This window comes from Trachemys scripta, chromosome 3, assembly GCF_013100865.1.
Source record: "Trachemys scripta elegans isolate TJP31775 chromosome 3, CAS_Tse_1.0, whole genome shotgun sequence".
NCBI classification, from domain to species: domain Eukaryota; kingdom Metazoa; phylum Chordata; order Testudines; family Emydidae; genus Trachemys; species Trachemys scripta.
In genome coordinates, this window is record NC_048300.1 from 14814998 (window position 1) to 15064708 (window position 249711).

At 40.6% G+C, this 249711-nt stretch overlaps 1 protein-coding gene and 1 long non-coding RNA gene across 7 annotated transcripts; one reads left to right on the forward strand and one right to left on the reverse strand.

Moving 5' to 3' along the window:
• Positions 1-15538: 15538 nt before the first annotated feature.
• On the reverse strand, positions 15539-235014 carry KIF16B (kinesin family member 16B). Of its 6 annotated transcripts, XM_034764166.1 has the most exons (27): positions 234744-235014; positions 203312-203381; positions 200920-201033; positions 195919-196035; positions 192348-192445; positions 191180-191289; positions 190417-190559; positions 188301-188469; positions 188000-188131; positions 183534-183709; positions 180420-180485; positions 176870-176929; positions 135003-135122; positions 134419-134470; positions 132537-132674; positions 124785-124867; positions 124498-124586; positions 104614-104646; positions 104200-104253; positions 101655-103013; positions 91141-91299; positions 90217-90322; positions 89203-89253; positions 69581-69703; positions 59439-59528; positions 35660-35743; positions 15539-16839 (listed from the first exon to the last, which is right to left on the reverse strand). In XM_034764166.1, exons 1-27 carry the CDS (start codon positions 234788-234790, stop codon positions 16681-16683), a joined length of 4002 nt encoding a protein of 1333 aa, XP_034620057.1. In that variant the 5' UTR covers positions 234791-235014; the 3' UTR covers positions 15539-16680. The 6 variants fall into 6 exon arrangements, with proteins under 6 accessions (XP_034620057.1, XP_034620058.1, XP_034620059.1 ...); XM_034764167.1 differs by lacking the exon at positions 104614-104646; XM_034764168.1 differs by lacking the exon at positions 89203-89253.
• Positions 129286-148555, forward strand: LOC117874247. Its single transcript, XR_004644927.1, has 3 exons — positions 129286-129455; positions 138513-138517; positions 148546-148555. It is a non-coding gene; the product is annotated as an uncharacterized LOC117874247 (long non-coding RNA).
• Positions 235015-249711: the final 14697 nt, after the last annotated feature.

Below are 249711 nucleotides of genomic sequence, written 5' to 3' on the forward strand. Positions count from 1 at the left end.
ACTTGCTGAAGCAAAGCCACAGGGGTCTCTGAGGTTTCCCTGGCCCTGCGCCCCTATCCTGCCTGGCTGATGTCAGCATCTCTCTGTGAGGTCACCACCTCCCCACCACCTTTGACCAATAGGCTGAGGTCCTGCAAAAGGGCTTTGTGATGTCACTGCCACACACACTCCTCCCCTGAAGTGCGAATGTCCTGCTGCTGGCCAGACACTTTGAAGGTTTGAGCTACTCTCTGTGGATCACCCCACTCACTGCGTGTTCATTCTAGGAAGCAAGCCGGCTAGACAGGAAAACATCAGAGGCTGCTCCCAATGCTACACTCAGTGCTTCCAAAACTAGTAGACTTGATGGCCAGAAGAGGTACTGCACCCCCCCCACTTCGCAGTCAGACGTGACTCTCAGCCAGCCAATAAAACAGACATTTATTAGATGACAGGAACACAGTCTAAAACAGAGCTTGTAGGTACAGCGGCGAACGGGACCCCTCGACCGGGTCCATTATGGGGTTCAGAGAGCCAGACACCCACCCCAGCCCTGGCGCAGGCAGTCTTCAGTGGCAATTCAGCGGCAGGTACGTCGAAGGCACGGGACCGTCAGATCGCCCGCAGAAACGCCGCCGAATCCACGTGACCAGGTCTGAGTGGGGTATAATGAGTTCTATACATGTACTGGAAATACGCCCCCTGAAATCTGTTGAGGGGTCAGACTTGATAAACCAGTTTGGCTTAGAGATAGAGAAGAAGTTTCTGTTTGTTTCATGTTCATAGAGTCATAGCCTAATAGCCAAGGCAGGAGGGGAGAAGAAAGTGTACCAGGGCAAGTGCAGGGGTAGGATCTGGTCAAGTGCCCAGCTCTCTCTCAGGTTTGTGGGTGAGAGCTAGGACAGGTCTCTGTTGGATAAAGGACAATGCCCTGCTCCTTACAATCCTCTGTGTCCATGGGAGAGAAGGGATGAATCCCTCCTTGAGAATCTCAGCAGCTTCCTAGGAAGGAGCCAGTGCTCTTCTCGGAGGGCCTTCTCCTGGACCTCACAGGGGTCTGATGCTCTCACTCCACAAGCCTGCCTGGGGCCTTGGAGTTAGTGCTCAACAGAACCAGGAAGAGCCCTGTTGTCGAGCACCAGCGCCTTCCCTCTATCCCTGAAGGTGGAAGGGCCCCAACGCTGCCCTGCACTCACTGCTCTGACCACGGATGGCTCTCAGGTAGCAGGACACAATGTAAACGTGGATCATCCAGTCTCTCATTTCCAGGCCTCTCCAGGGCTAAGGTAAAATTCCCCCTCCCCCTGACCATTATGCTCACCTCCAAGATATGCTGGTGATTGTCTGTGCTGGGGGTTGCTGTCAGCAAGCTCTTCAGCATGGCATCCATGTCTCTGGGCAGGCCTTCTTCAGAGCCTGCCAGCGGAGGGAGACCATGGGTCAGGGTTATGGAACTTGGGGCTACATCTGCCAGGCTGACAGCTGGCTCTGCAGTCCTTGCCCAGAGCAGCTCTCTGCAGAGGGCCTGGTGCACAGCAGGTAGGGAACAGCCAAGCTGCTAGGGATGGGAGCTGGGCTTCCTGGCAGAGTCCAGCATCTGCAAGGAAGGGATTCCTCACAGAGGGGCAACAATCTCCCGCAGAGGGGGAGTCTCCCCCTGACACTTGATTAAATCCTATGGCCTGTTCCCACCTCTGCCCACCCCACCCCCAAATCAGAGCAGCTCCAGCTACCAAAGAGAGCAAAAACCAGAGGCCTTCCTGGCCCTTGGGACAGAGGAGTAGGTTGATGATCTACCTGGAGGTGAATTTTGGTCATCCCCATGCCTATGCTCTATACTCCCTTCAGGACAGTGCACAGGAACCCACCATGGACTGCTCCACCCTTGTGTTTGTCCCTACTTCAGTCTGCTTCATCTCTGTGCCAACCGTTTCCTCCTTCACCTCCCTGCAGCTCCCGACAGGGTGTGTGTGTGGAGGGTCAGCATGGTCCCCTTAAAAGCTCAGTCACCACTTAACCAGGAGAAGAAGAACTTGACTCCAGCCAAGCTCATTCTCTGCTCTGCCTCTGCCTCCCCAAGAGGAACACTCCTAACCCACAGCCCCTGCAGCAGCAGATCCTACAGCCAGTGGGAGCCAGCCCGCCTCACCCCTCCTGGTGGTGGGAGGGGAACAGGAGAAAGGACAAAAGAAGGAAGAGATGAAGAGAAAGGAAGGAGGGATGGAGGAAAAAGTAAAACGAAAAGGAGAAACCCTAATGTCCCCAGTGATTGTATGGAACAAAATCCCTGGCGGGGAATAAAATTCTGCCACCTTCAACTAGTGCTTTCCATGCCTAGAATTCGGCTGGCACCAGATGGATCAGACTGAACAGGTTCCAAACCTCTCGGAGGCTCTTACCTTGTAAACAGGGACGTCTGTTTTCTAGTAAAATCAGTAAAAGGAAAGGAGAAAACTCGAAAGAGGCGTGCTGCTTTGGGAAGACTGGTTGCTCTAGAGTTTTGGTGCCCGACCTCAACTTCATGCACAGGGCTGCCATACTCTAGCCTGGCTATTTTGTTGCCACGAAGCTAGAAAAAATAATGCATGTTGGACTCCCTGGCTTTGCAGGCTGAACCCTTTTTGTGCCTGTTCCCCCTCAGGCAGAAAAGAAAAAGAAAAGAAAAGAAAAGCAATGTAGTTATTTCCCTGCTCCAGGGCTGGCTCTATAGGCAGGGAGCTAACCAATGAACTACAGCTCCCAGGGGCCCCTGTTGGGTCTCAGCTGCCATGCTGGATCCCTGCTGCCCCTGCAAATGGGCTGCCCCAAGCACGTGCTTCCTTTGCTGGTGCCTAGAGCCGCCCCTGGAACTGGGCACAGTATTCCAGCAGTAGTCACACCAGTGCCAAATACAGAGGTACTAATCCCTAGTCCTACTCGATATTCCCCATTTACACATCCAAGGATCGCATTAGCCCTTTTGGCCACAGCACCTCACTGGGAGCTTATGTTTATCTGATTATCCACAATGACCTCCAAGTCCTTTTCAAAGTTACTGCTTCACAGGCTAGAGTCCCCGGCCCTGTAAATATGGCCTGCTTTCTTTGTTCCAAGCTGTATGACTTTACATTTGGCCCATTTAAAAATGCATATTGTTTGCTTGTGCCCAGTTTAGCAAGTGAGCCAGATCACTCAATGACCTGTCCTCGTCATTATTTACCACTTCCCCACTCTTTGCAGTTATATTTGGACACTTATCATTTAGTCAGTTTTTAATCCATTTAATGTTTGGCATGTTGTTTTTGTATCATTTTAGTTGCGGTACCAAGTCAAATGCCTTACATTCTCCAAACTGGTTATCTCATTTTTAAAAAAATATCAGGTTAATTTGATAAGATCTATTCTCCATCACCCCATGTTGAGTGGCATTAATTATATTTTTAATCAAGTCCAGTATCAGTTCTATTAATTTGCCTGGGATCAGTGTCAGGCTGACTCTCTTATAATTACCCTTTGAGTGTCATCTCATTTACCCTTTTCAAATATTGGCATAACATTGGCTCTCTTCCAGTCCTCTGAAACTTCCCCAGTGTTCCAAGACTTATTGAAAATCAACCTTAGTGGTCCTCAGACAGCTCTTTTAAAACTGTTGGATGCAAGTAATCCGGAACTGCTCAATTAAAAATGTCTAAATTTAGTAGCTGCTGTGACTGCTGAACACGTAGGCAGAATAGGCGTGTCTATGCAATGACAGGTCTGCTCCTGAAGTCTTTTCCCTGAGTTCAGCACTAGGTGTCAGGGGAGCGCTCATTCAGACTGTGCTTACATTACATCTTTTCTAAAGTGTGGTGCTCAGAATTGGACACAGTACTCCAGTTGAGGGCTCACAGTGCTGAGTAGAGTGGGACAATTTCCTCCCATGTCTTACATACAACACTCCTGTTAATACACCCCAGAACGATACTAGCCTTTTCCAAAGCTGCATCAGATTGTCAACTCGTGCTCAATTTGTGATCCACTCTAACCCCCAGATCCTTTTCAGCAGTACTATTTTCTAGCCAGTTATTCCCCATTTTGTAGTTATGCATTTGATTTCTCCTTCCTAAATGAACTACTTTGCACTTCATAGAATCATAGAATATCAGGGTTGGAAGGGACCTCAGGAGGTCATCTAGTCCAACCCCCTGCTCAAAGCAGGACCAATTCCCAACTAAATCATCCCAGCCAGGGCTTTGTCAAGCCTGACCTTAAAAACCTCTAAGGAAGGAGATTCCACCTCCCTAGGTAACCCATTCCCGTGCTTCACCACCTTCCTAGGGAAAAAGTTTTTCCTAATATCCAACCTAAACCTCTCCCACTGCAACTTGAGACCATTACTCCTTGTTCTGTCATCTGCCACCACTGAGAACAGCCGAGCTCCATCCTCTTTGGAGCCCCCTTTCAGTTAGCTGAAAGCAGCTATCAAATCCCCCCTCGTTCTTCTCTTCTGCAGACTAAACAATCCCAGTTCCCTCAGCCTCTCCTCATAAGTCATGTGCTCCAGACCCCTAATCCTTTTTGTTGCCCTCCGCTGGACTCTTTCCTATTTTTCCACATCCTTCTTGTAGTGTGGGGCCCAAAACTGGACACAGTACTCCAGATGAGGCCTCACCAATGTCGAATAGAGAGGAATAATCATGTCCGTCGATCTGCTGGCAATGCCCCCACTTATACAGCCCAAAATGCCGTTAGCCTTCTTGGCAACAAGGGCACACTGTTGACTCATATCCAGTTTCTCGTCCACTGTAACCCCTAGGTCCTTTTCTGCAGAACTGCTTCCTAGCCATTCAGTCCCTAGTCTGTAACAGTGCATGGGATTCTTCCGTCCTAAGTGCAGGACTCTGCACTTGTCCTTATTGAACCTCATCAGGTTTCTTTTGGCCCAATCCTCTAATTTGTCTAGGTCCCTCTGTATCCTATCCCTACCCTCCAGTGTATGTACCACTCCTCCCAGTTCAGTGTCATCTGCAAACTTGCTGAGAGTGCAGTCCATGCCATCCTCCAGATCATTAATGAAGATACTGAACAAAACCGGCCCCAGGACCGACCCTTGGGGCACTCCACTTGAAACTGGCTGCCAACTAGACAAGGAGCTGTTGATCACTACCCATTGAGCCCGACGATCTAGCCAGCTTTCTATCCACCTTATAGTCCATTCATCAAGCCCATACTTCTTTAACTTGGTGGCAAGAATACTGTGGGAGATGGTATCAAAAGCTTTGCTAAAGTCAAGGAATAACACATCCACTGCTTTCCCCTCATCCACAGAGTCAGTTATCTCCTCATAGAAGGCAATTAGGTTAGTCAGGCATGACTTGCCCTTGGTGAATCCATGCTGACTGTTCCTGATCACTTTCCTCTCCTCTAAGTGCTTCAGAATTGATTCCTTGAGGACCTGCTCCATGATTTTTGTCTTTATTGAATTTCATCTTGGTCAATTCTGACCAATTCTCCAATTTGTCAAGGTCATTTTGAATTCTAATCCCGTCCTCCAAAGTGCTAGCAACCCCTCCAGCTTGGTGTCATCTGCAAATGTTATAAGCATACTCTCTTCTTCATCATCCAAGTCATTAATGAAAATATCAAATAGTACTAGACCCAGGACTTACCCTTGCGGGAGCCCACTAGATACACCTTCCCAGTTGGACAATGAACCATTGTTCCAAGAATAGTTAGCACTCTTTCAGTACAGTCTTTCAACCAGTTGTGTACCTGCCTTATAGTAATTCCCTCGCAACCACATATCCCTAGTTTGCTTATGAGACTATCATGTGAGACTGTCAAAAAGCCTTACTAATATCAAGATGTAACATGTCTACAGCTTCCCCCCATCCACTGGATTTATAATCTACACATCTCTGCCTTATTTTTCCAGCATAAAATCTGTTTAAAATCTTTAACAGATATGATAATTTTGTGATTTTTCTGACATACTTTAACTCCTCAATTTTTCTTATATTTGTAAAGATTCTTCCTAGACCAAAATGCCTGTTTATAAACTGGCTCTTTCTGCTTACTGTCCCAGGTCCTGTTTTGCGAATCTTCATTCTGCTTTGGTTTTCTTTCCCCAGCAACGTGAGTTAAGGTCCCCCAAAGTCACCACTTAGGGGAGGAGCTAGGAAGAAATAGTATTTTATTTGAGGCAGCAGCCTCGTCTCAGGAATTCCCAAATTCAACCCAAAATTATTTACTTTGTGAAAGCAAAAATAGAGCTATTCCCACATTCTATAACTGCATTACATTTTAAAAAACTGTTGAAAAACATTAACAGTTGCAAAGTGAAGTATTAAAAAGTTGGAAAAAGAATCAAGGTTGAATCGCTACCCAGTCAGAGAGCACCATCCATCCCATGTGGGGGGTCCTGTGGAGGAACTAGAATGTGATTACATAATTAAAGACAATCATATTGTATGTGCAGAAGAAGGCTGAGTTAAATTGCACAGGCAGTGTTGCCAACTCTCATGAATTTTTGCAAGGCAAGCGATTTTCCCCGGCTGCAGGGCTCTTGCAATGACATGAAGAACTCATGCACTCATGTGACTTGGAAGCAGTCACCTGCACTCACCTCCCTCCCACATGCAGCAGCTCCCATTCCCCTCTGCAACAAGTACCTGCTTCCTGGACCCCTTCCCCTCTTCCTCATCCTTTCCAGACCATCCTACTTCTCCATTCCTCTGCCTCAGCCCTCACTGTTCCCCTGCCGCAGCAGTTACCTGCCATCCACCTCTCTGGCTCACTTGCACTTCCCCAAGTCATTCCCCTTGTTTCCAGATCCCTAGAGATCCTGCTTCCTTAAGATCCCTTCCCTGAGCTCTCAACAGTGTCATCTCTAGCCGCTCCCTCCCAACTCTGGGACACGGCTAGCAATTGCTCCCCCGACTCCCCAGAAGTTTTGTCCCCCTCAATCACACCTATTCCCCACTGCCCCATCCTCTCAACTGCTCCTACCCCACTCCCCAATTACCCTGAGAGTTTTCTTGGGGCATGCCTGGTCATAATCCCTCCTTCCCCTGCAGGCTTCTAGGAGTGACCAGCTGGTTTGAGGAGGTGGCTAAGTAGAATCAATATCCCTCCCAATCCAACAGATGTCACTGTCATCAAGGGAAGCGCCCCACCCCTCCTGCTGGGCTGGACAGTTAGCTCCCACCCTTAGCCAGCTAAGCACCAGAAAGTCCCATCCCCAGAGGGCTGGGATTGGCTCTGGGGAGAGCCTACATCTGGTCTCAGGAGTCCCAGTCAGAGGGGCCAGCAGTCAGCCTCTCTCCTTCCTACGCATAGGAGTCAATAGGGCAGTATATCCCTTCCTCCTTGGGAGGTAAAGAGAGGTCAGTCCTCTTCCACCTCTCCCCTTTCTCATGTGTGTGGGTTAGCACATGTGTTAAGGCTGAGCCCGCCTACTTTCTTCCCCTCCCTCCACATCCCTGGGAGGGTACATCTGACCCCTCCACTACCCCATAGCCTTGGAGGACTGGGTATTGTTACAAGGAACATTTCAATATGACCCTCTTCAATGGCTCTATACTGTCTCCCTGTTTGGAACAGTGCTGCCTTTATTCCAGCCTCACCTCCATCTGCCCTTCACCACATGGGCAAAAGAATGTCCTTCCCCTAAACTAATTCATACATACATAGAATAATCAACCAGAGGAAGATGGAGCATGGCAAACATCAGCCTGAACAGTTACAATTTGGTAAAGTTACGTGAAACTGATTAGAGAGAGTAATAATGGCAACATAAATTGCCAAGCATTGAGCAACGTAAATTGTAGGCATTGCAAGTGTTGTTAAGTTAAAAAACAAAATAAAAAACATGGCATGAAATCCTGGCCTCTAACTTCAATAGCCAGGATTTCACCCAAGTGCTCTCATGTTTGAAAGCACTAAAAGATTCTTGGATAAATGTATTCATAACTACCCAGGTAAAAACATCACATTTGTCATGAGAGGTTCACACTGCCAAAGAACAACTGGAAAGTTCTACAGGACAATCTTTGATTGTTTCCTTCGTTGAAGTGGGAAATGTATCCAAAAAATGGCCATGGCATGTATCAGACAAACAAATCAAAATAAATGCAATCACCTTCCTTGGTTTGATTCACATACAATTAATTGCAACAGAGCCAGGGTCCCCCAGAACTTCACAACTGTCACACAATGTCAGTGTCACATGCACTAATGTGTCAGACTGTGCACTATCACTGCCACAGAAAGGAAAAGCTGAGGTCCATTATCTTCTAAAACACGGGCCCCTACAACTTGAGCTAAATGAGACGCCCTTTTGGCTGTAGCAGCATTTTGGGTTTATGTCACATTTGAGCACTTCTAATTCTATCCAATAGAGAAGGCAGTACTAGGACACACGACAGCCAGTCCATTGTAACATTACAACCATAGCATGTAAAATTTTAGATATATACTGCATCTAGTAATGAGACCAGCACCAGTAAGTGTAGACAAATTTCAAATCTTCACCACACTTATTAACTAAAATATTGACTATTAGTCATGTGAGCATCATGTATTGACTGGAGGTCAATTTTGAAGAAGGTGCTAACTGGACCTTCTGGACATAGAATGGGGCACAAATAGAGAAGAAAGGAGCTTTGTTAAATGGAATGGTACAATTAAGGACAATAAAAAGACCTTAACATAAAGAGAACTTTCCTCCATATTCTTACAGAGTGTATATCGCATACCTACAAAATTCAATGTATTCTCCTAACATGTCCTTATAAGTAGTTGCATAATAGATAGAAATTCAAAGTCTAGAATGTAATTAAGACATATGGATGAGGATACATGTCATCAAAAAAACATGCCCTCCTATACAGATTTAGTTGCCAGAACCAATCCACTTCAACAGATTGAGAGCCTATATTAGGGCTTGATTTTACAAGTTGCCAAGCAACTCCTGGGAGGAGCTGCCCAGTGAACTCCCACTCACTTCAAAGCGAGTAGAGTGAGCATAGTAACTTCACGGAGACACTTATTACCTCTCGGCATCAGACCTCTACTTGTGTACGCATTTTCTCATCTCCCTGATGATATGCTCCCAAGACATAGGTGAATGGATATTTTGGGGAGACCTATTTCCAAGGTATTTATTAGAGATGTGGAAATTTGGTTTTCAATTAGTCATCCACAGTTTGTTAATTAATGCTACCTAAATGAGAAATGGAAATAATCAGTATCAACAGATTCAGATACAGGATCACTTGATGTCTGCCACTTTTTAGAGTGCTTGGATGGGGAACCTTCCTTTTTATCCTTATGGAAGTGCTTATATCTCCCTTACCCTTGCTTGCTCTGTTCTCTAGCGTCTCTCAGAGCTGGAGGGAGGCAGAGTTCTTAGAGCCACTCAAGACCGAAGAAGGGTCACTTCTACCTTCCTTGGGCTGATGTACATGTCCATGGTCTGAGAGGCCCCTTTATTCCATTGGTGCAGATGATAAGAGCAGGGTGCATGCATAGAGCACATGGACACTACAAAAGAAAATGCTTCAGTCCTGGGCACATGCACAACCCTGAAGTGCACTACATATGGGGACAATCACTAGAAGGATACACATTATACAGTATCTTTCATGTTCAGAGTGCTTTACAAACAATACTTACTTCGTCCAGTGCTCTAACCAGGTTTCTCAGACATTACAGTGATGAGGGACGGAGATGGATATAGATAGAGAAGTGTCATGGCTTGATTTCCAGAGGCGATGAGGAACCCAGTCTTCCATCAGACTCGATGTGAAGAGAAGCTGCTTTGAAAATCAGGCAGTTTGATTTTCACCGAGCAGTTTTTAAAGCCCTCATTATTACTATGTTCAACTAGACGGAGAAAAAAAATCATGCTTCTGACCATACACCTCAGCCTCTAACAGGCCAGATGTAGTCTGAAAGAGAAATAATGATGCAGAAGGCTTAAAAAGATTAGTGGGATTAATTTATTTACAACATAATCTACATTTTATGTCCTCATTTTTGAGATTCAGCTTTTCTGATGTAAATAATTTGCAATACTGAAAAATGAGAACGCTGGTTTGTGCAGAAAGCAGTTAAATGTGGGTCTAAACCAAGGCTAATCAATAGGTGGCCATATCCAGACACTTTTTAACGGACTGCAAAATCTTTTTGTTTACTTATCATCATCATTGTCAATTTTTATTATTTTCTCTGGAGTCTGGACCTTGACTATACTTTGACCAAGAAATCTGGAGTTTGACAAAAAAATAATTGACTACCCCTGGTCTAAACTATGAGACATAATTAGGTCGGAAGTATGGGACTGACATAGTGTTTGAGGAATGGTTCTTGTCAGATGTTAAATATAGTGGACAACTATATAGTTATGCCCCCAAAAGCTGTAGCATAGGAGACCTTTGGAGACTCAGAGGTTCAAACTCTGAAAAAGAGCAATGAAATTGGGTTCCATTTCTCTAGATCAGAAGATCTTATTATAACCACTTTTTTTGAAATGATGTATTTTTAAAAAGCATGTTCCAAATTCTTCAAAATAGTACAAAACAAGAAAACAAATGGTAATTATCTAAAATTTAGGAAGCATGAGAATGATCTATTCAGGCTAGATTGTGTTGTGTAAAGATGGAAGGAGCTATCAAAGGGACCTGCGCAAAGCACTTTGGAAAAAGTCTGTAGTCCTATAGTAACTCCATAAGCTCCTTGCAATTTTATTTTTAAAGAAAGATTGCTGAATCTGTGCATGAACACACAAGCTACGCTGCAGGGAGTTGTCACTTTTTTGCTGTCAACACAGCATTTGAGAAAAATAGAGGTGTTTATGAAGAGAACAAATTTATGAGGAAGATAATGGGAAAAAAAATAGGGACTAGTACAGATGCTGTAGTATTTCTGTTGCTAAGATGTTTTATGCACTACAGATGAAATACCACACATGCTATTCCAACATCTTTCTTCTCTTTTATTAGATGTTAATGAGAACCCTTTACACATTTTATCAAATATTTTTAAACTCAATCTGTAAAAGACAAAAGAATATTGTTTAAAAGTTACTATATGCAATCTAGTATTTTGCCATATTGGAACAAGTTTATCTGTTGACGTAAACACACTGTACACATGAATTTCATGGAACTTGAACCACTTCACCCCTAGAAGCATATATCCAGGTTTCAGCTCATCATCCCTACATGGTTTTTTATGTTTATTTTTGAAAAGATAGAATATCTAAAAATACTTTTACACAATATGATTAATTATAACAAATCCTCTATTTTAAAAATATAGAGAAAAATATAGTCAGTAGTAACTGGCCTATCAAAAACTATGCTGCTAATAAAACATTATGAACCTGATTTTGCGATTGGTTTTATATGGGCAGACTCTTATATCAGTGCTTATTGGAGCCCCACTGATTTTAACGGGGCTCCACTGGACTTCAACAGAGGACAAGTTTTTACTCTCGTGGATCTGACTGGAGGAATGGGACCTATGATCACTTCATATCACATCAAAAGAAAATTTTATACAATCCAGTAAAATTGCAAACCAAAGGTTGGCTTAATTCAAACATCAGGAAGATAAGAAACTTGGCAAGTTAAAATAATTCATTTCTTCAAAGTTTTGGTCTTCAATTAAAGATGAAGAAAGTTGTCAGCAAAAAAATTGCAGGCCCTATCATAATCTAAGACAACATATTTCTTATTTGCATATATAATACAAATTTTAGATAACAGAAAATGGCAAATTCTACATCAGCATTGCTGAAGTCTCAATGATTAAGTGGAAAACTATGGGGTTGAATCACCTGACCAACTTTGGGAAAGATGAACTGTCAATGTCTTCATACATAAAACTTTCCTCTTTTTTAATTTCAAAATTGTAATCACCATTTCCAAGAGAGTTAGTAACCAGCAAAGTGCTACAAATTTCTCTCCTCTCTATGCCTTGTCTCAAAATGGCAAGAGACGGAGACAATAGAAACCTTCTTAGAGATAATGTTGGGGCAAATTTTTCTCCCAATAATTCTGGCAAAGAAATGAAGAGTTGTTTTGTCTGTACCCACCTTAAAACCTGTCTCACATAGGCTGGAGCCTCTGGCTTTTTTTTAAATTTTGAGCCTCAAACTAGCGGTACAATATAACACTGTCTTGTTGCTAATGGGCAGAATCTCTTTTATACCCTTCCTAACAGGCTGTGTCATCATTGGTTGTGTGGCCATGTGTGAAGGTGACTCAGGAGCAACAGCTGCTGACACAAGCAGAATTCATTCATGCCCCCTGTGGCAGGTGATGTGATCGGGGTAAATTGAGCCTGGGGGAGGTTCAGCAGCAGCCATTCAACAGGCAGAATGGCTCTCAGGGGGCGGGTCAGCCCAATGCGGAGGCTGCTCTTTGGCTTTGACTAGTGCTTCTCAATTCTTGACTGAGCAGTTCACATAGAACAATGCTCAGGTGCAAATTTAAAGCAACTCTGTAGCCCTTTGTGCAGCCCTGCTGGTGCAAAGTGTCCATGGTGTTGGCCAGGATTTGATTCCTTGTAGCACAATGCACTGAATGGAGGCACACAACTTCAATTAACAAGTGTAAAAAATAGGGCCCCGATTCAGAAAAGCACTTAAACACACTTTGCTTAAAGCGTGTACGTAGAGCCACTGAAGTCAATATGATTACTCATGTGATCAAAGTTAAACGTGTGCTTAAGTGGTTGCTGAATCTGGACTTGAATGCTTACTTGTCCAGGGAGTGTGAAAACTACCTGGATAAGTGCCATTCCTTTTCTTTAATAAGGACCTTAGCTTCCCTCCGCCCCTCCTCCCAGTGGTTTTGAAATGTACATCACTATCCAGAGAGAACAGATTCATGGATTATAGGGCCAAAGGGACCACTATGATCAGACCACTAGTCTGACCTCCTGCATAACACGGACCATAGAAACTGCGGATTCTGTAATAACTTGTGTGAGCTATAGCCTCTCTTTTGGAAAGATGCCCAGTCTGGATTTAAAAACTTTACGTGATGGAGAATCCACCAAATCCCTAGGTAAGTTATTCTAATGGTTAATTATCCTGACTGTTAAAAATCTGTGCCTTATTTCTAGTTTGGATTTGTTTTGCTTCAGTTTCCAATCATTGAGCTCATTATGGCTTTTAACAACACCACATTTACTCATATAGCTCCCAAACTGATGACATATTTTGAAATTAAAAACAAGTATGTGGTTAGTTTTTATTCTGTTATGTTTGTTACGCTATGGACCAGATCCCCAGCTGGTGTAACTCAGCACAGCTCTGCTGACACAGCTTTAGATCAGCTGAGAGTCTGGCTCTATATGCATGAACTTGGGTCTGTATCAGAATATTGTTAAGTTTTTTAATTCAATATTTTGGTACTACAGTTAATCCTACATCCATGCCACTCTTCCATAAATGATTTTTGTTTGTACATAGTTTTCAAAATCTAAAATGATGTGAAACATGTGACTTACCTATGGGACTCTCTCCAACTCTTGCAATAGGCATATATTTTGTGCGTAGCCCATCACAATTGCACCCAAGAAGGCCTGACAAGTACGTCTTTATTGCTTTTTTATGGGAAAGCACTCTGATGCATCTAACCAGCACTGCAGGTAGTCTGTGCAGTAAGTTTGCAGAAGCAAGTAAAAAGGATTGTTGGTACATCAGCTTCTTTCATATAAATGACATGCAGTAAAGTATGTCTATTTTAAAACCTCCTTGTTTAAATTCTTTTACAGTAACTGCCTATAAAAATATTTTATTGCAAAGAAGAAAAAAATGTCTTCCTTTTGCAACGAGCGTTAGGGTAAAATTTTCAAAAACAGCTAAATGATTTAGAGACCTAAGTCCCGTTTTCAAACTGACAGGCTCCTAAATCCTCTTGACTTTCAGTAAGATTTAGGGTATATCTATACTCTACAAAGAAAACAAACCACCACCTGTAGCAGTGGCTATCAAAGCCCCGGTCAACTGACTAGGGTGTGGGGCTTGCACTACATGGCTAAAGATAGCACTGTAGACATTCCCACTTGGGCTGGAGTCTGGGCTCTTAGCAGGTGTCAGAGTCCAGGTTCCAGCCCAAGAGGGAACATCTACACAGCTATTTTTAGCTCAGTAGTGCAAGACCGAGTCAGTTGACCTGGGCTCAAGCTCACTTCCACTTTTCTATTTGCAGTGTACACACACCTTTAGGCTCCTAAGTCACTTTTAAAAATGGGACCTAAGTCTCTCAATCACTTAGGTGCTTTTAAAAATTTTACCCTAATGCTAATATTTACTAATTGGAATATGCACTAATAGATGTGCAACTTCTTAGAACAATTCTATTTATTCACATCATCTTTGAAGTTTGAAAGGTTTCTAAAAGAGGAACTGTCACAATGACTGAATACAAATGTGTAGTCTTCACTTTTTCTCCTTGTGTTTATAATGTTAATGTTGCCACAATTTAGACTGCCAAATACACATTGTCAGCTTTGTCAGGGCAGGTTTAATTGTATGAAAATTTCACACAATATAAAGTAGCATTGCTAATTTGACCTAATATATGGAAACTCATATTGTAGTTCTGATTAACCAGGTGGCACTTTTTATACTCAGGAAAAAAAGCATGAAAACCTATTTTATGAAACATTTTAATATCTGAAAGTTGTTTGAGTCTGCCTTTTACTAGGGCTCTCGATTAAGTGCAGTTAACTCACGTGATTAACTCAAAAAATTAATCACGATTAATCGCACTGTTAAACTATAGAATACCAATTGAAATTTATTACATATTTTTGGATGTTTTTCTACATTTACAAATATATTGTATTTCTATTACAACACAGAATACAAAGTGTACAGTGCTCACTTTATGTCATTTTTTATTACAAATATTTGCACTACAAACATGATAAACAAAAGAAACAGTATTTTTCAATTCACCCCATACAAGTAGTGTAGTTTAATCTGTATCATGAAAGTGTAACTTAAAATGTAGATTTATTTTGTTACATAACTGCACTCAAAACCAAAACAATGTAAAACTTTAGAGCCTACAAGTCCACTCAGTCCTACTTCTTTTTCAGTCAATCACTTAGACAAACAAGTTTGTTTACATTTACGGGAGTGGTGGTTGAAGCATGAAGGGACATATGAATCTTTAGCGTATCTGGCACGTAAATATCTTGCGACGCCAGCTATAACAGTGCCATGCGAACACCTGTTCTCACTTCCAGGTGACATTGTGAACAAGAAGCAGGTAGCATTACCTCCTGCAAATTGTAACCAAACTTGTTTGTCTGAGTGATGGGCTGAAGTAGGATTGAGAGGACTTGTAGGCTCTAAAGTTTTACATTGTTTTATTTTTGAATGCAGTTATTTTTTGTACATAATTCTACATTTGTAAGTTCAACTTTCATGATGAAGATATTGCACTACAGTACTTGTATGAGGTGAATTGAAAAATACGATTTCTTTTGTTTTTTACAGTGCAAATATTTGTAATAAAAAATAAAATGAACACAGTGCACTTTGTATTCTGTGTTGTAACTGAAATCAATATATTTGAAAATGTTGAAAACATGCAAAAATATTTCAATAAATGGTATTCTATTATTGTTTAACAGTGCGATTAATCGTGATACATTTTTTAATCACTTGACAGCTCTACTTTTTACACAATCTATTATATATAACCTGTACATGTCCTCATTCCAGTTAATATTGTTTTTTTGTTCTATTATAATACAAAATGGATACTATACTGTATATACACGTGCAATTCTAAACAAGTCCTGAGTAATTTTAAAGTATTAGTAAAACCTCGTAAATTCTAATTTGTGCAACTAAAATTCAGATAAGTGTTACTCTATTGTGAAGAAACCATCTATTCCAAAATATATAGCTTTTTACCTTAGTTTTATGCATTGCTGAGACCTCATAAAGTGCACAGTATACAGTTACATTCCAGGTCATTAGAAAATGAGAAAAGATGCTGACCTCATTCTTGAATAACTATTGTTTCCTTTCTTTTAATTAATGGCAAGTGATTCATTCTGCATCTGTATAATCAAGCATGGAAGACTTTTACAGAGTTTGAATTAAAATCCTCTGCAGTACATATTTTGTAAATGTTCAAGTCACAGGTCTTTGATTCTTATAAGGAAAACTGTACAATCAAATAGTTAAACCGTGCTTCTTGGGATAAATAAATACCAATGGAGCGTGAGTATCATCTCAAATGCCACAATATGTTAAGGGGAAATGAAAAACAGGAAATAATCTTAAGAAACAGCTTGGTGGAAACTGAACATTAGAAAAACTCCCCTTATGACTACATAACCACAGTAAACAGGAGATAATCTTGCAGTACTATAATGAATTGTCTGAGCAAACGTAAAGGAAGCACTTTCACTAATGAGTGGATCCCAACACAGCATGAGAATTAGAATTTTTGTACATCATTACCAGAGCAACGAGCGCTAACAAATGTTTGTATATTCCATGCCAAGAAAACGCAGGCACTAAATACGACAACCGCTAAAGGATGAAGGTCGGCATTGTTGCATATCTGTTTTTAACTGGCAAAATTTCTGATGGAAATTTTCAGGCCTGAAGATTGATTCTTTATTTGCATTTTTCTGACACTACAGAATGGAAGGCACAGCTTTGGATTCTGCTCCACTGGCAAAGAGTCCCGGGCACAACAGTTAGCTGGTCCCGTGGCTGCTGTAGTCAAACACTCCTTTCTTGAAGAATGGTGAGAACTCACAGATGGTGTGTTTTGACAGGGTTGGTCCAACTTTATCGATGTGTAACGGAGATGATGGAGACTTGAGCATCATGCAGAAAAAGTTCCTGAGGTATTTCTGAGAAAAGAAATCCACTATGTCACAGTGTTTTCATGATCACTTTGGTTACAGTCATTTTGAAGAATTAAATACAAGACAAAATAAAAATAGTTAAACGAATCTCTGTGAACTTGGAAAAGTTCATTTTAATAATTAACCATATTTAAATACCATCCTATAAAACGTGTCTCTGAAATGTTTATGTTGTTGTCAGGTAATACAAAGAAATGTTTACTATATTCTTCTCCTCCCAGGATTGTTACTATTTTGTTCTACCTCCAGAGTCTCTGCTAATTATGGCTTACCAACATGCCTGGAAAAGAACACCCAAAGCTAGCAAATATTGCAGCAGGTCTGTAGGAATTTCCAACTCTGTAGGAATTTCACTAAATATGGATGCAAAAGAACTTAAGAAATCTTTTCAGCACCTCAGTACCACAATCATTAAATTGAAAAGGAATTGTTTTGATCAAGGTCATCTGTATAAATTATACGTGTTCCTTATTGTCCGGCTATACCGAAAAGGACAGGAGACACTTGATATGGTTTTAATAAGGCCGCAACTCTATTATTAAATGTCTGGGACTAACTGGCAGATAAAAGTGTACAGTGCATGTTCATTCAATAACTATCCCGGGGGCTTCTGCCACCCCACCCTCCTTTTCCATCCAGGTCTCCCAGCCAACCCATTGCTGGGACCTTATCCACCCCTCCTTGTAGGAGGGTTAAGGTGGGCTATAAGAAAGGGCAGTTGGCTCCCTACCAGACCATTCATAGGAGCCCCTGACTCTCCCCACCTGTAAAGCACCGTTCCCCCTTCCTCAGCCAACCAGACAATAGCCTCCCCCACGTAAAGGTGTGGTGCAGTAATGATCTCTGAACTGAGTCCTTTTAGTGAAATCCACCCTAAAACTGTCTAAAATAAATACAAAATGCAAGAAGTGTTCCGGTTCCAAACAGTAATATTTACCAACCGTTCCACGAATTGTATCCATTTATATCTTGTGAAATTGTGACAGAAACAACATAAAGATCACTTTTGCAAAACCAATGGGGTTTTCTTTAAGTAAGGTTTTGGGGGGGAACATGAACCTTTAGTGTGATTTAACAAACAGCGCTTGAAATGTTCAAATGAAATGTGGTAGATAAAACATATGCTGAGGCAGACACACAGACCTGTACGAAAGAGTAACCAAAAATATCACCTCCCTGATTCCATGCAAATAGCTGCAAGGGAAATCTGATCTAAAGTAAAAGGATAAAGTCTTTTGCTCTGCTACAGACTGGATTAAAAAGATAACTGACTTGTCATATCTTTAGATATTACACACTAATCATGTATTCGGGGGAAGAAATCTATTTAGTACAATATCCTATGATTAATGTGATGTTCAGTTACCTGAATGCAGCATACAGCCCTAATCAATCCATTCTGGGAAGCAATCACCCTAATTAAAGCCCACATTGCCTGCTCTCTTTTCAAGAAGAACTTCTCCATAATAAAACAAGCTATTTATCCATTTGCTGTTAAGAGTCTTGGAAACAAACTATATTAATATCACGGGATGCAGGATAACAAAAAAGCAGCTGGCACATAAGCTATTCTCTTGGCAGGACTGGTCGATTTTCTTTTTTATTCAGATCTCCCACAGGTTGTATTAATGTTCACAAAAAAAAAAAAATTCATTACGAAAATGCCTTCAAGATGAATTCCAACAGACTAGGAGATAATTTAAAGCAGGCAACAGATGTTGTGTCAACATTTGTCATAATTAGTTCACGAAGTAGGGTCCCTTAAAAAAAAATCCCAACCCGATAAAGCCTGAAGGATGAATAGGGAAGTAAATCAAATGTAAAAATATAACACTCTGCTCGAGTTTTAGTAGTGGAAAGTTACTGCAGTATTTCCAGTCTACTGGATCTGAAGGTTCACAGAGGGTACCAATTTTTTAGTCACAGTCATCAGAAAGGAAATCGTATTCACCTTGGTCTGCGTGGCCAGGTGATTTACTGCCATGCCTTTCCTGTAAAGCCACTATTCTTGCTGTAGGCTGGGCAATTCTAATGGTAGTACAAAGAAGGCCTGTGCTAGGCGAGTATATGTATGTGAAATGAAAATGGTAACAGCAGCAACTACTGTTTCACATGATTTTTCCAGATCTGCACAGAAATCATCATTGGAACACTACAGCTAGCTGGAAAGTGGAAAACAAATTGTGAAAATGTTACTCCCCCCACCCCCCATATTTTTTTGCTGAAATTTCATTTTGAAGTAAGATTTCAACGCCATATATTGCACTCTAGTAACACCATATACTGTATGTCAGTATGTGCTACCTTGTTTAATAGCCTCTGGATCCGGGCTCGTATGCAGCACTGATGTTGCAGTGCAGTCTGGGGCTGTTGAGCCCTTCACACAGGGCCGGCTCCCGGGTTTTTGTTGCCCCAAGCAGCAAAAAGAAAAAAAAGCAAAAAAAAAAAGCCGCGATCGCGATCTGCTCTACTGCCGCTGCTTCAGTCTTCGGCGGCAGGTCCTTCGCTCCAAGAGGGAGCGAGGGACTCACTGCCGAATTGCCGCCAAAGACCCGGACGTGCCGCCCCTCTCCCTTGGCTGCCCCAAGCACCTGCTTGCTGGGTTGGTGCCTGGAGCCAGCCCTGTCTTCACCCCATACTGGCTGGTCCAGATGTGCTGGTTGGAAGTTAAAGATTCCATAGTACAGTGAAACGTGTCCTAGACCACATGTGAAACTAAGGTTATGCACATTGTTGTCATGACTTCCTATCCAGTCACTACACTAACAATGCCTAACTCAATGCCTTGCTATCCCCCAAATGTGGAATGTACTACAGTATATCAACATCTATTTCTAGTCTTGCAGTGTTAACTTCGAAAGTTAACTATCGAACTCACTATTACGAATATTCCAAGAGACATGTTCTTATGACTTATTTTATTTTTCATTCTGGTAAATGCTTTCAGAATAGCAAAAATTACAATATTCACTTGTTCTGGATTATTTAGTCTAGCAATCAGTGTTCAAAATGTATGTCTGAGTTCATGCTGCTACTAGTGTTTACACTGTTAAATTGTTGGCTTACAAGACACCCACTGTAATTGTAAATATCTATGTGTTTTCCAATGATGGCAATGGAATCTTGGCATTAGATGGACAGCCCTTATACTTAAACACTTTAACATATATATCTACATATATTATCAGTCATTTGGTCCAAGAATACACTAAGAAATATGGAAGATGACTTTGTAAAGGAATTTTATTACCACTATGTTAGGAAATGTTTAAAGCAGGAATCCATTCAGTTTTATTCTTAGGTTCAAAGCATGTGTCCCCAAGATTTGAAAGGTGATGGTTCTGCCCTTTTGGTTTGTCCTACATTTTCACGTCCTTTAGACTGACGAACTTCAGATCTATATTATGTGAACTACACAAACTTAAACCTCAAAGCTTTAACCTTGCATGACCAGTATCCCTGCAGGAGAAAAACTTACAGAAAGCTTTGTAAGCCTCACGGTTACTTCTTTTGTTGAATGGGCCAAGCTACTTTCCCTCCATTTTCATTTGGTGAATGGTGAAATTATAACCATTTCAAGTCTTAAAAAACTATTATTTGAATAGGGTTCATTCTATAACTGTAGGCCAGTGTTCATCTGATGTGCAATGTCACTCTAATGATTTTTGCACTACCTCACTACGTGGGGACCTCATAATTTTACATATTTTAACATGAATCCATAACTTAATTTAAAAGTATTAAAACTGAAACGTTTTCTGGAATGTAAAAGGATTCTTATCTTCCGTTCGGTTGTGACATATTAACAGGGAACACAACTCAATTACATTGTTCTCATATGTTAAAAAGAGTGACAGCTTCTGAGACCAATAGCAGAGTTAGTAAGAATTAGATTTATTTTTATTGTATTAATCTTCGCATTGTTTTAAAACTCATCAGCTACAGTACTTATAGAAAGCGAAAGAAACTTCCAGCATCAGGGGTTTGGACTCTAGGGTCCTTCCCAAACTTACTAACTATTTTTTATAGCAGGTTTCTTGTCATACTGGGCTTCACAACCCCCAAATTAATGAAATATTTTGCACTTGTATTTAAAGGAGCTCACAGTTTTACAAACCTTAATGAGTTAAGCCTTACAGAGCTGGGTGAGGTAAGGAATAATCCTCACTTTATAGTTGAAGAAATTGAGGTACAGATGTTAATACATTTGCCCGTGGTCTCACAAAGAATCAGTGGCAGACTCAGGAAAAGTAATGCCTGTCTTGTTCACCCAACTCCTATCACTGAACCATCCTTCCCTTTATTAAAATGCTAGTCTTGCTTAGCCCCAGTCATATAACTACTATATAATCTGTTAACAAGAGGAGAATGTTACAAGTTTTAAGCCAAATCTTGGTTTAAACTATTCATAGAAGAAAACCAGATGGCTATTTTCTATAGAAAAGATGGAAATATTATAAAAAGGGGCAGATTTCAAGCTCACTCACTCTGAATAACACATTACTCTGCAATCAGTACATGTGATTTCAATGGGAGTACCTCAGCCTTTGATACTCCTAAGCAAGGGTATTAGAATCTAGTGCAAAATGAGCAGGTAAACTGGAGTCTGGTTAGCTATGAGGGCTTCCAAGCAGTGACAAAAAGAAAGAAAGATCTGCTTAAATGGCAGAGACTCTAAAAGACTCTGATTGTTCAGGCATCCAGTGTCACTGCACAAGTCAGAATGTTAGCCAGCTTGATCTTCCTCAAATCATTAGATCCATCTAATGGGGGAAAAGGGGAAACACCTTCAGGTGTTTTCTCTACCATTTAATTTTAAAAAGGTTAAACGTATTAGTTCTTCTCGCTCCCTCCCAGAGGTGTCATGAGGAGTAACTGATGTTTTTCTGCAGTGGTTTTCAGATGTGAAGCACTATATAAAATGTCAAGTATTATTACAAACTATAGGAATCTGTTAAGAAGCAGCCTTCTGGAGATGGCATGCTGACACACACAGACGGGAGGCTGTGTCTCATGGAGAGACAGGATTTGCAAAGCGCACGATCTGAGGTGATCCTACAAAAGGAATGGTGAGGTCTAAGGGTTTCATGTCTTCTCTCTAGAACTGTGCTTTGCAACATTTAGTCATTTCTGATTGCTCCCTTGGCTTCTCTTCCTTGCAAACGGGCAAGAGTCACAGGGAAGAATGGAGCTGCGGGGTTGCAAACTGAACTAATTCTGAACCACTGGGACATTATCTAGTTCTTAGGTAGATAATAAATTGGAACTGGCTATTTGGAAACCGGTAGAAGGTGGGAATGGGAGGGCATTGAGGGTTAGTAGCAGCTGGAACTAAGAATGGGTTAGAACTATTGTCTCACATTGCCGTATTTTCTGGCTGCATACAAGACTGCTTTGACATAGGACTCCTTCCCACTGTGGCTCCCTGATATCACCCTAACAACTGTTTCTTAATCCAGCCCTTAGGCTAGTGAACAGCATGGGACAAGCATGTCTATTATGCATGTCAGTCTAGGGATCAGAGTAAGAACTGGCACACAGCCTAGAGCAGGGGTCACAAACTCAAATGATCACGAGGGCCACATGAGGACTAGTGCATTGGCCCGAGGGCTGCTTCACTGACAACCCCCCCTCGCTGCCTCTGGCCCCGCCCCCACTCCACCCCTTCCATGAGGCCCCACCTCTTCTCCACCTCCTCCTCCAAGCGGTTTTAATAATATATATACACTCAGTAAAGCCCCCCTCACTGCACTGGGCTGCATTCACCACTCCACCCCTACTCTGCCTCTTCCAGGGGTGGCAGGTTTGTAGAAATTTTGGTGGTGCCCAAAACCTGCCACCCAAACTCCGCCCCCACCTGCCTAAGGCTCTGGGAGGGAGTTTGGATGGGGGAGGGGGCCAGGGGCACAGACTCTGGGATGGAGTTTGGGTGCTGGGTGCAGGCTCCGGGCTGGGGCAGGGAGTGGGGGTGCAGGCTCTGGGATGGAGTTTGGGTGCTGGGTGCAGGCTCCGGGCTGGGGCAGAGGGTGGGGGTGCAGGCTCTGGGATGGAGTTTTGGGATAGGAGGGGGTGCAGGGGTGAGGGCTGTGGGGTTGGGGATGAGGGGTTTGGGGCATTGGAGAGGCTCAGGACTAGGGCAGGGGAAGGGCAGCCTGCCCTGACCTTAGTGGAAGGGGCACTAGGACCCTGCGGCAGCAAGTGATGCGGGAAGCCGGCAGAGCAGACCATGAGCTGCAGGCTCTGGGGCAGTGAAGGGGCAGCAAGTGAGGCTGGGGGACACTCGGTGGAGGTGCGTGGGGGCGGCAGGCGGGGCCGAGGGAGAGACCCAGCCCCAGACATTGGGGAGCAACGCACGGGGAGCTTAGCTGCCACATAAAATAACTTGGGGCGGGGGTTTGGCGGCGACAGGAAGTAACTGGGGGGGGGGCAGCGCAGGGAGCTTGGAGGGCCGCAGGGAAGACTCCGCGGGCTGCATGTGGCCCACGGGCCGCGTGTTTGAGACCCCTGGCCTAGAGGCAGCAGGAAGGTGTCAGAGCTCAAGAGGGCAGGGAGTGGAGTAGGATAGGGCCATGTGCTGTCTACAAATAGCATTCTTATCCCCAACTGCCTCAGCATTAAACCCACAAATGCACCATAGGGATGTTCTCCATGCTTTCCAAGATACACAAACAAGGGAACCCAGGCAGACCCATCATATCTGGCCATGATACTTTTACTGACGGAATATCGGGACTCTCAGAAACAATCCTCAAACCACTCACCACACAAAGGACCAGCTTCCTCCAGGACACAGCTGACTTCCTCCACAAACTCCACAACATTAACAACTCCTCTCAGAACACCATCCTTGCCACCAAGCACGTCACCTCCGTATACACTGTCATCCCTCACAATCATGCCATAGCTGCCTCCCTCAAATATTTACCTGACAATAGACAACCCTCAGATAGTCACCCCAAAACACATCTCCAAACTCATCCATTTCATCCTCACTCATAATAATTTTACATTCAACAACAAACACTTAGTCCAAGCTATGGGAACAGGTATGCGGATGGCTCCCCAATATGTCAACCTTTTCATGAGCAACCTTGAAGAAGAATTTATGGACAAATGCATGATAAAATCAGTGATCTATTTCATCCTCTGGACAGATGACAAACTCCCTCATAGATATTTACCACAACTTCAACCACACCACCTATTCATTAAACTCTCTCTGGAATACCTCCCACAACAGCATCAACTTTCTGGACACCACAATCAGCTTCAATAATGGAACCTTACACACAACTATATACAAGAAACCCACAAGAAACCTTCATAGATCCAGTAACCACCCCAAACACACCAAAAAATCTGTTATCTACAGTCAGGCACTCAGATACCAAAAAATATGCTCTGAGGATAAAAGTCTGGGATATACACTTTAATATGCTCAACACCATCTTCACCTTACAAGGATGCTCCACTAAAGAAGTAGAACAGGCCACCCAAATATCCCAAGGGAGCCTACTTTAATACAGAAATAAAACCCCCTCTGACCACACACCCCTAGTTGCCACTTATCACCGACACTGGGATCCATACTCAAAGGGCAAAGAAAGAAAGAAAGAAAGAAAGAAAACATCGTTCCTGAATCCCCTCTTCTGACCTTCAAACAATCCCTCAACCTCTCTAAACGCATAATCAGAAACCAACTCCCCACAGACCAAGACACACCAACTCATAGCGGTACCAGACCCTGCCTGAACAACAGATGCAAAACCCGCAGACATATCTCCAGTGCTACAATGATCAACGGCCCTGATAATACACCTTTCAAGATCCATGCCTATCACAACATGCGGTATACCTCATCCAATGCACTGACTGCCTCGATAGCAACTATGTGGGTGAAACCAGACAATCACTACGCTCTCAGATGAACTCACACAGGAAAATGTTAGAAGACAAAAACACCACATCACTTGTGGGTGAACACTTAAAACGATCACTCTATATCTGTCCTATCAGTCCTCATCATCACATAAAACCTGCACAACACTTTCAAAAGACAAGCCTGGGAGCTTACATTCATAACTTTGCTGGACACTAAAAATCATGGACTGAACAGACACACTGTATTTATTATTAAATAAACTGCTTATAAAAACAGCCTATAACCCACTAACAACTCTCCCAGATGCTTCCTCCCCCACTCTCTTTCCTTCCTATGACTGGAGAGGTGTTAACGGCCCACTTTACATTGCATGGCTCCTTGAAATATGCGTTAACTGCTTATGCTAAACAATCTGTTCCACTTTGTATTTAGCTTTGACACTCTGGGGCGTGGTCTACACTACAAACATACCTCTGTATAAACACATCCCTTGGGGTGTGAAAAATCCCCACCCCTGAGCGATGCAGTTATACTGACTTTAACCCCATGTAGACAGTGCTACGTCCGCAGGAGAGCTTCTCTCACCAACATAGCTACCACCTCGAACACAGGTGGAGTTTTTAAACCAACGGGGGAGAGCTCTCGCCCATCTGCTGAGTCTTGACTAGACGCGCTACAGAGGCACAGCTGCATCTCTGCAGCTGCGCAGACTGAAATTTGTAGTGCAGACCTGGCTTGGGTATGCTTCCCAGACCTAAAGAAGAGCTCTGTGTAAGCTTGAAAGCTTCTCTCTCACCAACAGAGGCTGGTTCAATACAATATTGTATCTCACTCACCCTGTCTCTAAGAGTTAAACAGTCAGACTTGCATTCAAGGTTCTTCTTACAAGAATGCTTCACCCACCCTTGCTAAAAATACATTGGCATCAGTTCTTTTCCAAGTTATCTTGGAACATATTGCAAGATATCCTAAAATCAACTCTAGAGTAAAATATATGAGCATACTAGCTTGTGTTATTCAATATCTTGAGTTACATTTAATGCACTTTATATAGTGATTAGTCCCCTCTAGATCCCCACACTACTGTAAATACACTGAGGTCACTGTGGGCAGTTTCAATTTTATATGAAGGGGAAAAAATCTTAGTGCCTGAGAAAATATTTAGTGTTTAAAAGCTGTTATTTCTTTGAAAATCTAAGCACAAATGATACCTTTCTAGAAATGTTACAGTATCATCTGGTCCTGTATCTTTTGTACGGAAAGAATCAAGTTCTGGACTTTGCTTATAACAAAACAGCACTGTCATTAGTGGACAAAGTTATGGAAATCTCATTTTAATAAAAGAAACTGTAAATACCTCTGTATCTATTATAATTCTACACACATCCATCAATATTAAACCAGAGCCCTTCCCCTGCAATTAGATAATTTCTGTAAGCACAAAGATAAGAGGTTGATGAGGACATACAGGAGAAAGAAGAATGACACATAAATGGATTTAAAGCAGCACACCACAACTTCATTAATTACAATATTAAAGGGAGGGTGACCTGCCCCAAAGTTCCAGGCATTCACTGCGTCCGGTGCTTAGTGAAATGGCCTCACGCTACACAACCAAAAAATATGAAATGGATTCCTTTAGCCAAACCCTTGCTACTCAATTCATGATTCAGCCTAATGCTGAATTGTATCACCTGCCCCTCCCACCCAAGCAATACTGTTTCCTGGTAGTGGTGTTTTCAATCTTTTGAAGGTTAACAGAGTTAAGGCTGCTTACACATATTTCCTACCAATGCAATTGTAAAAAATCAATCAAGACAATCACCATTTAATATCCAGATCAACCTCAATTTGCATGCTTTACCACCCACAGATTACAATTCCTAACACCCACTCAGACGTCTCACCTCCACAACAAACTATCTTTCAGTTCCACCAGACAGCCATGCATAATGCACATAACCAATTCTTCAGAATCTCACACATGCAATCTTAACTCTGGCCTCACCAAAATTAAGTTCTCTTGCTGACAGACAGGTTTTGGATGTCTACAATGTGTGAATGAAGAAAATCCAAGGTTGCAGTTACAGGGACTCCCCAGGGAGGAGGAACCAGAGAGAGAAACTTGCTGGGGAGGGAGGGAGGGAGGGAGAGTGTGTGTGTGTGTGTTGCAGAACGGACATCAGAGCAGTGTGTGTGTGTGTGTGTGTGTGTGTGTGTGTGTGTGTGTGTGTGTGTGTGTGTGTGTGNTGTGTGTGTGTGTGTGTGTGTGTGTGTGTGTGTGTGTGTGTGTGTGTTTTGCAGAACGGACATCAGAGCATCACTGCTTCTCCTGTAAGCTGGTTGTGTTTGCTAGGAAACCATGAATACAACAGTTATGATGAATAATGCTAATAACTTTTTTTAAACTAGTCTATGTCTGAGTTGTGTGCAGGTACATATAGACCTGAACTTCAACACATTAGAAGTAACCCGTTTGTTAGTGGGACCTGAAGGAAATATTAGACTGCAAGTCTAAATTTAAAAAAATGAATAACGGAACTCATGTTACTGAAAATATTTGTTATTCTCCAAAAAATTAACTCTGCCCAAGAGCAAGTGTTGTGACTCTGGTGCACGTCCACAACTTTCTGCTTAAGTAACAAAAAGGATTTAACTCCCATTAGAACTACGAATCTGAGCACAACCTGAATTATGGAGGACGCCATTCTCAGCAGATGTAAGTCAGTGCAGTGTCAGTGAAGTTATGAAAATGTATACTAATGAAGGATCTGGCCCAGAGTTGCTACAGATGTCTTCATAATATACACACAGCACAAAGATCTGGGATAACATATTCAAAAGTGCCTACGTGACTTAGGAACTTAAGTCTGATTTTCAGAATTGACCTAGGCACTCAGGAGACTAAGTCCAAACAAAACTCAATTTTAGTCAGTGATAACAAACAACTTGAATTCGATACATTAATATTAAATTTTTCTTAACATAAAAAGCATTCTGTCAGAGGCTGGTTAAAATTCAAGGTGAAACTGCTATTTTATCTTTGCAAAACCAAACTTTTCATTATAGTTATTTAGATAATTTTTCTGTTCAAGTCTAACAGCATGAGCACATTATGTTGAATTATTATTATCCAGCATCAGTTGAATTAACTTCTAAAGTCAGTCTAGTTCATGAACTGCAATAATATTCTGCTTGATATTACATTTAACAAATGAAATTCATTTACAATCTATGGGACTTAATATATTTTACAATGTCTGCATGTTAAGAGGTTACATTCATTAGCTTTACGTAGTTCCAATAAAAACCATACCCATAGCCTGTCACAGAACAACTGTGATTTAGAGTTGCGATATCTGTGTGAATCTGCTTTTGGAAGTAAAAGGCCATATTAAAAAGATCAAAACAGACCGAGCTAGTGAAGGAAATCAATCTTTTCTCTAGAGCACAAGTCAAAACAAATCCTGTCAAAACCTTTTCACAGACTGCAACAAAGGAATTCAATTTACTACACATCCCTTGGCCAGCAGTGACAGCATGTCATCTGCTGGAGTGGCCTTGGCAAATAGCTACCAAAGTACTTGACATGCATCACCTTCAGCTTCCTCTGGTGAAATCAAAAACTGGAGGATGACTGATAAACTTGCCTCATAAAAAGGACAGCACTGAGTTGCACCTTGTGTCCTTGATCAAGAGCTCACTTTATTGATACACTCAGCTCCAGACTGTGGCGGGTCGTTATTGGGAAGCTATACAGGTATGGCAACTATTCAACTTGCTTTGCAAGAGGATATTGAGGAATATGTCTTGAACTGACAGCAAAACAAAATATAACTATTACAAGCACTAATGTGAAATTAAACTAAGTCTGAAATGGGTTAACTCATAAATTTTGTAATCAACATTAATGGTGCCCTCCTTTTTACGATACTTTAAGAAAATTTGTGAAAAGGCTGAAAATTCTGAATGATTGAGCCTATGTTTTCCTTTGAAAAGACAATATATTGCCCAAGAAAGTTTATATTTTTATCGCAAAAAATCCAGTGCACCTTGGTCCCACCTATTTTTTTCTGCCTGTGGCACACAACATTTCACTCTCCTGAATGTTGTAATTCTTTGGTCTAATTCTGATTGTTGGGTGTAGTGCGAAGATGGCTGGATGGTGTTTAACGGCAGTGATATACTGGAGGTCAGACTAGGAGATCTGGTGGTCCTTTCTGGCCTTAAATCTATGACTCGAGAGGGTGCCTGAAGTTAAACAAGTGAAGTCATATTTAGGAACCTAAAAGCTGTTTGAGGGGTATTTATAACAGTCAAAAGTAACGTTAGACATCCAGGTTTGCAAATCAGGTTTGAAAACCCAATTCTGCAAGTGCCCGACAGTAAATTACTTTTGGTCACTGGATTGAAGTGAATCAATCCAATAGGTTATTTCCAGTTACCAATCCATTCAAGTCTAGTAGACCACTTTTTAGGCTAACTTGGAGGTTTGAACTGAACTCTTCTAGAAAATAATCCCAGGTTTCCATTCATGAACTGATCAACTCTTCCCCCACCAATATAATTAGAATACAATATTTTGTACATGCTCTGTTCTGTTTGAATCTCAATGGAGTTTATTCACACTATATTTCGTAACCTGCATGTAGATTAAGGTAGAGTATGCAAGTGTTTGGTGCATGTAAAAATCTTAGTTTCTTCTTATTTGTATCTATTAAATGTAATTATTAGGAAAAATCATTCACTTTTTGAAGATGGTGTCCGATACAAGATGACAGTGCCACCCAAAAATATTGGAATGTTTAATCTCTTCACTGCTGACAGCTGCTAAAACACTAAAGACTGCCACTTCAAAGGGGATGTACCAGGTGCTTCTGGGCAACCCTGGTGGTGCACCGCGAGTCATGAACCTGGTGTGTCATACAGCATCAAAGTGGCTAACTAAATAGGTTTTATTTCCTGCACGCAAGCCACTGCTTCATTTATTATTTTTGTTTTTAAAAATATTTTCTTAATGCAAATATAGCTTATAAGAGGCCAAATCTAGCTACACCTCTACCTCAACATAACGTTGTCCTCGGGAGCCAAAAAATCTTACCACATTATAGGTGAAACTGTGTTATACTGAACTTGCTTAGATCCACCCGAGTGTGCAGCCCCGCTCCCCCGGAGCGCTGCTTTACCGCGTTATATCCGAATTCGTGTTATATCGGGTCGCATTCTATTGAGGAAGCGGTGTATCTATAGCTAAAACTATCATCCTAGAAATGCGTTAACATATTTGATATTCACAAAATCAACCTACTATGCTCTCCTTTCTGGGCTAGTGTTGGTTTCTTTCCTATCGGAGCCTCTGTTATAGTACCGCTCTTATTCTGGGGAATTAAAAAAAAATGCTTCTCCAAAACAAGCGACATTTCAAAGTTCAGACGGACTCTGAGACCATGCAACTGGCACCTTCTCCAGTACAATCAAGTGCTGCAAATCTCCAATATTGTTTGCTTTTTCAATAGCAAAATGAGCAGGTACATAGGCACATGTATAATGAAAAGAAAAGTTTCAATCTTTCTTTGAATGGTTTCTAAATTTATTCTCAACACTTTAAAAACTACCTGGGAGAGCTGCTTCTAAGGGCAGTAGTTACTTTCATACTATCATAGGCCTACAATCAAATTGGAAGAACCACGCTAATGAGAAGCTGGCTTTAAAGCTCTTCCTAAAGCTCTGATATTAAGGAAGCTGTTGCAAGCTCATCACTAGAATCTAACAATTGTCTTTTAATAATCACTTTGAACTGACATCTAATCAGTAGCTTTGACAGCTCTTTGTACTTGGGTTCACTGGCATGAAAGTCAACCAGAAAAAGGCAACTTTTATTTACCACACTTGACTTTGATTACCACTTTTTTTTTTTTTTATACAGTACTCATCTTCTCAATTTGCCTGTAAATAATGTGAACTAGGTTATCTCAGGTAACAAACAGATTGGAGTTGGGGTGTTAAACACCTGGCCCATTTAATGCACTTGTATAGCCGGCATTGTATATTCAAATATACAGAAAGTGCAGAATAATGGTGTTAATCTGTCTTTGTAAAGTGCTTTGAGATCTACGGACCTAAATCTTGCATTTCTATAAACTGGAGTGTAGGTCTTTGTGTTTAGGAGAAGAAAAACAGTGGATGTTGCAAATGGGATATATTGGGGAAATGGGTGGGGGCAAGTAATGCTTGGCGCGTAGTGACATTTCCTTAGCCAATCCCTCCTAAGGGGAATACATCTAGCTAACCAACTAAAGCAACTACATTCTACTGAAAACACATTTTGCAACCAAAATGGAAACAGACAAATGTATTGAAACATCTTTTCCATTTTGGTTTATTTACCAGTTTAAAACCCAAAACTGTCTACATTCCTTGTAGTTTTAGCAACAAAAATAGGATAGTACAGTCTATTCTTATTTACAGAAGTCTAATTGCATGAAAGGGAAAATACACACTAACTTTTATTAACAAAATTAATCAACAAAATTTTTGGCTGTTTCAGTTAAGGCAGATTTAATCAAGCAAAGTTGGCTCTAAAGTGAAGTTACAGTCGTTAAGCAACTGAACAATTAATTTAGAGTTTTACCCTAAACAGGTCTCTGATGAAACAATTAATGGACTGCAAATAGACCATTTATTATTGCTAAAGCTCAGAATTTAGATTTACCATAGGTAATTTTGAATAAACAATTAGTCTCTCTCAGTTCTCTAGAAGAAAAGAGATTTCTCTGTGCAAACTTACCAGCAGTAATTCAAAATACACACAAGAGACGTGGATGTCCTGTGTTATATTAAAAAATTCAATGCCAAAAGCCTCTGAATTATAAATATGTAGACTGGTCAAAGGTTACAAAGACTACTCTTTGGATAATTTAAGTCACATTTTCCTATCAATGAATTTACTGAAAAAGTTTTGAACTTCTGAGGACCAGAACACATTAAGATACATATAAACTTCAAGTAATTTTTATGGTGATTCTGTTTTGTAGTTAACAACCATGACTTTAATTTGAGGCTGTCTGAACCCTTTTCATCCAAACGGCCCCAACATGTGACGAGGACCCATGCAGACCACAACCTTCTGCGTCTCCTTCTCTCAAAACACAGGTTCTCTCTCAAATGCCACCCACTCACCCAAGCCAAAAGAGAAGTCTCGCATGAAGTTTCCAAAGATATTCTGGCCCTGTTTGGGTTGAAAAATGCCATAAAAATCCTCATACTACTTCAGTATTTTACTTCCTGTTTTGGCTGGAACCAGAAACAACAGAAGTATATGAAAATTACATTAAACTGATACTTAACTACCAGTGATTCCTGAAAAAGAATGCATTTGCCAAATGTTGCTATCATTGCGGAAAGCTTCCTTGCGGAAAACTTCCTTGACCAAAGCCAGTCAAGGGAAGCCAATTAAAATACGTGTGTTAAATCATCAAATAGTTTATGCTACTGCATAGTTCAGGTTAAATGTTTAATTCATTTTGAAGTTGAACAGTGGAAAATCATCCGGTAAGATAAGTTCCACTCAGAGAGTCTTCAATGTTTCAGAACACAGAGCTGTGACCAAATATTGCAACCAGTTACAAACTGGTTCTGATGCAAAGTGAGGAAGCCACAAGGATATCTCAGCTGCTGATGATTCAAGGAATAATTCTTGTAGACAAACTGTTGAATTTAGCCTGACATGGGAGTTTGCTTAAGGTACAGGATGCCTTAATCCGTAAATGGATACTGGATAGATACTGAACTAAACATTTTTAATTTGATGCAGTCTGGTTAATTCCAAAAAGTAAGAAAAACCTAAATTTTGCCTTGGCTCGAAAGAAGCAGTTGCTGCTCACCAGAGATGAGCTACTAATTGAATCTGTCAAGTATCAGAGGGGTAGCCGTGTTAGTCTGAATCTGTCAGCTTTCGCGGGTAAGAACGTGGATAAGAACCTCACTTCTTCAGATGCAAGTCTTGCATCTGAAGAAGTGAGGTTCTTACCACGAAAGCTTATGCTCCCAATACTTCTGTTAGTCTTAAAGGTGCCACAGGACCCTCTGTTGCTTTTTAATTGAATCTGATTAGTCATCAAAGTCTGTCTGGTCCTTGATAGGAGATGTTCAGGAAATAGTGACAGAAGTCAGAGTCTGTTCAAGATTACAAACACTACTGGAATGTAAACAACTGAATATCATTTATGAAGAGTGACCAGATTTTGTCATCCACCAGAGAAAAACACCTACTTCTGACCTTGACAAATCCAAGTTCAGTATTCATGCAGAACATTGTGATGGTGTAACACACAGTTGTGGCTGCATCCAATAAACTCAGTATAGAGACTCTGAAAAGAACATAACATTTTTGTTTTGCAGGGAGACAATTCAATCTCTCTTCTAAAAATCTTGTATTAACTCTACATTAGTCATATCAAATGACAAAATAAGATCATATAAATGTTTTGATGCGTATCATCTCCCAAGACTCAAGGGGAGATGGTGACGTATTATGAGATGCAATGTCATCAATATGTTGAAGACTACCAACTCTAGGATTCTTCTTCATTGGATTCAGGCATTTCTGTTTCTTTGCTCTCCCTGGCTGCAGCAGACGTGGGGATGTGGATGAAAGCTAGGTGTCAGAGTGAATATGGATAAGGAGAAGCTCATGATTGATGGCACGAGGAACTGGAGGCATATGTCTATTGATCATCAAGGTACTGTAGTCAGTCTTCAGTTTCGATGTATTTCCTTGCCAGAAATGCCTAGTTTTATATTCAGCTGGCCAAGGCATTGCATCACTTGCCACGGCCATCCATTCATTATTCACCTTCAGTTGAGGCTACTGAAATGTACTCTATCTTGAAGACCACATGAAAGTTTCAACTAGTGCAAAGTATAGCAACCAACGCTTTTAGAAAATCAGTAGTTTATAGTACATTACACCAACATGTTCTGCACTGCCAGTTTGCTTCCAGGTCTAATTCAAGGTGCTGTGATTATTAAAAAAGCCTTACTGATCTTGGAGCCAGTGACAGCCTCTGTCACTCTGTTCTACCAAGCTAGCTGCCGTACTTCAGGTGTCAGTTCACAGCACAGAAGTCATAGAAGCCACCAGCAAAGCACTGTCAGTAGCAGGGGCAAAGCTTCAGAATACACTGTCATTGGTAATCCAAAATATTGCACTTTTACAGTGTGTTACCACAAATCTTTGATCAGGCTTTTCCTGACAGTGGGTGTTAGTATCCAGTTAGACACTGGTCTCTTTAGTATTTCTTGTTAGGGATTACCGAATAATGTGGGAATATGTACAGTATGTATGGGGAAACAGTGTATTTATGTAAATAGTGTCCAGATCTTATGATAGCTGAACTATATATAGCTAATAAACAAGGTTTAAATGGTTTAATTTAATTAAGGTGGGTATAATACATTAAATATTAGAGACTATTTGTATGAGTATATCTAAAATTATAAATACTATATAACCAAGACCAAACCCCATCATTTTACAAAGCAGTTAGAATATTTAGATATACATGTATAAACATTGCAATAAAATCAATTAATAAAATCAACAAAGACAAGGGATTAAGTTACTGTGTGGGACACAAAATACAGAAGCTAATTCCAGCAATGAGAATGGAATATAACCATAGATTTAATAATATGAAAAGCATTTAAAATTACTGTAGAAGAATCTGAAGCAGGAAACAGATTATATTTTGAAATTGCACTGTTGGGAAAGCCCTTCAAAAGTCAGTGGGAAGAGAGGTTTGTGTTTCACAAAATGCTGTGGTTTGTAGAAAAAGATTAACTAAAAAGAAGAATCAGAAGGTTCAAGTAGGATACAATTTTCTTAGTTTTTGGAGATATCCTATCTCCTAGAACTGGAAGGGACCCCGAAAGGTCATTGAGTCCAGCCCCCTGCCTTCACTAGCAGGACCAAGTACTGATTTTGCCCCAGATCCCTAAGTGGCCCCCTCAAGGATTGAACTCACAACCCTGGGTTTAGCAGGCCAATGCTCAAACCACTGAGCTATCCCTCCCCCTCTTTTCTCTTTGTTCTGTTTAAACAGCACTTGTTATTTTAACTTAATGCAATGGCTCCAACTCTATATGGTCTTGCATCCCTGTGCAACCCCATTAGCTATAACAGGGTTGCAGAGTGGTGTACATTACTACAAAATCTGGTATCTCTCTCCCTCCCCCCCCAAATACCCTATATTAGAATGATGAATGAGCTATTGATGAAATACAGAATCCCCACAGGTGCCTGGTAGAATAGCTAGAAGGATTTGGAAGTTGGATCTGTGTACTGTATGCACACCCCAGCAACAGGATTTGAAAATTATCAGAAACATTGTTATGCTACAATCAAAGTTAATTCTAATACTAGCTCAGAGAGCAAAGTAAATTCAAAAGAAGTTAGATTACAAATAAAGCTCAATGAAGCCTAAAGAGTGCCTGCGTCTTCATCACCAGATATTCTGATATAGTAATTAAGATAAAATATTGCAAATCTTCAGTTAATAAATTGAGTTTATAGTAGGCAATCTTCTTTAAAATCTTACGCTGTGTAGAGACCATCTGTCTACACTGAACGCTTACTTCACCTCATCTACCACCTTTTCCTCCTTAAATAAATAAACCTCCTATGAACAAAACTAAAGATGCCTTTTTTTTTTTTTTAAAGACCAGAAGGATTTTTTTTATAAGCATGTTTCATTACTTTGCAATCTACTGCTGCCATCTCCTGTGGTAAATGAAGCAGCAAGTAACTTCACACTTACAAATAGACTATTTAACTTCTGCCATATGGGAATGGCTCGTATAGAGTTCTGTCTGCCTGACCTGTCTAAATACACTCTCAAAAGTTTGTTAAAAAATTACCATTACCTCTAAGTGACTCCGCCGTTCCGCGATCACTCTTTCATCCTTATTTCCAAATAGCTTCTTTGGAGGGAATTCTAAAACAGCAAGCTGTAATGTAAGAGAATTAATTGGTACTGTAAATGATAAAACACAAAGTGATCAGAGAGAGGAAAATGACAAATATTCACATGTTACAGTGTATGCCATTAGGTCCAACCCCATTATGCCGTTCTACTAATGTTAATATAATCCAATCAGTACTATAACAATAGGGTTGTACTGTCACAAGTGAATAATGGCAAAGCAAATATAGGAATTCGAATGTCTCCGTCTACCAACATAAAAATCAAAAGTTTGTAAACTGAACCTGCATATTACGCTGGCTGGAAAGAAGAGAATATGAACTGCTCAGGAATTCTATATATTTTAAAGATCAGAATCGTCTGTTAAAATCATTGTAAGCTTATCTCCGATTGTGTTACCATGTATTTCATTTGATTTTGTCTAGTATAGCTATATAGTTTCCATCATTAAATCTGAGAGCTTTTACTGAAATCATGCTTTGCGATAGTTTCGGTGGGCTTCAGGTGACCCTAGGTTAGTGGCAGTGTGTTATTAAAAGTCACCGCGGGTGAGCACAAAGACATGTTAACCTATAATCAGGATATTTTACTGAATAATCGGCCTAACTTTAGAGTGTCCAAACAGAATCCACGTGAATACGGTAAAAGCTTATGTATCACGCTGAAAATGAAAACTACCAACAGCACAGTTTTATTCTGAAAAATGACTATCTAAAGATGTCTCTTACCTATGCAATAGATGCACGCCATGTAGATATTCAGAATTATATCTGTTTATGTCACTACTTTTTAATCCTGTTAGGAACTACAGAAGCCAACTCACTAAGAGAGAGTGAATAGGATTCTATACCCTTCTTGTGCATGAAATGCAATTGTTAATTTCCAGTCAATCAGCTATATCTGTTCAAACTTTTAGAAGGCAATAGGTTTAAACAAGTGTCACAGAAAGTGTAATTTGGCCCATAAAGTCTTATTTCTGGTAATGATGCAAAGGAGGAAAGAAACCACCATTACTCTTAAAGCTGAAGTTTGGTCTGCGGGGATGGCAGTGAAAAATATCTTCACTTTATCACTGACCGTGTCAAATGAGGAAATCATTGAGACACAAACATGCAACCACACAATTTCATTGTTAGAGTCACTGTTCAGAGTGGGGCACTTCCAAAAACAATTGCCTCTTTCCACACAAATTCAAACTGGCTGCCTGAGGATGTCAAGAGAGAACAAAATAAAAGAACTATCGCCTAGTATATAAGTATATTTTAGGGCTGTACGGAGTTTATGCTTGTGTACAATATGCAGAAGCATAGTATATTAAATTACAAGCTTTATTTTTGCCTTTGAACATAAACACTCAATGTAGAGGAGTTCTTCAGCAATCTCCAGTTTTTCAGCAATAATTCTTCAACCCTATTCTCTTGTTAAACCCTGATGTGGATAATTTAGAGTGTTACATTTAGTTCCTGTCTAGACATCTTCAAGTGAGTAATCTGAAGTGGTGCACCAGGGGGCAGTGGTGGAGAGGCTCTTTACTACATCAACCTCTTTTTCCTCAAAATTATATTCCTCGAGTTTCCCCCACCATTTTCTTTTCATCTACTTGCTTCCACAAGCTTAGAGAATTAGCAGCATGTTGCCTAATATTATAGTATAAAAGCAATTATGTCCTTGGTAACAATTCTCATTGCATTAATCACATTTTTTTTTAGTTAATCTATACAACGATATTGATGGATGGCAAAAATCTCACCCCTGAAGAAGTTATGCTATATTAGGAATCACTGCATTATGTGACCACTAGGTATAATGGTCAGACAAATAAAAAGATATGTTTTATATTTTAAAAACATATTTCGCTGTATGTTTGGGGACTGTTTCTTTCTAAATAAAATGAGTTACCCAAATATAAAGGTTAGGGTTGCCACTTTCAAGATTTGTCCTGTAGAGTCAAAACATATTGTATTGGCTAAATGCAGGTGGGGTTTCCCTACCTAAATTCAATTTGAGATTTAGTAATCTTGCTGGATATGGGACTGACTCAGGAAAAGCAGGATCATTCCACCAAAGTGCGGGATGCACAGCAATCCTAAAAATAGTTTTGTAATGCATAAGCTTTCTGAAGCCATTTTAGGAGAAAAATCTCTGTTGACTTCTCTGGAGCCATTAGGTTCTCTAAGATCATCTTGATCAGGGCTAAGGTAGACAAGGGTACCTTAGGCTACTCACACAGTTTAACCCTTGCATAGCTCTGGAATCACTATGCCATACAAATCTTTGCAACCAGGAAAGCAAGAGTTCATTATATTGGAGATGAATTCAATATATTGGAGATGGGCCTCAGCCAAACAAACCCACTCTGAAATTTGTGGAGGTTCACAATATGAAACATGACTCAGATCAGAATTTCATGGCTGTCCAAAAGCTAGGCTCTGAACACCTGAAACTTGGGGAAAAGGGTATAGGTCAGAATCTGGATCCAGATCAGAACATTGAAGCTCAGGCCTATCTTTAGTATACAAATTACATACTGTGAGGATCTTGCCTCCTAAAAAGCACACTAGAGCTAAATTATGCAGCATTGACCATCACACCCCAGTCACCATCCCTCTAATCCACGTCATTCAGTACAACATTGTTTTATGAATTAATTTTGATATTAAACTCAGTTGATTTTATTTTACATTGACCCAGATTTTAAATGTGTTGCACATACTTGTCATATCTGTGTCAGTATACTGACAACCAGTAACATCACCTTATGAGCTATCTGGAGGCTTTGGCATCCAGGTAAGTGACAGCTGGAGGTTTGGGCATTTGGGTAGGGAACAGCTGGTGCTTTTTTCTCCCCAAGAAGATGTGGGAGATGGTTTTGGTTTGTGGTTTCCAAGTGGCAAGCTTCTGGTACTTGGGAGCACATACAACATTGCCTCTCTCCCACTTTTGGGAAAAGGGTTAAATTTGGAAGGGATGTGTGTGAATTTTTTCTTCCCCACTACAGCAATTCTTGAAAGCCATTAATTATCCCACTCCGCCTCAATATCTGTCAAAACAGCCAACAATGACACACAAAAGCATGCATATTAACTTGATGTTCCTGCTAAAATGATAGGCAGTGAACGTTAATATTGATTACCTTTCAACAGTGACTTCCAATGCTTTTCATTGTAGAAGTTACTGTTGAAATGTAATCAATATTGACATTTACTTCTTATAAGTTTAGCAGAAACAGTGTCAGTCTTCATTACTAATAGCCCATGAAACAAAAGGGAGACATTCAAACCACTAGAACTCATGTTTCAGACTGGCTGCAGACTCAGGCAGATATCAAGTCATCAGTTAATAGCCAATTGACATTCTGAAGGTCATCTTTGCAATCAAGAGGGCTAGAAACCCTTTTTTTTAATATTACATAAGTGGAAACAAATTTGTTAACAATTATGAAGAAATGTAAATATTCTTTGTAATTATGTGGTAGAGTATATAATGTTTATGTGTCACTGGCAGTGGTCTCCTTACAGCTGCCATGATTTGTACAACGGATTAGGTTAAAAAGAGGAGGCTCTTTTGCATTTTTGTGGGGGAAAATCATTAATTTTAAGAGGTTCTACTAAATATGTGATGTATAAACATGACAGCGATTCTTATATCAGAACTGTGACTGTTATAACAAAAAAGAAAAAAGAAAAAGTCCAGTAATATGAACATACTAAGCCATGAGACTTTTTGCCATAATTTTGTACAAGCAGCTTCTGTTCTGATGTGTAGTTTAACATGAGGTTTGGAATCAATTAAAAGAAAACTTCACTCAGTTCAGCAACCTGACAGTTCAAAAGTTAAAAAGCATTTGTCTCTACAGGCATAAACTAGGAAATGTATCTGAAACTAGGACGTTTTTAAAATATTACTGGTATTTGAGCTACTAATGGTAGCAACATTTTAATGCATACAGTGAAATTGTCACTGGCAATGTGGGAAGCCTTTAAGAAACTGTCAAGCAGCTGCAAATTGTATTACATTTGCCAGAGATTATCACACTCCTGATATTTATACATCACTGAAATTCACTTGCATACGCTTGTTCATGGACTCAAATGCACAGGATGTCTGAGGGGGGTAGATTATGTATATGGGTCTGTGTCTCAGCTAAAACAAGTGTAAAAAAAAGTATATAGTATCCAGAGCTGAAGACTGTCAGGGATATAAAATCATTCCTTTGAAAAATCAATTGACCTTTCATTTACCCTGTCATCCAGCTGAACTCCCAGGCAGCCACACCTTAGCTATTAGGACTAACTTTTCTCATTAATGTAATTTAAAACCATGCCACACATTAAGACAGCAGCACAAGCGTTCTCATTTCCTACGGGTCTAGGTTTCTTCTAACATGACTTTTTCCCTCCCTTGCTGCAGTGGTGTTGAAAATGTTTGCCAACAGTTCCACAGTTTGGATGTTTTGTCATTTTCTTGGGCTGCTGAGGCGGTGATGTGTTTTCTGTAGGGCAAATTAACAAACCCATTCCCTGCTTGACAGGAATAGTGAGTTCAGGGCCGTTCCTAGCCACTTTGGTGCCCTATGCCATCCCCAGCCCACTCCACTCTGCTCCCCTGGCTCCCAGCCTTGGGGGGTGCAGGGGAACTCTCCCCCAGAACTCAGAGGCGGCATGGCTGGGAGCCAGTGGAACGGAGCAGACTCGGCCCAGGTCGCTCCACTTACCACACGGGGCAAGGGCAGGAAGAGGCGGAGCAGAGCAGGGGCGAGGGCTTTGGGGAAGGGGTGGAGTGGGGCAGGGCTGGGGCGGAGAAGGGGCAGGGGCTTTGGGGAAGGGGTGGAGTGGGGGCGGGACTGGGACGGAGGCCATGGGGAAGAGGCGGAGCAGGGGTTGGAGCAGCATGCAGCTGCTCAGGGCACCAGGAAACGTGGTGTCCCAAATTTCCTGGTGCCCTACACAGCTGCGTACTTTGTGTATGGGTTGGGACAGCCCTGAGTGAGTTAGAGTGATTTCCTGAGGGGAAGCGTCTACATGTGGTGTGCAAGAGTTCTTATTTTTTTATTTTGACTGCAGAGGCATTTCTCTACCATACTTAATTAGATTAGCCTCCGGATACAAATTTTGTTACACACACATGCACACGCAAAGAGCTAAAATGCTCAGAGCTCTTCTGGCTGAACTTCAAAGAAAATGGTGAATTAAATAATCCCAGGAAACGTCAGACTCCTTGTTGTTTTTGTCAGACAGGAGATTGTAGATCAGTGCTCTTTTAATGTGTGTTAGCGTATGTGATGGGGCCTCTGCCCCATGCTGGGTTGGGAGGGGTTAAGGTGGCCCGGCAGGCCAATTAAAACCCCCAAGTAGACCTAGAGGAGGAGCCAGGAAGCAGGCCACTAATTAGGAGTAAGATCAGCTGAGCAGGAGCAGGCGGGGCCAGTATATAGCCAGGTTGTTGACGATTGCAAGGGCAGGGAAAGGCTGCAAGGAAGTAGGCTACAGTCACTCCCGAGTGGAAGGCGTTGGAGGATGGCAAACCCAGAGAGGGGCGAATCCAGTAAGGTAGGAAGAAGCCCAGGTAAACTGCAGCCAGGACTAAGAGATCTAGACCTTGGCTTCATGTTATAGATTACCTGGGCTGAAACCCAGTGTAAAGGACGGATCTGGGTTCCCTACCAGCCACTTGGTAGTGTAGTGGGAAGCGAGAGCCTGAAGCATGGCCTGCGCACTGAACCAAAGTCAGCCAAAGTTATGCTCTGAACAAAAGTCAGGCCCTGTCAGAAAGCAGGTGCTTGCCGATACACGGACTTGGCACAAGTACCAGCAGCATTGCTAAAACACACTGAATATGTAAACGTGTTCTAGCCGATCAGCATGAGGACACCCCAAGCCAGCACAAGATGATTTGACAGAAGTGATAAATGTGGATGCTTTGTCTGAAACGCAGGAGAAAGGTACAAGGGGAAGTAACAAACATGTCACGAGACATGGAAGGTGGTACCTAAGTTGTTGATCCCATATTGTTTGTCTCAATCTATAAATGTTGAGATACCTCGCCCTAACCATCATCCGGCCTAGAGGAGAGCGGAAAGTCCCGCCGCTCACTGAATTGGTCCATTGTAACAGGCATACATGTGCTAGTGTAATTGCAGACATTGATCCAGGGAACTAGGACTGCTTCGTTGACAATAAATCTGGCCCAGCGCCTCCGCTGAATGGAGTCTATGGTCTCTTTGGGCAGTTCAGTCGAGGTCTGCTGGGCTGGCTGGCTGCACAGAGACAGCACAGCACACACACGCCGCCAACAACTAGCACTGGTGACCCGACCGCTCATCTGGTAAGTAGGCGAGCGGTCCTCTGTAGGAATCGCGATCTAACACGGCAGAAAACTCCAAGCTAGGGACCCCCCTTATCCCCTCCCTTCAAATCCCCACAGAGTCCGATGAGGTATAGATACACTGGGTAGCCCTCAAAGGAAGTCCTTATGAGTTAAAAAAAAAAAAAGATAGTGGGAAATCATGGACTGGAACATGTAAAGTGATGGCAGAAACTGAGCTTTAAAAATAACAATTAGAATAAAAAAGGTAGAATATTGGCAACTATAGCCCTGACTGTTAAATGATTAAGACAACACGCCACAGAATTGGCAGGGCAAATAACAGAAAGAAAAAGAAAAAAAAAGAGTTAAAAGAAGCAAGAGCGCCCTGGAAAGCTCTCTTTTAGCAGGATGGCACGCAGTCCAGAGACATTATATGGTACAGCAAGTACAGGAACAAAATAGGAAATTGGAAACAGCTGTAGAGAATCTGCAAAAAAGAAAAATGCCGTCCCCCATTATAAATCTCTTTGGGCTACAACAGACTTCGGGTATTTATACAGTGCCTGAAGAATGGGGACAGAAATGGAAAAAGGTGGCCCTAGCAAAATTAAAAGATGAAACAGGGGATGATTGGAACGGGTGTTGCAACAGGCACATGTGGAATGACCCAGACCAACCACCTAACAACTCATGGACACAGGCCACTGCATTGCAGCCACCACTGTACAATAAGAGCCAGGTTCCAGTAACACTTAAACCACTTGGCTATGGTCACTGTCGGAAGACCGGATACTGAGCTAGATGGACTATTGGTCTGACCCAGTATGGCCATTCTTATGAGACCAAAACTAGTGCCTGTCAGAACTGGAAAAGTAAGTGCACAGGAGGGGGAAGTATCAGAGGGGTAGCCGTGTTAGTCTGAATCTGTAAAAAGCAACAGAGGGTCCTGTGGCACCTTTGAGACTAACAGAAGTACTGGGAGCATAAGCTTTCGTGGGTAAGAACCTCACTTCTTCAGATGCAAGGAGGGGGAAGTAGACTCTGGACTGGTAAATCTGATAAAAGGAGAAAATGGAACAGTTCACGGAGAACATTAAGAGATAGGAGCTGCGACTTAATCGCGGAGGAGTGGATAAAAAAGAATTTCAAGGTGAAAAACCTAGAGTGAGCGAGTTAACACCTAAAAGTGATGCATTCATGTATGGATTTGCCCACAAACAGTTAAAAGCAGTTTCTTAATGTATGCGCAACATGCCTCAGGTGGCACATGACCAGGATTCATCACTGAATTTGGTCCGCTGGTTGGATCATTAGCTTCCCCGGCTCGGGCCAGGTACTGATAGGGAGTGTAACGTGAACGCTGATCCATGCCCCAAAAGCAAAGAAAGGCAATCCTGCAATCCATTTGGCATGCAGACAAAAGCAACAGACACAGAGAACAAATTCAGGTTTTGAAAGAGCAGAAAACAACCCTCACTCGCCTCTCAAAACCAGGATTAGAACCCAGGGATACGGGTTCCCAACTGCTTTAACCCATCGAGCCCCATTTCTCGCTCAGAGTAATAATAGAACCTTCTTTCTCAAATATTTTTACATACTATTTAATTTTTTTATATATCCTCTGTTTGTTAAATATGCTGCTGCCACCTGTACTTTAAGATAACTTGATAAAGTTAATTAATCTCCCTCAGCTCAGGTCTCCCTCCCTTCCTAGGTTGCTCTCCCATCCTCCCCCTCCTCTCCACTCTCTCTGTTTTAAAAGTTCTAGTTATTACAGAAACCTCCATCGCTGAAAGAGAGGAAGCAACTGAAAACACTCCTAACTTTCTTGAAGATGTAGTTGCCAAGCAACTGAAATGCATACTCTGCTTCCAATCCTAACCACTGACCAATATTTAAAACATGGGTTTTCCCTAATTCCATATAGCAGAGTTTTTAAAATAAAGTTATATAAAGTAATGGACAATGTCTTAAGTTACTGACTTAATACAACAAGTGGGCAAATAACAGTATGAATTTTTATCAATTCTTATTAAAAGTTTTAAATAAAAAGGTAATAACTTGCTTATTTAATTACTTCCCCCCGCCCCTGACTTTCCTCCGTGCTCCCCAGAGGCCATGCCCCACTGTTTGGGGACCACTGCTCTAGTGGAAGCCTTGGGGAAATTCTTGCCCTCTGAATATTTTTCCTAGTATGGTAATTATTTTGGCTTAAATTCATAATGTTCCCATTCCAAATACACTACCACAACCTGATCAGTCTGTTAGTTGTGTATTCACAGTTCCCATTGACTTCACTGAAAATGATAGGATAATGAGGCCCCCGGAGCGCTACACTTACACAACAGTATTGCCATTTGACTAATGTGCCTGACTTAAGTTCCGAGATAAGAACTCTCTGTAGCAGTTTTAACAGTTCATGCAGAAATGATGTGTCTGTTGCATACAAACTCATCTAAGCGACATCTGGCTGCATTTATGAAACTTCCTTCTCTTGTGTGACTGACTAATGCTGTAAATTTCAGCCACCCTTGCCTTTGAGAAATGCTAATAATGAAAACTCAAAGGACAGGAATAACTCTTTCTGCTGAACAGACTTGCATTTCTTACTACTCAATATTAATGGCAGATCTCAGGTTCTTAAAAAACAGCTGTCGCAGAGAAATATACCTGCAAACAAATAAGCAGGACTTCTCTAAGTTTGATTTGTTGTAGGCATAAAGCAGCAAATCTTCAGGATAAACTAGGCTTATTATTGAGAGAAATAAAATAGCTTTCTACATTGCTTAGAATGGTAAAAATGGAAACATTCAAAATAAAGAAGCTATAAGCTAAAAACCTTATTTTTAAATGGTGCTTTAAATTTAGATAGCCTACATATATTTAAATTTATGTTTAATCTTTAAACAGATTATAAAGCTGGCTGCTTAAACACAAGTTTAAATACACACCATAAACCCTCATACAACTAATTTCCACAAACCATCAGCTCTCATCTGTCTATGCAAAAGTGAAACTCGAAAGACAGTAAGATCTCCTAGCTGGACAGCTTTATTATGAAAAGATGGACTCACAGGAAAACACTTGGGGCAAAAGGAGTTTGGAGCCGAAGGGGAACAAGCAACTGTGGGGAACAGAGGGAATCCGTGTTGGTGACTCTCTGCTTTATTGTGAGTCTTGCAATATTTTTCTTAGGCCTGGTCCCCACTAACCCCCCACTTCGGACTAAGGTACGCAAATTCAGCTACGTTAATAACGTAGCTGAATTCGAAGTACCTTAGTCCGAACTTACCGCGGGTCCAGACGCGGCAGGGAGGCTCCCCCGTCGATGCCGCGTACTCCTCTCGCTGAGCTGGAGTACCGGCGTCGACAGCGAGCACTTCCGGGATCGATCCCAGAAGATCGATCGCTTACATCCAGACCAGGAAGTAAGTATAGACGTACCCTTAAGGCCTTAGATCCTAGAGTCAAATGAACATATATGAGAATCTCCACCTGTGACACATGGCCAGAAAGGGTGAAGCATCCTGCAGGATAAATGACCCAAATTCAACCTTTAAAGACATATTGGTAGATAATGTTTGTGTTTTTGTGTGTTTACATATATATGGTTAGAGGCTGACAACGTAATCAAACAGTTGCTGTCTATGCTGCATTCTGTTAATTCAGAGATCAAAAGGACATCTTAATATTTAAATGAATTGTAAATATAGAGATATCACTGTATTGATTTCTCTTTGAAGTATATAGCAGATCACCTGCAAATGGTGGAAAACAGCTGGAGATCTTACTATCTTTTGAGTTTTACCTTTGCACAGACAGATGAGAGTTGATGGTTTGTGGAAATTAGTTGTATGAGGTCTTATGGTGTGTATTTAATCTTGTGTTTAAGCAGCCAGCTTTATAACCTGTTTGAAGATTAAACATAAATTTAACTATCTGTGTAGCTATCTACATTTAAAAATAAGGTTTTTAGCTTATAGCTTGATGCTTAGGAAATAGGTCCACTTCAAAGTCTGGATGATTGCCCATTGTTCACCTAAGGACTCCCAACTGTATAAAAACCCTTGGGTCCTGATCCTTTTTATCTCAGATCTGCTTGATGCTTTATGCAGGGGAAGCTTGAGTCATAAGATTGAGATCTCCAGTCCCATCTGGATCACCCTGAATATGAACATTGGACTATAAACTATGGACTAATTCTGAAAGAACTCTTTGCAACTACAAAGCTCAACATCTCTACTATAAAACTGATCTCAGAATGGTACTCATGTCTGTACATATACTGATCTTTTAACCAATACTCTCTCTCTTCTTTTTTAATAAATTTTCGTTTAGTTAATAAGAATTCGCTGTAAGCGTGCATTTGGGTAAGATCTGAAATATTCATTAACTTGGGAGGTAATGTGTCTGAAGCTTTGGAATTGGTAGAACTTTCTTATATGATGGATAAGATTTTCAGGAATCCTCATCATATTTGACTTGGGAGTCTGAGTGGAAGCCCAAGGCTGGGTTGCTATAAGGGAACTGTGTTTTGGCTTCTGTGCAACCAGTAAGGTATTGTAGAAGCTGTTTTGTGCTCGCTTGGTAAATCTAAGCATTAGAATATCCACCAGCTTTGGGGATTGTCTGCTCCATTCTTTGCAGTTTGCCCTAACTGAGTAACCTCAGTGCGGCCTCCCAGGACCCCAGTCACACCACCTCATTCATTTTATTTTATTTTACTTTTATATCTATATCTATATAAAGATTCTAGACCTTGTGGTTTCAGAGACAACTTTGGAAGTGTGACCCAAATGTGCCCTACAAGCAAAGAAAAAGACCCCAAGATTTCTTATTTAAAATCTTCTGATTTTTAAAGCAATCTCATAATTTTGGGGGGGCCTGACTCATGATATTTGAACATTTGGGGTTGGCAATATTGGGACATAAGTCCATTTCACAAGCTTCATGACTATGGAGTCATTGCTAGAGCAATATATTACAATAGTTCTAGAGTAACAAGTATTACACAACCAATTTAACATAATGGTGTCAGCCCATTTGTAAAGGATTTGCTAATCCAGTCAGGTAAGGAGGCGACACAAAGCTATAATCGCTTGAAGACATCCTTGCCAAGCTACTTCATCCTCAGCACACACAAAGCCCATCTCACGACACATTATTGTTGAGAAATCTTTGAGTTCAGTTAGACAACACAACTGGAAGAGAGACTATACACACTTAAATATGCAAATAAAAACCCCTACAATATTAAATCATTAATAAAAAAATGTTGTGTTGGTTAATAGTTTGCCTGACTTTAGTGTTACTGATTATTTATTCCCAAATAAATGTACATTATAACTGGAGTTAAAGTTGAGTACATATCAGACCCCTCTGCTTAAAAACATTTCTCTCCAACACAAGCATAACAAACCTAGGAAATCCAGTATTATGTTTAAACATAAAAGAAATCCAAACAGTCTGAAAATACACAACGGAGGCACCCAAACTACCTTAACTCCACCCAAGTAGCACATAACGTCTACAGTTCCAGATTAGAAGAAGCTGACTTTTAAAGACACAGATTGATTCTTTCGTTGCTCATGGTCTCATGTCCATTTTACAGATTGAAACCGACATTCAGAGAGGATCTGCTCTAATGCCCACTGAAGTCAATAGGAGTCTTTCTGTTCACTTTAGTGGGTGCTAAATCACTCAGATTCTAAGTGATGTGCCCAAGGGCACACAGCAAGTCTGTGGCAGAGTCAAGAAAAGCACCAGAATCTGACTCCTAGTACTCTGCTTTAACCACAGAGCCATTTTCCCCACCTCTCTATTAATTTGTTTTAACACTACCTTCAAAAGTACTTCACCCATTGGGATGTGAGGGGCACTTTTTATATAAACGATACTCCCATCCATCTTCTCCCTGGGGTTTCCAGTTACCTGTCCATTGCAGCATACTTTTTGGCTATAATTTTGATATAGTCCTTAGTGCAAATTGGATGGCTTTGCTCACTTTTTAGTTTTCACCTCTGCTTTGTCCATGAAATTGTCAATTCCCCAAAGCAGTTCAATATTTTTCATTCGAGCCACTGTTTCTCTGTTTATTTTTATATTAAACCCTGAAAGATTGTAGTCTATTGATTTTGTCATGCAGGGGTTTTAATAACTTTTACTGTAATCTCTTGCTTTGGGCTTTGTAGAGGGGTAGACATTCTTGGAAGGCAAAACTGCCTTCTGTATGCTGCAGAGACAGGTGATGAAGAATTCACTTGATTGATTTTGTATTTACTTTACAGCAATCTAGACCTCGTTCTCAGAACAGCGCAAGTGAGTCTCACTGCTAATACAAAACTAAATATTCTCCAATTTACAAATAATAAACAATGTTCTCAGCTCCAGAGCGCCTAAGAAATTAGTCTTCTTCCGTAGCTACCCGTATTTATTTAAAGAAGGAAATGCTATGCTGGTTACCCATGGCCCAAAACTGAAAGTTCAGGACAGAAAAGTTTCTCTCACCATAGATGAACTAACATTCACAAGAAAATAATTTAACCTGAATGGAATAATGGACATGTGAGTTTTGATCAAAAGGGAAGTTTTTATTCTAATACACACAGGAAGACACATTCAAAACCCATGACCGTACAAATCCAGCTAGGATACATTTATTCAAGCCTATGGGCTAATCTAATAAAAGATAGTCACAGCCACCATTTCTAAGAATCTGGTGGTGGTAGATCCCGGGCTGACATAGGCTGTTTAACCGCTTTGTTTAAGGCACCTCGCAAGACATTCTGCATTAAGGGTGACGTCACATCATGGTCAGAAGACAAAGTGGAGCACCTGAGACATCCCCATTTTGCCTTCATGTCCTGCTTCATTTCTCTGGACTGGATTTCTAACAAAGAAACTTCGAACAAAGACTGATCACTGATAATTTCCAGAAAAGCTTTTGCAAGCTTGCAGTTTATTCCATCCCTGTTATGATCTTCATCTATGAACTCTGAAAAATCATCTGTATGTATATGATCTATTAACTTTTCATCTTCTTTTCTTTTATTATTAACTTTAGTTACTAAAGGATCAGTGTGATTATTGGGTAAGATCTGAGTTATATATTGACCTGGCTAAGTGATCTCTTGTGATTGGAAGGGCCCTATATCTGCTGAAATTGGTTTTCAATAACCACTCATCATAAAGTCCAGTGTCTGGCTGGTGAGTCAAGGGCTGGAATGCCTAAGGAGACTGTGTGTTTGACTTCTTGTTAAGCAGTGTGGTGACACAGAAGTTCACTTTTATTACTGACTTGGTATAGTCTAATGATAGAATAAGCATAAGCACCAGTCTTATTTCTCAAGTCTGTAATGAATTTAGTATCCTTAGTTGTGACCTACTGAGGCTCGGTGACACCATCATGAATCTTGCATTGAACAGTATGAAGCAACAAAACCAAACATGAACAGGATTTTACAGTTTATTCATGGTGAGCGATGCTCCTGTTCGTATACATTTTCAGACTGAGGGGCTCAACAAAATGGTATCAATTTCTTTCAAGTAATCTATAGCAGAACATGCCCCTTAGCAAAAAAAAAAAAAAAAAAAAAAAAAAAAAAAAGCCAATACAGTGTGGAGCCATTACAGGCTTATTTATTTAGCTGCTTTGGTAACTCATAGCAAACTAAAAGATGACGTGGGAGGAGCACCTAAACTAGAGCTGCGTACATTTTTTTCATCAAATAGCATTTTTGCCAAAAATGCATTTTGGAGGGCTCCAAAATAATTTGTGAATTCAAGTCAAATTCAATTAATTGCTTTGGTTGAAAAAAATAAAAAGTAAAAATGTTTAGTTTAATCTTTTGTTCCAAAACAGCGCTGTGTTTTGAAATCTGCCTAATTTAAAAAACAAAACAAAAACACAAAACCAGGGCAAAAAAGCCACTCAAAAATGCCTGATTCAAAATGAAAAAATTAAAAAAAAAAAAAGCCTCTGAAAAAACCAGTAATTTGCTCAGTTCTAATACACACTATTCTATGAGTACAAGACAGAAAGGACAGTTACTTCCCTGTAGAATTCTCATAATTAAGGTGTTTGGGTTGGAAAATCGTATGTGATGATTTTTTTTTTTGTTACAAAAGCATTCCCCACTAATACTTGAGTGAGATACGAATATAAATGGAAAAATGGAAAATTATATATACTGCAATTATTGTAATTTGTGCTGAACAAAAGAGATGACTAATATTCTTTTATAAAGGTTTCAGAGTAGCAGCCGTGTTAGTCTGTATCCTCAAAAAGAACAGGAGTACTTGTGGCACCTTAGAGACTAACAAATTTATTTGAGCATAATATTTTATAAAAGTATTGTAATGTTTATAGACAGATATGCCTTTTTATATTACTGTTTTATTAGTTTGCTTTCAATATTTATGGAAAGTGGCATCACTAAGACTAGCAAAGGGCTCAACAGGAAAATTAAAATTAAGTAATTCATTCTTTTATGAACTATATTTCATATACCATCTTCTTAATGCTTTTCTTTGTTTGACATAATTACACTGCCAAAGGGCATCTTTATATGTATTATAATGCTTACTGGTCACAAGCATTATAGTTAATGCTGCAAACAGCTTGCATTCTAACCTTGTGTTCTCACACTAAATTTTCTGCAACATTCACCTTTTGGACTGCAATTTTCCATTCTCTGCCATTCCATTCTCTGTCTTTAGGTGAATATAATTCCCCTGTATATATAATTTGGGAAACTGAACAAAATCCTTTCATTTCTCTGAGTCACAGGGCAATGACATAAAAACACACATTTTCAATCGCTAAAAAAAAAAAATCTAAGTACACTGTTCATATTAGGGAGCATTCTTTAAGTATCAATTAAAATCAATGTTAGAGTTTATTTTGATTGTCACTGGGTAAAATTTTCAAAACTAGCAATGGGATTAGGATCTTTAATCACTTAGGTGTTTTTGAAAATGTTATCCAAACATTGATAATTGCCAGGCGGTTAGTTACCTTTAAAATGATCTATAGTAAGAATCCATATGAGGACAAAAACTTGTCTTCACAAAATAGTAGTATAAAGTTATGTACTATACTGGTTTAATTGAGAAACTGTATTAACTAATTTAATTCTTGTTAATATCTCTTGAATTTACTTTTTATAACTTTCTTTAGTTCACCGCTGAATTTTGGTTTGGTTAATAAAACTTATAAAACCTGAGTATGTCTCAAATTTATTGGATAAGGCCCAATCCGACCCTGAGCTCATTTCAGGATCAGGGCTTTCACTTTAGTAACACATTTCAAACAAAATCATTAGAAATTTTTAATATTTAATTTAAGCATCATGTTTTACACCTCTTTTATACAATACAGTAAAATAATCCAAAATCCACATTAGTGCACATAAAACGCACATGCTGCATATGCCTGCACAGTAAGTATGCATTTACTGATGCCAATAATTTACACCCTACAACGGCAAAACCGGCAGAGCTTCAGTCTCAATAGCTCTGAAGCAAGGAGGTTTCAAGTTCTGCTGGCACAGCAGTTTATAAAATCCAGAAGCTCAATAACTGCATGGCAATGGGCTTAAAAGCTCTGCAAGCTAAGTAGCACAAGGTTATTTCTCTCCTCACCCTTTTGCTGCTAAAATAATCCCAGGAGATTAAATACAAAAAGCTATGTTAATGAAACTACAGCTGCACAGTTAAAAATTGGAAAGTCAGGAAATGGAATATTTAAGGTTCCAAAAGAAACAGGGGCAAAAGGATTTTGAAGAACCCAGAAGAGTTTAAATTGGTGTTTAATTTTTTCCCCCATACAAAAGCTAAATTGATCGGCCTAGTCCCCCCAGCCCCAAACAATGGGAAAGTAAAGGGCCTGGAGAGGGATGGGGCCAGCCTCCAACTTGTTGAGCATGTGCTCACATTCCCCCCACTACCAACGCGTGTGTACCCCCCCACCCCCACCACAGTGTCACATCCCTTGCCATTTGGTCAAGATCACTGTGATGGGGTGTTCCCTCCAGACAGGGCCTGGAAGAGTTAAGATGGCTAACTGGGCCAACTAACTGCCCAGGCTGCACCCGGAGAAGGAGACAGGAAGCAGGGGATTAAGTAGAACAGGTTCAACTGAGCAGGAATGCAGGGCCTATATAAACCAGAAAGCTGGCAACAGAAGGGGCTGGAGGGAAGGAGTCTTCAGCCGCTCTCTGGAAGAAGGGAGGGGTATCTGGGGCTACAGGCAGGTAGTCTACAGTTACTTCCTGGGAGGAGGGAGTGTGGCTTGGCAAGCCTAGAGAAGGGGGAGAGCCAGAGAGGAAGGCAAGGTTCACAGGAAAGAGCAGAGAGGTATGGAGTAGGTCAAACATTGGCTGTCAATGAGAGAGCCCCTGGGACCTAGAGAAGAGGTCTTCCTACCAGAGATCTTCCTACCAGCCGCTGACAAACTGGCACTGGCAAGTAAGTGAGCAGGAAGACTTCCTGAGCCCATTTACCAAGAAGGACTATGATACCCTGGAAGGGGGTAACATATATGGTGACCTGGCTGGAGGGTCGAGTCATGAAGAGGAGGCTGCGGTGGAGTGAGAGGGATCCACAGGGCAAGGGGACGATGGGAGAGATGCAGGGGGAGGGCATAACACCTGACTGGAGCTAATCCCCAGGATGACCAGCAGGAAATGCCACCAGCAGTGAATGAACCCTGTGACAATCACCATAAGTGTACACGGCACTTTATAACACAAGAGAATCCCCGCCCTGGTGAACTAACAATGTCAGTTAACAAAAGGAGAGGACACATAATGAGAGCTCAGGAAGACTAAGATGAAAACAATATGATCATATTGTTGCTTGAGTGAGTAGTTGATGCATCTTCAGGCTTATTTATTATATTTTAATATTATCATTAATATGATAATTTATATACCTCCCTGAAGAAGTTTTGAGAAGGGCCTTACAATCCACTTCAAGGATACTTAGGAAAAAAAACAGTATTTTTATAAGTTAATATCAAAGGCTTAAATAAAGCTAGGTGTTTATGTATAATGTGTGGTTCAAAAAAAAAAGGGGGGGGGGAGAGGGGCTTCACAGTACACAAAATGTTTTAGGTGAACAATTTATGGGAATAATAATTTTGCAGTGTGTAGATTCTCAATTTAATATGAATAAAATCATTTGGCAGTTTATATCCCGGCACGCCAAGAAAAAAAAAGTTCTCCATCTGTGCATCAGTACCTCCGAGCTCTTTCAGAAACAGTTTCTGCTCCGAGTCAGAAATAATTCGTATAATCATAGCAAACAAGTAGAGAAAGCTTTGCCTATTAACAACCACAGTTGGCAATAACCTTAGGTCCTGTCAAACAATAACACCATAATCTGTCAGACAAAGGCTTCTGATAAGTGGAGGTCACTGACCTCAGAAATGAAGAGGTGGCATCCCAGGAACATACAACTATTATTTACACTACCAAAAGCATCTTTCCTCTAGAAGGCTAGATTGATAAAACATTGACAATACCATTATTGCAGAAACACTTTCCTGGAGGTTATAAAATGCAACCTTTATTGTTTGAGACATAATGCAATTTGAAATTCCATAGCCTCTATAGAGTACCACTGCAAGAATGGTGCCCAGTTCCAATTACCCAGGGTTCAGTAGACTTATTCATGGAATGTTCTCTGACTGTGTAGTACATCCCAGCCAATTCATGTGCCTGGATAGAATAAAGGGGTCACATGCTACTCAGGCCTCTTCTGAAGGCACAAGTTTACGCTATGCACTCTGCTCCTTCAACCTAGATATTCTATAGCCAATCAGTTATGCAAAAGTATAAAGACAGGCTGGGTGGGGAGGAAGGTGCGGAGGGGAAGGGTTAGCTTAATCACTGCACAAAATGCTTTGAAAATAAATTTAAGAAACAGTCATGTTAGTGCATACACATGCTCAGCACTGCACATTTAGAAGATGAAACTATAAAAATATTGTAGGGAATGGACAGTTCCCAACTTCCAAGTGAAGAAACAACATGGGAACCATATAAATATAAAATTGATTTGTCTTTTATAATTTTATTTTTTTACATGCACCAAGGTAAAAGTGAGTAGCTTCAGTAGTGGAGTGCTGCTGCCTGCATGCCTCATGTCCTTATATTTTAATTAGAAAGGTATTTAATATTTTTAGTGGATCCTGCATATTTTTAAAGATGCACACTAGCAAGAATACAAAATCTTTCAATTCAACCATCTAGTGCTTCCCTGAATAATGTTTAGAGGAACAGTGAACAAAAAAGTCCCAGAGGAAGATTGAGAGTGGGCCGGTCTTCACTTCAGGAAGCTCAACGCTGCTGCAATCGATGTAGCAGGGGTCGATTTAGTGGGTCTAGTGAAGACCCTCTAAATCGACTGCAGAGCGCACTCAGTTCAACCCCGGTACTCCAGCTCCCCGAGAAGATTACGGCAAGTCAACCAGAGAGTGTTTCCCATCGATGCAGCGCAGTGAAGACACCGGGGTAAGCCGACCTAAGCTACATCAACTCCAGCTTCGTAATGCACATAGCTGAAGTAGCGTAACTTAGGTTGACTAACCCTGGTAGTGAAAATAAGCCCAGTGTCCCTCCTTGAGCGAAGCCTACATTGATAACCATAGGCCAGATCATGCCAGTACATAGGGACATAAGAGGGAGAAAAGACCCCCACCTGGATGCTGATGAATGGACACCCAGACCTTGGATTCAGGCATGAGAGAGAAATAGGGACTTACTACTTGTCCCTCTGTGCTCACATCCCACCCACCTGTTTTTTGGGCACCAGACAGGGAGTAATCCCAATGAGACCGTCAGTTTCGCCATAAAAGAGTGATTACTACACCAGTAATCTGCCTATCTGAAGCAAGCTGGGGAACAGTGAATGAATCTTTTCCTGCACTACCCATTACTTGGGGAAAATTGTAAAACCATGACATAGCACTACATAAAAAGGGCTGCTTAAAAAAAAAAGAAAAAGAATTCAGCTCTAAAAGTTCTTGCTTCTCAACTAAGATACCTGCTTGTCAGGCTTCTTCACAGAAAGACAAACAACAAAAACACTTTAATTACAAGTGCTGCTATATCTGAAAGGCAAGTATTGTCTGGATTAAAATTAATTAAAGAATCAATGCAAGAAAAAATCCTGAATCTGTCTACGACTATTGCGCACACTTAATACAATACACTCGGTTAACACCAAAGTACAGTATTGCCCGTAGCACTTAAAAATCTCACATTGGTGCATGCCACTTTGGTCTTAAAATTTCCTTGCAACACATTTCAATTAGATAAATTCAATTAGTTATCAAAATCTATTTATTAATCTAATTTTAAATGTGCTGCTAAGTAAAATAATTTACTGCATATTTGAGACTGTCGGACATTAAGCAGTTCATCTTTCTGAAATGTTAGACATTCTACCTTTCCAATAAATCAGTTTTTCAATACGTTCCTTTTGGGAATGCACTGGCAGTAAAACAAACTGCAAGATCGGCAAATTATTAAAATACTGATGTAGTAATTCAAGTGCAGCAACTAATGAGTTGTAAAGTTCACTTCCAAAAGCAGGGCACTGTATACATTAAACATGTATACAATATTTTCTGTTTATAATAAATAATTTAGAGTTGGAAGGTGAATTACATTAAATAATTCAACTCAAATAGATTTTTATGCAGCTGCTTTTCGGAACTGAATTTATTTGGAATAATTCATGGATGCAACTTTTCCAAATTTTATATTTATGCACTTGTTTAATAATTCAGTGACAACTTATGTCAGGGAGGGATCAGTAGAAATGTCTGGGTGATTTTCAATGAGTTAAACAGAGATAGCTCCTTTTACATGTTGCAAATTACATTTAAAAATAGTACAGTTCAAAAGATATTTTAAATAAAGGTAAAATATTGGAGGTCCTACAGAACTCGCCTATTTAATGTAAGCATTGCTATTCCTGAAAAAAACGAAACAAAACAAAAACCAAAAAAAAAACCCCACACTCCATCCTGGTTGCCTCATGTTCATTATGATTTGGCAAACAGATTTCTTTTCTTTGCTTCCCCTCCCCCCACTTCCCTAAATAAGCATGTTTCACAAAAGAGACACGTGGACATGTTGATAACTAGAAATCAAGTGTAGATGTTAACACCTCTTTTGCCCACAAATTGGTCACTTATTATTTGTAGTGCTGAAAGTTGCAAGATAGAATTGGGTCCCCACTGTGTCAGGTGCCGTAAAAAACCAAACCAAACCAAACCAAACACACACACACACACAAGACTACATGGTTGCTGCCCCAAGGTATGTTAACATCTAGAAATGGCTATATGCAAATGGAAACAACCTGTCACCTTGGTAACTAAATAAGTACTAAAAAGTTCATAGTGATAAAAGTTATAGTGTCATTGTTTAGAAATAAATGTGATTATACATTCTCTCTCAAATAGAATATATTTTAAACCAAAAATTATTACTATGCTGTTTTAAGAAAGTATCTCATATATTAAGAAAATATCATGTACCATGAGATATGGCAATGATTAATATACTATGGCTGATAGTGAAAATAGTTAAGAAGGGAACAAGTAAAACATGTATATCAGTTTCTATTATCCACATGGTTAAACAAGTATTTCGTTAATAAAAAGACCTTAGACCAGCCCCAAAAATTTTACTAGCCGTGTGTATCAAAATGGATATTCTCCAGAGGAGAAGCGATAATTATTTATATGTAATTATTGTTCTTTTAAGATATATAGATGTACTACAGCTCAATACTAGTAGGAAACTAGCTCAGTGCTGGTAGGAAACTCACAAAGCTTAAAGTTCTAAGCAGCAAGCTCCAGCGAGGGCATCACTTGCCAACCCTGTAGTGGGGTTGCAATGATACCTAGAGCTTCCAATTATCACTGCATTTGAAGCAAAAAGTGGAAATTTGTGAAATTTGGAAAAACAATAAAGGATTATAGAACGTTCCACTTTGAGGGCAGGTAAGTAGTGGTCAGTCTGGTTCTCTCTCATCAGATAACATTAACTACAGTATCTCTTATCCAAAGAGACGTTATAATAGATTGCTAGTCTAAGTGTCATCTTTCAACAATATGTAAGTACGCCACCCAGAGATATGGCAACAGACAGTACAAGACACACTGCAAGGAAAAACATATGTTACATTCAATTTAAAATATAGGGGAGAGAGGGAGCTAAGATATCTTAAAAATATGTACAGCAAAATTAGGAGGTGGCAAGAGAAATAAGTTCTGTAACACCAGCAAGCCCGACTTGATTTTTGCTTAGGCAGTGATCAATCAATAATGCTTCATGAGATGTGCAACAAATGCCATATTGCTGCCCTGCAAATCTTCTAGAATGCGGCTCAAAAAGGAGGTCTTATCTCATTCAAAAAGGTCACAATAACACTCCATGTCACAAGGGGCTTTTTAACAGGTGTTTTCAGAGCAACAGGCTCTTCCTGAATCTGATCATTATACATTGCAGAGAAGGTAGTCTCCCTTCAACAGCTATGGAATGGAATGTCAGGGAAGATGTCTGTAACCCAGACTTAGATGATAACTATTCAAGAATGGGGTTTGTTTTTGGAGGAAGGCGGGAGGTGCATGTAGATGGCTCTGCATAGATAGATCTTTTGAGCAGCTAAGAGGACTTAAAACACCAAACCTTGCACCTCCACTCTTTCATGAGCTATGCTGGGACAATGGGATTTAGATGGGGGATCTGGTTTGGTGAGGTGAGATACGACAAGGCTCAGTCTAATGGAACCCGACACTGCTATCAATAACAGGGTTGACAACTGCATTTGTATCAGGCAACAGGATGTCATTAGATTGTCCAAACAGCTTCCTCACCTGAATTTGTTCAGAACCTTTGCTACTAGAAATACCAAAGAAAGTCATATGTGAACTTTCATAATCTATTTTTAATAAGCATCCATCTTTAATCAAGTCTTTATATAGTGATTTGCACTGAGACATTCACAGGAATGGTAAATATCTCATCTACTATCCCCCTGATCAAAAGATTAACAGTTGTGTCTCTCAGAAGAGCTTATCTATGATAGTGTTGTGTTTTCCTGACAGGTAAAAGGCAGCCAGAAATAACTTTGATGCAGACTGTAACACTAATATTCTATGAAGTTGGATTCTGTATAAACTCTGGGAACTATCACATCAAACCTACACTCACACTGACATGACTGACATTGGAGTCCATGCATAAAATCAGGTATATGACTTGAGAGTAGAGCAGTTTGGAAAATTTTGGATGGAACTTTTTTCTGTTAGAAAATTCTGATTTGTCAAAAGTGATATTTCTGCTAAACTTTTCAAGCTCAAGAAAATTTCATTTAGAAGTTGAAAAATAGCATTTTGATGAGGTTAAACGGGAACATTTTGACTTTTTGTTTTGAAATGAATTTTCATTTCAATTATTTTAATTCTATATTATACAGTGTAGTATAAAATAAGTCAAAATTAGAAACAGTGTTGGTTTTTAGAAATTACATTTTTGGGAAATTTCAAATGGGTGGGGGAGGAACAATTTTTTTTTTTTATTATGGAAAATCCTGCAAAATGGAAAATTTGTGTTTTTATCCAGGTCTATTTTAGACTTTCAGCCTCAGAGCTTTCCAAATTGCTTAGAATTTCTATTTATAGGAAACGCCAGGGGAGGGAAGGAGAACATCTCGGGGCCTGGCAAGCCCACAGTAATTTCTATTGCATGGTCCACTCTGAAATAAACCAGGCATGTTTGCCTGTGATGTGCCTCACACAAGGATACTTCTTGATGCTGCTGGGATGCTTTTTCTATGACACCCAAGAAAGAGAGGGTAAGGGGGGTGGGGGGGGGAATTCAAAAATCAAATGTTAAGAGTGAAGACTAGAATGTTATTAATGCACACTATGGTGAACTAAGGCACGGTGAGACATTACTCCTCAACAAAGGCTCAGTACTCAAAACCTCTGAGGTGTCCAGAAGGAACAATCTTATATTTTATAGCAACCTGCAAGGAACTATTATAAAAGGATAACTAAGGAACATAAGAAGTTGTCAAGATGACTCAATGAGACAACAGGTATGTTGGAGTGAACTGCAGAGTAGAGCACAGCAACTGCAGGGACCAACTCCAGTCAGCCCTAAGAAAGGAATTAATGGTTAGAGTCAACATGGTTTGTTGACAATGCAATGATTATCTTGCTGGACCCAGTGACTTTGGAACTTCAAACTACTACAGGGGCTTGCGAGTCTTATGCAAGGAGCACAGATCTGAGAATAAGGATCTTAGACAGCATGTATCTTTTGAAAGCATCTTTCTTTTCAAGCCTCACTCCCACTCTATCCCTCAAAAGAAGTTTCCCAGTGACTTACCTCTGGGTATTTTAACTTTAAAGTTTTATGCATTTCTCGAAAACGACTATACCGCCTGAATACTGTCCAGGTCTCATCCAGGACTGTTATCTATTCACCAGAAAACAAACAAAAAACAGTTTGTCATTAAAAAGAATGCAGCAAACAAAGTTGCTATATAAAGCAGGCAACATTAGTTCCCATATGTAACACTACATAGTTTGATAAGTTTACTTAATTTTTCAGTTGTAACGGTGGTAGAATGTATTGGGAGGGGAGCACAACTGGCTTTTGACAAAATTAGTTGCTTGATTTCACAGACAAGAAATCTTTAGCCATTTTTATTCAGTAACAGAGACTGAACACTTTTATTGCATATTCCAGAGTGGCTTCACAAATCTGTATGCATGTGAAAATACCCCCTCAAAACCTTTCAACTGTGTAGTTATGGTGACTTTAGATACCAAAATTATTATTTAAAATAATGAATGGTATAATCTATTGCACTATAGTACACAGCACTGGTTTTGTGTCGCTATACATATATATATTACGCACATTCATACTGTAAATTATTGCATGAGAGTATTTAACATTTGTAAGCTACATTGTAACAGTCATGTAATTTTCGAGGTTTCAATTGAATATATTTCTTCAAAATGGAATGGGTTCTATAGCATCCTTACTCACATGGGTGTGCACCTTACTCATAAGAGTAGTTTCACTGAAGCCAACAGGATTATTCCTTGAGTAGGTACTTATCAATGTCACTAAGGGGGGCACAACCTATCCTAAGCAATTGGGAATACCTGAACTCCTTGTTTCAACTGAGAAATTCTTTGACATAAAGTAAGTTTTTCAGTCTCTGAAATTAGTAGAAATTATCGCAATTCCAAAGTCTTAACATATATACATACCTGGTATTAAATTAAATCTATTAACCTGGCTAATAAGAGTTATAGCCCTTGAACTTCTTATGTTATGCATGGAGGGCAAAGATAAACATGTCAACAAAATTTAATTCCAGAAAGAACTTGGTTTGGCTTTTAACACCAAAGTAAATCTAAAATAACTATTGGTCACTATTGATCATATAGTGTAGTTACAGCACTGGAGAAAAGCAGACAAGATGGAATAATAGGGGAGGGGGGAAAGAACTTGGAACAGCAAAACCAGAAGGAGCTTGTGTATGAGTTCCTTATTTGGTCACAGCTAACTCATTAATACCATATAAACTATGACCTTTTCATTCCCTCTTGATGTGCATACAACAGTGGAATTACATAGTGATAACATTTTGCAAAAGGAAAAATAAATGTGCATTGTGTAACGTAGCAACTAGAAAAAATAAGGGCATGTAACAAATTGATCTCAAGATATTCAGTTCTCTTTTTAACGTAGTTAAGAATATGAGTTTTCTACTGCTTCAAGTCTTTAATAAGCAAATTCATTACCTTTCCCTTCTTTGAATTTTTTTTATAAAATCCATCTTTCATGTCACAAATATGATCAAACGCTACTTAAACATAATCAACATTTCTGCATGACACATTGCATTTCCTTATAAACAATTCATACCCAATTGCATCCACAATATTTTTTAATAAATGTCTCAAGGATTTAAGAATCACCTGAATGCACTTACAGTATATATTTATTTCAAACTGTTAACAGTGAATGAAGATTCAACAAACAGTTTGATATACTGAAGAATGTTAACCTTTTAGACAAAATGGTTTTTAATTTACCTAGATGATAACATCACTCTAAGAATCTAAGCAAATGTTAGACTATAATAGGATGTCATTCACAATGCAAAAATGATACATGGGGTAGTAATTAACTAATGTTTGAGCAACTATAATGTTCAGGTCATTTAATTGTTTGTTTTAATTATGTATTTCAGGGATTATAAATAAGCGGTAAAATTTAACTCTGGGCTGACACTCTTAAGCTTACAAGATCTCAGTCCAGAAATGACTGTTGCCCTTTTTCTAAGTTTCAGGGGGAAGGAGGGGGAGTCTTAGCGGGCTCAAAACATTAATGGCCCTCTGGACCACACACCTGTGGAAGAGCACTGATGTTAATGTGCCAAAAATGCCTGTCAACATATCTTGCTCTGGCATCTAAGAACTGCATAAATTCTAGGGAAGCAAAGAATTACTCAAATCAAACTGCCTCGAGATGACTTCAAATCCCAATTATTATTTCGCACCTCCATCCTGTGAAACTTTACCAAAGCTCAATGACTCTATTATCTACCTTGCTTGATGCTAGACTGGGTTGAGGTAAGTAGAAGGCAGTATTGAGAAGCTATGTTCCAAGGTTGTTTTAAAAATGAAGGCATTACCTCCAACAGTCCTTTGGTGGGTAGGGGCGGGGGGTTGCTCTAAATCATATGGCCCCTTTCTCTAGTGTCAATCCAGCAGCCAGAGAAAGTAAAAAACTTCAAACCATTGCTATTTTAAAATCCTTCCTTGGTTAGTTGGTGTTCTGCTGCCCAGGCAATGATACTTTCTTCACACCCTCAATGCTGAGATTTCAAGTGGCTCAATTTCAATGTTTGGCAAGATCCTAATATTCCCAAAAGCTCCATAATCCTCCTGGATGTTAGGACAGGGCAGACTCAGACTACACGCATGAAGAGAGGGTGGTTGTGCAAAACCTAATGTAACTTTCTATAGCCACTACAGAGGGCCTGTTCCAACCAATGTAGTCAAAAGAGTCTCTAGTGTGAGCATAGCTTCTGTGGCTACCCAGCCAAGAAAATCTGCAGAACTTCCCTAGAGCAGTAGCATATAAAGTTAATTTGGGCTGGACTGGGCAGGTCATTTTTGTGCTGCTGCAGTTCAAAATATCAAATTTTATATCTAAAACATAGGGACTGTTAGTCCATATACAGAAGATATGGGTAAAACTTTCAAAAGGCTGACCTGCAGAATGGGATTTAGTTTCTTTTAAATTTTATGGTATGTTCTGCCACAGTTTATTTTAAAACAATTTTATATTATCAGTGTTAGCATCTATATATAGAGGATAGCACATAATGTATTTTTTCCATAACATTTTAAACTCATTTTTAACATTGTGACAGTGCAATACTAAATATGGATTTATGTGGAAAACAACAGCTATTTTTGGAACCCTTGTAGTCGATCAAGTTAAATATATTTTTGACTTTATTGCAAACACTAATAAATTAATATTTAATTGAGTAGTCTAAAACTGCAGTTTTATTTCTGCTCTAGATTAAACAGGGTTATTTCCTACCTGGAAATTAGGTTTATGGAAAGAGAATATGACAATGCGGACTGCTGAACTTTTCTTCTGCTTGGTGACAAAGGGTAAACAGTTTAATCAATATTTTATGCTGATTTCCTACAGAGGCACTCATAAGAAAACTGTAGTCATTGTCTTTTTTTTTTTTTTTTTTAATACACAAAAACAACAGTGAAAAAAGTAATTAAAAATGTGCCCTATCCTGAAGCCAACAGAAAGGGAGATAAAAAGATAGGAAAAAGCGTAGCCTATTTAATTATTTTTGTGAAATAATAGTGCAGTTATTGTCACTGTGAAAATTAACAGTTCCTCAATGCACCAGATGTGCGCCTTGCAAATAACTTCTGCAAGCTCTATTTACAAAATTAAGTTATATTAATTTTACTTCTGTTCGCATAGCAGAACCAGATACAGCACTGCAGAACCAGATCAGTTATAGGTGAATGAGCTGAATTCTTCTCGGGCTCATTTATCATCTGCAGGATTAAGTTTGAAGCTATTTTACAGTACTTTTTCCAGAGTATAATCACCCGTTAGGACTTTACATCTACACGCAGTATCAGCCAAGAGGTCCAAATGGTACAGTAAGTAAAGGAGTATGAGGAAGTTCCAAATGGTTACGCTGCAGATCTTTTCCTTAGAGAAAGATTCCATCTCCACCAATGACATTAACTATGGCACTCGTCAAATGGGACTTTAACGTTGTGGGACAGGTGACTCGTTTGGCTTTCAAGTCAGTATGGTTTTGATCCAGTGATGGGGAAAGCTGAAAACCTTGTTTACATTTTTGTTTCTGCCACAATCTATGAACTCAGCATCTGAAGATCTAAAATTCAATGGTCCTAAATTATAACTAGATTTACACAGATCTCTTTCTTGGAAGACATTTTTGACTAAAATATCGAGCAAAGAATTTAAAGGAGAACTGAGGATTTTTAAAAAAAAAAATGTATTTATATTTATTGTATTTAGGAGGCTGTGAGCGAGTGAGAGATATTTTCTCTAAAAACAGAGGTTAATTATCTCTCTTCTGCCTCATACTAATCTTTAGAGTTGTCTTTTGGAGTCAGTGAAATCCATGCCTGGAGGAGTCAAAATTTTGAGGGAATCCAGTACAATCTGATTGAGTCTGTGGATGAATGGTGACTTCAGTGGCATTATATCCACCACAAGCTTCCTCCTGGATGCTGGCCAATTGCCTGCCTCTAGAGTGGGCTTCCCTGCTGAACATCCATTGTGGCTTCTGGCCACAACTATGGGCAGTACAACAACATGAGAGTAAGCCTGGATTGAGAGCAAGTGACTCTTGCATTCCAATCCCAGTCCCAATATAAACATACTCTGAGGCTTTGGTCAAGTCATTTAAATAATCAAGTACCTTCACTTATGTTAACATGACCGGCTATTTTGGATTCTCTACGGAATGCATACAAAACTGCCTGGCAGATGGGAGTTTATATGGAAAACTATCCATTGGCACTGTGTAGGAAGGATATTAATATTAGCAACTACCACTAGAAACCAGCATAAGTGGCTGGACTTCACCTCTCCTGCTGCAGAAGAGGCTGGTGCTGACCTAAGGAGTCTCTTTTATAGAAAATGAATCAATTCAATGTGGGGTCTCAAGTCTAGGGTCTCCTGAAAATAATAAAGGTAGGATCTTGTGCGCAATGGTTTCACCGTGATGGACTAGAGTTAGCTAACTATGAGGGTGGAGGGACCATTTAAAAGACCTACTCCAAAAAGCTAAAGCTCACCTATGGATGGACACAGTGCTAAGCCAGCCTGCACTAGAAAATAATGTTTTGTCTTGACGATATACTAGTATAGCTAGAAGTGAACTTATTTAAGGACTGCCTACTAGATTGAAGGACTTGCGAATATTTAGACTAAGGTGCTGCCAAGATCCCCTGAATTGCTCGCTCTTCTTTGTGATACCAGGGAAAAAATGTATCCATTTTTTGCCAGCAGAAGACATTTTTTCACCCTCATTTCTTGATTTTGTTTCTTCAAATTATGGCAATATCTAGGGTGTTGGCCACATACTAATTTAAGCATCTGCTGATAAAAATGTATGTTTCCAAAGATTCACAGATGTGGCTTGCTTATCTTTAGATGTTCTCTGATAGTTCAACATGTATCTGAGTCAGAGTTTGAGGGCTGTAGGGTGCAGGAAAGTCATAGTTTTGTGGTAGGAAAAGAGCAATAAAAGTTTGAGCAGTTTGTTGGGAGACCAACAGCAGGAGTAAGACTAGGGAAAAAATCTCACTCTGATAAAAGAGAAACTTAGATCTAAATTTGGGAGAAAGGAAAGACTCTCGGGTAATGAGTTATTTCAGCAGCTGGTAATCTTCCCTGACCATGAGGGACATCCATGAAATAAACAGGGTAGAACCTTCCTTTCCTTAATAGATTCATAGATTTTAAGACTAAAGGGAAGCATAACATCATCTAGGTATGTGCAAAAGACTATCTAGAAGAGGTTGAGAGAAAATTACTTCTCCCAAATCCTATCCTATAGTAATCCTAAACTATTAATAACCTTGGGACTTTACAGAACATTTTCATTCTATTAAGAAAGTAACTAAGCATCAACCTAACTTCACCTGGTGGAGAATAGGCTTTGAGGGACACCTCTTGAGAGGTAGTCAATCTGGATTAAAAAAAGCTATATCTGCCTAAAGAAAACAATTTTGGTGAAGAGGCCTCATTCTCAATCTAGCAAACAGAGTTATCAGTAGGCTCAGGAACCCATAATCTAGTTTTTGAGGTTAAGACCATATTGACAAGATAATTAAGTATTTCTTGAAACCTTCCACAAGGCAGGTATCAGTAAACTCTTTCCACTTTTGAATCTATAGTCGAGTCAAATGCAGTGTGTTTTGAGGAGTGAAAGTGAATCACCTTGGCTTATCTTTTGGTCTCAGAAACGAAACCGGGAGCCAGGCATCTGGAATGCAGGTTGTCTCATCATTTATTAGTCAACTATCAAGGTAGAGGAAGATGTGAATTTCTTTCTTTCCCAAGTGAGCTTCTGCCACGGCTAAGGCTTACTTAATACCCTGGCCAAAATGGTAGAGCTTTGCACTGCTAACGAACCCCTCCAAAGAAGATACAAAGGTAGTTCCTGAGAGATGACCTGGCAGATACGTGTAAGTAAGTGACTGAAGTAGAGCACCAAGTCAATCCTGTGAATTTAAAATGCTACAATTGAGACTAAGGTCACCATTCTGAACTTGCAGATAGAGATGCTGAGTAGTCATAAGACCAGAATGGAATACAGAAGCATAGGAATTGACATAATGAATCATATCAGTGCTCCATCTCATCTAATAGGCTATCTCTAGCAATGATCAGCATTAGATGCTTTAAAGGAAGACGCAAAAACCTGTGTAGTGGACATATCTGCAGTAACCATTTCACTGAGGAAATTTCTTCCTAACCCCTATCCCTTAATGGTTGGCTTATTCCCTAAAGCATGAGGTATCTTGCTTGTAATTTCTCCCCCATTCATCTGAATTAGGTTTGGATGGTCTCATTATACCCTCAAGCATTTCGGTCTTCAAGAGTAGAAATCATTCAGTCAATATGGTATCTTTATGGAAGACAGTCTTGTAATTATGGTTCCATGAATCACAGAATCATAGAACTAGAAGGGACCTTGAGAGGTCATCTAGTCCAGTCCCCTGCTCTCGTGGCAGGACTAATTATCTAGACAATTCCTGACAGGTGTTTGTCTAACCTGCTCTTAAAAATCTCTGATGGTGCAGATTCCACAATCTCTCTAGGCAATTTATTCCAGTGCTTAAACACTCTGACAGTTAGGAAGTTTTTCCTAATGTCCAACCTAAACTGCCCTTGCTGCAATTTAAGCCCATTGCTTCTTGTCCTATCCTCAGAGGTTAAGAAAAACAATTTTTCTTTCTCCTCCTTATAACAACCTTTTACATACTTGAAAACTATTATCATGTCCCTTCTCAGTCTTCTTTTCCAGACTAAACAACCCCAATTTTTTCAAACTTCCCTCATAGGTCATGTTTTCTAGACCTGTAATCATTTTTGTTGTTCTTCTCTGGACTCTCTCCAATTTGTCCACATCTTTCCTGAAATGTGGTGCCCAGAACTGGACACAATACTCCAGTTGAGGCCAAATCAGAGGGAAGTGGAGTCGGGGGCCCTGCAACCAGACTGCTGAATAGAGAGAGGGAACCCAGGAGCAGAGAAGTAGCAGTGTTCTAAGCCCCTGGTGGAGTGGCAGTTGTAGGCTTATAAAACAAGGGCTGTGGGGTGGGGCTTGGAGCCTAATAGTCACCATATGGAAAGCAGCTTGGGCAACAGCATGGCGTGGCCTCCAAGGAGAGAATATACTATAAAAGAGAAACATGAGTTGTGAGGACAGCAGAGAGAGTCAACTGCCTTGAATAAAGAAAGGATTATGGATTATAAGGGATATCCCAGGTACTAACCTCTGAAGAGCCCTAACCAATTTCAGAGTTGCCACCTACAGGCTATTAGGTATTATGTTTATTACTGTAACTAAGCTGATAACAAAGGCATACGAGTGTAACAATAGTAGACTCCCATTCCCTGACACTGCTATGTCACCCTCTTCTATTGTTCTGACCTGTGGAAAGGCTGCAACTTGTTCCTTAGTAGTTACTTGCAAGAGGGATTCTTGAAAAGTTAGGGGGAGAGGGATGATTTGGTATCATGAAGTCAAAAAGTTCCCCGAAGCCAATGGCTTATTGAGCTGACGTGGTTAAGGAACTTCAGTTTCATAGCCAATGGTACACAAGGAAGTGATGTGGCCAGCTGCAGGTCTGACCACCTTTGACCTAACCTGATGGATCAGGTACCAATTTTGCAGCTGGCAGAATGTGAGCACAGCTCAGAAATGATCTGCATGTTGTAGTGAAAGCCCTTTAACCTGCAGTAGCTAATGAAAAACTAGGTCAGCAAGTTTGACACACAGCAGCTAAAGGCTGTCAATCCTCTTATCTCTGACCCCAGCCAAATTGATGTCTTCAGTCTGCAGAGATGTGTCAATCATACAGGCTTGTGCATGCTCTACCTTCACCAAGCATGTTTCCATTCAGCTTTTCATGTTTTGCTTTGAAGCGAGACGGTCTCGATTCCTGGGTTAGGAAGGAAAGGCAGTGTACCTGTACTTACCCAGCAAGGTTGAACATGAAAAAATCTCAAGGAGAAACTATGCTGGAAGAGATAACATTGAGGAGGAAGGAGATAGGAATTGGAGAAACTAACAGAGTTTGGACATGGAGAAAATGAATGGAGGGTGGAAGGAGAGGAGTAACATGGGGAGACCAGGGAGCAGATGGAACCTCAGAAAATGTCTATAGCTTAATGCTGTGTTTGTTATTAGAGGAAAACATGACAAGTTTAATAACGTCATATATCTAATCATTTTATATCAAACTGTACCGTGATTTTTGTGATAAAACCTGTATTATTTGTAAAACTTAGCTTGTGTTAGGATTCTAATCTCAGCTACTCTACTGTAACTTCAATGTAGTTACCCCAAATTTAAACTGGAGTAGTGAGATCAATAGTCTGACCACTGAAGTTTTGTAGTTGTGCATATGATCCATTAGATCAGGGGTGGGAAAACGTTTTAATCCGGCCCTCGAGCTCCTGCTGGGGAGCAAGATCTGGGGCTTGTCCCGCTCCAGTGCTCTAGCCAGGGAGCAAGGTTGGAGGCTTGCCCCGCTCCACGCGTCTCCTGGAAGCAGCAACATGTCTTCCCTCTGGCTTCTACGTGTAGGGGCAGCCAAGGGGCTCCACACACTGCCCGGCCCCAAGCGCCGCCCCCGCAGCTCCCACTGGCCGGGAACCACGGACAATGGGAGCTACAGGAGTGGCGCCTGTCCGCGCCTCTGCATGTAATCCGGAGGAAGGATATGCCGCTACTTCTGGGAGCTGCTTTATGTAAGCGCCGCCTAGAGCCTGCACCCGACTGCTTCCCACGCCCCAACCCTGATCCTCCTCCCGCCCTCCAAACCCCTCGGTCCCAGCCCAGAGCACCCTCCTGCACCCCCAATCCCTGACCCCAGCCCCACCCCAGAGCCCTCACCCCCTCCCACATCCCAACCCCGAATTTCCTGAGTATTCTTGGCCCACCATACCATTTCCATGCCCAGATGTGGCCCTCGGGCCAAAAAGTTTACCCACCCCTGCGTTAGATGCTGTATGCAGACATCCCCACAGTATCCAGTAAAGTGTGCTGTTGAGTAAGAAAGTTTGTGACAATGGGGATTTTTAATAGAAAAAACACAGAAGTGACAACCTTCAAAAAGAATATTTACAATGCTCCCTTTTTCTTTACCAATGAGATATCAGTGATAGTTAAGATTACATATATGAGTCTCTTACCAAGGATGACATCTTGCCCAAGTCAAGACACTGTCCCACACAGCTCATCTTGTTTTGCACATTTTGAGTAGAGTTATCATTTCTATCCTGCTAATAGTCATCTCTGAAATCCAGAATGTTTTCTGTTGGAAAGCCCTTTGGCAGCCAACACAATACATTTCCTGGGAATAATCATGCAGATTTCTAAAGTTTAACATTTTTTAACCTGGGAGTTTTCTTTCAGGTTGTCGTCTACTTCTCTTGGCTGCTATACTGCTTGTGACATCATTGTGAGCAGCAGTCAACTTAGTTATATCTCCACACTTTATTACCAACTGCATTTCACAATGCAAGAATGTTTTCCACCTTTTGAACTCGGATGGCTAGGTAGAGCAATCTCATAACCACTTGCTAGTGAACTGTGGGCATTTTTCTGTCACTCCGTAATGGTATAACAAAACAGCATGCGTGCAAGAAACCCAAACATTAAAGAAAGATAATTGAAAAACACTTACCTTTATCTCAAACTCATAGTGCTCATCTTTTCCCTGCCCACAAAGGACATAGCGCGGAATGCTAATTTTAATTGGGTCCTTTAGGTCATCTGGATTTGCTCCCAGAGAGCGACAGATCATCCGCTATCAAGTAGATATCAAATAAGAAGAACAAAGGAAGACCAGAATCACTACATGGAATATACTTTAGTTGGCTAGAAATAAGAAAATGCTCTTGGACAGAGAAGTAGAGAAAAGAGCATAAAGGAGGTAAAGGTTACTTAGAAACATGAAGGATTCTTTGAAAGAAAAATGGTAATCATCTTATTAATGAATCCTCACATTTCCTTTAGATATACATGAAAAAAACGGTGATAAAGCCATTTCAATTGTTGTTTAATATTTGAAGGCATTTGCAGCTTAGAAGTAAAAAGCTAAAAAGGAAGCATTAAACTTTATGTTTTGATCTTGAAAAAATAAAAATATGAATTAGGACTTTACAACCGGAAATTAACCTTGCTTTTTGTTTGTTTTAAATAGCAGACCTATTTGCAGACAACATGCAAAGCTTGAGAGAATCTGGGCAGTCCTAAAAATATTTTAACTCCTAAAGCATTTTATAATTCAATAAGGTACAGATAACACTTTAATCCATTGTCAAAACAGTTTCCTAGCATATCCTTTAAGCCGCATCTGATTAACAGAAACGTCAAATATGACAAATGTTCATGGTCTGGATAGCAAGGTGCTGGAGATTACAGACATCTTTACAGATAAGTCTACAATGAAAGCGCATTCCTTTGACTAAGAGCTAAGAAGATCTGCAATTTAGCAATCTTGTATTTTCCAAACTTGTGTGAAAAATTAAAATATTTTTGCAACTCAAGATATTAATGTTTTGCAATGCTTGTGTCCAAAAGTGGCATAAGCATTTGTAATGAATAAAGATATTAATTATGTGATTTCTGGTACCATTAAGTTCTCCATCTTTTTAGTGGAAAGAGTTTAGTCTGAAAAGCTTCGTAATTTCACTTTTATTTTAAAAAGCAATAGCACTGAGACAAATACAAGTTTATAATATAGATTTAAAAAACAGCTTTAATTTTGCTGTCATATTCCATTTTTATACATAATGATGTTACCCAAGGACACCTATATAATCTAGACCGTGGCCCATCTCCAATGCTTTACTGATGACCACCTGAGACTCTGTGTTCTTTGCTCTGGAGCAAGCCGACAGGCTATTTAGAGGTCTTATTTCTATGAAAAAATATTAAAACCCCAGTTGAAAGTGTTATTTACAATTTATTAATATCTGACTTTTTATTGTATTGTAAATTGATCTCCAAAACCAAAATATCCTGTTTAATTTTTTTATATTTCTATACCACATATAAATCTTTTAAAGCAAAAAAGACCAGGTAATCTTCTGTTATTTTAGTAAGTGAAATCCATATTTATCACGTGTTGGATTGACAATCCTAGACAGCTTAGTAGAGGCACCACATTGCATGAACTCTTATGCTTAAATGCCCCAATTCTGACCAGCACGGACTATATCTAGGGGAGAGTGAGAGAAAATGTAGTTCAGTCTTCAGCTCACTGATCCTTGGTCTCTCCGCAACTGCCCACAGAGTGCTTGTTGGTTTCAGCTGTGATGGTGGTTTTTGCGCTGTGTACTTATAGCTAACAGGAACTGAACCAAGACTACCAACCCTTTCACATAGGCCTCTTTCTGTGGTATCTGTCCATAGATAACTTTTGGTTACTTACAGATTTACCTGGCTTGAACTGGCCAGCCAGAGCAAAAATCTCTCTCACACATTACTAATCCCAAACTCAATTTTTTAAAATATTATTAGGGCTGGTCAAGAACTTTTTGCCAACATCTTTTTCTAATAGAAAATTAGGCTTTCAAAAATGAAATTTTTCACAGAAAGCATCTGCTTTCTTGAAAATTTTCATTGTTTCCATTTGAAAACTAAACTTGAAAAACAGAAGTTATTGGTCAAAAGCTGAACATCTCAGTGGTTTTTGATTTCTAAAAGGAGGGAAAAAGGGTCTGATTTTTTTTGTTTAACGCTAGTTAATATCTACCTTGAAAGGAGGAACAGTTCATTCCCCTGAAACTGACATTTTAGTTTAATCTGGCTATAAAATAATACCACAAAAGTTACTCTCAGTAAGTTAAAATAGTGACAGAGGGTGTTTATCACTTATTCATCTTTGTGGAAAATATATGGTTTCTACTGAGAATTTACATACAAATAATAGTTTAGAAAAAGAAAGAATATAGTACCAAACAAAATACAATACAGTATTTGGCAAAGAATGTCCTAACAAATTAACAAAGCTTTGACAACCATCAATGTTTATCAAATAACATTTAAATTACAGTGGAATAAAAGGAGTTTCAGTGCAAGACTGTTCCGTGAAAAGTGTAGAATTTACATTGCCTTAGATTTGAAGACAAATAAGAGTAGAGTACAGAAATTCTGTGGTGTATCTAACCAAATGCAGCCATGTAATAGAATTTTTCTATATAATCCAAAAAGTGTTGCATACAGTATGTATAGTCACATACCAACCTTGATAACAGTAGCTCTCAAAATTATTTACTTTTTAAGTTCCAATGAGACTCACTTGGAATGTCTTCTCAGAATCAGTCAGGCCTTGCCTACATTACACTACAATGCTATTTTTGGTGGCAAAACTCTCCTGTTTTGGCGACAAAATAAAACTACCTCAACAAGAGGCATAAAGCTTTTTGCGGCAAAGTTAAACTGACAAAGCATCAGTGTAGATTGGGGTGGGCAAACTTTTTGGCCCGAGGGCCACATCTGGGTATGGAAATTGCATAGCGGGCCATGAATGCTGTCAAAATTGGAGGTTAGGATGCAGGAGGGGGCTGGGGGCTCTGGGGTGGGGATGGGGTTGGGGGTGCAGAAGGTTGCTTCGGGCTCAAGCAGCTCCCAGAACCAGCAGCATGTTCCCCCTCCGGCTTCTAGGCCGAGGCGCGGCCAGGCAGCTCTGCACGCTGCCCCATCCGCAGGTGCCGTCCCAGCAGCTCCCACTGGCTGCGGTTCCCGGGCAATAGGAGCTGCAGAGGAAGCGTGCGGCGCCCGCTGGATGCCCCTACATGTAGAAGCCGGAAGGGGGACATGCTGCTGCTTCCAGGAGCTGCATGTTCGGGGCAAGCCCCGGAACCTGCCCCCCAGCAGGAGCTCGAGGGCCAGATTAAAAAGTCTGGAGGGCCGGATGAGGCCCCCAGGTCATAGCATGCCCACCCCGGTGTAGATGCTGCTGTTTGTTATGTCACCATTACAGGTTCCCCCAGTATCCCACATTGCTTGCTGTGACCGCTCTGCTCACTGTTTTGAACTCGGCTGCCTTGCATCTAACTACGCAGTCAAGCGCCCCTCCCCTTTCTAAGCTCCGGGAAGCTTTGGCATTCCTCATCACAGAGAGCTCACAGACCTGCTAAGGATGCTGCTCCTGCTAGCTGAGGAGGCTGTGGGAGAACTCAGAGGGAATCTCAGAACCATAGGCAGGCAGGCAGAGAGGGCTGATGCTGTGGTGAGGGGGAGGGGAGAGACTCCTGTGCAGAGCTGGGGGCTGATGTGGGGGGGGTGTCCCCCGTGGGGGGGGTGTCCCCCTCCCACTACTTCAGGATTGGTTGCTCAGGCTGCTGTCTGAACTTAAAGAGACAGCATGCTGATGCACTCTCCCCCAACAGACACACTGTTTCTGTCTCTCCCTCTCCCCCCCCATGCACACACTCCCTGTCACACACACCTCTCCCCCTCCCCCACACACTTCAGTTGAAAAGTGGCTGGCAACTGTTCCTATGGAACGATGGGACTGAGAAACCTGCAACATGTGATGCTGTACCTGCGCCATAAGGCATTGCAAACCCTTCCCAAAGCATCCTGTGGGCAGTTGCACAGTGGGATAGCTGCTCTCTGTGTCAATGCAAGAGCTGTTACTGTGGATGTGCTCTGCCGACACAAGGATGGATCATGTGGACATGCAACAGCGCTTTAATTAAAGCGGCATAATTTTTGTTGACAAAACTTTGTAGTGTAGACAAGGCCTTAGGCCTAAATGGGTTATAATGATTATGTATGTCCAACTGAAACATCATTGTGTTGTACTGTGTGAGCCCATAATACTCCTGGGGGAATTATGCACCACTGCACAATGCAGAATTAAGCAGAAATTGATGTTGGGCATGCAGAATTTCCTTCCCCCACCCCAATAAATGGGCTGCACAGCTGCTGGCCGCCATTAGGGACCGCTGGACCCAGCGGAAGACAAGGCCGGGGGGAGGGAGAGGGAACTGGAGAGTTCCCAGCAGCTGCAGTTCCCAGCACACCCTGAAGGAAGGAGGCGGCATCGCACAGGAAACTCTGTGCAAGCTGGGGACCCAGAATCAGGCTCTTTCTACCTCTGGATCCCTGGGCTCTAGGAGGGTAGGGTCTGTGAGTGTCTGGGCTGGTGGGGGTCAGGGTAGGTGGTATGAATGTCTGGGCTGGGGGGTGTGTGTCTGGGCTGCGGAGAGGCTGCAGCTAGGCTCGGGGTGGGGGCAAACTGGGTTGTCGTAGGGGTTTCTTTAACTCTCTACTCCCGGGGCAATTTTTTGTTGTGTCTGTATTGTTTCAGACATACTTGACAAATATTTTGAAATAAACTACCAAAATATTGAAACTGGTGTGATTATATAGTGTTATTTTGACAAATAAAATCTGTAGAATTTTTTGGTGCAGAATTCCCCCATAAGGACAAAAAACTGTCCATCTATTCAAAACCTTCTGTATTGTCTTTTTTCCCCTATGTATTTGTTTAAACAAAAATCAACATATTTCAATGTATTTAAGTCAACAGGTTTGTAGGTTTTTGTTTGGGGGAATGAGAATTGGGGGCTTTGTTACTATAAATAATCATAACACCCTCTCTCCATCTAAACCACCCCAGATCCTTCCAGCGCCGATCTCCCAACCAAAATTGTTTTTAAACCTTTAAGAATTACATTATTGTTGTTATGGCTTAACATATAGTAGGAACTAATGCGTAATGTGCTTATATTAATGAAGAAACTGCACCTCAACTGGAGAGAGGTCTTTACAATTCAGAATTTCAGATTAGACCCCATCAGTCTTTCTGCCAAGGGCCATTTCCCTCAGATGGTCCAGAGAGCACATTCAACCAATGAATTAGTGTCCATGTACCAGAAAATATTATAAAACACACAAACATTTACTCCTCCTAAAGAGAAACAAGGGAAAGTAGAGAGACAACAGTTGATTTTTTATCGGTAAGAGAGGTAAGGGATAGATTTTATTATGTTACAGTCATGCCTATGGGTTACTGGAGCTCTCGTGCCACTTTGAAATAGTTCAGATAATTCCTGGAGTGGGATCTTAAAAGAGAGAGAGATAAGAATTCATTCAGAGCCACACATCATCATACAATGGGTCAGGAAGCAAAGAGACAAGAGATAACAAGACTCTCAGAGGGGTTTCAGGATCGGCATTTGGTGCATCTTATGGAGAGACATCAAGGGCCAAATGTTTCTATTCTTAATTGTTGGGAAGCATTAGCGTAGTAGCCCCAATTCCCTGGATTGCCAGCTGACCATGTTAAAAGTGTGAGACTTGTTATGAAACTTTTGGCAATTCTAGGTGCAACTACTCTTACTGTAGCACAGGGGTCGGCAGCCTTTCAGAAATGGTGTGCCGAGTCTTCATTTATTCACTCTAATTTAAGGTTTCGCGTGCCGGTAATACCTTCTAAAAACGTTAAAATGTCTCTTTCTACAAGTCTAGAATATATAGCTAAACTATTGTTGTATGTAAAGTAAATAAGGTTTTAAAAATGCTTAAGAAGCTTCATTTAAAATTAAATTAAAATGCAGAGCCCCCGGGACCGGTGGCCAGGACCTGGGCAGTGTGAGTGTCACTGAAAATCAGCTCATGTGCCGCCTTTGGCACACGTGCCATAGGTTGCCTACCCCTGCTGTAGCATGACCATTGCTCAAAATGCAAACCAAAGCATAGCCCATATCTGTAACTAAATCTCTGATATATTTGCATTCACCTAATTTCCTCTGTTTTCAAATCACAGTGTCAAAGTACCTACACTAAGAATATATTAAGACTTAATCTCTTTGCAATTTAGTCAAAAAAGATACATGCATATTTTTCTCTTCTAAGAATAGGGAGAATGACAAGTTGTGAAATATTTGTCAACAAACTGGGTTTTCAACTAAAGGATCTGCTTCTCGGGTCTGAGCTGTCTGCTTTGCATTGCTTCAGGGATACACAGCAGCTAAAAAGTCTGCTTAACCACCTCACTCAAGGTGTAGAGATAGAAACCGCACTGGGATGCATACAGCAACATTTCTCCTGGCATTAAGTATAGGAGATTGGCAGAATGACTCAGACCCAGCAAACCCAGGTTGCCAGAACAGTTGGGTCAGTGGACAGTCAGGGATAACAGTGCAATCCTGAGACTACTCTAAATTATATCAGAAACCATATCAGCCCCCAGAATCAAAGGAACAGAACAAATAGCTTACAGCTATCTTATCCCCCACCCACCCCAAGAATATGTTGGCCACAGCTGAGGATCTAGCACTTAAGCTCTTCTTAAAGCATCAGAAGTAAGGAAAATAGATAAAATACTACATTCAAAGGACTCAGCCAAACCAATAAAAAATGTAGGCTACTGATCATATCCTGATTATGGAACAATTTGTTTTAAAATAGTAAAGTAGATTCAGTTTCAAAGAGAGTCACTATGTCCTTTACCTATGATTTATTCCTAATCATAACTAGCTTTTCACCCCATTCCCAAAAATAATTTTTCAAAAATATTTTATTAAAAACTCCGTGTTTATATTGTTTGACCTTCTACTTATTAAAAAAAATATCACATACTAATTATCTTAGGGCTTGATCCTTCTTTATGATAGGCAGATATACCATCATTAGATATTATGAAAATGGCTGTACTACTAAAGGAATGTGTATGATTAGATATCTGTCAGTGCATATCTGCATACTGGAAAGAAGTATCAAGTTCTCATCTTAAGGAAGCCATAAACTATGGTTTGGCAATTAGAAATATAAGAATTACAAAACACCCATAAAGTTCACTTTTTGTGACTTGCTTTTAAAACTATAAATCACCCAAATACAACCACATGACATACTTTGTTAAAAGGAACTAAATAAATCCTGATGGATATGTTATAGGGTTTTGACATGTCCAACTTCTCCCACCCCAAACTATTATTAAAGATTACAATATATAATGTACTATTAAAGAGTTATAGGCTATACCTGTAAGTTTTCTGTAAGTTTGCTTTAAGGATGTACAACACTTGTGAAATGTAAGTGCCTATGATGAATCATGTTTAAGTAACAACTGGCTCACTAAAGGATCATGTAGATTCCTTTGTTTACTTTATAAGATTATAATTTATTCTTTTCCTATAGAAAAAACAGCATATGGACAGACAGTAGAATGAGTAAATGAATGTAGTTCCTGATAGTGGAACTGTGGTTCTGCGAGATGTGATGCAGACAGGTATTCCAAGTAAGTGTGTGCATGCCGGGTGCGCTGGAGCCAGAGACTTGCCTAGCAGTACCTGTGGGGCAGTGCTCACGCTTCATGCCTGTTGCCCCTCCCCAAGCTATATAAGGCAGCGCTGCCCCAACTCCCCTCAGTTCCTTTGCACTAAAAGTCCAGGGAAAGTCTCTGATGCAGAGGGGATGGCGGGTGGGTCATGGAATACACATCTGCAGCACATCTCGAAGTTACAGTAAGTAAGCATTTCTTCTTCTTTGAGTAGATGCAGACGTATTCCAAGTAGATGACTAGTGAGCAGTAACCCCATCCGGAGGCAGAGCTCAGAGAGTCTACCTGAGTAAGGATTGCAGGACTGCTCTTCCAACATTAGCATCTGCTGTGGAAGAAGCAGTGATCGCATAAGGTTCCCTAAATGCATGAATGGACGACCCCGAGGAAGAGTCATGGGAGGCTGAATTGACAGAGCGAGGAGGTCCAACAACAAGCACTGCTTTGGCCATTCTGGGGCAATCTGGATGAGCCTGGCTTGATCTGCCTTGAGCTTGGTGATGACCTGAGGAATGATCAGGATAGGAAGGAATGTGTACAAAAGAGTTGACTGCCAGCTGCAATGGAAAGTGTCAGAGGGAGCCCAGGCTGAGCTCCTCCCAAGAGCAGAATAGGTGACACTTCCTGTTTTCCCTCATTGTGATAAGATAGATCATAGGGATGCCCCATGTTGTGAAAACTATCTGAAGGACCCACCTTCAGAGACCATTGGTGGGTCAGGGAGAAAAACCTGTTGAGATGATCTGCAAGGTGGTTCTAGATTCCCGGTAAGTGGACAGCTATTGGGATGACGTCGTCATCAATGCTGAACTGCCACAGGTTTATCGCCTCAAGACAAAGTGATCTGGAGTGGGCTCCTCTTCATCTGTTCACATAGTACATTGGAGTGGCATTGTTGGTGAGTATGTGAACCACTGAATGCCTGATGCAGTCCCAGAAGGCATGATATGCCTTGTGGATGGCCCAAAACTACAGCACACTGATGTGGAGCAATGTTTTCTGTTCCGACCAGAGGCTCTGCACCCTCAACCGGTCCAGATGTGACCCTCAACCCAGAAGGGATGTCTTGATAACCACTGACTTGGCTGGAGAGGGCCAAACAAAGGGGACCCCATGGCACACATTGAGTGGGGACTCTTACCAGCACAGGGGTTGCAGGGCTAATGGAGAAAGGTGACTCAACCTGTCCAGAGAATGCAGGGCAGGGCAGGGCAGTAAACCATCCTGAGCCACATCTAAAGAGGGCAAAGATACAACCTGGAAAGCTGGACCACCTGGGTGCAAGCAGATATGTGGCCCAACAGGCTGTTATGGAGGCCTGTGATTGCAGACTGAACACAGCTGTCGAATCGCCTGGAAGCAGTCGGTCAGAAGGAACACTCTCGACCTCATGGAATCTAACAGGGCCCCAAGAAACTCTATTTGCTGAGTGGGAACCAAAGTCCACTTCATGGTGTTTAGAATGAGTCCCAAATGGTCGAGTAAATGTAGCATGGTGTCGATGTGGGCAAGAACCTCCTCTCTGAAGCTCCGTTCAGCAACCAATCATCGAACTAGGGGAAGATATGGCTTCCCTTCCCTCTTGCGGTACGCAACAACCACTGCCATGCATTCGGTGAAGACTCGGGCAGGCAGAAGAGAAGCCAAATAAGAGAATGACATAGTTAAAGTGGTCTCTTACCATGAAGCAAAGAAACTCTTACCATGAAGCAAAGAAACTTCCTGTGACTTGGTAGGATGGCCATATGAAAGTAAGAGTCTTGAAGGTCCAGAGGGGTGAATCAGCCATTCTGAGACAAAGCAGGGAGAACAGCTGATAGAGTGACCATGAGCAACCTCACATATTTGATTAATTTGTTGAGTCCACAGAGGTCGAGGATGGACTACATCCTGCCCTTGGATTTTGGTATCGGTAAACACCAGGAGTAGAACCCAGGACCCCATTGTTCTTGTGGAACCTCCTCCACTGCTTCCAACATTAGCAGAGAGCTGATCTGCTCAAAGAGCAATGTCTCATGAGAGGGGTCCCTGAAGAGGAACAGGGAAGGGGGAGGGGCATGGAAAGGAATCTGATTTGACAGGGTCTAGGGACCCAAAGGTCTGAGGTTATTGAGACCCAGGCATTGTAAAAGTGGGCCAGTCTGTCCCAAAAGGAACAGGGGGACAACAAGGGAGGAAGAACAACTGGAACAGTGCTCTGAACCAACAAGTCAAAATGGGCACTTAGCAGGCACCAAGGGAGGTGGCGCAGACCATCTAGGCCTTGTCCGAACACAAGGTTCAGCCATTGAAAGGCAGGTCATCAATCATTTGCTGGATATCCAGCATGATCCCAGAGTTCTAGAGCCAGGAAGCCCTCCTCATAGTAATCACTGAGACCATCACCTGGCCAAAGTGTCTGCCACATCAAGGGCAGATTGCAGAGACATTTTAGCCACGAAGCAGCGCACAGTGACAAATGCCTGAAATTCATCATGGTGCTGAGCTGGGGGCCTCCATCCCAGCCTCAGGGCACATGCCAACCCTGGCAGCCGTACTGATCTACTGGTAACCTTCAGACCTCCTCCGCTGAAGTGGGAGCAGGAGGACAAAAGATCCCGACTCTGAAACAGAGGAGTCTGGGGGCCTCGGAGACATGGGGGGAGCGACTCCAGATGGAGCCAATAGGTGATCCGACTCATCCAGGATCCAGAAAGAGGTTGGAATCATCGCTCCTGATCACAGTTGACACCACTGGAAAAATTTTGGTGTCACAGGCGTGGTTGGTCCCGGTGCAAACACTGGTACCAAAGTGCCTCGATGTTGGGGGCAACAACAACCTCCATGGAACCATCTGCAGCGTCAATTGCATCAGTGCTAAGGAAGGGCCTGGTATTGAAGAACCTTGTACTGTCTCCAGTACCATGTCCCTACCAACCCCGGGGAGGGGTGCTTTTTTGGTGTGGTGCCGAAGGGCCCAAGAGTTCAGTGGCATGCTCCAATTGGGATGCCATTGAGGGTGCCAGCTGCGTAGACAGGATCGAAAGGCAGAGTAGGTCCACTGTAGCCAGGTATGACGACAGCACAGACACTGTCGATGCCGGCATCATTCCCATTGGTATCGGATTCCACGGATGCCAGGAGACCAGAACTGAAGTCAATGGTAAGGGATGTTCACCCTCCCTACCCTGTACCAAGGGAGGGTGAGAGGCTCTCACACCATCCCATGTGTCGGAGCCGGTCCCATGACAGTACGCACTATTCTTAGGGGAGGCAGAAGAGTCACCCTGGGACCTGGAACGCTCATGATTGGTCTTATGAGCCCTCTTTTTTGACATCAACGATGGAGAATGACTCCTGCACCTCTCTGGAGTGGCCCCTGCCCCAGAACGGGAGGCAGAAGCACTTTCTGAGCTGAAGGGTGATCTGCGGCCTGAGGAGGCCTCAGTACCAGGCCAGGCCTCATGGTCTTTTTAAGCAGGTGCTGCTTGAGGCAAAGTTCCCGTGCCATCTGAATCCTCTTTTTGAACGATCTACAGATCAAACAGCGCTCTTTAAGGTGGGCTTCGCCTAAGGCAGACCAAGCACCTTGTGTGGGCGTCACTGTTGGAAATCGCCACTCCACACAAAGGGCACTGCTTGAACTCCAACGAGGGCATCACTGGGGAGCACTACCTCTACCACTATTATATAGTCTATAACTTTTACTCTAACACTTAACTAAACTAATAAACTATGTACACTAAAACTAGGCTATGAGGATGAATTACAAGGTGGTGAAACCACCACCACATAGAGCTCTGACTCAAGCTGACAGGTGGTCAGAAGGAACTGAGGGGGGTCAGGGTGGTGCTGCCTCATGTAGCCAAGGGACGGGCTACAGGCATGACTCTCCGTACCCTCCCACCCCCCGGTACTGCTAAGAAAAAGTGTCTGGCTCCAGCAGATGTGGTGCGCACATACTTACTTGAATACATGTCTGCATCTATTCAAAGAAGAATTTATGGAGCTTCTGCACCTTAAAAGGAGAAAACATTAGAAGAGGCCTTGCAATATTTTAAGATAGGGTTTTATGAAGTAAAAACCAAGTGTTATTAAAATTAATGAGCCGAATGTTAGCATCCAATGATTTTGACATTTAAATAGTCTCCCTTTAAGAAACGAGCCAAAGATGAAAGCCTTAGAGGGTCAGCAGGCAATCTCCAGCCTGCCAACGCAATGATTTTTAGAAACTGTGTATACATGCACACACACCATCCATAGGGTTACGAGGAGATAATAAACATCCTATGGGGTTAAATACACTCTAACCCACGTACAATAATAGAGTAAAGCTAATGGATACGACAAACATGAATCCTGAGATTCAACCAATCACCACTACCAAGTGGATGAATCAGGAGGCAAGAGATACTCATTTAAGTAGTTAAGCGTCCTCTGAAGGAGGGTGCCATTCAAGTGGCAAGAGTGAGGACACTAACTGGAGACACTAACTGGAGCTTTCTGGTGAAGCTAAGTTAAGAGATGGCAGGGGTAAAAATCAGCAGCACAGAAAAGAAGGATGAATATAGTACTAGTAAGAGCAGAGAGTGGTTGCTTGTGTATAGATTCTGAACCATTCACCATATCAAACATGTACATTTTAAATTTATTTGCCTTTTCATGAAGCTGTGTGCTCAATATACTACACAGACCCATAAAAAGCAAAAAAGAAACTAATATGGGATGAAGAGAAGATGGGTACATACTAGGGCTGTCGATTAATTGGAGCTAACTCACGCAATTATCTCAAAAAAATTAATCATGATTAATCACACAGTTAAACAGTAGAATACACATTGAAATTTATTAAATATTTTGAATGTTTTGAAAATGTAGAAAACATTGATTTCTATTACAACATAGAACACAGTGTACAGTGCTCACTTTATATTATTTTTTATTACAAATATTTGCACTGTAAAAATGATAAAAGAAATAGTATTTTTCAATTTACCTCATACAAGTACCGTAGTGCAATCTTTTTATCGTGAAAGTGTAACTTACAAATGTAGATTTTTTTTGTGATAACTGCACTCAAAAACAAAACAATGTAAAACTTTAGAGCCTACAAGTCCACTCAGTCCTACTTCTTGTTCAGCCAATCGCTAAGACAAACAAATTTGTTTACATTTACGGGAGATCTGCTGCCTTATAAGAACATAAGAATGGCCGTACTGGATCAGACCAAAGGTCCATCTGGCCCAGTATCCTGTCTACCGACAGTGGCCAATGCCAGGTGCCCCAGAGGGAGTGAACCTAGCAGGTAATGATCAAGTGATCTCTCTCCTGCCATTCATCTCCATCCTCTGACAAATAGAGTTTAGGGACACCATTCCTTACCCATCCTGGCTAATAGCCATTAATGGACTTAACCTCCATGAATTTATCCAGTTCTCTTTTAAACGCTGTGATAGTCCTAGCCTTCACAACCTCCTCAGGTAAGGAGTTCCACAAGTTGACTGCGCGCTGTGTGAAGAAGAACTTCCTTTTATTTGTTTTAAACCTGCTGCCTATTAATTTCATTTGGTGACCCCTAGTTCTTCTATTATGGGAATAAGTAAATAACTTTTCCTTATCTACTTTCTCCACATCACTCATAATTTTATATACATCTATCATATCCCCGCTAGGCTCCTCTTTTCCAAGCTGAAAAGTCCTAGCCTCTTTAATCTCTCCTCATATGGGACCCTCTCCAAACCCCTAATCATTTTAGTTGCCCTTCTCTGAACCTTTTCTAGTGCCATTATATCTTTTTTGAGATGAGGAGACCACATCTGTATGTAGTATTCAAGATGTGGGTGTACCATCGATTTATATAAGGGCAATAATATATTCTCCATCTTATTCTCTATCCCCTTTTTAATGATTCCTAACATCCTGTTTGCTTTTTTGACCACCTCTGCACACTGCGTGGATATCTTCAGAGAACTATCCACGATGACTCCAAAATCTTTTTTCTGATTTGTTGTAGCTAAATTAGCCCCCATCATATTGTATGTATAGTTGGGGTTATTTTTTCCAATGTGCATTACTTTACATTTATCCACATTAAATTTCATTTGCCATTTTGTTGCCCAATCACTGAGTTTTGTAAGATCTTTTTGAAGTTCTTCACAGTCTGCTTTGGTCTTAACTATCTTGAGGCGTTTAGTATCATCTGCAAACTTTGCCACCTTACTTTTTACCCCTTTCTCCAGATCATTTATGAATAAGTTGAATAGGATTGGTCCTAGGACTGACCCTTGGGGAACACCACTAGTTACCCCTCTCCATTCTGAGAATTTACCATTAATTCCATCCCTTTGTTCCCTGTCTTTTAACCAGTTCTCAATCCATGAAAGGACCTTCCCTTTTATCCCATGACAACTTAATTTATGTAAGAGCCTTTGGTGAGGGACCTTGTCAAAGGCTTTCTGGAAATCTAAGTACACTATGTTCACTGGATCCCCCTTGTCCACATGTTTGTTGACCCCTTCAAAGAACTGTAATAGATTAGTAAGACATGATTTCCCTTTACAGAAACCATGTTGACCTTTGCCCAACAATTAATGTTCTTCTATGTGTCTGGCAATTTTATTCTTTATTATTGTTTCGACTAATTTGCCCAGTACCGACATTAGACTTACCGGTCTGTAATAGCTGGGATCACCTCTAGAGCACTCTTTAAATATTGGAGTTACATTAACTTCCAGCCCATTTAAAGGACAGGTTACAAACCCTAGTTAATAGTTCCGCAATTTCACATTTGAGTTCTTTTAGAACTCTTGGGTGAATGCCATCTGGTCCCAGTGACTTGTTACTGTTAAGTTTATCAATTAATTCCAAAACCTCCTCTCGTGACACTTCAATCTGTGACAGTTCCTCAGATATGTCACCTACAAAAGCTGGCTCAGGTTTGGGAATCTCCCTAACATCTTCAGCCGTGAAGACTGAAGCAAAGAATTCGTTTAGTTTCTCCGCAATGACTTTATCATCTTTAAGCGCTCCTTTTCTATCTCTATCATCGAAGGGCGCCACTGGTTGTTTAGCAGGCTTCCTGCTTCTGATGTACTTAAAAAACATTTTGTTATTACCTTTCGAGTTTTTGGCTAGCCGTTCTTCAAACTCCTTTTTGGTTTTTCTTATTACATTTTTACACTTAATTTGGCAGTGTTTATGCTTCTTTCTATTTACCTCTCTAGGATTTGACTTCCACTTTTTAAAGGAAGTATTTTTATCTCTTACTGCTTCTTTTACATGGTTGTTAAGCCACGGTGGCTCTTTTTTAGCTTTTTTACCGTGTTTCTTAATTTGGGGTATACATTGAAGTTGGGCCTCTATTATGGTGTCTTTAAAAAGCACCCATGCAGCTTGCAGGGATTTTACTTTAGTCACTGTACCTTTTAATTTCTGTTTAACCCCCTCATTTTTGCATAGTTCCCCTTTTTGAAATTAAATGTCACAGAGTTGGGCTGTTGAGATGTTCTTCCCACCACAGGGATGTTAAATGTTATTATAGTATGGTCACTATTTCCAAGCGGTCCTGTTATTATTACCTCTTGGACCAGCTCCTGCGCTCCACTCAGGACTAAATCTAGAGTTGCCTCTCCCCTTGTGGGTTCCCGTACCAGCTGCTCCAAGAAGCAGTCATTTAAAGTATTGAGAAATTTTGTCTCTGCATTTCGTCCGGAGGTGACATGTTCCCAGTCAATATGGGGATAATTGAAATCCCCCACTATTACTGAGTTCTTAATTTTGATAACCTCTCTAATTTCCCTTAGCGTTTCATCATCATCACCACTGTCCTGGTCAGGTGGTCGATAATAGATCCCTAATGTTATATTCTTATTAGAGCATGAAATTACTATCCATAGAGATTCTACGGAACATGTGGATTCACTTAAGATTTTTACTTCATTTGATTCTACATTTTCTTTCACATATAGTGCCAACCCCCCCGCCCCGCCCAGCACGACCTGTTCTGTCCTTCCGATATATTTTGTACCCAGGAATGATTGTGTCCCATTGATTGTCCTCAGTCCACCAGGTTTCTGTGATGCCTATTATATCAATATCCTCCTTTATCACAAGGCACTCTAGTTCACCCATCTTATTATTTAGACTTCTAGCATTTGTGTATAAGCACTTTAAAAACTTGTCACTGTTTATCTGTCTGCCCTTTTCTGATGTGTCAGATTCTTTATGTGAATGTTTCCCGTCTGATCTGGCCCTTACATTATCCTCTTCCATCATCTGTTCCTGACAATAACCTAGAGAATCTCTATCAATAGACTCTCCTCTAAGAGAAGTCTCTGTCCGAGCCACATGCTCCTCTGCAGCAGTCGGCTTTCCCCCCCATCTCCTAGTTTAAAAACTGCTCTACAATCTTTTTAATGTTTAGTGCCAGCAGTCTGGTTCCACTTTGGTTTAGGTGGAGCCCATCTCTCCTGTATAGGCTCCCCTCATCCCAAAAGTTTCCTCAGTTCCTAATGAATCTAAACCCCTTCTCTCTACACCATTGTCTCATCCACGCATTGAGACTCTGAAGCTCTGCCTGCCTACCTGGCCCTGCGCATGGAACTGGGAGCATTTCTGAGAATGCCTCCTTTTTATTAACAATGTCACCTGAAAGTGAGAACAGGCATTCGCATGGCACTTTTGTAGCTGGCATTGCAAGGTATTTATGTGCCAGATATAGAAAACATTCGTATGCCCCTTCATGCTTCAGCGATTTTTTTAATCGTGCGATTAATCGTGATTCTTTTTCTTATCGCAATTAAAAAAATTAATCACTTGACAGCCCTAGTATGTACCCTGTGGTATTCTCTACAATACTTAAAGAAAGGTCCTAAATTTACTCTTTTGCTTACTGTCTAACAGCAGTGATAAAAAAGTGTATCAATATCCATTAGCCTGTCTACTTTTGTTGGATCTAAAATGCATCTGGATTTCTATGCCTAGACAAATACATAATTAGCCAAATGGCTTCTTCATTTGAACTGAACGTTATTTTCCAGATTTCCAATGGAACATTTAAACTGTCTTGAAAAACTGATGGGATAAGTGTCAGCTGAGTATTTGTTTCTTTTGTATGGGGTTTAGGAAAACCAATCCCTGAATCAGATCCAACCTTGCTCATTTTAGAAAAAACAAGCTGAATTCTTGTTAAATTCTCTTTGTCTGGGACCACCACACATCGGAGTTCATTCAAACAGTATAACTGAATTTTGTCAAACTGGGACCGCTGAGGTAAAGTGTACAAAAAACTAGGCACAGGGTAGAAAACCCTATCTTCCTTCATGAGTCCTATATGAGTAGTTGTAAGAACCAGTGATCTGTAGGTCATTTGTTTAAAATGGTCTTCTATCTTCACTGTGGTATAGAGCAATACATGAACATCTCCTAAAGGGGGTTTATTAGTTTCCATGTTTTCATGAACTAAGTACACCAAGTCAGCTAAGGCATTCTGGAATTTGCAGGACAACCGTACTCCACTTGCAAAAACTAAGTCAGTGACTTCTGATGTCCAGTGAAGTGACAGCTGCAACAAATCACCTTTCAGAAGCTGGTGATTTAAACAAGCATCATCATCTGATGTGGTAATCAAAATACTCAGTATATCATGGCATATTCTCTGCGTGAAGTCTTTGTTATAGGTAAATATTGTGAGTAAACTATCTTCAGTACAGCATACAAGTCTAACACTCTGTCCAGCAAAACCAACTTCAATTTCTTTTATCATGGTGATTGGAAGAACATGAAAAATTGCCAAGGAATCCTGACAGTTGTCTTCTTGGTTGACTGATAAAACAACAGCATACAAAACGGAGCTGAACAAAAGCAAACAAGCTGGTTCTGGATCAGGTGTCTTGCAATTGCCAACAGCAAGCCAATATACACCTTTTAATTGATCCATACCGGCACAAACTTGTGGTAAGGCACAGATCACATACTCCAATAGTCTTTCAAGAGAACAGACTTGAAGTTTCAGTAACTCATCTGGAAAATGCACAAGCTTTTGCCTTAACACTAAACTCGTTTTCATTTCTTCATTTCCATACCAGTACATAGATCCTTCAGAAGAATCTCGTGCATGCATGCTTGAGATTTTTGAGGATACACACGTAACCTCCTGCCAACAGAGAATATTGTGTTCTGACTGAACACTGCTATCAATATGCACGTTGTCCTCATTAATGGAGTGAGGCGTGGCCTTCTTCATATCCGATTTGAAAGGCACATTTACCTGTAATATTTTTACAAATGGCAATTTTTTCAGCAACGATGCCACTTGTGCACATCTCTCACTTCTATCACACAGATTGCCCAGCTCCTTTATTTGTTTAATAATTTGAGCACTATTGAGCAAACTACTACTAGTGTCTTTGTAAAGACAAGAGAGCTTGCTGAAAAGATAGCCCAAGCCATAGCTCTGTTCTGTTCTCACATCTGAACATGACACTTCTGATTTTGGGGAGATGATTTTGCTAATATCCAGGTCTTCTTCAACTGGCTGCTGAGAAATATGAGATTGGTCTGGAATAGTGCAATACACTGTGTTATGTGGATTGTTCTCTTTGGGTGCTATTTCAGAAAGTATACCGGACTGAGGGAGAATTAAGCAAGATGTGCTGCTAAATCTAACCTGCTCATTCCCACAGGCTAAAGGTTCTGAGCTAGAGAGATGTTGTGAATGGGAACAATCAAATTCAGTCGTTGTGGTGTCCCCATCCTGAGAAGTAATTTTTGCATATTCAGAATTATTGAGATTCACCATTTTATATTGCGAATGCTCCACATTGCCCATATCATGATTATGTGGAGAAGTGAATGTAACATTTTTATAATGAATTTTCTCCCCATTAAAAATGTTAGTATTTTTAGGGTGATTCAGTTCACATTCAGTATCATATAGGCAATCAAAACAATGCAGTTCCGACTGGTTCTTTTCATTCTCAACTCCCTTTTGTAATGGAGAGAGGTAACAGATTTGTTCAGGAATAGAAAATAAGCTCCACATCTCTGGACATTTGGTGTGTCTTTTGAGGTCTGCTATGGTTGTATCTTCTCCAGCCAAGTTAGAGCCAATATCATCATCTTTAAAGTCATAAGGGAGGCTGTAATGTAGCTGCCAAGGTCGTCTTTTCTGTTTAAAAAGTCAAAATAGGGAAATGGAAGCACCTTCTGCTTTGAAAATGTCTTGAATTCAGGTTTAATTTTAATTAGGTTTGTGCATTCATTTACAAGTAATCAAAAACTGTGAAACCAAATCCAAGTAGACTGATTGAAGTCTGATTCAGGAACAATCTTTATGGCTTTACCCCACACCCATCATTTGTGTGTGTGTGTGTATGTACAGTATCCATTTCACTTTGTCTAGTTCTGTATTTGGTTTCCTCAAAAGAATCAGAATGTTCATAGGATAACTAATTTTCTATATGCTTTTAAAAAATGTCAAGATCTTAACCAGGATAAGAAAAATGAGGAAAGAACTAGGGGAAAAACGTGATATTGCCAAATAAAACATTATAGTCCTACAACACTTAGTGGTAAAATACTTTCAGATTGTCTAACATTAAATCTTCAGGACATGTTCACAAATATTTGCACTGTAGTACTGCTAGTATTCTGAAGGCTCTGACAGTAGTGAGACAATTGGGAATCAGACATGTTAAAGTGTACTTTGATTAGAAATAATAATTTTGTTCCTGATCATAAATTGTTTTTTCCTATAGATCTAGGAAAGGGATACTGTTCAAAATAAAGAATTATGAAAAAAATATCCATCACCACAAAAATATGCTGTTTAAATAAAGCAAGAACTGTACCCAACATGCAAGATTCCATTTATTTTTTTTCCTGAAAAATAGCTTGACTTCTCTATTAGCTATTAATCTTACTGTAAATTTGAAATTCTAATTATGCAGCTAAACATTAAGAAATTTAATTACTGAGCATGCCATAATTTAAGACAACTTTCATTCTGACGAATTATAACCTACCTCATACTTCAACTTGCGCTGAACAGTACCATTATGAAGCATTTCACTATCCTAAGAACCAAAAAGGTACATGTGATTAAAAGAAGTTTCCTTGTTATAAAAGTTGAACTATTTATAGCAATACAGACCTAAAGTAATCAACTTAACTGTCAAAAATATGCATCATCTTCTACTGGTGTTTGCTAAGATACTGCCTTACAGCTGAATTAAACTATTCCGTTTTCCAATTAGGAAAAAGGGAATTTTAACAAGAATGGCTTGTTCATTTTTAAGCATGTATTATTAAAAATATTCAGTATTCATTTTGATGGAACTTTATGTCGTCATCAACAGAAGCATAATAAAAGGCAGAGGGAGTAAAAAAACTCTTCATATTAATTTGGAAAAGTTAAAAGCTTTGGTGCCATTTAGAGAATATCTTCATTGAGCACTACATATCTGAGAAGAAACTAAGATTAAGATGCAGTTCACTGAAAATAACCGCAATGCAGGACAACATGGAAATATTGGGTGAAATCCCAGCCCCATTGAAGTCAATGGCGGAACTCCCATTGACTTCGATGGAGCTGGGATTTTACTGCTTGATTGTAATTAGTGACTGTCAGTGATTTAGCATATGGCAAGCGTGTGTGTGTGTGTGTGTGTCTGTGTGTGTGTGTGTGTGTGTGTGTAAGATTCTACGGCACATTAGCATGCTGCGCATTAAGTAGCTGTGTACACCCCGCTGCTATGTACAAGTTCCATAGTATGCTTTGACCTACTACTGTTTGAAACCAAAGTATTTCAACCTTTAGATGATTTAATGTCAGGATATAAAACTAAATTCCTCAAAAATAATTTGGAACCGTGTTTGTTCTGCTCTTCACAAATAAAATACAGCCACTGTTTTTATATTATTTGATAAACTAAAATTACATTAATCCAGAGAAAACATGAGGAATGTGGATAAAGGAATTAAACCAATGATTTTGAAGGTATCTTTAAAAGTGAGGTTTCCTAGCAGCCTCTGCTCACCTTTAGAATTTCTGTAGACTGAGACAGGCCCATACTGTTATTTTCAGATGTGTGGTGAATATTCTGAAGACGCCTTTGCACTTCTTCTTCAATTAATGCATTAATTCTTTTAAAAAATGAACAGACATACAATAAAAAATTTATTCTAAAGACAATCAATATGGGTATTTTAAAGCGTTCTTTGAATAGTTTATTCATCTTAAGCATTGTATAAATTTTAAATATAAGAACATTGTGGACAGACTTTATTGGCCCCCAAAAAGTTATTATTTTTTTCACCAGTTTTTCTTTAACTTAAAAAGGCAAAAGAATTAATAACTGACAATTAGTGGACCCTTGGTTAAGCATCTAATAAATGTCTCTCTCTATTTACATGCTGCCTTTGTATTTTACGGTTTTTTTTAACCTAACAGTTTCCTTTCATGACTTTAACAATATTTTAGCCTGCAGACACAGTGAAAGTTTCAAAAGTCTATACTAATTATTATATGCATAAGTGTAAAATGAAATGAAAGAGAAAATAATGGAATTAATTTGCTTAGTGTTTTGCTATGCTGCTTCCCTTAATATAATTTTATTTACTTTGTCACTTTTAGTATGCAAAGGTGTAAGTCATGCAGACATTTAAGCAAATCTAAACAATTACATTTAGGAACAATTTAAAATAAATATAAGCCTAAAGTTTTTTCAGGTACTATTCTAATACAGCATATATCAGAGAAGCCTACTGATCATAAAAAACACTTCAAAGTAGTAAAGGCAAAGCATGTTTCTATCTAGATTGCAATTAAAGGACCATTTTGATAATTTACTAAATAAAAACCCAATCGTGAAAACACTTATGCAGAGTTTGGAATGTTTCAGTGATACTTTAACACTATTGTTTAAAATCATATTAAGTCTGAATAAAATCAATATATGTACCTGTCATCAACCAGTGGAATAAAATGGGACTGTGACTTTGTAGGGCTGGTAGGGGAATTGGTGAGAGAAAGTCTCTCCTCTACTGTTCCATGATATCCTTTTTGTACACCATCACCTTCATATATCTTCAGCTTCAGCTGTTGAATTTCCTGGTCCAGTCTATAAGTAGATTTTAAAATATATTTCAAAAGCTATGTTGTTCAAAATAAGAAATATGTCCATCTGCAGTGTTTTAAGTTCCCTACTTACAACACACTGATTCCCAAGAATATTTGCATACAGATAAGACTGGAGATAACTAGGTGGTGGTATAATTAAATCAAGATCTTACCCCCTATGGTCTCTATGTCTGTAAGTCATAGAAATACTAATAAATGTTCTTTTATTAATGCATATTTAGATAGCGACGTATACACTTATCTGAAAACCAGACTAGAATAGAAGCATTTTAGCTCAATAAATCAACATCTGTAACTTTCAGTGCAACTAATGTCTCAGCTAGCTCATTAAAGTTAGATTGATTCATAAGACTTGGCCTATTAGAACCACTTGAAAAACCTTACCTCATTTTAGAACTCCATCAATGATTTCAATTATTCTGCTGCTAGTCTGGAAAAATTGGTTGAACTCAAAAGACAATACTAGAGTCAGAAATGAAGAAAATCTAACAACATGACACAGAGTCTATTTACAAAAACACCCTAAAAATTGCACAATAATTTATGTAAATCCCATTATTTGTTCAGGTATATTGTAATCTGAAAATGTACCTTTTTAAAACACCATACAGAGCTAGAATTTATTTTGAATGACTAATAGCTCATTTTCCCCAAACACAAGTTTCCTCACATTCTCAAATATATTTCATATGTCACAAAAGCTGATGTATGCACATAAATCGCTCACATTCTGGCTGAGTGTTTTTCTCTGAAAATACTTTAGACATCAAGTATTACAAATAAAAACACTTCCTAGCATATTTATTGTTTTTGTATAATAAATTTTAATTCAACTAAGTAATCTGCATCTTTCAGATGTATTGTAGTTTAGACTAAATTAGCTTGTATGTTCCCATGGATTGGTTGTGTAGCCTTCCCTGCTTATTGTACAACTTTTGTCTCTAAGGTAGCTTTTTTTTTTTTTTTTTTTTTTTATAAAAAACAACCTGTAATTTAAAAATAAAAAACACAAAAATGAAAAAGATCAATCACTGTGAATGAAAGGGAAATTATACAAATTCTGATCTTTGCAGATATAAATTATTTTATAGGTTCAAAGTTTTCAACATATATCCTCAAATGTACAGTACTGAGTTTGCTCTACACCAGTGGTGGGCAATCTTGGGACCACGGGCCACATGCAGCCCATGAGTGTAATCTGATTGTGGGCCACAAGACATTTTGCAGATGTTGACCGTCGACAGGGATGTGCTGGCCGCCACTTCCTGCAGCTTCCATTGACCAGGAATGGCGAACCGTGGCCACTGGGAGCTGCGGGGGGCCATACCTGAAGACGGTCAATGTCAGCAAAATGTCTCGCAGCCCGTAATCAGATTATCCTGATAGGCTGCATGCAGCCCTCAGGCTACAGGTTGCCCACCACTGCTCTATACACTCTGAGTTCAGTACAGAAAAATAAAAATGGGGAAGGAACATAGTGGATTGGGGATGTGATAAATGAAGTTCTATTTAACTTTTAAACAGAAGTATACCTCTAGCACCATGGCCAGAAGCCACCATTTCCTTTTGACCACAAGATAAACATATTCAGTGTGGGGGAAAATCTTGAGAGAAAGCTGATGGGAGACTGTGATACTCTGGCTGTATTCATCTTTCTAGATCCACTAACAAAAATAAAACAGCCATTAGGGTGATGTGTTCTTCCTACTGCATTAGGGGTAAATGACAATACTGTACCAACTGAGACACAATTTTGTATGCATTTTAACCCTAGCACAAGTTCACTTGCTGTAACCATTGTTTGGCAGTCTTTATTTTCCCGAAATATATCTTTACAAATAGGTGAGAGAATTTGGAATTACAATTAATTTAGTAATAAGGTATGAGAACTTGAGAAAAATAATGTGTATCCAACTTCAAAGGATTGACAGCTCACTGCAAAGTGATCACTTATTCCTAGATTACTTTAACTGAAAACTGGACTTAACAGTTTTGTTTAGCTAATACAGATTGGAGCCTCTCCTTTCATATCCTGATAGCCTGACGAGACACCATCACAGAGATCATATGCAGCAAGATGTCATAAAATAGACAATGCAAGACATTTTATTGCTGGTTTGGATTTAGACAGCATTTGAAGCTGCTGAAAAACAAACAAATGACAATATCTACTAAACAATAAAAAACAAAAACATTGTGTGTGGCACATGTATGTGTATAATTTATTATGCATTCCTGAATGGAGGTGTTGGACAGTACTCGGAATCCATTTTAATATGTGCTGTACTCTGAAAACCACAAACAAAGTACAATATGAGTGTCCTGAAGAATTTACAATCTTACTTAATTTAATCTTAAGGTTCTCTTGCTCCATGACGCTCAAGAGAAGTCAAAAACAGTATTTATATATCTATGCACATATATGGCTCATCACTGTACTACATGTACCCCAATCAACACAGTGGGCCTGATATTTTTATTCAGACCACTTTATACCACCACCTCTGTGTTAAATGGTCTTAGACAGGGAGGAGGAGTAAAACGACCCCTTTACATTGTCAACGTGGTTTAAAGTGGTGCAAAGTGAATCAGGACCAGTATCTTCACTGAATCATCAAAACCTTCATATTACTAAACTAATGGAGAGAGTTTCAAAAAGTACACAAGTGATTTAAGGGAATCTGTGGTCCTAAATCTCTCCTTGGTTACCCATGTGATCTTGAAACTGTTATCTTGTTTTCCTTTTTCAACCAATCCCTTTCCTATGGTTTATTTCCCTCACTTGAAAGCTCTTCAGGGCAAGAACCACATCTTTCTATTTTCTCTGCAACTCTTATTTGTAGCTAACTACAGATGTTATAGTAGTCAAGTTAACTACTTAATACATACAACTATTCTATACTATCCCCAAGGTAGGGACCAAGCTTTTCCATTTGTTCTGTAACGTGTCTTGCACACTTTTGGGAACTGTTAAAATTATTTCTTGTTGTAAAGTTACTGCTTTTAATATGCTCTGTAACTGCCAAGCAACCAGAATGACGTTACCTCTATCCCAGACAGGGTATTAGACATTAACTATAACAACCACCTCCAGTTATGATGCAAAACTGTTTACATTAATTAGCCTGTTCAGAGAATCTGAGCAATTTGGGCCTCAACTTGACATAAATAGTCTAATAAATATTCAGTACATTTGAGAATCATTTACAAAATCAGAATTCTAGGCAGAGATATAAAAGCTGTAGGCAACTATATATGCTTCATAAACCTGACCTTAGCTGGCTTCCATGTTAATCTGTATATATATATTGACACAAACTGTCAGGTTGCTTAATTGAATAATAAAACATCAGTGTTACTAAAACAAGTACAATGTAAGTAGCTACAGAATGCTCAGAAAACAACTGAATTACCCATGTACAAAAGATGGCTAGGGGAAGAGGAGAAGGACCTCAGAGTCCTGGTTGATCGCAGGATGACTATGAGTCGGCAATGTGAAGTGGCCGTGAAAAAAGCTAATGTGGTCTTGGGATGCATTAGGCGAGGTATTTCTAGTAAGGATAAGGAGGTGCTGGTTCCATTATACAAGGCACTGGTGAGACCTCACTTGGAGTACTGCGTGCAGTTCTGGTCTCCCATGTTTAAAAAGGATGAATTCAAACTGGAACGGGTACAAAGAAGGGCCACTAGGATTATCCAAGGAATGGAAAGTCTGTCGTATGAAAGGAGACTCGAGGAGCTCAGTTTGTTTACCTTAACCAAAAGAAGGCTGCGGCCCCGGGGACATGATTGCTCTCTTTAAATATATCAGAGGGATAAATACCAGGGAGGGAGAGGAATTATTTCAGCTCAGTACTAACGTGGACACGAGAACAAATGGATACAAACTCGCCGTCGGGAAGTTTAGGCTTGAAATTAGACGAAGGTTTCTAACTATCAGAGGGGTGAAGTTTTGGAACAGCCTTCCGAGGGAACCAGTGGGGGCGAAAGACCTCTCTGGCTTTAAGATTAAGCTTGATAAGTTTATGGAGGGGATGGTTTGATGGGATAAAGTGATTTTAGTCAATAGGTCAATAACGTGCCATCGCTGGTAATTAGTAACAATGGTCAATGATGGGATATTAAAAGTTACTACAGAGAACTTTTTCAAGAGGGTCTGGCTAGAGAATCTTGCCCGCATGCTCGGGGTTCAGCTGATCGCCATAGTTGGGGTCGGGAAGGACTTTTTCTCCAGGGTAGATTGGCAGAGGCCCTGGAGGTTTTTCGCCTTCCTCCGCAGCATGGGGCAGGGGTCACTTGCGGGAGGATTCTCAGCAATTTGAAGTCTTTAAATCATGATTTGGAGACTTCAACAGCTGAGTCAAGGGAGAGAATTATTCCAGGAGTGGGTGGGTCAGCTTTTGTGGCCCGCATCACGCAGGAGGTCAGACTAGATGATCATAATGGTCCCTTCTGACCTTAGAGTCTATGAGTCTATCAATATTTAGTTCTTAGAAGAAAAGCTATAAAGCAAACCTGCTAAATTACATATGCACCTATGGTAGACTTCATAAACTGATATCAAAGTAACTTCTTCCAGAGAGGAGGATGAAAAGGAACTCATTCTTTGAAATAATGATTTGAAAAAAACAATAGAGAAGAGTCAGTTTGGCTACAGGTAAATGTTCATCTGACCTATTCAGTGTGAATTATTTTCTAAGAAAGCAGCAGTATGAAGTGTGGGAGAAAGGAGGATCAGATAATTACTTTGAGTTTCAAAAAACACAAATTTTCAAGACTCTCTCAAGAAACAGCCATTTTAAAGCCAAGTTCTAAAGCTTTCCTTTTATCTCCAGACAACAATGATAATTATGTTTTTTGTTTTTTTTGTCTTTTTTTTTTTTTTAACTGCAGTAGTGCCCTTCTTCCACACAATATGGGCCTGATGCACTGACGTCAAAGGGATTTAATTCAGGCCCTAGATACTGTGAAACATTTCTCACTTTTTGAAAGGCAAAAGTTTCCTTAGCTGAATTCCTTGTGTTTGACCTCTTCCATACTTCATCTAAGTGCTGGGGTATAGTCCCAGCCAATAGATGAAGACAGCATATTAAAAAGTCTATTGATGACATCATTGGGACACTCTGTACCTCAAAGTAGCACCCTGGAACCCCCATATTCACCTCTGTGATATTATTATATGTTTTGAACAAAGTATACCTTATGAGGTATCATTTTAAAAATCCTGATCTGCTGAACATTAATATCCTTGTATCATTGTATGGGAAGTTATGAAGTATTGCTATGTGTGTTAACTGCAATATGTTGTGAGGTTGGGAACACCCACAACCAGCCTTTCAGTTACAACAAAGGAATAGCCATCAATAGCCAGACGGCATTAATGGCTCATCAACACGCAATCTACTATCCCAGAGACTTCTCGGAGAAGGCATGTACACCATTAGGGCAGACTAACCCACGTCACAGCCAAGATCTTTCCAGCAAGCTGGAAGAAAGTATACAAGAGAGACAGTGACACTTGGCCTCTCTCCCCCCATCTGACCACCTGGAAGCACGTCTGGAAGACAGAGGCTTTGAACTGGGGAAGTTTGATTTCAGACTGGAAGGCAGTCCCAGTTTACGTACTGAGGAACTATGACCTGCTTGTACCATCTGTCAGGGTGAAAAACGCTGCTTGAGTCAACTTTTGCTAAGACTAAACGTCTAGGATTTAGAGCGCATGTTTCTATTTTTATTTCTTAAGATGACTATCTCTGACCTTTATGCCTACCACTTATGATCACATAAAATCTATCCTTCTATAATTAATAAACTTTTTTAATGTTCTGTCCTTACCAGTGAGTTTGTCTAAAGTGCTTGGGAAAGTGCTGGTGCATTTCCACTTTCCTTTGATGAAGTGGTGAACTAAGTAATGAATGTACACTGGCCAGGCTTCTGACCAGTGCAACACAGTACAGTTCTGGATGCATGACTGGGGAGCTGGGAGGAAATTGGCTGGAGCCTCCCTATTGATGGTTCATGAGTGGCTGGGAGATCATTCATGTAACTCAGCTGGATGTGTCCCGGCCTGTGGATGTCTGTGTGAGTGCAGTGCCCTTCGGAGGCTTGTAGCTTGACATCAGCTTCATAGTGTGAGTGGCAGCCCAGGCTGGTGGGTTTGGATGCCTCAGTGGTCCTGTAGTCCAGATTGCTCTCCGGTGACTCTGTCACAATCATCCCTTGTACATATAAAGGATTTGTCATCACATAGTACTGAGTGAAACTTTAGTAAGTCTACGAATAACTACAAAACCAACATAAAACATTACACAGAGACATATTCCCACTCTTTCTAGGGTGGGGATGATTCTGGAATGATACAGAAGGTCTTGAAAAAAGAAAATGAACGAATAAAATTTTCCATCTCTCCTTGATGCTGCTTTACGACAAATCAGCAGTGATGTACACTGTTGCCCACTTCATAGATTTCTACTCTCTTTCTTCTCAAGAAGACCCTATTGTATCTTATTGTATGGGCTTTAGAGCTAGGAAGGAAATCTCAGTTGCATTTTTAATCATCTCCTTAATCTGTTTGGAAATTATCTATTTAGAAGCTGCCTGATTTTTCCTACGAAAGGCCCTTTCTGAATAACTAAACTCTGCTATTTGGCCAAGAATGGAGGCCTTTTCCATTCTGTTCAACCTTTTATTCTCTATGGACAAATGTTCTGATAGGCCACTTACTGGAGAAAAATAATTGTGTTCCGTGAGCTGAAGCATTATATGTGGGGTGATGTCATCAAAAGATTGTTATTCTGTCTACATCTGATGGCTGTGAAGAATTATACTGAAACATCTTGACTGGTACAGGAGATCAAGGAGAGAAAAAGAAATATAATATTGACAACATAGGTTTCTATATATTTGGGTAGAGATATTTTTATTTCCTCTTCCTCGGGAAATGGAATAAGACGACTGCCCTTTAGCTTCTCAAAGACAGACCACCAACGTATTTGTTGTCTTGAGCCAGGTGCTACAATAATTATCAGTTACATTTTCAATGTAGGTCAACATTTTCTTTTTTAGTATTCAACTTGCCCTCCCAATATCTCACTATACACCAGCATCATAGGATTCAATTTCTTTTTAAGAACACAGAGTTAAGAAATAGTCAGCATGGATTTGTCAAGAACAAATTGTGTCAAACCAACCTAATAGCTTTCTTTGACAGGATAACAAGCCTTGTGGATAGGGTGGAAGCAGTAGATATGGTATAGCTTTACTTTAGTAAGGTTTTAGACACTCTCTCGCATGACCTTCTCATGAACAAATTAGGGAAATACAACCTAGATGGAGATAGGTTGGTGGGTGCATAACTGGTTGGAAAACCATTCCCGGAGAGTAGTTATCAGTCAAGCTGGAAGGGTATATCAAGTGGATCCTGCAGAGATTAGTTCTGGGTCCAGTTCTGTTCAATATCTTCATCAATGGTTTACAGAATGGCATAGAGTGTACACTTACAAAGTTTGAGGATGATACCAAGCTGGGAAGGGTTGCAAGTGCTTTGGAGGACAGGATTAAAATTTAAAATGATCTGGACAAACTGGAGAAATGCTCTAAAGTAAATAGGATGAAATACAATAAGAACAAATGCAAAGTACTCCACTTAGGAAGGAACAATCAGTTGTACGCATACAAAATGGAAAATGACAACCTAGGAAGGAGTACTGTGGAAAGGGATCTGGGGTCACAGTGGATCACAAGATGAATATGAGAAAACAGCATAACACTGTTGCAAAAAAAGCAAATATTCTGGGATGTAATAGCAGGAGAGTTGTAAGCAAGACATGAGAAGTAATTCTTCTGCTCTACCCCGTGCTGATTAGGCCTCTACTGGAGTATTATGTCCAGTTCTGGGCTCCACATTTCAGGAAAGATGTGGACAAATTAGAGAAAGTCCAGAGAAGAGCAATAAAAATTATTAAAGGTCTAGAAAACATGACCTATGAAGGAAGGCTGAAAGAATTGGGTTTGTTTAGTCTGGAAAAGACAAGACTGAAAAGGGACATGATAACAGTTTTCAAGTGCATAAGAGGTTATTACAAAGAGGAGGGAGAAAAATTGTTCTCCTTAACCCCAGAGGTTAGGACAAGAAGCAATGGGTTTAAATTGCAGCAAGGATGGTGTGCCATGCTGTGGCTCAAAACGGTATCCTGGCACTCCCATATTCACATATGTCATATAATTAAAATATGTTTTGAACAAAGTATGCCTTGTTGAGGTATCATTTTAAAAGTCTTGACCTGTTAAGCATTAATATCCTGTTGGATTGTATGTGCTATCATTGTATGGGAAGTTATGAAGTTTTGCTATGTATGTGTTACAGAAATATGTTTTAAGGTTGGGAACACCCACAACCATCCTGGCAGGTACAACAATGGAGAAGCCAGATGCTGCTGATGGCCCATTAAAGGGAGTCCACACTCACAACAACTATCCTAGGAACTGTATACAATAGGAACTTCTCAGAGATAGCATGCGTAGACAATGGAGACTGCTTGACCCACGTCATAGCAAAGGCTCTAGAAGAAGCTATAAAAGAGGGGAAGTGACATCATCCCTTGGCTTTACTTCCCCCACAACTCCACACCTGGAAGCACATCTGGAGGACAAAGATTTAGAACGGGGAAAGTGGTCCCAGGCTGGAAAGAAGAATCCCAGCCTATGTATTAAGAAACTATACCATCTACCAGGTGAGACACTGCTTGATTCAAATCCTGTCTAAGTTATAGAACTCAGTTTGCAATTTTACTTTTATTTCATAAATAAAACTTTGATCTGTATGCTTATTATTTATAATCACTTAAAATCTATCTTTCTGTAGTTAATAAATCTGTTTTATATTTTATCTAAAAACAGTGCATTTTGGTGAAAGTGCTTGGAAAATCTGCTCAGGAACAAAAACTGGTGCATGTCCTCTCCACATTGAGGGAGGGGCAGACTGGATAATAAACTTATACTGGTCAGGCATCTGACCAGGGCAAGACGGTACAGCCCTGGGGTCCTATGCTGAAGCGCTGGGGGAATCGACTGGAGCCTCTCTATTGTTAGTTCATGAGTGAACAGAGAGAAACATTCATGTGACTCAGCTGGGTGTGTCCCTGACTGTGCATGTCTGTGTAAGAACAGTACCTGACAGAGTTTTGTGGCTTAGCAACAGCATCACAATGTGATAGGAAGCCCAGGCTGGAGGGACAGAGAGCCCAGCTATACCCCAGTTCCAGGTTGCACCCCAAGAAGACCCGTCTCAGGTGGTTTATGTTGGACATTAGGAAAATCTTCCTGTCAAGGGAGTTAAGCACTGGAATACATTGCCTAGGAAGGCTGTGGAATCTCCACCATTGGAGATTTTTAACAGCAGGTTAGACAAACACCTGTCAGGGATGGTTTAGATAATGGTTTAGTCATGCCATGAATGCAGGGGACTGGGCTAGATGACCTCTCAACATGTCCTTCCAGTCCTACAATTCTATGATTCTATGAATGTTGACTGGCTGGTGAGGGGATAAATTAGTTTTTTGTAGGACTCTTTCATTAGGGTGTTTCCAACATGAGCTTAGTCTTTGATTTTAGTCTTATAGTAAATTACCAAGTATTAAATACCATGTCTGTTTACTCCTAAGACAAAAAAGGTATGTAAGAGGATGTTAAGCCCTATCAAATAATTACTGTTTGACATTTACCATACATATCAGTTCCCAACTTTTATACCATTTTACTTTGTCATGATAACTAGGTGCTTTCTGACTATTCTCTAGTTTTCAATTACAATGACTAAGTAGCCTTTAGTCAGTGCCGCCAAAAGCTATGCTTTATCCGATCAAGATGAGGTACCAATACCATGACCACATTCCTTCATTTATATTTTATTTAACTTGATTTCTAATTATTTTTAAAGATGGAAAGCAACATCTATGCATGCACTTAAACCACTTATGAGAATTGTTTCCGTATAAATATAGAATGTGTGGTTGGCCCCTTGCTCAGCTGAGCTTTCTGGATAGGAAAAAAACATGTTCAAATAAGGAACTTAAAACTGTGATAATGGACACAAATACTCTGCTGATGAAGACGGGATAAGTAGCTGAACAGAACTTAATTGAAAAGCAAGAAATATAGGCTTTAGAATGAGTTCATAACTATGCCCTCTCACTTCTGGGGACAACCACCTTACATGCACTGTGGAACTGGAATACTAAGAAACAGAGAAGTCTCTTTTCTACAATCTAAAATATAGGCAAAACACACTTCTTTGTGTACAGAGTCTATTAAATTGACATTCCCCGTAATTCTCACCTTTCTCTATCCTGTTCCAGGGCTTTTTGTTCAGCTTCTAGACTAGCCTGCAGACCTGCCTGTTCACTGCAGCTGCTGTTCAGAATTGCAAGTTTTTGTTTTTGCTCTTCAATTTCAACGTCTATTGTGGAACTACGCTGCAGAGCAGAGTGTCTCCTTTCCAACTTAGCTACTGCTTGCTCCAGTGCCTCTCTCTGCTGTTTTTCCCTTGATTCGAGAATTTCTTTTTCTTTTTTCCGAACTTTTTCCTCCTGACGAGCTATGTTGGCTGTAAATTCAAATGTTTCTTGGAGCTGCTGCAGCTGGTTAGTGCTGACTCTATATTGCGCAAGCTGTTCTTCTTTTTCTTCCATTTCTTTCTCAACTTGATAAAGAGTATTGTCTAACCCTAGCAGGCCTCTATCAAGGACTTCAGAAGCTCTCTGTTTTTCTTCCAACAAAGCTGGCAAGTGATTATGCATTAGGTATTGAAGCTGACGCTCTTTATACTGGAGCCTGTATTCTGCTGGCTTTATCTTGTCAAATCCTTCAACCATCAGTGCAGCATCCACAACATTTTCATCGTCTTTCTTGAGGAGGTTTAACCGTTCTTTGTGTGCATATTTTAAACGTTCCAGAGTTTCATGTTCATCTGCTACTTCCTTTTCTAGATGATCCCTTTGTTGAAATAAGTCTTTCTCCAAAATAGTTAATTGTTCTAATTGATTTCTTTTAAAATCCATAAAATTATGCTGTGCTTTTTCTAATTCTTCACTGTCTTCGTCACCTTCAGATCTAGCTTCCTTGACCCTCAAGAGAGATTCTCTAATATCTTCAAGTTCTCTTTTCTCTTCTTCAACCCTTTGCACATCCCCTCTTTTGAGTAGCTGTATCATGACCTGTTTCTCTCGAAGCTGTCCTTCTAGGTGAGCCACTTGCATCACCTGCTCCCTTTCTTGTTCTTCAAGCCTCTTTTTTTCTAATTCCAGCTTGATGTACTGTTCATCTTTTTCCTTTTTAAGTTTTTCTAGTTCTCTGAAAATCTGCATTTTCTCAACTTTTTCATTATTATTAAGTTCTTGCAAGCGTTGCAGTTCTTCTTTAACTCTAGCAAAAATTTCTTCCTGTTGTTTCGTTTTCTGAAATTCTATCTCCTGATGTTCTCGTAGTCTTTCTTCTTCAAATTTCTCTTTTTCAGCCAGCAAATCTTTTAACCTGCTTTCAATGTGAACGCTTCGCCGTTTCAGGCTCTCTTCCTGTTTTCGTATTTCCAGTTGTACTATTTCTGTTTCCTTGCGCTGTGACTCCACCTCTTGCTGCATTCTTTCTAGTTCTGCCTTGTCAGATTTTTGTTTTTCTTCCATTTCTTCTATCAGTTTCCTAAAATAAAATATGTACAATATGTATATGAGATTAATACCTTCAAAACATTCCTTCCCTTTCCCTAATATGGTTAATATTTTCCTAAAAGTTAACAGGGTTTGGAAGAGGATCTAAGAACACATACCAACTTGAATTGTTTTGTTTAAAGATACAATTTTATTTCAGTATTTTTTGATTTGCCTCATGTTAGTAACATGCCTTCATAATTTAGTAGCTTATATTTAACTCAATTTCTGGAGAAAAACATAGTTATCAGATCCAAATTACTTCGAGCAAAGCTTTACCTGACAAGCAGATACACTACAGTATTGACATATACTGAACTATCATTAAATTATCTTTAAAATGTAGGTATATGAAATTACATTACAATTCATGTTAGTAGTAGAAGCACTACATGTTTAAACCACAATAACTCCATCCAATGCAATAATATTTATTAAATACACACTGCATGACTGCACTGCAGAATAAGATTCAGGCATGAACACAATGATTAGATTAAAAATTCACATCCTCCAATCTTGTTTGAGTCAATTGTTTTAATCCATCAAATTTCACTCTTTTAGGGAACTTCCTCTTGTAATTGGCACATTTGGTTGGAAGTGTGGGCATAGCTGCTGTCTCCTAGAGACAAATTGTCTTCTCTTTCTTATACAGAATATAATTCTCCTCTCACAGTCTCTTTGAGGGCAGGAGGAGAGGGGGGTCAAGATTAATTAGGAGGGAGTGTAGAAAACGCCAAGCTACACATATCTGCATAGTGCAGTGGTCTGAAGATTAGTATAATGACATTGTACAGCCAATCATTTAGCCTTGAATACATAAAATATTCAAACTCAGACAAAATAGAAGAACAAAAGAAAATATAAAGAAAACAGACAACAAAATCTGTACTCAAATAATACATATGCCTTCATATATACTCAACCACAGTGAGTATAGTGAGGAAGGATGGTACAATGGTTAGGGCTTGGACTTCAACTCCCTGGACTTCCTGTGTGACTTTGGGCAAGTCATTTTGCCTCCCTGTCTTAGTTTCCCATCTGTAAAATGGGGACAATAGTACTTACCTACTCCACAGGGATGTTCTGAGGATAAATTCATTAAAGATTGTGAGGCACACAGACACTGAGATTATGGGGGGCATAAATACCTCAGATGGGTAGTAGATAGAAGTTACCTTTTACTTTCTAATTTTTCCAGTTCCTCTCGTTGTTGTCTCTCAAATTCTAGTCTAATTTAAAAAAATGGGGAAAAGGAGTGTCATTTCTTGAAAATTACAAAACAGAAATAAAGCATGGTACATTTTACATCATGGTGTCTGTTTTAAAAGTTTACGTTAATATTGTGGCCTGGCAAGTTTTATAATAGCTTAATATGCTCTATAAGAATTGAAAACATTTCCTTAAATATGGCCACCAATTAGATTCTGTGCTGCTGGGCACTTGTATGGAAGCTGCAAAGTAAATGAATTTCTGGGAAGAAACTATTTAAATAGTAAAGTTAAACAAGACAGAAAAATGATTAGCACAGCCTCTGCAAGTTAACTATATGCAGACATGGCAATCAATATATAGAAATTGAGTTTCTCTACCTTAGACAGATTGGTCCTTTTACAGGGAATAGACTGCCACAGGAGGTAGAGAGAAACAAAGTGATCAATTAAGAAAGGAACTGATAGAAAAAAAGGCAAGAGAAAAGCAGTGAAGAATATTTTAAAGCCAACAACCTATCTACAAAATTAACTTTTTAAAAAAAGCAAACGCTCAGACCATTAGTTTTGCTTTCTGACATTTGTTAGGTTCACATTCTTCAAGCAACAGTCAATCACATTGTAACTCTAAACTAAACAGCTATTCACATAAATTAAACAGTTATTTTTCCTAAGCATGCTTTTCATATGCCAATGATTGTTATTCAACTTTCATATTCCTTTGGCTTATTAACTGGGCACAAATTTGAGAAAGCTAGAAGGTATCTGAATTTCAAAAGGACCTAAATGGAGCATGAAAGCTATTTTTTCTCCAAAAAAGCAAATAATCATTGTAATTCAGTCGTGCTAATACAGCTAACAAAAAGAACATCAGGCCGATATAAAATGAAACATGGTATAAAACCCCATTTCAGGGCATCAAAATATTTGGATTAACAGGGTTTTTGGTAACTGAGGGTGTTGTTGGTATTTTTAATACTGCTGGGAATATTATGTAACATTAGAAATGTCAGGTGCCTGAAGCTCTTTAACAGAAGTCTTTCCCCCTTTCTCCCCACCCCCACACTATTTAAATCTAAATAAAATAAAACATTGGTTAAGAGTCTCATGCCCAGGAGCATCACCTACATTTTTAGAAGAAATATTTTCATATTAAGGACTCAGTTAACAGTATTAGTATAAATACATAACACATGCTTTTATTTAATATTATTTTCTGCAAACAGTACAACTGTCCACCATAGAAAGGGAAAAAGAGGTATTGTATGGGGCAGGTGCAATTAGAAGATGGAATATACAGCAAGCATCTACTGTTTATATTTAAATAAAAAGCTAAAAAACTGGATTTCTTGTACTCTAGGCACCCCATCAATCAGTTTAAATACAGTAGAAATCAACAACAAACCGCACAATACTCCATACACATAAGTTTATGACTATGAAACAAATTATAACAAATCCCACTTTCTGTAGGTATCAACCCATAGGCTACGATTTAGTCATGGAGGTAGCAGAAGTCACGAAATCTGTGATTTCCAGAGACCTCCGTGACTTCAGCCTGAGGTGGTTGGGAGCTCCAGGGTCCCCCCTGCCTCAAGTGGGGGGGTAAGGGAGCTGCAGGGTATCCCCGGTGCCTCTGGTGGGGCCCCCAAACCCCTGGTCACTGCGGGCGGTGGGGGAACCCCAGCTGCTGGCGGGTGTACACCAGAGCCCCCAGCAGAGGACCCCCGAGCCTCTGGCCACCACAGGCAGTGGGGGAATCCCCGAATCACCAGCCACTGCAGACAGCAGGGGAATTCCCCGAGCCCCTGGTTACTGCGGACCACCCTGAAGCTCCTGGACAACATGGGAGACAGGGGCACCCCACAGCTCCTGGCCCTGACGGGCAGCGGGGGACCCCTGGAGCTGAGGGCAGCATGGGTAACTCGTAGCCCCCAGCTGCTGCAGGCAGCTCCTAGCCCCTGCGCAGCTGGCCTGCTTCAGGCAGTGCAGGGACCTGCAGATCCCTATTTTGTCATGGATATTTTTAGTAAAAGTCACAGACAGTTCACAGCTTCCATGAATTTTTCTTTTTTGCCCGTGACCTGTCCGTGACTTTTACTAAAAATATCCATGACAAAAATCTTAGCCTTACTCATCCCTCATCCTCAAAAGCTCCATTAAAGAGGATAAGCATGCCCTAATCATCACCAGGTTTGAGTTATTGTAGACCAACATGAGGAATAGAATCCTCACAAAGATTATCTCACCAATAAGCCATTTGTGTTCACCTCAAGGGGATGTCTACCTAGTGTGCCTCTGCTGATCTCAACTTCAGTAGTATGGTACAGGAACAGAAGAGGTCTCTCCAGAAGACAGACCTTAAGCTACTTAGCACTTTATAGGTCAATGCCAACACCCAGAACTCCATCCATAAACACACAAGAAGCCAGAGCAGATCACGAAACACTGGCTGTATATGGTCGTGATGGAACACTTCACTTCGGCATGTTGCCATATTCTGCTTTAGTTTTAGCTCAGAAATGTGGTTAAATATAGCACAATGCTGCAGTCTAGTGTCAGGATAATAAAAAGCATGAATTACAACAGTGTAGTCTGTAACAGAAAGAAAGGATGCAACCTCTTCAAAAAATGAAAGTGAAAAGTTGCCTTGGGTACCAATAAAAGACGACCATCCAACAAGAACCAGGAATATAACTAGACTATCGGATTGCGGACACAGGTAATACAGTCCGGAAGCGTGCCTGACAGATACTGAGAGACATAAATTTGCTATATTTCTCATTGCCTTCCTCCATTTCACCTCTGTTTTACCAGGACTGGTAAACTTCAGACAGTTAACTCCCAGTCACACTAACACCTCAACCAGACATGGGAAAGGAACTCAACCGCACTGTCGGGGTCATACTACATACAGCTAGTAAACTGCATACTAAAAACAACAACACAACCATATGCTTCCTTATTGGTGGACTCATATACATATTATTCAAAGGAGAGGACAAAAATGGACTTCAGGGAACTTCATACAAGAGCAGCCTATAGGTAGAAGAGCAGTTCCTCTTTGGACCAAGCCCACCTAAAGCAATACTATCAACTCTTATCAAGGTCAAAAGCATGTCAAAATAACTTCGTTGTCAATAGTATCAAAGACAGCTAAGAGATCTAATGCCAGCATGAATACTTGGAGCCAGGTGTAAACTGGTATACTGGTGATTTCAATGGAGCTAGGCTGATTTAAACCAGCTAAATATCTGGCATTTGATTTTCATGTATCACTAAGCATAGGTCATACCAAAGACTCTTAAATTAATCAGATTGCCAGCTTCTCTCAAAAGGAAATGTTGACAATTTCCATCAATACAAGGGTAAGCATTTCCCTACTGGCCTTCAGCAACTGGTAAAGACATGGATTCATGTTCTCCCAACACTTTCAGTACCTGAGAGTGCCACTGATTAAAACTCAAGCAGAGATGAAGTAACATTTGCCTCCTAGTGACAAAGATGCACCAAGTTTGGCCTGAATCAGAATGCAGTTTACCCATAAAACAACAATTTCCTTTCAACAGAAAGTACTCAAATCACCACTCAGGTGGACACAGCCAGGATTCACCAAGCTGTCTACAACCCAAAACAAAACTGAGAATTTTGCAAAATCCTTCCTAGAGACAAAGAACCTCTACTTGCCTTCCCACACAACTACTGCATAAGAGTTTTTAAATTCTTTATGAGTTGATCAGTTTCCCTCCGAGCCTTCCATCATCGTTCTAGCTCTCATCGTCTCCTTCCTCTTTCAGTTGTTGCAGGCCACCTGTGAACCAGACGACTCTGAAGGGAATGCCAGAGAGGGCAGTGTATATAGGCCACCTCATCAATGGTTAAGGATAAAAGAGTACTATAGAATTGCAAACCATCAACTCAGTGATCCATCAGAGGAAAAGCTTTCTCCCTCAGAGCCCTTCAAAAATGCTCTGACACTATTAATTTCCCAAGAGACACCAACGAAAAGGTCAGCTGAAGTTTATATGATTTATAGCTGTTTGTTTCCACATCCTCTATTATTTGTTGGTAGCATTTGGAGTGTGTTAGGTGAAACTAAACTACTAAAATCAGCTTCAAATGCATAGAAAGTATATTAAAAAAAAAAAAAAAAAAAGAAAAGAAAGTTCAGCACTACCATCATGTCACTGTCAATTTTACATGCATAAGCACAGTAACTTGCTTTTTTTCTTCATTTTTCTTCTTCGGTGAAAAAATCCTTATATTTCCTTAACACACATTAGTTATTAAAATCATGAGTAGTATAATCAAAATGAAGAAATTCTACATTAACTTTAAAATAAGGATTAAAAGCTGCCTTTGTTCTTTTGCACAATTCCAACACTGGAATTTAATCTGATTGGAGTTAAATGGACATCATTATCCCTGAAAAAAATAAGACTTTCAGTACATGCTGCAGAGTAAATTAAGCCAATTCTTACTAGCACAATACTCCAATAGCTTAATTTAGGCAGCACAACGTGTACTGTTATTGATGCACAACTATGTAGGCAAGACTGAGTGCTGGTAAGACTACAAAGTTTAGCACCCCAATTTATATGCTTAATTTAAAAAGCTAAATCTATGGCAAGATCAAGGTTTCCTCAGAAGTGGTTTTAAAGTTATAATAAAATGTAACTTACACAAGATTCTCAAGTGAAAGCTTCAACGTAAATCTATGAGCAAAAGCTCTCTTTTAGCCATAGCTTATTAGCCGAAGTAGTGTTGAATGACACCGGATAAGAGACGAAGGGTGAAAATAAGCAGAACAAAACATTTTGGACATTAAACCAACATTTTATTTAATGTGGTACTACATTTTACAGATCGACAACAAGAGTAAAACTAGCCCTGCCTGAAGGCATCATAACCGAATAAAAAGAATCCCTAAAAAATTCCTTAGGGAACTGCATTATTATACAAAAGGTTCTCTCTTTATGAGGCACACAAAATTCTCACTGTATGAAAACAGCAGAGAAAGACCCATTTACATAGAAAATAAGTAGAAAGTACAGCAATCTCCAGTAATCAGTCAACATTTAGCAACAGTTACCACACAGTGTATCTAGGATAATGCAATTATAGCCTGTTTTGGATGGACTAATCTGTCTCAAGTAACACTGTTGGCAATTGTTGAGCTTTTTAAAAGTAACCACTAATTCAGACTACATTACTGTCATACTAGTAAACCTAGATAAAGTTCTGGCTCTGCTACAGAAAAAAACTAATTTGAAAGAGGTTTTGTTTTTTTTTTTTTTTTTTTTTAATAATGCAATATGGTAATTCTCAGTTTTAAATATACATAATACATTAAATTATGTTAAGCCTTAAGGCCACAAAAGATGACAATTGCCTTCATAATAATGCACCAAATTTGCTATTGTTACCTGGTTTGCACCTTTGGTTTGTCTCATTGTCCAGTTTAGCTGCAGTATCAATGCTATTATGAAATGTCATGCCAATGCACCGAACACTTAAGCAGTTAAATAACTGCAATGTTGACAAGGGGCAGGTCTACACTACACACCAGATTGGAGGGTAGTGATCGATCGGGGATTGATTTTATCATGTAGACACAATAAATCGATCCCCGATCGCTCTGCAGTCGACTCCGGAACTCCCACCGCAGCAAGAGGTGGAAGCGGAGTCAACGGGGGAGCGGCAGCGGTCGACTTGCCGCCGTCCTCATGGCCAGGTAAATCAACCTAAGATACGCCGACTTCAGCTACGCTATTTGCGTAGCTGAAGTTGCGTATCTTAGGTCGAACCCCCCCCCACGCTAGCCTAGCCAAGGTACAATTTAAAAAAAATAGCAATTTACATCTTTCATCTCTTCTGTTCACTGAGGCAATAGAAGTTATTCCCCATCTTAATATTTTCCCCTTACTCTTTTATATCTTCTTTGTATATTATATCCCATTCCTCTTTTGTATTTTCTTATTGTATCTTTTCTCTACTTCTCCCTTCCACTTTCGTTTTCTTACTTTCTATGTATTCCTCTTTACCTATTTCATTCCTTTATTTTGTTACCCTGTTCACGTCACTCACAAGCTTTTATTCTTTAAAAGGTAGCTAATCCCCCACTCCCAAACTACCTTTTATTCTTTCATACAAAGATTAACTGACACATGTTCATTCAATAGCCTTGGTTCTAGAGGGGTATAGCTTACAGAAGGGCTCGAGCTGTTTCCGAGCTGAAGGAGGACTTGCAGATAGCCTTCAAAGACCCATATTTACACACAAGTCTTCTGAAGTAGAAAAAAAATAATGGATGTACACTTACTGCATCCAGGTATTTATTGCAAAACTTGATTGTCAACTGAGAATAAAACAAGTGCTGTTACAAGTGCATAAAGTAGCCTAGTACAGTAGAATTTCAGAATTAAGAACATCAGAGTTACAAACTGACTGGTCAAGCACACATCTCATTTGAGCCGGAAGTACACACACAGGCTGCAGCAGAGACCAAAAAAATCCAAAGAAAAGCAAATACTGTACAGTACTATGTTAAACATAAACTAGTAAAACAAAGACAGAGTTTAAAAAAAGTTTTGACAAGGTATAAGGAAACTGTTTCTGTGCTTGTTTCGTTTAAATTAAGATGGTTCAAAGCAGCATTTTTTCTTCTGCATAGTAAAGTTTCAAAGCTGCATTAAGTCAATGTTCACTTGTAAACTTTGGAAAGAACCATAACGTTTTGTTCAGCGTTATGAACATTTCAGAGTTATGATCTCCATTCCCAAGATGTTCGTAACTCTGAGGTTCTACTGTATGCGCATATACAGTAATTCTGATAAGCATTAGGATGCAAGGGCACATTCTGAAGACACATCAGGAGCAGGAAAGCAAATAAGCTTATCTGCATTAATAGCCACTAAAATTTAACAAGCTGGCTATTCAAAGCTCTTTATACTACCTTGCTGAATTTATATGGCGTGAGACTCTAAAAAGCAAAGAGTTTACATTTAAAGCTGTGTTTCCACCTAGAGAAGAAAGAGAAAGGTAGGACTTATTGTCTACCCTATTCCAATTCCACCTGCTCCTTAAATTAGGATCTAGAATATCAACCTGCTTTGAAAGCAGAGCTGGTTAAACTAGCTCGAGCAAAGTGTTTTAAGATCAACTTCAGGTTGTTACAAATTTTATTAGAATCTAGGGCTGTCAATTAATCGCAGTTAACGCCCCCCCATCCGCCCTGTTCTCACAGACTCTGCTTCTGCTCTAAAGAACTTGTAGACTCTAAAGTGTTATTGTTTTATTATGTAAAAATAATAATTCTAAATTTGTAAATTCAACTTTCATGATAAAGAGATTGCACTAGAGTACTTGTATGAGGTTAACTGAAAAATACTATTTCTTTTATCTTTTTTACAGCACAAATATTTGTAATAAAAATAATATAAAGTGAGCACTGTACACTTTGTATTCTGTGTTGTAATTCAAATCAATGCATTTGACAATGTAGAAAACATCCAAAAATATTTAAATAAATGGCATTCTATTATTGTTTAAAAGTGTGATTAAAACTGCAATTAAGCGCGATTAATTTTTTTAATCGCTTGACAGCCCTATTAGAATCCAAATGTTTTTTTAAAAAACTACTTGCTGCTTTAGACAGAATCCAAGAGAGAGCAATATAATCTTAAAATGAAACCTCCTATGGCACAGGTACTTTACAGGGTCCAGGGGATGACCTCCAAATTGCTCTCAGAAATAGGAACCCAACTTCATTAGTGGAGCGAGCAATATGCAACTCTGAATTTATAAGTTATCTCAGAAAATGAGAAAAGAAACCCACAGGCTCTTCTGCCATTGATTGTCCAAGAGACCGGACCTTACAAGCTGTTTATTGCAATCTATAGAAACTGTAAAGTTAGCTACCAGTTATAGCTACCTTATGTTATAAATTGCTGAACCCGAGAAAGACCATGAAAGTAACAGGCCTTGTAGAAATCAATCGAAGATGGAAGGCAAAAGAGCACTTCAAATCACTCCTATCCAGATAGTGGGATAGAGACAAGAGAGATTTGGACCATATAAAATTTCAAACCTTTAAATTTTAATATGAACTACATTTATGAACCCACAGAGAACTTCATCTCTCACTGCTTCACACTTCTGTATCTTCAACGTGTTGCTTTGGAAAAGTATTCCCAAATGTTAGTATACACTAATTGCATCTTTACAACATAAAAAGTTTTGAACTCTTTTAAATTAAAATAATGTTTTATTTTATCTACTAATGTGAATTTTTAATACTTATTTCTTGGGAAAATTACTGTTAGAACTGGATAGATGAAGGCATAAAAGATGATAAAGGAAGTTTTGATTCTTAAATGAATATTGAGGTCTCTCTGCCTCTTTAGCTGTAACCTGCAAGAGCCTTAAAAACACAAAGTCTCCTAAATGTATGAATGTGGGAAATTAAAACATGCCTCTAGGTCCTTCTTCCCTATGGAGGAAGAGGGTAAAAAATAATCGCAGCATAGGAGACAACCTAGGACATGCCATATTTCATCTTCAGGGATAATTTTTACCCTGTACGCTGAAAAAAATACATCGAGAAAGAGCACAACAAGGAGGGTAAATATCTTTGGGGTTTTTTTTAAAGATTTTTAAATAAATTCTTAAATATACAATATTCATCTTCACAGTGCCCATTTAAATCAAAGGTAACCTAAGATGCCAATCTCATCTTGACATCATAATATGATCTGTGTAGACTGGAAATATTTTTTGGACACAGACTTCATGACATGAGTGCCATTAACTTACACTGACATATTGTTTTGATGCTACATCTTCTCCTACAGTCTTCCCATTAGCATCAATATTAAATTGTGATAAAGTTTATAGGAAGTAACTACAGTGGATAATCTCAGTTGCAAATCATCATACAAGGCTAGGTCAACAATAGGGCTAATTAGGTTTCACACGTGTGGGAATCGGCCTTACAAGCATGCAGATCTATTTTCAAGCAGGATGACTAGCTCAGATGGAGAGCTATTGGATGTTCCTCATCCTGTCAATTTCTTAACTTCCAGATCTCCTTATCAATGCTGAGTCTGCAATGGTGGATTTTGCAGTGGAATCAAATCTTTGCCTTGTAATTGTGGTGCAGAATCTCAGTTTGCATAAAAAGGGTAAGCATACATTTTATACACAAAAAAATCTATGTTAAAAAATTAAGCTTGCACAGTCAAGGAAATGCAAGAATTAAGGTTTTCTGTGTGACCTTAATTTGGCCTCCTTTTGTTTACGCATTATGATACAGACTTTAATTACATTATCATATATTATTTTATTCCCAGGCAACCTTAATTCTGGAATTTCTTAACTTTTGAGTGCTTGATTTACAAACTTAATACTGTTCTTTTAACAGTTTGTGTACAGTTAGCTAGGTTTTTAAAACAGCAAACTGAAAATCAAACAAATTCATTGTGCGGCATCATAAAGACACCACAAGGGTCAGCAGCAGAATTGGAACCCTTAAATCCACTACATGCTTGAGCTACTGGAGTAACAGACAGCAGTAGTAGGTTGTCATCCTTTGTGCAGAACTAGAGGGGGAAGAAATACACACTTTGCCAATAGTTTTTTTAAGTATTTGCTGACAGCAGAGGAATTGTGAGACTCAGAAACCTTGGGTTCCATTCCTGGTTATGGCAGGGAAGTGCTGCAGTGGGCACAGATGATTCTGCTCGTTACCTGCAAACTTGACCCCTTCTATCCCATCCCCTCCAAACTTTCCTTGTCCCAATATTGTCTCTTTCTCAGGCTGGCTCCTTGTCCTAGTCCAATTCTCCTCACCTGGCAGGCCCCATCTCCACTCCTCATGCTTCTCATCTCAGACCAAGCCTCATTGCTCAGCCTATCCTAATCTTCATCCCTGGACTCCCTGTTCCAGTTGTTCCTCTTGTACCTTGTCCCAGACTTCTCCCTACTCACAGAACCTGGCCTAGCCATCCCCAGTTTATACCTACCCCACCCCAGCTCCTTGTCCACACCCTTCTTACCCAGCCAGTTCCAGTTCCCTGCTTCCTGACTCCTCCTCTGATCAGGTTCTCTCTTCCCCAACCCTTCCCTCATGTTCCTCATTCCCACTGGCTCTGAGTCCCAGTCTCCCTCCCCAGGCTCCTCATCCAACCTCCGTGCATCGCCATCCCCCAACCTCCTTCCCTCTGCCCTATTTGCTCCTAATCCCAATTTCCCATGTAGCTCCTGCCTCAGCCCCCAGTCTCAGTCACTGTGCCCTACCAGACACAGTCACCCCTACCACCTAGTTCACAATCCCATTCTCCTTGCTTAACCAGTAGCAGACTCCACAGACCGCAGCTCCCAGGCCCAGGCCCAAATTTCATCCCCCTTTCCACTCCCCTGCCAGCCTCCAATCCCAGTTTCTCCCGGGCCTGAGGCTCCTTGTCCTAATCTACTCAATATTCCACCCCCAGGTCTGACTCTTGTCCCCTCTACATTTCAATGTGGCAGCTGCCTTCAGCTGAGTTGGCAGGACACTGGGAGCACAAGACAGAGCCTCCTTGCTCTCAGTTATGGTGCCCAGCCTAGCCCACAACAGCCCAGACCTGCAACAGCAAAGAAAATCCTGCTCAGCGCTAGGCTAGACACATGGACAGAATCCCCAGAGTTTTTAGCTGCTAAAATCTAAGTCTCTATTAAGCGCATATGAAATGTGATTTTTTCCAAAGATTTATAACAGGGGTCTCAAACTCAATTTACCTTAGGGCCAGGGACAGTCCTCAAATCCTCCCAGGGGGCCAATAACGTCACTGGAGATTTTTTATTTCAACTTTCTTAGAAATAATAAAAAACTGTCATACAACTTTATACAATTCTTCACTTGACAGAGTTTTTAGTGTTTGCCAGACACCTAGCAGCGCTTCAGTTCTGTCAGCTTGTTGATGTTTGGCCTCAGTGACTGAGCAGTTGAAACCTTCAGGATTGCAGCAAGGTGTGCATCAGATAGTTGTGTTCAGTATTTTGACTTGTTTATATTCACTGTGGAAAAAAGTGACACTGCCTCCATGATTGACTCTGCCCGACAACTAATGATGCTGCTTCCATGGCTGATTCTGCCCGGCAACTAATGATGGTATCTCTGTCCCTCTCCCCCAGCCAATGAGAGCTGCGGGGGCGGCGCCTGCAGCAGGTATTGCCGGCAGCGTGGCAGCATGTGTCTCTCCTCCACGGGCCGCAGTGGGGAGGTTCTTGCACCACAGGTGGCCCGCGGGCCAGGACTTTGAGACCCCTGGTTTATAACTTGGCCAAATTTGGGCAGATTTTCATGGGGATTGGAAAAACCCTAACACAAGGCCACCCCTCTGCCAAATTTTAAGTCCCTACTCTAAAGCACGGAGGCCCTACAGCTTTTCAAGGGAAAAAAATGTCTCCAAATTTTTTTAAGATGGGCACGTTGTCCCAAACCACGTGGTCATAAAGAGCTGAACCGTTTTGGCTGACAGTTTCTAACCAGCATGTAACATATCAGCCCAAACAGCTAAAGTTTGACAAAGCTACAAATAAATGAATCAGGGTCTTATAATAAGTCTTACAGTGTAGTGCAGCCTCACTAATGGGCAATACTATCAGCCTCGCCTATAATAATTACGCATAATCAATGCAAAAATCTGTGGCACACTGGAAACTGAGCAGTAAATTACATGTCTAAATAATTAATGCAATGGCAACGGTTACTTATTGCACTATTCTTTCTCACATTTATTTCAATAAAAGCCTTCACATTTAATTATTGTGCCTCAATCTCCAATCTGCTACACCAGAGTACTGCAGAATCCACACAGCCTGGTGCAGTTTAGATACAGTACCATGTGCAAACACACACTTTAGGGCTCCTCCCTTTCAAAGTTCTGACGCCCCCTCTCGGTGGCTGCGGGGAGTTTGTAGGCCAGATGGAAGTTTGTCACGGTGGTCTGACTTGCAGCCACATATTTCCCGTTCCCACTGGAGGACCCAGCACACCACCCATCAGCAGGGATCCCCAGTCCCTGGTTGGTGTATAGTATAGATCTGTGACCCCTCAGGGTGTGGAGGTTGAGCAATGAAACAATCTATAGCCTCCGCCTCCTGGCTGGGACAAATAACCAAAGTCCAGGCTCAGGCCTCCAATGTGTGGGCTGAATTATTATACAGTCTTTGACCTGCAGCCTTCTGGCTGGGCCAAACAGAGTCTGGGACTCCGGCCCTTTAGATGGGGCAGAGCAGCCAAACAGTCTATAGCCCACAGCTTTCTGGCCGGGGCTGGCAACAACCAATCTCAGTCTCAGGCTCCTTTGGGGATGTGGGCTAAGCGACCAATAGTCACTGTCTCAGGCAGCTTGGCCTAATGTTTTGTGCCAGGACAACCCCTGGGTATGGGGTAGGGTAGGGGGACCTGGGCCCAGTCTGCTTCACTGGGTGCCAGCCCAGGGCCTTAATGGTGGTGGGTGATCCCATCACAGGGTCAGCAAGGAAACAGGCGATTGCTACCTCGCATCCCATCAGCACAACCGGACCAAACTCTTGTTTCACACAGCTACTTCCTACCAGTTTCTGTTGGTGCCGCTCAGTCACTCCCGGACTCAGGATCAAGCAGCCCTTCCTCTGATCTCTCCCTGGGTCTTCTGTTCCCTGGGGCAGTGGGTTGCCAGTCTTCTCCACTACCAGTCCTGGACCTCTCTGAGGGCTCGTCTCTGTGAGAGACATCTGCCTCCTTCCCTGGTACAGTGCCAACTGAGCTGCAGGGCCCTACTCTTTTACTTCCTGCACCACCCCTGCACTTCCTGCAAGTGGGGTGAGGTTAGCTGAGCTTCCCAAGGGAAATTAACCCCCTCTGGACTGGAGGGAGGCTACTCTGCCTCACTACACACAGTATATGAACAGGTGAAGATTATACCAGTAACTGGTGAATGAGGGAGCGTGGCTGCCTTTTGTAATAAAGGTTCATAATTAAGAAAACTTCCTACATTCTTGGTTGCTTCTGGATGCTAAGAAAGTAGCTGTAGCCTAGGGCACTCTTTTCTATCTGCACCTGGCTAGACATCTATGAACTCCACAGGTAACATATTGACCTTGCTACAATACAAGGAGGTTACTTATTGTAACTGAAGGTTCTTCAAGATGTGTGGTTCCTATTTGGATTCCAGACATGGGTGCGCATGTGCCAGAGCCAGAACTGTTCAGCTGTACTTTCTCTTGACCCGCACATGCTTCTTCTGCATGTCTGTGCCCAAAGCTATAAGAGGCCATGAGGGTCCACACCAGTCTAGTATCTCTCTTAATCGCAAGTAACGAAGTCCACAGCAGAGGGGATGGAGGGCAGATATTGGAATCCAAGTAGGGACCACACATAATCTCCAGTTACAGTAAGTAATCTCTTCTTCTTCGAGTGATGGTTCCTATATGGATTCTAGATGTGGGAGAGTGGTGAGCAGTGCTCAGTGTGGAGGTGGGTGCATGGACTTGCGTGAAGTCACAGTCTGCAGGATGGCTTGGCCAACAGTCGCATCCACCGCCGCTGCTGCTGCAATGGTATAGTGAGCGCTAAAGGTATGGACAGAGCTCCAGGTGGAAGAGGAGGCGTGAGAAAGGGTGTAGCGTTCCACAATGCAATGGGAGATAACTCATTGCAAGGAGAGGGCCTGGCTCCTGCAGCATTCCATGATGGTGATGAAGAGCCTGGGTGAAGCCCGGAAGACATGGGTGCGTTACAGGTAGAAGGCCAGTGCCCGACAGACTTACAGAGAACGCAGCATTTTCACCCGGGGGGAGGTGGGCCGTTTGGGGTAGAAGATCGGAAGGAGGATGCTTTGGCTGACGAGGAATGGAGAGATCACCTTGAGGAGAAATTTGAGGTGCAGGCATAGGGAGACTTCATCTTTATGGAAGACGGTGTGCGGGAGTTCAATCATCATAGCCTCCAGCTCGCTAATGCGCCGCAGTGACTGCCACCAAGATCATCTTCATGGAGAGATGGGTGAGGGAGCAGGTTGCGAAGGGCTCAAAGGGTAATTTAGTGAGGGCAGAGAGGATGATGTTCAGGTCCTCAGAGTGGATAGGTTTATGTACCAGTAGAAAGGCCTTGACCAGGCCTTTAAGGAAGTGAACGGTGGCCAAGTGAGTGAAGACAGAGGAACCGTCCACAGCAGGGAGGAAGGCCCTGAGTGCTGCCAGACGGACCCAGCTGGAGGAGTGGGTGAGGCCTGTCAGCTTAAGTTGGAGAAGATAGTCTAGGAGGAAGGGAATGGAGATGAAGTCCAGAGGGTAATGGCAACGGTGCACCCAGGCGGTGAAGTGCTTCCATTTCGCCTTTTTGGTCAATGGTCTCCTGCTGTGCACGAGGATGCCGTGCACTGGAATAGAGCATGCTCTATCTACACGCATGCCCAATCAAAATACCAAGCCGTGAGGTGGAGTGGGCCGGGATGCCACAGGCATCCCTGCGCCTGAGTGAGGAGGTCTCAGTGGGTGAGTCTTAATATAGTTCACTGGACCAAATACCTCCTCTGATGCTGCCTCTGAAGCGATGGTAGTGGCACTCATTGTGGCAGATAGGGGTGTGGGTCATGGGGTTACCTTAAGTGTAAGCGGCCAACAGTGATGGCAAACAACTTGCCTTCCCTTTTGGTAGAGGGCTTTAAAACCTGGGCTCCCTTGGGGGTTTTTTTTTTTTCCTTTTTCTTTTTAATCAAAGTTGGGGTTAGGTTTATTTCCAATTTCCTCCTCCTCCTTACTCTGGGTGACATGGGGATTTTCCTTCCCCTGGGATTTGCACCCTCCTGAGCTCTCGATTTAACGTATTCACCAGCAATTTGTGCAGCCTCTAAAACTATGGTAGGTTGTTGGGGGTTTTTTGTCACAGATGGCTGCTTTTATCTCATCTGTAACTATACATAACTAAGGCGACGATTATGTCATGGAGGTCATAAAATCTGTGACTTCCAGAGACCTCTGTGACATTTTCTGCCCAAGGATGAACCTTCAGACGGACCCCGTGTAGCTCCCTGCCCCCGCCCTAGTGGGGGGAACCCTGCAGCTGTCTAGCCGTGGCGGGGGGGACCTCCTGGGGCTCCCAGCCACTGCAGGGGGCAAGGGGACACCGCAGCAGCCCAGCCCCTGTGGGAACCCAGAGCTCTCACTCACCACAGATGGCGGGGAACCCCCCAGAGCTGCTCAGCCACTGCGTGGGGAGACCCCAGAGCTCCCACTCACTGCAGCGGTGGGGGACTCCAAGCCCCAGCAGCAGTGGGTGTTGAATCTGCCTCCCCATTTTGTCATGGATATTTTTAGTGAAAGTCAGGGACAGAGGCTTCCGTGAGTTTCTGTTTATTGCCCATGAGCTGTCCATGGACTGTTACTAAAAATATCTATGACAAAATCTTAGCCTTACCTATAACAATTGCTCCAGGGCCATCAGATCAAACAGTTTTTCATAATTACCTTCAACCCCAGCCCCCATTATCCATTTTCTCAGAAAACTACATATTTTATGCACATATTTAACATGAGTGATATTGTCAAACATTTTGAGATTTCTGTACGTCAGGGGTAATCTTAAACCACCTCAATATATTTTCTTTACATTCCATATACACCTTAGCATCACCCTCCTCCATATCATTAACAACTTGTCTGGCTTTCCCAGTTAATCTGGTTAAGAGGATAGGCATCTTCTTATCCTCTGGGATTTGTGCATCCCACAGTTTTTCAAAGGTGGACAGGTACTCTTCAATGCAATTAGTCTCTTTATTAAATGGGCAGACTTTCTCCTATCCCTGATGCTGGGGGTGGGGGGCGGTTGAGGGGAGAAGGGAGGAGGAGGAGAATATACTCACCAGCTGAGGAAGCTCCTTTTGGTGTTCCAGTATTCTGAGTTGAAAAGTGTGAGGTTCCAGCTGCCTTTTGTGTGCCTTGTTTTCAGCTTCCATGTTTTTTGGTGGGCTCTCTCCTCAGCTTCCTTTGGTCTCCCTGATCCAAAATCTCACCAAGGTCTCCAGAGCTCATGTTCTTTATGGGCTGCCCAGTACTACAATCAGGCCAGTTCAACTGCAGTGTTTTCCTCTGTAACTCCTGGGGCAGAAAGGTTCTTGGACTCCCTCTGGTCAGCACTTATGAGCAAAGCTTTCAGCTCCTGGAATTTTCTTTTTATGGGATATTCCCCTCTCCTTACATAACTATTTCAGCTCTTTTCTGTCAACACCATCATATGACTGTGATTCATTCATTATGACTAATGTGTAACCTTTAAAGCTCTCAATACTAAGTTTACACTTTTATCAGAGCTAGGTTATAATCTCTAAACCCAACTGACCTGTTGCATGTGAATCCTGCTAAGAACACATGAGTGTCAAGCTGTCTGGAGTGGCTCACAAGCATGAGTACCAACCTTAGGACAGACTGTTAAGAAGTAGGGCACAAACTCCAAACTGGTTGTGAGCTCTATACTTAGATTTCACCAACTAAGTATCAAGTGTGAACTCCTAAATCACAACAACAACCTTAACATGGAGTGCACTTGGCTACTCTGATCTATCTTGCCACTCAGGCACGCTTGCTATTGTGAGAGATGGTCCCTTACACCAAATATCACAACAATATTCAGGTTACTCCCAGTCCCAAAGGACCAGTCACTTACCGCAGGTCAATTGCACCCTAGATCTTTCACCAAAGACAAAGCTTGTAGCCAATCCTACAATAAACTAACTAAAGATTTATTTCTTTTCTTAGCTAACAAGAGTTAATTACAAGATTAAAGCAGGTAAACACGCAGACACAAATGAGTTACAGTCTTGGGCTCCAAAAAGCAATAGAAAAGTAATAGCTGCAATACGCTAGCTTTATACGTCTTCCAGGGCTAAGCCAGGCCAAGCACTAGGGAATTCTTGCTTATGTTTAGCAGTCTTCACCCCTCAGAGTTCAAGCAGCATAGGCATGCACAGGATCCTTCTTGTCAGGTATTTTTATTCCCTTCCCCCAGAGTTCAGGCTGATGGGATGAGTTCACCTGCTTGTCTCCTCTTCACAGGTGTGGGGGAGCAATCAACAAAGTCTTTGTTCTCTGATGTTTCATAATGGCTCATTAGCTTTCCGTGGGCCTTCTTGGTGGGCAAAATATAATACCTTCCATAGGAAGCCAGCATTTCTACACAAATTAATGCTCCTTTCTTGTTTGATGACTCTCATAATTACAGAGGACTACAATGCAAACATTTAACATAACCTTAAAACATGGGGTACACTGATGTTATAAGCAAAATTAATACACGCAGCATCCTACAAGCATTTCATAAAATCTAAACACTAAACCCATTTTTATAAACTTAACATCTATTGAACAATACTAACACGCCAGACTGGTGAGCCAGACTGGTTTTCAGCTATGCATTTGTCAGTGTTCAGTGAAGCCTAGGGCCTTGGCATGAGCTCGCACCTGGTCTGCCAGCGTCACAGTGTTCTTTGGGGAAAACTGTTTAGACTTTGTTCCTGAAAATTACTGAGTATATTAACAGTTCAAATACACTATTCAACTTGTGTAATGTCAAAGGAAGTGGGAGGCCCAAGTGGTTTGAAGACCTTGTAGAGAAGACAGGGGTGATCTGCCCAAAATTCCATGCCACAGAATACAATCTGGTCTATGCCAGAAGTATTTTATGAGGTCAAAGAAGGAATTCTGTCTGGCAGGCATGTTTTGGCAGCATCTGGAGATGCAGTGAACTCCTCCGGGGACAGAAAAATCATTCCCAACCCTCCCATCACATACTCTTCCATACTACAAAATTGTACCCTAAGTTTGATGACTGTGAGTGAGACAACCTTGAACACAATTTGTCTGGTCTACATTGACTACCAAGTTGTGGTCAATACCGTGAGATATAACTCCCTTGTTCATAGCACTGTTCAAACAGGATAATAGTCTGGAAAAGGCACGGAGAAGCAGAATTATAACAAGGGGCTCTCCAAGAACCTCCCCCCTCCCTTTACAAGAAATAATCTTAAGAGCAGTCAGTAGTAGTTTTTTAGAACAATCTGTTTTGGGAGGCTGGGGAAAACTTCCACTTTTTAAGAATTCTTTTTCACCTCCCTCAGAAAAGATAAATGTGAAATTTATGAGCAACCAGTTCAGTGTCTTGAGTTCTCTGTGGGTAACTTTCTGGCAAGAGAGCAATAATCACGGGTGTGTCAAGGAAACCAAACAACGTTTTTATACATGAGCTACAGAATTGAATGCATTATTGAAACTGAAGTTATCACTAAATGTCCTATCCTGCAAATCAGGGAGACATGGAGAATGACGCCATAGTTAAGAGTTAGATACAATGGAGGACAAACAACCCCATTATTCAGGTGTGTAATTCAATTTAGAGTAAAATTTACCAAAGTGACTTCAAAATGTAACCCTCCGTGTCCAAACACCATTACAACTCTTTAGAGAACAATTTTCTTTGTAACATTTCAGTAAAATATTTACTAGCTTTTTTAGAGGAAGTGTCTATTCCTTTTTTGGACTATCCTGTTTCCTCAAATTTCTGAGAGTTATTCTAATTAAAAATAATTGCCATGATTTCCAAACTTCTCTTTCATTCCCTCATACTCTTGGATAACAGTAGACACAGGCCACTTTCGACATTTTAAAATTAAACACATTCTTGTCCCCCTTACTTGGGGTAACCTATGTTACACCAGAACTAGCCAACAGAACTGTCAAGTTACATCAGCTACTTCTGCCTTCAGCTGCTGCCAACCTGCCTCTGCAGACATTCAGAGGGGACATGAGGCGTGGGAGAAAGGAGGCCGGGAGTGGGAGTGGGGGGGAAGAATGGGGCTTGAGCTGGGAGATCCAGAGAGGGAAAAATGAAGAAGACATCTCTACCTGCAGCACAAATCCCTACTCCCTCTAGTTCTATACTGGGGTTAAAGTAAGGGGTAAAGATGTAAAGCAGTGGATCCTTCTCCTTTCCCTGGCCTGGGTAAATGGCTGCTCCCCAGCAGAATCCCCCGTCTCTCCTTGGCATGGCTAAGCAATGTTTTCTCATCGCTTTCCCTTCTGCTTGGTTGGCAAGATGACTGCTTCCCCCTCCTGTTTCAAATCCACTTTAAACACTTCTCAAACTCATGCAACTTTATCCCTCAACGCAAAACGTTAGCTATTGAGAAAGCAAAAGACAACACCGTACTTCTTCAGTAAATCACTTCAAGGGCTCCAGTACAAACATTGAACAACCACCTCAAACATGATAGAAATTTTATATTCTATTAATTGCCTCCATTAATAATCATCAGCAGCAAACGTAACTCAAACTGGCGACAAAAACTACTCACCATACTCTAAATTAGCCACCTATTTCAAACAATACCAGTTCCATAACCTGAACAATCGCAGAACATCCATTACTCCTGATTAGAATTAAAGGTTCCGTGTTAAGCGTAGCGATGGTGAGAAGTAGCATGTGTTGTGGGTGGTATGTTTGCGTCATAATACAGAGTTAGCAAAGTCACTGTTACTGTTGAAAGCGTTGGGTGAGGACTTGAGACACTGATTTCCTGGCCTTATTATGCTTTTATTGTTGTTACATGAACTTGAGCAACCTTGAGTGATTTGCAGTCAAATATTGTGTTTGGAGAGGATAAATTATACACATGTAATTTTTAAAGAGAAATATCTTGCATGGGAAATTAGGACAAATGGAAAATTTGCTACCTCATGAATTCTACTGAACTGTCTTGTTTGCACTGGCAAAACTTGCCTTATGAACTCCATACATTGCAATTTTATTAGTGTCAAACTCCTAGGTGTGCGAGGCTGCTCTCTAGAATAGGACTGTTCTCATGTTTGGGGGCTGAGCTCCAGGCAGGACTGGCTACTCACTAATGCAGTAATGCTCTCCTCCTATGTAAAGGAGACATTCTGGTTTACTGGTAAAATTTTCAAAAGTACTTAAGTGACTTTAGTAGCACCTTCATAGCCTAAATCCCATTTTCAAAAATGATTTAGGAGCTTAAGTCACTTTGGAAATTTTTAAAAAATTTATCCTACATTTTTGGCACAAACATCATGGTGTACACAATAAGTTAATTAATGAACACTTCATCTAACATAATAAGTTAATTAACGAACTCAACACTTCATCTAAATTGATATTTAAAAATACATTTAAACTATCTTTCAAGAATGAATTATTGCTATTTGTGTAATTACTGTTTAGAATATACTTACCCTGGATTATAAAGCATGACAGCTGAGAGGTTCTCACAAGATTTTGAAAGATCTGTCATAGATAAACTGAAGGAAGACAGTAGTCCACTCTAACAGAAGATAGAATTAGAAGATTATTACTAGTATTAAAGAAACACTGCTGTGCTTACAGAAATATCACTTTTTCTACTTGACAAAATATGAATTATTTTGATGTAAAGCAACGCAAAATATTATCTAAACCAGTTAATATTTAAACATATTAGAAACAAAAATTATTAAAAGATTTGAATTCCTCAGGTACTCACCTTTCTTTTTTCCCTCAGTTTGGCAGCTTCCTTGGGATGATTAAAGCGAAACATATTGGTTCTCCCAAGTAATATAACAGCACCTGGCCGGAAAAACACACACACAGGTTTATTGACAGCTTACTGTACCAGGAGATGTCCAATAATTTTCTCAGTCATCTGACAAGAGCACTGACTTCTACAACATAAGACAAAAATGAAAAAGCATTATTCTAACAACTAAGGTTTAGGGGTTTTTTTAATGTTTAGATGGAGCTGTATTAATAGTTATTGTAGTATATACCTTATTCCTCCCTATTACTACTTTAAAATACATGGATGTTATGTCTTTTTTATTATTATTATTTTTTACAAAATATAGACTAACCATTGGACTATTTTATCCAAAGAACAGAGGCAAGCAGTGGAAATGGCAGTAGGTGCTTTCTCACACTGCTTTGCCTATGTATACTTCAAGGCCCATTTGGAGAGCTCTATTCTATGGTTAGAGGATAGTCCAGTCTCCGACCCATTTGATCTCTGGATTCCTTTCTGAAAGGTGCCAGTTATTGCCAAATGTAACCTGTCCAGTACTCAGCACAGGTGAAAACACATGCCTAATGGCAATGACTTTCAATCACTAATGATCTGAGACCAATCTGAACCAGCTACTATATATGCAGAAGACTCCATTACCCCGTCATCATCTGTGCTCTCAGCCATTCATTCCCCCAACCAGATAAACATTGATCCGAAACACTCTAATATCCAAAACAGGGTCATCTGACTATGATGCTGAAAATCTCTCTCTCAAATTATTCAATAGCCCCCCATTACCTTCAGATAGGTCAATTACAGATGACAAATGAAAACACATTTCTGGGCAACTACTGCCAGATTTGGAGGACATTAAGGCCAATTTTAATAATACTCTATAACTGTGTTATCAGTGGTGTCTTACTGTTATAAGTAAATAGAAACTCTTTTTAAATAGCCATAGATTTACCTGGTTTTATGGACGAAAAACTTGCCAGCACAGTCAGGCAAAGCTTGAGGAGAGGTGTCATATTTTACTTCAACAAGCCAAGTACGTTAGGATCAAATTCTGCCCTTAGATATGAACGTTCCACTTGATTAAGAGAATTTGCCTTACTGAGAACATAAGTTGGTTTTTACTGTGATCACAATTTACATGGTCTTTAATAATTATGAATAAAAATCTGGAGTGAAATTCTGGCCCCAGTGAAGTCAATGGTAAGCCTCCTATTGACTTTGATGAGGTCAGCATTTCATTCCTATATAGGCAGCATCCCAAATGGCTCTACTGTAGTTTCCTATTAGACTTGTGGTTACAGTATTTACTTTAGGTGATATAGACTTCCTAATGTATATATGCTGGTAATGAGAGCACCAAGTCTACTGGCCAAAATAATTATACAACTAAAATGGAAAACTGATATCTTCAGATGTGGGCAATGTTGCTAATTTGCAAAAGTTTCTTTACAGTCTAGTGGGAGATCTTTAATGTTTTAGAATACTTAGAGCATGAGTATCAATTGGCATAGTCGCCACTGATTCTTAAAGTAAACATTCATGTTTGTTTCCGATTGTAAGTTATTGTGTATACTGTATATATGTGGATGCCATCTTGTTCTATGGCCTCCCTTCCCTTTTGTTCTACTTTTAATAATGTATTTGTAGATATTATTTGTATGTTGGTAATGCCTACAGATTCTCACTATGCTCGGTACTTTGCACACGCAGACGTGCTTTACCATCTAAATAAATCTGGCAGACAAAGGGCATGAGAAATGTTGGTGTTCTCACACAGAAAGGTGAAATCAAACATCCTTTGCTTTCAATTCTGGATTATAGCAACAGGGCTATTGCATTTCATCCCAGTCTAATCTTAAAGAGATTTACTGTTCATGAAGGTTTGTGTTGCAAAGTCATCTCGATACCATCTCTGTAATTTATGTGATGCAGTCAGGTTGGCCTTTCTGTCATGAAATGCATTGGTACCCTTTTTTATGAAAGCACATTAAACAGGTCCCTGCTGGTCATAACCACTATAGCTTAAGTTGTAAAACCATTTCCATTCTAATACTATTTCATATGATTATAATTTTCCCAAACATATTCTTTTTCATTCTTGGTCTCTGCTGGAAGGTTATTTTGATTATTTTAAGAGGGTGGAGGAGGGCTGATTTCAGTGAAACTCCTTAATCTATTTCGGAGTGTAAAAATCATTCATTCCAAAATCTTTAACCGCTTTTCCATGTGATCAGATGAAAACAACAAACAAGTGAACTGAAACTTCAGAATCAGTATGTAGATAAGCATTATTGTTTCTGCAAATCTGAAAAAATGGTTTTAAAAATAAGTAAGAATATTTGAAACTAGGTGATTACGCATACAAAGTAGGACACTCTGTTGTTAGCTGCACATTTAGATTCCTATGCATCTACGATACTTATATGGCTCCCATCGTTATAATATCTGAATTCTTCACAATCTTTAATGTATGTATCCTCACAAAACCCTCGTAAGGTAGGGGGTATGTTGTTATTTCTATTTTACAGATGGGGATTTACATTTTACAAATTAATATTTTAGTGTTATTCTTTCTATTACTTAAGTATGATTATACAATTTTAACTCCCACTTGAAAGCACTTACTTAGGTTAGTATCAACATTAAAACAGAACAAAAAGCATATTTGAGCCTAACCAAAGTTTGCAAAATATTTGCTAAATAAGAGGTCACATTGCTCAATATTACATGATTGTAAAATGCAATTCCACATCAAAACGCATGTGTGCAAAGTGTAGAGTTGATGTTGTCATGGAAACAACTGGATTTGCTATGAGTTGCATGATTTATTTATTTATTTATTTTAAGTACCTACATTCAGAGTGGGAGTAAGCGGCAAAGGAAAGGGTTTAATCAGACAGCATCAATAGGCATGTTCCCTACCACTTGCTTAATTCTTATCTGGTAATGTAATTGATTTCTCCCCATTCATATCCAGTTTCAACAGAAAAAAAAATATTTGGATGAAAATAAAATGTGCATGGTTATGCACATTATATCACCAAACATATCCCCACCACATTGAAAAAAATATTGCAACCATTAAAACTAACTGATACATAATGAGAATCTTCCTGGATGTAAGGCAAAAGTTATTTTTAGTTGAATTCTAAAAAGAGGGAATTTTTAAAAGTAAAAATGTGATGGTATTTTGGCCTAAATCTGGATCCAAATTGGATTTAGGCTGGGATTTATTCGAAACAGAAAACAGTCAAACATTTAAATATGGATTTAATGCTGCTGAAAATCTTGTAAGATGTTTTTATTAGGCGAAAATATTACAGTAGGTTGTAGTTAGACAAAAAGCACATTAACTAGAATTTACAAATGTTTGAAGTAATTTGGAGAAGGAAGTGATAATTATGTGCATTTATTCCTAAGGAAATCTAAACACTAACACATTTCCAAACAAATGGTAATTTACTAATGAAAGGACACATTTAAAAGTCTCAGCGGTAAATTACAACTACCTAGAGCAGATATTTAAAGGTGCTGAGATTCCAGGTTGAAAAAGTAAACATTAATAATCAGTGCTAAGATGTGTGTATTACAGAACAGCATGACAACTAGCTAGTTCATGAGTTCTGCTATGTGTGTGTGTGTGTGTATGTATATATATATATATATATATATATATAGAGAGAGAGAGAGAGAGAGAGACAGACAGACAGACAGACAGACAGACCCAGGCCAGTTGGGTACAGCAGAATAGCAGAAGGAAGATATACTGGCCACTGGATAACAGTTTTCTGTTCCCTGACTGACCTGAGCAAAGGCTGCTCCAGGCTAATGAGAACACCTGACTCCAATTATCCTGCAAAGAGTCAGGTGAGGCCATTAAGCTAATGTGACCACCTGACTCTAATTAAGGCCCCGCTGATCCTATAAAAAGGGCTCACTCCAGTCAGGCAGAGGAGAGCCAGTGCGGCTGAAGGACTGGTTAATGAAGACACCCTCAAGTTATTGATAAGGGAGCCCTAAGGTAAGGGACCACCACATGGAACCCTTCTCCACTTCAGCCTTCAAAGTTCTCGTTTGAATATTTGCTACTACCACCAAGATCTGCACCTGTGGCGGCTCCACCCGGGCCCGCGCCCTAGGCTTCAAGGCGCACCGCAGCAGCCCTCCTACTCATCGCAGCGTAGCCCCCACGGCTCTCATTGCCAGCGACGGCCGGGTGTGGGCCCGACGCTCCAGCGCCATCCATTTTCAGGGCTAGTTGATTCGGCAGGTGAGTTGTTACACACTCCTTAGCGGATTCCAACTTCCATGGCCACCGTCCTGCTGTCTATATCAACCAACACCTTTTCTGGGGTCTGATGAGCGTCGGCATCGGGCGCCTTAACCCGGCGTTCGGTTCATCCCGCAGCGTCAGTTCAGCTTATCAAAAGTGGCCCACTAGGCACTCGCATTCCACCACATGGAACCCGAATCAACTAGCCCTGAAAATGGATGGCGCTGGAGCGTCGGGCCTACACCCGGCCGTCACCGGCAATGAGAGCCGCGGGGGCTACGCCGCGACGAGTAGGAGGGCCGCTGCGGTGCGCCTTGCAGCCTAGGGCGCGGGCCCGGGTGGAGCCGCCGCAGGTGCAGATCTTGGTAAGGGAGAAGCAGGAGAGCTGTGGGGAAGTGGCCCAGGGAAAAGTGGCAACTTTGGCAGTGAAAGGTTGGTTGCCAACAGCTGCTACCATTAGAGTCCCTGGGCCAGAACCCGGAGTAGAGGGCGGGTCCGGGTTCCCCCCAACCCACCACTACAGGAACACCTCCTGGGAGGGGAAGTCAGGCCCCTGTCAGGACAGGAGGCTAAACTGTTCTAAAACAAGCCTTAGGGACAACAGAGACTGTGGGAGTTCTCTCACCAACCTCCTTGCTGGCTTATGATGAAAAGGAGCTCAGTAGACTGTAACCCTGGCCCTAGAGAGAGGAAGCTACGTGGAGGGTCATAGAGAGCCACTGAGGCTAGGGTCCTAGAAGTGCAGGACCCACGGGAACAAGGTCAGAGCTCTGCCACAACATATATATGAAACTTTAGCACCCTCGTGGCCAAGATGGAGTCTACTCTGCAGGCATCTCTGTCCAAGAAAAGGCACGTGCAGGAATGTAGCAGGGAAACTCCCTTCCACCCTAGGAGCACCTCTTCCACACCCCTGGAGTAACTACATACCCATCTAGTGAATATAGTAAAGGCAGCTAGGCTGCCTCCTCCTTATTTCAGCTCCTTTACGGTTAAATGCTTAGATGGATACAGAAATAGCTACACTGCACCATGTGACCTGCTAGCTCTCTAAAAGCCATCAGCAAGCATTCCATGAACTGCAGTTTGAGAATCACTGGCTTACACAAACAGCAGAAAATTCTGATGAAATAATTTTAATAAAAGGAAAAATTCCTATACTAGACAGCAAAACCTTATCTGCTTTCTTTCAAATACTTCTGACAGCAATTCCAATCTGCCCCTTCTCATGTGGACTCAGTACTAAGGAGGAGAGCCTCACTCTGCACAGTATACTAAGGGGCTCTTCCCCAAATCCTAACTCGTTCTATGCAATGGCCACACTCACCCCAGTTGTGCTTGGGTTTGGGATATGCTCTGGCACTAAAATGTCACAAAGTCCACAAGACCACTGCCCATACAAAGCTGTAATAAAATGTCTAGATATTTTATTTGGGGGAAAAGATAGCTGTTTGCCAAAAACGTGGTTCAAACCAACAACCTCTATAACTTACCTAACGCAAAGCCACGCAGCCCCTACACCAAATACTCCAGAGAAAGTAAGGGGGGGTCAAAAAAACTTAACTGTACTTGCAGTCTGCAACATAAGAAAAATTCCTTCTCATCTCCAAATGGCAATCACCTAAACCCTATAGGATGCCATCTTTCCATGGCAAAAACTGTGCCACCACATCTAATTGAATTGCCTATACCTAATCCCATTCATACAACCATCGTCCCACAACAACAATTTTGGCAGAGTCCAGGAAGCACAGGAAGGGGGCCGCTTTTGTTGCTGGGATGGAGAAACATGCTTCTAGCCCTTTGGAATGGTGACCCAACTGAATCAATGAGCAGGCTTGACAATCCCTAATCAAGCCAACTAGATCGCTTGTCTCTTTCCCTAATCCTCATGAGAGGAACAATCACTACAGAGGCTTGCGAGAGGGGAATGGAGTTCAAAATTTTAGCTCCCTCTAGGGCCCAGCCGAACTTTACCCCATTTAAGGTGAAGCAGGAATTACACTGAAACTGAACTCCTTCACACCTCAGTTGTTAAAGTGCGGATTGCCCTTTAATGTCAATATTTTTAGTTGTAAGCATTAATCAACGTTAGGATTACGTTTTTAGGTGCTTAAAATATTTTTAGGTGCTTAAAATAAATTGAAAAATAAAAGTGCAAATAACCTTAAAAATATTAATGAAGGTGAATAGAAAGAAGTAGAGCGCTTCTTGTTCTTGCCAGTGATAAAGGCAGGCTACAATTTACTGTAGTGTTATGAACATATTCCCTGCATTATTGCATGGATCCAAACAGTAGAGTGGGTGCAACAAGTGCTCCCCACCCACCTTCTTACCTTTTCTTCCCTCTTCCATGAATAACCCTCACTTGCAGTCTGATTCTCCTCTTCAATGGACTCGCACCAAAATATGTATCAAATGCTTACCAGGCACTGGAACACTCCTAGGATTTACTACCATAGCTGGAGTGTGTGTATGGCCAATAAAAGGAGGGAGCATGAAGATATTTTGAAACAAGCAACTATCTTTAGAGAGGAAACCCAATGATTTTTTCAAGCTAAATGTTCTGAGTTTACAAAATCACCAGAGGTGTATGAAATGGCAATACTGTAAACATGAAAGTCCTCATTCATATTTGGATGTCACTACAAATAAATGAAAACTACCGAGCCTCATACAATTTGGGAAGCGTTGTACTCCGTGCTTCAGATGTCGTCATCACGATGCTGGGACAAGCTACTGCCAGTCACGTAAAAGCAATTCCCCTCTTATGTTGTAATTAGCTGACAAATTTATGACATGGCTAACAATGTTGAAGAACAGTTATTTACAGTTCAAGAGAGAGCTTGTGATCTTCCTATTAGGGACATTGCCTCTCTCCTCATACCATTCTCCTGCAGCTGCAGTCAGCAGAGTTGCTTGATCTGGATTGCCATCTATTTAAAAGAGATTGGCAGGAGTTTGTGTTCTCCATGAAGGGCCTGCAACTCTGGAGCAAACTCTCTCTGCTTCAAAACAGTCCTGCTCTGTTGGCCTGTAGGGACTTTTTTTTTTTTCCTTTTGGGGGGGGAGGGGGAAACAAACATGGACTAGCATTCCTTTTCATTATTATAGCAATACAAACAATCTGACTTTTAACCTTTCATAGGCTTCCCTTGTATAAAAATCCATAAATTCAAATATTTAATAACCATGAGTGTGAATTCATAACAATGGTTTAAGCTTGTTAAACATTCTCTTTCCATTATAAGATTTCTCTAGTTCAACCAAAGAAACCTAAAATAAAGGCTGTACTGATTATTTTGGGTAGTGAGAGAGGAGGAATGGAACAGTAAAATTAAAACTGAATTTAACAACTGTATCCTTATGATGCAAAGGCCTTTCACGGTTATCACCAGGGAGAAACAAAACATCATGAAAGAAAATATGTTTTTCTGAGCAAATACCTTGGTTTAGTTGTGTGGCCTCTGTAATCTGAATTCCATTCACAGAACACTGTGCTCCATTCAGTGGTATTAAATTCACTGTACCGCTGAGATTTTCAAACACGCAGTGCTCACTTTCCAAATCAAGGCCATGAAGAACTAAAATACCCCAGAGCAAAGAAAAGAGTTATTTTCCTAGCATTTAATGAGATTTGGATTTTTTTCATTGATTGCGGGTGCATATCACCAGGCATTTGAGTATGTATTAGTCACTTTATTCTGGACAATATTCTGTGTCCTCTCCACCAACCCATGTGGACATTTGATTTGCCTCTTTTTTTGGTAGGGACAACTTTTCTTATAATCCCATTGGACAATAATGCCTTCCAGACAAATCTTAAATTGTGGGAGCAATTATTTTTATCTGCATGTGTAACTTGGGGGCAATTACATTTAATCTGAAAATACAGGATGTTTATAATGTAGAATACTTAATACTTGTCTGCAGTCACTGTTATTAAAGGATAGTCAAGATAGAACAGAAACTCAGGTATCCTGTCCCCGTGCTTAATCCACTAGACCATGTAGCTTTTTTCCTTCTCCCCCTCACATCCCACATGAATTTTCATGGAAAAATAGCTTGTGTTTTTCACCATAATCAGATAATCATACACCATTTTGTCAAACATTTCAGAATCCAGGACACACACTAATTTAATGGAAGCTTTACAAACACAAATCCAGGCATATTTTGACTAAAGAAACCTGTTATAAAATTTGCCCAATTCCAATTTCTCAAATTATACCCAAGGGATATGGTTTATCAACAGACACTACTATCAATGTCACTTGACATAACATATGGAGGGGAGGGATAGCTCAGTGGTTTGAGCATTGGCCTGCTAAACCCAGGGTTGTGAGTTCAATCCTTGAGGGGGCCACTTGGGGATCTGGGGCAAAATTAGTACTTGGTCCTGCTAGTGAAGGCAGGGGGCTGGACTCAATGACCTTTCAAGGTCCCTTCCAGTTCTAGGAGATGGGATATCTCCATTTATTTATTTATATGCCATGCAGTGCTCCAGAATTAGCTCTCATTCAAACATTAAGGGTACGTCTATACCCAGTCGCTAGTTCGGCGGCTGGCAATCGAACTTCTGGATTCGACTTATCGCGTCTTGTCTGGACGCGATAAGTCGAACCCGGAAGTGCTCGCAGTCGACTGCGGTACTCCAGCTAGACGAGAGGAGTACCGCGAAGTCGACGGGGGAGCCTGCCTGCCGCGTGTGGACCGAGGTAAGTTCAAACTAAGGTACTTGGAACTTCAGCTACGTTATTCACGTAGCTGAAGTTGCGTACCTTAGTTCGATTTGGGGGTTTAGTGTAGACCAAGCCAAAGAGAATATGCAGGTTAGTTTAAGTAGGCATTGTCTCCATCAACCTGGGGAGCTTCCCATAAGACCATACAAAAATACTGTCAGCATGCCAACAGGTTAATCAAATGATCGTGATCTTGACTACAGCAGTTTACTACACAGAAAAGGACATTATCATCATAGGGCACTGTTTCAGTTTTACAATGACCAGGTTAATAATGCATCTCATGGTGCATGGATCTGAAGGTCTGCCAGAACCCATGAACTATTTTAAAAATTATACTATTAGACACTATTTGAACCAAGTCCCACTGAATTATGATAATGAAAATCACTGTATTGAAATGCAGTTCTCTTGTGTGTTTTGTTTTTTAAAAGAGTATTAAATGAACATTCGTAATCAGCAAAATATATGAATATCAGTAAGTAAAGAGGAGGGGACATTTTAAACAGGTTGTATGTTTGGATGTTGGGAAGAGAAATGGACATTAGAAGGAAGGATGGATGTAAAAATGCCTAAACTTTCTTACCAATATCCTGTTCTGTCGCAGCATCTTCTCTGCCAACATATGTTTGGCCCTCCTAGACAGGGGGAAAAGCTATTTTTTGTAACTCTTCAAAATAAGATAGGATACATTTTTTATTACTCACCCCCACAGACACAGTACTTTGGATCAAATTATTGTTTACACATAGTATTTTGATTATCTAGTAACAATTTTAAATTGCTTTATCAGACAATCTTTATTATAAAACATTGTTAGTTCGAATTTTACTTGTATTGAGCAAAACCACCTTGACGGTTCTTAGGCAACTAATCTATATTTGGATTTCAATTCAAGCTTTACAACAAGATGAATGAAAAACCAACAGAGCTTGCAAGAATGTCATACATCTATCATTGGTTAAAGAGTTGACCCTCAGGATAGACCTAGGCTCTAACTGATTGGTATTTTAATTTGAACAAGTTATAGCCTTTTTACAGCTGATGTCACAGTGCTGGAGAAATGTAATGATCATTTACTGTAGATTATAAATGAACACCAAAATTAAAGTTGTCCATTTAAAAAGCATGAGGCAGATAAAGACTGTGGAAGCACAGAAGTGTGTTTACCTTCAAGTGATACAAGATGATCCCAGTACTGAGAAGATCATCATCAATGCCAATGAGGTGAGGCAGTTCCGAATCTAAAACGACACCAATTCCTTCTTTCCTAAGGGCTAAGGTTTGTTCCTGCAATGACAAAATGACAAAATTTACTTTCTCCTCAAAGCAGAAAGAGGGTATTACTGTTAATTCTCTATTTAATTAACGCTTTTTAATGAATCAGTAAGGCAATGTTTACGCTGCACATCACCTACACGTAGGGTATATGTAGCTACACAGAGCAGAAAAAAGCAAGCTGTAACCACACTGTGGTGAGTAGCTACATGTGTCAATGGAAGGCTTTGGCTGTAGGGAGGCAGAGGGGAAAGCCCCAGGGAGCTTCCCTCTGCCCATGCCCTTCCCCACTCCCTCCCTGTCAGAGCTTTTCCCGCTACAGTGAAAGTCTTGGGCAGTGGGGAGCTGCCAGAGCCTGTTGCCAGAGACTTTCCCTGCAATGGCGAAAGGCTCCAACAGCTCCCTGCTGTGGAGAAAACTCCAGCAGGACATGACACTGCTATTTTTAGAAGCGGTAGGCACTGTTTGGGCCAGCAGAGAGCCCGGTAGGGTACATATCCATGGAGTTCAAGTAAGTCTATGCTCTACTCACCTAAGCAGTGCCTCACTGTCTACACTATGATTTAATCCATGCTAGGGGGGCATGTAGCATATGTATTCTACACACCGTCAAAAGGAATGAGCAGCATAGATGTACCTCAAGTTGGACACTGTACAAAAGGTCACAAGGAAATAAACAAGACTGAAAAATTAGATTTCAATTTTAAAATGGGAATTTCAAGCTCGCTAGTCAGGAATTCTATAAATTCTATAAAAGTATGTAGGAATAGTCAGTAAAGCAGCTGTATTACAGCAGATTAGGAGGATTACTCAAAAGGACCCTACAGTGATGTTGGCTGAATGGAAGTTCTGTACTATTTTTGATGTTGTATGAAGCATTTGGATATTCATATGGAATTTGTAAGCCTAAGGGATGGAAAATTGAGAGTTCAAATATTGAGAGTCCTCATAATGAGCCTGGAAGACTGAAAAACCAACAAGCTGGAGTAATTAGCATAACCGATAATGTAACAGCATCACAGAATATTAACAGTAATAAATAAATAACAGTTGCAGCCATAATTTCAATTGTACACAATCCCTCAAGTGCTTGATTCCATTGGGACTACTCAAAGAAAAGTACCATTCAGCAGGAGTGAAAGTGCAACCTTTAAGTGATAAATGATTTCTGGTAACATCTTTAAAACCTAATACTCTACTGATGTATTTAATGTATATAACAAGACTGGAAACAACAGTTTGTTTTGAAATAAAGTTTAGCATAATAGTTACATAAAATTAAAAAAAACGAGGTTTAGATATAAAAGTACCTTTATTATTGAAGTTTGGTTTTGGTTTGGTTTGGTTTTTAAAATATAAACCACACAGCAAAACTCCAAAGGAATCAGGATTTATTTTTCTTATACAAGTGAAATTGACATTGTAAAAAAAGAGACATTAACAAATCTCACAACCGTGTACCACAAAGCATGCACTTTTCTAGTGGCACTTCTAAACACACAAGATATATGTCTAGTGACAGTGGAATGACTGTTGACTATTCATTTCATTGATATGTACCCTATAGGGTCATGCAAGACCTTACAATGTTTGCACATGTGGGCAGACTTGCTATGCAAGTTCCCCTAAATACAGCAGGTTGACATAAATCTGAATATTTTCCAGCATTGCCTCCGTCAAGCCAAAATGTTACAATGACAAGACAAACACCCCCAAACAAAAACAAAAACAAAAACAAACCCCACCATGGTTAAATATGAATTAAAGTTTTCAAGAGTTCAGAAAACAAATGAATTCGTGATTAATGCTGCCCTGCAGCTCTCTGACATTCAAACTGCATTCGGCACCTCCTTGATATTGTAGAAATGTCACCTTATAAAACTAAAATGTAGAGCTTAAATCATTGTTCAAGTGAAAAAGTAATTTCAGACAAAAACATCTATCACATATTAAATATTTATTGAGTAAGATCTACTGATATACATAATTTATAACACTTCTATATGACAACACTGAATACTTCAAAACAATACAGGTTGATGGCCGTTTGCAAATTGCTGGCAGTTTTGGCCCAACGCAACACATGAAATATTTAGACCTAAACATATTTTTTCAGCAGAACAAATCACTTACTAACATCTCTTGCTGAGGCAAAAATAGGCTTGCTAGGATGTACAGAAATCATAACTGGGGACGAAAATCAATTATGAATAATTAAGAGCAACGAAAAGTGCTTCTCCTTTCGGCTGGTAAACAAAGTTTAAATTTACTGACTACCATTAAAAATAAAATGGTTAATTATGATTTAAAAAAGTGATGTGTTTAAAAACAGAAAATCAACTGAATTCCATTATCAATCTCTTATTTTCGCTATATTCCTGAAAATTACATATACATAATGCATCCTATTAGTGTATGTTTTACAGACAGAGCTTATAGCACCACTACAGTTAAGGTTACCTAACACTTTCCATTTAAGACCCGTTTTCAGGTTATAATTTTCTTGAACTTAAACCATTTGGGCCAGGCCCGCCAACAGCAATTCTAGGCCCCAGGTCATCCCTAGCCAGGTGCGGGGCCTGGGGCGATGACGACAAATCCGTCACTTCCAGGACCGACCACACTGGGCTGGCCAATCACTGGCCCTGGAGTGGTCACCGCCCTGCAGCCCGCCCGGGCAATTTAAAAGGGCTACCACGGCAGCGGCAGCCCCCAGGCCCTTTTAAATTGCCTGGGCCCCTGGCCAATTGTCCCGTTTCCCCCCAACCCCACTCCTCATCAGCGGGCCTGATTTGGTCTGAAAATCTTCCATGCCAGGTGTCTGCCTCACACTGAGAGGGAGGGGTTTTGAAACTTTCAGCTAGAATGTTCAGCCATTTTTGTGAATAAGACTGGGGGAAAATACACTTCTACCAAAGTTTAAAAATAGTTAATTGAGAGGGTCTAGCACCTCTAATGCTTTGGAGGAGGGACTTGGAATTTGGTAAAGGGTTGCCCCAGTATCAGGAATGTGCATTTTGCCATCCTTGTGAAAATCCACTCAAATCTGGCCGAGTGAAAAGCCCCTAGGGGGGGAAAAAAAAAAAAAAAAAAGATCCCATGTTCTACTTGTAGTATGTTAGAGTTTGGCAACTAAATTCTCCCAAGACTCTATCTGCACTGTGCGTGTTCCATCCCCACATAGCTCCTCTGTGCTGCTGGCCAGACTGCACATGTGTAACACCAACAAAGCCCGGTCGGCGAGGGGCAGGATCAAACCCGGGACCTCTAGAGCTAATTGCATGAGCCTCTACCACGTGAGCTAAAAGCCATATGGCTCTTAGCTAAGGCTGTAAAGCAGACTCATTAATCTCTTTCTAAGTAGTCTAAGTGCCACTAGATGGGACAGAGCACCACACCCAGGTGGTGTGTGGGTTACACATGCACTATCCCCTCAGAGGGCGACTGAGCTCCATACTGGGCTTCAGGACTGAGCAGAGCTTTCCCTGCAATTGCTCCTCCTGGCAAACAGGGACCCCTTGGGCACTGGAACCAAGATGAGAGGTGAGCCCTACACAATACTATAGAGCAGGGGTCGGCAACCTTTCAGAAGTGGTGTGCCAAGTCTTCATTTATTCACTCTGATTTAAGGTTTCGCGTGCCAATAATACGTATTATGTTTTTAGAAGGTCTCTTTCTATAAGTCTATAATATATAACTAAACTATTGTTTTATGTAAAGTTAATAAGGTTTTTAAAATGTTTAAGAAGCTTAATTTAAAATTAAATTAAAATGCACAGCCCCACCCCGGACCGGTGGCCAGGACCCGAGCAGTGTGAGTGCCACTGAAAATCAGCTTGAGTGCCATCTTCGGCACGTGTGCCATAGGTTGCCTACCCCTGCTATAGAGAAAAGTGGAAATTCCCTTCTAGCTTGATCAGTGTGCTGTGAGTGGATGTGGAGATGGAAGTTGGAGAGAGAAATTTTCTAACCCCCAAATGTAGCGATCATTTTCATCCTGAGGATGTTGTAAACAAGGATCATTATCCATTACTACCTCAAAATAATGGAAGCAGTAGTCTCTCTCTCTTACACACACACTTTGCTTATGTCAGTACAAGAAAAGTTGTCTTTCCCTACTGCAACCCTTGCCAGAGTAGGGGAGATAGGGTCAGCAAGGGAGCAATCCTACTCTTATTGGCAGCTTCTTTTAACTCTTGCTATCATAAGGAATGATCAGGTGCATTTTTGTACCAAGACCTGCTACTGCTCCGTCAGTGCTGTCTTCCTCTCCCCCCTCTTAGTCCCCCCCCCCCCCCCACAAGGTCACTGGAATGCTGTCACCCAAAGGTCAACCTCTCCTTTGTGGAAAACCAACAAGAAAAGGGAAGGTACCAGAAGAAGGAAGGCCAGCCAGATAGAAATAGCCCTTGTATCATCCCACAAGTCACAATAAGATCAGTTCCCATGGAGGCAGGATCCTCATTTTAAGTAAGTCAGAGGTCTGTAAGCATGCCATATTTATGAGGCAAATAAACTCTTAGGTTTGTTCCATGGCTTGATTCACCTGGATTTGTACAGCAATTTTTCAAAAGCTGTGAACCAATTATACAAATTACAGAGTGAAAAGGCTCAAAAATTATAATTTTGAAAATGAATAAAAGTTCAGGTTTCTATTTTTAAATTTTTAAAACTGAGATACTGCATGCATCGACTCTTCACTTATCACTGAACAGAAAAAAATATTGGTGTATTTATAGGCTGTTGAAAATAATACAAAAAGGCCAAAGAGTAGAACACAAAGTATCAAACAATAGTATAATAAGCTGTAGTTTTACACCCAAAAGTGACTTTGTAAAAATTTTTTTTTTTTTGGAATCTCACTAACTTCCAGATCAAATGCGCTCAGTTGACAAGAAAATTCCCAGATTCAGTAAAGCATCCCTATTCAAGACAGCACTTCAGCACACTTAATTTGAGCAATGCTTAAACACTTTTCTGAATCAAGGCTACAAGAATGGGATTTTAGTTGTTTATTTAAATGGCAGCCCTGGGTTCCTTCTTGTTCTCCCATGATCAGAAACAAATATTCTGAAACTGCAATTTCTTTAATAACGCTGTGGAAGATGTGAGTGCCCAAATAGAATCCCACTCACTCCCACAGAACTATATTAGTCTGTAGTGCTAACTAGGAGTAAAAGCTTTTATGGCCCAATCCCACAGTGAAGATCTACTCATTAAATTTTTTGAAAGTATGGTTCTAAAATACTTGTTTGAATCTTTAGACTAGGCATGTTGAACCATGTAAAATGTGTACCAGAAAATATGCAGTTTGTGTAGGTAGAAATTCAAATGTTGTTTTAGTAACTTTACCTGTATGGAAAATGCAAATCATATCTCGTATAAATTTTCTTTAAAGCCAACAGTACAGGCACTTGAAGAAATGAGGAGGGTCCAAAGTACACTTCAAATATTCCCTGATCAGTATAATGAGTAGTATAGTATTATAAGATGCATCCAATTAGTCACACTTTCTAATGCTATTGGCACTGCACATATTAAAATGGTAAATAATTATGACGTTGCCCTTTTAATAAACTCCAAGAAGTTCAGCTTAATTACCATTACACTTTCCACTGCAAAAACGTAATTCTTTATTGAAATATTAAACTGTTAACTGCTGGCACATAGTTCAGAGAACACATTGCACAGACATTTCTGATAAAACAGAACATTACATTGGCTGAGTAAATTGTCCAGATGTCTATATTTAAATTATGCAAAAATATATAATTCCAAATTAAAGAAATTTGGTATAAAAATATGTAATGGCAAAAGTCCCTGCATTAGCAGTCAACGAGACTCCATAACCAGAGAAGAGTCTTGTGGTAACAAACTTTGGGTGTATTTGAACAAAAATATGCTATAATATTCTGGCTTCACATTTGAAAGTTTTCTGGGGTCTGGCACTAACATTTAACGCCATATAAAAAAAATACATACACAACTATACACAAAAGAAATTCTTAATTCATAACTGGTTTTCCTCCAGATATATATTTATGTTTTTACATGATCCCTTTTAAATACTTGGAAACTTGAAACTAATCTGTTTCCTCGGAAAAGAAAAAAAGTCTCCATCATTCTGCATATTGTAGGACTGCTCACGAATGCCAGGCTGCTAAAAACAGTGTTTGTTTCTTTAATTTCAAAATAAATAAATAAATTACAGAGGAGAAAGAATTATATAGGCTATGCGTGCAGAGAAAAAAGTCAGTGAAACAGTGGCCTCTTGTTTATAGGTAAGTGGAGTTCCTATACAATTTCAAACTGAACTAAAACCCCTACAATTTTAAGCACAAAGGACCAGGAATAGAGTCAGCTAAAGTTTTCCTTGCTTTTTTAGGCTTTCATGATGTTAGTGTATCTTAATTTTGAATTCATTTGCATTTCTTTTAATATTCTATGTGAAACCTTTAAAAAGTCTGTCATATAACTATGCCTTTAAAAAAGTTAAAAAATACCATGAACATAAAATGAAAATGAATAAATGCTATTAAAAGCTACACATTATAGGTAAACTTTATGTTGCTATACTGTAAGAAAAGTTAATCCTCGGTTTATAAAGCACTTATCTTTCAGAAGAAGCAGATACCAAATTACTCTAACAACTTCCTTCATTACAAAGACATGGCCTGATCCTGCACTCCTGGGGTGCACATAACGCCGACTAACTAAAGATCATTATCAAACCCCTCAGGAAAGAGAAGTGCACACGCACAACTTGAAAGGGTCAAAGCAAGGGGTGTGCATGTGGAGGAGAGAATGGGAACAAGAAATGGAGCATGAAGGGGAGAGCAAGTAGTGTGGAGATGGAATTGGTTAACTGGGGCCAAGGATTACACACACAGATCTGTCCCAAGGTAATTTTCACATCACATATACAAGTTTGTAAGACTGGTTCTCATCACATCTCTGAGATAGACTTTGTCTTGGCAAGAGCTGGGTTTTTGATCCAAAGACCGTTGAAGTCAATGGGAGACTTTCCATCAACTTCAGTGCACTTTGGATCATATCCTAACACTAGCACCACTTTTAACTCTTGTGGTGTACATGGGATGCAACTCCAAGACAGAGTATCTTGTGGTATTTTGATGAAGGAGAGCACACACTTAACACTGAATTTAGAATTTAACCTTATACAAAATGAGCATTTTAAAAGCTAACATGAGAAAGTAATTACATACTGCAGAAGTGTTTATGTTTTATCTAAAATAGCTGAAGTGTTTTGCTTTTTTAATTAAACAAGAACCAAACAAATACAAAGAAAATGTTCTTTGGTGAATATTAGGACTGTCAGTTCATCGCAGTTAACTCACGCGATTAACTCAAAAAAATTAATCACAAATCGCAATTATATGCACTTATAACAATAGAATACCAATTGAAATTTATTAAATATTTTTGGATGTTTGTCTACATTTTCAATATTGATTTCTATTACAACACAGAATACAAAGTGCACAGTGCTCACTTTATATTATTTTTGATTACAAATATACTGTAAAAATAAACAAAAGAAATAGAATTTTTCAATTCACCTCATAAGTACTGAAGTGCAATCTCTTTATCGTGAAAGCATAATTTACAAATACAGATTTTTTTTTGGTTACATAACCGCACTCAAAAACAAAACAGCATAAAACTTTAGAGCCTACAGGTCCACTCAGTCCTACTTCTTATTCTGCCAATCGCTAAGACAAACAAGATTGTTTACATTGACGGGAGATACTGCTGTCCTCTGGAATGGTGGTTGAAGCATGAAGGGACATATGAATCTTTAACTTATCTGGCACGTAAATATCTTGCAATGCCAGCTACAACAGTGCCATACAAATGCCTAGTCTCACTTTCAGGTGACACTGTAAACAAGAAGCAGGCAGCATTATCTCCTACAAATTGTAACCAATCTTGTTTGTCTGAGTGATTGGCTGACCAAGAAGTAGGACTGAGTGGACTTGTAGGCTCTGAAGTTTTACAGTGTTTATATTTGAATGCACTTTTTTTTTCCCCATAATTCTACATTTGTAAGTTCAACTTTCATGGTAAAGAGATTGCACTACAGTACTTATGAGGTGAATTAAAAAATACTATTTTTTTTTTTACAGTGCAAATATTTGTAATCAAAAATAAATATAAAGTGAGCAGTGTACACTTCGTATCTGCGTTGTAACTGAAACTAATATACTTGAAAATGTAGTAAACCTCCAAAAATATTTAAAATAAATGGTATTCTATTGTTAACAACGTGATTGAGCGCACGATTACTTTTTTAATTGTGTAATTAATAAGCGATTTAAAAAATTAATCATGAACAGCACTAGTGAATATGGATAAACACAAAGAATGATATAGAAAGAAAAGTAAGAGTTACAGATCCCAATGAGAAACTTAAATTAAGTAGGCAAACTTTATAACTCTAAAGATAAATTTTAAACACTATGAAACATGCAAATTGCACATACAAATACAAAAGAATAGAGTTTCTTGATTTCAGCTTCTGTTTACAATATCTGATAATTAAGTTAAAATGTTAAAAACTATATATGAATGTGAATGTCTACAGAATTATCTCGTTTGTATATTTCAATTGTTTTAATGAAAGTTCTTGTAATTCATCCAGAAAAGTAATTCCATTCTTTTGTGCTATAAAACTTCACTGATCTATAACTCAGCTTGTTTGGCTTTATGACTGGCTAGCAACATGCCACTAAATACAAGGAGGATTTACAAGTTAAACTGAGTATAAATGAAAACTGGTAAAGTCAGTAAATTTAGGAATCTTCTCTTTGTTTAAGTCATGAGTATAGTTACAGTCTGCACAGGATTTTACACCTAACGCAAAGTAATGGTGAATTGTTTTTTCTAGTAGCAAACAAGCAATATACTTCTAGTGATATGCAACTGGGATGTGTGATTATATATTCCAAGAAACTTACATCTGTATGGTTACAGAGTATGTGACACAAGTGACCATCATTTAGTCAAAAATTTAGGCAGCTAAACATTTATTTTTATTAAAAAACATGTAATTGAGCAATGTGGTTAGAGCACAAAGTATTTCAAGAGCTGCCTTTGAAGAAACCAGAAAGAAAACAAAGACAAGACAATAAAAAGGAAGACAGCACAATAATCCCAAAATAGTTTTCCTTTTATTTTCCGTAAAAATGCTAGACCCTAGATGATTACATGGGCCATAACAACATGTACGTCAGGGTACAGCTCAGCAAGGTGGTATGAGGAGCTGTTTCTCTCCATTAAAAAGTTCTTCTTTCACATTTGTCACTGCAGCAGAGATCATAGAATCATAGAATATCAGGGTTGGACGGGACTTCAGGAGGTCATCTAGTCCAATCCCCTGCTCAAAGCAGGACCAATCCCCAACTAAATCATCCCAGCCAGGGCTTTGTCAAGCCTGACCTTAAAAACCGCTAAAGAAGGAGATTCCACCACCTCCCTAGGTAACGCATTCCAGTGCTTCACCACCCTCCTAGTGAAATAGTGTTTCCTAATATCCAACCTAGACCTCCCACACTGAAACTTGAAACCATTGCTCTTTGTTCTGTCATCTGCCACCACTGAGAGAACAGCCGAGCTCCATCCTCTTTGGAACCCCCCCTCAGGTAGTTGAAAGCAGCTATCAAATCCCCCTTCATTCTTCTCTTCTGAAGACTAAACAATCCCAGTTCCCTCAGCCTCTCCTCATAAGTCATGTGCTCCAGACCTCTAATCATTTTTGTTGCCCTCCGATGGACTCTTTCCAATTTTTCCACATCCTTCTTGTAGTGTGGGGCCCAAAACTGGACACAGTACTCCAGATGAGGCCTCACCAATGTCGAATAAAGGGGAACCATCACGTTCCTCGATCTGCTGGCAATGCCCCTACTTATACAGCCCAAAATGCCGTTAGCCTTCTTGGCAACAAGAGCACACTGTTGACTCATATCCAGCTTCTCGTCCACTGTGACCCGTAGGTCCTTTTCTGCAGAACTGCTTCCTAGCCATTCGGTCCCTAGTCTGTAACGGTGCATGGGATTCTTCCGCCCTAAGTGCAGGACTCTGCACTTGTCCTTGTTGAACCTCATCAGGTTTTTTTTGGCTCAATCCTCTAATTTGTCTAGGTCCCTCTGTATCCGATCTCTACCCTCTAGTGTATCTACCGCGCCTCCCAGTTTAGTGTCATCTGCAAACTTGCTGAGAGTGCAGTCCACACCATCCTTCAGATCATTAATAAAGACATTAAACAAAACCGGCCCCAGGACCGACCCCTGGGGCAGTCTGCTTGAAACCAGCTGCCAACTAGACATGGAGCCATTGCTCACTACCTATTGAGCCCGACGATCTAGCCAGCTTTCTATCCACCTTACAGTCCAATCATCCAGCCCATACTTCTTTAACTTGGCGGCAAGAATACTGTGGGAGACCGTATCAAAAGCTCTGCTAAAGTCAAGGAATAACACATCCACTGCTTTCCCCTCATCCACAGAGCCAGTTATCTCCTCATAGAAGGCAATTAGGTTAGTCAGGCACAACTTCCCCTTGGTGAATCCATCCTGACTGTTCCTGATCACTTTCCTCTCCTCTAAGGCTAGGTCTACACTACCCGCCTGAATCGGCGGGTAGAAATCGACCTCTCGGGGATCGATTAATCGCGTCCCGTTAGGACGCGACAATCGATCCCCGAATCAGCGCTCTTACTCCACCAGCGGAGGTGGGAGTAAGCGCCGCCGACAGAAAGCCCCAGAAGTCGATTTTGCCGCCGTCCTCACAGCGGGGTAAGTCGGCTGTGATACGTCGAATTCAGCTACGCTATTCACGTAGCTGAATTTGCGTATCTTAAATCGACTCCCCCCTGTAGTGTAGATGTACCCTAAGTGTTTTATAATTGATTCCTTGAGGACCTGCTCCATGATTTTTCCAGGGACTGAGGTGAGGCTGACTGAGATCATACCAGAGGCCACTCTGCAAAGGCAGAACATACTGCATACTGGGTTCTAATGTGTTTTGGCACCAGCAATTGTAAATTAAAGTAGTGACAACTTTAAAACAATACTTTTTATAACAAATAATTGCACTAAGCTTTGGTATTTTATTTTAAAAACCATTCTAGAGGGATTGGTATTTCCTGTTTCATAAGCAGGACCCTATAAAAACCATGATTTCACAGAATGCACAGAAATTGCTAAATTAAACCAATACTGCAATCTTTCCAACTGGGGGGAGGCGGGAGTGGGCACGTGGCTCTTAGTGTATGACAGCAACATGTCACAGCCCCAGTATGGGTGGGGACATGGCAGTTGGTTTTATGCTAGGGTGTCACCATTTCTCAGGTCCTTACTCATCAGAGCAAGGGGACAATCAGAGTCTAAAAGGGGGCAAATTCAAAACCAATAAAAGGAAATATTTTTCATACAATGAGCAATTAAATTGCAGAACTCATTGACACAGGATGTCTCTGAGGATGAACACTTAGGATTCAAAAAGGGACTGGGCATTTATATGGATAACATAAATGTGCAGCTTTACAATTAATGCTAACAAATTTTGAAAGCCTATCATGACTTAAACCAAACCAACTATTAGGAATGAGAATGTTTCTTGCATCTTCCTCTGAAACATCTGGTGCTGGCCACTGTCAGGTTGCAGACTGGACTAGAAGGAACTCAGGTCTAATCCAGTATGGAAATTCCTATGTGCGTCCTTTGTAGCCACAAGCATTGAACGCTAGAAACCACCACTACAGAAAGCTTTACAAATATTAACTAAGTGGAAGAGGACTTTGAAAACAACTGACCTTTAAAGTCAGTGACTACCTTTCCAACTTAGCAACTTACTTATTTGTGTTAATACAGATTTATGTTTTGAAGATTGACTTCACAAGTAAAAAGACCTCAATCTTCAAAGCTCCTCAGTGCTCCTGTATACTGTAGCCCATTTACTAAGATCAGGCATGGTTCTGAGACTCTCTACAATTCACCTAGGCATAATGATGTGAAAAGGGTCACAATAGCAACTCTGAATCTAACATCTTTATGTAGCTTTCAATGTTTAGTTCTACGAGACAATATTTTAGTGGTAATTTTAACAGATTTTTGCATTAATTTTGTGTAGGAAACAGAGTTTATAATGGCTTTTCTGGTAGTTGATAAGAGCATTATCGTCTTACATTTTTCCCAGAAATGATTTGCTCATTTTCACCAGGTCACTGACATCAAATACAGGTTGTCACTTATGGGAAAGCAAATTAAGAGTCTATTTAAAGGTCAACAAATAGCAAAAAATATATTCCTTTTGATCTCAAGTCAAATGATCAAAGATATTACAAGGACAGAATAAGATGCCCTTTAAAACTCTCAATTTGATTTTGTGTACTCAAAGCATAAAATAACTGGCACTCTAGCACAAATGTCATTAGTAATTGGTTGTGTGTGTAAAATGGCTATGGATTTTGATACTTTCCTTTTGTAATCCTGGTTCACTCAGGGCAAGAAGGGTAAACTCCTATCAGGTATGTGACTCTGCCCTTAATTGTTTATTTCACTGGAAAAAAAAAAAAAAGTATCTGGCACACACTTAAGTTGTATTGCTAATGCAATTATAAATTATACAGTATATCTATATACAATATACTCAGTCATTATCAAATTTAGAATTTTTACTAGACGCAGTGTAAAAGTCATGAGAAAAGACACAAAAGTCTATAAACCAGAGAAGCAAAAAGTAATTCTATTTATCTGATAAGAAGAACATTAGGAGGTTTACAAGAAGCAACATGTGAGAATTAACAGTTCCTCAATCCAAATGTTGAATTATAATCATGATAGAAGGGCCTTCACTTCAGTTATGGAAGACAATGAAGAGCACAGACTCACGGCAAGAAAGATAAAGGCATTCATAAAATACAATGGGCAAACAAAAGCAATAAGAGATAAGGTATATACAGTAAGATCAAAAGATGGGAATACAAATAATACCTCCCAAAAACATATTCTCTGGGGAAACGTGTTACTTTAGTGGTTCTCAAACTTTTTTTTATTGGCAACCCCTTTCAGACAGCAAACCGCTAAGTGCAACTGCTTTATAAGTTAAAATCAAATTTTTTACATTTAACATTATTTTAAATGCTAAATTTACAACCCTACTGAATGAATTTACCTTTTCTCACTGCTTTTAAATTAAGACTAACATTTTTATCTAATTATTGTTATGAGTATAAAAGGGTTTTTTTTAAAAATAGCTACTCTAATACTGGGGGAGGCGCGAAGAAACTTTGTCAATATCACTTTTCACAGCAGCCTTAGCACCTCATTGCCACCCTTACTTCTGCACTGCTGCTGATGCCAGCACTGCCTTCCGAGCTGGAGCCTCTGAAAGCTGTGCTGCCGCCACATGTAAGAGTGGCAAAAGGGTGATAAGTCTGCTGTGAAAAGTGATATTTGTATGTTTGTTAAGATCACTTTTCACAGCAGACTTACTAGCTCAGACTTCACAGCAGACTTGCTAGCTAGCTGGGAGGCTGTGAAAAGCGGTATTAACAAACATACAAATATCACTTTTCACAGCAGACTTGCTAGCACCTCTTTGCTAGCATTTACTTCTGCCCTGCTGCTGGAGGCAGATGCTGCCTTCAGAGCTGGGAGGCGAGAGAGTGGCAACTGCTGGCCAGGCACCCAACTCTGAAGGCAACACCGGGACCAGCAGCAGCACAGACCTGCAGAAGTAAGGATGGCAATGCCATACCATGCCACTTTTAATTCTACGTAACATTTGACCTTTGTGCTGGAAGGGGTAGTGGCGGGGCAAATTTTGGGGTGGCTATAGCCCCTGCAAGGGCACCGCCCCACCCACCCCCTAGCACCATCCTACCTTTGTGTCTGACTGTTAAATTACAAATTACTTTTTCTTTGCCAATCTCAGTGTTCTGATTGGTCTGTGGTTTAATGCAGCTTTTCAGCTGCTGAACAATCAAGCCCTCTAATGTTGTCTAAGTCCCACCTTTCCAGTCTCAAGACAACAAACCTGCAGGCATGATACTACGATCTGCAGAGTCCAATTTCCTTAAAGTGGTGATAATACAAACATATATTTTGATTAGGAACAATGATCACTGCATTATATGTTTACAATACTTTTTGAAGAAAATGCACTACATTGCAACAGAAAGGTGTGTGTAATTTTCTAAAATGCTAGATTTAAATTATATATTTTATAGCAGTCACTCTCTGTTTCGTGCATGTACTCGCGAGCCTCACGTAATAATCTCATGACTCCCTGAGGGGTCACAACCCCCAGTTTGAGAACCCCATCTTAGAATAACCTGCTCTTAAAATCAAAATGAATCTACGTTTGTGGATGAATCATCTGGTATTATTCCATAATGTTAAGGTCAGCAGAAATATTCTCACTAATGAACCCAGACCTCCATAGTCCAAACATCGCATCTAGTACTGATGCTGACTAAGTACTGACTGCTATGAAGAGCTCTCATCTTGCTTTGCTGAAAAGATCAATTTAAAATTGAATGGAAGTAACCAGGAGAGAAAATTTCCATTACTGTCTATATTGCATTACCCATCCCATGATCCCTGGCAGAGTCTTGGCCTCATCACATTTGTCAAATATCAACATGACCTACACATTTTGGATCCATACTCCTTCCGGCTAATAAAAGCCAGTGAGGAACAACTACACCCACTACTAATAGAAATTATGAATGCTTCCTTCAGAGCAGCAAACCTGTTATACTCCTTGAAAAATGCAACAGCCTTTCCAGTCCTCAAGAAGCCATCAATTGACCATGAAGATCTCTCCAACTACTGTCTTTAAAGCAACTTGCTGAATAGTCATCCAGGATTAGAGAAACTTTCAGAAGCGATTAACAATTTAAGGATTCCTTTACTTCTGGGTGCCCAACATGAGACACCTTATAAGGCCCTGATTCGCAGAGGGCAGGTGCTCACAGAACTTTCTGAAAATCAGACCCCTTTAAGGTGTCTCACGTAGGACACCCAAAAAAAAAAATTGGTCATGCAAAACTGCTAAACACTTTAGAAAAACCTGGTCTTAACTTCTGAATTTAATTGTTAAAAATTTTTTAGCAGAAATTGTGCTCACAAAACAAAGTTCCAATGTAGCTCCTCTTTTAGTTGCATTTTCCTAACCTGGAAGCAAGATTCTGGCCACCTGGTTCATGCATTTTGCCAGGATTCTTAACGTTTACATTTTATAGTTTCGTAACCAGTAACTGGTGAATGAAGACTATTTACCTCTGCCAGCACTCTGTGGTGGTGAGATTGTCCTGCTTTGTGAAACAAGAACCAAGCTTTGGAGTGGACAATTGCACCTGGTTGGGAATGGAAGTCATTCACAAAATGACTTTTCATCTCAAAATGATGAATTTTCATCTCAAAAACTGTTTGTGGGAAAGGGTCGGTTTTCCAATTTTGAAATTTCTTGCAAATAGTTTTGAAATTGTCAAAAGGTACCATTTTGACATTTGTGAAATAAAGTTCCATTTTTCAGTCCAAAACAACTGTTTTGACATTAAAATTAGTTTATAGTAAAAAAAATAAAAATAAATAAATAATTAAAAAGGTGAAAATGTTGAAATTGAAACAAATATATTCACCCAATCTGAATTATTTCAGATTATTGATTAGATTTTTGCCTTTGGGACCTATTTGGGATAGGAAAAAATGTCAAAATCTCGAATTCTCACTGGGTGGAAAAGCCATTACCACCCAGCTGTACTGACAACTAGCTTTTTGTTGCCTTCCAAGTGGGCCTACTATCTTCCACTGGGTAACATGCAATAAGTGGTCATGTTCACCAGTTGGATGTGACATTAGTTACATGTTTGCATAGTGTAACAGGCAAGATTAGTCTTTCTTCTTGGATGCCCTAAAGTTTTATGCTTACACAGGGACATGCACAAGGGGGGGGCAAGCAGGAACATGCCCCCCCCCCCGCGCGCACACACACACACACACACACACACACACACACACACACACTTCATCTAAAAAAAAATTTCTGCTCCAGCCTCAGCCCCAGCGGCCGACCCCCGTTTCGCTGACCCAGCCATTGCTTCCGTCGTTGGACACCATTTGCTGACCCAGCTTTCGGCCGCTGCTCTAACATGCCCCTCCAAAAGCTGTCAAATTTAAACTCCCACACACGCCCCTGTGCTTACAAAAAGTTAGCTATGACTTTTGATGTTTCAGGATTTTAGTAGGTGAATGAATATATAAATACATCATGGTAAACTTCTGCCCCCCTTACCAAAAAATCACAGTGATGTCTGACGGGTAGTACTTTGATCCAAAAATCACAGCTCTCATGAAATGTAAAACACATCCACTACATAAATGAAAGTGGCATAAAAATTCACAGGAAGGAAAGGAAGTTGGATGTAAAGTTTTTCAGCTGTTTTTCATGACTTGCAAGTAAAAACCACTGACAGCAACAAATGAAGCCTAATACTGCTGCTTAAATTCCAACCCTTCCAGGACACCCAGGATGCTTTAAACTTAACATTTTCTAATAGAAAATAATTAGACTGTCCAACATGCCTAGTTTTAATTATTCCAATGTAAGTGGCCTAAGATCTTGGAATATGTAATTTCATTAGCATTTGAAGTCAGTATCTCTTTTTTTTTTTTTTTTTTTTTTTAAATGAGACACCAACCAGGGCTGTGTGATATGGAAATAAATTTGAGTTTAACATGTGTGATGTCCCTTTTAATGAAAGATAGAGGAGAGGTAGCATCAAGACAAAAAAAAGTTGAATATACAAGTAGGCTGTCCAACTACTATTCTGAAAGTGTAGCATCAATAGTGTAAACCCTATTTCTATTATCATTATTTTACAAAGAGGCAATCCATAGCATTAAATCACTTCCAGTGGGGAAAAAAAATCAAATTTATTTCAAAAAATATAAAAAATGAAGAGTCACTTTTAGAATTCCTACCTTAGATCACCATATAGTTACATAAAACCACAGTGATTAAAAACTAGAAAAAAATGTAACTTCCTTCTTTCCAGGAATAATGTGGTCAAGTTCATTTAAAATGGTTTTATGTTCTCAGCAAAGAAAGTATAATTTGGCTGATAAACTGAGGATTTCAGCTAAAAAACTGACAACTTTACAACAAGAATTTAAACCATTTATTGTCTTCAGTTTATTTTCATTTTTTTCTCCTTTTTGTTTGCTAGGATGTATACTTGCTATTGGGCATCTTCATCTGCTTTACTGATACATTATTAGTTGCCTTCCTTTTGGGTATCAGGATAACAGTCTTCAGCTCTCCTCTTTTACCTAAGAATTTCTAAAGCAAAAATGTAAGAGAGCAAAGACTCTAAAGAGATGACTCAAGAAGGCACAATTACAACACAGTTGATGAAAACTCAAGGAAGGAAGTGGAAGAATCTCCACACAGTCAGAAATATCAGACACACACAAGCCTAACAAGACCCACGTAAATTCGGGTCCCACTCATTCAGGTTTGGGATGTGAAAGCAATGCCCCAACTCAAGGTAGGGGCTGAAGGGTTACACTTGATCGGATGTTGACATTCAAATGCATACAACTGATCATCTTAATCAAATGGCGTGAATGCCTAGTTTTATTATCAATCCAATTTCAGAAGCAAGCAATCCTGTCAGGCAAGCTGGTATGTTGATCTGTGAACACAATATTGTGCACTGATCCCACAGGCAGGTGGCCTATTTACCTGAAGGTTCACACCTGGGCCTTGGGGTGAGGCAACCCTGAGTTGGCATAAAAGGAGGGAGGGGCATGCTCTGGGACTAGCTGATGCCCCTTACACTCTAAGGAAGCTAGAGAATAGCCACCCGATGTGATTATTGTTCACCTGGATGGGAATGATTTGAAATTTTATAACAAAATCAGGACAAAAAGATTTGGAGCAGATCCAGGACCTCTTCCTGGAGTGATTATAAATTATTGTGAAATACTGCAGCAGAGAGCATGGTGGGGAGCTGCCAGGCTTCCACAGGTTTACAAAGCCAGAAGGTGTGTAAATCAAAAAGAGGCTAAATTTGTAAGTGAACAGGGAGAATGAATAATCACCCATCAGAAAATATCATATAGGGTACCCACGTTTTTACGGGTGATGGGGGTACAAACTGCGAGTGGGGAGCAGATATTTTTGGCCGATATTCAGTAGGGAATATTTAATTACCTGGAAACCCAGTCAAGGGTGAGGAGACAGCCAACCTGGAACCTCTTTGAGGCAAATATTTAGTACTTGTTCCATAAGGGTAAGGGGCCCTGATAAACTGGATTTGGGGAAAGGCCCTTAACCCACACACAAAGAGAGGGTGGTAGGCTCCCAGCCAGGCTGGGACCAGAGAGGCAGGGATAATGGCAGCACTCTCAAATATGTGGAAATGATTCAGGAAAGAATGACCTGCACTGTACAATTTATTGCTAAGTATTTCCCAGATACGTTAATAAAGTTATGGCCTAATTAAACTACATCCCTTGCATCTTGTCTGTCTTCCTGCATGGCTGAAACAAAGCCCTAAGTCTGACAGAAGTCACTTTTCAACCTATAGGATGCTTCCTTTGTCCTACCTTTTGCTTGCCTGGTCTATTTAGATTGTAGGCTATTCAGGGCAAGGACTGCCTCCTGCTAAGCATATGTACAGCACCTAGCACAATAGGACTCTGACTTCAGCTAGGTTCTACAGTTTTGGCTGTAATAAAAATAATTTACATTCAAAAACCCTAACATCAATAGAATGCCAAAGTTGCAAAGTTAATCGCTGAAAGGTTCAAAAATACCTGTGCAACCTTAAATCTGCCCCTTGTGCCTATGCATTATAATAGTCTTTAATTGCATAATCACATTTTTCCACAGGACTCCTGCCTCATTCAGTGCACAGAATGGACAGTGTTCAGTGAATGGGTACATTCCGATTTCCTTTTTTTAAATCGCCATTCATTGTGTGGCCCCAGGTGTTATTTACTGCACACCCTTCAAAACTTGCACTAAATACTAAGTTAATAATTTATTCATGGATATTTCCACTTTATTATCTCCAAGAGTGAAACAAACAATGAATTTATCTTTACAACATCCCTGTAAGGTAGGGGTCTATTGCTATCCCTATTTCACAGATGGGAAATGGAGGCACAGAGCAGTTAAGGGCAAAACTATCAAAAGTATTCACTAATTCTGGGTGCCCAATTTGTGAAACCTGGGGACTGATTTTTCAGAATACGTATTAATTGTACAGCACTTTATTTATGCAAACCACAGTAGCGATAGACTTCAGTTGCAGTCATGAGCGTTCAGCACTTCTGCAAACCTGGCCCCAGATGACTCAAGATACTTGGAAAATGCAGAACACACAAACAGTGGCCAACTGAAAATTTTGGTTTAAGTGACTTGTTCTTACCACCTAGGAAATCTGTGGCAGAAGCAAGGATAGAATCCAATTCGGAATGGTGGCAATTCAACTTCCTTAACCTGAAGACTATCCTTTCTCTTTCTGCAATCACCAGCCTCATTCACTACACACCTTCCAATTTCTCCAACTAATAAGGCAGTGGTCCTACTAACAACAGCCTCATTCACTACCCAACTCCAGTTCATTCCAAGAGCACAGTCCAGCCTCTGCACTGAATGAGCCAAAGGTCCTGATGAAAAAATAGCATGTGATCATGTCATTAAAGACTGGATTATACCACAGAGCAGAAGGGAGGCAAATTAAGGTTGCACTGGAAATTTAATTATGGCTTTTTCTAACTTAAGAAATGGACTTTGCAACCTTAACATTCTTTTAATGTAGTTTTTTCAATGCAATTTCCTAATTTAAACAAAACTGAAAACAAATTCTGTCTTGTGGAATAATATTGACCCCCAGTTTGGATCAGCACCAGTGTCTGGACCTTTGGATCCACAGCACAGACCTCTACCACTTAATCTAATGGACTGACTGGCAGAAATAGTGCACTGGTATCTTTTATATGGACCAGTGACTAGCGGGGGAAGAGACACTCACTTTCCCAGTTGGTGGCACCGTTATTTGCTGACAGCAGAGAAATGTACAAACTCAGAACTCATGGGTTCAATGCCAAGTTTTGGAGGGGAGCGTGTTCCAACAGCTTCACACCATTCTGCTTCTGTGCCCCCAGCCTCTCTGTCCTCCTCGGCTCTTATCTAACCTCCACATTCCCCACCTCCTGCCCGCCCCTCCCCTTTTACTTCCCTCTCACCCCCCACCCATGAAAACCCCTCTTTCCCCCATTTCTTAGCCATGTGTATTTGGAACACATGCTTCCTCCTGCACACACACTGCCTTGGTGCCAGCACCGGGAGCATTGAGTGCACAGGAGAGAATCTCCTTGCTCTCACTTCTGGTGCCCATTGCCACAGCGACCCCAGGCAGCCAGGAAGAGCCCTGCAGCCCTGTGCTGGAACATGCTCAGTGCAGATGGAATCTTTGGATAATTTAGTTAAAGTCTATTAAGTCTCTGCTGAGTGCGTGCAAATTTTTCTGTGGGATGAGGGGGGTTGTCTTATAAATTGGTTGAATTTGGCAATTTTTTTGCAGGGATAGCAAGAGACACACCCCTGACACCGGGGTGACCTCTCCAGCCCATTCTCCCCTCCTCCCCCAACCAAACAGCAAGTCACTGTTCCAATTGGAAGCCCAGGGCTTCTCTACGCTTTGTTGTTTTGTTTTTAACATGCACAAAATAATATATTCTTCTCTGAATACATTCTTGGCTAAACTACTTTAGCTGAAAGCTTCAAAATAAATCAGAGTGAGCTACTGTTGCAAAGACATAAGCAACTGAGAACAGGGGTTTATAATAGGAAGGGTTGGACAACCTTAAGTATAGGTGGGGCTACCAGTTCTGCCAAAGATAAACACTGAAAATACAGGCCTTTTTGTTCTCAATGTATGAAATGCTGTACTCACTGGATAGCTGGATTCCCAGTTTCCCAGAAGTATAATATATTTGTTCTCAGCTCTGGCAAGAGTCAAGAAAGGACTTTACCAATAGGAACATGATTAGGAAAAAACTGTGAGAAAACGTTTGAAGGGTTTGAAATTTCGCACATACCACATTGTCAGCTCCAATTCCCAATGGAAAAGTTTCTCCATGTAAGTGAGCTGATGAATGTGACCAGGATATACAGCACTTATTAAGGCAGAGAGAAGATGTTTGCATTTTCTCCTACAACCAATATGCAATTATTTGTCCGACCTGTTTGGACATCAAGAAATATAACCACATCTCTTTGCTTCCCTTCTCACCCCAACTCAATTAAATCTTTTTCTGGATGACTGTAATAAAAAGTCTAGTTAGATTTATCAGGACAAAGAACATTCTTAAGTCTGTAATTAACAATTAAATTATGACAAAACATATTGATATGTAACATTCACATTGCTTTTCAAGTTTTGGTTCTCCCCTAATTCTTTTTTAAAAACAATGTCACTTCGGAGGCTGCTATAATACAGTTGCGGCGCTGATACCAATCTTCCAAATGGAAGATGCCTGTCCTTGGGCATAGAAGCTCCTGCCCAGGCCTGCTGCTACCCTCCACTGTGCTAGCAGCCAGCAGCAGAGGGGACTAGTACAACTGCAGAAGGGGCAGCTGCTCACAAGGGAGCAGCTGGAGCTGCCAGAGTATTTCCTCTACTCCTGACCTCCAGACAGAGAGAAGCAGCAGCAGCAGCAGCCATCAGAGGAGAAGCAGACCCAAGGAGCAATTACAGCAACAGCAGCTCAGTACCTCTTGTGGTCAGGGAGGAGCTGCAGCTACCCCGAACAAAAAGTAGCCCAGAAAGTGGAGGGTTGGTCCACCCCACCACAGTGCAGGTCCACAAGGTAGAGGCTCCAGTGTACCTTAGTAGAGGACCCATGATCCCAAGTTTTTTCTGCCGAGGTGGCTCTTGGAAATATAGTAGTGCTAGCTCAGAAGAACGTGCTGCTGGGAGGAGAGTTGAATCAGTAAATACCTATTTATTTTTAAATTAACTTCTCTTTGTGTAGCAATTTCCTTTATTCTTTAGGAAAGTTCAGCCATGGAGTTTGTGAGAGTGACAACAAGATAAGAAAACAGCAGAAGACAGAATCTTGCAAGGAGTTTGAGTAAGAGAGTAAGAGCCGTTGAGTACCAGACCAGCCCAAAATTCCTCCATGCAGCTCGATGTGGACTTTGTTCCATGCAGCATCAGCTCTTGACAGCTGGATTCTTAGCCAGTGCCTGAAGAAGAAATTTGAACACCCCTCTGGATCATTGCAAAGGCTAAGAAGTTGAGATGAAATACACATACAAAAGTGAAGAATTCAGGAACTGAATCTGTGTTTATGGCGTGGGCAAATGGAAGTATCTTCATTTGGTGAAAACAAGCCCGAGACAGAGCATCCCTTCAAAAGCAAAGCATTTGTTGTGGCTAAAAACAAAAAACAAAGCAAAAAAATCTAAGAGGCAAGCAAACACGTCTGAAAATTTGCTGGCCCAGAGTATGTGTCTAACAGAAAAAATCCTTCTTTCATACAGCATATAAAATTGTCAAATATCAGGGGGCTTTTGCAAATTTTCCCCACAAACACTGACGTGCAGGAATCGAATGAACTCAACATGAACAAATTCTTCATTAAGAGTGTGTCCAGTCATCAAGGACAATATCCCCGATTGGGGGTAAAAGGTTGATGGGTCAAAGTACAGACATTGAGATGAGGGCATGAAGTTCATAGAGTGATTGTGTTCGGGTGTAGAGTATAATGAGTGGATATGATGATGAGGATGGATTGACCCTCATTTGGTGAAAGTTAATGTTTAGGGAGTTTATGGTTCCAGTTCATATGATCCAACGGAGAAAGTCACTTGGTCCCTTTCTCGTAGTGGGAGAACAATGTCACTCTGGCTCACGCCTCCTGGTACTGTCGGTGGCCAGTGATGTGCTCGATGTAGATGTCCCTGGACCATCAGATGGCATCTGAGACCAGGAGGCGCCGCATGAGACGTGCGTAGCGTCAACTGATCCCGCAGGTCCGCAGCACACGCTCATTGCAGGGGTCCCAGGCACCCATGGCTCCGACAATCAGGGAGTCCATCTGCACCTCATAGCCCTTTGCTCTCAGGGTGTCAGCCAGGGGAGCATACTTTTCCAGCTTACGAGCTCAGGCTTCGCAAAATACCGGAGTCCAGTTCTCAAAGGAGACCGTGATGTCGACGAGGATGATCTTTTTCTGGGCCTCGTCGGTGACGACCACGTCAGGTCATAGCTGGCTGTCGGTACCGGGGATGGTGCAGTTCACGGAGATTTCCCTCAGGCGTGGCGCGATGGCTTTCACCAGGCGGTTCTGGATGGTGTTGTGGCGCAGCTGCCAGGCTCTGGAACATTTCAGTGAAGCCTCCACAGACCAAGAAAACCAAATCCCAAATATAATGACCTGAAAAACATCTTGAACCTCTGAGTTCCTGCATAACATAGCAATCATGTCAATCAAACTTAGAGAGCTATTAGGACAGCTGCAGAGAAATCACATAACGTTACCAGAACACTCACAGCTAAATATCCATGCAGATTTGTGTATTTGCAGCAATGGGTAACCCATCAAGACCATATGCTGAATAATGCAGAACAGATGATTCTCTGTACCCAGCCTGTGATGTTCATGTTTACACCCCTGAATATTCAGAAGTGGACAATGCCATGAGCTACTAGCATCTGAAGAGCTGGCCTCCTACTTATGACATACTCTGTGAGGACGTAAGTCTCTGCAAGCCCTTCAATATTAGCAGAACTGTCAATACAAGGGTTCAGAATACAAGGACTGCAAAGGCAAGGACTGTAAGAAGACTAAAATGACAGTAGCTACAATTCTCATTGCCCCAGCTGAATGTGAGAGAGCATTTAGCACTGACGTGATCCAGCGACAGCTTGGATGTGGGGAGGGAAGGACAGAGGTGGAACTAGACATGACACCAAAGGTTGTGAGCATAGGTGAACAGAAGGACAATGGATTTATTGGCAATGGTGCTAAAGAAATGAAAAGGGGAGATGACAAGTTCAATATCTGACCCGTTGAGTTTGAGTTGGTGACAGGACATCCAGGAGGAGAAATCAGACAGATATTGTCATAGCAAGAGAGCCAGGACCGCAACAAGCATCTTAAAAATGGGAGAAAATTAATGTCCTTGCAATCATTTAGCTAGACTAGTCAAGACAAAAGCAGCACTTGCAACAAATTCAGTTGTGTCTAATTGTGATTGACAAGACAATTACAGCCAAAAAACGTTCCAAGAAGATGACTTTGACAAATTTGAGATTCCCATTAAAATGACAAGGCACCCATTAAAAAGGAAGAAACTGATTCACTGTGTCTTGTACCAAAGAAGCTGCTTTCCTCATTACCCGTGTCGGTTAAAGACTCTTTGTCTATATTGCATAATACTGCATATATTCCATCAAGTTTATGTCCTACTTTTATATGTTCACTGAAACTGAGTTCTTGTTCCCAGAATAACAGTAATTCTGAATTTTCTGCCTTTGCGCATTTAAATTGCCAACCATAGCAAACCTTTGTTAGAAGCTTGCTGCTATCTTTTGTACTGAATAGGGAACACATCACTACTGCTATAGTGAGTATTTTGTAATCTAAGAACCCAGTACTCTGAATGATGTGCTGTAATGTGCTTTTATTAGAATGTTTTGGAAAATTAAAGAAAATTTGCCCTTTAAAAAGAAATATTAAAACTATATAATCCTTCACTATGAATTTTGATGTTTACATACATATGTAATGAGTCTCTCATAAAACAACAAAATCACCACCAAATCCTCCCCTCCCAAACAACAGTGCAAAGCAATAAAACTATCCTCTCTCACTAGTGGATTCAATTTCATTGTAAAAAGAGGTACAATAAACATACTTTGCTCTTCTGGAAGAAACTAACTTCCACTATTCAAAGCCACAAAGAAAGCCTCAACTGAGAAGAAACTTCCTAATCAGATTTTTCTCTGTCTTAGTGCTCTAGGCCATATCACCCTCATCAATCAAGAAAACCCATTAAAGATTCTGCAGCTACCAAGATCAGAAAATTGTTGTGAACGGCTTACTGTGAAATGCAGGTGCTGCGGCAGCAGCCCACGCAGGCATCAACAGCTCTCTGAAATGAATGTCAATTAAAAAGGCAGATGCAGAATGCAGAACTGTCCAAATGAGCGAGTACTGGCATAGTGAAGCTAAAATGATGGGAAATTAATGATGCTATTCCTTTCAAGAATACTGGAATTACAGGACCAGTTATACACCTTATAAGGTCAGCTTACCTTTTCCATTATTTATTGTTTCTCTCCCAAAATCTGGAGGCCATAGAATTACAGCTGTTTATTAATACATAGAAACTACCATTATCCTAGTGACACCCAGAAAGTGCCACAGCAAGTTACGTTCTGTGAGCACTTCCATTATAAACCTTTAACAGATACAAATCATTACTCAGGAAATTTGGTCTTCGTTCCTATAATTATGTGGATCAATTTAATAAGTTAAAATGTCTGATCTTTGACTTTGCAAGGACAAAACTGCCACTGATTTCAATGTATGAAGTGTTGTAGCTGTGTTGGTCCCAGGATATTAGAGAGAGACAAGGTGGGTGAGGCAATATTTCTTATTGGACCAATTTCTGTTGGTGAGAGAGACAAGTTTTCAAGCTTACACAGACTTGTTCTTCAGGTCTGGGACTAACTCAGGGCGAGTCTACAGTTAAAACGCTGCACCAATGCAACTGAACTGTTGTACTGCTTTAATAAATTGACCTATCAGTCCTTATTCTCCAAGAAACCTGCACAACAACTTTCAAAAGACAAGCCTGGGAGCTTAAATTCATAACTTTGCTAGACATTAAAAATCATGACTGAATAGAGACACTGGATTTATGGTTTATCATAAATCTATAACCCACTTACAACTGCCCTCCCAGCTGCTTCCGCCGCCCTTTCTTTCCTTCCTATGATTCTAGGGGTGTTAATGGGCCCTTCACCTTGAATGGTTTTATAGATTGTTTAGCATAAGCAGTTAACACACAATCTGTTCCAGCTTGTATTTAGAAGTGACACGTTGAGTTAAGCCAGTTGTAAATGTGGCGGTGGATTGCGAGAGGATAAAAGGGAAGTCTCATGGTTAAGATTAACATTTTAAAACTTTTAACATTTTAAGTTTTTCACATCTTAAAAGTTAAATTTTGCAAATATTTCACTGGTTTTCTTTATTTCTTCTGCCAATGTACTTATTCTAGAAAGCCACCATTACACTTTTACAGTAGTTAACTTCAAATTCTTCTCTCAGTCCTTATCTCCCTCATTCCCTGCCTGCTCTGAATCCAGCAGAAGTTGCACTCACTGCTCAGGGAGACTGAGCAACACACTGAGAGCATGTGCTACACAGTTACGTTCTAAAGGAGTTTCCTAGACCTCAGCCTACAGTGGTGCTTTGATGGGGCGGATTCAGGACTATGAGGGTCCACTGGCAAAATCCCCTGTAGAGGGAGAGGGGCAGTAGGAGTTTCTATCTAGGCCCCACCACATCTTTGATGTTCCTCATAAACAGGCAACTGAGCCTCTGAGATTAAGTGACTTGACCAAACTCACAAAGGAAGTCTCTGGCACTCAGAAACTGAATGTTGATCTCCTAAATCCAGTGCCTTAACCACTAAATCCCCCCCTTCCTCCAGTTGGGATTACTCTTAGGCTGCAGTAGTGGCCAATAGTGGTTGTATTGCCAATCTGAAAGGTGGATTCATCCTCTAGCAGATCTCATAAAACTAGTCCATGTACTTGAGCGGTGTATAGGGCCAAAGCCTCATCTCTAAATGTATTAGAATTGCAATACAAGTCCAGGATATGCTTAGCTGCTAGTTAATACACATATTAGGTACAATACGGCATTACATATTTAAGCTACCCAAGTCATGTATTACTGAACTAGTAAACACATCCTGGATTGTGAATATAATAAAGTGGCTCTGGTCGTCTACATTAGTTTAAACTAATCTCACTGAACAGATATTTCCATACAATTACTGGAAATAATTAATTTGAAAAGAGAGGGGAGAAATGTATGTTTACATCTTTCTTTTGAAGTGTTGGTGTTTAAGAGTTTCTTCTTCCTCCCATACCCAAGTTTAAATGGGATTGTCTGTTCCACTTTGCCTCCTTCCTCTGCTTCTCTCCAGAACACTTGCTGCTTCTTTAGCAGATAAACTCTCTGATAGCAGCCTATTGCTTCTCTTTAAAAAAAAAATTTTAAAAGGTAGATGAGGAGCTTCCTCTGCTTTCAATCTAGCATATTTCCACAAGAAAATGAATGGAAAAGCATCCAGATCCCCAGAAAAACTGCTGAACAAGTGGCATCTGGGCTGTAAAAGGAATGTTAAAAGCAGCTCTCTCTTCCCCGTTTGAAAAATGCATGCAGTCCCCAGGGATGGATTAAGGCAAAGCATGGCCTAGATAATCCACAAACATAGCAGTCCAATCATAAGCAGAAGGCTGGCAACCAGACACTTGGGAGCACAGACATTCCCAGAAACTTGAGGGCCCTCTTTGGAATGCACAGCCTGAATCAACTAATTTATCCAATCCTGCCCCTAATCCACTGCTGGTGAGTTCAGAAGCTGCTGCTCTCAACTGTGCTTCTCTGATAGCCCGGGTGGTTTTAACGTAAAGAAACCCTTTAAACTGAAATGAAAACCAATCAGAAACATAAGACACCATTGAGTTAGACTATCTAGCAGAAAAGGAAAGTTAGAAGTGGTCTGAGCACCAAGAAGGCATTGCAGGGAGCTGAAGGAGAAAGAGAAGGGAGTTTTCCTAACAAGGTCAACTCAGTTAGCAGGGGAAGACTTGGAATCGGGCAACTATTACTTTTGAAATCCACTTCGGACTGCTGCAGTCAGTGTTCCCCAGGTGGCTGGGCCACTTTCAGTAGTGTCTGTATTGGGGAAAAGAGCTACGGGTAGATCAGTTCCCAATTTCCCTTTCCTCCTCTTCACAGATGCAACTCCATGTTGAAACTGGACAAGGCACCAAGAAATCATTGTTGAGTGCAGTGAGGAGGGAGGAAAGTGTTTTCCTGGAGGAAATATGCTGTGCTCCAGGAACAAAATTGGAATCCTTTATGATTTTCTAATTCTTTTACAATACTTGTATCTACTATATCATTTCCCCTCTTATTAACATATACATATGAATAGGTACAAGCAATAAGCAAGTGAGATGATCCGGTGAGGCATTAAGCATTGGTATGATATCATCCAAAGATCCAGCTGGTATAGGAGAACACTGTTTTGGATAATCTATGTCCAAACTTTCATTCAAAATCAAAATCTGTATAATTTGTAGTGCAACAATATAGACACTGGGCTGGTCAAACACATATCACAACCCTCTATTCTATACATGCCACACTGAACAACTACTTCAGAACTATTTTAGCCCAAGTTTTTAAAATATATTGGTATTTCTCATGTCTCTCCTATAAAACCAGGCCCCATTAGTACAAGTCCAACTATATAGGCTTTGGGGGAGTAGGAAAATTATGTGTTCTTTAATGACCACAAGTTCTCTCAACTTTAAGTCCCATGAAAGTGATCAATATGTGTGTAGCCACAGTACTTGATTTTATAAATAAAGATAAGCCAGTAACTTGTCTACTCGGGGGGGGGGGGAGGAGGAGGAGGGAAGAGAGAGAGAGCGCACTCCCAGATACAGGGAATACATTTCTAATAAAATGGAGAGCTAAAAATATGAATTAAAGGTCATCACCAGAAAAAAAAATAGTACTACACAAGGGTTTACAATGATAAAAAATTGATTGTTATCAGCCAACTCTGGTGAAAGCACCTCTGTTACAACTGCCAGATGTAGGTAGTGAACATTAGAAGGAGTAGGCAAAAAAAACAGATTAAATCTTAACTATTTAAAGTATTATAAACCTGCTGATGTAGTTGATGAGATAAAAAAAAAGTTTGAAAAACAGTTAAAAATGGAAAAATATATATATCGGTGCCGTTGGCATTTCCAACCACAAGATACTGTAAGTGGAAAGTAAATATATACTGTCTCAAGTTTTCAGCTCAAAAGGTATTAGTCAAACTTTTTAGCTCTTACAGTATTTAAAAAAATAGATGAAAATGATGACAAATAGCTGCAATAATCCTGAATACATAAATAATCATTTTACCCAGTTTTTAAACTGTTGTTCAGACAGCATTTCTATCAAAACAGTTTGTGCGATTCATCAGGCTTGTCCCTACAGCAATGTTTTGGCATTCTCATGTTCTTATGTTTAATTTGCAGACATTTCAAGGTAAAATGGCTTGCAATATCATGACTGTAATTGCCATGTCGACATTCTTAAACAGCCACAGAAAGCGATTTTGATATCCACAGTGACCTCTAGTGCCAAAAAACAAAAAAGCACTGAAATGGGTTTTTAGAAAAAAGGGGACGCTATGGTAAATTGTTGGGTTTTTATCACTGAGAAGGTACAGACACTGAGAAATAAATGCTAGCAGCTAAAAAAAAAAAAAAACCCCTAACATCTCTCCCCCCCTGCAGCCTTCAAAGCAACTGATGGGGAAAATTTTATAATGTGTAAATAAGAAGTTATATTTGATGCAAACTATCTTTACCAGCCTTTGTAATACAAATGTAGTTTGATAAGTGCAACATTACACATTTTTTTGGCTAACAGAAAAAACGAACCCCATCACCCTGACATCTAGTTATTTTAAAATAAATAAATAAATAAGCAAGCAAGCTTCAAGTATAGCACCCGCCCATGAATCTCCCTGACAGTTTTTACGGCTGTACTATACTTTCTTATTTCTTACTTATTTTTCTCTAGCCTATTACTTTGTTAAAGATCTAAACAGAGAAAACTGTGTCTATAAAAGGGAAATAACACTTTATGTACTGCCAGTTTGGTTATCAGAGACAGAAAGCAAATTGAAAAATGTAAAAAAACATTCTGCTAATTATATAGGCAAAAAAATGTTCAGGCAATAGAGTGATTCTTATGTTGATTGTGTCCTTTTAAGAGTGAATGATCATGTTAGTAATATGACTTTTTTTAAATTCAACATGCTAACCAAAGTGCACTAACCAGTACAGGTGAGTAAAGAACAGTTTCACAGTAACTGGATTCACTTATTGCTACAATCTGAAAAATCTTCAGAAATAATTTAAGGTTTAAGTGTAATAGTTAGTCCTTCCAATACTATTTTCAAGAACACAAACATATGCAAAAGCTGAGTATTAAAAAATGTCAATACAGTAATGTAAACATCTGTGTGCTGACAAATATACTCTATCAGGGACGGGTTTAGGTGCAAGCAACCCAGGTGACTGCCTGGGATGCCAGGCCTAGGGGGCGCCAGGCTCAGGGTCTGTTTTTGTTGTTAGTGACAAAAGGGAAAATAGAACGTTTGAAGTAAAATGTTTCAGGTATTCCATATGTGGATTCATTTTCACTAACCTTCCTTCTAGAATGTTCTGGATCTTTACTGTGGAGTCTCGTGGAACCTTTCAGATTTTCTGAGAGCTACATTTTCCTTTAACCTCCTAGAATGTTATCAGCCATGCCCTCGCAGGTATATAAGGGGAGGGACATCACCAGTCAGTCAGTGAGAGATAAGAACAAACTGAAGTGATGCTAGAGATATCTACTGAACCCCTACCTACGCAGTAACAAATGAAATACTGTTACTTCTTTTGCCACATTTAACACATAATGTTTGATGACTTTCTAAGATTGCGGAACATAGACTTTTGCTCTCCCTAATACAGTCTGTTTTTACCCGAAGAAAACAAAAGATACCCCCGAAGAAGCATTCAAGAGCTCAGTATAGGAAGCGAAAAGCTCAATTGCAACCTAGTTTGCAGCAAGGGGCAAATTAGATGAGAAAATATCTAATCATAGACCGGGCTTTAGGCAGTAGTGATTGTCCCAGTGCAGAAGAAATTGAGGAGAAAAACATAAATGATGGAAGTCCTATGACTAAGGAATTAGCAGATTTACCTGAAGATAAGGAATGGAAATGTGAGGAAAGTGTTGGAGAATCGTCCAGTTTTCCTGGTGGCATAAAGGAGAGTGATGATGAAGAATGTGTCTCACATGAAAAGGAGAGTAATGACAAAGAAAAATCTGGTTTACGTGAAAAGGAGAGAAACGATAAAGAAGAATCTGTCTTGCATGACGACAGAAATAGCAGTAAGAAAAACAGCACACCATAGATCGATACATCAGATCTTGCTTTATGGCCAGCAATCCTAAACCCTGCCAATATCATACAATTTTGAATGGGCCGGGCAAAAATGAGGATATGATGTTTCCAGTAAATGTGCAGAAGCGACACTTCTCAAAGTCACACTGCGAAAGTGTGCTCAAGAATGGTGAGTTGGCAAGTTTACTCAAAAGCCACTGACAAAGTGTTCTGTTTTTGTTGCAAAGTATTTTACAAGACTGACAAATTGCTACCTGTATTATCTGAGAACAATTACTAGCATAACTTAGCTGATACTCTGAAGCAACATGAAAGTCACCCGGCCATTTTACGGCTGGCTCCAAATGGATGGAGGTCGAGTCCATGCTCAAGATGAATAAATGCATAGACGCAGAAAACCAGCGCATTATTAATGCGGAAACCCAGCACTGGAGGAACATGCTCGAGCATCTGATCTCAATTACCCGCATCCTTGCAAAGAATAATTTGGCTTTCTGGGACTCAGCGGATAAGTTGTTCAGTGAACATAATGGTAAATTACCTTGGTTTGGTAGAGCTCCTTGGGAAAATACGACAATATCATGCATGAGAACCTATGTCAAGTACTTTGTAAAGAAGCTATGGATCATTACTGTAGCAAAACAATTCAAAATGAATTGATTAACCTTATAGCAAGGAAGGTGCTTGATAACATATTGATACAGCTTGGCAAAGCAAAGTACTACACTGTAATAATAGACTGCACTCCCGACATTAATCACAGCGAAAAGATGTCATTTGCAGTAAGATTTGTTGACAATGAGGATGGCTGTATTCAAGTAAAGGAACATTTATCTGTTTCTGCTCTGCGGATGGCTCTACTGGAAAAGGCCTAACAGAACTGTTTATTTTATTCTCATTCAAAACATTCATAAAGCTTCTGGACTGCCGCTTCAAGGCTACAACAATGGCCCAAACACAAAGGGAAGAAACAGTGGCATCCACACAAGGATCCTTGTGCTGAATCTAAGAGCTTCCTTCTTGCCTTGTGGCTGCCATTCCTTCAACCTGGTTGTGTGAGATGCAGCAGCATCTTCTTTAGATTCAGTATCTCTCTTCAGAGTACTGCAAAGGATATATGTCCTGTTTTCAGCATCAACTATCAGGTGGAAGAGCCTCATGGACAATGTTACAAATCTAACTGTGAAGCCGATAAGTGACATTCGCTGTGAGAGCCACATTGACAGCATAAGGCCAGTGAAGTACCAAGTGACTGAGATTTACGACTCCCTGATATAACTGGCACAGTCAAGTAAAGCTGAGGCCAGAATCTGACACGAGGCACAAAGCCTGGCAAATCAAATCATTGACTTCAAATTTCTAGTCTCAACTGTGGTTTGGCACGATATTCTGTTCCAAGTAAACATTGTAAGCAAGGCATTACAAACTCAGTAGATGGACATCGCAACCGCTACTACTTTGATGAGAAGCTGCCTTGATTTCGTTGTGGCCTAAAGAGACAATGGACTTGAAGATGCCATCACTTTTGCCAAAGAAATGGCAAAAACTTAGGAGGCAAGCCTGTCTTCAAGGAAACTCGTATTCAGAAGAAGAAAAGACAGTTTGGTTACGAGGCCAGAGATGAGGCGATGGAAAGCTCGGAAATAAAATTCAAGAGGAAGTTTTTTTGCTCGCTCGTTGACACTGCTCAAGTATCCATCGAAGAAAGGTTTGGACAAATGAAGCACTACAAAAAGACCCAGGGGAATTTTCTATGACCTCAGTAAACTGCCGGTGGACAGGAAAACACTCCTGAACACTTGCACAGATCTTCACTGGACACTGACACATGGGGAGTGTTCGGACACCAATGATAAAGACCTCTATGTTGAGCTGGACAACATCAGTCACATTTTGCCACACAGGAAGCACTCTGCATTCCAAGTTCTCCAATTCATTCATGATGTAAAGCTGAAGGGCACTTTTCCTAATGTGTGGATAGCTTTAAGGATTCTGCTCACGTTGCTGGTCACAGTCGTGAATGGTGAGCACAGCTTTTCAAAGCGCAGGCTCATCAAAACATACCTTCGGTCGACGATGGCCAACGAGAAACTGACATCGCTTACTATTTTACCCCTTGAAATGCCATTGGCCAGTCTTTGGATCTCTCTGACACAGTGCTTCAGTGTCATTCTGAGGCTGGCACCTACTGTAACACTATTTAATAGTTGTCCACCCAATATTGGTGCACAGTTCAATTTCTTCATGTTAGTACATTTCAGTAATTCTTAAAATTAAAAAGTTTCTATAAGCTTAGTGGAAACAAATTTTGTTATTGGCTTATAAGTGGCATGAATATATAGAGATTTATAGATCATGCATGCAAATCATGCACCAAATTCATAAAATGGGCTACAAATGCAATAAAAAATAAGATATTCAAAAGTTTAACAAATGGGGGGGTGGGGTGGCTGAAGATCCTCCTCGCCTGGGGTGCCATTTGGTCTTGGGCCGGCCCTGTACTCTATCATTATGTCCATTGCTCATTCAGCTCCTAAATATTTACAACTTAGCACCTGGATCCTGCAAACACTTAAACACATACTTAACTTCAGTGGGACGTCTCACAAAGTTATGCCCCTGTAAGTGTTTGTAGGATTGGGGCTTTACACAATAAGTGTTGTAAATATTCTGTGAATACCGCTTAATTGACTAGTAACATGAACGAGAAATTACATTAATCAAAATTAAGGCCTTATCATTTTATGATTTTGTGATTATATAATAATTATGTAGGTTTAAAGAAGAAGTATGTATTAGAGGACTCTATTAAGACCAGTGTGCATTAGGGTCCTTGCACGTTAGCAGTTCATGGAAGTTGTGCTAAAAATTATTTTTTTGATTGCTGAAGACACCCACTGTGCACATGTCACAATTATTGTAATTCAAACACGTAATAAGCATTGCAATCATGAGTTGCCATCAACAGCTGGAAATGGGAGATATATTGCTAGCTTTATGGCTTGTGGTTTCAAGAACCTAATTAGTCTGAACAACTTGTCTGTTAAGTAGACCGCTGATTATTGGTCTAAATGGAGGCAAAGGCTCTTTGTAAGCATACAGGATATTTGTTGAAGGGGTGCATTTTAACTGAGGAGCTACTTAAAGAGTTAAGGGAGAAGAGGGAACACATTTAAGATTTAAGAAATTTGAAACAAGTGGACAAAAATAAGATTCCAGAAAGGGAAATGATCTCTAGAAGAATATGAGAAAATATTTAGTAGAACTCAGCAGCCAAATCAAAAGACTTTTGTATCAATTTAAGTCTACGAAGAGAGGCAAAGATTGACAGTGGGATGGGTTACACTAATAGCTAGAAGATGTCTAAAGAAATTATGGAACTCAGAATTGATCATTAATAAAAGTACAGAGGATAGCAAACAATCCTAATTTTTCAGAACGAGAACAGGCAAGAGTCAAAACCTTTAAGTCTGACATTGATGTAAGCAAAATTCTAAAGGTAGTAAGAGATGTTGACACAGGACACCTAAAGATATGACAGCCAATATTAAGGAGCATTGTTTCATCATTTGCAAGTCTTCTCTTGACAATGCTGATGACATTTGTGGAGAAGACTCAAAGCAGATGGGGTTTAAGCAATCAACATAATCTACTTGGATTTCAAAGCCACATTTTACACAATACCAACAAGATATACATAAGGTTATTAAATATGGCATGAAAAACATTCTCCTTGAATTAGATAAAGTGACCAAGGGCAGAATCTAACAACCAGATTACAAGGTCAGATTGTAATACTAAATTACTGTGAGCTGTTTTCAAGTACAAGGATGCCAGTGAATGGAAAAGCCACAGGGCTCAGCATCAAAACTAATGCTTTTCATTCTAGAAAGAATTTAATGATGCCAAGAAGCTAACATGCCAGAAAGGCAACAGATGCTCCTAAGGAGATGGGGAAACTATTTAAAAGCCAATTTGTGGAATTTCCTCCTAATCTTTCCATCACAGATAATGAACAGTGAGTTTGGCTCTATAAGTCACCGGACAACCCAAGATCCAAATGAATCTTGAGAGATCTGCCCAGCACAGCTGTGATGCAACCCCTCCATATGGTAGCATGGCCCCTCCAATGATGTTCTCTCATGAAACTGTTCTTAAATCCTCCCTCACCCCAATAGGGTTTTCACATGTCTCACCAATGCTACAGGCCATTGCCATGTAGGATACTGTCAGATTCCCAGCAGGTGTAAATCCGTGTAGCAGCTATAATACACCCCCACAACACACAATCACAGCTTTCCTTGATTACTAGGGCTCCAACCCTTGCAATCTACCAGCAAAGGGGCTTCCTCAGAATCAAGGGAAGAAAGAATCAGTCTCCAGACTAGCTGCTCCCAACTCTTTATATCCCCCATCCCAAGAAACATCTGATCTGGCACCTGTCCACATGAGGTAGGTCAGGATGACTGGGCCCAACGTGCCGAAGTTTGGCAACCTTTGGCAACTGACATATGTGAGTAGTAGTTAACAACAGGTATTTGGTTACAGAAATTTACAAGCTCAGCAGCTTTGGAACAATAGGTGGTGGAGCATGTAAGGGCAAAAAGCAATTTACTTCTACAAACCAGTTAGCTTCAGCCACTACGGGGCAGGGAGCACGCAGTACCAGGAACCTCTGTAGAGCTAGCTTGGGTGGGAGGAAGAGGATCAAGCACTCACACACACCCAAAAACTGGATTAAAAAGGGAGGGAACCAGGAAACACTCCAGCACCATCCCCCATCAGGTACCAATGGAAGCATCAGAAAAACATGCCTCCTAACCCGGGATAAGCAGCAGATGAATGTTGTTTAAAAAAGAATGGACAATTAATCCCCATTACTTGAGGAAGTAGGGGGAGGAGGAAGGTAGCAGGTAGGACAATGGACTTACATTACCTAGAAGCTCCTGCCCAGGTTCTTTTCTCCCCTGCTCTCCCCAGAGGCAGGGATCCCCAAAAACCAGTGTTCCCTGACAGGGCATCCTCCCTTGAAGCACCATGGAGAGGGAGCAAAGCCTTGGGGTGAATCTGCCTAGTTCCCTTAGGCTGTGTCTACATCAGGATTTTTCTAAATTCTACCATCACTGTTCTACAATATTGCCAACCCCAGTCTCCAATAATCTTGAGTCAGGCCTCCAAATACCATGAGATTATTTTAAAAATCTTACGATTTTAATCCAGTGAATTTTAGATTCATTTTTGAAGCTTTTCTCCCCAAACACAACAACAGCTAGGAACTTACTAAAAAAAAAAAAAAAAAAAAAAAAAACAACCACTGAGATTTCCATTTCATCGCCCCACTTTCTGGTGAATTGGATTAAAGAAAAACATCACGTATCATAAGACGTGATAGAATTGGGAGACTTGGTGACCAAGCTCTACCACCAGTCAATTTCCCTAATGCTTGAAGCAGTGGGAGAATTTCAAAAAGTCCACAGTGTAAACAAGGTTTCTCAACACTAGATTCAACTCACCACCACCCAACCCTCCCAGAAACAAGACAACTGCTGGGACCCTTTTTGCTAAAACAGACCCTCACTTTGGCCATGTCTATATTTACACCTAGATCCAAACTGCTGCGATAGATGCAGTGGTGTCGATTTCGCGGGTCTGGTGAATGGCAGAGCGCTCTCCCATCGACTTCTGTACTCCAGCTCCCTGAGAAGCGTAAGGTAAGTAGGCAGGAGAGCATCTCCTGTCGACACAGTGTGATGTAGACACCACTGTAAGTCAACCTACGTTGCTTTCGAGTTCAGTTACATAACTGAAGTAGCGTAACTTATGTTGATTTACAGCTGTAGTGTAGACCAGCACCTCCCTGCAGCCCGCTGCTTCCCGCAGCTCCCATTGGCTGGAAACAGTGAACCGCAGCCACTGGGAGCTGCGGGGGTCTGTGCCTGCGGACGGTCACTGTAAATAAAATGTCTCACAGCCTGCCAGCAGATTACCCTGATGGGCCGTGTCCCTAAGATTGCCGACCCCGTACTAAAGCAACATTTTAAAGTTGGGAGGGAAGAACTCAAGCTCTCAAAAAAGTCAAGAAATTGGAAAAAAAAAAAAAAAAAAAAAGTTTCCGCTGCAACTCTAACTTTGCCTTTTTCACAGCTGTGACATTTTCAATCCTATTTTTCTTGTGAAGTATAAATTGATACATGACCATAATAACATGGACTATAAAATATATAGGACATAATATAGCCTAGTTCAAGCTGTGGGGAAAACTCTGTTTTTGGAGGTTCCTAACTTCTGAAAGTTTAACTTCCCAATGCTGACATTTTATTGCCGTTTTGTTTCCCTTTCCACATTTAATATTCTATAAACAGAGGTAAAAAGATCAAAAAAAGTTATTCCAACATTTGATAATGGATTTGGGAGATATTTTCAATATTATGTCTTTTTTTCATACATTACAGGAGGCAGTTCTCAAACATTTTAATATTTTATTTCTTCAAGAGTTTACAAAACTACAGTAAAAGTCCTACCCAATTCTGAGCTCTCCCATAATCTCTTAAAAATACACGAACAAACAGACATGCTAGTTACCCCAGACTAAATCAAATAACCCAGCAACAATATAAGCATAATAAGTTAATTGACTTTCTCAGAGTCCACATAAGAGTCAAACTTAACCCCCACCCAGCAAGGGAGAAAAGGTGAGCCTTACACCCTGAAGATGAAAGAACACGGGCTCTTCCAGACCTGGAGAAGAAACAAGTTCCAAAGGCTTTAATGGCGAATGCCCTGCTGACTGAAACGTTAGCAATACATCACAGAGAGTCTCTTACAGCTTGTCTACATAAACAGTTAGTCCACTGCAAGCTGGAGTGTGAATCTACTCTGCACTAGCCTGCTGCACATTAACTGTTCATGTGGCCACTGTTAAGTTATGTTCCTTAGCTCGCTTTGATCTACCCCATTTTGAAATAGGACTAGATCAAAGCACACTAAGGAATGGTTAGCATGAGACAGGCTAGCGGGGCTTAGATTCATGCCCCAGTTTGCTGTGGGCTAACTGTTCATGTAGACAAGTCCTTCGACATAGTGTGTCCCACAACATTTAGTGCTTTATAGGTTATCATAACAGGATAGCTGGCCCCTTAAATGAAATTATGCTCAGCTCTCCTGTTCCAGTCCAGGTGTGCCTAGTTTGGTGTGACGGGGATGGTGGGGCTGCCTCTGGCAGCTATAAATAAAAGTCCAGAATCCTGAGAGAGAGGGAGCTTAGAAGGAGAGTTTAGAAACCAGAATTAAGAGAAGAAAAACAGTCCCGTCATGAGAGTAAAGAGACCTCAGGGGAAGAGCAGATATGGGCTGGGAGCTTCAGGGAAAGTACGCTCCTGAATGAGGGAGTGGTGAGAGTCTGGTTGAGCAGTGGAGCCAGATCAGGATGTTGACAGCAGAAAGCAGTCAGGAGGTCACTCACAAACTTCCCCAGGCCAGAGAGCCTTGGTCAGACAGCTAAGAGCAGGAGAGGGAAAGGTCAGCTGGCTCTCTGAGCCAGAGAGGTGAAGCGGGCTGAAGACTGAGGAATGATAGAGGGGTGAGCCCGCTGATGTCTCTAGGCAAAAGCTAGAACCCTACCTGAGAAGAACACAGGGCAGAAAAATACACCCTGGTAAAGGGGCGCAGCTGGGGCACTGTGGGAGATGCCAAAGCCATACTTGGTGCTGGATTGTTGTGTGGTAGGTTGATTCTGCTGTCTTATACATTTGCAAGTTTCATTGGCAAAGTTGATCACGTCTGAATTTACATCAAAAGGACAGCTAATAAAGACATACAATAAGCAGCTGCAAAGAATATAAAGGAGTACCGAATTCTCTGCACCCTCAAAAAGAACCTTTGGGAACTGGAAGTCCAGAAGGGTCCAGGGCTACATCTATAGAGCAGGAAACATTTCTGCTTGACAACAGACAAATGCTTCACTATTGTGACAAAATCAACTCCAAAGATTACCCGAAATACACAGTAAACCACAGTTCGAGAATCACTGTACTATAGAAGATAGAGAAAAGCTTTGGAGGAATACCTGAAAATTCAGCTCTGGCATAATGGGGAAGGCCTGAGAAGAAATAGGGTTCTATAACATGCACCAAATATGGTAAGATTTGGGCCCATTCTAATCTCTTTTGGTAGTGAATTCTGTACTTAGGATCTTTTACTATCAACATTCCATTCAATAGTTTTTTAATCTGCAGTTGTATGTATGGGTGGACTGTTGGTAGGAAAACTCTAATATTCCCAGGACCCAGCCTATTCAGGGCTTTGTAGATTAGGATCAGAACTTTGAATTGGATCTGCGATTTGGTGGGGAGCCACTGAAGGTTCTAAAGCCAATATATGAGGTGTTCTAATTTGTTCTTTTATTTTGGCCCATAGTTTTTATTTTTATTTTATTTTATTTTTCCCCAATACACATGAATATCTTTAATATTAATATTTATTAAAGTGGTGTAAAACACAGCAGATAAACCAGCAAATCTTTTTATAGATTTCCATTTTTCCAGGGACAGGAGTATTTTAATAATTGCCTCTAGTCAAATTAGAGAGACAAGATGGGTGAGGTAATGTCTTGTATGGGACCAACTTCTGTTGGTGAGAGGGACAAACTTTTGAGCTTACAAGAGCTCTGTGTAGGATACCACGGAGAAACCTAACAGTGGAAAAATTGGAACAAAAGTCTGAGGAATATGCAGATATGAAGGCCCAGTTCAATTTCTAGACAGACATTAAACAAAATTAGTCCATTTTGTCATACCATCTGCCAGGCAGTTTCCAATTCTGTGCTACACTCCAAGTTACCTGTGTTTTATGCTGAAGCATGGATACATTAAGTTATTTGTAAATCATATAATGAGTTAAAGGTCCAGGATTGAATTATGAAATACTGAAGTAAATGAATCAAAAAGTGATGCATAGCAAAATCAATAAGAAAAAAAAAGTCTCAAATCAGGGTCATAAGATAGAATTCTTGTGTTATTTTCAGAACTCATCACTAAATGTGCAATTCAACATATGTATGTAGGTAGGACTAAACAAGTACTAGACTGAAATTTTAAGATTTAATTTAATCAATCAACTAAAGGTGTTCAGCAAGAAATGCTATGTTGTATTGTGTGGGAGATCAAGTGGAAAGAGAGATTCTTACACTTTGGACTGGTAACATCAGAAAGTTAGTCTGTTAAAAGTAACAACTCGAAGTGTCACTCATCAATAGTCAACTAGTACTAGAAAATCTATGTAGGCAGAATGAGGCAAGAGATTTAGATTAAGGCTTGGTAACTCTGATTATAAACAGAATTTGTAACAAAAGTTTACACGCAGAACAACTATTCTGGGTGGTGTTTTCAAAAGCACTTAAGTGATTCAGAAGCACAAGTCCCCTTGAAAGTCTCTTCCAATTTTATAAGATATTTTAGAATAAGAGTGAGGGGAACAGATGTGCCTTTTCTTAGTGGGCATGCTGTTAAATAATTGTGCCACTTTCTCCCTAATGTTTTCATACAAATCTAGATGGCCAGTCATTACACAAGCTGGCAGCAGCACATGTAAGGGGGAGAATAAAAACTGGGAACAAGGATTTATTGGATAGTCTAAGATTGGATATAATGGTAGCATAGATCGGAAGGAAATCTTTCAACAATTGCTGCTGAACACTACCACACTAATACTGAAATAAAGCTAAAAAGCAAATCTGGAACCTAAACTTAGCCATTCAGAAATTCCAAAAACTGTCTCAGTATCCACTAACATAATATATATAGTAATGGTGCCACCGACTGCCATGGGAGAGCATCACACAAAGGACAGGGAAACGCAGAAGGCGGTTTCTCTTCAGATGTGTTTTCACAGAGAGCTCAGTAAAAGCAGATTAAATGTTTGAAATATTCAAAACGGATCTCCCTTTTGGCAGAGTCCAAGATGGAAATGATCCAGCATCAGTAAGAAAATGGAACAGGTTGTGCTGTAGACCTATTACATTTTATTTGAAAATATAAAAATTCATGAGCTTTTACTCAAAAAGCTATTTTCAAAATAATTTATGGAGATATACCTATCTCACAGAACTGGAAGGGATCCTGAAAGGTCATCGAGTCCAGTCCCCTGCCTTCACTAGCAGGAACAAGTACTGATTTTGCCCCAGATCCCTAAGTGGCCCCCCTCAAGGATTGAGCTCACAACCCTGGGTTTAGCAGACCAATGCTCAAACCACTGAGCTATCCCTCCCCCCAAATAGTCAAATTAGAGTGAGGTTCACACACACACTTTTTTTTTGGTAACACAAAATTTAAAAATATAATAGAATGGTTAACTCCGGAACCCTATTTTAAAGAAAAAAATGCATTTCTGCAAGTTTACTTAAAATGTCAAATGAGAAAATGGTGCATTTAACTGATCCTTACTTTTAGAATATTTTGGGTTTCATTCCACTTGTTTGTCCACTCTTTGGTCAGCTCTTGTACCTATGAAATGAAACAAAAAGATAATATCCTATATTAAAATAGTCTTGTTTGAAATACCACACTTACTCTCACAACGGACTTGGCACAGAATTTCAGAGAACAACTTAAAAGGCCAAATATTTGCCAAGTTTGTTGCTCCCTGCAACTGATTCCACTGCCAATATTGGGATAATAATTAAATGTCACCAAAATCTGTAACAGTGACCACTTAAATTTTCCCCACCAAAATAAAGCCTGTGCTACTTATGCACTTGTTTGTAACCATTATTTGCCCAATATACAGCAAGATGACAAAAATGATGGGCTATCATACCTCTGATTTTTATCTTTTTAGAAAGGAAAAGATATTTAAGATTACGAAAGACGTAGTGAAAACTCCTATTTGTAATGTTTCATAAGAACAAGGATGTAAAGGGATGGTCACTTAAAATGGCAGGTAATTTCAGAACAAATAAAAGGATTTATTACATGCAGTGCTTAGTCAAACCTATGAAATCTACAACCACAGAATGAGTTAAAAGGTTATAGCCAAATTTTACAATGAACTGGAATAATTTTAGGATCAACTGTCACTGTGATTATGCATGGTAAGGTAAGAGTGCTCATGATTCAGGCCATGTATTGTCCAAAACGGTTTACAAAGGCTAATAATTACAGAAATGTTTTTGTGGTACAGTAAAAAACTTTCTTATGCCGAATGTTGGGAGAATGCGGGGGGGGACTGGAAAAATTCTGGTCAACAAAGAGGGAGGGAATTTGGGTGCGGGAGGGTGCTCGGGGCCGGGGGTTGAGGCACCGGAGGGGGTGCGGGCTCTGGGAGGAAGTTTGGGTGCAGGAGGAGGCTTGGGGCAAGCCCCGCGCCAACCGGACTATAAACCGGACTTCCAATGAAGATCAGAAATGCCAGTTTATAGAGCTTTCTGGTTGGTAAAGTGCCGGATAACACAACTTTTACTGTATTTTTATCTTGCCACTCATCCAATGCATGGGATTTACATTCATTTTTTTTTTTAAGACTATGTAAAATCAAGGAACAAAAACTAAAGAGTATAAATCTTTAAATAAAAAGTGTTTATATATTTCAATTAAAAAATTCAAATTCTTAATAATAAGAGTATCCTGGAATGCACTATTATAAATACAGGTCAGGACTTCACGTCTTTAGATTATGGCTCAACAAATCTTAGATGCATGTAACTGATATCTGTACAATGGCACACCTGTCATATGTTATCTTATTCCTCATGACAGAAATTAAATTTCAAAACTGAAATCCCTGATGAAGGCTCTATTTCTTTTATTTATATACATCAAAAAGCACTTATCCCAGGCTCTCTAAATAGCTGACATAATGCATACAACGGTGTAGTTAGTATAAATTGTTCACAGTCCTTGGACACTGCCTTTTATTCCCAAGCAATATTTGATAATTACTTCTCTTGATTTTTTATCCTGGAATTAAGTTTATACATCTTTTACTACCTGAATCTACTTTCAAGTGGTGAAATGCTTAAACTCAAGACTAATTGCTTCTGTCTCCTTTAAGATTTATAGGTAAATTGATCATTTACTTAGGGGGCCAAATAGCAATGCTTCCCTTCACAGCTCTGCCAAAATGACCTCAATCTTAACTTGCAACCGTATCCTTCAGTTTCACAGTTGGGTTTATTTGTGGACAGACTACAAATTAAGATGCACTGTGTGGTAGTTATATAATATGGTCAACTGCCCACAAGGGAATAAGTTGAAATCAAATCAAATAAGTAGCTCATTTTCACTTGTAACCTAGGATTTAAACTCAGAAAGGAAAAGATAATACTTCTCTCCACTGTGCCACCTAGGTCCAGAATGCTGACAATCACAATATTAGTCTTGTCAATTATTTTCTTTTGTTTTTTTGAAGAAAAAAATATTAAAGAATCCTGATGCTCATCACCTGATGCTCATCACCTCGATCACTACCATTTCTGGAGAATTTTTAATGCACCTGAGTTGTTTAAAATAGTTCCTGTAACACAGCAATTAATTCATTCTAGAGAACTACTGTGCACTAGTCAGTTAATTTAAATATGGTAATAAAGTCTTTAGATCTGCAGAATCAAATTCACTTTTCAATTATAGAACAGCTTTACCCTTTGTAATATGTGCTAAGAATGTGCAGTAATTCAGTAATTATGCTTGTGGTAATTATCTTAAGTAGCAATCACATAACGTATTAATGATGTTGACAGTGGACAATAAAACATACTCGATAAACATCCCACACAGTCAGGACAACACTTCTGAATAGGACAAGCAATGAATACTATCAGAGCATGAAAAATATATTCCAATTAATACCATACATTCAGCAGTTTCTACCACCCATCTAAACATTCATAAGAACAATACTCAGGTAACACTAAGTATATTATTTGCAGTTTCATGTTTTTTAAACAAAAATGTAAAGATAGTTTTTCACACATCAACTTGCCCTAAAAAATTAGCATTATGATCAAGAGTCATATATAATAATGTAGAGATAACGTATAGTATCAATTAGTTGAGTCAAAAATGTGTTTCCTAAAAGGGATATACTAACACCAGAGATTTTAGCAGACTGAGTAATTCTAATGAACCAAATTCTCAGCCAGCTTCATTCAATGGAATTATACCAATTTACATCAATTTACAGAGGAATTGGCCCAGTGATTTTAGAAGATCATTCATCTATATTTGATCCTTAAAGTAGGGTTGCAACTTTCTATTTGCAGAAAACTGAACACCTTTGCCCTTCCTCTTCCCTGAGGTCATGCCCCTATCCACCCCTTCTCCAAGGCCGTGCCCCTGCTCACTCCATCCCCGCTTCTTCCATCGCTTGCTCTCCCCCACCCTCAGTCATTCGCTCATTTTCACTGGGCTGGGGCTGCTATTGTCTAAATATTATTAACATGAAGCAGATAGTAAAGGATTAAGAAGAGGGTTAAATTCTCAGATATGAAAGATATAGGTCCATTATGTCTAGACTCATATGTTCAGTTATCACTACTGCACATGAAAATAGCTTACAAGTTATCTAAATCAGTGGTTCTCAAAGCCGGTCCGCCGCTTGTTCAGAGAAAGTCCCTGGCGGGCTGGGCCAGTTTGTTTACCTGCTGCGTCCACAGGTTCGGCCGATCGCAGTTCCCACTGGCCACAGTTCACTGCTTCCAGGCCAATGGGGGCTGCGGGAAGCAGCGCGGGCCGATGGATGGGCTTCCCGCAGCCTCCATTGACCTGGATTATAAAAAGTTAGAAAAAAAATAAATCTGAGGTTTTTACATCTAGTTGAATTTAAGAAAATGCTACTTTGTAAAATAAATAAAACAAACAAACAAATGGACAAAGAAACCACAACATTAAAGTCAGTGTTGATAAGTGTGTATACCAAAAAGTTCCTGAAAATGAGCTGTTCCTGCTCCAACATCCAGATCACATTTATCTCTAAAATAAATATTGAATTATAACTTACTCTTGCTTCATTCTGCTGAAGCTTCTCCTCCATACTTAAAGCTGTTGGAGAATCCAAGAGTGCAATCTAAATTGTAAAACAACTCACATTAGTATATAGTAAAATAAACAGTACAATGGATAGTGGATTAGAAGGTATGAAATATTATTGTGCAGGTACTTTAATAAATTTGTATACTAAATCCTTTTCTAGTCTTTATCTGCAAAGGATGACATTTCATCTTTATCCATATAAAATATTCACATTAGTGGCAAACTTGTCAAAGTATAAATTTGAAATACAAATCAGTAATTTATAATTTTACACACACACTTTTACTGATTTGTCTGCATCCATATTCTGCTGAAGGCACACAACATTTTGACAAATTGGTTCTACAAACATCAATTTTTAAAAAATGCAGTAGATGACAATTTACTATGCATGAGTGTCTATTTAACTATTCTGCTATAAACATTTCTATGTGTATGACATTTGTATTGTAAAAATATATCTTATTAATTTGACTGTGGAACGTGAAAATTACTAATACTTACAAATATGTAAGCAGTTTTCTTTGTTATATAACATTGACTAGTGTTGGATTTTGGGTAAATAATTATCAGTGAGCCATGGTGGCATTTGCAATACAATATTCTGGGAATATAAAGACTGTCCATAGAAGAAATTATACAGGGATTTATATTCTATTGTACACATTTACCACGACCTGCTGTTTTACCAAGCAGCACAAATTCAATTAATTTAGTCTTGTTCGGCATTATATCCCTCACAGACATTTATAACATAAGAATTGAAATTCTCTGGAATTCTTCATAGCATAGCCATATTTATTTTGTGATATCTACTCTTTTACACCTTGGAACAATGTCAAAGTATTAGATCTTCAAAGCAGTCTAAAATATGTGTACCCAGAGTTTGCAAAGTCAAGCTGTGATTTCAGAAATAAAAATTGTCAGCTTGCCAGCAAAATCACTCAACTTTTCCCCCAGACAAGCACAGGACAAAGCACAGAGTACAACAGAGTAATTTCACCCTCATGGAGGGTTTTCGGTTTTACTATTTACAATACAGCAGAATCGTACTAATGCTTCCTTTAGTAATCTGCAAACCTGATATTTTTCACAAAATATGCAGGGGGACCTCATCCCATTTCTCAGCAAATATTTAAGCAGGATATTGTGGACAATTAAGTTTTCATTTTGTTTTTGTTTTTTTACAAAAAGTTCCATACTACACTGACTAGCTTTGATATCTCATACCATAATTAAACTAAATTATTTTTACTTATAAAAATAAATAAAGTAGTACAATTTTTAATATAATTTATTTGTGCCCTCCCAATCATGTTTGTTCAATTACAAAATCCCACAATAGTATTGTTTGGAAGTCTCAATTAGCCAGGTTCTACTATAGACCTTTAAACCACATTCCTTAATTTCAAGAATCACCATGCTAACGTTAGCTTGTTTTTGTCATCCAGAGACAGATATTCAAGTTAATCACAGTTTACGGCACCCAAAAGAGATAAAAACTAAACAGAATAAGGATAAATAGAAAAAAAATTGAGGGACTGTACTGCTTAGTATTGGATAGCGAATTCTCTTGATGCCAACCAGCATTCCATACAATACCTTCCATATGGAATGAAGCACAATTCCAAAGAAGCTGTGCTTCTTTATATATGATTTCTTAATATGCATATTTGACACTCAAAACTTTGCACTGAAGAAGACAAGTACTCCTCAACTGAACAGGGGTCCTGGGATGGACAAGCCTGTAAACCTTACCTATGGTGTCATCAATCCATATTTACATCTATAATATCCATCTATATTTACAGTATTCTTAAACTTAGCAGCAGGGCGTCTTTGAGGGAATCAAACACCAAAAGCATTAGAAAAAAATATACATTCATTTCAGTAGTATTAATTTATTGCTGTTATTTAGAGTGACTATTAGGTGGACAGAGCTGTAACACCTACAATTTCTTCAATGGTTCATTGGTAGCTAGATGATTCACATATTTCAAATCCAGCCTGGATTCTTACAAATTGTCTTTAAGAAGGAAACAAGTTTTGTTCAGTCCAGCAACTGAACAGGTTAAGCAGCATCGCATAAATGATAAACAAATTAAAATATAGTTTAACAACTGGCATTTCGTAACCTTTTGAAAATGGTCACCTTGCCAAAATAGGTGAGCGTTCTGGCAGTATGGGAGCCAATATCAAATACGGTTTTTAGAAACTTTCTGCTTTAGTAAAATTAAAAACCTTCAGTGTTAAAGAAATGTAAAACCTGGAGTTTATCTTCTAAATATAACCTGTTTTACCATCTTTAATTAGACTCCCATACTTTTAGGTGTCCAAAATATCACTTCCCTAAAACATAACCAGCAACAGACTAATAGCAAGACTAATCAAACAACTATTTTTCAAATAAATTTTACGTCTTACGTTCTGAACTTTCTGATTAGAAGACTGAGCAAAATGGGTTGGCTGTGTCCTTTATCTTTATTGAATCAGTTTATTTTATTCATAGTTTTCACTTTGTACTATATGGAGGTATGAACAATGTTTTTAGATGTTTCTAAGTACACTATTTGCTCTCTGGAGTACTACATAGTCAAAGACGATGTGGTTACAAGCTTTTCAAATACCCTACCTTTATCTTCAGTATAATATTTATAAGTCTCAACATGAATTTAGTCTTATTTACAAAGTATGTGTTGAGATATTTTATGGTATCTTGAATATTCTTGTGCTGGAAAAAAAATGTACACGGGTATCTTTTCAACCCATTAAGCTAGGAATACCTATTTCTTTACTGTTAATGGGGTGGTGTACCTAAATGCCCATATGCTGCAGTGAATACTTACCCACAACATATAATTATGTTCTAATCATATCAAAGCGAGGTTAAAAATTTTACACAAAAGCCGATATCACACTCGCCAATTGGAAGCCAATTCAAAAGAAGAAAATTACATTCATTCATGACTTCACAGTGCTTGTTTTTTCAGATCAATATAATGAAAGAAGATAATGATCTCATTAGGATCTAGAATTAGATGCTATTACTCAAAAAAAAACTATACATAAATCTAAAACTAACCTGATTCCCTTGAGCAAGCAAGGTTTTTAATCGGGCTATTTCAGCTCTCAGCTCACGAATTAGTTTGACGTTAGGATCCTCATTAATAGTAGGCTTGTTGATGATGTTTTTGGCTCTATTTGCATAGCGAAGCGTACTTAAGGTTTCTCCATAATTGACATCAGCAGGTGAAATAGCTGAGAATTAATTCAGAAATAGTTTAGCCAGCACCAGATGTTTCATTTAATAAAGTTGGTTTGTAATTTAAATGTCAGATAAGCAGCTTGCAGATGGAGAAAAAACAAGGTCAATTATTCAGAGATTTGTAAAAAATCTTGCCATCAACCTAGCTGATTTTTATAAAAAAACTCAGAGGTTCATCAATTCAACGGTGAGCATACCATGCTCCTTGAATGTATACCCTATATAACAGAGTTCAGACTCAAGAACAGGAGAAAGCAGTACGTTTATTCTATGTCTCAATACCATCTTCAAATGAGGAAGTTGATTCAAGCAAACACCACTAATTGTCCATTTTTGAAAGGAAATTATAGGATACCTTGACAGAAATTAGACAAAAAAAAGAAGAGAGAAGAAGCCACAGCACCCACTTATAAACTTGGTCTTTGGGCTGAGCTGTGGGTGTATGGCAGCACACAGTCCTATCCTTGAAATAACTGCTTCCAAGGCCCATGTGACGCACAAAAGGACTCCAGTAGTGCTCTTCTACGGAGGCAATTTAATGAGAAATAACTGAATGTGTCAATAAATATTTTTTTCTTCACATATTTTTCCAGTATGGCAGCCATTCATTACTGTTTCTAAAAGCAAATGGACAAGATATTCCCAAGATTTTTAAAAAGTGAGTCCTCAAATACAAATAGAGTAGCAAGGTATGGGACAGATATTCTACAGTGGTATCTAACATCATAGCACAGGAGAAGAGGACACTACTCAGAGAAGGGATGGGATACTGACCTTCACTAACAAGAGGTTTAACACCTTTATAAGACTGAATAGGAGAATAGCAGAATGAGACCATGTGGGCTCTGAGAAGGTAACTAAACAATCATCGGTAGAAGAATGTGGTATTTTCTCTTTGCCTCATTCTGTGTTTATCACAAATGTATGGGCTTTTCCCTTGTCTGTGGTTCACAAATTTGGGGATGGAGGGGGATATTTCCCTCAGCTCTTGCCCTCTATCCCTTTATGCTACACATTGCGATAGCTGCTATCATCACTCCTTTATTCTACTCATTCATGTGATAGATTGTACTCTTATGTTCACCACTTTTACAAAATTATGATAAATTTTGTGCAGAATACATACTGAAAACTCATAATTTGCTGATCAGTATTGTGCTGGTCAAATATGTGGCAACATTGTATGTAAATTTATAAGATTCTATTGTATGATGTTACTAAGGCATATTCCAAATCTGGAAAAGCAGCCCAGACCAGTTCCTCAGAGACAGAAAGGCAAACTGATGGCTCAGTCAGGTGTCAACAACTTCAAATGGACTATCTCCTGGTTAAGTGGTTATTCTTTGACAGTTAGAAGGGTGTCAGTGAGAAATTTACATCATGGCAGACAGACTTTGTCGCCTGAACCCCAGCTGGAGGTGATTCTTGAAGAGGAGGGAAAGATATAAAACAAGGAACCGAGGCCCCAAATCACCTCTCCCCCCTCATCTCTACTGACGGCATCAACATTTGAAAGACAAAAGGAACATCACTGTACTGAGGGACTGGTCCTGGCTGAAGGAATCCAGTCAGACTGCTGTAAGCATATGGTGAGAGAAAACTTTTGCTTTAAATTCACTTAGATTGTTAGGTTAGGTATTAATTCATGTTTTACCTTTTATTTCTTTGTAACCAAATTTGACTTTTATGCCTCATTACTTCTAAGCACTTCAATTCTATCTTTCTGTAGTTAATAAACTTGTTTTATTTTATCTAAAACCAGTGTGTGTTTTAACTGACATGTTCGGAAACCTCCATTTGATATAACAGGGTTTGTGCATATTATTTTTTATTAATGAAATGACCGACTTTTTATGAGCCTGTATTGTGCACGAGGGTGCCGGGCAATACAAGATGCACATTTCTGGGGACAAGTCTGGAACTGAGAATTTCCTGTCGTCACCCTGTAATATAATTCAGGAGTGACTGGCTGGAAAAACTTGTATAATTGAGCTGGGAGTGATTTTGCATGCTAGAGGCTGTGTGTAAACAGACCAGGAGTGGTTATTCTCACAGCAAAGCAGTGTAAAAGGCACCCCAATTGGAGAACTAAGGGGATACAGCTGTTCAACCATCCAGATTGTATCCTGGGAAATGTCACAATTCCCTTATGGAAAAATCCTTTATAGTATTTAATAGGCAAAGAGGATTGTAATTATTTTGTATTTGTTTCTAGTGGTGACCATTAAGTGTTAGGTGCTTTTAACCTGTATGATTCCCAAAAGCCAGATATCTGGTACCGAGCTCAGTCAACTGGACCTAAAAAAACTCTCCCATCTGTAGTATGAGGTGGTCTTCCTGATCTTTGCAGGTTTGGTTAAAGAAGAGGCAGACTAAACACATTTGGGCTGTGTGACTTTCGTACAGACACCAAACTTAGGTGTCGGTAATAGACATCATGGCATTACAAACACTGGGCTCTCAAATGCTTCCACCATGTTGTAGGTCAGACACTGGGGGAGGAGGGGGGGAGAAGAGAGAGAGAGAGATGAACTACAAGGGAGAGGGGGAGCCTAGCAGGAATGACGTTAGAAGAAGCGGAAGCAGCCCAAAGAGCGCAGTGTCCTGGATAATGCCTATAATGGCATGGACTCTGAAAACTTGTTTTTAAACAAAAGAAACTGATTGACTAGATAATTATAAAAAAAACACCTCAAGCAGCAAAAAATACTCAAAGGAAGAAACAAGTAGTGTTGTGAGCAGACTGTTACTTTGGCATTCAGAAATGACTAAATGGAGCTGGAGGCCACAGCTTCTGTTTATACTCCTAAAAGACAGCACATGTGGAGGGAGTGGCACAGATTTCTAAAAGATTTCAAGATCATGCACTAGAAGCACTTATCCTGGGAGTGCCAGTCCACTAGGTAGTTTTCACTGAAGAACCAGAACTTTATCAGTTACCTTCCAGATGCTTCCCCCAGCCTCAGAAGAGCCCATTGAGTTACACTGCACTTGCATAAGCAAAGGACAAGTGAGAACCCCAATTAAAGTAATTTTTCATTGTCCTTCACCCTTCAGGTCTGTTACACAAAACAAACATACACAGCCCAATCTCACTGCGGTTTTATTTCTTTATAATCTTGTTTGGAAACAAACTTGGCATTTCAATGGGCTGATGAACTGTGAGATAAGCGAGACCATGGCACATCTGCCATGTGATGTAGAGATAACTGTTTGTTGAGTGAAAAGAGCCATTATTGAACTTTTTGTTTAAACTGTAAAAAAGTTCTCATAAGAGCAGCTTATAAATGATGACGCTTAACACAACAGATTAAAGTGCTGTTAATGTCAGAAGACTAACTACGTAGAGATGGCACATTCTTACTTAACAGATCTGCCTCCAGTGTGTATTGTGAGTCAAATGTGACCACATTATTCTTTATTACTATTTTCTCCTATAATACAGTTACAGTAAAGTAAGCTAGCTCACACACATCAACAAAATTATTGGGTATATTCACATTGCTGGATCTTCATTACTGGTGATGATACAAAAGCCAGAAGGAGGGGGAAAAGTCTTGACTTTTAGATCACAGATTGAGGGTGCCCGGTGTGAGAGCAGTTAAAACACACACAAACACACACAAGTAAACTGAGTTGTCTAGGAGGCAAATGAATCACAACGTAATAGGGATGTTTGATTTCAGGCTTAATTGATCAGATTAGATAACAGGACAGCTTTAGAAAATTAAATTTCTAAAGAAGGAATAAAAGGTCCTGGTACAGATTTTCAAAGTAGTGGTCATAATTATGCACATACATTTGTGCACATCCTATTTATGCATGAAGTGCCCAGTGAATGCACATAAACTAGATATTTGGCATACAGGATCAATTAGACACAGCTAGTGGTATGCACATGCAAACACCTGATTTGCACACACAAATATCTGCAATTGTGCATGTCTACCTGAAAATTTGGTTGTATATATTTAGTAATAAAATAGCTTTTGCATTTTTTTTATTTTAAGCATACAAATATTTATGTCCTCATTCCACTGCTAGGTACCCATGCTACAATTTTTTTTTAAAAAGGACAACAGTGTTCATATCATACTTTATGAAGAAGAGAACAGTTAACGAAGGGGTATGGACTGTATTAGAAAGCTTTGCTCTCCACAGTAATCATTAATTTAACAAGGTGTAAATAACACCATTTCTTAATGAGGCATTTGGAATCAAAATATTTACAGCTAATTTGTATAAAGTGTTGAGAATGAAGAAAAGTAATTTAAAACACTTACTGGCAATCATTATCGTTTTGGAGTTTCCTCCTAGGCTATCTTTCAACAGCCAAGTCAACACAGAGTCCCTGTAAGGCACAAATACTTGCTTCTTCTTTGCAAGAGGATTTGTTGCATCCTGAGATAAATCAGCTGTGAGATGGGAAAAAAGCAATTTGTATATTGATTACTTTTTTGAAGAAATTAAAACCATTGAGCTATTACCCACTCCAGTGGATTCAACACAAACCAACTGCAAAAACAGATATATATAATACTAATGCAGAAAGAGGACTGAGCATGAAAGAAAAGAGAGACATACCTAAGGCAGAAATGACATTTCCCAGAGTAACTAGAGATTTGTTAATATTCCCTCCTTCCTTTAATCTAACCCCTGTAGCACCAGTGGCATCTGCTCTCTCACTTCCAGCAAGATCTACCAAATGGATCTTGCTAACAGTCTCACAAGGCATTTCAGCATCAAATTTAGCCTAAAGAAAAATACAAAAAGAAAACAGAAAATAATGGGTTAAGCTACGAAGTTCTGGAATCTTACTGAATTCAGTTTGTATCTTCCATGTCATGTTTAATTTGTTTGCAGTAGTAGAGCTTTAGAAGTCAGATGTACTAGAGGTACCAAAGAAAGGAGTTCCATTCACAGGCAGCTGCATAATACCCATTTAACTCGTTTTCATAAGTAATATTCCAAGCTATTTACATATCACACCAACCACAAATGTCTTAAAATGTATTGATATTTTGAAGAAGTACAATAAACTCACCTGTTCAATCTGTATTAAATTTTTGGTTAACATTCAGTGTTACACTTTTTACACACACACACACACACACACACACACACACACACACACACCCTTTTCACTCAGATTTCCCCATCATACTTTTATTGTGTCTTTGAACAATATATTGATATCAGCTGTTGGCTTGCCTCCCGCCCTTCTCTAAAAGCTGTGAGCTGGGTAATTCACTGTTCCCAAAATACACAACTTTTTGCAACATGCCATGGAAAAAATGAAAACTGTGCATCCATGCCAAATTCTACCTTCCTTCCATCCTCCCTCCATAAAGCTCTCCATAGGCCTACTATCCCCACAAAATTACAAAAAAAAAGTAAACTCCCTTTTCTAAGGTTGACTGCTACTGGGAATTGGAGTGGAAAACAAATACCTAGAAGGATGTATTTGGTCACCCCATTAGTCCACAGATGAATGAGATGAATGTGCAGTCAAGTTAGGATTTGAGTAGCCAGAAAAGGAACAGTTAATGGGAGACCAGTTTGGGCCATGGGACTGTATTTCAGGAGTATCTGGCCAACATTAAAGCATAAAAGGCAGTCACTACTTTTATGTGCTACTTTTATGCAAATCACACATAATTTTCAATATTTTTCCCTTGTGTTGTTGCGATTCTATGGCAACATAAGGGACTATGCTTTAGTTATTCACTGAGTTTTAGCTAGTTTGAGTTTCGGTCAATTATCTCCCAGAATGGTGCAGCTGAGAAATGTTGTTTTAAGAATTACTAGGCACTGTAATGTACAGTGTCTTAATACAGTCACCGAGAAGTTCATCATACCACACTTAACTCTAACAAAAACATACCTTTCCCTTTCTCTGCTGCAGAAGACAAATACCACTCACCTGCCTCAATAGGTGAGGGAAACTGATGGGGCTGGTGGTAAAGGGGGTCAGCCCTTCAGCTCCATTCCAGCTGCTCCACCATATCCACCCTGAACTAAGAATAGGAATTCAGTCTGCCAGATGCTGCAGGTCTAGTCAATTGCCTTGGGGGTCAGGAAGGAATTTTTCTCCCAGAGAGCTAACTGGCAGAAGCCTGGGGAGTTTTTTCACTTTCCTCACACCTCCTTCACACCACAAGTGACAGTAGGAATGCACTTAGTACCTAACTGAGGTACTTGGTTGAGCTGTTAATTCATCTCAGCCTGGGTTTTCAGTGCTGCTGAAAGGATAAAATGAATGTTTCCCAGAGGTAAAAGACCTGGGATTTTTGATGGGCCTTGGGTTCATGGGACAGGGTAAGGCCAAAGTCCCCACCTTTCTGGACCTTCTGTCCCCTTCATGGTGAGGAGTGGTGGCAGGCCTCAGACTGAGCTGAGTGCTAGGGGATAGTCTTGGGAAAGAGTTATGTGGTAGGAGCCCTTGCACCCTCCCCACTTAAATGCCCGGTATAGGCAAGTAAGGGTGATAGGTGGATAACACCCCATCCTGTGTTTAAGCTTAAAAAAAGTTGCAGCCTGCCACTTAAAATCCATCCAAGTGTCTGTCCTTGTTTCGTCACTGTGTTTGCATCAATAGAAGTAACTGGGTCTCCCAAGTTGCTGATTTGACAGTTACATGTTTCAGTTAGCAAATAAGTTATTACATGCAAATATTTAAAGACAATGCAATTTTTTTTACCTGAGTGAAGTTGACCGTGAAAATGGCATGAGACCTGCTGCTAACGTCATTCATTCCAGTTGCAGCAGTGGTTCGATTTATGTTTCCTGCTTCCATAAGTTCCTCTACATCGCTGTAATTTTGTACTAAATGTTTGGACAAATCTGAACAGAAGCAAAAATGATTATAAATTAAAACAAGTATACTTATGAAAGTACTGTGAACTGACTGAGATTCAAGTCCACCTCAGTACAATGCAGCAGTGCTCCAATAACACAGAAAGCATTTATAGTCAGATTTCCTTTATTTCTTTTAAATAGAGGAATGAGACGTTGTGCGAAGAATACTTCTCCAGACTATTATTATAAAATTTACAGTAGAACAGTTAAAAAGATTGCATACTTCTCTTCGAAGCATATACTATATGTCTAACCTCTCAAGAGAAAAGAGCCTGCATTGGCAGAGTGGTAGACTAAGATAGAGTCTAATAGATCCTTTCCATTTCAAACATCCATGATTTATAAGTTAGCCCCCAATGCCAATTTGAAATCAATTAGCAGAGCTTCACTTCAGTAAAAAAGTGCTGTACTTTAGAAAAGTTTGGAAATGAGAACTGTACAAAATAAAAAAGGCTGTTCCCAATAATGCTTTTACATTGATGATGAAATATATTGTCTTTCACCTTCATCTTCATTTGCATTTACAATTTAAAAACAAAAAACAGGGACATGCACTTAAACATAAAGCTGAAAATATTAAGTAGAAAGCAATGAAGTGATTTTACCCTCAACATAAGGCCCTTCTTTCGGATGCTCTCGTATTCTTAAATTATACGTTTTTGATGATTTCCGCCTAAGCAGATCTCTCACACGTTCATTATATATTTCCAGATAACTGAAACAAAAAGTATTTGAATTTAGAAAAATACTGAATGATACAAAAGCCTACAAAAGAGCAAAATTACTGGAAAGAGCTCATTCAGATGGTAGAATTGAGCCTCAATTCTGCAAGTTTACGTAGGAGTGACTTCACCTACGAGTCCAATTGACTATTCAGTCACTCCAGCATGTAGGCATTCTGCAGGACAGATCCTAATTTGTAACTTTTTCACCAAGTTCTGTTACCATAGAGCTTATATTGTGAATGGTAACAGAACTTCTAAAGATAGCATTATGATGTAAACATCTCCATGTGTTTCCTGGTGTTTTGTTTACTGTAATATGCTTCCTAACCCAATACCACTGAGAACTGGTATATCTTGATTGAAATCCTATTACTACCGATAGTTGTAGCAACAGAAAATAAAGTAAGCTGTTAAACTTCTTTTCTTTTTACACTTTGGACATTAGAAAATGGTCTAGTAAAAGAGGTTAAAAACTTGTTTTCATCATGATCAAGTGATAACAGGATGTAGAAAAAACTAATATTTTTCATAATTATTACTCTTGCTGCTTACAAAAAGCCAAAAAGCTGCAGAATTAAAGTATTTTAAAATTATTACAAACGGCGCATGCAGCAACAGCTGAAATTAAGGTCGTTTAAGTGTTTCCATTCTCAAGAGCTATTTCAACTGACTATAAATCATGTCAAACTTTCACCATCTGAGATGAAGTTTCCCAGGTTTGGTCTCTGTCTGCAGTGAAATTTTTGAATGCAAGGGGAAGGATTAGTGAAGGATGCTTTATAAAAGCATGAACATTTTCAATACTAAAAATATATACATATGTATGCATGCAAGCATGCATGCATGCATATTTCTGCTGGGCCTCCCACATATAAGTACTGAAAACATTTTACCAGAGCTTTCCACAAAAATCCATTTTCAGGCTGAGAAGAAGAATAACTTTCATCCCTAAAACCACATTGTACAAAAAGATACTAACGTGAAAACAAGGAGTTTATAACAGAGTAGGTTCATTCCCAGCAATCTTTGTAACATACAGAAAACCTACCTGACTTCTGTTCGAAATGATGCTTCATTCCATCTTGTTTTTTCATTTATTCTGCTGAATAATCCTTCACAAATTCTAGGTATTAAACCAGCATCACCCTGCAACAACAATTTTTATTTTCTACATCGTTACATGTACGCACTATATATTTTTAAAACAGAAGAAATCACTATTTGAAATTGACAATACCCAGAGTCATTGTGCCAGATAAACAACAGGAAATTATTAGCAAATATTTTTGATATCACATTTAACGGACATAACAACTTGGAGGTTAAGCAGTTTGCAATTCAGATCCTAGCACTGGCCCTTAGTTTGGGGTTAGATTTTACCCTGTGCCCTACACATTTGGTCCATACAAATCTCACCTACTTAAACCAGAGAAAGAATCCAGTTAACTGCCTTAACCATGAGACCATCCTTTCTCTCCCTGAAACCCTTTGCCTCATTCACTACACACCTTCCGACATCTGCAACAAAAGCAGGGGTCCTACAGACAACCTCATGCACTAAATAACCCTGATCCAGCCCCAGAGCAGATCCATCTTCCGCACTGAGTGAGGCAGAGGTCCTGTGGAAAATATAGCATGCAATAGCGTAATTAAAGACTATCATAATATACGTGCACCGGGGGGCAAATTAGGGAAATGCAAGAATTAAAATTGCCTTATTTCTGAGTGCTTTATTTTGCAACCTTAATGTTCTTTTTGCACAGTTGTTGTGTGCAATTTCCTAGGTTTCTGAAAACTGAAAAAACAAAATTGGAATAATGTAGAAACATATTGACACCTGCTGATGGGGAAAAATATAAAAGCGAGACAGACATAAAAGCCTGCCAAAAAATATTATATTAATTTTAATTAAATGTATGGGCTAAAATATTAACATAACAGTCACTGGATTAACACCTTTGTTTCATATATTCCAGCATATCCGTGTGGCTTATCAGCACACCCCTGTGGCTTATCAGCACAAACCTCTGCCACTTGAGCTAACCACTAGGAGGCAGCTGAGACACTTCCCCCAAGGGTTTCACAGACATTTACTGGCAGCAGAGGAATGTTGAGACACCGGAATCTTGAGTTCACTTCCAAGTATTGGAGGGGAATGTGCTCGAGTGCAGTGGTGCCGACACTTTTTAATGCCATGACCCCCTTTAGGCTCACCTCTGTTAACACGAGCCGCAGGATAAACAAGCCCACCCTGCCCAGGGTGCCCTCAAAATTTTCTCTCATGGTATGCCTGGGAGACAGGGGGGAGAAGGGGTGGAAGCCTGATTCTGCCTCCCCCAGGGAGGAAGGAGGCCAGGTCCTTCCCAGACAGAGCCAAGTATGCACTGTGCATCTGGCTGAGGGTACCATACAGTGCCACTCAGGTTTGGGCATCCAACTCTGCATAGGTTTTCAACATCTCACAACCCCCCTGGGGATTGCGACCCACATTTTGGGAACCACTGTTCTAATTTTAATAGCTGAACAGTTTTAGCAAAAAAAGTGTATATGTATACATATATAAAATGATCCTGAAGCAGACACCCGGCATGGAAAATCTCAGTCCAAGACAATTAACGTTTGGCATACTGAAAACACAGTCTTAGTAGATAGAAGTGTTGGGTAAACTTAACTACAGGCCCCAGATATAAGAAGCATGTGCTTGCACCTTTCCCTTATTTTAGATTTCTGTTTAATTTAGCCATCAATTTTAAGTTGGGGGGTTTGGGTTGTTTTGTCAGTAATATAGCTGCATATTTCTTAAAATTAATTAAAAGTGAACAGAAATCTAAAAAAGCAGGCATCTAAAACCAGTTATGATTACACACTAGTGAAGTCATCATCTGGGGACCCATTCTGCTAATGAATACACTGTTACTAGAATATTATCACACATTATCAGTGCCACTTACAGAGTTTGGCAATCAATGCATATTTGCTAATGGCACTGTAAGCTCTAGGAGGGTGAAGAGTCCCTTGACTAGCATTTTAGTAGTAGTACTTTAAGGAATAGCAAAAAAAGGAAATTATTTACTTTTAACTTGAATTTTGTCTATTATAAGTAGAGTCTTGGGTTAAATATTTTATACAAGTGATTCTGTGAGCCAACTGCCATTATCTATCAATTTATATAATCTTATATATACAGCCAAAGTAGAATAATTATAGCTCGCAGCGAGAAGAATCAATGTAGACCTCTATTTCTGAGTTGGGTCAAACAAACATTGCTACTTGTATCATAGCAAAATCTCTGGAGGATAATGGCCACTAGATTTACTCAGGAAGTTTCACAATATGCATATTACTTAGCACACCATTTTCAGCAATTTATATCTTTCATTCATAAAATTGTCTCTGGCCCTAACATTCTATTATGCTTATTCACCACACAGAAAAAACTTCATAACATTATACATGAAGTTACTTAGGCCGTGGTTACACTTGAAACTTCAAAGCGCTGCCGCGGGAAGCACGAGTGTGGTCGGGCGCCAGCTCTGGGAGAGAGCTCTCCCAGAGCTGCAGGTACTCCACCTCCACGAGGGGATTAGCTTACAGCTGTTTACACTGGTGCTTTACAGCGTTGTAACTTGCTGCGCTCAGGGTTTTTTTTTTTTTTTTCCCCCCACACCCCTGAGCGAGAAAGTTGCAGCGCTGTAAAGCACCAGTGTAGCCAAGCCCTTATTCAGTGTGTATAGTAATATGTAAAAGACAGAGCCAAATTCACACTTGCCAGCTCAGGGAGGTGAAAATTAGTGACACAATTACAGCTCAAAAAGGATTTAACTGGCAGAGGGCAGGTGGCAGCCTTCCCTTCTTAAATTCTGCTGGCGGAGGGTGGTTATTATTTTAGCCAAGGATTACAAGAGAGTCTAGCTAGCAGACGATGCTTCTGGGATGCACCTAATCAGCATGCCATTGGCTGCACCGCTCAAAAGTTTCCTCAGCCGGTTCCTTCCCCTTTTAAGCAAGCATCCCCCCTCAATGGAGTCAATTGTGGGCAACTCTCCTCCTGTCAGAATGCCCCTTCAGTTGGACTTTCTTTTGCTAGGGGTCCTGTGCCAGAGTTAGCCAGAACTTTAAATCCTTAAAATTAAAGTCTGCGTAATGTTTTTAAATGGTGGGTTAAAAACTCAAACTCAGCCGTGATCATTCTCAGTTCCCATTCCCAACTTGAAGTTTTATTTTCCAAATAGGAATCAAACAGCCATCTTGATTTTTTTCCCCCCACTCAGAACCAGGCAGACTCTTTCAGAAAGTGCTGAGCATTCATACTCTCAAAATCACGGCCCCTTTAAGGTGTCTCAAGTTGAGTACCCAAAAACCACTAGTCACTTTTGAAGATTTTTGTTCTGATCTGTGCATGACAAATAGCTTATTATTAAATGTAACAGCAACACAAAGGTATTTTTTCTGATTTAAAATTTCTCCCACATAACTATAGGGAACTTTGAAGACTCCCATGTAACTACTAAAAGTTAGATATAAAATGGAAATAACAATATGCAGACAGGGTAGAGAATGATGGTTCCAAAAGGAATCCAACTGCATTATAAAACTGAAATCTGCAAAACACGACGTACAGCATTTCCCATCATAGTGTAGGACTTTCCAGATCCAGTCTGTCCATACGCAAAAATACAAGCATTATAACCTTCAAAAGCAGATGCAAGGACATCTGTGCCAAGATTTTTGAAAACCTAAAAACAAAAACAAAAAAGTTTTTTTAAGAGACTGAACAGTTAAAAAAATCATATCTGCAGTAGTTTTAATGATAGTTTAATGTATTCTATTCAACATAGCATTGCAAATACTACAAAACAGCAGAGATATACTAACACACACAAGCCATCGGTTTGGACTAGTGATATTTGCTTTAGAGAATTAGCTAGGAAGCGTCTTGATTAAATGCAGATTGTTACTAGTATATTTAATTTACAGCAGTGCCAAAGTATTCTTTTCACTTTCTCTGTCAAACCTAGATCTTCCCCAATTTTCTTTTAATCTAATCTCATGCACTATCTAATGACCATCTTTCTGCTATTGTTAATAGTTACTTTACACTTTTAATATTTTCCCCAATGCTACAGAATTTGAAAGTGTCTATTACCATCTTAAAAAGAAAACTCTTCCCTGAGACTATGAGTGGCCTTTTTTCAGCCAAGTGTAAGAGGCAAGTGGCCTTTTTCCTCTCACCAATCACCTCTTGCATAATAGAACTTTTGAGTTTAATCTCAGTTTCCTTCTGGCCAAAGCACAGAACATATCTTCTTTATAGTAATTACCTTCTTTCCTCAGATAGCCCCTTCTCCTTTTGCCCTCAAATTTCATCAAATCTGACACTGTAGAGCACTCCATCCTCCTGGATCATCTACATAGCCATTTAGGTGTGCCTGGTTCCTTTCTGTTGTGGCGGGGTTGGATGGCTCCAGGCCCCATTACCCCTTAAAGAGGACAAACCACCCTGTTATACTGTGCCACTCTCAACAAGCTCACGTACCAGGATTTGGGAACCTCTGTCTTAGACAATCATAAGCACAATTCTCTCACTCTCTCCCTGTTATCTGAAGAGAGTGTCTCCCATTTAACACCATTCTGATGGTACCTTTCTTGAAATCCTCATCCATACCTACATTTCATGTTGTTTTGATTGCCCCTCAACCATCTCTAGACTCTAGTGTTTGAAGATTGCCACTATCCATCTTCAAAAAAGTGAAGCTGTATTATCACCAAATAATTCCACTGACACCTCATTCATGTCAAAATTCAGTTCAATATTTGCCTCATTCTTAGTAATCCCACTATGGGTATGCTCAAGCCTGCCTCATGGAGTGGTGTCTCACTATTCCTATACAGAGCTGTAACTAGACATTTTAGCGTCCAGGGCAAGCAAGCATATTTGCCCCCCCTGTTGATTTTTATTAGGCATTTCTCCACCCCATTTTACCACCCCAGTGGCTTTGAGCCCTAGACAGCTGCCCTACCCATCCCGCCCTTGTTATGGCCCCATTCCTATCCCTAATCCCTCCACTAATCTAGTACTAGTCTCTTCTTTCTCACTATACAACCTGGCTACTCTAGGGGAACAAGAACATCTTTATACAACATAAAATTGTATTATGCTACATGACTCTTGAAAATTTAATCAGATTAAAGTAAGTCAACGATGTTTAGACAGAGCAACCAGAGATTACCATTTTCTGAATTATTGCCCGGTGCATCAACTTGAACAGAACATACTGTTAACACTAGGACCGAATCGCTAGGGCATTCTGTTCATGGTTTCAAAGGGCCAGTACAACTGACCATAAATCTATCTTCATTCTTGTTGCACGGATATACAGTTAAAGATCAGCAGGTAAAATGCTCTAGTCTAATTTCTGAGTCACTGTAGCACAACTCATGTCCACAAGAGGGCATTGATAGGACATGTAAAGCTAGATACAGTTTCATTTATCACTCAGCTATGTGTACATGGCAAAAGTTTAATGATAGTGGACCAAACATGCTAGTAATTCAAGTATCCAGCAGTAATGCAAGTATCCATTGTGCTCCACAGTGAGCTGGACATGAACTCTGCAGGAAGGTTTCTGTGGTACTCTGGTGTAGTAGATTGGAAATTCTAGAGCAGCTTGATGCAAGTTAAAATACGAATGTTTTCAATTATATATGAAAGTGAGTAATACAAGGAAGACAGCCTGTCTTGTATTTATTTTTGAAGTTAAAGGCAATTTATTTGAAGATGGCCTTCTGTTCTCCATGTGCCACAGGACTTTTTATTTAACACAAACGCATGATAGACAATGGAGGTTTTGATAGCTTGGCAGAGAACTGTTAGGATTATTGGTACCCAAGAAGATCTGGGAGGCAGTTTGGGATTGTGGGATATGCCCTTAAATTGGGTGTGTCTGTTGTAAAGATCAATAGTGAATGCTGACATTTAAGAAAGTCGTTTTTAGATTTCACAGTTAACATCCTATTGATATGAATGGTACAGTTCACTCTTCTAGGAGCTATTGTTTCTGGCTGCTGCAGCCTCAGGTCTTTCCTCACTGGCGTTTTTTTCTCCTTGTTTAGGAATCCTCCGTGGGTGTCAAAGTGACTTGCACCAATGCACTTTGCCCTAGTTTGAAACGGGCAAAACCACATTAATACAAATCAATATTACACAGTGCAGCATGCCTACAATAGGGGTTTGCCCTGGTGCAGTCATAGTGAAAGAAAATCCTATCACAGATACACTATCACTTTATATTGGGTTCATGTTTGGAAGGTTTTTCATTACAAATGAGGGTTAATGACAATGTTTTGTTTTTTCTAGCAAAAGCTCAGATTCTGGAGCAAAACTCCATAGCTTCTGTGGGGGGGAAAAAAACCCAGCATCCACAGAATCACAAAATACACCAACCCCTATGAGCAGTTTCTCTTTGAGTATATAAATAAAATGTCTTAAACACATTAAAAATATACAGCCTACATAGGCAACTAATAAATTCAAGAACAAAATAACCCGAAACATTGTCAAGGGCTTGCTTTTGCAAAGCATTCATACCTCTGGATCCACCAGTTGGGGAGGACAGCAGAGGAAGGTGGGATGGGGAAGAAGCACACAAACATAATGAGGTTATGAAGGTTTTAAGCAAGAGTTTGGGATAATCCCATTACTCCCATACGTTAGTGAGCTACGCAGGGGTTCCAATATTTGTACCAATGAAAATATTTATTCACATATAATCATGTATTTTATGAGCAAGAATAGGGCACTAAGGTCATCATCAATTGTCATTGTTTATGTAGCCATAAATCATGTTACTGTGTAATCACAAGTTAAGGCCCCAGTCAAAACACACGTGTAGTTCCATTCACCCCAACAGGACCACTTACATACTTAAAGTTAAGCATAAGTAAATTTTACACGGTCTAAGATTTCAAGCTCTGATTCAGGGAAGCACCTATTCACATGCTTAAATCTATCCCTATTCAGCAGAGCACTTACGCACATGCTCAACTTTAAAAGCACATGCTTAAGCAGCACTGGGACTTAACACATGCTTAAGCACCCTTTCTGAATAGGAATGCTTTCCAGGACTGGGGCCTCAATGTTTGAATTTGGGGATTTTTATTAATGTTTTCAACTATAGTCTTTTCCTTCACTTAGTATCCTTAACTGTATCTTAATTTTTGCTTTACAAAGTATACATGCACAGAAACAACTAAAACCTACAAAATTCAGAAAATAAGAAAACAGTGGCAACCACTGCAATGGAAAAAATTTAAATTGCCAAGAATTAATGACTTCTTTTAGTTAAACATGTAATCAAGTGTTTGAATTAAATTGTAGATTAATGTATTACTTAAACTATAAAAATGAATAAGGAAGTTTTAACAATGGGATCTACTAGTTTGTATTATATGGTTAAAGAGAAAACCAGAAGTGGAAATTCCCTGTCAAATAGCCATATGGGTTGGCATTGCCAATAAAAATAGTCTGTTATAATAATGCACCTTAATCTTGGCCTGAACTACCATTTTTCTACTTTAGGAAGTTATTTTAGTCTTCCTGTTAGTTTTAACCCCCATGTCTTCAGGGATCAGACTCACCAGTATCACTTAATTCTAAACCACCAGTATCACCACATTCACAACTGCAATGTATCTGCAGCAACTCTAGATACCAAAGGTCTTCACTGTATCCATAAATTCAGCAGGAATTTCCATTATTTAAGTATTCTGAAAACTCTCTCATATAACAGGAGAGGAGCAATTGCCCTAACACGTTGATACAGGATCAAAAGAGGAAAGTGCCTATATTGAAAAATATTTGAATTGTGTCAGATAAATTAATTTGGGTCTGGAAGGGAATTGGGAAGGTCATAAGCATCAAAGGTCCTGCAAAAAGCACGTATGACATATTTCAAAGTTAGTAGAATACAAATGTGCACACACATTTGTGTGCCTAAATTAAGTGAAAATATGTAGTGTGCATGCAATTACACAGGCCTGTCTTCAGAAAAACTGTCTCCATATGTTTAGACTTGAGTGGAGGAGACAGTCACCAGATCTACATAATTATGGATGACAGATATGCGGTCTTGTGGGTGAGGGAAGAAAGGTAATTTAGAGGGCAAAGTCTACAACTCTACAATAGAAAGCTGGCATGTAATACTCCGGGGAGAAGTATCAAGAACCTTTTTCAAGCAGGTTCTCAAATCCTTAATAAATCTTTAGTTCAAACAGGATTTTACCTGGAAAAACAGAATGTTTGTGTCTTTTTGAATTAAGCAGATGTATTTGGTGTTCAGAAGGTGATTTTTCTTAAGTTTTTAGGTGACAAATATAGGCAGCACAGTAATAGCTTTACTGAGGGTTTCACTAACCTGACCTAACAAAATAAGTCAGACCAGAGAACCGACAATGGGCATTCCTTCTGTACCATGAGAAAACATATAGCTAGCTGTGTTGGCTGTCCTAACACTTCTCTCAAACATGTAGGGAATTTCCAAATTGGGCAGAGAGAATTGTAAAAGGAAGAAAACGTCACATTATTCTTTCAATATAAAAAAAAATCAATTCTGAAAGCCTACCACTTCTTGAGACACATAAATAGGACTTTTACTATCTGCTGAGAAATAGGAGAAGTCGTAGGTAAATGTTTTTGTCCGTTCTCTTCCTAGGTCTCCTGTTCCTCCTTCTGGTATCTACAGGAGACAAAAAGAAAAAAAAAAAAGAGTTGGCATGTTGCATGATAAATTCAAAGGACATTTTGCAACATAGATGATTGGAACACAAACTTCATACGAGAGCACATGAAGAGAGAGCATTTTAATGAAAGGCTATCCCTTTTTGTTATTCTAACAAATATACATGCAAATATACATACTTAGTGGTGAAAAAAGTAAGCAAGTAACATCTGCTTTCATAAGAAGGGGGATAGTCTTATTAAAAGAGCACTGTAGGCATGTTACTCTATTTTAAATTACTTTTAATGTAATGGCTCATTTTTGTTATGTTACTATGTAATGTTTACTATTACTAGTTATTACAAGTTAAATTCTGTGTAGAAAATTCTAAGACAATATTCTAAACATTTACTTAACGAACAAGCACTTTGCCATGTACAAACTGAATTGCATATGAAAGCACAGATGTAATTAAAATGGTCATATATGCCTTCAGCTTAAGGCTATTATCATGCTGGAGACAGACTGCTCATGACATTAGCAATATGTACTACTATCTGAGTCACAGACACAATTCTCCTTTCTGGGAAGGAACATAATGTAGTTGTTAAGAGCGGGGGATTATGCATCAGGTATATTGGATTTTATCTCCAGCTCTGCCACTCGTTTCACTATGTCATCTTAAGAAAAGTATTTCAACTTCTGTGCCTTGGTTTATTCAGCTATAAAAAGGCTGGAAGGCTTGTGTACATGAAAGGTGCATCAGGCAGAATAGTGCAGGATTCTCAACCTTTTTCTTTCTGAGGCCCCCGCAACATGCTATAAAAATTCCATGGCCCGTCTGTGCCACAACAACTGTTTTTCTGAACATAAAAGCCAGGGCCAGCGTTACGGGGTAGCAAGCAGGGCAACTGCCCAGGGCATTATGCCACAGAGGGCCCTGGGATGCTAAGTTGCTCAGGCTTTGACTTCAGCCACGGGTGGCAAGGCTTGGCGCCCCAGGCTTCAGCCCCAGGCAGTGGGGCTTCGGCTTTCTGCCCTGGGCCCCAGCAAGTCTACTGCCAGTCCTACTTGGCAGACCTCCTGAAACCTGCTCATAGCCCCCCCAGTGGGCCCCGGACCCCTGGTTGAGAACCACTGGACCAGTGTTTATAAAGCACTGATGAGACGGTGCTACCATAGCACAAAGAAAAACATCTAAAGAGATTTGACTATGTAGCATTATTTAAATAATAAAAGTTTAAAGACCTGCATTTTTTGTTAAATGAGCCAAAAGTATGTTAATTTGCTGAATCCATCAAGTAACAGAGGCATGATTATTTAGCATATTTTAACTTTATTGTACCTTTCCCTCATTCCCATTTCAAATTCTTTTGAAATAAAAATCTCAGCCAATTCCTACTTCTGTGCTGCCCGACTATACACAATGTTGAGCTATCACATCTGTGGTGAGGATAGCAAGAGTGCATGCAGATAACTTGCCATAAAATGCTATCTTTCACCAATTTTTTCATTTATTTCACATACATTCACAATATATTTCATTTTATACATTTTTCTGAAATCCCAGAAGCCATGTGTATTAAGAAAGTCTTTGTAAAGCCACCCCATATAAATACAAATCTAATGGTATAACCCCTTTGGGGTATTTGTACATCCAGCTTAATTCCTGATAGCAGATGTAATAGCATGGTTTATGTAAGAGATGGTCAGCACAACTAGGACCTTAAAGGATTTTAAATTAGTTATGTGTTGAAAGCCTCTTTAACATTTGTCATTGGAGGCTTTCAGAACATCAACATATCTTTAAATATTTGCAGGTGAGTTTTGCACACCTTGAAAAATTCTGCATACCTGGTGCAGTTAGTTGTCTTTTGGCAAGTAAGAAAAATTTAATAAGATTTTTAAATCATCTTAGTAAATAGCGGCAAGTAGACCTTCCACCTGATTTAGTATGTTTTCACTACAATTTTGGAAGGCTGTTTGTACAGCAGGATGGAAAATTGGAGTTCATTAGAAACAGGGTATAAATGTTTCTCCATTTTAAGCACTCATCCTCCAGCTAAGTGAATGGCCACAGCAATAGGAATACTTAAGAAACAGGTCCTATTTGTACAACAAACAATAGTAACTTCCCTATCTTGGTCTCCAGACAGCACTTCAAAGATGTAGATAAGCCAGAGACCAAAGGCCTCTCCCTAATATCAAATGGATACTATCAATTACCTATTTATCAGAACCTTGTTTTGATGGCTAACTTGGTTATAATTTTTCCTTCCCAAATGAGAACACTCACCTTTATATTTGTGATTGTTGTTTTATTTTTTTCCATTGAAATAATAAATTTAGCATCCAGGTCCTTTTCCCTGTAAATAAAAAGCATGATTTCAGTATGTTGGGAAAAAAAGAAAAAAAAAAAAACCTTTATCTTGCACATAGCAATCAAAGATGAACTGTTTTTATAAGACTACTTAGCACTGTATATGAATATTGGTCAATTTCCTTTTTCATTGAGGCAAATTGCTTTACATTTCTGATATATTTGTATTGCCCGGGCTTATTTCCAAGTCCCTTCTAGGAAAAATTCTACACCAGAAGTTTGATTAGACACCTAAATTAATAGTTTTCTCTTACTAGCAGATCTGATCCAAAGCCTGGGGAAGTTGTTGGGAGCATTCTCCAGCTAGCTCTAAAAAGCATTATGAAGGAAACTTTAACTCTTTCCACCGAGTTGGCAACAATTCTGTTTTGGCCTGAACCAGGACCCAACTTGGCTACACGGCCTAGGTAATGGACTGAGTACTGTTTTAACTGCAATTCTTCCTTAGAGAGACTCAGTGTTGACAACTCTCGCAATTTTACTTAAAAAGTTTCACAATATTTGGTGTTTTTTGTGATGTCCCAGCTGCTAGTATCTCAGCTTTCATTTAAAACAACAAACTAGCCTTCATGGCATTGGTGGGCAACCTGTGGCCCACAGGCCACATGCAGCCCATCAGGGTAATCCGCTGGGGGGCCACAAAACAGTTTGTTTACATTGACTGTCCACAGGCACGGCTGCCTGCAGCGCCTAGTGTCCGCGGTTCGCTGTTCCAGGCCAATGGGAAACAAACTGTCCCGTGGCCTGCCAGCGGATTACCCTGATAGGCTGTGTGTGGCCATGTTGCAGAGATTTGACTTCATTATACCTAACTATAAAACATGAGTAGTCCATATGTATATTTGTAATTACATTTGTTTTAATAAGGTTACCCATTAAAAATATTGTTACACATAACATCCCATGCATTATAAAAATGTGTGAAATATAAAAGCTAAACTAAGAGCAAGTAGTGCTGTACACCAGACAAAATTATATTCACAGTATTAGTCAAAAATCACATCAGCTTCTACAAATATCGGATCGACAAATCACCTAGCAAATAAATAATCATATCTGACTGACATACAGCAAAGTAAAAGAGGTTAAAATAATAATAACTGTGTTTTCATGATTTGATATTTACTTAGGCCAGATTAAAATGAAAAATATCAGGGAGTAACTTCTTCCCTCTCCCCTCCCAGCCAAGGAATAGCCTTGCCAAGCGCAAGTGGACCAAGGAAAGACTTTTGGTTTAATATTTCCCTCCAAATGGTAGGCTGGAACATCACTTCTTAATCATTGTTCATTGATAAGTCACCCTTTACCCCGTTCAGTCTTCTTCTAGAAGTAATTCTGAAGGAACAGGAGAGCCATTTTAAAAACTCAGTCAATGAACAAAAGATAACAAATAATAAGCCAATAAAGATGCTTATTTACATATCAATACATGATTACATTATTTTCTAACGCAATAAAAACAGACTTTTAATAGTGTATAGTTAATGCTGTAATTTGAATTTAGATTTACCAGAAAAAACACTAGAACTGCCTTTGAAGATGATCTCTTTATAACATTGATTTTTTTTTTTCCCCACAACTTCTTCCAGCTCCCTGACTAGCTCTATATTTACAGATTGAAGCAAAATAATTCTGGTACTGGTGACAGACAGGGGAAATGGAGAAAGGTTTCCAGTGGTATTGTTACCAGGAGATGGTGTAAGAGACAATCGCAATCTACCACCCAACACTAGGTTTCAGAGGGGTAGCCGTGTTAGTTTGTATCAGCAAAAATAATGAGAAGTCCTTCTGGCACCTTAGAGACTAACACATTTATTTGGGCATAAGCTTTATTAGGTTTCCAATGCGTGATTTTTGTAAGTTGACAGGGTCCCTTAAAATCTAAATGGAGACCAATTATGTAGCCATAATGCAGTCTAACATTACTCCGCTGCAGTCTTTATACAAGTATTATTTGGAATTGAATTTTGCTCAAAACATTTGGGACTGCACGCTTCATCTTAATTACCAAAAAATTAAGCAAAGTAACAAGCTGCCATTCACTGTCCCATTACCATTATATGAGCATTGAAGGCCTGAAAAGAAGACTATTGCAGTTAGCAACTTTTACAATACACAGTATTTACATGCAATCTGAGCAGTAGTTCACAATTTAGACAAGAGCTTCAAACACTGCCCAAAAACACATTATCACCACAAATAAGATACAAGCCTCTATTTCCCTTCCCTTCGTTATACAAAGTAAAATAAAGGGAAAGGCTACCAAAACGAGTTCACGTTTAATGGCGTGATCATTTATTGCATTGAAAGAACTTGTTTCCTCTGAAATCAGATCTATTCTCAAGCTAATGCTCCACTCCAATTTTCAGCCTTTCACCGCTGCCACTTCATACACTATGCCGAGCTCTATAATTAAGCTTACAACCTATGACCTCTTGGCTCAGAACCAATGTTATAAAGTGATCAAGACAGGTAAATTGCTTGACACGGATGTCAGGAAATATTTTAACTAAGTATTTAGTATTAACCCTCTAGTACTACTAAATTCAGATATTCACCCAGACAGTAGGGGGGAAAATTCTGGAGAACTATTACGGATATCAGCCCCGTGTTTCAGTATCAAGAGTACCAACATCAGAAATTAAGGTACACTAACACACAGGTCGGCAACCTTTCAGAAATGGTGTGCCAAGTCTTCATTTATTCACTCTAATTTAAGGTTTTGCGTGCCGATAATACATTTTAACATTTTTTAGAAGATCTCTCTCTATAAGTCTATATATAATATAACTAAACTACTGTTGTATGTAAAGTAAACAAGGTTTACAAAATGTTTAAGAAGCTTCATTTAAAATTAAATTAAAATGCTGAGCTTAAGCCACTGGCCTGCTCTGCCCGCTGCCAGTCTGGGGTTCCGTTCACCTAGGCCGGCAGCGGGCTGAGCGGGGCCTGTGGCCGGAACCCCGGCTGGCAAGGGGCCGGCAGCCAGAACCCCAGGTTGGCAGCAGGATGAGCGGGACCAGCAGCTGGGACCTCAGACTGGCAGCAGGCTGAACAGGGCCAGCACCCCAGACCAGCAGCGGGCCGAGCGGCTCAGCCCACTGTCGGTCTGGGGTTCCGTCCGCTGGCTCCTGACAGCCAGGGTCCCGGCTGCCGGCCCTGCTCAGCCCACTGCCAACCTGGTGCTCAGGGTGGGGGGTGTTGATGTGCGGGGGCAGGAGTCAGGGCAGGGGGTGTGAGGGGGCTGGGTATGTGTGGAGGGTGCAGGAATCAGGGATGGGGTCGTGGGGGGAAGCAGGGGACTGGGGTATAAGGGGGGTGCTCCCTGCAGCTCACGGCAGGGGGCTGGAGGGATATGCCCCGCTCCTACCCTCCTTCCCCCGCCTCTTCTCCGCCTCCTTACCGGTCTGAGCAGTGAGGACGCTGGGGCTGCTCTTTTCCCCTCCCTCGCAAGGGCCATCGGCGGCAGGGAGGGAGAGGAGGCGGGGGAGGGGGAAGCTTGGCTGCCGGCGGAACCTGACCTACAGCAGCAGCCGGCAGGACCAAGCTTGCTTCTGCCCCTGCCAGACACAGCGGTAGGCGGGGGTGGAGAAGAGCGGGCTGGGTCAGGCAGGATTTTTAATGGCATGCTGCTGCCTGCCGGGGTCCGGCTCAGCCCACTGCCGGGACCATTAAAAAATTGGCTTGCGTGCCGTCTTTGGCATGCGTAGCATAAATTGCCGATCCCTGGTCTAACCTTAGTCTGTATGTCTGACAAGTGGATTATCTGCTCACAGATTTAATAATTCTTCTTCACTTTTATAGGGCTAGTATCCGACATTAGGCAGAGCCATGAGGTGGGCTGGTACATAAACTGTACTGATCCAGGAGAAGAACTGAGAAACTGTGACTTAGAGACACTCCTGAGTCATTTTTCCTCCCTTGCTTTCTCTATGCGCTGCATTACTACCCATTCCCCATCAAGATTCTACTTCCTCGCTCAACTGCTCCACAGAGCAAGAAAGCAGGCAAGTAGTCCTTATTCCTATACGCTTGGACTTTAGATCTGTCCAGCCCACATAAGAGGAGGTTTTTTTCCACTGCATGGGCATGTAATCCAAGCCAAACCATTAAAACTATCCCCCCACATTTCAAGGAACAGAGTACACCTCATTATATCCTCTTGTGATGTCACTATTCCAGTCCTTCACAAGCCTTTGTCAAATTTCTCCCACAAGGAAAGGCAACCAAGAACTGGAAAATCCTGGCACAGAAAACATATAAACCAGGGGTAGGCAACCTATGGTACGTGTGCCAAAGGCAGTACGCGAGCTGATTTTCAGTGGCACTCAGACTGCCCGGGTCCTGGCCACCGGTCCGGGGGGGTTCTGCATTTTAATTTAATTTTAAATGAAGCTTCTTAAACATTTTAAAAACCTTATTTACTTTACATACAATAGTTTAGTTATATATTATAGAAAGAAACCTTCTAAAAATGTTAATATATATTATTGACACGCGAAACCTTAAATTAGAGTGAATAAATGAAGACTCGGCACACCACTTCTGAAAGGTTGCCGACCCCTGATATAAACAAATGAAGGGCAATCTTGGGACGCCATTTTTATACATAGAGCAGCAAAAGGGCACAATTTTTGCCTTTGCTTCACAGTTCACCTTTAAGATGCTGCTGAAAATTGGAAAACACCTAGAAATAATTCAACTGTCTTTGTTCTTTATTATTTGATTACTCATGAAATATTCATCTGCTCTTGATGCTTATTCCCACAAGGAAGGCATGGTTTTATGTTTATCATTGAATTACTTATACAGTAGTCAATTGTGATGTCACAGAGGAAAATTTTAGGAAGAGAACCAGTACCAGGAACAAGACTTGTTTTGTTATCAATAAAAAACAAAAAGGGAAAAAAAATACACAGAAAACCATCAAAGCCCTTTTTGAATACAGTGTTTTTAAAGGTGTTCTATTTCATAGTACTTCCAAGGCAGTTACAGAATGGCAGCACAGAGACTACTCAACTTGCAGACTGAGCCTCGCTCTCATAAAAGATACTACTAATTTTCCTTGAAAGCCTTCTAAAATGAAAGGAAAAACGTTCTGTGATAAATTCCCAAGAATATATTCTAAACTGCAGACAACTAATCCAACATCAAGCAGTACTGGTTTTAATTGAAGAGCAGATGAAGGATTTTGTACTGTTAACTATTCACAAGGATGATTTGAGCACAAGGATGATTTTATTCACACTTTTTTCTTCACTCTAGTTTTCTCATGGCCCTGATGTTTAGGCCAGTGGTTCTCAACCTGGGGTACACGGTATGCAGAGGTCTTCCAGGGGATACATCAACTCATCTAGATATTTGCCTAGTTTTACAACAGGCTACATAAAAAGTACTAGTGAAGTCAGTACAAACTAAAACTTAATACAGACAAAATGAGAAAGTAAGCAATTTTTTCAGTAATAATGTGCTATGGCATAAAATCAGACACAAAAATACAAAAGTAAGCCAGTAGTTTTTAAGAAAGATGAAACTTGGGGGTACACAAGACAAATCAGACTCCTGAAAGGGGTACAGTAGTCTGGAAAGGTTGAGAGTCACTGTCTTAGGCAGTTCAGGAAGATTCTGCTATAGGTGTTTCACACATCTGCAGTCTCTCTCACACACACACACACACACACACAAGATAGCAGCTGGGCCCTCTCAGGCTGAGAAATAAGGTGCAGGCTGCTCTAAAGTAATGTCATGCCTCTCAACATGAAAAGATAGGGAAGAAGAGGAGTTGGGTTGGACCAATGGGGGGATGGCCAACTCCTGAAGTGCATGTGGAATTGTGCTTTAAGAAAGGGAAGGGTCTTCACTACTGCCATTGGCCAGCTGGGGAGAGGAAGACAATTAACTCTCAGTCAATTTAAAGCCTTCCCAGATGTCCAACAGCTCTCTTGCTGCTCTTTTCCACACTGTGATTTAGGTATGTTGAGCTGTGGTCCCAGTTTGCTTGCATCTGACTGATCACCTGTTTGAGGGAACAGAAAGCAATTTTTTCCTGTTGGGACAAATTAGGAGGGCGTCCAAAGGGTTTTCACCTTCTGTGCTTCACTGCATTGTGAAAGCACAATTTAGGCTGAAAGGAATAAGAATAGGAATTTTCATATTAGGCAAAATATAGGGATGTTTACTTTGTTGCAACTTGCATCCCCTACGGACAAAGGCTACAAGGGTCAGCTTCCAGAGGTAAAAGAGACCCAAGATATGGCTGGTAGATCTTATGCCTGTAAGGAGAAGGGGAGACCTCAAGGGTATGTCTACACAGCAACTAGACATGTGGGGTTTTCTCTGCTGTGTAGACATACCCTAAGTTTTCACAGACTGAGGTACCACTTGGTGCCCTTGTGGTGCTGTCCAGCAGGTTGCCAGCTCAGACTAGAGCAATTCACCTGTATGTGAATATCAAATAAATAAATAATAAAATGTCACAGTGTGTGTTCAAGCCAATTCACTTGTTAGAATATATCAAAAGAAATGATGACTGTTTTGTTTTCACCTTCTGTATTCTGATGTGTGCTATCACGTTACATGTAGTTACATTGTGTATACCCTGTAATTAGACAATCCTAAATCAAAGGTGTATTAGTATTAGGATGTGATTTTACTTAATGTGTAAAGCTTCATGAAAAATTAATGAAGGATTCTTTCTGGCTATCACATTGTGCTTCCATTACATTTATCCATCAAATGGGAGCCTTGGAACTGTAAATGAAGAAGCATGCTAACTTCAAAGCATGGGTCATTGTTTTAGACTGTGTTTAGTCAACAGACGAAAAGCCCAGGCTGTGATGGAAACACTTGCCAGATTGCTTTCCAGGGAAGATAGCTATAAGACTTGATCTCTGGACTGATGGATTTGGAAAGGCTGGAATACTGAGTGACTGGACAGAGATCCCCAGAGCTATTCCAGGTAACCCTGAGAGATATATGAAAAACTAGCAGATTACTACATCTCTGCTATCATATTGGACTTACAACCTTGGAATCACCTGTTACTATATTTTATCTCCTTTAACATCTCAAGAACTCATTTCTTTTTCATAGCTAATAAACCTTTAGTAAGGCCTTGTCTACATTAGACAGTTTTGTCAGCAAAAGCTGCCTTTTGCCGACAAAACAGTGGAGGTGTACACACTACAAAGCTACTTTTGGCGGCAAAACTCTGCTGTTTTGCCAACAAAATAAAACCACCTCAACGAGAGGCATAAAGCTTTTTGTGGCAAAGTTCAAGTGTCAAAGCATCAGTGTAGACGCTGCCATTCATTTTGTCAACATACCTGGCCTCCCTCAGTATCCCACAATGCTTGCCGTGACCACTCTGCTCATTGTTTTGAGCTCAGCTGCCCTGCATCGAGCTATGCAGGCATGTGCCCTTCCCCTTTCAAAGCTCCAGGAAGTTTTGACCTTCCTCAGCCTGGAGAGCTCAAAGAGCTGCTGAGGATGCCGCTTCCAGCACTGAGGAGACTGTGGGAGAACTGAGAACCATTAATGTGGAATGTAGCTCTCCCGGGCAGGCAGGCAGAGCAGGGTGCTGCGGGGGCAGAGTGTGTGGCGAGACTGCTGAAGCTGCTGTCTGAATTTAAAGAGACAGTACGCAGACACACACACACACTTCCCCAACACACACACACTCTCTTATATATACACTCACACACACACACACACAGTCTCTCTCACACACTTCCCCAACACGCAGTTTCTGTCTCTTCCCCCCTACGGTTGCCAACCCTCCAGGATTGGTCTGGAGTCTCCAGGAATTAAAGATTGAACTTTAATTAAAGATTATGTCATGTGATGAAATCTCCAGGAATACATCCAACCAAAATTGGCAACCCTACTTCCCCCTGCACACACCCCCTACGCGCGCACACACACGCTCCCTGTCACACAGTCTCCCCTTTCCCCACCTCATTGCAGTTGAAAAGCGGCTGGCAGTCTAGTAGGATGCCCACGGAATGATAGGATTCAGAAATCAGCATCATGTGACGCTGTACCTGCCACATGAGGCATTGCAAACCCTTCCCAAAGCATCCTGTGGCCAGCTCCATAGTAGGATAGCTACCCACGGTGCGCTGCTCTCTGTGTCAATGCAAGAGCCACTAGAGTAGATGGACTCTGCTGACACAAGGAGCATAGTGTAGATATGCAACAGCAGTTTAATTAAAGCAGCATAACTGTTGTCAACAAAATTCTGTAGTGTAGACATAGCCTTAGTTTACTAGAGAAATTGGCTGTCAGTGTTGTCTTTGGTGTATGATTCACAGTATACATTAACTGGGGGGGGTAAGTGACTGACCCTCTGGGGTTGGTAGTAACCTAATGTGAGGGGCTTTTTTGTTTTAATAAGCTTTCATCACTAAGTCCACTTTGTCTGAGTAGTAAAGAGGAGCTGGAGAACTTAAGTGGACTGTCTGCTCCATGTAAGACTAATATAGTAATCCAGGAGCACACACTTGTTACTGGTTTGGTGAAATCTAATTATAGAATATACCACCAGTTTGGGGTGTCTCTCCAGTTTTCTGATAGCCTGACCGGAGACTGTAAATCATACCAGACCATGTGACAATTGGCATAGTCAAACAGGATTCACGTGCCACAAGTCAATTGGGCTTAAAGATTAGAACCCAACACTATTTAAAAGTTTAACCCTTAAAACGCTCAATATGAAATTTAAAGACTAGTCACAATGGGTGAACCACAATCATGAGGATCTTAACTCAAAAGTCTTTAGAAAGTTACGTAAAGAAAGGGGTTTACCCTTTGCGAAGAAAATCTCAGATCAGGAACAGAGTTTTGCTAATGCACTTTAACCAGAAAGCTGATATCTGTAGTTATGGTATCATAACTTGTCACTGTCAAGGTCTCGAAATGCAAAACGAGGGCTGCAGAGGTATCCTACCTAGGGCACAGGATGGGCAGTGCATTGATCCACCGCCCAGACCCCTTAAAAGTAGAGGCCATTAGGAGCTGACCTGCCCCTAGAACAAAGAAGCAAGTCCAATTCTTTATTGGTCTGACCAACTATTATCATGGGTCTGTAAAGGGGTTTAGTGACACTGTGACCCCCATAACAGACCTTACAAAAAAAGGGAAACTAGGCAGGTTGGTATGGACAGAAGCTTGAGAGAAAGGCTTCCAGAATATAAAAGATGCTTTGTCTAAAGAACCTGTTTTAGTCAGCCCTGATTTTAACAAACCATTTGTGCTACGTATTGATGCTTCTAATATTGGATTGGGCGCAGTATTGATACAAGATGGAATGGGGGGGGGGGGAAAAGGCACCCCATTGCCTACTGAAGCAAAAAAATTAACAAAACTATGCCATAATTGAAAAGGAGTGCTATGCCGTGCCCAAACTTCGCATAGGCACAACTCTTCATTAAGGACTACTACCAGGATTTAATGCCCAATAAAGGCTATTAAGTACATTTCGGGCTTAATTTTTTGCTGCTGCCATGACATTAAAGGGGTAATTAGAATTTTGTTTTCATCATCATCCAGCTGTGGTGGCCAAAAAGACTTCCTCAAGTTTTCAATAGAAAATTTACATCTGGGTTCACACCAAACAGAATGTTTCAGCCCAGAAACATTTCAGGAAGTTATGATACCCTGAAACTGGGAGGTGTAACTGAAATAATTCTGTAACCATGCCACTAGGTTTTATTGCCAGACGAGACCTAATTTCTTTACATAGCTTATAACAGGTAGAATTTTTCAAAAGTGTGTAGGTGACTTTGTCTGTAAGTCCCATTTTCGAAAGTGACTTAGGCACTTTTGAAAATTTTAACCCACATCTATAACACATCCTGTGAGTGTCAGACAATACAGTTTCTGAAAACTGAAGCAGAGTTTTGATTCCTCTAACATGATATAAAACGACAACACAGAAATGTTGTTTTTTAGCATAAGTGTACTGCCACACCCATACAAATACTTTCATAAAGGCTATTTTAAGTATCTGTGAACTTTGGGATATTAGACAAAGAATCCCAAAACAGATCTGCAACTAGTGCTGAAGTTACTAATTTTTAAAATCATCTAAGAAAGTTACCTTGAATGCCAAAAAATGTCAAGAGTTGCCTTGCTTGGAGGACATTTTGTGATCACAGATTCCCCAGCCAATAATACATACATTTACAGTAAGGTGCCACTCTAAGAGCTGTTTGCCTTGTATCTCTCTAGTTCTCAGTGGGATGCTAAAAAGGATGTCTTTATGGCACAGTGGGCAAAGTGGGTTAGAAATACAGCACATTACAAGATACAACAGACCACAGAGGAGAGGCTACCAGTTGTGTAATCACTCCTTGTTGGCATCACATAAAATCAGTAAAGATTTGTTATTTGGGAATTTAATCCTGCTTTCATTCAAATCAATGGAAAAACTGCTATAATCTTGAATGGTGCAGGACCAAGCTCTTGATGAATATCAAACACTTCTCCTAAAGGAAGATAGGAGAAGGATTCTTTTAATCTTCTAGTGAAATTCACAACATTTTACTGAAATTGTTTTTACTGTCAGAAGAGTTTCAGTTGTTTCAGTTCACATATGTTTTCTCAAAAAGTTAATTAAAGAGGACCCTATTCATTTTACTGACAAAGCACTTGTTTCAGACGCCGCACTTCCAGTCACTACCCAGCCCAGGCCAGAGAAGCTAATAATCTAACCAGTGGACCAAATTCATTGATGAAGCCTGGTCAACAATATTGAAAGGGAGCAGTTTGAATCTACATTAAGCCTCTTCTAGAAAAGAGCCCTCAATTATTTAAATATTAATTGCACTTATTAGCTGTTTGGCCAACCCTCGATGTCACCAGCAAAAGACAGATTTCATGACATTGGGGTGAGTATAAACAAACCCAGCCAAATAAAATGGGGAGATTATTAAGGCCCTGTCTATGCCAACTTTTAATCAAATCTGTGAATAATTAACAACAGATGGCTCTAAAAATGAGTTGTATCCACATATGCCATGGACTATGTTTGGCTAATAACTATGTCAGCCTTCAGCCTAGCCATCAGTTTGTCTGGATGTTCCTCAGTTATTATTTTTACTCTCCAAAGATGGAATCTCAAATCACGCCTATGTAAATGGCTTGCCCAGTCCTCCTTTCTTACAGCTCTCTGTGGTGTCACATATCCTAGAATGCATTGCTTTACATGCTGCAGTCAGTTTACGTGCATTTCCTCCAGACCTTGTTGAGGCAATATGGGATGAACAGCCAAGATTTTGCAGAATGGACTAATTTTAATATGAGATTTCATACTTTTGTTTGCAGTTTAGCAACTTCATTCTTCCATTCTTCCAGAACTCATGGATAAATACTATCCAGTCCCAATGACTTATTGCTCTTAATTTATCAGTTTGTTCCGGGACATCCACTTTTGACAGTTCTACTCTTTTTCAGGAAATAAAGATGATCTCCCCAACATTCTTTTGGTGAAGCTTGGCTCAAAAAAATAATTTAGCTTCCTTGCAACGTCCTTATGTTCCTCAGCAGCAATCTTTACCCTTTGGTAGGTCACCAGACACACAATTCTCTTGTGGGTAGCTTCTTCCTTACACTATACTTAAATAAATAATTGTGATGTGTTATCTATTTGCTCCTCAAATTCCCCTCTTATCCCTCCTAATTTCCATCTTATATTTCCCAGCGACAGGTTAGGCTTCTACCTCTTGGCTTCACAAGGGTTGGATTTCCATTTCTGAAGGGCTCAAAAGAAAGCTCTTGAACCCTGCCATTTAACATTGTCATCAAAATATAGGGGGTTTGTCTGTTTTTCTTCCCACTCTCACCTCCCAAAAAAGACATCAACAAAAAAAGCAAGGAGGAAAGGGGAAGAAAAACAGACAAACCCCCTATATGTGAGACTCTGTTATGGTTGCTTAAGTATCCTCCATGTTGAGTCTAAAGATTTTGGTTTCCCTACATTCAAAATTAATGACTTTTTAACTAGCTTCTTCACCCTTTTTAAAACTCTCCTTCGTAAAATTTAATATCACATTGCTAGATTTTTATACAGCACTCCTCCAAGGTTGAACTTAATACAGATATTAGTGGCTCAACTATCGTTACTTCTTGAACTACTTCTCTGCATCACTTTGGACTCCGACCAGAACAGCTTTTCCTCTGGCGCTCAGAACTAGGGCCTGGCCTACACTACAGACTTATAGCAGTATAACTACGTCAATCAGCCGTGTGAAAAATCCACCCCCCTCAGCGATGTAGTTATACCAGCCTAACCCCCAGTGTAGACAGCGCTATGTCAGCGGTAGAGTGCTTATCCCATCAACATAGCTACTGCCTCTCGCCGAGATGGATTAACTATGCCAACAGGAGGAGCTCTCCTGTCAGCACAGGAGTCTGTTCACTTAAGTGATACAGCGGCACAGGTGAATCAGCGCAGCTGCGCTGATGCAGCATTTTAATTGTAGACCTGCCCTAGATGTTACAAGAACAAGACAATTAAAGGTGTCCAATTGTGACATTTGACCAGTTTGTATGCAAGTAGCTGAAGTCACTCATTAGTACTGTATTATTAGACTGAACTGTCTCTTTGAAGTCCTTCAATATTATGTATTCAATATTCTTCTCCTAATCAGAAGACTAGTAGTATAATCTTAGCCTATATTTGTATTTTTATGACTTATGATTTCTATCCATATCCAAACAGATTCACAAGTCATTAACATCCTATTTGTAAAACTAAAAGATTCCATGATCCCTATCTCTATGACCAAGTCAGTCCTTCCTGCCTAGTTTATAGCCCAATATTACATTATTTCATTAATTTTCATCTTTCCATCATGTTTCAGTAATTCCTACTCTATTATGTTAGCATCCTCTTTCATTGTCAGACATTCTACTTCACCTCTGAAATGAAGAGATACTCTTCCTTCATATACTTGGTTCCCCCCCTCAAGATAAGAAAAGCTTTCTCAACTGGAGATCAGAGAAGCCAGTTCTGAGATGAATTTGTTCTACGCTGTCCTTATATGCCACCTCGAAAAATAATTATGTCTCTGTTCAGCAACTCTGGCCTCAAGATTCTGTACCCGGGCTCTGAAGCCATAATCTACACTATATACCACTTGATCACAAGTTAAGTACCAGTAATTGTATATGACACCCTCAGTTCAGAAAACTGAGTAGCTCCCACCTTGATTAAACTCATGTCGGTATCCTACCTCCATAGTTTACTCTGACTTGTTACTGCGTTTTATATTAAGTTAAAAGATAATTTAAATAAATAACTAAAATTTGAACAGTGTCTTCAAGACTGAGCACTCTCCCTGAACTGACCTATAAGACCACATATTTCTTCCCACTTCTCCTCAGCTGTGATACGTACAAGTCTGGCTCAAAGAGCAGATGGGGTTATTAGGCATTTATACATTTTTACAAGTATACATTTTTATAAGTAAAAATAATTTAAACCTTTGAAAATGTAAATGTTATAAATGTGTCCCCTCCTACTGCACCCTTCCTATATCACTTGTGATTTTAGATTATCAACTCTTTGGGGACAAAGCCCATGTCTTCATAAAGCTGTTGATCAAAGCCTCTGGGTATCACTAGGATACATATATTGAATGATAACTTTAGTCAACTAGCAATTACCCTCTTGCGCTCAATCTTTCAGAGCTTCACTATTTCTAGAGCATCTCTCCATTTAAGAATATACTCTCAATAGCTATGGTACCTCTGTATTTTGTATCTAACCACTATAAACATGAGGACTCACTCAAACAGCTGGCCCTACCTATAACTCATTCATTTCAGCAAAAAGAACAGGAGTACTTGTGGCACCTTAGAGACCAACAAAAAATTATTTATTTATTTATTTTGCTCAAATAAATTGGTTAGTCTCTAAGGGCCACAAGTACTCCTGTTCTTTTTGCTGATACAGACTAACACGGCTGCTACTCTGAAACCAGTCATTCATTTCAAATACTCAGACTTCAGAGATACCAGTTCAAGGAGTGTAGTTGTATTAACTGTTCACAACTGTAACAACTTTTTAAACATTTATTTTAAAAATTATGGTCTAAATCTCAAAATCAGTGTTAATTTCAAATCAAATCTCAGTTGTGACAGATTCTCTCTCTCTCTCTTAGGCCTGGTCTACACTAGGCGTTTATGTCGAAGTTAGCGCCGTTACATCGAATTAACCCTGCACCCGTCCACACCGCGAAGGTATTTAGTTCGACATAGAGGTCTCTTTAATTCGACTTCTGTACTCCTCCCCGACGAGGGGAGTAGCGCTAAATTCGACATGGCCATGTCGAATTAGGCTAGGTGTGGATGGAAATCGACGCTAATAGCTCCAGGAGCTATCCCACACTGCACCACTCTGTTGACGCTCTGGACAGCAGTAAGAGCTCGGATGTTCTGAACTGCCACACAGGAAAAGCCCCGGGAAAATTTGAATTTGAATTCCTTTTCCTGTCTGGCCAGTTTGAATCTCATTTCCTGTCTGGACATCGTGGCGAGCTCAGCAGCACTGGCAACGATGCAGAGCTCTCCAGCACTGATGGCAGTGCAAGCTCAGAATAGAAAGAGGGCCCCAGCATGGACTGATCGGGAAGTCTTGGATCTCATCGCTGTGTGGGGCGATGAGTCCGTGCTTTCCGAGCTGCGATCCAAAAGACGGAATGCAAAGATCTATGAGAAGATCTCTAAAGACATGGCAGAGAGAGGATACAGCCGGGATGTAACGCAGTGCCGCGTGAAAATCAAGGAGCTGAGGCAAGGCTACCAGAAGACCAAAGAGGCAAACGGACGCTCCGGATCCCATCCCCAGACATCCCGTTTCTACGAGGCACTGCATTCCATCCTCGGTGCGGCCGCCACCACTACCCCACCACTGACTGTGGACTCTGAGGATGGGATAGTGTCCACGGCCGGATCCTCGGACATGTTAGCGGACGGGGAAGATGAGGAAGGAGATGAGGAGGACGAGGCAGTCGACAGCGCTCACAACGCTGATTTCCCCGACAGCCAGGATCTCTTCATCACCCTTACAGAGATCCCCTACCAACCCTCCCCAGCCGTTACCCCGGACACAGAATCTGGTGAAGGATCATCCAGTAAGTGTTGTAAACATGTAAACATTTATTTGTAACAGAACATGATTATTAACAATTTAAGAAATGGGTTTCTCATGATTAGTTTGATTAACTTAACGGTTCAGTCATGGGCAGTGCAACTATTTGAAAAAAATCTAGCAATGTCCGGTTTTGCATGATTGTCCTGCCCAAGCCGCTCTACTGTGTAGTCCCTGCTACTGCAGCTACAGTAAGATGCGGTCTATATGTCCGGGGATGGAGCAGAAATCCTCCTGGGACATCTCAAGGAAGCTCTCCTGCAGGTAATTTGAAATCCGCTGCATTAGGTTCTTGGGGAGAGCGGCCTTATTGGGTCCTCCGTAGTAGGACACGTTGCCGCGCCACGAGACTAGCAAGTACTCCGGAATCATTGCTTGGCACAGCATGGCGGCATACGGCCCTGGTCTTTGGAGGCTTTCCCGGAGCATTCTCTGTCTGTCGCTCTCAGAGATCCTCATGAGGGTGATGTCGCTCATGAAGACCTGCTTTGAATGAGGTAGGGGAATGTTATTAGTGTTGGCTGGTTTGCAGCCACGCGGTGGAGGCGGGAAAGGGTCAGCCGAAAGGGATCGTTCCCGGGGACAGCCGCGAGGGTGTGGGACAGGAGCAAACTTCCTGCTTGCCGGATTGCTGGCAGCAGGGACCGACATTGATTTCAATGTGAAATGAGGCCATTGCTAATATTAAAGTTTTAAGCTGCCACGAATCTACGGCTTACCATGTCTGCCTGCAACAGAAATTCCGTTGTCCTGACAGGGTTCTCAAAAGTGCTCTGCAAAACCACAGACAGTGAATGCGAAGGCCGAGAATTCGACCTTGTGCTGAGTGCGCATGTGATAGGTGCTGTGCATGGTCCTGTTCACAGAGAAAGACTATGTTCTTTGTTCACAACTACATTTATCTTTCTGAGGAATTCACTCCCTTTTTCCCATTCCCACAGCCCCATCTGCGACTGTCTCACAACCTAGTCTGTCATCACACTCCCAGAGGCTAGGGAGGATTAGGCATAAGAAGAAGAGGACACGGGAGGACATGTTCTCGGAGCTTATAGCCTGCTCCCGAGCCCAGGCAGCACAGCAGACCCAGTGGCGGGAGAACTTGTCCCAAATGCACCAAGCCAACATGGATCGGGAGGAGAGGTGGCGTCAGGAAGACCAGCAGGCGACTCAAACCCTGCTTGGACTACTGAGGGAGCAAACGGACACGCTCCGGCGCCTTGTGGATGTTCTGCAGGAACGGAGGCAGGAGGACAGAGCCCCGCTGCAGTCCATCTCTAACCGCCCTCCCCCGCCACCAAGTCCCATACTCCCTTCACCCAAAGTGCACAGAAGGAGAGGCGGCAGAGTCCCTGCTAACTCTCACTGCACCCCTGCAGAGAGCTCGAGCAGCAGAAGGCTCTCAGTCCCCAAAGTTTGACAAGTTCTTTCCTTCCCGCCTGACACAAGCCCCCGTCCAAGTTTCACTTCCCAGTCCCCTGTGTAGTTGTTAATAAAAAATATGTTTCTGTTAACTAATGTTTCCATCATGTTCTTTTGGAGGAGGGGGGGAAAGGGGGTTGGTAATTGGACAGGACAGTCACCTTTGGCAGGGTACATAGTCGGGGGCAGGCACAGCAGCAGGGCACATACATAGTGCAGTGATGCAGTGACTACTTACCCTGGTTAGTCTGGGAGGTTCTTTTCATGTTATGTGGTGGGAGGTGGGTTGCTCTGTGACTTTGTGGCACGGGAGGGCAGTTAGAGATCTGAAGCGGCGGTCCTTAGGCAGGATCACAGAGCCACACAGCAGGGGATCTGTAAGCGTCCCCCCCCGCCACAAAGTCACATAGTACCCCCATACACACAGTCCCTATCAGGAGGGGTGACAGGCTCCGTTGAAAGAACCATCCCACCGCACCGGAGCCTGTCAGTCCTTCAGTTTAGAAGCTGCATTCGCGCGACTACACTACACCCGCTCCGCACCACAGTCTGCGTCCCAGTTTTAAAAAATTCCCGCGAAAACAGTATTACAGAAAACGGTGTGCTTTAACAAAGTAGAACTATTTTTATTTTGAAACGTGTGTTGGAAGTGGGGTGAAGGCTTCTCTGTACACAAAATTAGAAAGTCACAGGTTACCCTGCTCACTCAGGAACTTTGCTTTCAAAGCCTCCCGGATGCACAGCGCTTCCCGCTGGTCTCTTCTAATCGCCCGGCTGTCTGGCTGTGAGTAATCAGCAGCCAGGCTAATTTCCTCAACCTCCCACCCCGCCATAAAGGTCTCCCCCTTGCTCTCACAGAGATTGTGGAGCACACAGCAAGCTGCTATAACAATGGGGATATCGGTTTCGCTGAGATCACAGCGAGTCATCAAGCTTCTCCATCTCCCCTTGAGACGTCCAAAAGCACACTCCACCACCATTCTGCACTTGCTCAGCCGGTAGTTGAAGAGTTCTTTTTCAGTGTCCAGGGCACCTGTATAGGGCTTCATGAGCCAGGGCATTAGCGGGTAGGCTGGGTCCCCGAGGATGACTATAGGCATCTGCACATCCCCAACAGTTATTTTGTGGTCCGGGAAGTAAATACCTTGCTGCAGCCGTCTAAACAGACCAGAGTTCCTGAAAACATGAGCGTCATGAACCTTGCCCGGCCATCCCACGTAGATGTTGGTAAAACGTCCCCTGTGGTCCACCAGTGCTTGCAGCACCATGGAAAAGTAGCCCTTTCTGTTAATGTACTGGCTGGCCTGGTGGTCCGGTGCCAGGATAGGGATGTGAGTTCCATCTATGGCCCCACCGCAGTTTGGGAATCCCATCGCTGCGAAGCCATCTATGATCGCCTCCACGTTTCCCAGGGTCACTACCTTTGGCAGCAGTACATCAACGATTGCCTTGGCTACTTGCATCACAACAACCCCCACGGTAGATTTGCCCACCCCAAACTGGCTCGCGACTGACCGGTAGCTGTCAGGCGTTGCAAGCTTCCAGAGGGCTATGGCCACTCGCTTATGGACAGTCAGGGCTGGTCGCATCCGGGTGTCATTGCGCTTCAGGGCAGGGGACAGCAACTCACAAAGTTCAAGGAAAGTTCCCTTCCGCATGCGGAAGTTTCGCAGCCACTGTGATTCATCCCAGACCTGCAGCACTATGCGGTCCCACCACTCAGTGCTTGTTTCCCGTGCCCAGAATCGCCGTTCCACGGCATCAACATGACCCATTGCCACCGTGATGTCCTCGGCGCTGGGTCCCCTGCTTTCTGAGAGGTCTGTGCTACTCTCACACTTCAGGCCATCACCGCGTTGACGTAGCCTCCTCGCCTGACTTTTCTGCATCTGCCTCAGGGCAACCTGTATGATAAGCTGCGAGGCGTTGAGAGCGGCCACAACTGCAGCGATGGTTGCAGCGGGCTCCATGCTCACAGTGCTGTGGCGTCCGCGCTGTCAATGACTTGAAAAGTGCGCGAAATGATTTCCCGCCGGCGCTTTCAGGGAGGGAGGGAGGGCGGGAGTGATGGACGGATGACGACAGTTACCCAAAAGCACCCTGGCCCCTTTTTTTTTTTACCCAGAAGGCATTTGCGGCTCCACCCAGAATTCCAATGGGCGGCGGGGACTCCGGGAACTGTGGGATAGCTGCCCTCAGTGCTCCGCTTCCAATGTCGACGCTTTCCCCGTTAGTGTGGACTCACAAAGTCGAATTACTGTCCTTAGTGTGGACACACACGTTCGACTTTGCAATATCGATTCCAAATATTCGATTTAAGTAAAATCGAACTACTCTCGTAGTGTAGACAAGGCCTTACTTTCTAGTTCATCATGGGAGTTACAACCTTATGATTCACTGTCTTTTCCAGGTATGGTTGCAGGGAGTTCACAGTGAGGGGTGGAGGTTTCAGTTTATTTTGTAATTCACAACTTTATTTATGTAAGACACGCAGGCGCCTCAAAAGTGTGTTTGATATAAATCACTAAAATAAATGCTTATGTTTTTAATATAAGCCACTATAAAAGAAATACAGTTTGAATATTCAGGATGCAAAATGTTTTAAACAGTTTAGCCTGCACAAATTAAGAATTCTAAAAACAGAAACGTAACTAAGTTTGCACCACACATTCCCACATTGCCATTATGCTCCAGTCACAATGGCACTGGAAACATTTTGTTCTTTACTGCTACATACGAGAATGGTGGAAACAGGGCAGCAATTGAGATAATCCATTATAATGCTTGAAAAATATGAGGCATTAACATTAAAAAAAAATTGGAAAGCTCAGGAAAGCAAGCATGTGTAAACAGAGGCATCCTGTACTTCCATATTGTATGCAAGCTTAACTGCCAGCCCAACCATTCAATTAAAGGAACACAACATTTAGCCTATTAGAATTAGGGGCTCCATCCTGCTCTATTCAAATCAATAGGAATTTTACCATTAACTTAAATGAAAGTTGGACCAAGTCCTAGCTGTGGGATACACACAAATGGCAAGAAATGTACGGGGTGTCCTGCAGGGTATGCATAGACCTGTACATACATCACGTTACAAGAGGACACAGAATCATATGGAAGTCAGAAACAGGAAGTTACCTATAAGGTCATCTAGTTCCAGTCCACTTCCCCGTTCATGCAAGATTATTCCTTATACTGATTTCAAATATTTTAATCGAAGAGTTGTAGAGTCTCCAACTGACTAAGCTTTCGACTCTTACCTTGGGAGACTATTCCACAGTCTAAAGAAATCTCCATATTAAAATGTATTTCTTTATACACAGTTTAAATATCCTTTATTAATTTCATCTCATTGCTCTTAAGATAAGGTGCTATAACTAAATAATTAATACCTCTTTCACCTTGGTATATATACCCTTCAAATAGTTGTTGACTTATGTCTTCTAATCTCTTCTGGCAGTTGTAACATGCCTTTATAAAAGCTACACATTTAGTTCAGTCTTTTCTCTCAAATCAATCTCTTTAGTCACTTTTATTGCTCTTTTAATGCCCTCTGATTGGTCAATATGTTTCAGGTAATGAGGTGCCCAGAACTGAACACAACATTCACGGTATACTCACACAGGAGCCACATAGAAAGGAACCTTCGAGCTTGATGCGATGCTTCCATGCATGGAAGCCAAAAGTGCATTGCCCTTTTCTGAGGCCATATCATAGCAAATTCATGATCCCACATTCTAAATAGCAAAACTTCAACAAGCACCAAGGGAGAGGGGAAAAAAACAGTTTGGCATGCTTGATGAAAGATTACTAGCTTTACTGCTTCTCAGATGAGAGAGACTGGGAAAATGCATGCACCGCTCCAGAGGATGGTAATCATTAATCAGTGCCACCCCCCTCCCCATCCTGCTGTGGAACTGTTGACATTGGCATCTCTCTCTTATGACATCCAGTGAGCATTCCCACTATCTGACGACTTCGTGCAACACATCCTCTTTTATCCCTGAGAGGCTCTGACCTGCTGTTTCTCCAGGTCTCAGCCTAACATTGTTTTTCATTGTCCGACCATGTCAGAAGACAGACAAGAGGCAATGGATGTGGTTTAATAAAGCTGCAGCTGTATTCACCTAAAATATCTGGGAGTCCCCAGCAACAAGTTCGACAGTGCAGGTCAATCATCCTTTCCTTAATTGTTTCCACATAATCCCCAACCAAGTCAAAGCAATACTACTGCTGGTACTTCACTATTCTCCCCTCATATCAGGTGAAAGGGGGCTATAAAAGGAGGGTAGTTGGTGGACAGCTGTACAGGATGCAAACCCCAAACTCCTTCCCCCTCCCCCCACACAGCTCCCTTAAGGGATGTTTTCCTTCAAATCCTTTTCATAGATTCATAGATTATAGGACTGGAAGGGACCTCGAGAGGTCATCGAGTCCAGTCCCCTGCCCGCATGGCAGGACCAAATACTGTCTAGACCATCCCTGATAGACATTTATCTAACCTACTCTTAAATATCTCCAGAGATGGAGATTCCACAACCTCCCTAGGCAATTTGTTCCAGTGTTTAACCACCCTGACAGTTAGGAACTTTTTCCTAATGTCCAACCTAGACCTCCCTTGCTGCAGTTTAAACCCATTGTTTCTGGTTCTATCCTTAGAGGCTAAGGTGAACAAGTTCTCTCCCTCCTCCTTATGACACCCTTTTAGATACCTGAAAACTGCTATCATGTCCCCTCTCAGTCTTCTCTTTTCCAAACTAAACAAACCTAGTTCTTTCAGCCTTCCTTCATAGGTCATGTTCTCAAGACCTTTAATCATTCTTGTTGCTCTTCTTTGGACCCTTTCCAATTTCTCCACATCTTTTTTAAAATGCGGCGCCCAGAACTGGACACAATACTCCAGCTGAGGCCTAACCAGAGCAGAGTAGAGCGGAAGAATGACTTCTCGTGTCTTGCTCACAACACACCTGTTAATGCATCCCAGAATCATGTTTGCTTTTTTTGCAACAGCATCACACTGTTGACTCATATTTAGCTTGTGGTCCACTATAACTCCTAGATCACTTTCTGCCGTACTCCTTCCTAGGCCGTCTTTTCCCATTCTGTATGTGTGAAATTGATTTTTCCTTCCTAAGTGGAGCACTTTGCATTTGTCTTTGTTAAACTTCATCCTGTTTAACTCAGACCCTTTCTCCAATTTGTCCAGATCATTTTGAATTATGACCCTGTCCTCCAAAGTAGTTGCAATCCCTCCCAGTTTGGTATCATCCGCAAACTTAATAAGCGTACTTTCTATGCCAATATCTAAGTCGTTGATGAAGATATTGAACAGAGCCGGTCCCAAAACAGACCCCTGCGGTACCCCACTCGTTACGCCTTTCCAGCAGGATTGGGAACCATTAATAACAACTCTCTGAGTACGGTAATCCAGCCAGTTATGCACCCACCTTATAGTAGCCCCATCTAATTTGTATTTGCCTAGTTTATCGATAAGAATATCATGCGAGACCGTATCAAATGCCTTACTAAAGTCTAGGTATACCACATCCACCGCTTCACCCTTATCCACAAGGCTCGTTATCCTATCAAAGAAAGCTATCAGATTGGTTTGACATGATTTGTTCTTCACAAATCCATGCTGGCTGTTCCCTATCACCTTACCACCTTCCAAGTGTTTGCAGATGATTTCCTTAATGGATTTCCAATCCATTTTATCTGACAACCCATACCAAGTACCTATACTGGACATCTGCCCTAAGGAAGCATCAGCAAATTGCTTGGCTGCCTCTCCCTCACCATGTCCCACAAGGCCATATCACCACTCCTGTTTTATGATCCTGAAAGTGGAATTGCAAGAAAATATCCCAATCCCTGGGACATTTTGACCTGCTGTTTCTCCAGTTCTTAGCCTACAATGTTTTTCATTCTGTCCCTTACCTTTAGACAGCTTCCAATTTAATCAGCCAAGTCCACTTCCTCTTCAACTCTTTCACTTGATGTAATCTTCCAACAATCTCCTTCATGTTGTAATCGTTCCCTACACATTTTGCATATAAAAATGTATCCTTGGCATGGTATATGCCCGCCTGAATGTGATTTAAACTCTTTGAACCAGGGACAATTTCTTGTGTTTGCAAAGTTCCACACATAACATTCCATAAATACCAGTTATTAAAATGAAGAGTGTAAAAAGTCATTTTTGCTTTTAACAGAATACTGAAGACATGTCCTACTTTATCCCAAGAGGTGCTCAGTGAAATTATTTTAACGACTTTATATTCAAAAGTCAACAGATGAGAAGCAGAAATTTATTGTATAGAGAGGAGAAAGTGCTCTCACCCATGTTATTTATTTACAAAGTTAGCTGTTGCCAGTTCTTAAAATAGAACCTGGGTAGGTCTCAGCATTACAGCCTATTCCATGAAGAAAACAGGAAAAAATCAGGGTAAAAGTGAAGTAGCATTACTGTTGAGTAACAGATTGCCATAGTAAAACATTTAATGGCCATTCAACAATGTGTTAGCTACTAGTAAAAGAAAATCAATCCAGAATTTAAGAAGATAGTTGAGGTATCTCCATTTAGGACCAACAGTTGTTTCTTACAAATTCTCTCTTTTGAAAAGAAAAAAATAATACACACACACACACACACACACACACACCACAAAGCCCATGGTTCATATTTGTCCAAATACTTGTTATTTAAAAGAATACTTCAAAAGCTAAAGTCCCAAAATCTCTAAAATCATAGCTAACGCTAAAGTCTCTAAAATCATAATGTTGTGGGGAAAATTTTAAAATTCAATTTAAAGCCTATGTATTGTCATTGTTAGATTGAGAAAACTGCTAAACCAAAGTGCCATAGTTTCCCTACCTCTTAAAGGTCAGTTCTTTAATTTAAATAAGTTCTGTTTTTTATACTTGTGAAGTTGAGCCGCTCTATGGACTAGATTTAGCTGATGTAAGAACTGGCATCTTAAGTTCTAAGTAAGAGAATGAGTACATCTTACTAGTAACAAACTGAACAATCATCTTTTCATTTTAAAAAACTGTAAAGAAATAAACTGTTTATCAACACCCTTGAGTTTTGTATCATGCGTTTATAGGTTTACATCACAGCAAATGATTACTCACTATCTACTGTCACTCCTAAGAATAACACTTCCACTTGTTTTGGTTAGAAGCTAATAAGAGAGCAGAGTAACTGATTCCAAAATATCTAAAGCAACTGTAACAAGTTGACAGAGTTCCATAAATAAAGATATCAGTGAACAAATATATGCACAAGGGAACTTCAGGGGCCAGATCTTCACCTGACTCAAGCTGTCATATGTCCATTGACTTCAACTGAGCTATGACAATTTACACGAGCTGAGGATCTGGCCAATTGTGAATGATTTATGAGAAGATGGGAGCAGCCTTTGAAAATTCTGCTGGTCCAAGTAATTCTCTCCCACTCCCACACCATCATCACAAAGTTAAGCATAGCAATAGCAAGTTCTATGGCTAGGCTAAGTACTTTATATGGCTAAAATAATATGCATGTTGTGAGAAAAGAAGAGTGTGTGGCTATATAATTCACAAGTGCAACACCACAGATAACAAAAGTTTATCTAGAGCTAAGGGAAAGGTTAAGTTCTAGGGCCTCTGAGTAACACATAGAATACTGAAACCAAGGCTGAAACTCTCTAGGAAAATGACACATTTTCAAGTGTTTTGCTTCCTGAGGATTTTCCTGGGATTGCTGCAGAATTTCAGTGTCCAAAAGTTTAAAGTTCAACACACTGATTGATAACTAATATCATGTACAGTACAAGTCATACAATTTAGGCTATTTAGTGATTCTTCTCATTGGAGCAGTGAAATGAGACTAGAGATGCAAAAGCAAAGATTCAGTTATCACAGATTACAAAATCAAGTTTGTTTAAAAAGATATGTGCTCTAAATAAATGTTTAGAACAGTCAAGTTTGGAACTAGGTTTTGCTCAAATATAAAGGAGAAATCCTAGTAGATTATCTGAGCAAGTGCTGATCCAAAGTACCAAAAGGTGGGGCAATAAACAAAGTGACCAAAATGTAAGCACTGGGTATTATTCTGAACATACAGTAGGTAGTAAGTTATTATCATTCATGCAGTTTTATAGAGTACCTAGACATAAACTTAGAGGACAACGACAGGGAGGAACCTGTTCATTGTGCCTTCAAGTGGAGTAGCTGCCTTAACTTTGACTTCTAGTTCTTCTAATATGAGAAACCAGTATTCTTCATAATAGTCTTAATGTAAATATATTTAAAGTTTTTTTAAAAAAATAAGTGTGATTGTTCACATACCATGCTAGATCAGAAACGAAGATGCAGCTGTCTATGCTATAAAGCAGTGGTTCTCAAACTTTGTTGCACCGTGGCCCCCTTCTGACAACAAAAATTACTAGATGACCCCAGGATGGGGGGACTGAAGCCTGAGCCTGCTTGAGCCCTGCCCTGCCCCCCCCCCCCCTCCCGGCAGGAGGGCCAAAGCCGCAGCAAGTCTAACACCAGCCCTGTCTACAGTTTGAGAACCACTGCTATAAAGGTACAGTATAATGGAATAACATTTACTTTCTGCATGGGTAAACCACCAAATTTAAAGAAATATATTATGTATGTTTATGCATGACTTAACATACAATTGTGGCTGCACTGAGCTGTAACAGTTCATCTGACCAATGTAGTTTGGGCTAAGTTATGTTAAAACGACAAATTAGTCCACTTAAAACATGATTTGGCCCCAAAGAGAGTGCCAAAAACTCTACAGTATTAGAACCCAGCACAGTTAAACTGTGCTTTCAAAAACATGGATTTCTTTAACACCCATTGCTTTTACTATATTACATCCTAATACACCTCTACCCTGATATAACGCTGCCCTCGGGAGCCAAAAAATCTTACTGTGTTATAGGTGAAACCGCGTTATATCGAACTTGCTTTGATCTGCTGGAGTGCACAGCCCCGCCCCCAGGAGCACTGCTTTACCGCATTATATCCGAATTAGTGTTATATCGGGTCATGTCATATCGGGGTAGAGGTGTATCTCATGTTTTCCTACTTCAATATCTTTTCTCCTTGTGTAATACACATACATGCTACAATACAGTTTCTGTTGTTTACTTTTATTAACTCTTTTTTTTAAGTTAAAAGAGCTCAGCATGACTATTTTAAGTGTAGTTTACAAACCAATGGAATTTTTATTTCAGATTTTCCATTCCTTATTATTACCAGTGCTTTAGTTGGATCCCAAGAGTCATAGCATGCTTTCCATCTATCTGCACAACTCCAGCTGATATCAAGAAGCGCATGCAGATCAAGGGCATACAAGTGACTGACTTTGGAATGTAAACATTGTCAAGAATTAAGTAATGAGAGAAAAGAAGGGTGCTCATCTTAAAAATAGAAGTAGTCAGTTTCTTCAAATTCTTCAACATCAGATGAGTCATTGAATGAAGATGTCCATTGAAATGGAAGAACAGAACACCAGCGAGTACAACCATCTTGACATTTTCAGTACCACTGTCATCGAAGTGTAGCAGTGAGGATCATTTAAATCTGTGTTCCAGGCCTTTCCAATACCAGGTTCAATCAGAAGCAGTGTATAATTTTTGGGGTGTTGAGTATCAACAAAGATGATTGTGCGATTATGCCATAAAAACAGTTAAAAGTCAGAAGCTGGTAAGAGAATTGCATCCTTTTATGTTAAAAACATTGCCTTTATTGTAGCACAAAATTAGTAAATTTTTTTTAAAGTACTGACATTATTTTGTCTTGGATATATTTTTCCAGAAAGATTTAAACTTGCAAGTTCACTATTAATTGCAAGTATAGATATAATGGGGAGGGGGAGAAAACAGAGGGGAAGGGAAAATTGAAGAACTAAAAGATTCACTACTGATATTAATGCAAGATTGTCAGGTAACTTCATAAGTTTGACCAGCAATGGGTAAAAGCATCCAAATGGGAAAAATAGAATCAGTTTCATTAAATAGGAATGTAAGTCAACAGAAAACCACATAATAGTGTCCAACTTGCTCAAGATGCGATCCAGCAATGAACAGAGAAGCATAAGGAGCTCTCTGATATTTTCTCAGGCAACAAAAATAAAAGGGACAGTTGAGAGAACTTCAAAGGCACAGCACACTGCAAATAGGGCATCGCTCCAAGGAATGACAGTCACTTGTTATAAACACCCTACTTTCTTCAGTATCCTTCCCACCCAACTCCTCACAGGCTGAAGTTTTAACAACTATTTCTGAAACTGAACCTCATAGGTAACTTTATACAGGTAAGTGACAACTAAGACCATTCCATAAGCCAATGGGATAACTTCAGTCACTTATAAACTCCTACTATATTTTTAGTCTCAGAAGCAATCAACTGCTTTTTCCTTCTGTGGCTCAAAAGATTTATTTCTAAGCTATTTTTTATTGCCAGAATTTTTTTTTAAAAGGTTTCTGTCACAATACAATAGTAACTACATTTGTCCCTCTCCACTTTCACAAAATTACATACACATGCTCAAGAAAGAAAAATGAAGGCTTCATGGAGACTTAACGTGACTAAACTGTTTTGTAATTACATGAGCTCACACCTGCAGTTTGGTTTCAAAGAGATAATTTGTTTAGCTCCTAAACCTCCTCTACATAACACACTATTACTATTATATTATTCAGCAGGACAGATGCTGAATCATAATTTTGTCAAAAACCCTTCTTACATATGATACACCTTTGGATGTGAATTATTTTTAGAGAGGAACAGGGGGAAGGAAGGAGGTAGACTATAGTGGTTCCCAAATGAATGTGTCCCTTTTCAGGATAGATCAAAGACAGATGCCACCGACCAAAAACCACAGAAAGGAGGGAAGTGCATTAAAGTTAGTCACCTATATGATGGAATGGCAAATTATATTTAATAGAATAATATGTTCCTTCCTACTGCTTGACTCATTCCAAAATGCATATATACAACATATTATATAGTTAATGGTGCTGTTGCACTAATTTGCATATCTCTGTAATGGACAACCTACAAATATGGCCTACAAATTTCAAGCATTAACATTGACACAGCACACATTAATCCAACCATATCCTAGAGTCACTTAAAAGCTTCTTTTAGAGCGAAACCCTCAAAACTATAACATTTTAAAGCTGTTCATCTTATGAACGTAAAACTGATTTATTCTAATAACTGTGAATGACTTCATGTGCCTGAGCAGCATACCCTCTATGCGTTTCTATCTTTCCCTTCAGTTGGTTTGCTTCACGTAGAAAACAAATATCCAAGGAAGAATTGAAACAAATCTTACAAAATATCAGTAACTTCCAATTTAGTTTTATTTTTAATAATTCAATATTCACCTCTATTTTCATATCTTGCAACTGCATTTAGTGCAAAAACCAAAGCACTTAAAGTTTTGCTGAAGAAGTCTTACCAACAGACATTTTTAAATAACCACACACTGCCCGGCCTGCTCTAATTACAAATGACCTGAATATTTAATCATAAAATAAGCTGCATAATGTAATTAAATTTAAAACAAACCAAAGATATACTAAGCTTCTACAAGAAATTACAAGTTAATGAAAAGTATCAGAGGGGTAGCCGTGTTTGTCTTTTTTACAGATCCAGACTAAGAGTCCTGTGGCACCTTATAGACTAACAGATGTATTGGAGCATAATTCTTCCGTGGGTGAATACCTACTTCGTCGGACATGCATGCATCCGACGAAGTGGGTATTCACCCATGAAAGCTTATGCTCCAATACGTCTGTTAGTCTATAAGGTGCCACAGGACTCTGTCGCAAGTTAATGAAGTGGGTTTTTTTTTTTTAATATATACCATTCTTAGAGTTTAAAAAAACAGGGATACAGTAAGGCTTCATTGACATTTTCCTTTAATTAAAAGAAACAAGTCCGTTCACCAATCTATGACTATGTACTTCAGCATAGCAGATGTGAAGAGCATAGCAACAGCTTAGGAAAGGACATAAAGGATATCCTATCCAAATAAAGACACAACAGAAATGTATATGGACAAAATGTAATTATCCCATTTAGTTTATGCACTAGGGACAACATTGCTACTCTTATTAAAGTTTCAGGATCTTGTGTTTTCACTTCATCTCAAAGATAGCATCTCCTGCAGCACAGCAGCCCATAAAACCATACTGACCAAAAAAGAATAGTGCGATTTTAATAAACTACCAACTTTCTGCTGAACCCTGGGTTTTCCAAGGAAGTCTCCCATCTAAATATTGATCAGGCTAAACCTTACAAATGTGATAAAAACACAGTCTGAGGTGGTATTTTTGCTGACAGTGAGGACTTGCCTACACCATACCTTCAAGGCCTAATTCTGCAATTTACTGTGTGCAGACTGACTGCTTCAACCAGGCAGGCAACATGATCAATGCCTCAATTTGTAACCAGTTAATGGTTAGTATGCTCAGAAACCAGTGCAGCTGGTCATGTTGCCCTGGTTAGCAATCTAAGCTGTCTTCCTGTAAACAAGTTATAACACTTTATTGCAGTGCACACAAGAATCCTTAACCATGTCTTTGTAAACTGGTTTGCTGGTTCTCCTTCCTGCTTCCTCTCTGAACCTTAACACATCCCAGCATATGCTGCCCAAAACACCCGCACTGTTCCATTGTTTTCATGTGCTCCCAATCTAGCTGTTGCATCCACTTGTTGTGTTTTGTACTTAGATTACAAGTTCTTTGAGACAGTGACTGTCTTCTCATTATGTATTTGTAAGGTGCATAGCACAATGAGATCCTGGTCCATGATTAGGACTCCTAGGTGCTACCACAATACAAATATATAATACTTTGCACTTATATTCTGCCTTTCAACCCATGGTCCCAAGGCCCTTATAAATTTTTACAGATCTTCTAAGGATTTTGCAAATTGATAAAGAGATATCAAAAGTAGGTAAAATGTGGAAGTTAACAGATGCCTGGTTGACAATTTATAAAGGTAAAGCATATCGTTTTCTTGTAAAAATAAATAAATAAATATTCGTCACTTCAGACCACTGGAATAAATAAAAAGATTGCCAAGACAGGCCACTGAATTTAATGGAGGGGGGGAGGGCAGGGTGTTTGTTTGTGGTCTCTCTTTAAAACAGTATTTGGGTTAGTTCATTAAAAATGTTTACTATATTTACTCTGTACATTAAACGTTTAGTTATTTAGGGGAAACTGCTTTTATTTTCTGGATTTACCTCAAGATGTATACATTTTGCAAAAATCAACATGGCAAACAGTCCAGGCAGTGTCCTTTTAATGTCTTTTTCAGCAGTCAACTAACAGTCATTACCTATAAAGACTTCTGATTGAGATCACTTTTTTTGAAAGTGTCCAAAATATTACTTTCCAGATACTTGTCTACCTTTTTCCCCATTTTTAAATGGAGAAAAAAAAAAAAAAAAAAAAAAAAAAGCAGCCCTCTCAAAAGCAACTGAACAAACATTTTCTATGTCTTCCCCCATTGCAAACCAAGAGTAGTTATATTTGTACTATGCAAAAATACCTCTTATTAAAATAGGCAAAGCAGCTTGCAATACCCATATGGGCCCAACTAATGTGTGGTGTTCTACTTTTAACGTTCAGATGAAAGGAAGTGTGTTCAACAGTCTTGTCTCTCACAATATTGCAAACTTTCTTACATTATAAAAGTATTAGACTAACATATATAATTACTAATGACTTGGAAGACAAAGCTTTCAATAAAGGATCCTGACAAAACAATCCCTCTTTTATGCACAACACAAAAGTATTTCTCAGTCCACCAGAGGAGAAAGAAGGGGACCTTATTTGGCAATCAATTTTGAAGTAGCTTTTTCAGTGCATTATTTGGCTGCATATTAGAGAGATTTAAAATCACAGACATGACTTTCTTACCATATCTATAATTGTTCTTGCCAACACAGCCCTTACAGGAGTTGTGTGTTCTGGCAGCTCAGACGTTTATGTCCCCACAAACTTTTAAAACTTCCAGATACAGAACCTGGAAGATCGGGAATAACAACATGGTTCTAACCATTGTCACTCGTGTTTCAGTGGGATGTAGCCCTGACACCCAATCTGACTTATCCTGAGAACTGAAGGGGGAAGAGAATTTTACAGAACATTTTAAAGCAATTGTCAGTGGTCTCACACTGTGGGAATGGAGAGTTTCTGCTCCGTTTCAGAAAGTTGTTTTTGTTTTTTTAACTTCCTCATTGTTTGAAAATCTCATTCAAGCTGCCCCAGCCCTGACTCAGCAGCCACCATGGAAGGTGGGTATTAAGAGGGGATACTCGTAGAATCATAGGACTGGAAGGGACCACGACGGGTCATCTAGTCCAGTCCCCTGCACTCAGGGCAGGATTTAGTATTATCTCGAGTCTAGACCATCCCTGACAGGTGTCTGTCCCAGCTAGTCCCAGTGACTAGTCCCAGCCCTGACCAGCAGCCAAGGGAGGGGGGCCAGGTAAGGGGATAGCACAACAGTCTTTGCCCCACCCCAGCAGTCACCAGAGAAGGGGATAAAGAGGAATAAGGGCAGTGACGGCCCTGACCCAGGGCAAATAAGGACACCGGCCCCCAGGAAAGGGGACGGGGGCGGGAGGGGAGGATCTCGGCCCCGCCGCCCCCAGGGAAGGGGGTAGGAGGTAGGACAGTCCCTCCCCCCGACCCCGCAGCCCTTACGGCGGGAAATGAGCAGCGGGAGGCTGCTCCGCACGGGACTCACCTGCGGTTCATGGGCCGGACGCGGACAGCCACCTTCACCGACGCCATGGCTCATCCCTGCCCTGGCCCAGGGCTGGCCCTGCCGGCTCCGGCTAGGGGACAGGCCACATCCCCGCCTCCTCCGCTACTGCATGCTACCGTCACGGCGGGGCGGGGCGCCCCGCTCCCACGCAGTCGCCCGAATCACTGCGCCGGTCGGGCCGGCTCCCCTTGTTGTCACCGCAGCCACGGGGCAGCAGCGGCGAGCACCGCTGGTACGGCGCCAGCGCAGGGACAAACCGCCGCGGGACGCGTTACTCCTCCCCTCTGCTGGCTGCTGCCCGGAGCCCCGCCCACCAAGGGCCGGAGCCCCCTCTCCAGGGAGGGGCGGGGCGTGGGGAGCGAGCCTGGGGGTGCCCCTCAAACAGGAACCCGCTCACAGCGCAGCGAGCCCCGCGAGCCCAGGCGGGGGAAGGGGAGCACAACCACAGGGAGGGATCCCGACACACACAGAGACGGGTGGGCAGGTGCAGTCACTAGCCAGGCCGGTCCCCTGGGGTTACACACTCCTGCCTCCATGGGGCTGTGGTGGGTTTAGCTATTGTTTGCTTCTTTTCATCACAGGAAGCATGAACTCGAGAGCTGTACGGTTGGTGTAATCCCACACAGCATCTAATCCCAGAGGATGGAGTTACCAGGCCCCTCCGTAATTAAAGATCTGATGAGCTCTAGAGTGGAACAACAATCCCAGGCAGCTAAAATATATATATATATATATATATATTAATCTCCCAGATGAAGATTCGACCCAAGAGGAGCTGCCAATATTTTTTTAACTTTGGAATGTGGTGAGAAGCAGGACGGTTAGGTTGTGGTCCATACCCAAAGCAATGGGAGTTTTACTAATGGGCTTTGGTGATGCACAGTGGCAGAATAAAAGTAGTATCAATTCTGGTATAATGCCAGGAAGTAAGGACATGACGAGGAGCCCCATCCTGCTCATACTGAAGACAACGGGAAAATGCCACATAACGCAGCTTGCAAATATATTGCAAACACAGTAATAGGATTTTGGCCCCTTCTGCAGGCAGTCTTTCAATAATGCAAAAAGTTTTAAAAGAGTGTGTCTTTGTAAAGTGTGTAGTGGAGTCCTTCTAGGTGCTACCATAACACAAACACATTATTAATAATGATTAATTATGAAATTCTTATTATTAATGGATCAAAACAAATGCCCAGATCCCACAAGGAATCAGGAATTTTGTTTGTGGAATTGAAGGTTCTGCTTGCAGCCCCCTTTGCAGAAATGGGACATGAAAGTGGACACTTCTTTTACTGGTTTATTTATCCCACCCAAGAAAAAAGACTGCTAAAAACACCTGAAGAGACAAAGGCAAGGGCTGAGTCAGGGCCGGCTCCAGGGTTTTGGCTGCCCCAAGCAGCCAAAACAAAAAACAAAAAAAGCCGCAATCGCGATCTAAAAAAAGCCGCAATCGCGATCTGCGGCGGCAATTCGGCGGGAGGTCCTTCACTCCCAGGCGGAGTGAGGGACTGTCCGCGGAATTGCCGCCGAATACCTGGACATGCCGTCCCTCTCCGGAGCGGCCGCCCCAAGCACCTGCTTGAGAAGCTGGTGCCTGGAGCCGGACCTGGGCTGAGTCCAGACTAAAACAGGAGTCTAGTCTGTAAAGAGAAATAACTCGAACTCTAAGATGCAGAAAATCTGCATCTTCCCTAAATCAACATTTAGAATGAGAAATTATATTTTGTAACCAGTTTCTTTAAGATCTTAAATTTAGTATGCATGTTTTGTTTTATTTGCTTGGTAATCTGCTTTGTTATGTTTGCTATCCCTTATAATCACTTAAAATCTACCTTTTATAGTTAATAAACTTGTTTTTGTTTATTATTAAACCCAGTTTGTGCAATCCATATTGGGGGGGAAGAAGCTGTGCATATCTCTCTTCACATTGAGGGAAAGGGCAAATTTTTATGAGCTTGCGCTGTGCAGATCTTTCTATATAGCACAAGACAGTATTATTTTGGGTTTATTCCCCAACGGGGTGTGCACGTGAGTGCTAAGTGAATCCTCTCACACAGAGCTGCCTTCAGTCTGTGTCTGCAGCTGGGCATGGCCCTACCTGTGTGTGTGTGCTGCAAGAGGCCAGAGAGCCTACCGTATATACTCGTTCATAAGCCGAATATTTTTGGTAAAAAAGTGACGCATCAAAGAGCAGGTATCGGCTTATAAACAGGTCTACACCAAAATTTGGTTATTTTAAACTCTATGGAATCATTGAATTGAATATCTAATACAGGGATTGGCAACCTTTGGCACGTGGCCCACCAGAGTAAGCACCCTGCAGGTTCGGCCAATCGTGGCTCCCACTGGTCACAGTTCACCGCTCCAGGCCACTGGGGGCGGCAGGAAGCAGCAGCCAGCACATCCCTCAGCCTGCGCTGCTTCCCACCACCCCCGTTAGTCTGGAGCGGCAAACCGCGGCCGGTGGGAGCCGCAATTGGCTGAACCTGCAGACACGGCAGGTAAACAAACCGGCCCGGCCTGCCAGGGTGCTTACCCTGGCGGGCCGCGTGCCAAAGGTTGCCGATCCCTGAGCTAATACATTGTAGTTTTGTTTACCTGGAGCGTCTGTAGGCATGGAGTCCCTCAGCTGCCCGTCGCTGCGGTTCGCCATTCCCAGCCAATGGGAGCTGCGGGTTCCCATTGGCTGGGAATGACGAACCGCAGCCACAGGGAGCTGAGAGGCTCCATGCCTGCAGATGCTCCAGGTAAACAAAACTTCCCGACCAGCCAGCGGCTTACCCTGATGGGCCGGGAGCCAAAGTTTTCCAACCCCTGAAATATAGGGTCGGCTTATGGAAGGGTCATACAGTTTTTGCTATTTTTACCTATATATAGGGTCGGCTTATAAACGAACGGGCTAATGAATGAGTATATACAGTTATTCAGCAAAACAGAGAGAGGGAATCCAGGCTGTTGGAGCAGGAGGAGCTCAGTAAAACCCCAGTACATCAGTGGCATACCAGAACGTGGGTCGAACCCATCACAAAGACTTCACTGAAATGTTCATTAATGGAGCAAATACCAACCACTTTTCACTGATGCATTTTGTACTTCATCTTTTCTTCCACCTACTTATATTTTAGATGTATCGTAACTACTTTTTCCTGTGAAAGGCTTCTACAGAACTTTGGTCTTAATATTATTGCTGCTGTTGTCTCATGCTGTGTTTGTGAAAGCTCTGTTTCATTCCTCACTAAGCAGTTCTTTATAGTTCATGTTCCAAGAGCTTGCCGTGCAGTTGCAGCCGCATATATCCTTCTCTAAGATCCTATTTATTCACTTTCAAGTCCCTTCTCAAAACTCACCTCCTCTGTAATGCTTCTGAAATCCCATAATTTACTGAGATGAAGGAGATCCATGTTCAAATCCTTTCTCCCCCATCAGTTGATCGAGGAATTGAACTTGGGTCTCACATCCCATAGAACTCACATGACCACTGGGCTCAAGGTCATAAGGAAGGCACCTCCTCCTCCTGGCCTCTGTTTTTTTGTGAGAAAGGGCTGAGGTACCTAACTCCAATAGAGGGTTCATGGCTGCGAATCCCAAATGGAGATAGCTATCTAGCTCCCTTTGAGAGTCTAGGCTTAGGCCACTCCCATCTCCTCAGCATTTTTTATTGAGTAGCTTAGGCATCTTCCCACTCAGCACATACTCGCTTTTGTGAATCTCATTCTTCGACACCTAACTCTCCTCAAGCATTGTATAGTGAGCCTGGATGCTATCTCAGGGTTGAGAATTCCACTATGGGACAGGGTGCCTACAATTTAGCATTGTAATGCTAAGCATTGCAGCACCTCAGTCCCTTTGCAAATCTTGGTTAATTAATAGTGGATACAGGCCTTCCTGTAAGTTCTTAAATCACAGTGAGCATCAGTTTGACTGAACAGCCTGTGTTTGTATTTCACAGTTTGGTTCAGGAAGCAGAACTGTCATCTCTGTAAAAAGAGTAATCTCTAGTTCATCAGAAACCAGCAAGAGGCTCTTCTCTAGCCAAAGCTGGGAACAGTGTTACCTTCTCACAGTTATAGGTCAGTTCATCATAGAAGTTATACTAATCTTTGAGTCCTTTGAACTCTTTTGGGAAGAAAATGAGTGCAGCTTCGTCTGCTGATCTATTCTCCCTCTGTAATCGTCGGTAAGCTGCGTGGTGCTGCTTAAATCTGTTTTGACATGCAGAACTAGATGTCATTTCTTCATAACCCAGTGAGGTTCATGCTGAACTTCTGCACCTGAACAATCAGAATAGGTCACCCGATAGGCTTTCTTTATTGCCTCTTCTGTCAAAACATGGGGAACAAACAACCTTCCCAGTTCAGAATTCTTTACTGTATGTAAACACTTCTTTAATTCTTATGCAGAGTTAGTTCTTTTTGATCAGCAATTTGTTTTCAAACCATCTTCCAGCTGTAGATATAAAGCTGGTGTCAATGAAACATGTATCTGGGTGTTTCCATTTCTGACTTGCAGAAACAAGTGCACAGCATGCATGCAGCACAAACCTATGCACCACAGTTAAAAGTGCTGTGCCCTAATGCCCCTTGTATTTTGGTAGATGTCTGTAGCTGACTCTTTAATTCAAATACAAGCACTCATAGAATCATAGAATATCAGGGTTGGAAGGGACCTCAGGAGGTCATCTAGTCCAACCCCCTGCTCAAAGCAGGACCAATCCCCAGACAGATTTTTACCTCAGGTCCCTAAATGGCTCCCTTAAGGATAGAACTCACAACCCTGGGTTTAGCCGAGTCAATGCAGCATCCCAGGAAACTTCTCAGGAAGGAGGGAGATTAGCATCTTCAAAGTCCTATTGTCCTTCCTAATGGCCCATTCAGGCTGATTGCACACTGTCTGGTGGATGTTCCCCAACTTACAGGAAGGCCTGTATCCACTATTAATTCACCAAGATTTGCACAGTTGTAATTGTTACATAGTCAATATTCCTAACTTCAGATGCAGAAATGATACATGCATCCAAATTGGATAATCATATTCAGTAAATCATAACCTTTCCAATGATATCTCACATGACCCATCTTGCATAAAATACATCTTAGTTAAAGCAGATTAATGAGTAAATAAAACAAACATGCAAACTAGGCTTAATACATTGAAGAATACATATATACATAAGTATATTTCTATGAAGAATATGGGTCGTAATGTCACAATGGTCTTGAGTTTTTGATACCCTTTCGCAGGTGGGGCATCTTGGGATGGGATCCTTAGTCAAGTCAGTTAGTGGGGCTGCCAGGATCGCATAATGAGGTATAAATTGGCGGTAGTACCCAGCTAAGCGTAAGAAGACATGCACTTGCCTTTTGGTCATGGGTGTCTTGTATACCTGTACAGCACGAATCTTATTCACGAAGGGGCAGACTTGTCCTCCACCAACCCTATGTCCCAGGTAACAGGCTTCTTCCTTTCCTATTCCACATTTAGTGGGGTTTGTTGTTAACCTGGCTTCTCAGTAAACAGAGAACAGCGGCTACTTTGTCTAGATGGGAGTCCTAATCCTTGCTATAAATAACTATGTCATCCAAGTATGCTGCTGCATATTGACTGTGCTGTTGGAGTAATCGGTCCATCAAATGCTGCCCTATGTAACCCAAAGGTCATACTCTTAAAATGAAATAGACCGAGCAGCCTAGAAAATGCTGTTTTCTGCTGAGAATCCAGTGGTAAGGGGATATGCCAATACCCCTTTGTCAAATCCAAAGTGGTGATGTATTGGGATTCTCTCACTTGGTCCAAGATTCTTGGCGTGGGATAGGCGTCAAATTTAAAAATTGCATTCATTTTTCTGAAATCTATACAAAAACATAGTGCACCATCCGGCTTTGGGACCAGCAAAATAGAACTCCTCCAGTCATTCTGGGACTCTTCTATCACCCCAAATTCCAGCATGGTCGTGATCTCTTTCTTGATGGCCTGAGTCCTTCCCATTACTTTACCAGGTTCTGTATTAATGTGATGTTGTGCTAAGAATGTCTTCCCAGGTAAGCGCTGAGAATACCCATGGGAAAGTGGGCACCAGTGGGAACACCTGTTCCTTTTGCATAAGTTCCTTTTGAGGATACTGAGCCTTTTTGGGGGGTCCTAGTTCCGGTTCCTCAGGATACAGTATGATGAAAAGGATTTCCCTGGATTTCCCAGGCTTCCTTAAATGTACATGGTAAATTTGTTCTTTTTTCTTCCCTGGTTGTCTGATCAAGTAGTCTACAGTCCCCACTTTCTTTATCACTTTGTAAGGGCCTTGCCACTTGGCCATTAACTTTGATTCAGGGCTTGGAAGAAACAACAGGATTCGGTCCTCCAGTTGAAAGACATGCATCCGTGCCCCTTGGTTATACTGTCGTCGTTCCTGTGCTTCCTTGAGATTTTCTCTATTATATGCCCCGATAGCCTCCAACTTCTCGCGTAAGTTTAAAACATACTGCACTATGTTTTCAGCTGTCTGTGCTTGGCTTTCCCAGGTTTCCCATACCAGGTTGAGTATGCCTCTTGGTTGTCATCCATATAGCAGTTCAAAGGGTGAAAACCCTGTTGAAGCTTAGGGTACCTTTCTGATGGTGAAGAGTAAGGCTGGGATTAGCTGGTCCCAGTGTCGTGGATCCAGGGTAAGGATACGATTTGGTCACGAAAGTCGCGGAATCCGTGACTTCTGCAGTCCTCCATGACTTCAGCCCGTAGCAGCCGGGAGCTGCAGGGTACCCCCACTGCTCGTGGTGGCCGGGAACTGCAGGGTACCCCTGCTGCCCAGAGTGGCGGGGGCCCTAGAGTTCCCCAGTCCCCATGGGTGCAGAGGTCCCCTGCAGCTCCCCAACCACCGTGTGCGGGGGGGAATCCCCCAGACCTCCCCAGTCCCTGCAGCTCCCAACCACAGCAGGGCAAAGTAATGGACCCTCCTCCCTTCCCATTTTGTCATGTACATTTTTAGTAAAAGTCAGGCCACAGTTTTCATGAATTTTTATTTATTGCCCGTGACTGGTCTGTGACTTTTACTAAAAATGACCATGACAAAATCGTAGCCTTAATCCTGGGCTATGAACTTCTTGAGCATCCTTTTCAGTATCTCATTGAACCTTTCTACTAGGCCATCTGTCTGTGGGTGGTACATGGATCTGTGTAAGGCTTTGATTTTTAATAGTTCCCATACTTCTTTCACATCAGCCGGGATGTGAAATTTGTCCCCTGGTTTGTCAGGATCTCTTTGGGAAACCTGACCTGTGCGAAGACCTTCAGCAGTTCATTGGTGATGGTTTTAGCATTCGTAGACTATAGTGGTATGTCTTCTGGGTATCTGGTGGCATAGTCCACGATGACAGGTATAGCTAGTGCCCAGAGGCACTCTTCTCTAGGGGGCCCATAAGGTCAATTCCAATTCTCTCAAAGGAGGTCTCCACCAAGGGAAGAGATTCTACTGAACCCTGTGGGATTCCCTTAGGGGCTGTCAATTGGCATTCAGGACATGTATTCTTGCCACCAAGTTAAAGAAGTATGGGCTGGATGAATGGACTGTAAGGTGGATAGAAAGCTGGCTAGATCGTCGGGCTCAACGGGTAGTGATCAATGGCTCCATGTCTAGTTGGCAGCCGGTTTCAAGCGGAGTGCCCCAAGGGTCGGTCCTGGGGCCGGTTTTGTTTAATATCTTTATTAATGATCTGGAGGATGGTGTGGACTGCACTCTCAGCAAGTTTGCAGATGACACTAAACTAGGAGGCGTGGTAGATACACTAGAGGGTAGGGATCGGATACAGAGGGACCTAGACAAATTAGAGGATTGGGCCGAAAAAAAACCTGATGAGGTTCAACAAGGACAAGTGCAGAGTCCTGCACTTAGGACGGAAGAATCCCATGCACCACTACAGACTAGGGACCGAATGGCTAGGTAGCAGTTCTGCAGAAAAGGACCTAGGGGTCACAGTGGACGAGAAGCTGGATATGAGTCAACAGTGTGCTCTTGTTGCCAAGAAGGCTAACGGCATTTTGGGCTGTATAAGTAGGGGCATTGCCAGCAAATCGAGGAACGTGATCGTTCCCCTTTATTCGACATTGGTGAGGCCTCATCTGGAATACTGTGTCCAGTTTTGGTCCCCACACTACAAGAAGGATGTGGAAAAATTGGAAAGAGTCCAGAGGAGGGCAACAAAAATGATTAGGGGTCTGGAGCACATGACTTATGAGGAGAGGTTGAGGGAACTGGGATTGTTTAGTCTGCAGAAGAGAAGAACGAGGGGGGATTTGATAGCTGCTTTCAGCTAACTGAAAGGGGGCTCCAAAGAGGATGGAGCTCGGCTGTTCTCAGTGGTGGCAGATGACAGAACAAAGAGCAATGGTCTCAAGTTGCAGTGGGGGAGGTCCAGGTTGGATATCAGGAAAAACTATTTCACTAGGAGGGTGGTGAAACACTGGAATGTGTTACCTAGGGAGGTGGTGGAGTCTCCTTCCTTGGAGGTTTTTAAGTCCTGGCTTGACAAAGCCCTGGCTGGGATGATTTAGCTGGGAATTGGTCCTGCTTTGAGCAGGGGGTTGGACTAGATGACCTCTTGAGGTCCCTTCCAACTCTGATATTCTATGATTCTATGAGGCATAGAAATTCTTGATTTCTTTAAAGACCCCTGGCCAAAAGTATCATGCCAGGATCCTAAACAGTGTCTTGTTTTTCCCAAGAAGTCTCACATATGGGGTTGTGTGCGCCAGATGCAGCAACTTGTAGTGATATACCCAAGGTACTAGCAGTTGTGTCCATATCTCTTGCATCTGCTTGTCTTGGTCTACATGACATGACAAGTCCGTCTTAAGGGCAAAATGTGGGTACTGCTTTGCCTTTAGGGGGTCCACCTCTTCATCTTCTATCATGGCTACTTATTCGAAGACTCAGTTCAAGGTCTCATCGTTCCTTTGCTCCCTATGGAAATCTGATAATCCAATTAGCTTCTCAGGTCCAGTTGCAGAGGGGGTGGTGTATTTGGGCCTGTAGATGGTCCTTCTCCAGGCACCAGCATTGGCATCTGTTGTGTCTATTACAGCTATGGAGGGGACTGTCTCTCCCACCTTCCTTCATGCTTTCCTCTCTTCCATTTTTCTTTCTAAGATTTTTTTCCCTTGGGTTAGAAGGTAAGAAGGTCACGGTCTTAAAAGGGAACAAGACCCCTAACACCTCCTCTGGGGTGTCTTCCTCGAGCCCCTGTGTTATGGGTAGCTTTTGTAAGAGCTTGGAGAAATACAGCCAGTCTTGACCTAATACCACAGGGTAGGGGAGGTCCGCAGACACACATACTCTCATCTGGTCTCCCAGATGAGCTGCCTGGGTTTCGTTTCGAAGTGGTGGTGCGCAAGATGAGTCCTTGCCAACTGGAAGGAGAACGCCCTCGGGAAGGCTTTTACGAGGCTGGGACCGCTGCTCTGGGTGAAGGTGTTCCCCCACCTGTATAGAGTCTGGGGGCAGGACATGAGGCACTTGGGGCCCCAGTTCCAGTTCAGAAGGGTAAAGGGCAATAAGCTTTCTCGCTCTTTCCATGAATTTAAAAGTTGATATGATAGATCTGGATGGGCTTCAACTTGTCAGGTTTCCTAATCTCATAGTTAACTGGCACAACTTGGTGCACAACTTCATAGGGTCCTTGCCACTTGGACAATACTCAGGAATAAAAGGAGAACCCATTCACCTGGCCTTAATAAGCGTACCTGTGATCCCTTGTTGTAGGTACGCTCCTGGGTCTGTTGAGCGGTGAGGAGGTTTTCTTTAGCCAAGGTCCCCACAATCTTCAGTCTCTCTCGGAGCTTCAACACATATTGTAGGACATTCTCAGTTCTAGGAGTCTGTCCTTTCCACATCTCTCAGAACAGGTTGAGGATTCCCCAGGGTCATCTCCCATATACGAGTTCAAATGGGGAGAATCCAGTAGATGATTATGGGACTTCCCAAATAACAAACTTTTTCAATGTCTGCTTCAGGGTCCAGATGAAGCGTTCAACCAGACCATCCATCTGTTGGTGGGTGATAGATTGAAGTGCATGAGGTCTTTATTTTTAGGAAATCACTCTGGGAGATGGTCATACACCCGACTCAAGTTGTCCCAGACTAGGGTCTGCCCACACCCAGAATCTCCTAGGCCTGTTATCTTGATCCCATTTATTTGCACAGTGACCATTATCTTTGCAAGAGTGTGCTTCTGGTCCAAGCTCTCTGCTGTCCACACTTGCCCATAAAGGATAACAGTGACCCTGATGCTCACATGAAAATCAGGTCCCCGTGGTTAGCCAAAGGGCTGCTGGCTGGAAGCTGGATATCTGTTTAAGATGCTTAATTTAAAATTAAATTAAAATGCAGAGCCCCCCGGACCAGTAGCCAGGACTGAGTGCCACTGAAAATCAGCTCGTGTGCTGCCTTTGGCATGTGTGCCATAGGTTGCCTACCCCGGTATACTCCATCACACAGCCCTTTAAATATAACAAGGAGAACACTGGCTTGCCAGAAATAAGGTCCTATTCCCCTATTTCAGTTTCAGTTAAGTATCCTCACAAGGAAGAATCTAGTGCATAGCAAGGGAAATGAAGAATAAGTGGCTATAGTTGACATTTAATTTCTACACAGTTGGAGAGAGAAATGAGATTGTCTGTTGTTCAATTCATTATATCCTCCAACCATCCAGGAATGTAGCAATTTGTTGTTTCTTTATTAAATATAATAGGGAGATGTTTTGATAACTTTTCCTTGTAGAGTTCTCATTCTTCAAAATTCATATGCGTTAGCAGCCGGCAATTTCTCTGTTGTTCATCATGTTATTGTTATATCTTCCAATTAACATGAAGGCAATTTGTTATGTCAAAAAGGTAATATGACAAAAGTTGATAAGCAAGCAAGCTGCAGAAAGATCTAATAACTTTTTATGAGTTACTACACCATTACTGACAGGATTTTAAAGTGGTCTTTTCGTAGCACTGGGAAACCTGTAAGGCATGAAAATGAAGGCCCTCTCATTCATTAGCTAGATTTTTCTGACTGCTATTAGGGTGCATCTTCATTAGGAAATGACATATCTTTGCTTCAGCTTTGAGTCAAAACCAGTTTTATTTATAGGATTTTCTATGAGGATCTGAGAACTTCAGATCAATCAATCAGTTTATTTTCACTACACCCGGTAGGTAGGGATGTATTATTATCCTGATTTTATAGATGGAGAAATGAGGCACAGTTAAATGATTTTTGCAAGGTCACTCAGCATAGCTGTGGAAAAACCAGGAATGGAGACAAGATAGTACCTTAGCCATGAGACCAACTATCCTGTCAAGTCCATGTCTCCCTCACATTCGATAATAGGTACTACAAATTATTTGATCCTACCTATCCTGAACCGTTACAAACTGGTTAGGTAGTGGGGCAAGAGGGAGCCTTATTTAATGGCTCCCATTTTCTTCATGTAGATAGAGCCTTAGAGAGTTGATAGGTTCTTCTTGACCCTCACTCCTTTCTTTTCCAAAGCTGATATTAGGGATGCATGAACTATGTGGTTGCAGGTGGCACACTCTCAACCTGTTACATGAGACACTTCTTCTGATCGGAGATAACAAGAAGTAGAAGCTAAAGCTCAAGTTTCACCTGAAGAAGCTGAAGTGCTGGAAGGATCAGGGAGGCCTGTAGCATACACACCTACTGGCAGTGGATTCAAAGAGGCAGGAGAAATGATGATGCTGGCAACTTTAGCAGCAGGAGCTAACAGCTGTTGAGCTCATCTTTCTGCCATCACAGAGCTGGGTGGTCAGGGCCTTTCTGTCCACAAACTGTCCTTCCAGAATGGCTGTGGAATATTTCATGCCTGGCTGACTTATGCACCAAGAGTGTGTGCCTGATAAGAGCCTATAACAAAAACAAAGTAGAATACACATTTGCATTATTTTCCATATATTTGCATAAATTCAGGCACAACCTGAAGCATGTGCCTTCCCATTTTAAAATTATAAAAACCCAGTATGAGACGTAGGTGTGAGCATTTCTGGAGAGCCTAGAGTGTTAGGCTGCTGCCTCATAGAAGACGACGAAGAAAGAAACTTCCATGCCACAGCATATTTCCAATATTGTCATTATTCTCTTCATGGTAGAAAGTCCTAAGATGATGAGCAGGGATGGGAAGTGTTACCCATAACTTATCACAACCCCAAAACAGTCAAAATGAAATGCAGAAAGCCATGGTATAGTCAACAACTTTCTATTGGTGGTCTTTCAAGAACTGGTAAGGACATATAAAGATTGTACACTGGAAAGTCAGGGGTCCTCAAAATGCATTTGCATTTATTTTCCCCTCAAAAAATGTTTGCTCACTGACCCCTGGCAACAAATTGAAAAAATCCAAGGTAACCCAAAGTAGCCCTTCTAACAAATTTCAAACTGAAATCTGATTAAATAAGACTTGAGGAAATGTGGACAGAAAGGCCCTGACCCAAAGTCCCTTGTATTCACTGACAAGACTCTTAACTTCAGTTGACTTTGGATCAGAAAGAAATGTGAGCTCAGAATTATGTCTTCTGAGAAGACATTTAGAGGACTCTAGATGTGGAAAAGTTAAAAGAAACTAAAGGAAATTTTACTTTGAATGATTTTAATGCCAGAGTTATTTCCTAACACATTCATTTCATATATCTTCCTTCACTAAGCATGAAACCCAGCATCAGAAAAAACAACCCAGCAACCAACCAAAACATACCAAAAAACTTAGACTGTTGGTCAAGTATCCCCAATGAAATAGGGCTACCGATCTGTAGTCTACAGGGAAAAACAGAGTAGGTCTGAGTGTGTGAGTACTTAGTACATAGAAGAAAATTATGTTCTGGGAGGCACTTAGAGTGGGAGTTTCAGACATGGCTAGCCAGCTAATTCACACTGAATGAGAACTTGGTGCCTAGGCATTTTTGAAAATTTCACTACTAGTACTTCCTTAGCAAGATAAACATTAGATTGCAAAGGGCATTGGAGAAGAGCAAAATGTAAATGGGAGAGTAGGAAAAAGTGCATGATTGTGGGAGTGCTATAGAGGCTGACTAAGACATGTTTTCTCTTCCTGAAGGAGAGAGCACATGGGTAGCATGAATGGTCAAGTGGGTCTCAAGGTAGGCATGGAGGGGGAGTGTGACTCTAAGAATCCCTCAATGTCAACTGGCAAAGGGTTCACTGTTCTAAAACAGCAACGCCCATCAGGCCTCATAAACTTACTACATTTAGCACACTGCTTTCATGGTGTTTATCCATACAAGATGTTGTGTAAGATCTTAAATGAAAGCCAAGATCATACTGCTCATTATTATCATTGTGACATTTATGCATTGATACTATGTAAAAAATTATAGATGTATGAAACTATGTTCCTAAAATCTGAATCAAGGCAGGGTTGATAAACAGGTTTTTGCCAGACAAAGAACATATATTCACCTGTCTGCCTTGGTTCACATGTGAATTAAGCATTGTAAACCAATAGAATAGAAGCTCCATTTGCATATGGTCAACATGAGGCTGTGAAGGCAGGATGGGATCAGCACACCAGGGAATAAACCCTGGCAGGTCGTCCTGACTCAGGACAAAACAGTGAATTTGGGTGGATATAAGGAAATGGCAAAAGGAAACCTTTTTATCCTTCACTGAGGAAGGAAAAAGGACAGCAATTTTTGCATTCATGAAAGAGGTATCTCAGTCAGTTTGGTTGGAGCTGCTGGAAGACTGCTTTAGGTGAGATAAACGTCTTTAGACAAGGGCTTAGCCGGTTAAAGTTCAGTTTAGATTCAAGTAAGCGTGTTGTTAAAAAAAATAGTATATGTAACCATTTCTGTTTCCATATCTTGACTCATTATCTCTTAGTCTTAGCTGTTGAAAACATATTTATAATGAAAACAATCATATCTTAGTGCTCTGATGTTCTGAAAGATCTTATCCTGAGTTGTAACATTCAAGCTGTGTGTATACTGTTCCCTTGGACAGCAAACCTGGTCATTTCTATGAGTGTCATGTCTATGAGTTAATGGCTGGACATTACAGGGGAGTGCTCAGGGGTTGGTGTGTACCTATCACTAACCTCCACAGAGAGAGCAAGGGCTGTGAAGGCCTGAAGATAGTCCTATTATGTTTCCAGAGGCTGGTGGTTTCAGGGAGCTGAGCTACAGCAAGAACAGACAAGACCGCTTCATGCTAAGCAGGGGCGGCTCTAGGCACCAGCAAAGGAAGCACGTGCTTGGGGCAGCCCATTTCCAGGGGCGGCAGGGATCCAGCATGGGAGCTGAGAACCAACAGGGGCCCCTGGGAGCTGTAGTTCATTGGTTAGCTCCCTGCCTATAGAGCCAGCCCTGGAGCAGGGAAAGAACTACAGTTCCCAGCATTCCCAGCGTTTTTTTGCCGCCCCAAGCAAAAAAAAATTTGGCTGCCCCCCGTCCCACCCCAGCCCTGGGCTCTCACCCCCCTGACCCACACCCCCCTGCCTCCCCAGCCCTGGGCTCTCACCTCCCTCACCCGCAGCCCCTTGCTGCCCCAGCCCTCGGCTCTCCCACACACACACCCTGCTGCCCCAGCTCTGGGTTCCCACTATCCCCCAACCATTGCCCCACCCACCCACCTACCTCCTGCTGCCCCAGCCCTGGGATCACCCACTCCACCTGCACCCTCCTTCCGCCGCAGACCTGGGTCACTGGTAACTCGTTCCCACGGCAGGTCATTTCAGCAGGAATTTTAGATGTGCACAGAACACAGACAGGATTGGTTCCCATATGGTTACAGAACTGCAGTAAAGTGGATCAATTTTCAGCTTGTGTGATTGGAGGATATCTGGATGCATATTATAAGACTGTCCTACATCAATGAGGAAAAGTTGAGGTGCCTTTATTATTCTTTTGTTCCACTCTTTCTTTCTATGGGGAATTTGCC

Coding starts and splice junctions, on each gene's coding strand:
- KIF16B (XM_034764163.1), bottom strand. CDS start 234,790: ATGGCGTCGGTGAAGGTGGCTGTCCGCGTCCGGCCCATGAACCGCAG. Junction 191,290..192,347: donor TCATTTCGAACAGAAGTCAG/GTAGGTTTTCTG, acceptor TTTTTGTTTCAG/TTATCTGGAAATATATAATG. Junction 89,254..90,216: donor AGTCTACAGAAATTCTAAAG/GTGAGCAGAGGC, acceptor TTTGGTTCTTAG/GATAGTGAAATGCTTCATAA.